The sequence below is a fragment of the Symphodus melops genome (genome assembly GCF_947650265.1).
Source record: "Symphodus melops genome assembly, chromosome: 3".
In the NCBI taxonomy this organism is placed as follows: domain Eukaryota; kingdom Metazoa; phylum Chordata; class Actinopteri; order Labriformes; family Labridae; genus Symphodus; species Symphodus melops.
The window spans coordinates 8,575,100-8,863,457 of NC_136693.1; the positions used below are offsets into that span (position 1 = coordinate 8,575,100).

A 288,358-nucleotide genomic window follows, 5' to 3' on the forward strand; every position below is an offset into this window, starting at 1 on the left:
AGAGGCACTCTCCTGGTTTTTATTAAATAAGATCGTCTATAGTAACTCAATCTTGCTCTATTCATGTATTCTCCGACAACAACTTGACTTGTGTTCAACACGTTTGATTGAATCTGCTTGTGTCCTAAGGTTATGTAGGTTCATACCATCAACTTCTGTCTTAGTTTTTGTGGGGTACCTGTCAATGGCTTATTAATGATCTCAGGTTTATTTATCTCAGCATCATAGCAAGAAAAAACTCATTGACTAGTGAGAACAACTAAACCACATGGTGCCTGATTGTTTCCTCCACATGAACATACTTGATATAAGTGGAGTGACTTTTTAATTGACCTGTTTTTGATACTGATGACAGTTTAACCAGAGGGAATCCACAGTCAAAATATAATGTCAGTGCTTTCTATTCCTTCACCATACAGTGGCTGTTTGTATATTAACTCAACCACATGCATGGTTAAGGTAAACTTCCACCCAATTATAAACCATATATATATATATGGTCACAACTTATCTGCTATGATGTTCACACAATTCATTAAGTGCTTTACATGGTTATGAATGACTTAATGATCTACATTCAATCATATTCTGCAAATGCAGCGCCTGAAGCTGACACTGTTCCATAAGAATTGACTCCAGCTTATCTCTCCATGTTATATAAAACCTATTAGACTTGTAAAGTTCATGTATGTCTTTTGATTTGCAAAAGTACAAAGTGCTCTCAGCTCTTTTAGCAACCATGGCTACATCTGTCTTTCTTTTTTCTACTGTTAATAGCCATGCATACACAGCGAGCGGCTGGTCAGCAGTCGTGCAGGATAATTGAACTTTAAATTACATCTTGGACTCAGCATTCAGATATCTATAATAGCATAGTGCAAGCTGCCAATCCTGTGTAAAACTACATGCTGGCTTCCACATCTCAAAAAAGCATTGCATGTGTTGTATCCAAGGTCTCGCAATAATGCATTTTGAAAAACCTCTATTCAAGTGTAAGTATATAGCTTTTGATGGGCTTGTAGGAATGGCTCATTTTATATTGATCATTTAAAACTGGGTTGCTTTTGGAGCGGCGTTAAAGCCCCTTTGAATTCATATTTGCATACTGCCTCCTGTTCCTGTCAATGACTCTGCTCATGACATCCTGCCAGACACAGGGAGGACATGCTCCCAGCATCAAAGTCCCATCAAGACTCTTAAACATGTGTTGGAATTTGGGAATAAGAAATTGTGTTTAAGCCATGTCTGTGTTAATGACCCTGCGGCTGCATGGCTGAAAACGGAAATGAATATGCCTCAGCTTATTTTTAGTTCTCTGTCTTCAGGTCCTTCAGCCGTTCGACTTTTTCTAACAACTTGAAATGATTTTTCTTTTAGAATGTAAGGAATCATTTTCATTTTTATTTGAAATAGTAGTTGATTTGATACCTCAACAGAAATAGTTGCTTTATCCCTCTGCTAATTTACTTTTGTAAATTTCTTTGGTATCAGTTCAAAGATTTCGGTACAGTATTCATGAATGTATTGAGAGACTAGAAATAAAATGTCTTTGTCTCCCGTGCTATAGTCATGCCAGCAGCGCAGGGACTGAGCTACATGCAGCGTGTCAGAATTACCACAGGAAACCGATTAAGCTAAATGACTGCCTGGATGTCCAATTATTTGTTGAACTCTGCAATCTGAGTGAGGAATTTGCAATATCATGCCTTGCTGTTACAATATCTTGAGCTGAGTTATTTATGAAAATGTGCTCTGACCTGCAAATTATTGCACGGCATCCTATGAGAAAATAAAATTGACAGCCATGGAAGTCATCTGTCGAACACTCAATCTGCATCTTTAAACATGCCTCCCAGGATATGAGTGGATGTAATTACAAAGAGAAGAGTGCATGCTTTCCATTCTGACTGGGATTTATTTTTTTCATTTATGTGCAATACTATTATCATTTTTATAGAAAAAAGTTGGAAAAAAAAATCACATTGACATTTCATACTCAAACAGGTCTGCTGTAAAACAAACAAAAAAAATCCTATAAAATTGAAATGTGTATAATGTTTGTTTGCTACAGATCAGTTAACCATGGTTGCTAATTTTCCAATTAATTCTCCTCTGCATGCACAAATGTTCCAATCTGTCATCATCAATCATAATCAGTTTTATGGTGTCTCCCATTGACCCCGTCATCTGGTCTACCTGCTGCCGCCCTTTCATATTCTTTTCATCTCATTAATTTAACAAATTTCAATTGTGTACATTTTTGACAGGATTCATTTTCTGCCTGAAATTTTAAACGTTTTCTATCAGCGTGGAATCAAGGACTGCCAGCTCATGCATATATGTAAGCCTGAGTAAACAATGCAAGGTTAATAACACTCACTCAGACATCCCTTCACTTTTCCACACACACACACTTGCTCCATCACAGGCAAGGACTCACACACATCCGCAACGACGGTTGTATTTAAAGAGGAATTAAGGAAGAATAATGGAATCAGAGGACAGTGACATACAATTGCATTCGACGGCGTCGCTGGCAAGGCAAACAAGTCAGAGGCACAGAGGTTTTGAACTATGCAAAGACGGATTAATCACCTCAGTATGAGCAATACAATATGCTGGCAATCAATCAAGCCATGAAATTACCAACTGTGACAGCAATCTATTCTCCCGTTTATCCCTCTTTGTGTATATTAATTATTGCGGTCAGACCACCTCCACTTCAATCTGCTTCGCCACAGGAATCCATTTGAGCATTAAAATGGCAACTGGCAGATATCCTTTAACTGAAATGCCTTTTGAATACCCTTTGATTACAACTTAACTATACAAAGAGCAGACAACAAGCCATCATCACTGAAAACTGCGGAATTGTGAAATGACTCCTTCTCAATATACCATTTGCTTGTGCTACAAATAATAAGTATGACGTAGGTAATTCAAAAAGTATGACCTTCTTATAAAAAGAGACTCAAAGCATACCCTTCTCCTTGACCTGTCTAAGAACTTGGATTTCTCTCATAAAACACTCCATTTCTTGCCATTATTTACCATTCGTAAACAAGAAAAAGAAACATTTCATACCATAAAGACTTAACTTTTCTCCCATCATCTGAAAGGAACATATTACTCACACTCAGTCTTTTGAGAGGTTGCCTCAACCTGCATAACAAACATGTAGGAGAATGAATCCATAGACCAGGTCAGTGCAGAGCCCCCCTACTATATCTGCAACCCCTTCTGTGTAGATATGTTTTTATAAGGAGTGGCACGTCAGCTTGTAGCCAATATAACTCTCTGACGCACAAAGTAAGAATCATACTCCACAGGAGGTCATTGTCATTGGGATTTTTTTCAAACTCACTGTTCTCTCCACAAACTGACTTGGAAATGTATAAATCAAAAAGCACCTTCGTTCCTCAATATGATTTTCAAACAATCAATGAGTAAGTATTAGGCCTTTACAGCCAAGCAATAGGATTAAAGTGTTGTCCTTTCAATAATGTATGATTCTGTTCTCCTGTATATCTCACATGGAGTATATCAGACACAGAATTTCTGATGGACACAAATAGCACATTTCTCTTATTCATAAGTAAACAAGTGGAATCCATTGATTTTCAAACCGAGCAGCTTGATTATGTCTTCATTTTTTGAGCATGGTTGATTTTAAAATGAGGTGAGGGAATTCGAAATACAACAGGGAGTCTTGGGCTTGTCAAGGTTGCTTGCATGTACACATATATTTGCAGGCTGCGCTTAATGTGGCAAATGGCTTTTGATGCACAGTTTGATTTACATAACTTCGGAGGAGGGATGCAGTAAAGGATTCCCTCAGCACCAAAGGACATGGAAGATTTTGCGGTGTATTAATGACTGCCTCTTCTCCCCAGCGTAGAATCAAACAGAAATTTCAAGCAGGAGGACACACAGAGAGTGAGGCTGGGCAGGGAGATCTGACAGATTTCGGCATCACACAAAGTCTGCCTTATTCTGTTACTGAACGCTGAGATGTAATGCCGTGACCTTCTTTACCTCTGCTTTGCTCTCTTGTTCTCCTTACACGCATGCTAAGTTACATGGGACACATGCACAGGCACACACACAAACATGTTATTTTAAATGCCTCATGCCTCTTTATTTGAGAAACAGCTGCAAAAAAAAAGCCTGAACATGCATGTCGAGTTAGCCTTTGATCGTGTCTGTCATCATTTGGTCATGTATGTATGCAGGCACTCGCCTCAGAGCCACTCAGAGGATCAATAGGCAGTGTTTGCGTTCTCGCTCTCACAGGCTCTGTGAGCACAGAGCCCCATCATTTACCCAGACTGCATTAGCAGCAAGATAAGCGGCTATGTGTTTTCTTGCTTAGCCATTTGAAACACAGGGGGAATGTATTTTTATCGCCCCCCATTAATATCAAACATAACTAATGAGGTGCGATTATCCTGTGTGCTTATTGTGATAATGATGCGAATCACACATAATAAAGAGGCTGGTCTCTGAGTGAGAAAGGCCCGGTTAGCATTTCAGCCATGGTGACATTCTTAGCTTGAATCTATTTCAATACCTGAGAGTATTTGTTGATGCCATAAAGCAGTAAATCAACTGTAGCACAGAGGAAAATCTAACAAGAAAATAGCTCTCAATGGAGCACATCCAACACCCACTCTGCAGAGCTTTGTGATAATGATGAGACTTATCTCTCCACCTAACATAAACATGACACAATGTTCCATTATCAGCCATAAGGATCATGCAATACAAATGCCCGCATGTGAGTGTAATTAATGTCATTTAGATTGCAGCTCCTCACATGCAAGTGGAAAACACACACAGTCATTCTGCTTCTTTAACCTTATGTACATTTCTCTTTTTCTAACTCGGCCTGTGCTGCCATTCACTGTTAAATTCATGAATAATACTTCATAGCCAGGTCCCTACACTTGTGATATTTTTACACTAGGGTCACTGGCCCGGATCAGAGTAGCCTAAGCTTGACCCAAAAGTCTGGTTCATTTAACCAGTGTCAACACAAATATACTGTACTCGTAACATACTCGAGTACCGTGCCCAAGTATGCTTGTAGTGTATGTCTTAAATACTCTGGCACGATTTATGTGTACTTGAGTACGGTCCTCGGGAGATGTAAACCTAAATCGATATTTGTTGTTGGCGTCTCAGAAATAATTTAAAGATCCAAAGTTAGTAGGTTTGACTAAGCCTGCGAGGTGTTGCCTTGGTTGCTTATTCTTCTTTTTTCTGCTTTCTGGCGGATTTGCAAACAGGCTATGTGCATACTACCACCTGCTGTATTAAACTGTGTACGGAACAATATTAAGAGGGAAGGGGGGAGCAGTCTCCTGCATGATGATCTGGATAAAGACCGAAGACATTTAAACCTTACCTGTGGAGGAATCTGCTGCTTGTGCTGGCTTTAGAGCTAGGAATACATGTTATTGTTAAATTGTTGCGCTACAACATTTGTTTAAACAAACTTAAGACATTCTGATACATTTACACAATTCCATAGGCCACCTCAGCACTTCTCAGTAGTTACATTAACTTGGCTGCTCTCTCTCTCTCTCCGCCACAGAGCAGCAGGTTGACAAAGACAGAAGCAAGATCAAATTAGTGATTTGTAATTTCATTTATCAATGTCCTACTTTTGTAAAGATTAAGCGTTTTTTTTCTAGGCCAAATTTACTGATTTATAGTCCTTCCCATTTTTGAGTCTGCACGTTTTTAAATGCCAACTCTGTATTGATGGCTGTCCAAAATTAAAGCTGTGTCATTTCATAGACAGAAGTAAATGAAAGCCTAGACTATTCATGGAAGTTTTATGGTTAAAAACAAAATAAACCAGACATTGGCTGCAAGTTAAACTACAAAATTCTTACAATCTAATTGTAAAAGTAAAAACAAAAAGTATTTGAATGATACTGATTCAAAAATGATTATGCTTTTCTGTCTGTCTGTCTGTCTGTCTGTCTGTCTGTCTGTCTGTCTGTCTGTCTGTCTGTCTGTCTGTCTGTCTGTCTGTCTGTCTGTCTGTCTGTCTGTCTGTCGTTCAAATGGTTACAACTACAACTACTTTTAGACCAACAAAACACTTCCTGTTGCTGTCAATACCACTTCTATAAAGCAAGGTAAAGGTCAGGATAGATAATGAGTGAGTTTACAACCTTGTTACCCACCAACAGGCTGATACTAACCAAGCAGCTATTGTGCCGGAGCATATAAAATATCGCCACCACAACCGGTGAGTATCCTTACCCAAAACAAATAACATTATCATTGACTTGTGGCTCATGGTTAAAAAACAACAACAAAAAAACAACAAAAAAAACAACAAAAAAAACAACAACAAAAGATTTTCCTAACTGGTTTGAATTGTGTTGGTAAAAACTGGTCTTTAACTTGGCATCCTTCACTGTGATGGCCATTTTATGCTTCTCTCTGCCGCATTCAGGCAGTTTGATGCTTTATTCAGCATTTTGCTCTGCCTCTTCTTCTGCGACTGATGAGGCCTTGACACCGGTCACAGCTCTGCACCGAGCCTCTCTGCTCTCCACTGTCAATTTCAAGCATTTCAACCTCTTTTTTTTATTTTTATTGTTTGCCTTTTTCTCCATCTGCTGCCTTCTGTGGCGGAGCTAATTTGATAGCCCCCTTTTTTTTTCTGTCTGTCTGATTGTTCTCTTGAAGAGATGTCTTCATCAACTTTTTAAAGAGATTAAACACAGACAATGTATTTCATTGTTTCTGCAGTGATAATGTGAGACAGAATAAGTGCTGTGCAGTCACACTGAGTGGCCTCACATTTGTCATCATTGTTCTGGTGAACTTTATAATATCTGTTTGATTATGTGCTGTTATGTAGGGGATTAATACTTGCTTGACATAGCAATAGTAAAAGGATTCTTTGGATATTGGTTACAAGGCTCTCTTCATACATTTCCCGAGAAAATGCGAAAGTTCCATATAAAAGATCCTTTTCTTACATTGATGCAGAGCCTATTTCTCAGGTATCTTCCTCCAAACCACTTGTTGTTCCACTGCGGGTACTTGTGTGCTGCACAATCATCAGTATTGCTGAATAGACACTGTGGATGGACACAGAATGAATAAAAGTGCAGGCTGAACACTGCCACTTTTATAAGAAATGATTTTGAATCTTGCTATTTCCTGGCCAGGACCTAAGAGCCTGAAGGGTTGTCCTTCGCCTTGGTCCTTGATTTCCTCCTTCACATAAAACTGTTCATTGTCTTATTGGCTTCACATCTGGATATATTTTCGGTTTTAGTTTTTCATCATGTGGTTCATCCTGTTCTCTCCATTTCTCCAGCGCTGTTTGACACTCGTTGCATGTAAAATAAACAATGGGGGATTTTTGATAGGATGTGAGTTACCTTCAATGGATGATGCATGTAACACCATCAACCTCTTTCTTTCTCTATCTTGTAAATCAATAGAACTCTGTGGTGCTTTTCAGGCCCTTCCTAGTTCTGGATGCCATTTCATTGACTTGTTTTTTCCTGTGTGTACTTCTGTCAGCTAAACGGTATGGTGGCATGAGCAATCGCTCACGAGGAGGCTTAACGAACATCAGGCACAGAGTGCACGCTGGAAAAAATCGTTCTATTAATTAATGGTGTAATTAAGGTTTTGTCATTGACATGCCACTAGCTGACAGGGATGGATGGGGTACTTGCTCCTGCACCAGGCAGTCGCACATCCGATAATGAATGGCAGCTATTACCAGCACGTTTGGGTGGTGATGGGGCCACCTGCAAAGGCTTGGCTTCCCCACCTCTCACTGCTCTCTTTCCTCCCTAAGCACCTTTATCTGTTCCCAACCCTTTTGGTTTCCCATTTTTGACCTTACCCTTCATTGAGCATCCGCCCTCTATAACACAGGCTTTCTTCACATTGTTCTTGGACAGATTTATGAGACCCTGCCTAAAATTAATGCTGGGTAATTTAACCTGAGAAAATCCCTATTCCCCCAAAGACTTTTGTCGGTAATGATTGACATCTTTCCACCTATTTTACCCAAAACTGTTCACATTTTGTTAATGTTCAGTCCCTCTGGCTCGCCGCTGCTCCTGATCAACAAAACTATTCAACAGTTTTTTTTTTATTCATATTCCTTTTATAACTTCTAAAATAAGTCCAGAGGCATAATTTTACCATTAAACATAATTTATGCCCTTTCCATAATAAAATAACTGTAATTTAGCAGCTGATTGGACCAGAACCCTGTTTTACAGAATAACCATGGCTACGACAAGCTGCATTATTACAAGGCACAAGTTTTTGAGCAGCCCTAAGATTTTGGTCTTAAGGCTGTAACTTTTTCACTCTCTTTAAAAGTGTAGATGAATAGCTTGCTTCTGTACGCTGTGATAACTCAAAAGAGTGCTCGGTGCTGAAGTGCATCACCAATGAGTCTTCCATGGATTCACATTTGAAGTAATGTAAAAAAAACCCTGATGCTTTTTACATGCAGCTGTTTTGCCTTATAAGCCAACTGAAAGCTTCTAATCAACATCAATGGCCCTGTCTTTAATAATTAAAAACCAAAAGGATGGCATGTAATATTAAAACATCTTCAGGCTCTTCACAGTGTTAGGGTAGGAGCAGGATGATGGTGGTGATGATGATGGGGGAGTGAAGAGATAAGGTGATATTTTCATTTCCTATCAGGGGAGAGATTGGATGGTTTGGGAGCTTCTTTTTCGAGGTTAGTGTCAGAAACTGCAGCTCTTGTGATTTATGAGAAGGCTAATAATGATTTTACAGATGAAGTCCAACATAGAACAGGCTCTGGATACATCTGGATCACCTTTAAATGTAAGTCACTACAGATGCACATATATGAACTCACAGAAAAATCAAGGTTATATTTTGAACTGATCTCCAGCTTCATGTTTGTGCAATGGAAAACCGAGCTTCAAGAGGAACCTGCGCAAACACTGAGAGAAGATGCAAATGCCACAAAGTAAAAACAAAGACTTAGATTTAAACCTGTGCATTGATGCAACTGTAAGCTAGAGGTGGAAAATACTGATCCACCATGCTGCCATATGACACTTAGTGGAAAGAGTAGAAATATATGGGGTTATGACTTTAGCTTTTGTCGCACACAAGTGTTAAAAGAGTACGTTCAGGTGATGGCTGCTTGGCTTCAACACTTTGTTGCAGTGACCTTGCAAGATTCAAAAGCCAGTTCTATACAGTTCCGACAGGCTCTTTTTTTTCCGCTCACCTTGGGTAGTTCTGAGTGGCTTTTTGTAACAAAAGAATATAAATGTTGTAGCTGTGTGGGTTTCATTTTGGATCACATAAATCAGTTCCCACCAGAAGCCTTACCTAACAGTGATGTACTGATGTACTGGGAAGGCTAAGACCTGGACTACATGGCTGGTTTAATCCGAAGGGTAACAAACCTGCACAGCATACTGTAATTTAGGTCCAATGTGGATTTTGTTTGTTTGTATAGTCCGTATAAGATTAAAGTAGTAAAATGAGACCAGTATTTTCCCGTGTGTCCATTTCGGATTCTTGATAACAGCTTCTGGCTTGGAAAAAAATGCAATATAACTCTGAAAATGTTACGCTGTCTTTGTATTTGTATTACCATATACAAGTTGAAATATTCTAGTGATCTTATCTCTTTCCTGTGGACACAGTCAAGCTAGGCCCTGTCCAGTTTATCTAAAAAACTGGGTTTAGTAAGCATAGTTGTGTGTAACAGACATGGTAGGGGTTTCAGTTATCTCAACTTTTTCTCAACAAGAAACACTTACATTTTTTTGAATTATCCTTGAGGTACTACTGAATACTACAAGTAGATTGTACTAAACAAGACACATTCTTTTAACTCCTGTCTCTATTAAATTAAATGCATTTTATCCATGGAAAATACTGAAATAAGCTAATTTCAACTTTTAGTTGTTATTCAAAAACGGAGACATACTTGAAATAGTTTGCTGTCTATAAACGATTCTTATATTAAATATTGACGTATATGTGATGGTTGATTTTCCTCAGACAGAGGAAGACGATATACTTCGTTAATCCTGCGTGGGGAAATTCAATTTCACACTTGTGCTTTGCTCAAAGGCATCTTGGCAGTGATCAAGAAGTGAACTGGTACCTCAACAGTTACCACACAAATTTACAGAGTAGGTCAACACTGGGGTTTGAACTGGTGACCCTCTGGTCCCTTACAACTGCTGCCCTAATAGAACATTTTTAGCTTGAGTAGCTACGATTACCACATTAGTCTGACTAAATGTATATTTCTAAACACAATGCTTCTGCTTTCTTCTCCATTTCTTTTTGTTTGTGTGTTAAGTTCTATTCAGCTGCCTTTATCACAGTGTCACTGTTGCTACATTATTGTAAAATAACCTGAATACCTGCCATATGTTATGAAACATAGAAGCTGTGTGCATACTGTGCAGACAGACTGTGAACAGCTTTTTTCCTGCAGAGAAAACATGCAGAGACAGTCGTCATGTAGTCATTTAAAGTCTTATTGCTTGGCTTTAGAGAAGGTTTATCAGTCATACAAATGAATCATTTAATCTGTGTGCCATCAGAGGTTATTCACGGTTATTCAGGCATAAAGATTAGATCAGTCACATACATGACAGAGTATTTTTTTTTCATCAGTCAGGCAGGGTTTTTCATCATATCCTACCTATTTGTCAACATATCTCCTTATTTTCCACTATCAGTCTGTCAAGGTTACACCCTGCTTGGGATTCCCGACAAGTTAACCCACTGTGTGACCTTTTCCCCGCATCTCATTCTCCTCGAGTACCCAATTCTCTCCAACGTAATATCAACTCACTGATACCAGCTGCACAAAGGAAATTAGTCATTTGGGGAAATCAATCTTCCTCATATAAATTCCTTTATCAAGTTGACCTGTTTACAGATGAAATATGATAGAGGAGTGATGGGACTTTTGATTCCCTGCTCAAGGGCTTAGCTATTTCCCTTCTTGACGGTTGAACAAATTTGCTTATTTGGTTGGTTGGTCTGTTTGTTCAGCATTCATATGATGCACAGAATTTAATTTCACTAGAGCTGTTGGATCTTCTGAAAAGCTTAAACATGCATTACGATGGAAGGAGGGAAATGTAAACCTCAGAAAAGTAATACCACAACTTTATGAAATATATCTGCCGTTGTTTGCTGCGCGCAGATTTACCAAGCCAAAGAAATACACAGAAAATTAAGATACAGCGGTGTCAAAAAATGAGTCAAACACAAGGCTAAAGCTGTTCAAAATTTCAATTACCATGGAGGAGGTGAAAAGAGGAAAGGAAGGAAGGATGAAGCGGAATGAGAAAAGAGAAGGAAAAAGGGGGAGTTGTCACTGAAAAGCGAGAGAAGCTATATCAGTCTGATCAGTCATCCGTCCTCCTCCAATCTCCTGATAAAGCAGGTACTGCAGGAGGTGAAACGATGTGTATCAAAACCTCATGAAGATCGATGGCATCCTTCTGCCGGCTCTCAGAGAGACAAAAGAGAATGAGTGCAAGAAATAAAAAAGAAAAAAGAAGGCTATCTAAATTGGTCAACACTAAAGCGACAACAGCGGGGAGACAGAGGAGATTGCAGGCTATTAAAACGTACAAGGAGGAAGACGCGTCTACTCCTCCCTTGCCTGTTAACACACGATGTCAGGAGATGTGGTAAATAAGTCCCCGAGAAATGATAGAGGGCTATGATCAGAATTCAGTGGGATCTTGAGCCAGGTGTGTTTGTGTACACAGCGCTCAGGCAAACAGCAGAGCGACAGGTGATATCAGCTTTAAGAGCTTAACGCGCCTACAGATGTAGAGGTCATGTCTCGCTTTCACAAACACACTTGGGCTAGAAGAGCGTCTAGATTTTCATCCCTCCCCGTCCTGCCATTATTACAGAATTTACTCAGGCATCCGTCCATGGCATTCACAATAACGTTAACATCAGGGGGAAGGTTTTCCTGGCTGTGCAGCACAATCTGTTCACTCAGACATTTTGAGAACACCTCTAATAATTACAATATAGTCTGTAAAGCCAGCAGAGGATTAATTAAATTACAAAGTGTTATTAGAAAATACAAGAAAGAAACAAATGCAAATGATGTCCCTGGAAATCTTTTTTAAATAGATGCAAATGGATTTATTTTTAGTGAACAGCCGCTGACAATATAATAATCATAAGTAAGAACAAAGAAAATGTGTTTATTCCAACATGGGGGCAATTATATTGTTTTTTCCCACTCTCATTCATTCACTATATGCTTTAAATAGATCAAAACTGATTTTTATTATACTGTATGGCTATGATAGCTCCAATACTTTTTTAAAGCATTTACACTGAATCTGAGGATACAGTGATTGTTTCTTTGCTCTTGGGAGCACACATCTTGATTATTCATCAGGGAAAACAGGAATTTATAGCACATGGTGTCAAAGAAAGCTGCGAAGTACAGAGACTCCAGTACATTGCAATGTAAGCTGAGAAATAAAGCAAACTGAAAACACAAGACATAGTCAGAAAAAAACTTGAAAATATGACATTGTAAGATGCAAAATACTGGGAATGTCATTTTAGCATTTTTTCGTATTCAAATGCATTCATGTAGATCAGCAGAAGATTTCTGATGCTGTGGAGCCACGGGCCTGTCTTCACTGTCTTGTAGGAGGAAATGTACCATGTTTCTGTGGCAAAAACAATGAAGGTTGTATTCCATTTGGCTGCTTTAGTGACAGAATGTTGGTATTGGGACTGGTAGCCACCCTAAAGATGTTGATGTTAGTAACCATCTGTGACTTAGTTACCACAAATATCACAGAGCCTGTTTTGAGAAGCTGGCTGAAATACCAACAGGCAATGCTATGCAAGGCCGTAGACGTATACACAATGCATACTTCAGCCACTTGAAATAATCCTACATAGAAAAAAAATCAATTGAAGTGTATGCTATGTTTCTGAACATCACCACTACAACTTTTACTTGACAAGGACCTTTGCTTCGAGACTCCTTCAACGTAACAATCAGTTGTTCAGGTAATTTTTTTTTATTAGATTAGAAACTATACAATATAAAGGTAATTAAATGCTATTCATGGTGAGAACAAGGGGACACTGTTGAGCAGAGAAGACAAAAAATAACTGTTACAAGTAAGATTAACCATTACATCTCATCAGACAAATGATCACTGCAGATGTGGTACTGTCTGACCCCAATTTCCACACACTCCGTGCTCGCTGCTTTCCACTGGATCCGTTTCTGGAATGTGAGCACAGCTTAGAGCAGCCATGAATAGCTGTACACGCATGACAGGAGAAATACAAGATCACACAGGAATAACAAGAAAAAACATGTAAACAACATGTTGATTTGTCTTTCTGAAAATGCTTTGCTGCTAGTTTGGTGCCTGTTTGGACGTAATGCTGATGACGTGATGGAAAATACAATCCTGAGTACAGTGTTTTATTTCTAAATTGACCAGACGCTCTATGCATTGCCTTGTCTGACTGTCCCAGTTGTTCTGTTCTGCTCCCGTCGAAAATAGACTCGCAGCATATTTGAAATGGAGCAGAGCATAGTGGCGCTGCTGGAATGCTCTGGAGACGGACCACATTGCCCGCTGTGGAAACACAGTCATTGACTAGGGCGGCAGCGAACTCCAGCATGGTGCATGGCGCTGACGGACTGCGGCTCGCCCCGAGTATGTGGAAATTGGGGTTTGTGTTGCTGTTTGAGGCCAGTATTACTGCACACAACTTGGCCTAAACTACAGCTTACAAAAAACACAAGTCAGCGCAAAGAGTGAATTCCTCATAAAAAAAATATGAGAGAGTTTGATTTCATGGCCCTTTATGACCCTAACAGCTGACTTACAGCATTACACTGTTCTCTCTCTTTGAACAATTATACTTATACATTGTCCATATAACATAAGTAATGATATAAACCAAAAAACAATGCTTCACCTTACCATCCAGTTTGGTCTACACTGAAAACTTTAGTAGAAAATGACTTAACACCGGTAGCACATGCACAAAGATTTCTGTAGCTTTGATGCAACACGTTGTTGTAGTTTTTTTTTGTGTGCATCATCTGCTCTTTTCAAATAAACCATAAATAAAGAAAGTATAAGGACCACAAAACTCGAAACGAATAAACTTTACCACAAGTTTTTGTAAAGAGCCTTTTTCAATCCATGGCAAATAGAAATGCTTTGTTGTTTACTTTGCTTCACCAGTGAACATTAAAGGTGTTTCTGTTAATGTACCTTCCATTTCAAACAGCGACAAATGAATAGACAAGGTTTCTGGTGGATTTGCTGAGGCTTAAAACCAAGACAGTTATTAGTTTTGTGTTTACAGAAGAAAACAATCAAAGTTTGTCTTTGTGCTGAGAGGATGGAGTTACACTTTTAAAGATAAAGCTTTCAGACCTTTATCTTTCTATTTACTGGGAGCTTTCTATTTACTGGGTGCTTTGATTAGTTACACTCACACATGACAGAATAACTGACTATATTGATTTTCCTCTCTTAAATAAAGGCACATCCCTCCATCAGCTGATATATATCCTGTAAATTCATATCATAGGATTTAAGTCAGTCAGCATCATTTAATAAGAAAAGCTCATACATGGACTAAGAACAGATCATATTTCTTTTTTTTTCTAGTTCAATGCTGCAACACATGTGCCCTGCACCTGCTCCCTTGTTAGGACCATGTGAAGATCAGAGGTGGGAGGGGCTGCAGCTGGAGGGGTGGGGCTTGTAAACCGCTCATAAATCATACAGTGAGCTGGATAGAAAGAGACAGAAAGCCACATGGAGAACAAAGAGACTGCAACATGCACAGTGGAGGCAGAAATGTTCACAGTCTGCAAACTTTGGGATGTGTCCTTATCTCAAGAACAACATTTTTTCTAAATGTGTAAAACAATTTTGCAAACTTGTGAAAATACTGTATTTGTGAACAAACGCATTGAAAGAAAGGAAGAACATCATGCTGAAAACACTTGCTGTCGTTTTGGCAGCATCCTCCCACAGAGTAAGGTTTGAAATTTTAATGTGTGTGTTTTAAGTACAAGGGACTTTTGTTGTCTGAGTGATGACTGGAGGGCCGCCAATATTGGGCCTGCCCACTCTTCATGTAGCCAGGCAGACGCGAGAGATGTGCACAGTGCTCAGAGCTGCAGAACAACCACTTCTATGGTTGGAGACTTCTTTATGGTCAATCCTGTGATCCAACAAACAGAATTTTAATTGTCTTTGCTCTAAATCTACAGGCACAACTGAGTGCAGACAGTAAAAGCAGTTACAGAGTTGATGAGCAGCCACTGCAGAGCTGCACATTAGAGGTTTCTAAGGGTGATTTATCTGTATCCTGGTCGTGCAGCCATTATGTGCGTGACATGTTGTCCTTCACTGATGTCCTAGAGTGGACACACTTAGCACCAAGAGGCTATGGAATCAATCACAGGTGAGCTGAAGTTTATATGACTAAACATCATCAAACATCACCAAAAAACATCACAACATGTTAATCAAGACAGCTAACAAAAATTGCCAAAATACATTCAAACCATGACAACTTGATAAGCTCTTTTTTTGTGTTTTATTAATCATTTGGCTTTCCTAACACGATTAGCCATGCAACTTTACTGGGAACATGTTCTATTCATACTTGGCTCTAGTTCATAAGTCTGCTAGTTTTGTCTTTGAATAATAATAACGAGGCAATATCACACAAGAGGTTGAGCTGTCCCAGTACACTGAGCGTAAGAACGACATGTCCAGGCCCATGGCTGCTTTTATACAACAGTTATACAAGTCGCATCTCCATAATAAATAGCTCAAGAGAAGCTGTTTGCAGCATATACATTAAAGTATTTGTGTCCATTTGAAGTAAGTCCATAAAAAACAATAGTTTGCAGTACAGTAGACCTGAATCAAAGATTTTGTTCACACTACAAGTATTAAGCCTCGATTTGGATTTATTAGTCTGATCAGATTTTTTTTTCGTTTGGGTGATCACATACATTTTTAAATGTGGCCTGTATCAGATTCCTGTGAGAGCTGGACATGGTCCTGAACTGAAGTCAGTATTATGGTTGGTAGCTGACCTTGGTCTACTACGAAGTAACCTTTAAGAAACATGGTAGGAGGGTGTGTTGTGCTACTTTGTGATGAATTGACACAATAAAAATAAAGATTGATTGATAAAGATAGGTTGATAGATGAGTTTTAGGCTCTTGTTCACCTGTATCAACAGAGCTATCAAGCAGCTCCAATTGCTGTTGCTGTTTTTGCCACCCAAAATGTGCAAAAACTCCTTGTGTAATGGCAAGTTATCTGACTACAACTGCTCAGTTTGTTTGAGTCCTTCGCTTCGTTTAGCCTGGCTTTAAAGCTCTTGACTTTTCACATGTACTGCAGCCGCGGTCTTAATGGATCTCGTTTAGCTATTTCTTTGATGGGTTAGGTTTACAAACCTCCAGCTTTGCTTCGACAGACGTGTCACCTGAATAACTTATAAGATATAACACCTTGCTGTACCTGCATCAGCAGCTGTTTTCCATGTTTGTTTTCATTAATACTGAGTGACTTCCACCCACGCCTGGGTTCTGATCAGGCTCTATACTAGATTGCTGCACATGCAACAACAGCAAATAGAAACTACTATAAATCTGTGCCAAATGAGCATTTATCAGCATAGTTAATGACAAATACCTAAGTTTAAACATGAGGTAAATAGTAATATTTTGGTATGGAAATAATACAAGCAAAGCCTCTCTGAAAACCTTTTGAAAACGTCCAAAGAAATGACAGTCATTCCTGCTGAAATATGTTGTTTATCGCAGTGTTTTATCAACATGTGATGCACACAGGCATCTTATCATGCAACTGACAAGAGAATTTGTTATCAAGCCCATCAGTAGAGGACATTGCATTGTACAGCTAATATCAGACCAGAGCAAAGCATCAACCTCAGCACCTGATTTTGCGTGATGATAATTTAAATATACATGCTGTATATGATTACATTCAAATCTGTAGCTGTCATTTAAAAAAAATCCTGCCACAAGCGGTGATTATTTGTTGAAGAGGACAGCGCTTTCATGTTCAATGACTCCTGCTGACGTGTGCGCCTCTGATGTTTCTGCTGACATGTGTGTCATGCAGTATTTAGGCAACAGTGGCATGCTTCCCAGTTACTACACTGAAGAATATTACAAACAAATATGTTGTAATAGTTTAATAGATGATGATTTAATGTATGATAGCCTCTCATGAATTATGAATCAATCCCTCAGCTAAGTGATTGGAGTCTAGTAGTGATCTGGGACAATGTGAACTCTTTGCAGAGGTTATCATTCCACAGCCAAGTCAGTGGAAAGTCAGTGTCGTCTTCCAACACTGTGTAAATACTATGTTGGAAGGAAAGCCATGCATTGAAGCAAAATATTGGATTTTGATGATTGAAAAACGAATTACTTTATTTTAGATGCTGCAGTGTCTTGTGTTCCTGAAATTATGCTGAATAAAGCTTTCCTAATAGATCCATTTGTAATTATTTTCTCTATAGGCTGCTTTATATCTGGATCTGGAAAGCAACTGACATGGTGCAGGGAAAAACTTGTTTTGCCTATGAAATAAAGTGAAGCACAAGAATAAAGTGAGAGAAATGACTCAAAGGAACAACCCTCAAAATTGCACTTGAGTATAGTATTTGACTGCACACACATGGTTATTTTCTACTCCTGGTATTATGTGAAGTAAATTTAAATTTGAATTATAAGGAATCTACCCGGGTGGGAACAGGTTTGCTTGGGCAGGTTGCCCAGGTACAGTCTATGCATTGGAAACATTGATCTGGCAAACACAAGCTGTTTGGGATGTTTCCAAGGCACCTCACAAACCTTCCTCTTCACGCCTTCCCTCTGCTGCGGTGAGAGCCTCTTCCAAAGAGTTCTTCAAACACAGCTAAAGTTGGGGGCATCAATGTAGCTCCCGCCCCTTCCTATGGAGTCAGTCTGTTAATGCACATCATTAAAGTTACACACCCAAAAAGCTTTTGTAGGTCGTATAGAGAAGTTATTAAATTCTATTTAAGTCTATTTAACAACCGGTTTATAACACCTTTCAATAACTTTCATTTGTTAAAAATGTGAGTAAATATGTAGTGGGTTGTATTGGTAAAACTGTTTTTTATTTCCATAAATCTCAATCTTTTCTCTGTGTGATTATGGTTTAAACCTGTTCTCCATATCATGTTCTCAATATCATACTTCCCCTTTTCATTTAATAGTATCCACAAATCTACCACTTTAAGTCCAGATATCACTGTAGTTTATACATTTGTTTCGGGGAAAAGAGATGGGGGGGATGTTTGCCTACTCAATATTACAATAGGCCAGTGAGCCTTAACACGGATCTGTGTGCAAATGCTTCAGTAATAAGAAAATGTGTGTCTAAGAATACCTCTGCCTTTACCTCACCGTCAAATTTCATGCTGTGTCGTGTTTATTCCCTCAAGATGTCTGACCCTTTATGGAACAATTCAAATTTAATTTGTGGCACAAAGATCCAAAAACACCACAGACACGGTGTCACAGAGTTAAGCCCTCCATACATGGAAAAAAACAACCTGCAGGGCCACAGGGGTGTGATTTGTTGGAAAACTGTTTATTTGTAGGGGGATTTGTGCTGATCCGCACATAAACACAGATAATGGTAAGGCTGTTATCCTAGCTCAAACCTTTGAACAATAATAATTTTTTAATTACAAAATATGGTGCCCTAGTTTTATACAGCCTTCAGTGGGAATTCATTAAAAAAAATGATGCTTTATAACTGTGCAACATGTGTTGTTTTTTATCACCTCAACTCCAAAGTTCATCCACAGTGGTGGGTGGCATTTGCCAGCATTTTCTCCAAAGTTTCATAAATGTGAGAAGTGATGTTTGAGATATAAAATCATACAGGAATACAACAATACGCGCCAATTATAGCGCCAGCTACAATGGACCTTGAACCAACAAACAATGCATGACCCTTGGACTACACCCTGTAATATTGAAACACCACTCTGTAGTATGATCCATCATTTTGGGTTACAGAAGCTAGACCCTATGTATTTCCTGGGTGTTGTTTAAACCAGCACAGTACAAAGACAATAAAAACCTTGCACAAAACTTGCACTTAGAAAAACACTTGCAAATTTTCTTCTTTTGACCACAAAAGTAAAATCCAAATCCAACAGACAACCCCCTTTTATCAACAGAGAGATGGAGGGAGGGTTGTGGGGTATGTTTAGTTCCTACATATTGTCGACAAGGGGGGTTATCTACCTGACCTCTTTATACTCTAAAGCAACTGTCATTAACACGTCCCTGGTGATTACATTGTGATTGGATAGTGTAAGAACACATAAAATCCAGAAGGAAATGCCTTCATGAGGCAATAAAGACCTGATTACCTAAGCAACCTCTGGAAGTTCATTATGATGCAATCTTATACAGGAAACAGCCAACAAAAGTGAGCATGAAAATGAATCTATGCTTGACCAACACCCATGGACATAGTATGCGTCACAAAGGTGTAATTGATCTGGGGGACTTTACTAGTTATTGGTTTCAAGGGCAAAACACACAGATGGACACCACATGCCAAATTGTTAGGATAAACCAATGTAAACCAATCCTTTTTCCCAAGGAAGAAGTCACGCAGAAAATATTAGTCTACTTTAATTCCATTACCTGGCAGGAATGCAGAGGTAAAAGTGCAAATGACTAGCAATACAACCATCATAATATGAAATATTTCCTTTTTCTTTAATTTGCATCACTCCTTCACCCCATTTTGTAAAGAGAAAACACTTGTTTCTAAAACGTGTTACCAAAAATGATGAAAACAATTACCGTATGCAGCATTACGAAGTTGCAAGTTGTACCATGTAGGTTCACTTTGCCTAAATTGTACATCTGGTTTGAACTACCAGCCTGTTTGAACTCCCAAGTCATCATTTAAAATTTATCCAAATAGTAAACGTTCACTTCTAATGAAAAGTTCAATTCCTTTTAAGATCTGTTAACTACCTTATTATTTTAAAACTCAAACCATAATTTTAACTATCAAGTACTTTTAGTCAGAGGCATCACAAGGCATTTCTTGCCCTATTAAAAAAGGCCTTATTTAGTATTCATATTGTCCCCGTAAGTCATTGGCCCTTTATTTACCCCCACCGTATGGTCCCTCTGGTTTAGATGCCTATAAAATAGTAGACCAAACCAAACAGTGACTGTTTTCCAAATTCACCCAAAATGTGAATGTGTCCGCATGTAATATTACGAAATTGTTATTGTTGTGGATAGTTTTGTGAGTCACACTGATCTGAATGTTTTTAGGAAACATGATTTTGGTTCTAATGATTAATTGGTATTAGGTAAGTGGACCGCAGAGGCCTGCATGTACTGAACCTATAGCTAGTGTCAGATCCGTACCCTTTTTTTAAGCTATATTCCACAAAGTTTGGGAATGAGAATATAACGTAACTACAGGCATCCAGAGCACTACTTAATGTGGAGACGATATTTCTCTTTCACATGTGGAATGAACCCTTAGTTATCTTTAAATAAGCCATTAGGAGAACATGCAGAGGCAGGGTTTACACTTAAACCTGCAGTTTCTGAACATTTGAACATTTTAGCAATGTGCATTACATTTCATGAGCAACTGCCAATTATGCCAACAGTCTTGAGTAGAAAATAGTGGAATAATGTAAATGGGCTGGGGGAAAAAAACATGCTAATTATGTCCAATTATCAACCTATTTTCATCAGGCATTCATAGCTCACGTGGACTTGAGCTTCAGAAGTTTTATGTAAAGCACAATGTTCCCTGCTTGCTTAAGGGGATTGTAGTAGAGAACCACAACTTTTTCAAGAGAAAACAAGAGCCTCTCTAAATTGAGGCTGCGTTCATTATTTATAATAATTGACTATCTGACAAGTCAGAACTCAAGGCAGCTGAGCGGGCTGCAGTAATCATTCCAATATCGAGGTGAGTGAATATTTTTAACAGTTCTGTCAGGAACACTCGTGTTATTTATTGCGAATCATGAAGCCGTGACAAAGTTGGCAGCGTACACACAAACAGGAAGTGAGCCATATCGGGGTTGCAGTGCTCCAATCGTGATCAGTATTGCTGTGCAGACAGGTAGACAGATCCTCATTGTACCTGTTTGCAGTGCACTCTGCTTGATGGGCTTCTTCCTGGCCCCTGCACTTGCTGCTTGCATCAATATCTCTGTTGAATGTGTCTAACAGACTGGGAATAGACAGCCAAATACTAAAGTACCAGGGACTTAGGTCTGCTGAGGATTCCAAAGAGTGAAAAAAACAGGTTTGTATCAAAATCTTTAATGTCATGTCGACTGTCTACATTCTGCTTCTCCAACCATTTTTGTAAGCTTCAATAGGTTTGTTTTTTTTGGGCCACTCCAAAATAGTAAGTACACAGCTCAGCAGAAAGAACCACACGTCCCAACTCTGTGTGGTTTAGTCCCAACACTCCTTAGAAATTAGAGCAAATTGGGATTGCTGCTGATTAAACCTACAGAACACAGTAATTACCAATACAATTATGTAAAGCATCTTTAAAGGAGTGGGATGGAAAGAAACACCCTCTGAGACACATTTATTCACTGAGTGCTGCACACAGTACAACAGGGAGCAGGAGAAAGTGCACACCCACAGCCTTTCCTCCTTCTCTGCTTTGCTTCAACTCTTTTAATTGTCAGTGCATATTTTTCTGGAACAGGATTTCATTACTGAGTACAATATTAGCATTATTAGGTCGACTGCAACACTCACTTGTACTTAGCAAGACACACGCCTCTTTATCGCTTTGCGCCAATTGAGAGTTTCAAACATATTGATTCTCTTTGCTACATGGTTTCAGTGTGCCATTAATGACACTTTAAAGAAAACGTTAAGAACAGATGTTTTCTTCATTGTGACATTACTGTTGGCATAGTAATACATTTCTTGAAACCAATTGCATTATAACTGACAATAGGTAAGGAGTAGTTTAAAGATTCAGGTCTCATGAAGCGAGTCATCATGTGGAACATATTGAGGAGGCAATACATGTCTCTCAAATTCATTTCAGCTGTTTTATTTGTATTACTCTGTGTTGGCAGGGTTTATTCACCTTAATGTTTGCAGTAGACACTTGACAAATAATTCTCTGGCTCCAAAAACTGAAACAAACAAAATAAGAGTGAAAAGGCAATAAAGGGACTGTGAGCTAAAGACAAAATTCATATAACCACAACTGCTGTATATTGCATATGCATGGGTCTCGTGATTGCTATCATGTGAGTTTAACCTAAGTTTAACATGGATACACTAATTTAGATGTATCATGTTAAGTTATCAATAATTACTGCAGCTTTATATTTCTCTGGAGATAAATAAAAACAAAAAATATGTTCAACTATTCAGTTGGATTTCAAAATATTCAAACTGACTCTCCATATGTACGCTAGGTATGTGTTGTCAACTAATCACAGCAGAAACTCTATTTACTGTGGAGAGAGTAACACACTTTTTTAGACAGTCATAAAGGTAAACCAAAATAATAGGTTGAAATGTGGGGAATAGAAAAACAATATAATATAACAGAAAACACTGTGCCCGGACTATTCAGGGTCATTGAATGAACAAACAGGCACAAAAACATGGTGGAGAGCCGATACACTCCTCTGACAGGACAAGAAACTTCAACATCAAGAGAAATACAGTACCAAAACTTTGCCCTCAGAATGCATTACTCATTCTGGTTCCAAGCTACAGTATACAGTGTCTATATTGGAATCCCTGAGCTGAGCTATTTTATTTATGTCATGCTTGTTTACACTTACATGTCTACACATAGACGTACCTCATAAAGAAATTAAGTCAGAGAAACTGTGCTGCAGACTGGCAGAAAACCAGGAGAGTGAAATCCAACTGAAAGAACAGGTCGTGTGATTTACTGCTTCTGAGTTTATTGTGGCTGTTTTACAGGAAAAAGATGCAAATCGTTGCTCTGCAGTTGTGGTTGCATTTTGCTGATGGTGGTATATGTAAACCATCCGGTTTGTAATAGACAATGTGATCTTCAATTAGCGAGGAGAGGAAACTCATTAGGGAACAATTACAGTCTCACATTCCTGTGATTCCCCACAGAGCCGTAGCACTTGTTGTCCCATGCTACGGAATAAAAAACCTGGAAAGGAAATAAAGTGAAATGAATCCCTCTGCACCTGGGATTCCTTTTCTCCACCAGCTGCAGCCCCTTAGAGGCCGAAAGTAATAGTTAAATTTAAGTATCTGTTATGGATAAAACAGCAAATGGTTTTTAGTTTAGGGGTACCTTGTTAAGACTGTTAGCACTGTGACCCAGACAAGATGGATGGATAAATTGGGGGTGGATGGATAGAGGGAGTAGGATAGGTGGATGGATAGATGGATATAGGGGTGTATGGGTGGATGGATGGATAGAGGGACTAGGATGGATAGAAGGGTGAGTGGATAGATGATAGAGGGGTGGTTGGATGGATGGATCGATAGAGGCGTGGATGGATTGGATATTTCACGGCCAGGCTGGCCCTGAATGACGTAGCAAGGATGGCGTGAGGTCAGTCATGTGCACCCTAGCATGTCTTGTCAATTCTGTCTCCACTAATCATATCTACTTATACTCATAACATTAAGTCAAAACAAATGTTATATTCTCTTTTAGGTAGAAAACAACACGTAATGACATGTACATCTTCCCTACTGTATTCTTTAGGAATCCAAAAAGAACATCTCTATAGTCAATATGGCACCAACGAATGTAGTGAATTAACTTTGTTTTTCACAAAATCTGTTTGGGATTTCAACATGGCACTTTGGGTAACCAATCAGATTTCAGACAATCTTGTGGACATGCCCCTAACTCTTTACTATTTGAAAGAGTCATGTTTAGACCTAATGGGGTCACAAGAACATAAAGCTTCACGTTGTCTTACATTTATGGAGCCCGTTCCTTTGAAAAATGTTGTTTACTATCCCAAAGATGTTTATACACAACTGAGGATGATTGCAAATATAAATGATAGTGGGGAATTATTACTTACAGACATGTAGTGATCTTCAATGACAGACTGATACTATGTTTTTTACTGTCATTAAAATCAGACAAATAAAACTATAATCTGATTCAAGAATAAATGGCAGTCTTCCAGAGGCTTTTTCAAGATACAACAATAACTGTATTCTGTACATGTTGGCCATTCTAAGTGACTTCTATTTATGGCTGAATAGGTCCACAGACCTATAAACATCCCTTCACAAACAAGTCCCAGGGCCAGGAACCAACACTGTGATTATGAACGTATGAAAAGAGCAGAAATGAGCTTTTTTGCGTCCTTGAAGTGGTCAGTCACGTGGCGTTGTTTGCAGCGTTCACTCTGCAAACATGATTGTTGGATGTCCCTGCATCAGACATCACACCATGCAAATGAATGACAACAACACATTAATCTATTTTTCTCTGCTGAATCTGTGCATTTTGGAAAGTGTAGCCACAGGGAGAGTGACATTTTCTATTCTGTGTCTCATTTGCTCAACATAAATTGTATGTTGTCATCCAATAAAACCTTATCACTCTGGGCAGTGATTTGAATGCTAAAAGCTTGAGTTGCCTGTATAATGGTGTGCAGAGTCTGTCAGGCTTTTTTCTAAATTACCGGTATGTGTTGGAATATAAAAACACAGTGAAAAAAACAACAATTTCCTGCAATGTAAACCGCACTACATACTGTAAGTGGGTGAACTGATTTCACATGGTGTTAATTTTTTTCACTGTACAATTCTCCTATGTTATCTAATCAAACTAGAGATACAAAGAACACTTGCACCTAGTAGAAGAAACTGGAAGAAAAGAACCGATTTGGAATATTTGAATTTGAGTGTTGTTAGTATGAGTTTTGTTGAGCTATGAAAAAGAAGAACTTGGTAATTTTTTTGTAAAATTATGATGTTTCTGAAATTGAAGAAAACAAGATTATTGATGTCAGAAGGGTCTCGGCTTGAAGGCGCTATTCCATTTTAGCAAGCTTTAGTTGCATGCAGGGAAATCGTCTGTATGGAATGCAAAAGTGCCAGATTGTAGTCTGTAGTCTCGGTGCAATATCATAACCCACTGGACATGCTGCTGCAGGAGCTGGAGATCGAACCCTCTACTCTGATTGAGAGAGGATGACTCTATTAGCTGAGCCACAGTCCCATACAACAATTTTTATTATTATTTTTTTATCTCCACAGAGAAACATCTGCATACAGTTAAGATAAGAAAACCCTTTATTGATACCCAGTGGGGAAATTCAAGGCTGCTGCTCTTAGACATTGTCTCTCTTGGAGTTATTTTACCCCTCTCGTTAACACTGATACACTGGTAGTCCTAAAGATATGAGCCTATACGAGCCAAGAGGCTAGAGTGTTTTCATCAGATGCTGATGTATAGGCTCTCTGATCAGCCATATAAAGTGCATGTACAAATAAAGAATGCAATTATAGTTACTATACATATTATTTTGCTGCTTGGGAATTTTTTTCTCACTTTCCAAAAGTTAAACTATTAACCACCCTGCTGTAATTGCCTCTTGAAAAGTAATGACATGTGAGAAACTGTTAATAATTTGCTATGATGTGAACATAGTATTTTGAATGGCGTGTCAGGGTCAGTGTTGAGAAAAGCAAGTCACTGAAGAAGAGAACTTTTTTTTTAATTATTATTATTTTCTCTGATTTATTACCAACATCAGGAATCGTCTTTGTAATTACAGACCAAATCTATGGCACTGCTTTCTTAGAGCATGAGTCACTCTGTTATAAACCTGTGATTAAAACTGATAAGTGGGTGAGTGTGTTGACAGTGTAAAGGTTTCAGATGGATGCAATTAAATACAATTTGAAGATAACTCTGTTCTTTCCATTATTTTTAGTTTTACCAATATGGCAAAAATAGTTTTTTATCATAGAAATTTGATCAGATTTTTTTTTTGTCAATAACAGCTTTATTTTACCATTTTATAGCGAAAGACAACCTCCAATAATGCTATCTGTTATCTGTTGTGATGCAACCAGTAAACAAATGCATCATACGACAACATCGGCACATTTCCCCTTGAAAACAAAGGGCTTTAGTACTTTCAGGCCCAGTACATAAAAAGTAGGGCAAACGGTCAAATAAACATGAGAGCATTTCCTGCTTCTTTCTTAAGCGATTCATTACAACGACTTCTTTTTAAAAACCAGAGGTAGATGGTATAATACAACTCCTACAGTATGTAAAACACTTAACATATAGAGGAAAAGCACTTAATAATGCATTTTCCAAGTCTTCTTTCATAGTGAAGTTCAGTGATTGTAGTTTCATTGTACAGGAATCTCACACTGAACACCTGCATCTACATATTACCTTATTATCATTTGAGCAAATCTTTCAGCTTTCTTTAATGTACTCCTCATTTTGAACATGGCAGACAGTTCTTGATTTAACCCATTTGTGCTCCACAAGAACATGATTGCAAAATAATGGAAGCCTTACAGTAACTTGCCTTATTTCTGAATCTTTGCAACATATCTATGTAGCACAGGAAAGTATTCCAGGAACTGTGAACTGACTAATTAGCCACATCCTCTTATTAAATGTGAAGCTGTTGGCTAATGCATGAAAAAAAAAAAAAACTGCGATGTCAAAGGGTGACCTTTTAGGATGACACATTAGAGCCTCTGCATATTATGTAGGATTTTCTTACCTCTTGTCATATGTCGTCGTGACTGCCAGTCATAATACAATTCGAAATAAATGTTAAAAATGTGCAATATTTTAGGGTACATCCAGTCATTATTTAAATAGGATGTGCCATGTATGTATGTAATCATTATATATCTTGTGCTTGACTGGAGCCTTTTTTTAGCAGTTTTCGAGCCTGAAAAAGATGTGTGATATCACACGCCTGAGGAAATGTTGTCTAATTGCTTGTCAGTTGTTAAAAATAGTAATCTTATGGGCAGTAATAAACAAACTCCTCAAAGCTGTGTTTTGAGACTTGCAAGCATCACTGCCAATCAGTTACACATTCAAAACAGAGAAAGCCACATTGGATTCTTTTGAAAGAATTTGTCATTGAATTAATCAGAGGTATGTGACTCTTCTTTTCTGATGTTATGAAGATGAACATTAAGTAGATATATCCTGTGTCAAAAATACACAGCTCAATTTGACAGTGTCTGAGAAAGTATTGGTGTTGGAGTGCATGTCAAGTATCTTATAACTGGCGAGTGCCTGCACAAGGTCAAATCAGCCTGCACCGAGCAGAAAAAGATCTTGCTCAACTTTCTTTTCCGGGTTTGCTGCCGTCTTTGACCAGGATCCATTTCAGCCTGTACACTTCAGGCAGACTTCTGACTTTCACATCAGTAAGAAAAGAGAATGGGAGGGGAATGTTTGACCTTTTTCGGTGCACAGTCTTGGAAAGTGATATGTGATTCAAATGTGTCAGGAGGAAGGGAAAAAATGAGAAGAGACAGAATGAGAGAGCAAATTGCAGTCGGAGGAAAGGTATGAAGACAGAAGAAGCATTTCTTATAAGGGATATCTTGCACTTTCAGCATCCTAAAACTTTAATCAACCCGGGATATCTTCTTTGATCAAACAGCCTGTCAATCAATGTAGGAAGGATTTTCATGCATGGTTTTGTACCTCTAAAATGCCAACCGTCAGACAGTAAAGGATGTTTGAGGCATAACAAAATGTCTTTAGAAATTGTTTTTAATAATAATTAAGAGAGCTTAACATGCAGATATGGTTTATCAATGCAGGTGCCATATGGTTTATGAAAGCCTTAACTCCAACAAACATTTACTTTTTAACTCCCTCCGCTTTAAAGTTCAGTCCCTGAACACATCACTATACCGTGTTATTAAAAGAAGTGAAAACAAAGTTTCCTAAAGACATTCCACAGTTTAAATTCCTTTTAAGTAAATGAAAAACATTTCCCATCCAAATTTCTCTACCCCTGTATCTCAACTTTTCACTCTGAGGAGCCTGATTAGAAGCTCTGATTAGTATTCAGGGTCCACAGCGTATGTGATGCCAATTATCTGCTGGGTCATTACCACTCTTGAGAGGAGTCGCGCTGGCAAAGAGCGTTTTAAGGGAAAAGGCCTAAAATTTCATCAGCTGTTTCAGAGGCTCTTTGTGGTATTTACGGGAAAAATATTCAACTCTGTAAAGCTAAAAAAGAGAGTCAGCTAAGCCATGGAAATGGAAAACGTTGCTTTTTTTGTTAACCAGGTTCAAAACATTGTCGGTGAGAAATGAAAGAAAGGAAGCTGTCTTGCTTATCTCGCTTTTAAAAGCAAAGCAAAACAACAGTTTCTGTTGCAGGGTTTTCTGTTAAATCAACAGATTGTATTATTATAGCTTAAGTCTTGGATTGCGTGCTAACACTTGCTTAGCTGCCTGCCTCCATGGTAGCAGCAGCAGTATGTGATAATAGTTCCTGCAATCAGATGAGTCACAGATAAAATATCAGCGGATCTGAAGTGGGAAGTTAAAGGTAAAAATAAATGATCATTACAGCTATTTTCTGCAACATATGAGATGTTAATTATTTTTTTCTTTTCGGATATTACAAGTGATTATAGTGATAATTAGAGTTCTTCTGTTTGAATAACTTTGCATTATTTTGCACATGCATGCACGGCGGGAAGAGAAGCTATGGAATTCTAGCAACTCTGTCGCTCTAAAATTAACTCTGAATTATGACATTTTCTCACACAAAGAGTTTTTCTCCCTTGTGAGAAGAGAGGGCCACAATCCCAATTATGTTTAAGCGTATCTAGTGCGTCATGGCGAACATACTTTTTAGATTTGACTGTTAAAACTCCTGATTCTCAGCTCCAAAAGGTTTCAATTTTAAAGAACCCTGCTACAGCCCTGTGCGATATTCAAGGTGAAAATACGCCCTGATTAAATCCAGGCATGAGCAAAAAAAAGAAAAAAAAAAAAAACTTTAATCGGCAAAAATAACTTTAAAATGTAAATGTAAGGTGTTGATAAAAGATTCATTGAGTGAATAGTAATAGTCAGAAAAAGTGCACCCTTCTTCGCTGACTTCAGCTTTCAGCCTTTTTTGCTGCTTCTTGGCTGAGTACCAACACTGAAGTTGTGACACCAACTGTTAGAATTTTTCAGCACTGGCCCCTCAGACCTTGTTTAACTTATAAAAGTACACAAATTACATATTTCACCTTGTTATTTAATGGACACAGAAGATAAACACATTTGTTGCTTGTATTATTCATGAAGCCACTTCAACAGCACGAACCAGTCAATAAGTCTGTGTGAGAATCCAACCAAGGTGAATAGTGTGATTGACTGCACCTGGTATATAGGGAATCAGAAGGCCTTAGGTTTAGACCCTTCCCTTAGGCTCTCCCCTTTAATGCGAGATTGGAGGAGTTACAGCACCCAACCCAGAGCATATATTAGCATGCTACATTATTCATCGCTTGTCAGTAAGTTGACTGGCAGAAATATTAGCTGCATCCGGTTCCAAACAGACTAAATAAGACGATAAAAAATCAGAGAGACAAACTAAAATTGGAGAGTTGGAAGTTGCAGCATTTGCCGACTTAAGGCATTTTGGGTCTCTAAGGCAACATCATGTTTCACATAATCACAGAAAACACCCTTGATGTAATGATTAAGATTGCTTTATATGTTCAAGTACCATTTTTTTTACTCTCTATTCTATATGGAAAAACTGTTGACATGTTGCTTTGCTGATTAACATTACACTCTGCTAGTATCAAACTGATTTTTGTTTTTTAACGAGTTAATTAACTTGGATGTTGGGGCTTATTGGTTATAGTATTGGATGAATGCATTGATAGGAAATACTGCAGGCAGACAGCTATATTGGTACTGATATAATGTCCCGGGATTACTCTTCCATGTTTTTTTCAAGTTGTACTTATTTCTAAATTGCTGTAAATACGATTCTATAATCTAATAGCACAATATTGCAAAGTCAATCTGTTAAGGTTTAATAGAGTTGGCGGTCAATAACAGGGACTTAATTACTTCACATGATGTGGGGATTTTCTCACTTTTTTCTGTCCAGTATCTAAATCCCTGCACAATCTTCCTTGTACTAAAGAAAGGAAAATGGTAGAAACATTATTTTAAATTGAAACTAATAATTCACATTTAGCAGAAAATCCCAGTGCAGACTCGCACACTGAAACACACACACACACACACACACACACTCTGTGAGTGAGTAAAAGCAGGCGATGAGTTTCTAATGACTCCAGCCGTCCAACAGAGCAAGAAAGTGTTTCAGCACTGCAGCCAGTTATGTTGTCACTTTTTCCCTCCACATCAGGGTGTCAGACTTTAAAGTGAAGTGACAGATCACTCCCTTTCACTGTTCTCTCCCAGCAAAGGACACTGACGGCTGAAACCAGAGGCATAGAAAGGTCAGGCCGCCGGGTTGGTTGTGCTAATGGAGTGCTGACCAGGCAATAAGCCAGCCTCTCAGGAGACATTTGTGGCCTAATTCTCACCTTAACAGTGTGGGTGCCATGTCCTTTAAATTACTCCCAACTCTGGTGCTCCTTCTCACTTTTGCAGTTTCTTCATCCACGTGTTGCCTCTTTCTGACTCACTCTGTCATATATTCATTGTTCCTCTCCCATGACTGCCTAAAGAACAATTAACCAGAATCTTGGCTCAAACATGTGTAGATAGTACTTTTCTGAAGCTTTAAAGCTCCAAGCATAGTCCAGGCATTTGTGTAAGAGCACCTCAAGATGGCAGTGTTCACCATGGCAGGCTGCTCAGCTTTGAAGCTCAACAGCTTGCCTCTGCATAGGCAGACAGCCGTGGATGAAATCCAGGGTTATCTATCTACTGCATTGAAATTAAGTAATGATCGGGAGGCAGTAGGTATTAAATGATGCCCAGCTCTGTACAGCTGAGTCTCATTTCCATTTTATTTAACCTGCTGTTTTCTTGTTACCTTGCATCACTTCTCAGATGTCAGTTTTGGGCTAAATCCCACAGTTCTGCCTCCTCTTGTTGCTGTGAAACTTGTCGAGTAAGATCATCTGCGGTTATGGGCAATTGTAAAGTCACATCACAGCCTTCTTCAGATCATCCCAGCTCCAGCACGAGGCAGTAAACTTATAAAGAGATGCAATTCAGCCATTATAGGCACGGAGCTCGCGCTACAGCCGTTACTGCTGCGTGGCTTTGATGACAGGGGTAACTGTCAAGGTTATTTCTTTGGACAAATGCTGATGACTGGCTGCAGGGTGCAAAGTCTGGAGGACAGAGTGCGTGCAAACATTCGTAGACAACGGTTTCTCTGTCTGGACTGCAATTATTAGGGACACTCTCACACAAGGCGTGTATTGTATATGCCTGTGTTTATTCTTGACTTGCATCGGAAACCGTTGCACCGCATCCTTTTTTTCCCTTTGGTGTGCTTCAGTCTCATGGCTTTTCATGTCCACCCCAATTAACGCAGCCTACCTGACTACAGCCTAACAGGTTGGCATGTGTTTGACGCGTCCCTTTAGAACCAGTGCCTGCTGTGTACCCTTAATCCAATAAAAAGGTAGAGGACAGAGATTCTTTCTCCCCCTATATTATAATCAGCAGCACGAGCAGCTTCTTCATGATCATCATCCTCGTCACCCACCCCCCTAACCCCCCCGCCTCGGGGTTTTTTGGTTAAGCGTCTCTCCGCAGCCTGCAGCATCTTCACGGAGCATCTGAGCGCGGACAGCCCCTCCGGTTCCCATTTGAGTGACGTGACTCCGGGCCAATCCTGTTGCTGCTTGGGCTGTCGACGCCACTGAAGGAGCGGGGCGGTGTCCAATGGCGAGGGTCGGCGGGTTGGAGGGGGGTGGGGGTGTCGGTGTGGTATACTTCACCACCCCTATGGGTTTACACAGAGTTAGTGCAAGATATTCTGCTCTGGGAGTGAGAGTGCAAGGATAAACGGAACATACACGCTGCGCATCGATGACACACTGACTGAACAACCTTAGTGTGGAGCTTTCCAACTGGGATCGACTTTGATATTTCTCTTTTGAGCCTTTCTTGTCTTTCTTTTAGATTTAACCTTGTGACTACGCCGGCTGATCATTGATGCTGCTCCGTGAACTTGGAACATGACGGGACATAAGTGTCTTCTCTCGCGTTCACCTCCGCTGCGCCTTTACCTTAACAGGTAACCGCCAGGGAGAAAAAAAGCCGGTTATTCTTGGGACGTTTGCGGGAGATAAGCATTGATATTGGGACGCGCTCTCATGGAAGACGTCGCAAACCACTGACCACCTGGCTTTATCTGCTGGAGAGCAACGCTGATCACCGCAATCACCGCAGGTCGCACAATTATTATTAGATCCTGACCATTCCTGAAGTTAAATGGGGGAAACGGAACTGCGACATATGCAGGCTACAATTTACCCCAGTTTGTGCAGCCAGCTGCTTTTTCCCCAAAACCTGTTCTAGAGTCTGATTACTCCTGCAGGCGACTATTTTTTCCTTCTCTTTCCTGGACACAAAGCTAAATCTGACTGAGAAGGATATCTTTTTACCCGAAGAAGCTCGCAGGCACAGAGAATGAGAAGACTATGAGCTGACACACTCCAGTTTTTTTCTCCTGCGCTGTAACGGATTCGGGTATGTACCATATGAATAGGTCTCAGATGCCAAATAAGAATTGAAAATCTGACTGAGCTTATTTAGCAGGCTTCATTCATGCGTTTTTATTCACTCACAGCCCACACAGAGCTCTTTAATTTGGCCAAATTAAGTATAAAATGAATAAGAGAGTGTAATGTGTTGTGAAGTTTTGTGCCCATGAGGTTTTAAGGCTGTAAATTCTTAATGATATTGAAATGTGGAGGATTTAAGAAAAAAAGGAAGCAACAGACATGAATGGCTCGCCTTAATGGTTGCTGCAGTGTTTTTGTAGATTTTTTTTCCCTCTCCTGTGAATTGTTGATGATGGCCTTTGGGCAAATTAACTAGTGAGAAATAAAAAAGTAAGTGGATGAAACAGCTGACTGTGTGGGATGTTTTGTGTGTTAAAAAAAAATGGTATTACTGCATATCAAAGTTATTTGTCTGAAAATAAACTCACATACTCATGTGTTCTTAGGTTTTTCCGTGGAAGATTCCTGCCATCACATGCAAGGAGTCACTGCCTGTGAAAGTGTTGCATAGAAAGAATCGTTGAGTTGCAAAGGCTGGAAACATATTTACAAAGTCATGGATCTAAAAGACTATTACCTGTTGGGCGCCCTGCTTGCCTGCATATGGCTAGATCCTTCAATAGCCCAAGAGCTAATCTACCCCATCAGAGAGGAGTTGCAAGAAAATGTCCTCATTGGAAACATACCAAAGGACCTAAACATTTCCCATACAAATGCTGCTACAGGAGCAAGTGCTAATTTGGTGTACCGGCTCGTCTCCAAAGCAGGAGATAACCCGCTGGTACGTGTTCTGAGTAGCACGGGTGAGATATTTACAACATCAAACCGAATCGACCGAGAGAAGTTATGCCCCGGTCCCTCCTTTGAGGACAGCGAGTGCTCCTTTGAAATTGAAGTGGTCATCCTGCCTAATGATTATTTCAGGCTGATTAAGATCAAAATAATTGTGAAAGACACCAATGATAATGCCCCCATGTTCCCGTCCCCTGTGATCAACATCTCCATCCCCGAGAACACGCTCATTAACAGCCGCTTTGCGATTCCCTCTGCCACTGACCCAGACACTGGCCCCAACAGTGTCCACAAGTACGAGCTGATCAATGGGCAGAGTGCCTTCGGCTTAGACATAGTGGAAACGCCTGAGGGGGAGAAGTGGCCCCAGCTCATTGTGCAGCAGAATCTGGATAGAGAACAGAAGGATACGTATGTGATGAAGATTAAAGTTGAGGACGGTGGCAGCCCACAGAAATCCAGCACTGCTATACTTCAAGTGACAGTAACTGATGTCAATGATAACAAGCCTGTGTTCAAAGATGGCCAGATAGAAGTTCATATACCAGAGAACTCCGCCATTGGCACGTCTGTGGTGCAGCTTCAGGCTTCAGATGCAGACATAGGGGCTAATGCAGAGATACGTTATGTGTTTGGGACTCAGGTTTCTCCTGCTACAAAGAGACTCTTTGCATTAAATACAACATCTGGCCTTATTACAGTGCAGAGGCTTCTGGACAGAGAGGAGACTGCTATTCATAAGCTCTCTGTTTTAGCCAGTGATGGCAGCTCCAGTCCTGCCAGGGCTACTGTCACTATAAATGTGACTGATGTTAATGACAATCCACCTAATATTGACCTGAGATACATAATCAGTCCCATTAATGGCACTGTTTTTCTGTCAGAGAAGGATCCCATCAATACCAAGATCGCTCTCATAACGGTGTCGGACAAAGACACTGACATCAACGGCAAGGTCATTTGTTTCATAGAGAAGGACGTGCCCTTCCATCTCAAAGCTGTGTATGACAACCAGTATCTGTTAGAGACATCTGCCCTGCTCGACTATGAAGGAACAAAGGAATACAACTTTAAAATTGTAGCTTCAGACTCGGGGAAACCAAGCTTGAATCAAACTGCATTGGTGAGAGTGAGACTGGAGGATGAGAATGACAACCCGCCTATTTTTACTCAACCAGTGATTGAGCTGGCTGTCATGGAAAACAACAAACGTGACCTGTTCCTCACTACTCTTAGCGCCACAGATGAGGACAGTGGCAAAAATGCTGAGATAGTTTATCAGCTGGGACCAAATGCATCATTCTTCGATCTTGACCGCAGAACTGGCGTCCTGACTGCATCCAGAGTTTTCGACCGGGAAGATCAGGACAGATTTCTTTTCACTGTAACTGCGAGAGATAATGGGACACCTCCTCTGCAAACCCAGGCGGCAGTTATTGTAACTGTATTGGATGAAAATGATAACAACCCCAAGTTCACTCATAACCACTTTCAGTTCTTTGTGTCTGAGAATCTTCCTAAGTACAGCACAGTGGGAGTTATAACTGTGACAGATTCAGATGCTGGAGAAAATGCTGCTGTTTCTCTTTCCATACTGAATGACAATGAGAACTTCATCCTGGATCCTTACTCTGGGGTGATCAAATCTAATGTGTCATTTGATAGGGAGCAACAGAGCTCCTACACCTTTGATGTCAGGGCTGTGGACAGTGGCAGGCCCCCTTGCTCCTCAGCTGCCAAGGTGACCATCAATGTCATTGATGTGAATGACAACACCCCCATCGTCATCTTCCCCCACTCCAACACATCGTTCAAGCTTGTCCCTCTGTCCTCTATCCCGGGATCTGTGGTGGCAGAAGTGTTTGCAGTGGATGGTGATACGGGGATGAACGCAGAGCTGAAATACACCATCGTGAGTGGGAACAACAAAGGTCTGTTTCGGATTGACCCTGTCACAGGGAATATAACTCTGGAGGAAAAACCAGCCGTGACTGACATAGGCTTACACAGATTAGTTGTCAATATAAGTGACTTGGGATATCCTAAATCTCTTCATACTCTGGTGCTGGTTTTCCTGTACGTAAATGATACTGTTGGCAACTCAACACTCATCTATGACCTCATCCGACGCACTATGGAAACCCCAATTGACCGCAACATCGGTGAAAGCAGTGAAACTTATCAAAGTGGTGATTATTTAACCATAATGATAGCCTTTGTTACTGGGGCCTTAGTGGTGATTATTGTTATCTTTGTCACTGTGCTGCTGCGCTGCCGCCACGCTTCCAGGTTCAAAGCAGCACAGCGAAAAAAACAGGGAGCTGAGTGGATGTCACCTAACACAGAGAACAAGCAGAACAAGAAGAAGAAGCGCAAGAAAAGGAAATCCCCAAAAAGCTCCTTGCTCAACTTTGTCACCATCGAGGGGAACAAACCTGACGACCCTGCTCACGAGCCGATCAACGGAACCATCAGCCTGCCGACTGAGCTGGAGGAGCAAGGGATTGGACGCTTTGATTGGAATGCCACGCCGACCACGACCTTCAAACCTAGCAGCCCAGACCTGGCCCGGCACTACAAGTCTGCTTCGCCGCAGTCGGCCTTCCATCTCAAGGCAGACACGCCGGTCTCGGTGAAGAAACACCACGTGATTCAGGAGCTCCCATTGGATAACACATTTGTCGGGGGCTGTGACACCCTTTCCAAGAGGTCCTCAACGAGCTCCGACCACTTCAGTGCCTCAGAGTGCAGTTCCCAAGGAGGATTCAAGACGAAGGGGCCCATGCACACCAGACAGCAGGTAAAAGAGCACTTTTACTGGTCTATAAGTACTGCCTATAACTGCCCTGTTCCACAGTGCTAAAGTGCCAGTTTAGATTAGAGACTCAATCTAACTTACCTTGAAGCAGCAGAAAAAAAGTTCTGAGAAAAACTGCTTCAGAAAGTTCCACTCTTTCTCAAACTTAAAGTTGGGGGGTAAAAAAGAGAAAAGAAACCCGAGGAACTGCTAATTAATGGACTCAGCAATCACATGCATCATTTTGGGGGATTAATTATAGACTACTATTTTGTCATTACTATCTATTTAATTCATATTTAACAGAATGCAAGTGGGTGAGTGATTGCCTTGCCTTATTTTATCTCTTCAGAACTGAGGTTAGATCACTGGTAAACTGTACCAACATATCATTAATTGTGACTCAATGGTCTTTGTGAAAGAAACATTTTTTTCTTGCCTATCTACTCCGATTACTGTTTCCATCATAGATAAAATGCTGCACACATTTGCCCCCCCCCCCCCCCCAAAAAAAAAAAATGTAGATGACTTTCCACCTCTATCCTCATAAAACTCTGAGTCTGTTCATGTTTTTTTTGTTTGTTTTTTTGTGTGTATAGTTACACCACTAAAGACTCTTACAACACCTGCCGCAATAACAATAGACAATAATTAGTGTGCTGCAGTGGTATTGTAAATGCCACTGTAGGCTCTACCATGTCTAAGCTTGAAGTAAATGCCCCCTTTCGACGCACGCGAGAGAACCGAGTGAAGCTCGTCTGGAACTTGATACACATCCAATTCAAAAAGGATTAGCCAATAATGAGCCTCGAATTTCAACGTAATCCATGCTGCTTTTTTATCAAAGCCTTATTAATTTTTCTGTTAATAAAGCGGCACTACACAACACACAGTTCTCATCTAACAGGAGCACACGTGGACAAACACAGGGAGCAGCAGAGAAGAGGAAGTGCAGGGGGAGAAAAAGGAAGGCAGAGACAGTGTTGTCAGTGGGTCAGGCTTGACGGGTGGTGGTACTGAAACTTTAGGTGGCAGTGTTGAGCTGCATGGCATAGCCTGGCATTCGGCCAACCTGCAGTGGACTTCTAAGTGTGAGGGAGGAGAAGAAAGGAGTGAAACCTATGTCAGTGTTCTTAGTGAAATACTCTTGCCTAATGATGTAGAGGCTGCAAGGGGAAGATTGATAATGGCAGTTAGGGATGAGTGATAAGATTTATCCAGGAGAGAGAGAGAGAGAGAGAGAGAGAGAAGGTGGAATTACAGGGGTGACACTGTGCGAGTCCTATCGATGCATACACCCGGGTCACTGCATCTGGGGTTGCATTTAATGCGTTTCTGTGTGAGAGTTAGTAGTCAAAAGAGGCATTCAGTTTAGCGTCATTTGCAAGGCGCCGTCGGTGTGTGTGTGTGTGTGTGTGTTTGTGTGAGAGAGAGAAGAAGAGGCGATGAAATGGGTGACGGTGGCAGCAGGGAGACAGGAGGGGAGGGGGTATTCAACCCTAGTGGAGGACACATGAGATATGACACTATACTGTAAGCACAACTTCATTGATTCGCTCAGTCATCCCACAATTCCACACAAGATTTATTGGAATCAATAATTCTGACAAATGATTCAAAGACGCACACAAACAGAGCGTGCTGTGTATAGTGCCATCAATGATATAAATAATTCACTGCCGCTGATACTTTGGCTCACACATGTTTGTCTGAAATGTAGTGTACACTGATCAATACATTTCTATGTACTTGTTTATTATATAAATGCAATCTTTATAGAAGCTGAAGGTTAGATTGGAGCTCGAGTTATTTAGAGAATTCTTTCCTTCTCTCCTTAATGAAAGAAAACAGTCAGCTACTAGAGCCTTGTCAATCACAACACCTTTCCCCCTCTATGCTGTCAACTATTTAACAGCTGGAGCATGAAACATATTCTTTGACATATATTCCTATAACCACTTCATAGAATTTGAACATTGATAAGAAGAAAAACCTGTAGTTAAAAAAGAAATCTAACTGTCAGAAGGAGTAAAAGGTTTGAGAGGCCCCCCTTTTTAGCCATACCTGTGAATAACTAAGAGAAATGTGCACTTTAATATTTGTCTGCCCACTAAAAACATTTGTTTCTTATCTCAGTATTTTTATTATAAGACCAAAAAGTAATTTTCTACCTTTTTTGCGATCAACTAAGGTCTATCTTTGGAGATTTGTAATACAGGCTCTTAGGTATCCTCGCCCAGTTCTTGGTTATAATTCTTCCAAAACATCTCCATGATAAGGACCCCCACTTCAGCTTTGAGGTTAAATGGCAGTTATTGATTGTGGTTAAATGATTAGACTGCACTGACATGACTTACTGGGTAAAGTCTGGGTATGTTTTCAATTACATCCATATTTGGATTGCTTTGCTCAACACAAGCATCTGTATCGACATGTGGATGTCATCTCCATTTCATGAGCATCGATGATTGGACGCTCATCCCGTTTGTCCCCTTCCTTATTTGAAATCCTGCCTGTGTATTTGAGAAAGACTGAGACAGATATTAAGTGTAATTTCCAAGCAAAAAAAAAAAAGCCAAAGCCAAAAAATACCAATTACCTTCGAATGAATCTTTAAACAGACATTATATCCGAAAGGTAATATCAGAGGATTATAAACTCATATTTCCTGCAGAGCAGGAGCGCTTTGGTAGATAAGTACTGCATTATTAAAAGATTCCTCTTACATACATTGATAAAAAAATATGTCAATATTATTTAAAGTTAAAAGTTAAATGAAGCATTTTCCTTTTTTTCGTTCTCAAAACCATCGTCATGAACCTTCATCACCTGGAATTGACATAGAATAGGCAATTAAGTGAAGGAGGATGTTCAAGAGACCTAAATGTTCAAAGCTAAGAGAAATAGCTTTTAAAATTGACCTTCTTTCCAAGTATTGAAAAGCCATTTTGTTCCAGCTTTTAAGAGTCACTTGTTTGCACCATCAGTCACCAATCAATACTTTAGGAAACTGAAGGAAAATTGATAATCACGGAGGCAGAGGACATGAAGCAAGAAAGAACAGAAATGAAGGTTTTATTGGGTGTCTCCCTCTCAGAGAATACTCTCTAATGGAAATAGCAGACACAGACAAACGTCTGGTGAACTCAGCTTTATAGAGAATCAGAATGCGCTTCACTGGCCAGGTATGTTTAACACACACAGAATTTAACTTTGGTAAACTGTGCTCTTTCTTACTACAGAGGTAGAAAGATCCCAAACTTTTCTTTATTTTTTTCTCCCTACTTATTATTTAGCCTCCAGGGACTTGCATTAGTGTAAACAACACTTGGGGGGGGGGGGGGGGGCACGAAAACACTGTCCTAGTTTCACAAGCATCTAAGAAATTAAGTCTAATCATAGCCGTTTCACCATCAGTCTTACTTTCTGCCTTTTGGCGGTTTGACAAGGAGACGGGTTCACTTACACAACAAGTGTCCGCCGGCTACACATTAACCATGTACTGCTCATCAGATCCCAAGGCTCGTGTTGCTGGACATGGCTAACAGGGTTAGCGCAGGGTTAGAAAGTGTAGTCAACACCCTGGTGTATCAAATATGCTTAATCGACAAAATCATCAGATCATGTTCACTCTTCACTATTAACATTGGTGGTGAAAATAAGGCTGTTTATTCTATCATGCATTATCAAGCTCATATAGATGTATTTGTTTACTCTCTCGACGATACAGAAGATCCTTCCCATTCCCCCCTTGTCTTTGTTATGTTAATATATATTACATGTGCAGATACATAATTATGGCACTTGTAGAGAGGCATAAAGATGTGCAGCCATACAGCCCTTACAGCTATATACAGAAATGCATAATTGTAGTGGGTTATTATTGTTTTTCTTGCATGGCAGGAAAGATGCAAGTACTGAAATGTTATGCACACCTACAGTTCAGTCATCCAGCACTGCTCTGATGCCTCCTCCTGCAGCACAAATCCTGCCTTATCGCCCTGGGGAATCAGTAAAGAATCTCCTTTTTTATGCAGATTCTCTATAGATACAGCACATATAGAACAACAGACAGCTTATGCATATTAAGCTGTCTTAATCAGAATACTTTGTTTTCATTTTTTTTTTTCTGTTTGCATCCTCCTCTAGTATTGTTGTCCTTCCTGTTGTGACCACTGCAGTAAAAAAAGACAGTCTTTTATCAATCACAATAAATAAGCAGTCCATTAAATATTACAGCAGACATTGTATTCAATTTAAAATGCAGGATAAATGTCGGACTAGTGAGGAAGAGCAGGGAATCTTTCGCAGAGTATTCCTGGTGTTGTCTTGTCAGTGCATTATAATGAATGGACATTCTATGCAAACCAGAGTTTGTACAGACCATTGTAATTATGGAGCCTTGGGGGAGTCGTCCTTCTTGTGCAGGTTCATTTGCCACATTAATAAGGGGATTAGTAGTACGTACGGGGGCTGATGGCAGCGCGAGAAGTTTGAGAAGATTAATGAACTATGACAATGTTGCACCTGAGGGGAAAAGTCTGTTGCAATATCTTCTGGGTTGTGCTGACACGGAGTTTGGCGCTATGAAAGAGGAAGATGGAGAGAGGCCAGTGATTGTTGCCGACTGTAATCATACATCCTTTTCCTCAGCTATCCTGTCACTTCTCTGGGATGCTGTGTTTGTGATCTCTTATGCTGTACATCCTCATGACACTTTGGAATGAAGATGTTCCAGTGAAAAAGTTCCCCTTCAAAATAAGAGCACTAACGTGTAAAGTAGCAGGATTTCCCTGCATACTAATATTTCATACACTGGATATCTACTTTTACAGGCACAAATGTATCCCCCCCTTTTTTTTATACACTGTTTGCACATTTTTTGTTACAGAAAAACTGGGCCTGTTTCCAACATCAGATAAATGATGGAGCAAACCTCTGGTAGATGCAAGAAGAAAACACCTGCACTGCATTCTCTTATTGAGTAAAACGTAGCAGATCTTCAAAACAAATGTAGCTATCAGGAGATCGTAAGCCAATAAGTCCCGGAGTGAAGTATCTATCAAAGCTTTAAATCATCAGTGGAGGATTTGCAGGCCTCTTTAATGCAGAGAACTTTATATTCTTTAAGAAACTTGTCATGTCCTCGATGTCTAGGTGGGTAAAAGGAAATGAAATGGATAGCAGGCTGTATTAAGGTAGTGGTTGTGAGTACTACCAGAGTAGATTATTGCCCCAAGGGGGAATCCAGTTGTGTCTGCACAAAACAACAAAATAAATCAAAGCTCCCTGTTGGAACACTGGCTGAACTATGGAGTTCATTTACACCGCTGTATATGCTTAAATTTTCCAATGTTAAGAAAAATGAAGTGCTACTGATTGTTAACATATTTATTTATTTATATAAAGCTTTTTTTTGTTTCCTTTTTGTTTCTTTAACTGCCCGAGATACACTGGCCAAAAACACAGATGAAGGCAAATTACCAGGAATTACATTAGATTTTTTTGTGCACATTGTATGAATTTTCATTTCATTTCCAACCATTTTCCTTCAACTGTCCTCATCATTACACTCTGTTTCTGTCAGAAATATACAACACCACTTTTTGATTATGACAGATGTTGTCATATATCAAAAGGCCGTTCATGTGTTTGCCGTTATGCGTTTTTTTTTTTTTGCTCTCTCTTGGTTTTATGTTTGTCCATCACTTTTTGCCAGCAACCCATTCATCTCAAATTCATCATCCATTTCTGCAATTTCTCAAAGCAAATTGATTGATGATCAATCATCTGGGGATTTGCTTTGTGGAGTTTAATGTTGTGCATGCACGAAGAAAACACAAAGTCATTTGGGCTTTTGTGCAACTGTCATTACTTAATTCATCTCCATGTTTTCACTAATCCACAAAACACATTTCCCATTTATCTCAGGCAATCAATCAAGTTGACATACTAGCTTCATTTTTTTTCTAACACTGCATGACGATAAAAAGACAAACTGCAGCTTTAAACACTTGCGCTCTCCACATCTCAAGTGAATTCTCTCAAATTTACCTTCAAAAGAAGAGTAGAGGGTGGAAGAAAATGTTTCTTGACTACTTGCTTGTTAAAAAAAAAAGTGTTATAAAAAGATGAAGTTCTGATGCTACTTCATTGTTTGAATGTGTCCCCCCCTCCCACCACTCCCACCCCAACCTAAATAACCCATCTCTCCTCTCCACTCCTCACATGGACCTCCCTCCACCCATTTCTTATCTCCCCTGTCTCCAACCCACACCTTTCACTCATGTTTTATCGGGGTCAATGCTGTTACATGCAATGTTAAATCACAGAGGGTGTGTTCTGATCATTTGTGACAGATGAAGCACACTGCCCCCTTTTCTTACGGTTTCCCCTCTCCCCCGTATCATCATGAGAGAGAGGTGTGGGCGTGTGTATTTGTAAAAAAAAAAAGAAAAGAAAGAAAAAATGGGCAAAGCGAATCTGTGTGTGCTGACATGACAAACCCAGAGGGAGACGCATCCATCGGGTTGTTGTGTCAAGTGACACACAGGCCATTGCTCTGTCACTAGCGTGTGCCAGTGTCTAGACTAATAGTGGTGATAATGGCGTCGCCAGCCAAAAACCGCCCTCGAGCAAAAGGGCCACACTTGACTTGAAATGTGACTGCCATTGACTGCTTTGCCACCGGGCCCCATCGCTCACAGAGACTGTGTAACCCTCATCAATGTAAATCTTTCTTGTATATATGAGATGTTTCATGTAAATTGAACTCCTGGTAATCTTGCCTAATGTGCTGTGGTAAACAATAATGGACTTGTTTATATATTTTTTCTTTTAATTTATTTATTTGCCCTTCTTTTTCTTTTTCTTTTTTTCTCCACACTGCTGGGTACACTTTAATTACATCTGAAATAAACTGCTGCCAGTTCTTCAATACAATGCAACTCCCATTCTGTTTAAAAAAAAAAGCTTTATTTGAACAGTGCTATTCAACCTTTATAATTTCATAATAAATGTTTGAAAGAGATGGTTTCTTTCTTGTTTTTCATTCGTATGTTTGTTCTGCCTTTTGTGATGTTGTGATAAAACATTGTGTGTAAACTGGGATCTGTTTCAGTCGAGCTGCCGTGTGTGAGCCAGTTCTAATCAGCGCTGCCTGTAAACGAGGGCTTCGGCTGATTATAATGCCAAGTTGTGTATTTTAAGAAGCAAACAGATTTGCTGGTTTTATCGCATCCAGTATTTCAAATCAGGAAATGAAAAACACTGAAACACGACACAATCTGAAGAGGAGGACTCAACGACCAGACATGGTATTCTAGGTGAGCCAGAACAGGGCAACTGTCTGACATTAAAAGCTACAACAAACAACAGACAACTTAAGAAAGCACAAACTCACAACCATTCAATTTGTCTATAAGGTAGTATCTTAAAACGTTTTTTTTTTTCACCAGTTGTGTTTTCTGCACCTACTTGTTTCATTTTGGGATTTAATTGGGGTTATTGAAGCAATGAAAGCAGGTGTAACTGAACAGCGCTTACATTTTTCACGTGTAAAAGTATGTTCATCTGGACGGCAAATTTAAGACCTGCTCAGCACTTCTGCACAGCCTAAAGTGAAATCGAGGGGGAAAAAAAATCAAACTTGGATGTCTTAACCCACACCATCTTCATCGTCATCAACATCCCCACCAGAACCATAGCAAACATTCAAATACTTCAAATGTCACGTCAGTTGTGGGTATCTTTGAAATATCCGACAGGGGAAACACTTTTGTATCAGCATTTTTTTTTTTTTTTTTTTTTTTCAAAATCTTTTTGCTGGAGCTGACTTTATTTGCAGTGACACTTCCATTTGTTAATCTCCGGCCACCTTCCAGTTCAAGAAGCACAGATGTGTCAACTCTTAACTGGGTTTTTTTTTTTTTTTCCGCAGAAGTAGAGAGAAAAAGGAGGAGGTTAGGGTGGATTTCAAAGTGCCACGCCAACACATCCATGGAAAGTAGGCCTAACTCAGCTTAATCTGTCCACTCCGTTTTTCAAGCCACCAGCAAAAGCTTAGACTTCATTTGAGTGAGGACGAAAGCAAATAAAAAAAAAATAAAGAGGATAAATAAATAAATATAGGCTTTAGAGTTTGACCCCAGCTATATGGACACTTTAAAAAAGCTGTGTGCACTCACTTGCTGGAATTTGAAACCTGACTTCTGACCTAAAGTATCATCCTATTGCCAGTCCTTTCAACAAAAAAGGGAGGGAATGGTAAGAAAGACAGTTTGGTGTTCCTGGACATTTTATCAGAATATGTTACAAATTCAACTTTTGCATAATCTGTGTGGGAATCTGCAAGCATCTTTGGAAACACTATGCTGTCATTACATTTGGTGAATGTACTGGCAGGTTCACTTTTCCTGCAGACTATTTTTGCAGGCAGACAGCATCGCAGATGGTCTCAGATTTGACCCCTATATGCATAGTCTCGCTAGTGGGTGAACATGAACAGTCAGCCCTTTCTCAGTACAAAGCAATTCTTCAATTAACATGCCAGCGGCAAAATGTAACGTATAGGTTTTGACAATGAGGAAGCAATTAGCGTAAGGCAGAAAAAACAATAACAATACTGCAGACTAAAACTCAGACCAGCCAGCAACCAGAGGCATAAAGGTTTGTGTAGATGTTGCACAGAAAGACCGTGTATTCGCAGAAATGTGAATACACGGTCTCAGTGTTCGCATTGTTCTGTTGCGCAACATTGTCATAATGATATTGAGTGCACATGACAGAGCATAACATCCACTGCAACAATTACCCACGCAGGGCTGATATCACATGACTTGTTAACTTTATTTGGACAGAAACCAGACTAATTCTGTCCTCTGCCTCGGACAAAGCGGCCCCTGTTTTATTATGCAGACCCACTATATGCACTGATATTGATAGTAAGCCGATAAAAGTAATTGATTGATGACCCATTGGTGGTCTAACACATGATTTATCTGCCGTGTTCAAAGAAGAAAAAGTTTAAATTATGCAAGCCAAAATCTTCCATTATACTTGAACACCCATTATTAAAGTGTTATATTAAAGTTTTAACAGTCGTCATAATTGTTCTGTAGAAAGTGACCTTTGAGATCGTTGTGTGATTTCATTAAAACAGATGCATTCGAGTGTACGGAACATGTTACTGTTAGGTGAAGCTAATTGGAATTCTTTCATACACTGTTGGGTACTAATTTGATATCCAGCAATTAATTCTGGTTAAGATTATGAAATGTGGTGTTTTCCAAATCTTAAATTGTAGATGTCACGACGTATCAGAGAAATGTAAAACGTTCAACATTTGGTCTGTGATAGTAGCGATGTGAACAAGTAACACTAACTGGAAGTTCAATGGCCTCAGAGTTGTTCTCGATTACAGAAGTTAGGTTTATAGGCACTTGGTTGTCTCCTGAATACCTTTCAGTACAATTTGAGGGTAGAATGATTAAGCTATAATAGTTTATTTGTCCTGGAATAAACTGCTTACAAGTGTTACTGAACTCTGCAGAGACATCAAGGAGACTTCTAATGTGCTAAAGAGATTAAGGCTCCAAATAAAAGAAGCCCCTCTGAGAGGTCCCTCTTCATCCTTGCCACATTTTAGCCTCACGACATCTGCAGTCATAGCAGTCTACTTCGCAGGAAAATAACTTTTATGTTTAAAACAAATATGAATATGTGCTTGTGAAGAGGTGTGTACATTCTCTATATACACCCAAAGGACTGAAGTCAAGAGGTTAAAGTTGAGATCTGTGGCAGCATCTCAATAATAAAGATATTGCTATTAAAAGGATGATGTCCAAGCAAGTTCTAAAGCAATTTTTTATACAGTATGATATATTCTACAGAAGTTACATATGCTTTTTGCATCTTTTGATTTCATTAGAAGTATTGTGATGGGGTCAGCTATGAAGGATAATAAAAGAAAAAGAAAGAATGAAAACCCCTTGATAAAGCACCTATCAAGCCTTTTGTACAAGAGTCTGAAAACATAGCAATGATAACATTGAGGTCAGGGGAGTTTTTATGAAACGTTCAGAGATAAATGCAGGAATAACTACGACAACAAGAGATAAGGAGTCTTTAAGCAATATTTCTTTGCAAATCTGTTCTGAAAAGCTGACTTTAGTTTTTCAGCAAACACTTTGACTGCTCTAAATATGCTTACATATGCTACTTTCTCATATCTTTCCTTGAATTGACAGATGCTTTTGAACATAGTGCGCGTTGGCTGGAAGCTTCACTAAATTAGTCATCTGCCCGACGACGCTATTGCACTGAATTAAAATCAGGATCAGTCAGACACTTGAAGAGGGCCCAAGAGCTTGAGCCTTGCATTTTTTTTTCTCTCTCTTCTGCTGATGCACGCACGGCCATACTTCCTTTTAGTGACAGCGTAGAGTAGTTTCACTGACATTTTCCTCTGGTGTAATCTTCCTTAACCAGTTTCTAGTCACTCATACTTTCCCTTTTGGGAAAGAAATGAAGAAAGGTGAGTGCATTTCTTAGACTGAATCCCCAAATGCATTTGGCTCCAGACAAAGAGAGAAACTATTTCCATTTTCACCCTTAACAGCCCAGAATCCTTCAGGACAGCTGTGAGATATGCAGTGATGTTTTCAGGGAGGAGAGAGTCCATCTGCTGGCATGTATGTATAAGATCTTTATTGAAGCAAGGCGCTGTGGTAGCACCACTGGGAGCCTGAGGCAAATGTTATTTTTCTATTTCCCTTTTGTCAGTCTGACACATGCGACCATACGTAGAAAACGAAAAAGGAAAATGGCCCAAAGGTTACAAGAGTGAACTTTTGACCGTGAGGTAGCCAGGTCAATCCTTGGACAGAAAGGATAAATTAGACTGGGGGAGAGAAACCATCACTGAGGTACACTTTAGCAAGGCACTTAACCCCTGCTGGCTCCAGTGGGGTTGCTCAGTGGATGAGACAGTTGTTGAACTCGGAAGCTTCCAGGTGGAGATGTCTGAATTTGTATTAGTGTAGAGCAGGATATTTCAGCCGATGTGCCTTTGAATCAGTTTCTTAGACTACTTACATTTAAAAACATTAATAAGAAAAATAAATCCATATGTATTCCATTGTTTTGTTTTGTTTTTTTTTTTGTTTTTTTTTGCAAGATGTGATGGCAGAGGATAGAGATCTCACTGCTACTTGTTTGCCATTGATGCAGAAAACGTCATATTTAGATACAGTCCGTGGTGAATGTGTTACACGTTTCCACATGAATTCTCACAGGATGTGCGTTAGACAAAGAATACAGCCGTAAATAAGATTTCATGGGGATTTTGAAGGATTTACATTTATGACATAGCAATGAACATGCGGTTCAGCACGCATGATTATTACATTGAGCAGCTTGCTTCCAAAATTAGGCTCTCAGGTCATGAACTGGGGTTTATGAACCCGCTTGGATCACACATCATCACCTTTTCAGTTTTTCAGTCAAAAAATCCAAGACTGACTGTGTGCCCCTTAAATTCAACATGAAAAAAAAAAAAATCATTGCAGAGACACTATTGGGCAAACATGTAATGATATCAAAGTAACTCCAGCAGGTATCTCTTGTTCAAGATGAGAGCTTTAGCTGTCTTGGCATTAACACTGGGAGAGGTTTGATCCCGCTCATTGAACTGTGGTAGATCACAGAGTTAAGAATAAATTGTGTCCCATGATAAATTGGATGAGAAGCATTGATTAATTGGTGTTAGGAATAATTATATATTTCCTTAAATCTGTACTACTTCATTATTAGATTCCCTTCATCAGGACAACAAAGAGAAACAACACGTAGTGTGTGGACAGCGTGCGGTTTTCTCTGGAGCAAAGTACAATGAGAGATGAGTGAATTGGTAGACGTATAATACTCTACAGGGAGCTAATTAGACAAAAAGTTTTGATGTAGTGCTGCTGGAAGGATGTGTGTCAACCCACTCCTGTTCAATGTATAGACTGCAGATTTGTATTGATTGTACGCTTTGTCTTGTGCCTGAGGCATCAGCGTGCTACACTGTAAGCCTCGCGCCTCGCCTTTGTCTGGTGAGTTGAGCAGATAAGGGTTGTGATAAATCTGCCCGAGAATAAGCTGTCATAGAGGTGCCGCACATGGGAATATTTAACGCAAACATAAAATATGGCTTGTCTGTTGTTTTATTGTCGAGGGTATAAGAAATGGCAGTGTTTTAAAATACTCCCAGCCCTTTTTCTTTTTTTGTTGCACTTTCCTATCTCTGCAGCCTCTGCATTGCACAGAAGCTTACAGTCCTGCTCATCTTTGTCAGGGGCCACAGAGCGGACAGAAAAAAGGAAAAAGGAGAGATTCTTTGCACGGACTGGTGAACCAGCACCTTATCGCCACTCAGTAATATGCAGAGGTGTAAAACATTTGGCTGGCTTATTTAGATGAAATGATTTAGTCCTGGTTGTGCAGAGTTAGCGACAGGCCGAATCAAGAAGTGTGTTGGGGATGAGGAAGGAGGAGGTGAAAATTGGTTTCCACTATCTTCCTGCGCACATAGAGACCCAGCCTGTTTTTTTTTTTTTTTTTGCCTTTCTCTCTACAGACTCCCCTCTGACGATAATGTGCCCAGATAATGGATATATGCACCCAGATTTATTTTCTATTTCCTGCCACAACTGCTTTTCCTGGAATCTTTTTTTTTAAAATGTATGAGCTTTATGGCTGCTTTCAGCCAGGGCATTCAAAAAGCAGAGCTCCAATATCGGAGCAAGTATAGGGAACATTTGCCAGGCAAAAAATAGCAGAAGATGTTCCTTAAAGGGCGGCGACTTTTACTGTAACATATACAAAGTATCTCAAATGCAAGCTTATATATGAAGGATGGGAAACTTTATCAACTCTTTTGCACGGACTGGTTTTTTTTTTTATCCCTCTCAGAATCCGATTTTTCCTTTTCAATAAAACTCTTTCTCTGTTGCTGGAGTGGACTTTGTCAATGTGCAGAAAAAAATAAGTCTTAAAATGTCTCCATGAAAACAGAAAATTAAAGTTTAGTTTTGCTAAAGCATGTGTGGCAGTCTAGTGACAGACTCACATGATAAATTCAAACACTACAGCTCCTTGTTAGCCCCTATGTCCCCCTTTCCTTCAAATCTTTAAAAAGTCATTGCTCTGTCTGTCATGTGACATGTGACCCCGCTTCATGATTGTTAGGGTGGTGCAATGTCCCAGAAACCCGCCTGGCCTCTGTCCTATTAACAATGAGGTTCCTTCACCACCGCTGACTCTGGACGGCCGTTGCCGTAGGCCATACATGACATGGAATTCCCCATGAATGGAACGTGTGTATGTGTCTGTGAGTGTATATGTGAGTGTGATGATGGGACTTAATTCCCTCAACACTTATTCAACGCCACTCTAAGCCGTTCATCCATACAGATCAGTGGCGGCCTTGTTATTGTTCATATCTCCTCAGTAGAAAGTGTGTGTACTGTATGTTTGTGCATGTGTGTGTCCACTTATTAATAGCCCAGCCTCTGGGATAATCATATTGAGAGCAGGACAGAGGGGATTTAAAGAAACACAGAGGGCAGATTGGACTGATTAATATCTTAGAGGAATGTGTCCTTTGATCCTATGTTTATTTTGTCATTAGGAACACACAGTTTGGAGCTATGTCTGTCCTACTGACAAGGAAGGGCATTATTGATAGGTGATTGCCCTGTGGCTTGTGAAGAATATATTATCCTGATGTGCTGCTTATTATGATTTATAAGGACAACACTCCTGATGATGTAGTTGTGCAGAAAAAAAACATGAATTTCTTCAGTATAACAAGTGTTACTGAGACAGAGACGAAGACTCAAATAAATAGCATACTTCTCTGTAAATATCTCACCATATTGGCTGAACCTTTTTCTTTATCATATGACATCATAAAGACTGTATAGAGTGTTGCTAGCTGAGTGTAAGACCAAACTCAGAGAAGGCAGGGGTCAGTTTGTCACTTGCTATTTCTTGCATGAGCACCCACACGCACCCGCACCCACACACACACACACACACACACACACACACACACACACACTCTCAATGATTAATTTATGTTTTCTACAGTCCTTACTTGGCCACCCCATTATCACACCAGTACTCTGGTTAACCTATTCTCTATATGTGTCAGCTGCCTATTAGCCGTATGTTTCGCGCCTTTTTGACCCAAAAGTGACCTGATTTGCAACATTTAGACCAACTTTGAGATTGACACTGGAGGCTGTGAATAACCATCGGTTGCCATTAATACCACAGTCTTGTAGCCTGAACGTGACCTGACATGGGTTTCAAGATATGCTTTCAAATTTCTTCGAGGAAATCAAGGTCCCCAAAGGATAAATCCAACTTAACGTTGATATTCCCACTAATGCTACCAGCAGGTAGACATTTGTTAGGCTCCTCTGGTAAAAAATATCCTCTACAAGATTTATATACATACAGTACATAGGGTTAGGGGAAACATGTTTAATTAATCCTGATTGATCTCGCAATCTTCAAATATCCTAAAGTGCCAAAGAGGTTTAGAATGTGTATTTTACAGTATCCCATAAGATATTCAATTGGACATTTACCAACATTTGTCTAGTGTCATTGTCAGTATATTAGCATGCTGTTATAGTATTTTAATGAAGTACGCCTACCCCTGTGTCCAGCACTGCCTCACCCTGCTGCTTTCATAGCTGAAGACTCTTGTTAGGTGAGAAGTGTTTTTTATTTCTAATTCTTGAAGTCGATTTCCCTGATTAGCTGAGTATCATCCAACAACTCTAAGACTTATTAAAAATGTGCCATTCAAAGTTACAGAATGCTTTTTTTTGTTTAATGATTAAAACTTCATTTTTGAAAAGTCAAATCCCAACAAAAGAAAATGTAAAACATTTTAAAGTATCCTCATTGTAATGAAAGCTTGGTATATCCCTTTAAGTTGTGACCTTTCAGTTCTGCAGAACTCTTTAGTTTAAAAGAAAAAATATAAAGCTTCATTTGATGTCTGAGCTGTCTGTTCTGCACCTGGGTGTTTGCATCAGAGCTTCACAAGAAGGCATCCTTTCTTCTTCTTGTGTGTGCATGTGATGTGTGTGGGTGGGTGTACGTGTGTGTGTAGGTGCGTGTGTGTGTGTGTGTGTTTGTGCGTGCAGAGGGGCTGTGGAGAGGTCACTGACTTAATAGAATAATGGACTTGAAAACAGTTGTATTTTTGTCAAAAAAAAAATGGTTGAATTGAAGTCACTGACTTGGAAAACCAGTCAAACCGTCAACAGACCCTTAAGCTAAAAAGGAAATAGCAACAAGTATTTGCTAATCAGATGATAGCTTCTTCCATAGTTTCTCATTGTACCGATGATCGGGAAGCAAAGGTTTGTATTAAGTTTTTCAATTCCTCAGGCTTCAATGAATGCCATCTCTAATTTTCGGCGAAGATCTGGCCTTGAAGGCCCTGGTAAAATCAAGCACAAACAATCAATCCCAGCCAATCTCTTGAGGCCTTAATGGACTTGGAAAGAATATTAAGAGGTTTTGTCTGCAGAGAAGCTTTCTGCCACAGCAGTCGTCCCTCAGCTAATTTGTGTTTGTGTGCCAAGGGAGGCCACACACTGGGACTGCTGTAACAGGCTCTCAGTCCTACTTTCTGCAGAGCTGCTGCCAGGCCAACAAGCAAACACACACACAAAACACAACCCCCCCCCCCCCCCACACACACACACACACACACACACACACGGCTGCAATTTTGTTCACCCACAATCACACACAAACACTAAACGGGCGTCATTATGCATTGAATCAACCCTTTTCAGCCAATAGCATAAATTTCAACAAGATATTTCTGACTATTGAAACCATTATTGACATCTTTTGTGTTAGTGTATTTCATGTTGGGCTTTTGTGTCAAATATGAGATTGTCCATGATGCTTATTATTTAGGGAGAGTTGCTGCAATGTGTTTATTCAGTGAGACAGAGAGAGAGAGAGAGAGAGAGAGAGAGAGAGAGAGAGAGAATGAGAGGGTTGCATTTTGGGATGCCAGGCTGAATGTGGGGTAACCATGAGAATGTGGGACCAGTGCCCAATCCCTGGGTGGCAATCCAGTAGTAAATCTGCCTGTGGTTGCCACACAATGCTAATGAAAACTAAACACCACCCTCGAAGTGCCACCACGTCTTAGCCTTACCTCCCTGTTTAGCATAAGAAAAATCAGCAGCGAGGAATCTAATTAACACGGGCTATTGTGGACCTCCTTCCCCTGGTTATGAGCTTTTCTGCGTGGTGTGAGATGAGGCCTGGCTTACGATTCTGACTTAATACTAGTCTGACATTTGTTTTTGTTTTTTTCATCCTTCATCCCTCTGTTCTTCTCTCTGTCAGTATTCATTTTCTAGCTCAGCTTGAGTGCAGGGACGAGACCACAGGCTACCTCAGACACAAGCACTTCCACTCATACATGTATGGTTTTCCCATCCGATGACAAAGAAGAAGCTGCTTTGCCATTATTTTATTTCATATTCTTCTCCTTGCCTTTGTATCTCCCCCTCCCTTAAACACACACACACACACATGCACACACACTCGGCTTCCTCTCTCTTGATTTCTAAATTTCATGCCCATATTTCTCTCTCTGTCTCTCCCCTGCTGCACTCACTCCATTCTCCCCTGTGTTCCTCAATCTTCCGTCTTTTCAACATTCGGCAATTCCTCCATTCCTATGTATTTCTCATATTGGTCTATTATTTATGTCTCAATTTCCAACATTCACAATCTGCCTGTCAATTTCACCTCAACAACACTCTCTCCTCCTCCATCCTTGTTTGTTCGGAGGAAACATTTCAGTGTTGCAATTTAGCCATATTCCATGCTTTCTGCCTCCTCTACCTTTCAATATGCACTTACACAAAGTATATAACACAGTATATAACTGTTTGATTTTACCCACCTGAACCTTCCTCTCTAAGTGGCTGCTTAGCCGGCTGCCAATTTAGAGTTTAACCTCAGGAGAGAGAGGCTATTGCCAGAGAGGCAGATGGTCAGAGGCGGACGCAAAAGATGCTGGGAAATAATCCTTTAACCTACACTGCCCACTCTCCCATCCTGTCCGGTCTCTATGATTATTTCCGTGGTTTTATGAGTGAATGAGAGCAAGGGCCAAAGATACAGAGAGGGAGAGAGACTGGAAAGTATGAAGGCTATGTGGGTGTGTTTGCAGGGTGGCAGCAGCAGAAACCTACTTCACAAATCTACCTGCATATTTCAAAGCCCTCATGCAATATTGCTTCCCAGTCTTCAGCTGTTGTCTGCTGCAGCCGCTCTCACCAATTTTCTGCCTCATTGTCATTCATGTGCAATCTGTTTGTTTGGCTAACCTCGTCGCTTTCAGACCATCAGCCCAGCTACTCCATGTCCGTGTGTCACTGAGTCCATTTTGCACTATAGCTTCTGTGTTATCTGCATCTCCTTGGTGATCCACTCATTTTGGCTTGTTTCAAAAAAAAAAAAGTTCTGCAGAAAAAAACAGGCCCCCATTTTTTTTTCTAACAAGCTCAAGGCCTCCGCAGCTCCTTGTGGTGTAAGTCTGCACAAACGATTAAGCATGGAACAATAAAACCTTCCAGGAGGTCTTACAATTGCACAATTGCTTTATTTCCTTTCCCTCAGTAGGAGGATGCCCACATATAGTGTTTCATTTTTCACTGACAAACAGTAGTCGTGCTTTATTGTGTGAGACAAGCCTTACCTTACCTCTAACTCTTCACTGATTAAAGGAATGATATATTTCTGCTATTTCCAATGCATGTGTCCCAGCAGGGAACCTCTTCATTGTTCATCAAGCACATGCAGAAACACTCTAATCTGTTCCTTTTTTTCCCCATCATCTCACTGTTTCTAATTAGCATCTGTAAGAATAATTTATGTATTCTACTTGAAGTATGTATTTGTGCTTTAGCTTATATATATATATATACACACACACACACACACACACACACACACACACACATATATATATATGACGTTTTAAATGCTTTTGCACTGTCAGGATGCAAGAATAATTTATGTATTCTACTTGAAGTATGTATTTGTGCTTTAGCTTATATATATATATACACACACACACACACACACACACACACACACACATATATATATGACGTTTTAAATGCTTTTGCACTGTCAGGATGCAAGAATAATTTATGTATTCTACTTGAAGTATGTATTTGTGCTTTAGCTTATATATATATATATATATATATATACATACACATTTATATACATACACACACACACACACACACACATATATATATATATATATATATATATATATATATATATGACGTTTTAAATGCTTTTGCACTGTCAGGACGCAATACTAAAGACTGACACTTAACTAACACAGCGACATGTTTAAATAATAATAGAAGAACCAGTTTTGCATAAAGCTCCTGATATTCTTTTAACTTCATACTAAAAGAGTTTAAAAAGTCCTGTTAGAGCCCAAAATGTAAAAACTACCCAAAATGTTATCAACAAAAATGTCACAGTTATTACATCTTTGAAAAGTATAAAGTTACATTAAATAGGGTTGTTTTAGTGTACTGGTGTAGGCGCCAAATTTTTTTTGTTTTACTGTAGTTTTCTCTTTCTGAATGAAAAAAAGTACTATGTTTAATGGCACCAGTGTGATTTTCCATGCCTATCTTCAACTTTACAATAGATTATTATTATCCCTCTATGAGCATTCAGTTTCAAAGCCACATCCTAGAGCTGCACTTATTTACTCTGCCATATTATTAATGCTGCACTAGTTCTGCTCTGCTCTGCCGCTCATGTCAGAGCGTGTATGGTTTCCAATGGTAACTGGGCAGGATAAGAGGATGAAAGGCTCATTATAACCCCACTGAGTGAAAATTAGCCCCTCTCTCTCAATAGTGCACTAGCCTCTCCTTCAGTGGACAGTCCTACATATCTGTTGTCATGATAATAGACCTCTTCTGTGCGAGTGGGGAGGCCATTTTCCACTGTACAGGTCTCTCTAAGGCTGAGGATGTTCAGTATGCTAGAGTGAGTTATTTTGTGCAGGTTTGTGTGTTTGTCAAGTTCTTTCATCGCAAGAGTATGTGTCCACGTTAGTAGCAAAAAAGCCCAAGTGTAATTATAGTGCAAAGCTAAGAGTGACTGCAAACTCATGGGATGATCCCTCATCCCCTGCTGTTGGCATGCGGAACATCAAGTGGGTGCTGTTCACATCATGAGCTTTGCCTTAAAATGCAGACAGTCCTTTGTTTTTGTGTTGGAGGCATATAGGGTTGGACTCTGTGTTAATCTTAAGGCTTTTCTACCTCAGTTTTTCAGGAAAAAAAAGTCATTAAATCTTGTATAGAGAGGTTCAAATTTCCTTGGGAATAGCAATACTTCTGGACTTGGGTGGCTGATTTATGCAGGTAGAGTCATGAAGTCCCTGCACTCACACGTGCTGAAATAACATAGCTCACCCTATTCTCGCCACCATTTCTCCTCAACAGTAACTACTTACAGTACATTACGGTTCCACACAGGTGTCCTGCGTGTAATCGTATTTTTTAGAATGTAACACAACCAAATGAAAAAACAGAAAGTCTTCCATTCATGTTTTAATTCTCTGAGGCATCAAAGAGAAAATTTATTTCTCTCAAAAAAGTTGTTCAACAAAGTAAGAAAATGTACTACATTGATGTGCCACAAAAGCAATGACCAGTTGTTTGCCCAATACATTTGTTTAAATACATAGTAAGTTCTGCCTCTGACAGGGTCACCTCAATCCATTCCCTTGGACACACAACTACATGACAATATCATTCTCTCCACTGGAGTGAGCGTTCGTCCTCATCAATCACAGCATGTGCATCACAAATTCATTTTGTTACATACAGGGGAAAAATCCTGCTCTTAATGTTCAAAAGCCTCCTAGCCACACTTACTTTCATTACTGTGACAAATAACTTTGTGAACACGAAATAATGTGTTGTTAAAAATAAATCAAACTTCAGAACAGACTATTCTGTACTGCTGAGTGTTTAATTATTGTCATTATCAGAATGCTATAATCCTGTAAAATAATGCGATACAAATCCCTTTTTCCTAATATAAATCGGCCATTCCCTGGAATGGAGGAAAAAGTTCACTTTGAGTCTGACTGTAGGCGAGATATGTTCTTCTCATTCAATAAGAGAGTCACTGTAAAGCTCTGACAATTTGGTTTTTCCTCGCTTATGGTAAAAGTTGTCCACCTTGTGCAAAACCTCCTCTGTCCCTACAGTAGAAAGTTGTAAACTCCATGAATTACAACATTGTACTCTACAAAGGCATCAGTGTTCTTTGCTCCACGTGAAAACAAACAGTCAGTTAACACAATCAGGAGGGAGTTATCTCCTTTGGACTTTACCTATAACTGACTTGTTTTGTTTGTGAAAAAAGATGCTCACAGGATTAAAAAGAAGTCAGACCCAATACGACTTTACTCATTATTAGTCTGCAAGAAATACCCAACTGTTCCAAAATAGCAGTCAATGATTTATGAACTCAGAGTATTCTCAGTATGGGGAATTCTCACCAGAATCATCATCAATTATTCTAAGAAATAGAATTTTAAACTATTTTTGGTACAACCCAATAAAAACCACCTCTCTGAAGTTTTACTTTAATATTACACACTTGCTCTGGGATATTTGAGCTTCACCACATCACCAATGAAAAAGACTTCATTGCCGTAAAATTGTTTTTAAAAAAAAGAAATTAATTTGAACAATGAGGCAAAACAAGTTAAAATTGGAAATACCAAATGCTTTTAGTAATTTAATTAAATAAACAACAAGTGAGCACTTTGAGCTCCTGTAGAGAATGTGATCAATGATGCAGTAGATTTTTGCTCAGATGGTCGTGGTTACACTTTTGTTATTATAGTAGAGTGTACATTGAGGTGATGCAGTTATTTATTACTGTGCCCATGTCATCTTAGGTGACTGGCAGTGGTGCTGTTATATTTGCAAAAGTGAGAGAGTGTAACTGACAACAGTGCTATGTCAAAGTGACTTTTTTTTTTGTATTATCGTCATGTAGTGTTCACCTTTCTATGCACTACCATAAAAATAGAAACCATAGACTTCATCACACTCCACCAAGCCACAACATTTTACCTTTTTGACTGTGTCTTTGCAGGTTTGCAGTTTCTCTGCTTGTGCTCATTTGTGTGACATTTCTATATCTGTAAATAACTAACTCGATACAATAGTGTTTTGGTATGACTGCAGGCCAACAGTATGTGTGCTTATAAGACAGTTGCTGACAGATTGTTTCAATTGGGGTTTCTTACTTCCCTGTGACATAAATCATGAGAACCTCCACTGGATTTTGTCAGGGCCAGGATCTAGGAACCAAAGCAGACAGAAGAAAATAAAGTCTGTTACTGTATTCTAATGTACATATACAGCGGTAAAAGAGACAAGCCATGTTCATACCCACTCTTGCTCCTAAAACAATAAATATACAAGATGTAAGTTAGCTTACTTTACCATGATTTTAACAATCACTCTTAACAATTATTTTCAAGGGACCCAAAGGCAGCTTGAGACAGACGTTACTACTCTTGGTTGAGGAAAGGGAAGGATTACATAAGCTAAAATACAGCACCTACCCTGCAAGGCAATTGTACACAAGGGGAAAGGTGGGGCAAGAGGACTCACGAACAAACTATCAGATTATGTTTGGTAAATCAGAAAAACTAGGCAATTCAAAGATAAAGGTTTTTTTTTTTAAGGTGACTAGTTTTGGTAAACTCTCCCATACTTCATACATCAGAAGCAAATCCTACTTCCAAATTTGGCTTTTCTGTGATTATAAAAAAATCAAAAATAAGATAAACAGGGCATGAAATAGGAGTCCAATAAACAATCAAACAATTCAAGGAACACAAGGTTTTTTCCATCAGCCTCAGAATGAATAAACTGCAGTAAAAAAAAAAAAAAAGATAAATAAAACATAAAGCACTTTGCAGACTTTTCCTCTGCTTGTTGTTAACCTTGTTTTCTTGTTATGACCGGCTAAGACACTTCTCTGTTTGAGCTCTTCTTTTTAATCCCTTTAAAACTTACAGTTTGTTTTCTTGGAATATATTCATACTACAGTCAGTCCAAATGAATTGACTTCATAAAATCCCACCGCAATTATACTTAATTCATAATTAATGCAGAGCAGACTGGGGACCTAATTTACACTTGCACATTGTCAGTTTCCCTGCATGTGCTTGTCATTCTGCATAAGAGTAAACATGGCTTGCTTTGGAAAGAGGGTGGCATCGCCCCACCATTACCGAGGCTCTTGGGAGAGGTGCACTGTGGCACACAATTGTGCCATGAGATGATAAAAAACAAAAGAAATGATCTGAACACCCAGTCACTCCAAACAAAGGCAGGTATGCACAGCAGTGTTAACAGTAGGGAGTATCATTTCATTGTGTTGTAGTCAGCATTGTTTATCATCGAGCAACCTCTGAAATATTACTGATGCCTTCACTTTGAGTGAGAAAACAAAGACTTTGCTCATCTGCAAGTCAGATCAGTAGAGCGTGTGATTATAACAAGGCCTGAATACATGCACACACATGTTCACATGTATGTGAGGGAGTGTTCATGAGCTTACATCTGCTCACACACGAGTTGGATTAAACTTTTTATCTGTTTGAGACTGGGTGTCTTCGTCAGTCTTTAGGAGTGTCATGCTGAGATAGTGTGTCTCTTGATCTTTGTTGTTTGTGTTGTGTTGGGGAGCCATGTTGTGTACAGTGGTGTTTCTGATCGGGTTTGACATGCTGCAGCCGACGTGCACAGACGGAGGCTGCTTTGGAGAACCACAGAGTATTAGTCCAATCACAGCACTGGCAGTCAAGCTGACATTCTGAATTTGTTATTCTCCTTTATTCAATCTCCGACATTCACTCGCATCCTATCCATGATCCACCTCCGTTGGATCAGACTGATGTGCTCGCAGACTGTGACAGGCCTGCGCTCTGAGTTGTATATGTGCATTGTGTTTGCTTCGGAACTGTAGTGCAGTCAGAGAAAATGACAAAACAGGTTTGAATTGGAACAGAGTTAGTGGAAAACAAGGAATTTGTAAGGACATTTGCTTTTCATTTTCTCCAAGCAAACTTCTGACCTAAACATCTCCTCTCTACATCAGTTTACATGCCATGCGGTGTTTACAATACATCACATTGGAAGAAGGGTTTACAAGTACAAGTGAGCCTAACAAGAAGCTTTATAACTAAGTAAAATGCACCTACTGTGTGGAAATAATTTCATATTATGATACAAAACAGATCTCAAATTACCAGGCATTAACTGTAGTTGAACCAAGAAGCTTCATTTCTTTCTGTCCCTACATGGTTTTCATTTAAGCCACAGAGACTCAAGTGTAAAAAGAAAGATGTTGAATGTAACTATTTTTCTTCCTTTGGCATTCAGGGCAAAAATAATAACATTTATTTATTATCATTATTGAATATTTCTACCCTCAGAAGCTTCAATCTGAATAGAAAATAGGGCAGTTTCAGCCCATTTCTGACTTTTTAATTTGAGTACGCTGTCTTTAAACCGTAGGTACCCAAGGCTTTATGACCCAGAAGCATCTTTTGTGACACTAAAAAATTAATTCAGCCCATTTTTGTGTGCATGTTTTTCCACTGAGACCCCCAAAGATAAGGCAAACTCATCTGCTGACATGTGAAAAAGTCACACCTGTAACCCACTTAACAGAAATATTCAGCAGACCCACAACAAAGTCCATGAGCTTTTGGAAAGTATTACCCCCCGGAGCAGGGACCTTTTGGGGAAAAGTGAGCCTCCAGGGTGTGAGGCTTTCACAGCTATTGCTTGAGGCTCAAACATATTGTAATCCCTCATGTTGCTATATACGTAATGTTGCATTCAGATTCAGCTTCAGAGCAGTATCAGTTGGTCCTCTAAGCAACTACCTTTTCATAAAATTGAATTTTGTACACCATTGGAAAAGAGTTGGTTCGATCATGATTAAGCTGCAGAGACTGCCCATCCATTTACCATACCATACCAGACAGACAGACAGACAGACAGACAGACAGACAGACAGACAGACAGACAGACAGACAGACAGACAGACAGACAGACAGACAGACAGACTAGATTACATTCTGCTGATATATATGCAAGGTGATTGGACAATTAACACCTAACCCCAAGTGCTTCCCGCTGCTTCTTCAGTGGTGAATGAATGCATATAATATGATGAGTTAATACTGATGGACATTTTACATGACACCCTCTGCCATCAGTGTGTAAATGGAAAGCTGAGCTGCGGTGTAAAAGAAATCAGAAAAGTAGAAAAACGCTAATAAAAGAGCATTTTCAATGTTGCCATATCTCTACAATGTAGGTGCAATGTGCAAAGTTATCATGGTAAATTGGGAAATACTCCACAAGAAAAAAACAAAATCAGGTGTTTCCTATTTGACACTCTCAGCACACTAAAACATGGTTTTGATAACATTGAACAAGTCAACAGTTAAATGAAGCTCAAGATAGTAAATGTTTTCTTTTCAATCCTCTGAAACCTTGAAATCCTTCCCTAACCTAAGCCAACATATTTTTGTTGCTAAACCACATGTTGGACCTGGGATATGGTGTCAAGTCCTGCATGCTTTTTCTTCAAACTGTAATTGTAGTACTAAAGTGTTATTTCAAGGAGACATGGTAACCTATTCCTTCTCATGTGCTTGCCCTTTCCTGCCTCTAGTAGTACTTGAACCGAAGTGGTGTCTCATGTGGGAAGTTTCAAATTTCTATTTGTAATCATCTGTTTGGTTCTAATCAGAGGGTAGAGGCAGAGTTGTTTTAATTTCATTACCACTCGTTATTTTTAGCTCGGGTGCTTGTGATCCTTCTGGTTCATTGCAAGAGTTTGACAAGTCCTATTATTCACACAGACACTCATCCTCCGAGTCTGTACTTTTCAAAGCAAACCTCCCCTGCTTCTCATCACACACACATTTGAACAGCTGGATATAAAGGTAGCTTGATGTTGTGATTTTACAAGCTAACTCCTGCTATGAATACCTGGAGAATGATCCATCCCACAAGGAAATTCAAAGTTGTACAATTGAAACTAAATAAAGTAAAAAAATAATAAAATCAACTAGATTGGATCATAATTAAGACTGTTATAAAGCAAATTCGACAAATGTTCAAAAATTAAATGACTATATTTTGTGACTCACTCGTCCCATTTAAAGTTCAGCTATTTAACTATCTACAGCCTTTGGATATGAGGATCAATGACACTCATCTGTTAAGAAAATCTAATGCAATGTATAACTTTAAAGCCAAATAAACCAGCTGACAACTGTTCAGATGGCTCATTTTTGTATAACCAACTAACAACTTTAAAAGTGTAAAAAAGAACATTGGACATTGATGACTTCTTGGTTGTTATAAGCCAAGCTAACAAGCTAAGCTAATAGGCTATCTTTTACATGATAGAATCATTTTCTTTCCCGTACACACAAGTGATGGGGTTATTTTTTATTGACAAGCTCATCTATAATTGATTCGTTTTTGTACGTATTAAACACTTCATTGTTTTCCTTATACTTTGATTATCCATGAATAAATGACCATACATGCATCTGGTATTAATTCAATCCTTACTAATATTTTTTTTGGCTATCATGGTTGTTTTGATATTGAGAACCAAAAAGGGTCTAACTATATTTCCTCAACACTCCAGATGTCTTGACAAATCATATCTGTGGAAATACTGGCCTAGATCTAGGAGAATAAGAAAACTGAGCATCCACACCAATTTAAACGCTCTTCAGATGATTGATATGGCAACATCACAAGCACTAATGCAAAGCCCCAGAGGCTTTGAAATCTGTTTCAAATACATGGGCGGGACGTGGCCATTGAACAGGGGGGGGGGGGGTCTGGCACAGTGTAGTCCCGAGAGAAAACATTTTATTTGTATGAGCATGTGTTTGACTGTGTCTTTGCACGTATTCTGTCTGTACATGCACGGCCAAGAACAGACACAAGTGAGTCACAAGTTGGAACATACACATGCAGCAAGAGCACAAGTTAACGGAAAAGATCAGTGGGGGGGGGGGGGGGGACACAAAGGTGACCAGGGTGTCATCGATTGCTACAGGGATGGAGAGATGTGTTCCGAGCTGCGAGGCGAGTCAAGACGAGGCAAAGCTGTGTGCCGCCGGCCCTTTTTGTGCCTGATGACTCGCAGCTGATGTCTTATCTTCGCCAGTCAACACTGAGGATTGAGTGTGTGCACTGGGGGGGGGGGGTTGAAAAAAAAAAAGAAATAAAATCAGTTATCTTGCCTTGTGATACAACAGATGCTACAGATTTGTAGCAGAGCCTCAGGATTTCTCCTCGGTATCACTTTACATCAAATATAAATTGAGACAGAGGGAGTGGTAGAAAATGTAGGAGAGGAAGTAAGTGCTTTTAATTTGTTGGCAGTTGTACTGGATCAAGTGTAAGATGCTAACATATGTCCATCATATCAGCTTTTCACAGCTTAGTTTGTTGTTCTCTAGAAATAAATATTGATTTTAGTTAACTTGGATTATGTTTACAAAATTATATTCCAGTAGAAGAGTGTTTTTCTTGCACTTGGTCTGTCAACACTGTTTCATCATATCCATTGTGTTTAGATGTAGTAGACAATGTTTTTTTCTGGACAACTGTTTAAACTTGAGAGCATCGTTTAAACACTAAAAGACAGATAAATATAATTAAGTCCACTCCAGGGATGGTGACATGTGCAAGAGGGAGAGAAAGGTGTGTGAGGCACGCATTCACTTTATTGACTGTTAATCTCTTCAACGCTCGGTTAAGTAAGCTGTGTCGCATGGGGACACAAACCCTTTTTTTTTGAAGGGACAATGTACTAACTGAATGTGTTGCTCCAGTCTGAAGAGAAAAGTGCTAAAAATAGATTTAGACTGGACAACTCTACGAGGTTAGACATCAGAATTTTAGAAAGCAATTTCATGATGCCTCAACCTCATAACCAGAAAGTAACATGTTTCAAAACAATGAACAATACTGTCTGTGAATTAGTTTCGTAAGTTGCCTCAGATAAGATCAGATTGATGTTTCACTGGTTGGTGAGAAATCACCCTTTTCAATTTCCACTTTTTGGTTAGATTTCATTGAGCGATAGAAAAGTTTGACAAAGTGTGTGAAGGTCTGGGTAATATATTTCAAAAACTATAAAAGTGAAAATAGATCTTTGTTAGTCCGTGCATGTTTTGAAGAATATTTGTGTGGAACAAGCACATGACTTTTTTTGCTGCAAAACAAATCTGTGTAAGAGTACTGGCTGGAGACATCGCCTACATAGCATGGATTTCTTTCGACAAAACTAAGCCCACTGCAGACATTTGTGTGTAACTTTCGTGGTGTGAGGCTGTTTAGCATGTCTCTAAATGACCGAGTGTAAAATGGAATTAGGATATTCATGTTTACACTAGGTCATGTTAGACACATGCTCCTCACGCACATAGGGCCAAAATACACACATGCACAAACATGTAAGGGGGCTGCACACAGGGGGCGCCTCTGAGCTCAGTTCAGCTATTCAGCCCAGCAGTTCAGCGGTTATTTGCTTTGCTCAACGGTACCCTTAAGTGAACTGGCATCTCTCCAACAACCAGACCACTGTCTGGTTGCTCTTGTCTTTAGATGTAAACTGTTGACCTTACTGAGTCCCTGAATGTATAGACCGAACTACTGCTGTTTGTCATTATTAAACCGATTAGTTCCTGAAAACGGAGCAACATTAACATATTGGTTAACCAGGTGTGTTTAGGAGACAGCTGTGTTTTGCACATGTTCTCTTTTTGTGTCATCAGAAAGCTCTCACACAGCTGGTTTCTTATTTTCATGACAAAAATGATAGCGTCTTGGTTTAATTTGTTCAACTTGTCCGGTGAGACAACAAATGATTAGGTGTGATCGGATCAGTTATTGTCTGAATGAAATGATTGGCCAGATGGGCAGTCCCTGTCCAAATTTGAGTTGGTCATATTTTTCATTTTTACAGATTCAGATGAAAAATGTGTGATGCTGAATTTGGGTTTCAATATATCTTCTAATTTTTAGACTTTGTATGGCACACTTTAGATTCCGTCAGAATAACAAAGCAGCAGGACAAGACAGACAAAAAGATGGACATAACACTGTTCAATGGTGAGGAGGGAATTAAAGGATTCTTCCTTAAAGGACAGGATTATTCTCTGCACGTAAAATGCATCTTTGTTTGAACTACTGCTACATAAATTCATATAAAAAGTTGGATTTTGTCCAACACTGCCAAAAGGAAAGAGAAAAGACCTTCATATGATATCCTGGTAAGTCAAAAAAGTAATAAAGGGCAGTTGGGTTTTATGCCAGGAGACACATTTTTTTAATCACCTTTACCAGACCCAGAGGCAGCACCAGCTTGTGTAGCATCACCTGGGTTGGATACATTCAACTACGTGGCTGTTGTCTAAACCACATCACAATTTTAAACTACTAAACAAATCAAAGATGCAACTGAAGAGAAGTCTTGACGCATTGATGTAACAACTCTGAATAACAGCCTGTCTGTTGAGTTTTTAGAGGTATAGTTTATAACTTTATTGGACAAAGCTGAAGGCCCCAAATCATACAGAATTTAACTTGTGGCCAGTTTCAAATCCAGCTATTTATAGACAGCACATCATCTCTGTCCTTATTGATGTCGTTAACAGCAAAACATTGCTCACAAAACATACCTAAAAGTATAATTGAGTTGAATGTGTAAAAACATATGAGATCATAAAAAGAGTGCTTAATTACATCAACTTCATTATAACCCCACTCAGATAAGTGTACCTCCACACCAGTCAACTGTTACAGCCGTTGGCATTAACAGCCTGAACACTTATTAACAGGCTGCAGTAAAAATATGCCTCTGGAGCTCCGTAATGAGTGAACAGTCATTTCCATTCTGACCTTTTCCTGCCAAACTGTCACGGTGGTTATTTTGTCGCACGCTGTCAGAGTAACGTTCTTGTATTATCTTTAATGTCAGTGGATTTTAATGTCAAACCCTCATTCTGATAGAGCAGTGCAGAGCGTGCAGGGGACAGGATTCATGACAGCATACTGTGATTTATTGATGAATTTATATCTGAAATTATAATGAACCCCACAGCCTTACATTAAATATAAGTGCTATTCTATAAGTGATAGTAGTGAATCAAAATGTGGCCTTTTCAGAAGAATTTTCGAGTGTTTTAACATGTGGCATCCTGGAAAAGTGAGTACCCCCAACGTCTTTGAAAGCAGCTTTTAACTGTCAACCTTCAAGATCGATATGAGCCACTTTCTATCTCCACTCACAGTACATTGTGGTAGAAGAAGATAAAGATGGAGGAAGCACAGTCGTCCTCAAAGTTGAAATCATCTTGGTAAGAGCTGCTTTGCAGATGATGGATGGCGACCGGCTGACCCTGACAATTTACAAATGGTCATTGTTCCGGCGTTGCTGTTGTTTGAGTTTGAACAAAAGCAGTTAGGATGCATTCGTCTTTGGCTTTTATCGTCCTTTACTTTGCAGCATACCACATTTAAATAATCAATAAAATTAACAAAGTATGCATCTTGATAAGCAAATAGCAAACTCCCACAGTACACTACTGGCTCTGCAGTAACTTTGTCACTCTAAACCTCGCTCATATATGCAACAAAACAAAAACTTGGCACCTCCTCACCTATCCTGCTCGGTCCTTATTTGTCAAAGCGCTCATAAAAAACTGGATCCAATTACTAAGCTGACAGATGCAGACATCAGGTACTATGTGTAATGCAAGGGCATGATCAGATTGTTCACTGTCCGTAGAGCATATCCAGATGCACATTACATTTTTATAGTCGTTGTAAATAAAGCTAAACTCCATTCAGTCCCCTCAGCCATACAGTCAGTCAGTGCTGAGAGGAAGCATGAGCACTGGAGCAAACAGGGCCAGGAACACATGGGTACATTTTGTTTTGTCATCAAGTAATAGAAGGTTGACCAACAAGCTAATCCCAGAAAACTGTGTGGTTTCGGTCATTTTACAAAACATTTCTATCCACGACAAGCACACATCACCAAAATACAGTTGTGTACATTTATAAAACAAACAATGAGAAGCAAAAATAAATTTTAAAAGACAAATATTCCACAAAATAAGTTAGAAAGAAAACAGTCATTGGTATTGCTCACATTTAACATACCGTTTTAGTGTGTCCCTTATTAACCCTTTTCCTGCAGTGATACATTCAAACTGTAACAGCACCGCTTGCAGGCTGGCGTCAGTAGACCTGATAAAATACGTACAGCATACCAGTCATCGCCATTTGTGAGGGTGACGACACAACTTTGCAAGTTTAGTTCAGGTATGGACCTATATGCATTTAATAAGCAATCAAAACATACTGTACATCTGGATAAGTACTTGTCATTGTTTCTTTTCATTCTGTCATCCAATATCTTTCAGGGGGCATTTCATTCCACTCTTTACCTTCATGTACAGCAGCATACACAAATGGAAGCCTCAAATAGATTTGCATAATCTTTAGAAAAGGCTTTTGTCCCTTATCATTCAAATCCAAGAGGGTGTGAGTTCTTTGTTTTTTTTGCCACAAAATGACGTCAATGGATTCCCCCCCCCCCCCCCCCCCCAGTCTTGAGGAGATTATTTGTGAACAATGCAGAATCTAAATCCCTGACCCCTATCCACCCATTTCTTATTTCATTCACACACATGCAGATATATCGAGGATTGAATGAGAAATGGCTGCACCAAAATGTTGAATCAAGTTGACGAACCAAAAAGCGTAACCCGTTCGCGAGTGAACAAGTCTAGACAGTTTGCTTTCCAAATGGAACATTTGGGCCTCCAGTGAACCGTTGCCTTAAAGGGTGGAGCAAACAGGCATTATTATGGTGTTCATAACAAATAAAGATGGAAGAAATAAATGAGATTAAGCAAGCAGAAATAGTGTTGTGCATGAGTGAGTGTGAATAGGAGCAGCGATCTCTCAGATGCACATACTCAATGTATTTTACTGCTGGAAATGTGACACAAAACAACCTCTAATGCTGCATTATTCATGAACTTATTCTTGACACTGTCTGTTATGCTCCAAACATAAATCATTAGTGGGTTATTATCTTTAATTCTCACCTTGTCTTTTTTTCTTTCCTTTTTTTTACTCCATGAATATGCAAGTGATTTGACACAAACTATCATTAAGAATCAATTAAAGAAGTAATGCATGACAGACTTGAAATAACACATCACAGTAATTGCAGCTGGAATTCAAGTTTAAGATAGCAATGATCCATGCTCATCTTCAGTGTCAGGGATGTGTTCACCTGGACATTGTAGTTTAGTTGGGCTTGAAAAAAAAAAAGAAGAAATATATGACAATTGTAGAAAGTAGGCACTGGGAGGATCAGTAATTTGGGATGTAGGTTGCAATGCTGACAAAGAAATTACATCCGTAGCTTCTGTTGGCAGGGGTGTTAGCACAACAGCTCTCTGGCTTCCAGATTGTGGTATTTCCATTTGATTGACAGGCGTGTCATAGCCAGAGACGCACTGGGCAGACCCCCAACTGCCGTTGCCTTTCCTGTCAGTGCGGATGGTTTGAAGCTGTCTACATGGATTGTCTGGCCAACATGGAGAACATGGTGAATTAGAGAAGTTGACATGGTAAATCAGGAGAGTTGGCTGTGCTGTGCATTGCTGTGAGCCATGCTTTGTATCAGCACTGAGGCAGGGTTTCAGGCTATGAGGCGGGCTTATCAACCAGCAGACGACACTGAAGGTATTTGTGTGGCTGTGCATGTTTGTGTTGTTTGCACTTCAAGTGTGTCCTGTTTGGGGTTCTGCAAGATCAAAAGCAAGTTATAAACAACCACAATGAAGCAATGGTCCATCTGCCATCATTCACAATTTATTTAGAGCTTTGAAATATGATATTTCATCCTGAATTTTTAATCATGCAAGAAGAAAGCAATGGAAATTATATTTACTTACAGCTCTTACTGGCTTGAGATAATATGTATCGTTATTTTGCCAGATCTTCTATTTTCAAATTGTCCTGACTTTAAAATACGTAAATCCCCCACACACATAATCCCTGCTTCTCCAGGACCCGTTCAAAGTTTTGCTCATTGGCCCATAATACTTGAAGTAAAACTCATTGTATCCACGTTGCCCCTTTGTGGTAATGATCACATCATATAAAGTTGATTTATTATTTTTTATTCCCCTTAAAAAAACAAACTCATACAAAAAAAAAAAAAACAGACAGTACATCAGGATTTGTAAATTAAACAAAAATATATCTTTTAAACAAATGTTCTGGAGAGGCCAAATTAACCCTGATAAGCTTGTTGGGGGGCCCTCTTAAAGTGGAACGTGTAACACAAAGACAAATTAAATGATTAAAGTAATCCAGACAAATACAATATGGCTAACCAGAAAACCAATTCAGTAACGTGTAACAAAGCAAGTTTGGTGTTTTTACTATCATCCTATAGCTTTCTAACCAAAGCAGTTAGGAAATAATAAAATGGGCTCTGAGATTTAGGGCAAAAGAGCAAAAAGAAGCATAAAATCTAAATAGTCAAAACGTACCTGCACTTAAAAGAAATGCCTGCATACATTTGCTTGGTTAACTTGTATTTTTATTGTAAAAAATATGTTACTAGATGCATTTGCATTACAAATCGAGGCTGTTAGCTGTTGAAGACCTGTTTCCCCCAAGGGATAACTGACACAGGCCTCATTAAGATGTGTGTGATATGAGATAAAAAGAAATTGGTCACATTTACGCCTCATTACACTTTTCCAGGAGGTTTAAGATTTTTAAAGTCAGTTGTTACTGTACTGCAAATAAAGAAAAAAAACAAAAAAAACAATGACAAATGCATACCTTAGGTTGAATGAGAAGATCTGGTGTGTCATTTTGAAATTTCCCTTTGACTGCTGCTTAATGTAACAGAAGGCAGACATGAGTGAGCATCATTTTAAAATGCGTAACTGACCTGTAGTTCAGTCCTCTTGGCATACATTCTGCCGACAATGGTTACTTTGTGTGAAAGTATTATATAGAGATACACAGTACTGGGAGGTGTTTGTACACGTGCACAGACTGGAGGAAAAAATCAAAAAACAACAAGCTTTAGTGACAAAGCAGACAACACACTGAGCTCAGATCACGTATAGACCACACACACACCCACACACACACCCATGCCTGGCTCTCTAACGGTGGTCAGAGTTGCTCACTCCCTCCCTGACCTCCCTATAGCCAAGAGCTCTAATCACTGTAAAACCGATTCATTAAAATCTGCTGTTAGTGAGAGGACACACACGCGGGTGAGCAAATGGACCACAGCCAATTATGTGATTCCCTGCCAGTTAGAAAGAGATTTAGGCATTAAGCATCTCTAAGGAGGGAGACAGTGATCACTACAGCAGATCTGCGCATATTATTATCGACTTTGGGAGGACGCGTATGTCCTCTGCATGAAAGATTGTGCAATATGTAGACTGTGGTGAAAGTAAAACACACAAACTTGAAAGTCCACAGAAAGCCAATAATAAAATGCTGATATTTTTGTACACTTCAAGTTAAAGTTGTGATATAAACAGTTATCTCACCTGACAAGCTAGAGGAAACATTTAAATAAAGTTTGAGTCTGCCAGTGGTTTCTGTTTGTATTGCTGCTAAAGTATTACCCCCATGGAAAAGGGCTTTCTGTTTGCAGTATTTGATTTTTCAATATGATAGGACAAGCAGAGGACTAAATTAAAGGCGTGTGGGCACATAAAACCCCCAGGAGAAAGCGAGGAGCAAATACAATCCAGCTGAAATTGTTGCAAGTTTGAGGATTTAAACAGGCCCTGAGCCAAGGCTGATAACACCAGGGATGCCCATTCTGCGTGTTTAGTCAATAAATCACAGAGCTCCCTCAAATGAAAGAGTTCACCTGTCATGAAGTGTACTACTCAGCCAGTGATGTAAGTTCTATATAGTCCTCTGAGACTCTCAATGAAGTTTTGAAAAGTTGGAGAATACGATCGTCATGATACCGACGTCATGTTATCTTAGTCTTGACAATGTACAATGTCTATCACACTATCACACCTTAGGACGTGATGCTTGAATGTGGTTGACTCAAAAGATGTGCAGTTCCCGGAAGGCGGGTCAAGGTGCTTTATGGGAAATTGTGTACCGTGTACTTTTTTGGAATCTGTTGAAAGTTCCATCTAATTTAGGAATCTGTTGCACTGATGTAATTGTCTTTCATGTGCTCAACTAAAATGTACCTGTTGAGTTATCTTATGACAAACAAAACTTGCATTCTGTGCATTAGTGAGGTCTGACAAGCATATTTAGTCAGAATATTAATGGTTAGGTTTTTTTCTTAGTCAGGAATGCATTGGTGCTTGTAAGCTTTGTTTTCTCCCATTTTTGTGTCAGTGCATTGCAGCACATCTTGCCTTTTCACCTGTTCATTAAGTTCAAGGGCACAGTTGTTTGGACCACGGACCATTTCATCAAAATGTGCACGCCTGCTTGTAATAGCCGTAACAGGAATGTACTCATTCAGGTTTTACAAATTAGCAGGGACACATTGATAAGGAGGCCATGCTTCAATTCTGCATCAAAGTTTGGCTTGAACATTTAAGAGTTTACTTTCAAGAGTGTTGTAATGTGGCCCCAACATAAACACCTTCCTACTCTTAAATTGTTCAGAGATAATCTTCCAAACAATTGCTCATTGTAAATAAAGGAAATCAAAGACAGATTTTTGGCAAACAGGAAATGCAAACCATTTTTCTGAACTGGTTTTATTTCCATATCCTTCATGGCTCATTCAGACTTTGCCAGGATCCAATTAAGTACAATTGTTAAAACCTTATGGGATAAAAACACTGTTATCTTGTGTCTGAATGGCATCTGTTCTTTGTCTCTACATCATCAAAAAGAAAAAAGAAAAAAAAGAATTGTTTTTGGTTGGTCAAAGGCCTTCACGTTGCTGATTAGTTACAAAAAAGAGACAGCATAATTAAGGTTGGCAGCCTCTGCAGCTCTCTGTGCTCCATTTCACATCCTGCCGCTCCAGGGTTGGACTTCATGGATAATATGCAGGATTGCACAAAGAAAACTCCTTTATGGCACAGAACAGAAGGAGAGCCAGAGAGCTGCAGCTTTTAAAAAACATACTGTAATAGCAGACGGTGGACCAATTGAAAGGTTCATGGCAGAATCACATTCAACTTCTCATCTACTGTAACAGCCCCTTTAAAGTCCAGCTCAACTCAATTCCTTGCCAAAGGCATTGAAAACTGGGGTCTGTGATTTCTATTGCTTTTGTTTTCTTTTGTTACCTTTAGGGCATAAAAGATTTGTCTAAAGTGTGAAGCAGAATCAATACTGCAATATCAAGTGAGCCTCTGTTAACATCCAACCGTATTTTCCCTGAACAGCAATCCCGGTTGTTCACTCTGAGCTACACAAGGAATCAAGCAATTGAAAAATATTTTCAACTAACGTTTAATTTTACATCACATGAATACAATTAATTATTTAGCACTGCTTTAGCAGGGGCGTGTTTTAATCGGGTGGCCGGATGACTTATGCAGGGGGGGAGGGGTCATAATGATGAATTCTTGTGCGTAGTTGTGTTTTTTTTTTGATAAAAAAAAGACAACACACCAGAGTGTTTACAAATAAATCTTGCATGCTTATGCAAAGATATATCTCCAAAGTGTACAGTGCAAAGTTGCAAAAAGAAAGAAAAATGTGCAGCATTCAAATAAATACAAAGCTAAAATGTGCACTTTTCTTTACGCTGTGAATTGAACCTTCATTGCTAACAGTGATATAATACTCGGCTCAGTGGAGTCTTCAGCAGAGAGTCACCTGCTAATTCCTTTCTCTCACTTCCATCTCTCCCTATAAAACCCTCAATCCTCCAAATCCTACAGGTTTACAACCTCGGCGACACTGACAGGAACCATTGAGTTAGCTGACTTTAGCTTGTCGGTGAGCTTCATCAGCCTGGGGATAATCTATCTGCACCATTAGCTTTGCTGTCACACTTGACTTCATCTAATTCCAAACATTAGACATCTAATTAGACGTTGACCAGGGCTGATAACATCTCATGTCTTTGTGTTATTAATTGTGGATCGCCTCATGTGGCCCTGACTCGTTTGATTTTGTTCAAATACAATTTCTTATCAGTTTGTGGTTTATCACTGGCTGGTCTTGGTCCTCAGCTTTAGGTTGATGCTTTCAGGTTCACTGAGGATTTCAATATTCATGAAGAAAGGGTTCAGTGCAGCACACAGATGAGTCTGCCAGATGCTCCTTTGATACAAGAAAGTGTTTTAATTTAAGTAAATTAGATATTGAGGATGGTTAACAAGATACTTAAACATGATATACACAAAACAAGCATTCATTTCAACCTTCAAAATTTAAAGTAGCTTCAAAGGTCAGAAAATCACTTTAAATGTTAGTCCCTGATTATCTCATCCTCTGCTTAGTCGTTGTTTTATATGCAGCGTTTCTGTTAGAGAAATGATACATTACAAATAAAAAAAAAATGTTAAAGGCAATGCAGTAGATTGCCTTTGCAATAGATTTATTTAAAGCTACATTTTTACAGTGCAGCACTAACAATGCACTTTGAGCTTGCCTAATATAAGTAGATCTACATCTCGTGTTAAAATAAACAGCTTACATTAAGTACTTCTCCTTGCTCCCTAATGTAATTATGTAAGTATCATTAGTTATCCTGCTCTCCTATCTTTAGTTAAACAATGTCAATGGTGGAGTAAAACGTAATAATGAGACATCATTTCAAACTACAGAATCACCAATATTATCCCCCCCCCCAACCTATGACCACAGCACCAGCACTTTTGAGCCAGACATCTGCTTTGCACTATTCACACTTTATTTTTTAGATCTTGTTTTAGACTGAACTGTTGTTTTTATCATGTCCTTTTTATGTGGTCTTTAAATTATAGTTGTTCCTGTGTGCCTGTCTGTGCTGCCTCTAACAAAATATGCTTAACTGTTTTTTTGGGGGGATTTTTTAATTTTTTTATAGCAAAACAATAAATATCAATTCTATTCTATATTTTATCTTTTAGTGATTTAATAATAAGAACCCACTTTAAGTAAGTAAGGACTCTAACCTTTTTAACTACAGTACTTACATGGTTTGTGACATTTTCTGGCCACCTCCTCCGGTGAGTTTTGTTTTCGCAAATTCGCCTTCCGAAATACTTTCATTGAAGAATAAATGAAAGCTAAGTATGAGAAGAAAAAGCTAATCGGAGGTTGAACTCTTCTTGTTCATATATATAATGTTGCAAATACAAAGCAAAACGTAAAGCTACAATCGGTATTCAGGGATTACATTTAGAGTTGTCCGTTAATTAAAGATAAAAGTTATAAGAAAGTTGATAACGTTTTCGGAAGTTTTCCCACCGAGCTGAGATGCAGGTATTGACATAGACAAACAAAAGTGTGGCTTTTCTTCTCCAAAGATTCACTGTAACTGCAATGTTCAGGTACAGGTGCCGTCTTTAGAGAGTGTGTTACATCAGCGAGGATAATGAACTCCTGAGTCTCTCATTTGAATGTACCATAGAGAGACACAGTGTAGCTCCCACTGTAATGATGAGTTTTTAGTTAGCAGTTGTTGACTTTACACAGGAATTAGTTGTTTCCATAACGGCTTGGAAAATTACAAATTTAAAAACAACAGCAAACATGCAGTACTATATACTTTCTTTGTCTGTAAGTCTAACAGAAAACTTTCTGATCAGTGTTCACTTATTCTTGCTAAAGTTTCTCACAGAATCCAACTCACCCTGATAGAGATTAAATAATAGGGCTGACCTCGCATTGTAAGTTTAAAAAAGATACATATAAACAATACATTCATCCAGACTAATAAAGCTATAAACTCCACCTTCATTTTCCGCAAAGTGATGCAGAGCTAGATCAGAAATAGATCAGATAAAGTTCCCGTCTGACAGTGAGCGTGGTGAGGGAAACCTCAGTCTGATTGCCTTCTATAGAGGTGGGTACCTGCTTCATTTCAAGATATTAGAAAATAATAAATACAATCCCCTCAAAAGCGGAACACATTTTCACTTAAATCAAGGCAGGACAGGAGATCCACTGATGGGATTCATTCTTATAAATAGTGCACAGATTGAAAAGGGTTTTTGACTGCTCCAAGGCATTAAATATGGCTTATATGTCAGCCATATTATAAGCAATGTTCTGATCAGTCAGTGTGAATTGGAACATCACTTAGCTGCCCTACGTCCCAATAGAAATGTTCCATATTTGAAGGTATAATCAGGACCATTTGCTTCTGTATAATGCTTAGTCTTTAAAGTAGGGGTGGATCTGTGTTTTTATTTTTGAGCCAAGACGCAACCTCTTGTCTGACCTGTATTTCTCTGGTGTTTCTCTGTTGATAAAACTGCACAAAAAGCTGCAGCTGCACCATTAAGAAAGCCCATGTATTCATGCTTATAATACAAGTTTCACAATGCTTTAAAAGTGCTGACAAATAGGGTAATTTTCTCACTCTGTCAGCCGAAACACATGAACATAAACATTCTCAAACAGCATTCAACATGCTGACAGACACACATCTCTGAATCTTTGCTGCCAATTGATGAAATTTTAATTGACTATCAGTGTTTCATGGTGAGGCTTTTGTCTGAGTCGTGCGGGTTCCCGCCTTGCATTTGGCACCCAGCTGTGACTACTATTGTCTGATAAGAAAAATCGCAGAACAAAACAACTGCTTCCAGTCGCAAATTTCACAGTGATCTTATTACCACTTTATGATTTGATACAGTTATTCTTTGAGAGGGGGACGGAGAGAGAAGAATACTAGCAGGAGTAACAAGTTTCAGCAGGATGTCAGACGCGTTCAAACAAGGCTCACAGATCTAACATTTCTCAAACAACAGGTGGACACTCAACAGTACCAAGGGACAGTGAAATGAACTCTTCTCTATATAATGGCTAGAGGACGTTGAAGAACAAGTGGAACATTTTATGTGTCCAGTAAATACACTGTTACATGATCTCCCAGGTACAATCACAGCAGGCGCAGCTGGCCACTGTGAAGTACAGACTTCTACTTGTGCTGCATTTGCAAACCACAAATGCAGCATCTAGGCTCCCTAATTGGCAGGTTTCATGGATGTTGTATGTCCTTACAATGTGCTCCAAAATAGAAAAAAAACAAAACCTTTGAGAAGTAATATCTTAGAATTACAATTTGATGAAGTTAGATTTTATGGGTATTTTATATTTCACCAGTTAAGTTGGCTTAACAGTTTAGCACCAAGTTGGGAGTTAGCGCTCTTTAAAGCCAGATTAAAGTGCTTGTAGCGGATAACAGTAACCTTGGAGCCCTGCAAACTTGCCAGTGTCATTAGAAATCTCTGAACCCACTGCCAAATCCTCTGCGGACATTTTGACATTATAGTCGACAGGAAATATTCCCAACCCTTGAACAAAATGGAGTTGTCAGGAGACATGATTTTGGATAGTCAATTGCACCTACTGTAAATGCAGCATGTTTGCATATAATATATATATGTGAAAGAGGCATCAGACACTAGCCAGTGACTTCCAGAATTGCATTACAGCAGATGTGTTGCCCCTTTTAACATCAACTAATTTCCAGCCCATAACCAAAACCCATGGACATGTTATTGGATGATACCTCTCGGACTACAAACAAAAACCAGAATGCTTCCCATTAAAAAAATATGTACATCCATCTTCAGACTCTATTATAAGAAATTGCCCATTTACTCAAGATTGCACTGAAAAATGAAGGACCATTCACTTTGGCATGTCCTGTGTCCTACCTGAAGGCTGAACAGGATTCCATCTTTTTCAGTACTTGTCAGCAACATAAGAATCCCCATCAGGCAGAAAATAATGTAATGGACTCAGTGCAGGAGGTTAGAGAATAATGCCCCTCTTTTTATACAGCTCATACAGTACTGCAGCAAACAGGTTTTCCTTTGTAACCTATATTCACAAATTGGATCCCGTGAATTTAGGCTACTCTAAACCCTAACAACTGTTTTACCCTTCATTGTCCAGAGTTAGATTTAATAGGGTGGGGTAGAGTAGGTCTGAAGGTGGGCATACGCCTTATAAATTGGACTTACTCGAGTGAAGGCATCGCTCAGCCTCAAGGGGGGAATTCTCAGTTGACTTAAACGTAGCACTTTTACTTTTACTGCAATAGCTTCATCAATTGAGTGAGCTCTTTTGAAGCAGAGCAGCAGTTCCAGAATGAATAAAGAACCTTTGACTAGCTGAAGAAACAAAGACAGAAGCAGATAGATAGAAACATACAGGCAGACAGAAAATGTCTGCGTAAGTATAGTCATGGAGCTGTAAAATAGCTGTCACATGCCTCTCTGACAGTGGAACAGAGGGTTATGTTTCTATCATTCGTTCCAACAGAGGATTCAAAGAGATCATGTGTTTTTCACTCCTAGAACATAATTTTAAGGGTATTTAGGCCATACTTGACATTAAGTACTCTCCCAGCAGTAAAGAAACCTGAAGTTGTGATTGATCACAATAATGGGCCAATGCAGCACTGACAATGGGCATCTTTTGCTAACAGCACTTAACATAAGTCTGTTGTTGTTTTTCTTTGCTATGTTGCTATACTAACCACCAGGGCCGATGGAAGTTATTTTGAACAGAGGGTGCTGTAAAAAATCTTTTGTTCTTTTTTGGACAAAAAAAACCAATGAGCCTATAGGCCTATTTAGAATACATTTATAATATATACATTTAAATACTTTTTTTTAAAAAGATGAAGATTCACCACGTCATTGTTTTACACTCTTCAGTGAACACAGCCAGGGCCACACACAGACATTATCAGTTCTCAGATTAATATATGCACAATTACTTAAACTTCACAATAACACTTTAACAATGCAATAGGTTTGATCAGCTTGCATCAACCTGAGTAACTTTGCATTTATGTAGCTCCAAAATCCTTTTACGCACAGCGCAAAGAAATAATCTCAGACAATCTAAGCATATTGTTGAATAGCTCTCCACATTCATTACGCAAACATACGCAAAACATCACACTTTTTTCTCCATCTCCAACCTTTTTACGCAAGCCACAAGGAAACAATCCAAACCATTTACACGTTATTAAACAGTTCTCCAAATCCATTACGCACAAAACACGCGATCAAAGTAACACTCTCAATCCCCACCACCTTGCAAAAATGCTATATCCAAATGATCTTACTTTGAGCTGCAGACAGGGTGCCCTGGTTACAGGTGTCCAAATGTCCAGGTGCGCTCTGGGGTCGTGGAAATAAAGTCTCTAATGAGGGGACGAATGTCCAGAGAGTTCATGATGTCTGTATTGGCATACATCAATTAATGTTTTATGAGTCTTTTCTGGGTCATCATGGTGCTGCGTGTCTTCAAAAGACGCAAGGCTGAGAAAGTGCGCTCAGATGAGGCCACAGAGATGGGTAGGCACAGACGTAACTCAATCAATTTTTCTTTCTATGAAAACATGGCTCTTGTTTGTTACTGGAGCTTAGTCCAACACGATGACATCTTGAACTGTGCCACTCATTGACCGAGTATGGAGCGAGCAGGGAACCTTTTCACTTTACTCGGCGTCTGCAACCATGAGCCGGCCTTACGTTGACAACGTAATTTCCGTGAACTTGTGTTGATTATGCCTAAAAATAATTCAATCAAAATCAAGAAATACATGTAATTGCCTACACGTGTCAAAATCTTTCCCATTCATAAAGGAATGGAATTTATAAATTGTGCAAAAATATTTTTAATATATATATTATTATTTTTTTAATTTAAAAAAGTTCCCCCTCGCCACTAAGGGGTGCTGCAGCACCCCCAGCACCCCCACTTCCTGCGGCCATGCTAACCACTGGCTGTTCTTGTGTTGGTATTTGAGTGCTCTAAAGTATAGGAGGCCTGAAAGGTATGTAGTTCTCAAGGAAGGTCTCAAGAGGGCCAGAGGACTGTTTTATATAAACATATGTTGTCCTTTGCTAAGGCTTAAAAGTGATAGCCAAGAGACCTGGTTTAAACTGAGAACTTTAATAGAGAGAAAAAGAAGGTCATGGGTTCCTTTTTTTGTACTCCAAAGTTGTCTTAGCCTGTAGAATCAAAAGAAAAACTAGGTATTTAAGAAGGCCATAGAATAGTTTAGACAACGCTTAGAGGGATCATCTATTCTCAAAGATACTGTTCTCTCAGGAGGAATGAGGAAAAACTGCTCTCTGCAAAGAAAATGAAGGTCAGAAAGTACAAAATGGAGTGACCATTAGAAACCCATCTGATCATAGAGAAAAGTGCTGCTCTGCAACAACTTTATTCTCCTTTTTCACAGGGCTCCTTTGGGAGAACTGCATCAGTAACACAAATCTGAGGCTAAAAGAACAGACAGACCCCCAGTGACTTCTACACACAGATGAAAGGTGCTCTTACAGAATTCATGAAAGGGGATCAAAAATACGAATTAAGGGAAATATATTTAGTTATGTAGTTCATACTTTAAAAGCAGGTGAAATGTTTGTTCAGTGTTGCGTTCTGTTTTTTTCAGACCAAGTGAAACTTTTCTTCCCTAGATCTCATTGAAGCATCTTAGAACTGAATTAATTTCAACTGTGCAGTAATGACAGAGAATTGTTCTGATAATATATTCGCTGTGTTCTCTGGACGATGCGCAACATTCTACATTTACAGCCCTGCACTCCAAATTCATGAAATCTGCCTATTACAATTCTGCCACACGTCTGTCTGAATTCCTTGAAGCCATTAGAGGTTCTTGAGAACAGTCAGGGCTGGCCTCTGCATCGACTGTAATGACAGGGACAGGGTGCCGGGGAGAATCGATGCTTCTCTCTGGCTCAAGAATGAAACTGTAACAGCAAGACGGCCCCATTGAGTGCAGGATTGCCGTCTTTTTCAACCACTTAATTGATCAACGTTTTATTCATCTTGTCACAAGACTTTAACCTAATTTGTTTTCCATTCACTCACAAAGCACCTCCATTGAATAACCATGTTAACAATCCGCATTATTACATTCATTCTCTTTCTCCTCTCCAAACACACTTAAGATATTGTGTCTACATTAATTTACATGTAGCAGGGGCATTTTTTAAACTTGTTTTATTAATTATCATATCAAACATAAGCTTGTATTTCTCTTTTGTTTGCTGCACACACATTGCACAGCAGGCTTTCATGAGAGAATATTCTTTTTATATGCGTTTTAAGAGCAAGTGAGCAGAGGGGAGGAGGGCTGAGATGAATTTCTCTCTTTGTTCTTTTTCAACAAAGCAGAGGTGCATCATGCATGTCCTCTTTACTCTGCAACTATGCAAAGATGTCCTTGTAATTAGGTGATATTTTACTGTACTACCCACTGTATGCAATCCATTAGATTTCTGTCATAAAATACCCTCCTCACTGTCTTCAATTTAAATGGAATGTCAGTACTTAGTGTGTGGAATGGGGAAGCACGTAAATGAGCTTAACACTGGGTCCCATAAACATAAAGTTTAATAGCACAACCAAAGGACCAGCCAATCACAGTATTGCTTTGCAAATCAAAGAATAATAGTTGGAGATTTTCTATCAGGGTCATCTCTACTGCTTACTATAAATAACTTAGGAAAAGCATTTTTCTGTGGTTGCTTATTTCGAAATCAGCACCAATTTCCTTCAGTTCTTTCCATTTTCCTTTACGTTGTGCACTTTGCCTTTGCGTACACCCCAACTGGTAAAAAGCAACAAAATAAAAGGATTTGGTTTAAGTGGGTACAAAAAAGAGGAACAAAACCAGTCAAATGTAATTATTTGGTTTCAGTAGAGATCAGACTGTGGAATAGGAGACAACGCTGCTCAGCTGATATCTGTCTGGTGTCCAGAGGGAGAATCCCCACACAGGATCACTTTATGGGCTCATTTGCATTACCACTGCTCCGACTGTAAGTCAGTTGGCTGCTTAGAAGGAGAAAGCTGTGTCAGAGCAAGGCGATTATAGCCATGATATATGAACCCATACTGGGCAAATTCCAGAGAAAAGTCACATGGTGTTGTGATTGGTTTTTACTGTGTTACAAGTGTTCACTATTAACACTGCAATAAGCACAATATGGTCACAGTATATCATCGGTTCAAAGGATGGTACTTATAATCTCAGTCTTGGTCAATTTCATGAAAGGACGTTTTTCCGCAATGAAATTCTGGTGTTAATATATCAATTTCATTAGCTTTAAAAAATAATAAATCATTGGCTTATTAAAAAACTAATCTCTGAACTGCTGCATGAATGAGTCATCGGCATAACACGAAAAGCATTGTTTTTCCCCCTTGAGCTGTAACACTAGTCACAAGATAAACATCATGTTCTTAGCAGAGCACACGCAAAACACTTGTTGAGAAATGAACGTTGTCTCGTGATGTCAAGGAAGGGCTCTCACAGTGGTATCTCTAAGGTAATTAAACAGAACTAAAGGTCTTCTATGACTAGGAAGGCTTGGCAGGGCTAGACTAATGGGAAAGCTGATTAGAGTGTATTTCACCCCCTCTATTGAAAGTCATCATCTCAGCTAGGCAAGCTCAACAGAGTAGATTCACAGGTCCGTGGAGACTATCTTGAGCAATATGTTGTTGCTCTCACCATGTACATGTTGACAATGAAGTTCATTTCCTTCACGGTACTGAAGTATGTGATCCAAAGTAACAATAATTTATTTTTTAATAAAGATGATATTCTTTTAAACTAAAAAAAACTGCTCCAACTGCTCTTCATTGATAGACTCTTTTGGTATGGACATTTAAACTCCAAAGAAAGGAGACCTTGGTTTAACAAAATGATGAATGGTTCCTTTCTTAAATTACACCCAACAACCTGTCCAGTGCTACAATACAAAATGTGTCAAGTATTTTGAATAACTTAACCATTGAACATGTTTTGTGTTACTGGAAGAAGAAGAACTTTATGCTAATTGGCAAAAAAAAAAAAAATAATAATAAATAAATCATTCCTGTTCTCTAATTTCATGATCACATACGGCAGAGCTTTGTTCTGACAAAGCCAAATTGTTCTACTTGTGCCCATTTGGTAACTCACAATGAACTCCAGCATTTTAAATCTCAAATGTGGTCATGTATGGAGTATGGTGTCTCAGCAGTTAGAACTGTTGTTTCACAGTAAAAGGGGTGAATGACATTGCCTATTGACAAGCTGTAACAGAATGGCAACCTTCCCAGTGTGTACACTATCTTTTGCCCAGTGTTTGCCCTGGTTACAGGTGTCCAAATTTTAACAACTCAGGTGTGAAAGGTGTTCTGCTGGACTTGGTCATGTATTGTTCAAGTTGTTGTACGTAAAATTCAAACAGACCATATCCAACAACCTTAAATTTGCTATTTGTAAGCATACATGTGTTTTTGGCATAAATCATTTTGGCCCAGCGAAGGTTGTGCACCGGGATGTGTGAATTGAGAACAGTGGAAGTGTCATCACCCCCTGAAGATGTCAGGAAATGACTGGTGGATCCACTTTCCTGTTGTCAAAATATCCCTGCTGTCCACCATCACCAAGTTCAGACTGCATCTTTTGTATGTTTTTTTCAACTTGCTCTTGTTGTCGTATCTGCCTTGCAAATTAAGGGTGCCAGACACCTGTAATAATACTGAATCTCACAAACAATGTAATCAACTTTTGGAGGTGTTGCTTGTCTAGATCGTTGCAGTGTAGCTGGTCACCACAAATGCTGGACTTTCTCAAACCATCTGAAAAGGTTTAGGCTTTACCCATCTTTCACTGTAACCTCCATACCCTATCATTTTCAAAAAGACATTTCACCCAGGAGAACATGCCTTGTGATTCATTACTGATTTAATTTCTGCCTTTCTGGTACCGACACTGTGTTGTTCTGGAATACTTCAATGTGGCTTCCCCACTAAGTCATGCAACATTCTGTCTCTTCAGCTTCACTAATTGGTTCAATTGTCAATTTCACCCCAAACACCAAACTATCGTCCTGAGTCTTTTCAATTTGCCTGTTTGTCTTTGACTTTCAAGAGTCAATTTGTTTAAAGTACAACTAAGTCAAATATAAATGTCATCCAAATCTTAATAAAGGAAAATTCCCAGCAAATATAGTCTTTTCATTTCCTTGTGTTCCAATAACCTAAACAATCGGTTTGTTTTTTGCTGCAGCATTTTGATAAAACATGTTCCACTTTTGCCATTTCAGGTAATCAAAAGTGTATTGGAGTCTCATATCGCTGCCAGCAGTCAATCAATCTCAATACCCTTTTTATTCAAACACCTTATTTGTGTTGTCAGCATTGACAGTATCAGGCGCTGCAACCAAGGATTTACCACAATCACAGTGACATTGCAGATTGAAAAATTATCAATTATGACGTTGCCAAGTCACACTTCTCCTTGTCATCACTTATAACGCTGCTGATAAATGGATAGGTACAAATAAATAATCCCACATTTATAGTGCTATGTTGAGAAGAGAATGTTATTAATTACAGTGACAGACAAGTGAAATATATTGAAAAGATGCATAATGAGATAAAGGTTCTGAGAAGTAGTTTACCCTTCATTCACCTCAGTAGTCATATCGCAGTGCGTCAAACTGTTGAAGATTAGGAACTCTTTTTGCTTACAAAACAGACTCTAGTGTTTCTGTTTTTACATGCTACATAATAAGAAATGTGGTGTGGGAGGCTTAAGAAAGAATGTCAATGCTAATGTAAAAACTCTACTACAGCAAAGAAACACTTTGAATTTAATCACTACAGTATCCTTTTGTTTTCTATTTGATGTGTAAAAATGTCACTGTACTAATCATGTTTTATTGTTTCTTTGGTTATTTACAAGTTGATTTTGTGCACAAAGTTTGTGATGTTTATCTTCACAAAGTAACTGAAGCTAATTGTTTGTATTTTGACATCATAAACATATTCTGCTTTCAGTGTAATGAATCATGTTCTTTGTTTTATGTGTCTCTCTGATTAAGTTAACTTAAGACCAGATTGTAAGTAAGAGGTATGAGTATTATTGTTGACATGTAACTCCTTACTTATGATTGCCGATGACAATAAACCAAGGGTGCCATATCCTGTGCTGAGTACTGTCAATGGATGATGCTGTCGTATCTGGCTGAAATACAATTGATATACTCCTATAACTATTAACTATGATTGAGCACATGTAAGAACCTTTATTTAACTTAATATTCACAATACGAATTTAGAAATGTGTGTGTGTGTAACTCAGGTTTATGTCTGTGTGAGTCATACTATTGACACAGTTTCATGCGAATGACAGCAGGCAACCTGACAAACTGTCTGGCATGTTGCCATTCATCATATAAGCCCACCACGTCACACAACACTGAATAAAAAAATAAAAAAACTTCCACCTGTGTGCAAAACAAACTAAAAAATAATAATAAAAGTGGCAAGCAGTAAATACAGTGGAAACCAAGCTCTAAAGAGATAATAACTAAGAATAAGTAAGTTGACTATTTTTGAAAAAAAGACAGAAACTGTCTTAGGTAGGCAAGTTTAGCAAACAATATGGCCTGTGCTGATAAGAAGTATAAGTTGGAAGCTATATAGAGCAGCAACTGCGATAACCCAGTCTTTCTTTTTCTCTCTGCTTCTGTTCTGTGTTGTTGTTGGTCATCTGGAAGTCAGTTAAAGACAGTGATTTATGCCTGGGGCTGCATGCAGCGTAGCCTCATTACACACAGCCATTTTGAGAATCAGCAGATAATTACAGTATACATCATAGACCTCATGGGGGCCAGGCATATTCAGTCTATTCCACTGGCCTGTCATTTAGGCCAGAGGGCCTCAGGAATGAAAATCTGGAATCTAACCTCATTCGGGACACAATTTGCTCTTCATTTTACAGGGATTGCTGTTGAAAATTCATTGTGGAACGTTGAATTGGCATTTTTTAATTGCTCTGCTGTGAATATTCATTATAGTTAATGATTTCTTGCTAATGGATATGTCTTTATTCAGGGAAGTAAAGACAGTGCAGAGTCAAGCTCATTTGAGGGCAGTAAAACCGATTCAATAAAAATTAAGATTTAAGTGTTTTTTCCATTGTTGTGTTTACAGAAATGAAATTGATCTGTTTTCCCAATCTTCTTCCAGAACCATCTATATAAATGACAAACAAAACAAAGGTACACACACACACACACAATTCTAACAGCCTTTTTTTTTTTTTAAATCCTCCATAAAGGGAACATTAACTCGTGCCCGAACTGAACTGAATCCTGAATATCTGGACCTCCGTCCACGAGCTGAGCTGAACCCTGAATACTGGACCCCTTGCACCCCTTTAGTGAGTACCGATGGTCCTATTTCTCACTAAATGATCCTCATAGATTCACTTACCACAAGTCATTACTTTTAATAAACTTAAATTATGTTGTGCATCAGCATCCCACCCATTGACAATATAAGCTCCTTTATGAATTGTTGGATTTAGTATCATTATCCCATCCATGGCACCATTCATGCTTGGGCATGCTTCCGCTTGAGTCACTGAAACAGATTCTGCTCTCTTCAGAATTCCTCCCTCTTCCATGTGCACAGTTGAAGTATATTTCGCTTAGTTACTGTGACATATTGTACTTACAACATCATTAACTTCAAGGCCTAATGCAATGCTAATATCCATGCCATTTTTACTTGAGTAATAAGTATTTGTCTCATTACCTCCATGCTTAGGCAACACAGCACTGGATAGTCATCTGGGGGTTGGAGGAGGCTTTGCTTGTGTTGTTGTGCTTGCACACTGGTGCATCTTAATGATGTCAGTTTTTCCTCACTCTTTGTTATCAACTACTGTGTCAACATGGGGAGGGTTTCTTGTAAAGTAGGAGTCTCACAATAAACAACCTGCATCGTAAACCACAATGCCGAGTTTATATGTTTCACCCTTTCATGATGTAGGAATAATTCGCTGCCTGCAAATATTCTCCTCATCATTGTTTATGACACACAGTGGTGGTTGAGAATTCCTCTGTGGAAGCTGCAAAATGTACTTTTTGTGTCTATACGTCTGTTTTTTTTTTTTTTTTGTATTGACACTATGCAAATCTTTTTTACATACATCCAGTCTTAACAATCTCTGTCTGGAATATTCCAGGAGAAAACTTCAACCTTGCAGTGTTTTTGTTTGATTTAATCGTCCTTGCTCTGGCACAGTTGAACCCAAGGAGGGTTATTGATTTGAAAAAGTTGTTGTCAATTGAGGCCCTCTATGTCAGCCTTGTATTTCTCTTCATTTAAACACATTTCATACGGTTGCCCTTGTGTTATTGTTTTCTTAAGTAAGGGTGAATGAAAGTATAGCACACAGACCGAAAGAGGGAACATGCTCATCCACTCTCTTTTATCCCACCCCAGTCATGTAAAAAAATGTTACACAGCTTGAGAAATATTGATCTGTACATTTGACATTGTGGTTTATATTGTATAAATGCAGTGCAGTCTTGATACTTCAGTGCATTTCATGGCTGCTAAAGGCAGAAAAAAACGTTTGAGAACACAGTACTTTACAAATCCTCTTTATACTCTCATTGGTTGTACTCGGTCTGCCCCACATTAAAAATGTATCACCCGCTGAGCACCCTTGGGCCCACCTTTAGCAAGTGAGGGTAGCTATCAAGACAAAGACGCTATGTAAACACAGAAAAGTGATGTCACACATATTGGATCAAATCTTCAAGTGCAGCAATGTGTTGTGTGCTTGTTAAAAATGTGTTAAAAATCATTACAGAAGTCGAAATGACTGGGGAGTATGGAGCGTTTGAAAATACTTGAATCATCAACATATTTGAGAGAGTTATAGCATCTGTTGCCATTTACCTGTTTTTGTATGTTCATGCATTACGAGAGAAGAAGGCTGCAAGAAAACACTTCCTGCTGCTTTCTTCGAGCGAGCAGCTTTCTTTGAAATGAACGAGCTGCCATGTTTGAATTCTTCATTCCTTGTTTAACACATCCATGGCTGCAAGCGCAAGATCTCTTTTGACCTCTGCTTGGCATATTCTTCTTCCCTTCCAAGCTTTTTTACTTCGGGCCATGTTTAACTATGTTAAGCTTAAACTTTACAATATACGAGTCAGACTGGACTGTAACATTTCACTACCAGGAGCCTGATCGACACTGCAGCGTACAGAAAGTGATGTCCTAAGATGCTCCTTTTTTTTCTATCTCTTTCTCTTGCCTCCTCTTCTCTCTGTCTTTCGCATCAGTTTGCTTATTAAAGAGCTGCAGCTGCAGTATTTGGAGATGTAAATATCTCATACAGTGTCCCTTAGGATCTACTTTAATGTCCACAAAGCTGCTTGTAGACATTGTTCCTGGATTTGTGCAGTTTCATCAAATGGGAGCCCAAGTGGTGAATGAAATAAACAAGAAAATAGCCGTTTTATTTTTAAAGTTTTATACGGCTTCTAAGAAGTGAGACTCAGTGGTAGCACAGCACTTAATCACAAATACGTGATTGTACTTTCTCTTGATCAAAAATCGTGTTCAGTTCCAGTAAGAAGTGTTGCTTTGATCTTTTCCGTGAGGCATCGTTCTTCTTTCAACCTGAGACATATTCCTGAAAATATAGGGCCTGTAAAAATGATATATGGGACAATCTATGTTTTGTGTCTCCCTAAAGCCTTCAAAGTCAATATTTGGACTTTAGCCTGATTTAATGAACAGAATTTCTCAGTGATCTCTCCCAAGCTGTACTAAATGGGGGATCTCTCTCTGGCTTCGTTAAAGCACTCTGCTGTTTGCTTATTGGGCCTCACCGGACTACAGAGGCTCAAAGACAAACACACGCATGCATACACACACTTCTACACAACCACACACACACACACGTATACCTACACGCTCATACACGACCGCCACAGAGGATTTCCCTTTTCTTTCAGCCCAAGAGGGAATGATGACTCTCATTATCGCCTCAAAGCTAGATAGCCACAATGTCCCCACTCAGCAGCCCTATTAAGTTACCAGACAGCTTTATTGTATTGGTGTTCGATAATTTCCTTTCCTCTGTCATTCCGAGTGCATCAGGGAGTTGTTGTACGGGGAGGGCGGGGTTTTAGAAAGCGGCAAGAGCCAACGTGAAAAGACGCAGCTGGCTGCAATGATTTCCTCCAAGGGCTGAGGACTCTTTGGGAGGACTGTTGAGCAATCCTTGGCAATAGCTCCCTTCCATAAATAGTTCAATCTTAGGCAAAAATTAAAAGGATGGGAGAGGAGGCTTGAGTTAATTATGCAAACTAGTCACAACACACAGCAAATTGCGTTGTCCAGAGTATTTGCTATGCTGCAGGATGAATGCATTGAAGAACAAGAAAAGTCACCTCACAGAGTGCACATGTCCTATTGATTTATTGGGAGTTTTTCTGTGTGTTCCCTAGCCTCATAGGGATCAATAAATATAAAGCCATTTATATCTATTTTCCAGTCTCGGTAACACTCGGCTGTCTGAATGTGTTTAAATTAAGGTCGAAGAAATCACAAAGCTGCTTGCACACAAACATTCTCGGCACTATAATGAACTGTGATACAAAACATCCCCATTGATACAAAGCTTACTGGGGGAACTTGGAAGGGAATTCACAATAAGCTATATTTACAACAAGTTAATTTAATATCAACACACTGTAGACTTTGAAACCATCCTACAGATATTGAAATACAAGTGTCTAAGGCTAAATGTTGACAAAAATATCAAACAGATGTCATGTGTTACAAGCTGCCCTGTGTGGCCTACTCTGGCTTTTTAGCATCATTTGTGAACATTTTTGGTCTTAACGAGACACTGCATGATCAGTATTGTGAAGAGTTGTCTGAAACAAGTCAATAACAGGGAGTCAAGAGAGGAAAATCTATCTTTTAAGGTAACAGTTAGTAATGCTTTTTGAGATGCACTTTGTTTAGGGTGCTTAATCAGCTTTGATTGCAAACCTTCTAATGTCATGAACAATGAAAGCTTCAACCTCACTTTTTGGTGCTTTTTAAAAGGAAAAAAAAGGACACTAGACCCCTTTTTTTGCACAGATGGAGTAGCATGTGTGTGTGGTTATACTTGTTTTAAAGTAATTGCTGATAAAACCTTCCAAAGTGACACGTCATCTGTGGCTTCCAGCCTTAATACAGTCACTGTATCATGAACTTCTCACATAACAAGGTGACATTAGACATGATGTCAAAAACAATCCTTGTAAGTGTCACTGTGGAGGCTGAAAAGGAGCCAATGATGAGTATACTTATGTAGTTTACACACATGGTAAATGCCTTACTCTCTAAAAATGTACTTACTGACCAAGCTGGAAAATTAAATCAGCTAAATGCTACAGGCACTTGCAGCTATTAATGTTGACAGCACTTGGACTTTTCAAAGAGACTGTGATGGAGAGCTAAATCATATTTTGGCAAGAGCTAACACCAATGGGAAACTTTTTAGTGGTTGACTATGATAGTGTCTAGTAATAATGCAGCCAGATCACTTTAAGCTTCAAAAGACATCATTTGTAAACCACCCAGCAGGAAATTGTGCAACAATGCTGGATTTTTCTTGTATTACTGATTGCTCCAGTGTTTGTCCATGGGTGGGCATTTAAGGCCTATCGTTTTAACTTAAATGTAAAACACAAGACCAAGGAAAAACAGGAACTTATGTAAGTGTATTCATGATTGGACTGTTTTCTTTACATTGTTTTCTTTTTATTGAAATGGTCATGCATGCCACACAAATCTACACCTAGCCAATTCCTTTAACTTGCACCAAATGCCTAATTCATCTTCACTTTCCCCATAAGTTGTTTGTATTTTCCTCTCTCATTGCCGTAGTTACTTTAAAAACAATCTCCCAGATCTGTTGAGCTTTGAGAACCAATCTAGTGTGAAAAGAAGTAATATTTGTTTATATGCCTACTTCCTTTTACAGAGCAGAGTTTTTTCACAGTAGCTCCTGTTGAGAAAAAATAATTACATACATTGTTGAATTTTTGAAGCTCTACACTTAAGAGACTACGAAATGTGTTAATGAAAACAGATCATCACCTGACATTGCCTGCTGTTTCTATGTTTTCTAGTGCTTGAAAACACATTTTGAAGGTTTCACTATTACAGAAAAAGAAAGGCTCACTGAGCCCCTGCTCTGAATTGTGGCTTGCAGATCAGTGGGCAACATTTTGCATGGCCTTTTGTGAATCAAGGCAAAGAAATCACCTTTCTAGAACATGGAAAGCCTTTTGTACAGAAACGTTATTTTCTGCAACAAAGCGCTTCCGTTCTGATTTGAGAAACCGCCGCGTGTTTTGCAGGCTTTGTTGGCAGCAGAACTTCACGATGAGATTCAGCAGTGATTCTAAGCGAGATGCTGTCGTCATTGTGAATGTTTTGCCTGAGACTGTGTCTCAATCAGGTGCGCCTGAGAAACGCTCTGTGGACTGAAAAGTGGAAAAATGTGATAAAGCCAGAGAGAGAGGAGGAGAGGCCTGGGGTGAAATTACTTTATATGAAAACACTCCTGCTCTATTCTAAAATTCCAAATGATATTGCCTCTATACATTACTGTGCTTTAGTCAGCTTTTCTGCTTCTCAGGCAATGATGCTCTGTTTATGATGAGAAAAGAACAGCTATGAAGTGGAAAGGCACCAGCTCAAAGAACTGAAGTTATTTCAGGAAGTTTTTTGCCCTGGGAAAGCATAATTGGTTTACACAATTACTATACAATACAAGCTATCTTAAAGTAGGTAGTATTTTCTTTTAGGCTTTTCCTTTTTTTCCAGCCACGAAGACAAGCCCATACACACACACACACACACACACACACATACACACCCACACACGCACACACACATTTCCTTTCCATTGTTGTAACCATCATCATTGCTTCTCACATGCGTATCAGTGAAACTAATAATGGCTGATTTATACATTCAATCAATCAAGATATTTGTAAAGCTTCACAAAGATATGATTCACCTTCTTGTCTGTTACAGATTTATGTTTTGTGGTGATTGCGCAGTGTTCTGTTATGAATGTTTGCTCTATATCTTTGACACAATTTGCTTTAGTGAGCAGATCATGTACCAAGCTTTCATGACGTCAAAGCTCCTCTGGGGAGTTTTTTGGTTTGTGTTCAATCTTGCTGATCTTATTCTGTAAATGCCTGAGTAGTGTTTACTGATGAAAAACATTCATCCTGCTTCTTTTTTACCAGTCACACATCACTCATTTAAAACTGTTTCATAGAAAATAGAAGCAATGACGTTTTGAGGCTGCGTGAACCTTTGTATCTCACACTGACCTGGTGGCAGCGGTGAGAGGCGTCAAAAAGAAATACTGTTTTTTTAGGAATAGTCACCGATGTCACTGATGGGCTCTTGGGCCTTTGTAGCTCATATTGACTCATCAGTATTCATTTCAGTTGGTTTAATAAACTGTTAAAATGCCTCGTAGTAGCACATACTCAGATTGAAACCTTTGTTTTGACTGTTAGGGCATTGTGCTTGTTCATGAAACTTTATTTCACCAGTAGCCGATATGACAGAAGCTAATGATGAAGCAAGCTAACCAGTTTTTCAGGATTTCTATAGCATATTAGACCAATGTTGCTACATTGTATACAGTACATTTAAGCTTTTTAGATGAAAGTAATTGTCTCCTGCCTTAAACCAAAAGTCAATGATGAAGTCAGGAGTAATGACAGCGACCTGAATAAAGCTGCAGTGGCTTTGTATGACACACTACTTACTCTTCTTACTGTTCGACTTTCTCTGAAGGTCAGTTTGCCCATTAGCTAGATCAGCCTAACACTGTGTGCCCCACCTCTCCACTCCAATTCTTCTCATCTACCCTCTCTCCCCCTCATCCCCCCTTCCGTCTCTCCTTGGTCTGAGGAGAGAAGTGATGAGGCTAAATTTATCTTCACCAAAAAAAAAAAAACCTAAGATGTTAAAAAGACCTCCTGCCAGCTTGATATAACTGACTGCTGACCGTGATCAACCTCACCTTTCACGAAGCGTCTGTCAAAATAACACACAACTGTTCCTCTTCGGTCCCCTCTCCCCACATCCTTCTTTCCTTCTTATCCTCCTCCCAAACTCCATCCTACCAGCCCCTATTTTATTAACAACGGAGCTGGTGGCTTGTGATAACTGGTCACTCCTCCAGGCGTTGAAAGGCAAGGACACTCTATTATCCTAGCGAGATGGATGGGTTGAAATATTGCCTGCAAGTGGTAGAGCCTGCCAAATCCTCCAGTCTTAAAACCCCTTTGTCTCTGACAAGGAGGGACATTAGTGAGAGGGCCAGGTTCTTGGATGAGGATATGCTTCTCTGAATACAATATGGAGAGAGGAAGGCAAACACAGGAAACGCACATGTGTGGAAAAGAATCCAGAAATGTGCTGTATGTCTTTGTTTCACCTATAAACAGAGAACCATGTGTGAAAAGCTTCATTTACCACGAGAGCCCCTTTTATAATACTCTTTCTATACTACCAACGCTCCCCATATGGATGTGCATGTATTACATAGAAATAAAGACTACAGCGTATACATTAAAATGATTAACATAGTGCAGGTAGACAGCCGGTCAGCCAGACAGCAGGGTCACGTATTAATTAACGCGCTTATTATCAGTGACCTTTACCTCAACACGTGTCCGGACTTTTTTAACCATCGCTGTCTCTGCCAGTTCATTAAAGAATGTGTAGCCTGCTTGGCAAGAGTCGGCAAGATCATGCAACTTAGATTAATCTGTGAGAAACAGCTGTTGTGTTTCAGTGCGTCTGTGCATCTGTACGTCTTAATGTGCTGGCAACATATTTGTTGAAACAGAAATGAAGTGCAGTTTTCAAATCACAGGGACGTAGCACGTTCTGTTTTTATAGTCCAGTCAGATCTGCAATCCAGGCTTTACTATAGGAGAGGTTAAGCACTGCCAGATGTAAGATATGATTTTTTCGAATTCTTGTTCATTCCTTTTTCTATGTTGTAAATGCTAGTAGTGAAATTCAGAGGAAAACTCTGATACAGTAGGTTCGGGGTTAAGGGCATATTTGAAGTTTGAAGAAGTAACATAATACGGTGTTATTATGTCTGCTTCAGTGATATAGTCATCATGGTCTTACAATAATAGAGAAAAAAAATATAAGAGAAAGTTATAGACGGGTCACAGCTTACTGAATGGCATGTGCAGAATAACCTGCTTTGATGCTGGCGATTATACTTTCTTTTTAATCCATTATTTCCTCTATTTTCATCAGCATCACTTTGTCAATGTTCTAAAAGGGAAATCATGCTCCTTGTCACCCGCTCAGCACAGCCCCTCGCCAGAAGGCATTTCTTATATTATTTGCTTTGCACTCTCACTGTGTTGCATTGTGTGTTTAAAAAATCAAGTGATTTCTAACACTAAAAAAAAACCCATTTCGTGTGATGGAAGAGGTCAGTATCTTCAAATCTATTTATTTTTTCTAAAAAATAGGCGGTATTATTCGGAGAACTGTCTTGGTCTATTGTTCAAACAGCTCCAAGCACATTGTTTATGTAGCATGATGATTGTGCCACAGGCAGGGTCAGAAGAGGTGAATGGAAATACAAGGCATGTGACTCTGACACAGGGGGTTTTAGTCTTTCTCACAAGCAGTCACTGCAGTCATCTTAATTATGTAATCTTGCATGCATTACTGCCAGATTTAACCTTATTATTAATTTGTCTTTTCTGGAACATTTCTAATTGTCCTGTGTACCCGTAAAGTATATTAATAACAACACCAGGGGAATGAATAAACGTGTCTTCTTTAACAAATACAACTTGGTAAAGGAGATACACGAGTGCTTGAAAAAAAAAAAAAACAATAGGTCTCAATGACACTAAATAATGTGAAAACATGTACAATATGACTATTTATCCATAATTTATCCTCTTATTACAAATACACTCAAAGTAACTATTAACTATTAGTAACTATGATATAGAAATGTAATAAAGCTCCTACTTGGCAACATCAGTGGACACAAAATGCATGTACAATAAATAAAGATGAAAACCATAAGAATGATCATATCTCTATAACAATTATAAGAATTGTAGTGTTTCCCACTATATACCATAGAAACCACTGGTATTGTGCAGGTATTCCGAGTTTACCCACTTTCTTTTGTTTTAAATTTAGGGTTCGGGTTAGGGTTGGGTAAGGGGTCATGTATACCCTCTTCTAATTCTCATATGACTTACTCCAATGATTGATTGACAGTAATCGGTGGGATGCTCCATTTTCTCAGAAGAAATGACCGTCTCTACTCCGTCTCTGATTGGTTAGTATGCACTGACAATACAAGATTAGTCTTACATGTCACAGAGGCAGTGTATCCTCTGCTGGATGGGCCACTTAAAAATATATATCTAAGGGGAAATTAAGAGTATACCTGTTTCTTCAGGCATCACAACAGCACTGATACAAACTACAAGATAAACAAGACCATTCTGGGCCTAATCCCCCTTCTGACTATAATTCACTAAATCCCAGTTTTTTGATGAATCTTGAAATTAACTTGCCAGATTTTCAAATTGGTTAGTTAATAGTGATTTTACTTCCTAAGGTCAATTGGGGAAATGTCATGGCTGCACTGATTTTGAATAGTAATTATTAAACATGTTCAATATTGACAACTACATATCCTGTTGTGTGGCAAAAACCCTGAGGACAGACAAGCATGCACGCTGCAGAGCGAAACATTCCAGCTCTGCCGACACATTCCTTTCTTTAATGATTTTTCAATGATCCAAAAATAAATGTAGCTAATTCTTCCTTCCCGTCATCCGCCATGTTGGTAAACTCAAAAGTTGTGTTTGACCATGAGAGATTTCATGAGATTTTCATTTTTGAGCATCAGGACTCTGATTGTTCTTGGTGGCATCTGTCAGTGTGTTTTTCTGCTGTTTTGGATATATTATTGCTCTCCACAGGTTGTAAGAACTCAACAGTTAGGTCTTCACTATTGAGGTCATTGACAGTGTTCTCAAGCTCTGGTAAGATTTGAAAATATTTGAGTAGGAGCCAGGTTGATGTGGCACGACAAAACTTGACTCTTAGCTACAGATTTCTGTTATCTCTAATTCACAAACAGGCACAAGCACGAAATGTGCAATCATGCACTATTCACAATAGTCCTGTGGAAGACAAATAGGAATTTACTGAAATGAGACAATAGTGTTTCTGAATCAGCATCCCCCTTAAAATCACTAGTATTCACATAAAATGTCCATCTGGCATCTTTCATAGAAATGTTTGCTTCGAAGTTTATCACAGCCTTAAGCCTTATTTTCCTTTATACCCAGCATGCTCATTGTCCATGCTTTTTTTAATTGAATTAAGCAGCCCTGAGTGTGGCATCTCTGTTATTGTTATCTTATAGGTGTACAGGGTTATTAAAGAGGGGAGGCATGTTAAGTCATTTGTTATCCATGGCATTCTAATAAACATGTTTGCTTTGGGCAAAGCCTGTAGCTTGTCTGTGCAGTTCAGATTGATACTCCTGCCATATCTGGAGCTATACACCTCATTATCCTAAGAGGATGCTTAAGAGGAGATGAATCTAGGGGAGAGCGTGGAAGACAAAGCGTATGAAAGAAACTCCTGCACATAATAGTGTTGTTCTTTTGTCGAAAAAGAGCTGGGAATGCATTTCAAACTGTTTATGCGCACTGTAGATCTGCTGTCAAAATGTCATGAAAGCTCCGACTGCAATTTATTTGTAAATTATTTAGTTTTGCCACTGGGTCTATGGAATTGGAAGTTTAAAATAACAGACAAAGGGGAATAAAAATATACAGAACAAAGACATTTAACCTTTCTGACCCAGTTATTCCCGACTGACTGCTTGCTTATTTTCCAAACCTTTTCCGGGCTCAAGCACCGGTTCTTGACACGTATAACCCCATGGGCTTTCTGTCAGGGAAGGCTTGATTTCACTAATTGGTACCAAAGCTGTTAATTGGAGCTGTGGAAAGAAGAAATTGAGAATAGGAGGTGGTCTCTTGGGAAATATGTGTGTTTAACCTCATTTTCCACCTATACTCATTGTTTTTTTAGCACTCTAACTGCAGGGAGGACATCACTTTGTTGTCACAGCAAAATGCCCAACAGAGCTTATGAAAAACAAACTCATCGTTTACAGCACTCTTTCAATTTACAGTAAGATATGAGGTTGTTTTATCTAGTTTTACCATTCACATGTAGGAGGTTGTAGGAGTAAAGTGTATAACTACATACATCTCTGTCAACACTTGGTGAACTTTTTAAGTGAAGGTCTACAGTTGGCTTTTACTTAAAGATGTAGTTATTAGGAACACCTACAAATGGCAAAGTATCAGCAGCATTTTCCCTCACATGACTCCACCCCAGGGATGATCTTAGTGTTACAGCAACCTTTGTTAATGTGGTTCGTTGATGCTGTAGATTGCAAAAAGGTCAGGAAGGAGGCCAAAACAAATCTCTGAATGTCTAGTGTATGATAATTAATGATATTCTCATGTTAAAATGACTTCGTTATCTCCACTTGGCACTAGCCTGCAAAGCATCATGTGTTCGGTCATGTGTGGGTGTGTGCATATGTCGGCAGCCAACCTTGCATAGTATTAAGAATATTTATTTATGCTTAAATATTGGTAAAAGCCCTTGAGGGTTGTGGGGATTTACAATGTTTGAAGTACTCTGCTGGCATGGAGAGTTATTTCCTCTCACGAATGCGTAGAACATACGTGGCAGTTGGCCGTCAGCTTTAGTCTTTGTGGTGTGTTCAAGTGCAACTTCTTTGGACAAGACAAAGGCGTTGTGAGGCGACGCCACAGTTGGCCTTCGTTTGAGTATGCTCGGTGTGTTAGGGCTTCAAGGCTTGGGAGTCATTTGTCCCCCTGATATCAGCCAGCGAGAAAGACTCACTTTACAATACGATAGGATACACTACACAATTGTCCCCTTGGGCAAATGTGTCTTGGACTCAAAGTGCCAAACATTCAGCTGCTTCCGGTTCACTTTTGTGTATCACAGCATATTAGGTGCACAAAGCTAGACCTGCACTCTATGTTCACAACCCCCACAATGAAGATTTGCACGTAAAGATTATGTTGTTTCAGAACTTAAATTAGTTTGTTTCTTTGTGATTCCTTCTCTAGATTCTTGGTGCTGAATTATGCTGTCAAGAAAGCCCCTCCTTGTCACTTATACATTACAGTAGTATTACAGTTGATAGAGAGATAGAAGCAGAAAAAAACAGACACACATACTGTACCCAAGATCTAAAAGATCTGAATCTTGTGAAACAAAACATCTTCCTCTGAAAGCTTTTCTCTTTCTGTGATCAGTTAATCTCTTGCAGCCACATTAGCTCTTCTCACAGGCCAAACAGTCATCCCCTCAAATGCGTAACTGATTTCTCATTGTCAGCCACATTAGCAGCTTTAAACTCCCTGTCAATCTGCAACAGCCACATGCTGTGCACCTAGGGAAATACTGTACGTGCTATTTATCATGGGGAATCATCTTCAAAAACAAACAGAGCACATGTAAAAAAGTATCAACCATGAGAAAGGAAAAACAGAATTGGAGGAACATTCCTCTCTCACTGCTGTAGCACTTGTTGTTGTTCTTTGTTGTTCGACTTGCTTATTGTAACCCAATCTGTTGTGAAAGTGACAACCGACATTTTTATTTATTTACTTTGTGATGCGAGTTGGTTCAGAGAGAGGCGCTGTCAACTTGCACATATCACTTCTTGGTGGAAAAACATGTTTCTCCAAGATATCAACTTTTCAGGAAACTCAGCAAGACAGACTTGTTTTTTTTTTGTTTGTTTTTTTTTTCTTGGTCACAATGCATTTTTTTTCAGATATTCGGATGGATTCAAAGAGCAATACAAGCTTAAGAGGTTAGGTGCCTTTTTTTAACCCATAAAGATACATACGATCTCAGGTTACATCTCACATTTGAAAAGCTTCATTTAAGCTTTTCTGTATTGGTAAGAGTGTGATGTAGCATGGTGTGCGGTTTCACCAATACATTCCCCTGTTGTTCAAAGGGGTGTTTATTTCAGGATCTACTCTAGTTACTAAGAAAATGGACATTTTAATATGGCATGAGAAAGAACGAATATATTGTGTGTTTGAGCAGGTTAACTGTGTTCCTCAGAAACTTGCCAGTGAAAAAATGACACAATCATCAAATCTAAAGCCTTGATTGTTGACGACGCTTTCGGCGTACAAGTCCTTTGAAATGAAGCAGACGATGGATCTTTTTTTTGGGGGGGGGGGGTTGTCAAGTGATGCTGTGCGCGTCAGTTAGCAGCTGGTGGCCGCTGTTCCTCTGATTTCAACCCAGGACTTTGGCGTGTGAGCTCGGCCTTTTAGATTGTTCCCAAAATACTTCACTTTCATTTTGCAGACCTTGAATTTTGAATATGTCGGGTCAAATTTTTTTAGAGACAGTGCACCCTCACCCTTACCTTCGATAAAGACAGGACGGAATGCATGTATTTTGGCAGCTGTGGCTCAGTTGGTAGAGTCATTGTCTCAATTGGAAGGTGAATTGAGAGACCCCTCCAACCAGCACAGGAGCGCCTGCTGGGGCTGCTCCCTCACTCTGAGTGTAAACACCTAATTTCTCTTCGGGGATCAATAAGTAAATTCTTCTTCTTCTTTCTTCTGACTGTTCCAAAGACCATAGGTATGTTAGTATTATGGATACAGCCTATAGAGCAAGCTAATGTTAGCAGTGTGACTTATAGTAGGAGTATGGACTGACACACCTCTGTTGCGTTCGTGTACAAAGGAAGACACAGTAGAAAGACTGCATGACAGCGCCAGCAGTGGGTTTTTCTTGAAAATCTATCTCTAAGGGTCAAAAGGAAGTATGTTTTGAAAATATGTTTTTTGGATGTTTTAAAACAATTCAGACAGCTCGTAATTAATAATGACATGTTTTCCCCAGTCTTTGGCAAAAAGCTGCTTGTATTTTTTGTGGCATGTCAATCTGGCACAATGTGATTTCTTGGTGCTGATAGACCTTGTGTGTATAATGTGCAGTAAAAGCAACAATACTCTTGACAATACATCCTGTGATGACACAACAGACAGAGCTGTCCATGGTACTGAAATAACAGTGCTATATTCAATTGTGTGTGTGAGTGTGTGGGGAGAAACTGGATCACTAGTTTTGATATACTACAGGGGAAAACAAGGCACTTCACCATGACATCTGTGTCTCTGGTTCTTGTTTCTAGTGTTTTATTCTTGGTGCTGATTCTGGTTTTCCTCCAAAACTCAGTGCCTCGGTTTGGCCTCCCCAGTCAAACAATCTGGACACACCACTGGACAGAATTGTTTGCACTGATATATTTATCACATCATTGATAAATTAAACGGTTACAGCAGAGTGAGATCCAATTATGACATCTGACAGTGATCAGCATAAACAGAGACCAAACACACCATTAAACATAAATTGATTTAAACTGTACTCCAGTTTTGGTCAGGCATTCTCTCTGTAATAATGTTGTCATGTCTATGTTAAGCCTTTTTATTTTGGCAGTGGCAAGTCATCCTATCTTTATTAATGGGGCCATGTGACCATGTGTCATCATCAAAAACTTTCCAGTGACAAAACTCAGCCTGGTAGGCAGCAGATGCTGCGGCAGCTTTTGAAGTGTTGCCCAGTACTGATAACTCATGCAGTTCAAGTCTGGAGTCCAACATCATTTCTTGATATGTACAACATACCCACACGAAGCCAACAGAGCAGTTTGACATGCTGGAAGTCGTCCAGGGCACGTTGGAGGATTGTCAGATGTTTGACCTGGAAAACTTGACCAAGACTGTCAGCAAGAAATCAAAACCTTCATCTGACACCCAACGATCAATTGTTACGCCTTTACAATCCATCAGGAAAAACACTTTAGGATATTTTTGGCTGTGCGTTGAAGGAGTGTTCCTGCTGAGTTCAAAATTCAACTACACTTTATTCTCTGTCAATGCTGCCATTCCCTTGTGTTTGGTAGCAGTTGGGAATGTTAGTATAAATGGAGGATATAAAAATCAGAACAATAAAAAATTCAATGCAAAGCCACAAAGCACTGTAAGAAAAAGACGAGGTATTTTTACTGTAGGAAAAAAAAAACATGTTACTGAAGCCCAACCCACACCATATGTTTAGGTATATCTCATGGGAGTCCAATCACTCAAAAATCAATAAACAATCCAGCCAGGACAAACGAAACTATCAACCAATCATGTGTTTTTTATGTAACACCAAATCACAACAAAAAAGAGTGTATGTAAAATACACTATGAGTGAGCACTTGGCGATACTCGAAAGGAAAAACTTCCAGTTGGAGATCTCAAGAAGACCCAGGCTTATTTGAAAAATATAAGCCTGTGATCGTTTAAGCCAAGAGAGAGGGATAGAAACAGCAGCACACAAAGCAACGACAAAGAAGAGAGGATAAAGATAATACATATTTATTTGTAATTCACTAATAACAAAAGACATGATTGTTATAATGGATTTCGAAAGTTACATTTATGACAGTAAGAGTAACACAGATGTAATTAATTGTACTGGTTAAGACGCTAATGTGACATGTATGTATATGTGCACAAGAGCTTGATGATTGACGTATTGAATGCCATTAGCTTTGCAGGTATCTTTCAAGCTGTGAGTTCAAAGGCCCATACTGTATCTGCAAAAGCTGAGTTAATGATAAAGCATGTTATTCACTCTAATTGCTCAGCTAGAGATAAAAAACAAAACAGTGAAAGGAATCAAATGAGTTAAATCAAAATAAATCTTTCCTTGTAGTATGGCTATAAGCACAATACACAATCATGTTGTGGTTTGCTCTCAACCACATACATATCCTCAAATATGCTCAGTAGACTATATTCATGTGTATTGTGGCCAGCGAAATGAAGGTTTATTAGTCAGCCATGGATTTTTCCTCTTGTTCTGATGTCTTTTATAATGTAGGATGTAGCTGCGGATATACGAAGTCTGATGCAGCTTCAAGTTCTACTTCAGGCCCTGATGTAGTTAAACTCATTATTGTCTTAATGGATTCATAAACCATTGGCAGCTCTACTGCAGCCTGAAACACCTACACATGCAACCATAAAGAAACAACAGCTGCACATGAATATGTGCAGGAATAGTAATAACATAAGATAATCAAGAATAATAATGAAACTCAAATGTGTTACCTTTATAAATATGCTACCTTGGAATGTGTTTGAAGTTGATGAGCAGATTGAATTGGTTATATTTCACACCATTTAGCAATTAATGCTAAACTATTTGTCCCTGCTTTTCACACTAATGCAGTCTTATCTCATCTAAATGTCGCCCAGTGTTGCATGTTAACTAACTCAAAGATTTGATACAGAAAATTGGCAAACCATAATTTTGGCTAATAGAGCTGATAATTTGGGTAATTTCGGAGCACATCGGATGCATTATCAGGGTGGGCCAGGAAGTGTGACAGACCATACTTGGCTTTGTTTTACACACAAGCCATTGCCAACAGAATTATCGACTTTCTATTCCAATTCTAAAGCATAAGGAATTGATGGGAAGTTACATGTTTACACTGTTTTCCCTACATACTTACTAGAAATTAGTTTCTAAAAGCAGTTAATTTAAATTCTATTATTTGCTCCTATAAGCAGAAGGGATTGCAGTTTGCACTGATCAAAACTGTCAGGAATTCCCTAAACTTACTTGTGTTCTTGTAAGTTGATTAGTCAGGATTCACGATATAGGTAGCATGTTTCAAACACGCAGGTCTTAACAAATGGAGTCACAGAGCAGTGCTGATTTTGATCAGTGCTTTACCTGAGGGACTGGAATATATTTTAGGATATAAAAAGGAATTAGATTTATACGTCTTGTTTTTTTTATTTTGTGCATGCAAAATGCATGCAATTTCATCACCTAATCACACCTTTTTATTCAGGCTCATTTCCCACATGCAATACACATGAATACATGCATCCACATACACAGACGAATTCAGTGACTGTCGGTAACCCTTTGCTGATCAGAGGCTCCTGAGACCTGTCAAACAAAATCAGCGCACAATTCGACAGAGTTCACAGATGAATATTAAATGAAAAGGGTAAAGAATTAAGCCAAGGTGCGGTCGGTTAAATTAATAAATAAATGGGCTCATATATATTTATAAATATAGAAATAAAAAGTTGAGTCTCCTGTGGTCAGCCTCCACAGACCTCTTGGTCTTTGAAGGCATCATTAGTTGGTTTTATCAGCACATTGACCCTAAAACTAGTACCTGAGGGGCCTGACTGTAGTGGAGCAGGCATGAGCATATGAGTCTTGGATGGATGAAATAAGACTTTGAAGTGGATTTTCTATTTGAAGGATTACACATCTGGGATTTTGATTCATGCCCATTTTTTTGTCCTCGGGGCTATGTGCTTGTGTGGGTGGAAGAAGTTATCGTTCACAAAATTATTAATGTATTTATTTCTTCTTCAACCAAAACAATGATATGTAGTTAATGAGGGAAAACAGCGATGTGTAGTTAATGAGGGAAAAACGTGGCGGTTGTTGCATCTGAATTGTTTTCTCTCTTCAATGACAACACTGTTTCTACTAGAGAAAAATAAATACCATGTAATGGCGGAACTCGAGAGGGAATTTCAGAGACAAAATCCTCAAAGGAATTGGTTCATTAGATTTACACTTTTTAACACAAATAAACCACAGATTTCAAATTTACAGTCACAAGAAAACTGAAAAGCCTGAAGCTCTGACTAATATTATATCATCATCTCCAAGCCTGTATAAAGTCACCCAATTGTCTATTATTTCCATGCGCACCCCGTTTTCTGATTGTACAGTAAATTGGAGTTTTAAATACATCACAATAAAGATTTATTTGAATGCAGATAAGAATCTCCAATTGTAATCATTTGTATTTCATATGGATTTTACTAATCCTTGTGTATGTTGTCATGACCTAGTTTAGTATTGAAATTTAGTGAATACCCAGGACTTGGTAATCCTTGAATATAATGTAGGCACCCTTTCAGCCTCAGTGGCCTATTTCAAGAAAAATCTTTTGTTTTGGAACAGTCCTCTAAGCCATGCCATCAGGACTATAAGTATGTTAAAGAGAATCCAATGGGATTGTCAAGTTTCATTATCAAATAGACATTGTGGATGAATTCAAAGTGGTTCCTATCCCCCACCCCCCATTGTCGTATGCTGGATCAAATATATTGACAGACAGTCTGAATAGTAGCCTCAGAATGGTTGGGGAAAATATTTTTTTTTTTAAACAAGTCTGCAATAACGACACCACCTTCATTTCCCTGAATACTTTCTGAAACAATGAGGTCTTTGTACCGATGAACATTGTTTGGTTGACTTAAATAGTGCAGGGGTTATTGTTTCCAATATGTTAATGCTGTTTGTTCCGGTAGGAATACTGTCTTTGAAGTAATCTCTTAAAGTGTGTTTGGTTCAAGCCCAATCCTCGAGGGAGGGGGTTGTTGAACTTCTAAATTCTAATTTTCCTCTTACCATCCTTGAATAGTTGTACTAAGGCTGGTCTAACCTTGAGCCGTCAGAACAGATAAATCCTCCCAGATTCTATTCTGATTAGATTATCTGCTTAATCTGCAACACGTGCGTGGAGCTGAAAGCAGCAGGCGCCACTTGCAAGGCAGAGTAAATGCATTAATAGCCGGATGCTAATTCTTGGTGGCACATAGTTTGGATTCCAGGGGTGAACAATATTAATGACACACTGATCCAACAGCCAACAATAACCCAATTTATCACACAAGAAAAGCTGACTTCTATGCATGGGTGCTCTAATAGCATTTTTCTTTGTGGGAAGCTTTCCAGGAATTTAGGGAAGTTTTTTTGTGCTCAGGAACTTTTTCATGTGTTAATCTTTGATGATTCTTAGTTTGGTTTGATCAAACTGTATCTGTGAATGTGTGCCTTGACAGACATTTAGAGGTTTTAGTGTGAAATATGTGATTCTTCTTGTGTTTTGCAGGCTCCAGCAGACAATCCTGCTTTTTTTTTCTTTGATTAAGGTTATCTGCAGCATAATTTTGACACCTGCTGCTGTTCTGCTCCACTCAACTCTGAAAAGTTCACTAAAATAAGTGTTTTGATCCAAGCTATGAGGGCTTAAAATACTGGTCTCTGGCAGTAATTTGCGCCTTTGCTTTTGATGGACTAGAAAGCTGGAGGTGTAATAAAAAAGGTTTTATTTCTGTATTGAAATATGTTCTAACTTTCTTTTTGAATTGCTATCACACTCTTTTGTTCCTTGCCAGTACCATAGAGACAAATGGCAGCTGCTCAAAACAAACAAATATTTTGAAATGAATGCAGTCTAGCAAGACAATTGGGATGGCTTTGATGCATATGTTTAATGAATTGAAGAGGTAGTTTTGAGGGATTGCAATCCAGCTATAATCCAGTTTGAGTGGATTTAGGAGCAACCAATTGTTTGTCCAATGTAACTTCAAAATCTTGTAAAGATTGTCCATTTAATGCTATTCCCAGATTTGAAATGCAATTACTATGCCATTTCATTTTATCCTCCACTCTCTGCAGCCGGAGAACAAAATACAACACAATCTCTGCATAAATATTCATCACACTTTTGTGATCCCAATGAAAGAAAAAACTGAATGTTTTAAATGTTGCTACTACTTTTGTTGGTAGAAAACTGAATTCCTTTGGAATAGTGTGACTTAATTTAAAGTTCTCGAAGAAATATTGGGATTACAATTTTTTTCAAGCCGTCTGAATATTCCAGAGTGTCTGCTTGGAGCACACATCATCTTTCAGGGTGAGGTTGCACTCTAAACCTTCAGTAAGAAAAGCATTTCCAAGATACAGATTCTAGTGGCTGTGTCGAATCTGTTCAATGGCTGATCAAAGTAAAGGAGCTTGATAGCGGAGGTCTTGTCCACACAAGCTATCGTGCACAAGTTAAGGGAGGCAAGTCTCAGAGAACTCTTAGTGTGCGATGTGGTCCTGAACCAACTAAAACACGGAAATGAGGTGCACCATATTTGATAGTAGCTCAGTTTGCCTGACAATTGATGATTTTGTTGGCAACTGTGGCAAAAGGGGGGAAGTGGGTCTTCAGTCAATCCTCACTGTTTCATCCCACCACTCCAGCAGTCGACATGTCAAAGTATCCTTGTGCAAACACTGAGCCCCAAATGTCTCCTGAAGGCTTGGCACTGGTGTGAAAGTGAGTGAAAAGAGTTTGTTAGATCCTGAAGGGCAGATTAGCACTTAGCAAAGCAGCCTACGTTTTGTTGCATGTATAGTAATAGCACTAAGCATTTGTAAGACAGGAAAAGCACTATAATACTGCAGAACATTTTAAAATTGAATCAAGTACAGTATGTAATTATAATCATGCTTTATTACAATAGTAAAGAAAGCCAGAAGATCTATTCACATATTTTCTCTACATTTTCGATCTGACCAAGGCGAAACCCAAGAGGCAATTCTGAAAGGCTCAAAAGATCTTTCTGGTTATTAAAGGTTATTTTTAAAAGCACTAAAGTGTATCTACTTCTCAACATTTGCCTTTTCTCCAATGTCTTTTCTCTCCATGTTGCATAGATTTGTCTGTAAGCTTTCTGGAAGGACGCTGGTTTCAGAAGAAGATCTCTGGGTTTTTTTCACTATTAAGCATACTATGTTGAGCAGATATTTACCCTTTTTATTCGTACAGGCTTTTCATGTCTTGACATGACAAGATTAAAGGATTTAGCATTGACCTGTGATGGTGCAACTAAACATGAAAAATAAATGCTTAATAATAAAGACACAAACAGGATGATGCAAATCTTGCAGTGTTGAAGTAATTTAAGGGAATTATTTTCTCTTTTTGTTTTGGAATCACAGTAATAAATAATGATTCTTTATGTTATCACTGTGAACCTAAGAAAATATGTTGTAATGTTGAATTATTTTTCTAATATGTTCTAGATTAGCACTGAACATTATCAATCACAAAACAAATGTATCACAAGAAGAACTCATTACTGGTGATGGAGTACTGATACTGCAGTGTTTGCATTACTAAAATAATGATGGTGGTTGAAAAGACAAAAAAATAAAGGAGAGTTACGGCAGAGAGCTGTGTATGGTTCAGCTCAAATGAAACATCATGTGTAAATATTTACAGATTTTATAGAAATTACAAGGGGTTCATTTTCTTTGAAAGGATGACAGTGACCAAAGATATTTACAAAATGATCATGAAAGTACCAGGAATGTACAGTACCCGGTAGAGTTAGATTCGGCATCATTTTGTAACAAGTCAAACTTGTTTTGACGTGCTGTAGCAGAGCACATTAAAAATCCCTCTCTCCACCATGGTTTCACCCTTGTTGTATGATAACTAAAGAATTTAAAAAGCGAGGAAAGTAGGAATAGAAATAAAATAATCAATACTTATTTGGCTTGAGTTATAAAGAGTTTAATTATTTGAATGAAACCCAGAGTGAGAAGTGAAGAGGGCTCCAGGGTAGAGGCGGCCAGCTCACTTGACTACTCGCCTCCATCTGACGACTACTTTTATCTGCTATGGTGATGTCAATTGTTTGGTTAGGGGAAGGGAGCTTTTAGAAGCAGGATTTGTTGTTTTCACTTAGGTGCTACTTTTATCCTACAATGTTTAGTTTACACAAAGGATTTACTGAATCACAGCCACTGATTGGCTGAGATGTAGCAAAGGTGACACAATTGTTTATTAGAGTTTCACCGGTGGGAGCAAAACTGGAGAAAAAAAAGGAACTTCATCATACTGGGCGTGTCCATTTCAAGCCAAATGTCTGAAATAAAGAAGTTAATAAAACCATTCTGCACAATGAATGAATGTGTTATTTATTTATTTAGTTTATTTTATTCTTACACCAGGATATGTGACATTGTGACCAGTTCCTACAATGCTCATAGGAACTGGTCTAACCACTTTGTGTCTTTAACAGCTATATTTTTCAGTGAAATATGTCCCTTTGTTTCAAAAGAGAATAGTTATTAGATGATCTGTTACATTTCACAAAAGAACTGACAGATGGAGGACAGAGATGATTGTTCTTAATGGAACGGTTCAAAGTAAAATCTTACCAAATTAATTATTTTTCAAACACTTCTTTTGTGATATGTTAAATGTTTGAAAGCGTGAAACTGAAGGATAAAAGGCTTTAAGACATCTTAAAGTTTAGTTAATGAAATGACGGATGTCTGAAACTGATTTCGCACCATTACAATTTTTCAGAAAATTAAAATGTCACCTTAATCTCAGTGATGAATTTGATATTTGTAGTACAGTTAAAGAAGGATTTCCTGGACATGCTTGTAATCAACCAATACAAAACCGTCACTCATCTCAGACTTAAGACATCTGCAACTTTAAATGTCACATTTACACTGCGATTCAGAGATTTGTGTCATTTAAAGAAAAGCTGAGCTGTATCTTTTTCCCCACTGTGACATATCGTTCGGTGAATATGTCATTAAGTGTGTGTGATTCAGTGGGACAGAAGGCATTCATTATAATGAGAAGTTCCAATAGTTCTATTTAAATAGTTCTATTTAAATAGTTCTATTTAAATAGTTCTATTTAAATAGGGCATTTTGGAATTGAACATACAAAAAAGCTCTCTGCTTTAATATCATATTTATAATGTACTCTCTCGGTTTTAAAATTATGTCACTGCTTCTGACAGCTTGTGCTCTTCTAGCATAAGCAACACAATAAAACAAAGGAAACGAGGAAGAGGTGTTCTGTGGGGCTTCATATCTTTGCATCCACACGTAACTTACACCATTTTAATTAGATTATTTTGGCAGTGAACTGAATATTGTCCTTGCAATGACTCCAGAAGTGTTTGAAATAAGACAATAAGCAAAGAGAGGGAATTTTGCCAACTGCTCTGGTGAACTAAAGTGAACTGCAGAGATTGGTGATATTTCTCCTCGGGTATGACATTACAAGCAATGCTTTTTTACATTCCTGACAGTAATTTGTTGAAGCCCCGTCTCTTTACGAGTACTTTTTAAAAAATAAAAAATAAACTGAAGAGCTGTTTCCTGATGAGCAGGACCCAATGTGCTTTGTAAGCGCATCTGAAAGGACCCACATTTAGTATGATGTCATACGTCTTTTCATATGGCAGTAGTTTGGTGACAGAAATAAAAAAGAAGCAGGGCAATGATAAACTACTAGCTGTCAAAAGAAGTTAGGAGGGGAACTTTTAAGAGGGTAAAATAATGTATTCATCATGTTTTAGAGGGGTTAAGAACAAACAGTGGGCCATGTTGACAAATACTGAACATAAAACGATATTTTTTTTAAATAGACACCTGGTTGGCTTTTAAAAGATTTTATTGATCACTTTTGAAACATGCTTGGATGTGGCCTCGAGCTACAACCTACAACAGACTTTTTATCCCCCCTGCAACCCGGTGTACGGCTTCAGGCCCTCAGGCAGGGTCCTTGATACTCCAAAGATGAGGCTGAAGACCTAAAGGCAATTGTTTTGTTTTTTTTCCCCCCCAACTGATAGGCCCCCGGGCTACAACTTCTTCTTATCACTGGCAACAATAACACCAGGGTTGTATGCGGTCGGAATCAGAATGTTCATTACAATAGTTATAGTTGTCTCCCTTCCCACTGGGGTGACCAAATTAAGTTTATTTCCTGCTTCTATTTCTGTTTTCCAGCTAGTAAATAACTACTCATCACACTTAAGTTGTTTGGTACAAATAGCTGTAACTGAGCTCCAGGGGAGCAAGTGTGAATCTTGCTTAATTGTCGTTTCAATTCAACGAAAAATCTGATTTTTTTCTGAAAACTATGAACACCGAACGCATTGTAAATCTTGTCAGCCTGTTAAAGAAACCGATTCACCCATTTGTGATGTCAAAGTCTACTGGTAATAGACTGTAAATAAAGACGAACAGCATGCCTCAGCCCAGCCAACAAAAAAAATCACATTTAACTTATCAATAAAATATGGCAAAGAGCCCTCAGGCTGGTACAGTCATCAGCAGATCAGCAGATCTTGTGTTGGTTTGAAGCAGACGCTCAGGAAATGAAGGAAGTTCAATGATCTTGAGTTTGTGGTTATTGTGTTTGCTCCCACAATTCCTCCTCCACTCTACTTTTATAGCATAATGGCATAATACTTTAAAACATATGCTTTTACTACAAAAAAGAGTGATGTGAAGATTTATGTTGTTTGGTAAATAGTTATCCAATGAGTATTTTGATTTTGAAGTTTGAAACATGTCTGTTAACATGGGGAGGTCAGGTTTCAGGTGAAGTTTATTGGCTAGACTAGGCTAGTGCTAGTGCTTTTTTTTTTTCTTTTTTTCTATTTTTAGATTTTTTTGCTTTAAAACTATAAATATTATGATGAGGATATTTCATCAAAAGTTTTGATCTTCCAGCCTTAACCAAATAAAAACAAAAAAACATTTGGTGTAAGTTGCCAACTCTTGGCAACTTCTCAAATCATTAGAGGCTTTAAGTTCAGAACACTTTATATCTTCAAGCAAGCTTATCTTTTTCCAGGAAAAGAGAATTATCCATTAAGATGTAACATATTGGGTAATCATTTCAGACGTATAGGAGAAACATAAAAGAGAAAGCTATGGAGGGCAGCGGTTTCACATGAAAGAAGTGGTCCTACTTTAAGAACCTTTGCCTTCAACACCAACTAAAAAAGTTAGTCATTAAAACAGGCACCAAAAGATGTTCATGCTGACCTTGTTTTTTTATTCAAGGTTCAACACAAAATGCTCCATCTCCTGAAAAGGTACTTAATGAATATCTTAAAAATAGTGGGCTGTTTTATTTTGATCAAAGAGGCAATGGGTTATCAAGAATTCTGTCAACACAGCCTTGATTTCTGTGTAATGATGAAATCGAAACCATCCCGTCTCATATTGACTAAATCATCTTTTGATCCTCGGAGAAAATGGATTCAGTTATTGGGCAAGAAAGTAAAAAAGAAAAGCCAATTCGAGTACTTACCTCATGTAACTTTTTTAAGTGCTGAAAGATTGCTTTTCTTTCATGCCTGCTAACTCTCATTACATACCACCCAGGGGGGGTAAGGAATCAATTTGTGAAGCTTAAACACGAATGCATTTTTTTGTGGTCACTATGAGATAAATAAATAAAAGAGACAGAGATAATCTAAGTCACTCTATGTGTCATGTTGACAGGAAATCAATCTGTTTTCCTTTGTCTTCAGTTTTAACAGAATTTAAATACCTTTAGGTTTTCCGGTGCACATTTCCTTACCATGTGATATACTGAATCCTTGATCCTGAATTTCCCTCGGGATCAATAAAGTATCTATCTATCTATCTATCTATCTATCTATCTATCTATCTATCTATCTATCTATCTATCTATCTATCTATCTATCTATCTATCTATCTATCTATCTATCTATCTATCTATCTATCTATCTATCTATCTATCTATCTATCTATCTATCTATCTATCTACTATAGCTCTGAGATCCATTTAACAGCTTCACTTTCAACTTGCCCAGTAACACAGAAAATATCCCAAACGAAGAATAATCAACTATTGAGCAAAACTAAATAGGTGATCAATGGAACAAACATTTACATGGTACTAAATATTACACACAAGTTTAAATATAGCGTAATAATAAACCTATATTTACTTTTCTAACTGTTTCATCATCCTACAAACAGATACAGTTGAATGGGAAACCTGCCATCGCAATGCTGTTTTTGATGGCTGGCTAGTTAGGCAGTGAGTTATTTAAAGAGTGAAGTTGAGCAAAACTTACACTGCAATTGAGCTATAGTCATTACAACTATAGTGGGAGCAGTGAAAAGGTCATATCTGAAATGTTTGGTCAGAATGTAAAACTTTCGCGCAGAAAAAGATATAGTTCAAAGAAACAATTACAAAGACATTGTGAAGAACTTGGACAACTTTTGGACAATGACTTAACTTGACATTAGGGATTTATCACAAAATATTTGCATTGGAGAAGTTGTCTATTGTCTCATTGTCTATTGGTCGAAAACATCGAAAACACACAATAAAAAGCAGAAGAAGGTGTTCATCAGATAGATACATGGCTTACTTCACCTTGTTGTTTGGGGGCGGCAGTAACTCAGTCTGTAGGGACTTTGGTTGGTACGGGGAGGGGTGCTGGCTCAAGTCTCGGTGCAGACCAAAATATTGAAGTTTGTCTGGTTTTTGGAGAGGTGCCAGGTCACTTCCTGAGCAGTGCCGATGTGCCCTTGAGCGAGGCACCTCACCCCCAACAGCTCTGGCGTGCTCCTTGTGTAGTGTCCCAACTTTGCCATCTCTCCATTAATGCATGTCCCCAAGTACTGTTTGTGCATGTTGTGTATTTCGGGCCCATGTGTGTGAGAAGCATGTCTCTCAATAACAGAGTCGAAAGCATAATTTCCCTCCGGGATTAATAAAATATGTCAAAAGATATGACAAATATCTTAATGAAACCTCATATTTTCCTAGGAATTTTTTTGGAAACAAAAAAGAAACCCCTTGTTTTTATAAAGTTCAAAGTTAAAAAAATAGTTGATGCCTCATTTAACTCTTCCCAGGAAACCCACATACATCTAAGACAAGGTCAGTGAAGTTACTAGAAACAGTAGATCTTTTCTTTTCTGTTCCACAAAAGGCATTTATATATTATTGTTTGTTTTTGTTCGTGTACGTCTCCTATGCTGAAACCCAACATATATGTGTATGTAAAGGGTTTCTTTTCATCCCTATCATTTTTAATCATCTAAAATACAAATATTTCTCAGGTCCCTGCAAGTGCATTAACTTGAAACAGTAAGTTTTTGATCGCTTTGGAACCATGTATACAGACACTGTAAATGCTCATTTTTAAGTTAATATATATATTACAAAATCTGACAGTCACATTTTCAAGAATCTTGATTCACTGTGGTGTAAGTAATTTATTGAAATCTTGGGTGTGTAATACATGACTGGAAGAGGATAACACTTTCAAAGCTGTGTTTCCTCAGGCACTGTTTTCTGCACGCATCACTGTGTTGTGATCATGTTCATGTCATGGATGAATTCCATGGTATCTAATTAGATCATCACGGCTCGGAAAGAAGTTTCACAAAGAATTATATCTCATATTTGTTCATGCATTATGCTGCCAATCATATATTGTTTCTTACCAAATATTTTCCATACTGTTGGTGATGGGTTCTTCTACACAGGTGTATATTTGCAAAACTTTCTCTGTGGCGTAGCATCTAATAGTGACCTTGAGCTCTGAAATCAGTTGGCACACAATAATTTGAGATTTTCTTCGCCATGTTCTTTAGCAAAGAATAACAAATATTTACAGCTGACCTTCACTGATGGAAATTTAACTGATATATTTAAATGTGTTGTAGCTGCTACAAATATTCAAAATAAGAGAAAACAGAGCCCACCATCTGTATTCAGCTAAAACATTTAACTGTAGGGGAGCTGTATAGCCTAGCGGTCATGTCACGTGCCCCATGTACAGAGGCAGTAGTTGTTGTCGCCTTGGGTTTGAATCCGACCTTGTATCTTCGCTGCATGCCATCCTCACCCTCTCCTCCTGACATTTCCTGTCCCAAAACGTCCAAATTATAACTCCAATAAAAGCAACATGAAACTGTAGTTTTAACACAAGTCTTATACTGTAACTACTTGAAATCTGTGTGCTTTATTTGATCACAGCTTCTTTTTAAAGGACTGCAGGTAGTTTGGAAGTCTTTGCTCTATCTCTGGCTGAATCTAACAATCTTTATGTAATTCCCAATCACCTTTTTACCTCATATTCCAAGCTGTAGTCCTTTTCATGTTTTAAAACAGTTCTTTCCCTTAGTCCATCTTTCTCTCAATTTTGCATTCATACTCCGGCCCTCCTCTATACTCTGTTGATTGTCTTCATCTCTCTCGTGTTCCCATTCTACCCCCAACCTCCGTTCCCTCTTGTATCTTCCCTTTGTTCCTTTCCCTTTTTCTCATTGCCTTGTGCTGTCTACTTACCTCATTCATACTAACAGCTGCATCTCTAATAACTATTGAAGGATGGTCACAGTTTTCCCTTTTCTTCTTGACTCATATCTACCTCTGGGAGCTGCTTAGGCCCACCGCATGAGAGACGAATGGAGGATCAAATGCAATAAAGTATTCTCAGATTTTTGTATTTCCCATCATTCTCAGTGGAGACGAGCAGGTATGTAGGGAAAAAAAGCCATTTAGAATTGCCCTTGTATTGCTTGAGGATGTCAGGAGACTTGAAGGGTTTCAGTGTGTGTATTTCTGTGTTTTGCCTTCAAACAGTGGTGTGTGCTTGGATTTAAAAGAAGCGTTGAAATGAAAAAGAGGTATCAGTTAGTTGAAAAGCATTGGTATACAGTATAATGTTGTTTGAGCACTGGCCCTTTGAGAATATATACTTTAGATCCCCTCCCTGTTTTTGATGTTTTGCTTCATTCGATTACTTTCAAGTCCGAGTGATATTTAGTAAAGGAAAAAGGGTGCTAAAGTTTTTTTTTTTTTTATTATTATTATTTTTTAACACTGCTTGTGGCTATACAAGTTAAACACTAATCGGCGTGTATATTTTCCTGTAGCATTTATAGAATATTTGTCTCACGGTGTGTGCTGATCTTTAGGTCAACCTTGAAAATAGCTGTGAGTGGGAGAAACAAAGCATATGGCGCACAGAAGCTGCCAGTTGTAACTCAGTTTTAACTGTGTTTAAGTTTCATTGATGGCCTGTGTTTAGTAAATTTTGCATGGAAACATGGCACCATGTATCTGATTGAATTGGTTCACTCTGTCACTCTTAATGCAAGCCAGCTGAGAAAGTTTCTAGAAGTATTTTGACCATGGAAAAATGAGGTTTGAGGAAATGGAATGGAAATTGCAATGTGGTCCACCAGGTTTTAAGGTTGGGTTGTTTTTAGTCAAAGGTTTTTAGAGTTAAAAAAAGGCTAGCTGATTGGAATACAAAGCAGCCCTAGTACAACACCTCCAGCTTATTTTGTGTCATTTTTTGTTGTTTTCCTCAGCAACTACCATTATTGATGATGAATTGAATACAGTTCAATGCAGGCCACATCCTTGATCATGTTTATCTCTGTAACCAGATATGCACTAGAAAAGCCAATCCAGTTTTTGTCACTGCTTTGTCTAGGATATGGTCCAAATTGGTCCGGGGTTCTGTAGTTTGTAATCCTTTCCTACAGCTTCTCATTAGTCTGAAATTATGAGCTTTGCTTTTATTGTTGATGTGTGTTCAAAAGAATCTTCTTCCAGAGTGGTTACGTACGTAGAATGAGAAGAATTTAGATTTTTTTTGTGTGCTCTTGAAGTAAAATAGATTATTAAGCATTTTATCCGCGCAGCCCTCATCCCTTTTCTACCAGCTTAGTCAGAAGGGCTGCTGGTTCTTGTTCTATAATTCTAACATTTCTATGAATAATGGAAGAGACTTTGAGAGTGAAGGTGCATCCTACACTCCAGAAGCCCAAGGTTCCCAATTAGAAGCGTGGATAGGTGCCAGAGCACATGTTTCTCCACTGTATTTGTTGGCACTTTTGAGATATACCCTCCTGAAGAATTAATGAAACCAGCAAACAAAGCAGCACTTGCCACCGATATTTCATGCTGCCTTCACAAATTTGCCACTGTGCAGCATGAGATTGTCACATAGCAGGCCTGCGTTCTGCTGCTGTTCTAAATGGCTAAGGGGGTTCGAGAACATTGTCTAGGTAACTGTTCTGTTATGTGAAACTGCAGTTAGTGGTGAAGTGAAATACTACCCATCTAGTCAGCAAAACAGTGATCTTAAGGTACAGAGCAAAGGTCAAAGCTTACTCAAAAGTTTAAAGACTTTTTCATCCATCCCTGGGGAGAGTGGTAAATAAAAAGTTCAAATGTTTGGTAGTTTCTCACTTTTTGGTTGGGGGTTATATTGAAGACAGAGAAGTTCATACCACACTTTTGTTTCAGAGCTCCACATTCTGAACAGCGTTGGCCCAGCATACTTTAGCTTGTACCTCTCTGAAAAGTACTATGGATTTAAATTGCGTGACAGTTCAGCAAGGTCTTGCTCATATCATATTTATCAAGGAAACATGGCTTACTCCTTTAAGAAATAAAGCATGACTTCTTTGGCTTGCTACTGAGTACGTTGGTTTGGTTGTTCTCCGAGAATATAGACTCCCATGGAGCACAGCAGACTCCTCTAAGACATACTGTGACAAAACTTTGAAGCAGAAATTGGGTTTTGGGCAAGTATTCATGCTACCAGCTGCCAGGAAGTATCTTCTGTTTTTGCTTGACATCCTTATGGCATTATTTGAGGTTTTCTTACTCTGTGTTGCTTTCCTTTATTTGTTTTTTGCATATTACATGATGCCTCCTGTTGTTTGGCTCAGTAAAACAACATCACCATTAAAAGCATTTGTGTGTTTATATGCCTGGAGGAGTTTAATTATTGACGTCCTCATCATTCATTAACAATTGAAAAAAGTCACCAAAATGACTGACAAAACAACATAGCTGCTGCACATTGGTATATACCTAATACTTCTATTGCTTTTAATTTCAAGAGTCTGTGGTACATGATAAAAGTAGAATATTTCAAGCAGAGCGATGTTGCATAATGTCTGCTGAATAGTTATATCCAGTGAATTAGGTATAATCACGCACATATTTTACATAAGGAATTCTAGTTTTGGAGAGCATTAATGAGGCAGGAAAATGTGAATTTTCCTACAATAACCCTACAGCTGAAGTATTTAGTCAGGTTAGGAAATCACCTGCTTTACGTTGGGAAAGTTTGTGGTCATGGTTAAAAAAAATAGAAGTTAGAGCTCTAATGATGTGGGTCAAGAATCCAGTACATCAGTGTTGGAGGCAAATACTTCTCTGTGCCAGTTCTCAATCCCAACATAACAGCATGACCTCCACATTTTTTGGCAGAATGCAATGAGCACATTTTTCCTTCAGGTCAGAAAATGTTCCTGGTAAAGGTAAGCTCTTTAAAAAACACACACATTCTGAGCCTCAAATTATCTCAGCCATTGTTGCTGGTCCAGAAATAGTTGCATGAATGTAATTGATTAGAGGCTGATATGAAGTCACACACATGCACGCTCATATAGACCCTAGAAAGTCAATAAGACAATTAATATGCCCTCTGAGACACACAAATAGATTGGGCAAGAAAATGCTGACGCACAATGTCCTATACATGCTCTTCCAATCCAATTATAATGTAAAAAGTTATTGGGAACATTGTAAAACTTTGTCTGTCGCTCACTTCAATAAAAATGTGTTGTGAAAATCAGTCTCAAGATGCCATCTACATCTACTGCACAGATATCATTGTTTCAATGACACTGGTGAATTAACAGGGACAGGAAATACACTGTTCTCTGTCGTTACAGTATGTTGTTCGACAAAATATTGTAGTATGCAATCTATCTATCTATCTATCTATCTATCTATCTATCTATCCATCCATCCATCCATCCATCCATCCATCCATCCATCCATCCATCCATCCATCCATCCATCCATCCATCCATCCATCCATCCATCCATCACGGATCATAACATCAGGTATAATTTCACAAAACATTAGAAAGACACGGCGGATCCTTAAACTTGTATACAGTTGGTTAATTTTTGATACATGTCCGTTATGTGTAATGTGACCGCATTGATCTTTTTTTTCCCCCTTAGGATTCTTAGATGTACTTGTTGATGTGGTTAATAGTCTTCAAATGCTATAGAGTGGTCACATAGCTATAAAGCTGGCTATCTTGACTGTGCAATAAATATTCTGTGTGTAAGTGTTTATGGCGGGACCATTTTCAATATGCTTTTTACATGTGAAGCCTGTCCAGTGTCCTTGGTCTTGCAATGGAGGTCAGCTATCACAGGTTTCTCTCTTCTCTTTTACACTCCCTCACCTTCTCTCTCTCTCTCTCTCTCTCTCTCTCTCTCTCTCTGGCTGTCTCATGCAAAGGCCAACGCTCACCCTGCAACCGTGGCAAATAACTGCCGTCGCCTTTGTAGGTCGGGCGAATTACACAACGTGTCATGTTGGTCGTGTAGCAGGTAGCAGGGCCCATGGGAGATTTAGTGGCTTTAATTACATTTCTCTTGCTGGCCGTTGAGGAGAAAGGAATTAAATGGGACTGTTTTCTTAATCAGCTCTCGCTCGGTGGGTAACCACCCCAGCTTTCCAAATGAAAAAGTGCATTGAAGCGGAAAGTCTGTGCTGCATCCCGCCATGCTTATGTGGTAAACAATGTGGCTCTTGTGTGTATTTGTACGCAGTGTGTTTTGAGTTTTCAGGATGGACATTTATCGCCATTTCCATGGCCTGCTCGCTGTGGGCTGTACTTTATCTGTACCATTGGATGGAAATATGCCTCTATTGATTGCTGTCCTTGGAAAGTGAACAGATGCCAGTGGTGGTGTTGAAATAGTCTCGGCGTAAGAAACACAAACCTTTTGTGTGAGCAGATAGATCCCATGCTGCAGGGTTAGGCAGGACTAAGAATGGCTTTAGGAAATGGAATGCACGATTGACTGGATGTACAACAGTGAGAAAGCCAAGCCAATAAGGAAACTTCTCCTTTGGAGCTATTTCCCCACACTTTTTTGATAATCACTTTCCAACTCAGTTTCCCATCGGTTTCTTTGTGTGCTGCTTCTGGTCACTAGCTCACCTTCTTCATCCTCTTCATATTTCCTTACTCTTTCCTCATTCTTTTTTTTTCCATTTGATTCCTTTTTTTCCCTCAATTTCCACTTTTCATTTTACCCTTTCCTCACCTTTAGCATCCATTTTTCCTCTGGATGCACTCCGAGATGGTCGAGCTGCAGCTGTGAATTTACTGCCCCATCAGGTGCTTCTAATGTATAAAGTAGAGCATATAATGGTTATTGAACAGGAGAGAGTTATGGTGCATGGTATTTATATCCTTGGCCCCTGAGTCCGATAACATGATATTGAGATTGAGCAGCCCGCCAAGTGCAAGGTGATTCGAGGAATACAGGACACTCCGCACACACAGTAAAGAGGGGAACAGGGAATGAGGATCCTATAAATGAAAAAGGGCTGGTATAGTACGAGATAAGAAGGTTCTAGAGGCAAGGAAGGGCATTAATCCTTATGTATTATGACATGGTAATATCAAAGGTCAAGAAAAATGTGAAGGATGAAGTTGTGACCTTTAATCTCAGACTGGTGTTGAGGTTAAACTTGATGAGGTTTGAACTTGTTCCCTGGAGGAGAAAAAGAAGGGAAGCCAATAAAAGTTAAACCTCTTGTGGGACTTTTCAAAAGTCGTGTGCACATCGTGTGTGTGTGTATGTGTGTGTGTGTGTGTGTGTGTGTGTGTGTGTGTGTGTGTGTGTGCTCGATAGCAATGGAGGTGTGTTTGTAAACACTAGAGAGAAACCTGAGTGGCTGATGATCCTGTGTTTGGTGCTGACACTGAGAGAGAGAGGTGCCACGGCATGGATCAATAGCACAAAGTGTTGGGTAAGAGAAACAAACAGAAAGCAATATCTAAAGAGCAGCAGAGGGCAGGAAACTTAAAAAAAAACAGCTGTATGATAAATGATCGCTGGAGGTGATTGGGGCACAGAGGAGAAAACAACACAGACTCAGTTTGGTAAAAACAAACCTCTCCTGCACAGCTGGCCTGTAAAGTGGAGCTATTTGTATCAAAGCTGTTGCTAATGCTGGACATGTGCAAACAACAGGGACAGAGTTTGACCTTGCTTGAAAAATTAATGGCACATGTCACTGGACATGCAGCACAGATCAGTCTTTTAGGATGACAAAGGGCCCTAACTGTGACACCTTGAGGACTATGAAGATATTTTTTTGCTATGAGTAGTAAATTAATCTTCCAATAAGGCAAAAAGTAAGCCGGAGAGTGACAAATAAAAAGACACATTGTTAGTGGAGTGAGAAACCTTAGATAAGGGATGTCACTAAAGTGAATTAAGAGGACTAAAGGAGGCAAAGTGACACTTATTGCTTTCTCTTTTTCTCAGAAAGGTAGTGTGGGTGGGCTTCATTTTGGGTTGCAATTCTTGGCTTGCTCACAAACACATAGCTCAAGATCAGAGAGACGTGTCAGTTGAGTTTATCACAGGACAGAACACTATCTGCTTAACAATATCTTCAGGAAAAAATACATCCTGGCAGCCACTCTTTTTGAAGAGACTGTGTCTATAGAGGATGGCATGGTTTATCGATTATGCTGACATAAATAATATAGGTATTTTGTTAGCTTGTAGCCAAACAGTGATGCACAGGGACAGTGGATGTGAGTCAGAAGAGGACAGGGAAGAAAATCAGGAAAATAGAAACCCTGCAGGCATTATTTTGATACAGAGTGTGTCAGTGCTTTTCTATTATCCTTGTGGAATCTTTTTTGTATGCATGTAATGTGTGGGTGTTTGTTCCTGCGTGTCTGAAAGCTAGTGGTTTCATCAATGTGAATGGAATGAGGATCACCCGGGCAGTGCCCAATTTCAATCATCCCTTGGTCACTTATAGCATCAAAAAAATGAAAAACGCCTCCATTCTCAAAGAGGTTTTTCCAGTACTTTCTCTTGTTTTCCCCAGATTAGACAGGACGGCTGTGAGTTCTGGCTTGTTTTGCCCCTCCCCCAAATCGTCCAAAAGACCTTCTGCACTCATTGTCTCTAACTATTTTCCTATTCAATCTTTTCAAGCATACATAAGTAGTGGACCCTATCAACCAAATAGGAATATGAAATATGTTTCCGGTATCCTTTGACACCAGAAAACCCTTTATGATAATACTGTTATTTCCCCTGGGATTTTTCTGTTTGGTTATTATGTCTTTTTTGTTTTGCAAAATTGTGATGCTGACTTCCATGCTGATCTTCATCTGGCACTTATCTAATAGCACATTTTTGTTTTTGGCTATGCAGGAAAAAAAACCAAACAAACAACATTTGACATACAGTAGGTAAAGTATTACATCAGCTTCTGTTATATAACATTGACTGCTAAAACTACCACATTCGCATTTAAAGTGAAAAAAAACACTCAAAGTACCGACATATTCCTTGCACATACATATAAGGATCTGCACCCAGAAGCTAATAATATTAAAATACAGTTGAGTCCACAAATGGCCCCAATACTACTCTGTCACACTGCCATTGTCATTTAAATTCATGAATTTTTACGAGACTAAAATTACCATTATGTTGTATTATCTGCACTTACCTTATCACAGAGTGGACAAGCATTAAGGTCTTCGTCCAATTTGGGTAACAGCTCTTATTAGTTGCCTAACCTACAATTAGGTAACATCTAATAATAATGTCAGTAATTTCCAGACTGGCAGAACTATATAAAGTAGTGTCCTGTTGTCTCAGTCTAGCCCATCATGGTTGATGGCTGTCCAGCACTGAGTCTAGTTCTGAGTGTTATTTCTACCTTGTAAGGACGTTTTCACAGGATACTGTTGCCAAATATGCACTCATTGGTAGATTAAATTTGAGCTCTTTAGATCACAATGCAAAGTGTACTTTCAAGACTTGCTCTACCCAACATACTATCCCACAGTCTTAGGCCAGCCCATTAAGGTAAATAGCTGTTAATAAGTCTGGTTCTGCTCGATATTTCTGACTATTAAAAATATTTTTTGACACTGGCCAACAGCTTGCTCATTGGGGGATAATGTATGGCCTCACTCTGTACATATCATAGTATTGCACTTCTCAGCCCAGTCTGACCCATGCAAATGTCCACAAATGAGTCTGCTTCACTTGAGGTTTGTAATGGATGAAGTTGGGTTTCTCAAAAAATGGGTACATATGACCATGTTGTGGAAATAAAAGCATGTTAATTGTTTAAAAGAAAGTTTTTTTGTTTTTTTTATGTGACTGTTGGGTTTCTGTAGGTCTTACAAGAAGTACACGTGTACAATGTCATGAGCCAACATCTTGGTTGGTGCTATAGAGTATAGATGAAAATCTATCTTGAATTGATGCATTATGTAAAAAAAAGCCTTAGTATGCTTAATTGTAAGTGCTTGTAACTACTTTTTATATGGTTTGCCGATTTCAAACAACCAACTGAGATAAACTCACAAACCCCTGATCACTACTACAATACTATTTTGCATCTCCACTCAAAGCACTTGTTCAAAAGTTTTTCTGCTTTGCATAACATGCTCAAGATCTCGACTTTTTCATACATTAGGCTTCCACTTGTGTTCTGTCCCACTTGTTCTCCTCTGGTCTAAGTGAATATGTGTTCCTGAGTTAGGAATTGAAGAGCTATGTTGACCGCAAAGGCCGTTTTGGAGATGTGCGGCATTGGACAATTATCACCACTTTTGAAACAACAAACAACTTCAGTCTGTCAGCATACTGACCTGTGTGTGTCTCCAATGCTGCGCCTGCGGCATTAGTTGGCAAGATCCTCCTACGGCTTCCATGCTCAGTCAGACCTGAATGTCATACTTTTGCTTAACAATGAGATGTTTTCCATTGTCAACCTCTCCAAAGATGAGTGTGTATGTGACTGCCCACCTGAGCTAAGGTGGGAGGCAGCAGGTGATTCTGAGGTTAGCCAGGTTTGGCAGCAGATTTGCTCTGAGATTTAAGGCTATATTCCTTGCGTGTTGTCACAACCTGCTGTGAAGCCTCAAGAAGACAAGCTTATCCTGGTTCCCGTAAGCCCCCTTAGACAGAAATCAATACTCTGTCTTCCTTCACAATGCTGACCCAAATTAAATAGAAAATCCATACAGATGTAAAACAGAGGAAAACAAAAACAACCAAATGAAGGAATTGATTCTGGAATATATATAGCTGGATGTACCATGGCACAAACACCATTACGGCCATTGATATATAAACAAGTTCAATCACTCTGAGGTCAGCTCAATGATTATAGACAGAAATAATTAGGATTTGTGACCGTAATGTTGAGTAGTGAGAGCAGTAAAGTCACGGAGAAATAACGAGCCAACTGGAAGTTATGAACGAAAAAATGTGCTGCAATCATATGGATTTGACATTTATGCAGCGATTTCAGTTCAGCTTTCTCCATAAAACGCTTCAGTTTTGTTTTCAAACCATTTTATTTGATATAGCAGACAAGAGCAGAAAGCACTCGATTTGGTCTCTTTGTCTAGTCCTTGTTTCTGACCAAATGCCGGGGTGTGCACAAACAGAGGACGTTAACACTCTGCCTGTCTCTTTTTTCCGTCCACCAACACGTTTGTTATTTCTCAAAGGTGTTAGTAGGCAGCAGTAACAATATGACAAAAGACCAAGAGGGGCAATAATTACTCTCTGTATGTCACTCTCACAGCACAATAGGCTCGGTAACACATTACACAGTGGGCAGTCCTGCTCAGTTTTTGTTGGACTTATTTCCTTTTTCCCACCGTAGGCTTTAGATGAGGGCTTTCAACCACATGTAATGACAGAAGTAATTTTATAAAATGGATTTCCCTTTTTATGGATATCTTCTTCATTTCTATTATGAATTATAAACTAAGTCAAACAATCTGACACAGTTTATTTCAGGTTTTATAGTTAGGGAAAAACAGTGTTCTGGTTAAGTTATGACCATCTTTAGGCAAAAGCTGCTCTTGCTGATATGTGATTCTACCATCCTAATCCTCTGTCAAAAGCTGTTGCTAATTTAAAAAAAAAAAAAAAAAAAGAGAAAAAGACTCAACGTCCCTGAGAAGCAAAATCGGTCATTTGTTACTGAAATTTTCTGAAACAGCTCCTAAATGTTTGATTTGATTTTTGATTGGTTGAAAAGTAATACAAAAATCATTTATTTCAAATAAAAATTGCCAAATCATTTTGCCCTTTTGTTTATTTCTCTGTTGTACTAAAGCAAAAGCATAGAACACATTTATTTCAAATCAGCAGATGGCTGGGTGTAGTCAGTAGAGCTGCTAGAAGACTTGGATAAAATTGTATTTTATTTGTATAAAACAATTTGAAATTTGTTATATGATATTGAGGCATTCATTTAGTAAGCCAAGCATGGCAGAATGTGTGCCTGAAAAATTGCCTTGTTCAGAAATGTACAAACGCCAAAGTAAAACCAATGACTCCAGCATTTCAAAGGAGACTCCTTGAATTACCATGAGATCAGACTTTTAATTAATATGCTGATGTAGATAAGATTTACATCTGCTCCATCTTGAGGGAACTACTGTACATATCCAGACCAATCCTGCGTTGCATGCTCTGCAACCCTTTTTGTCCTTTTCTTCCTCCGGCTGTCTCAATAGGGAAGATAGAGGGGACTTTTCCAAGTCTCAGAACGCCAGCCTCTCTCCAAGATTTACCTCTTCCAAATGTCTTTTTGTGTGAAGAACACAGCAGTTTTGAAGACTGTTTTAAGTCTTAGCTCGAGGTGGAGGCTGTACCTCATGGAAAGATGAAGAACTCCTTTGAATTATGGCACCTATTTAAAGCAAAACGTCACAAACGCAGTCATGATACAGCCTGCTTTTGAAGTCAGAGAGGATCTATTAAGTCACTAACAAACTAGAAAAGAGACTATTCAGGGAAATAAATTGGCGGTTTCGGCAGGCGTGGCTCAACCCACTCCTGGCATGTCGTAAAAATCAGACGTCTTCACGAGACACTTGAAAACTATCCTTGAATGGCTGACAGAATGAGGACCCGGTATAAATAATTAGCACAGTTTTCATCATGTTTGTCATTAGATGTGGAGAAAGGCTGGCAGACAAGGCTACAGATTAGCAGACGTACAGATGATTCTACTTGAAATAAAGGGACTGAACTGGAGCAGACATGACAGTGCTTCAGACAGAAAAGTGTGAATATAGAAGAAATCCAGTCTCCTCACAGCTGTGTGTCACTCTGGATCTTTGAGTGGCACTGGCACATTATCACGGTGTCAGAGCAGAAATCCTTCCTCCCACTTTCTCTCCCTGTAAAACTAGCACAGGTCCCTCGGGGGGCACAAAAGGAGATGGCTTCAAATTGATAATCACCAGTATTCATTATCGTGGTTCCTGGATTTACTCTTGAGTTCATTTCCTAATTACTTGATAATGTATCGAAAATTATTCATTAATGTTTTCCACTTGCAACAGTTTGCGCAAGTCATTAATTACTTTAAGTGTCTCTGGATAAGTAATGATTGGATCCCTCTCTGATATACCCCCCACTGCTGATTCTTGTCACATACAGTCTTATTGTTGCACATCAAGACCAAAACGTATTCCATTATATTGATGCAATAAATGAATTTGATGGGATAAAAACCTGCCACATCAGAACCACTCTCGCGTTTCGACATGTGACACACTTCAGAAAAATGTTTTCTCTCAGCAGGGGGTTCGTCACTTTGGCTCTTTTCTTTTCTTCTTTTCTAGGGGGAATAAAGTCAGATTTGACTTTTTGTCATTGGCGTTTCCTTGAAATAGGCTTTATCATCTTATTGATGGATTATTTCCGTGTTAAAAATGGCAGATATGCAGTATCTGTTATTACTCTGATGAGCATTTTAATTCATGTCATTCAGAACCAAACTGAACCAAATGAGTCATTTTTTCATGGCTGCATACAGTAACAGCTTTATGCATTATACATATTATTATGCTATTGTTAAGCTCTCTAGTTATGGTCATGAGGCTCAATTCACTGTGTCCTGTCCATCTGATAAAATAAGTAAACTCATCATATTTTGACACACAAAACAAGAATGTTATTACATTTTGATATTAACCTTCCACACTTTGCTCAATTCTCTGAGGCGTATTTATTGGATTGAATCTATGTCATGGTTAGTGAAATGTCATTCTGCTGCTGGGCTCTATGAGCATGACAACTATTGGCCTATAGCCTAATTGTCCACATTAAAAACCCATGGTAGACTAAAATCCTGGCTACACTACTGACGGAAAACTCTCATCAAAAAAAGGTCTGACAGCATGTTGATCCATGCGGATGGAAAGGGAACTAAAGAGTAAGACACATGGAGAGCTTTGGCTTATTCACCCACAAATGTAAGATCAGGTATGATGAGTCCAAGCAGGTAATTGTCTTTGATAAGTATGAAATCGTTTAGTTTGAAACACATTGAAATGTGAAATAAGAAATGGACGTGGATAAAGACCTTTAATTAGAAATGTTTCTAAATTACCTGAATATTCTTCAGATAATGATGTAATTACAAGTCATGTTTGATTCTTGGATAAGCATAACACCCATCACAATATGATTTTATAAAGAAACACAGTAAGACAACTGAAGGACGTCGGACTCTTTCTTTTTGTTTTTACTTCTGATCTTCTCTAAGTCGACGGGAATATGTCACTTTTGAGTGTCTATAAAAAAATTACATCATAGGAGGAAGTCTGAACGTATCAATAATCCATTAGTTCTTTTGTCAGCTTCAGCTTCTGTAGCTACTTTTTATCTTTTTTCCTGGCAAAAAAAAAAGCAAAGCTGCAATGCCATTAGAATGCTCTTAGATTGAAATTGAATTGCCGTACTTCCTCTTTAAGTGCATTCCAAAGTATGGCAGGCATCCTTTGGGAAAACACAGATGGACTGTTTACCATCCCTGTGTCATTTCATATTTGCCTCATTTCGCATGTTTAGTTTTGAATCCTCTCAGTTGGACATCTCTTCCCCTTTTTTTTCCTGTTTTCATTATTCAATATGATTCACCTCAGACATACTGCATGTGACATTTTAGGGCAGTGACTAACACATCCAGGCCTTGCATGAAACTGACAGTTCTTTAAAAGCTTTTATTTTCGGCTGAAAAAATGTTGACGTTTGCGTGTGGGCATCGTGTGGTATTTTTAGTTCCGATGTTCAAATGAATCCTCAGAACTGTTTAAGGTGCTGATAAAATAAGAGGAAATGTTTTCTCTCATGTGGCTTAATTAGTTCATGTTTATTTGGTATTGGTATGAAATGCAAAGACTATTTAATTATAAATATATTCCAGCAAGCCTATTAAATGGCTATTACTTATGAAGCTGCAGTAAGCTGATACTGTATCAAAGTGTTCCAGAAGTAGAATCAGTGTTTACAGATTCAGAAAGTTCTGTGTGTATTTGGTCTGTATTAATGTGTGATAAAGTGAAAGTGGTCCCAACAAACGTATCTAAGAAGTTTAGTTTAAGTTGGCATGTTTTTTTGTTTTGTTTTAGGAAAGGACCAAAATGTGCTTTTTACTAGGGTAGATTCATACGGTCTGTTTTATATTATAATAAAACCATACCTGGTGTGTATGTGTCAACCTTCTACTAAAATATTTATATTTCTGAGCATCTGTGCCTACTGATGTTGTTGCTTTTAGGGCAAGAGGATCCTTTTGTTTACTTACGTATGTGTGCGGCTGCATTTTTTGCATTGTTACGACTTTTTTTGAGTAAAGCAGTTGGAGAGAAACGGAGAGAGACACAGAGAAAGGAAAGGAGTGAGAGAGAGAGAGAGAGTGAGAGAATCCAGGGGATGGGGGTGGAGTGGCTGGTGGGTCCTCCAAGCATCTTGAGCAGATTGAAACAGGCAAGGAACAAAAGGCCTGCTGAAGGGGAAGTACGAGGAAGGCGTAGTGTGTATAATGTTGCATACTGTGACTCATCTTTCACCGATTTTCTGTTAAAGATGCATACATCAGTTTTTTTTTTTTTTTGCTGTTCTTGTAAGTTGCTTCTTCCACCCCACCAGAGAGTCGAGGAAGATCTATGTAACAGTCATTTTGAGTCATTTCTAATTCAAAGCACACCAGAGGTTCATGACTTCGTAGCCAATGCCTGGACTGAAATTAGACCCAGTAAGACACTGCAGGGGGAGATCCTGTTTCTGTATAAGTAGGAGTACTTTACACATATTATTTCTGCACCATTTGGCCAAGCTCTGCATGTGCATATTTGCTGAGTAAACATGTCCATCTGATGGTGGAGAAGTTACTGGTTTTGGATGGCAATGTTCCCTAAAATGACAGTTTCAAATAACAACATATGTTGCATTTATCTGCCAAATCTTCCACCAGATGGTATAATGATGTCGTTTTATGTTTATCTTGCAATCAATTGGTAAATTTAAGTTTAAGTAATAGATGACTTCAGTAGAACCAAAAACAATTAAATAGCTTGATTATTTAGCCCAAAGATGAACATTTCTGAAAGAATGAAAGGATCAATTAAGTAATCAATAATTAGCACTAAAATAGTTGAGAAGATTTCTCAGGACACTCTAGTGCAGGTGTAAATCCACCAATGAGCAAGCAAGGGGCAACACTGGCAAGTCTCGAACAGAACCGGTCTCATTGGTGAACGGCCAATCAACCAAGAGTAGATGAACTGAGAAATAATGGGTGAGGTAGGATTCGGTGAACACAACTGGAAGATGTACAGACACACTACAAAATGATCAAAAAGACAACTGTCTGTTGTAGAAATCAAGATAGGAACACACAATGATCAGAGGTGTTGCTTGTCAAGAGGCATAGCAGGCCTTGAGCCTCAGAGGCTGACAAACTTTAACTCACAGTGGTCACTTTAAATGTGCAAATTATGCAATGTCACTGATGGGGACCCATCTGACAGCATTGCCCTGCTTAGCATTCTTGTGTCAATTGAAATCTCAGAAGAAAAATTAAGAGGAACAGTTTCGGTACACTGGCACATGTAATGATGGGCGGAGGGGCCCCCAATTCATTTTTGGCCAAGGGCCCAAACAGAATCACCACTGACAATGATACATATCTGTTGTTATAGACCTGGAATTTATATGTGCAAGAAGTGCACCCTTTCTTTACCCACATCACAGTATGTATTCATCTGCAGCCAAATTCAGGTCAGCAGTCTGCTTTGTCACCTTGTATCCAGTCAGCTGCAACGATGGTGTTTGTTTGGTCACATACTGTAACACACAGCGATAAAGCTAGCAAAGCTGCGTGTCAGCTATATCCGCAACAACGGAAGACACTGAAAGCTGGTTTTAGAAGTCGACAAAGGACAAAAAATGGACACAGAATGATGTTGAAGATCATGTTTGTCACAATCCAAGTGCTCATTAGTCAAACAGGTGCACTGTGAGGCAAAAGAGGGGGTTGGTACCATTAAAGCTATTATATGTTCTTATTTTAGGTTAGAAATAGAATGTTAACATCTTATTAATTATTTTAAAGTGTGTCTATTTATCAGATAAATAGTCATTGTGCATTAATGTGTTGCTATCACTAAAACTTAATTTGCACTTAAAGACATGTAAACTTGAGGTTTGCCCTTAATTTAAGAACTTGTGTTTGATGTTATGAATAACAATGTACTTATCTGTTTTTACACAGTGTTACATTTTTTTGTTTTCTTTCTTTATATGTCATGTAGAATGTTGCATGTACCATGAGTGAGTTTCTCCCATTGCCCATTGGCAGTTATTGACATGCAAGACTGTGCTTCAGTGAGAGAAATGTTGTTTTCGAGGCTCTCTGTGCACGGCAGTCACTCGTCGAGCGGCTCCTTTATCAGAGTGAAGCAGCAGGATGGAAGAGCACATCTCGGGCTGATAGTGGGTCTGCCGCTCCTGACTAATCCTGCTCACTGCCAGAGAAATAAAGAAATAAATAAGCAAGGACTTGAGAAAGGAAATGGGTGAAAAATTTAGTTGTATGGAGAGTAGTTCAAAGGATTTCACTCGTAAATAGATCACTACTTTTGATCTATAGATACAGATGAGACAGTGGAGACAGTACATTGGCTTGGGAAGACAGTCAAGAGACAGAGGAAAGGTGTGTGTGTGTGTGTGTGTGTGTGTGTGTGTGTGTGTGTGTGTGTGTGTGTGTGTGTCTGTCTGACAGTACATTTAAAAACATCCTATTGATTTTCACAAATCAAGTTTTTCAGGTCGACACTACAAGTACATTAAATATGAGAGGGCTTTGTGTGTATTAAAAGAAGTGCATTCAATTGTAATGGCTTCTACATAACCTTCTGCTGTACCTTTTATGGTGTCTGAGTTCAACATTTTTTATTGCATTCCACATCCTAGACACACATTAGGTGAGGTGATGGAGGGGAAGAAGCAGAAGGAATGCAGTGAGTCCGATCATTTTTCTTTTTTTCTTGGTTTAAATCACATTTAAGCCTTTTAAATGGGGAAGCACAAATACATTTTGTTTTGCAATTCAGGACACCCATTATAGTAGGGTCGACTCTTATATTCCGTTTTTAAAACATGCAAGTGGGAAAATGTACTCTTTTTAGCATGCCAGGCCAGGTGTCCAAGATCCTCCAAACAGTTTATTGCAAAAGAAAGAGAACAGCTGATTTTTCTTTTTCTTTTTTTCCCCTGCTGGTGTAAAACTTAGAAAATAATCAACATAAAGAAATTCTAATGTAACATTACAATAAAAGCAAGACCTGCTCTAACTATGAAACCCTTTGAGTCTTTGTAAATGTTGTGAAGTGGGCTATGGCTCCAATCATGTTAGCCACAAAGAAAATCTGGATCCAAAGTCATTAAAAATGGTTCATTGCTCTATTTTCTAATTTACTGAGATTAATAATAGCCCATGAAAAACATATACTCCAAGGACTTCTTCAGTTTAACAGGGTTTACAACAATACATTCCACAAGGGAACTCCCTAGTTGGTGAATAAAGCATAGAAAAGAGATGAACAAATCACTCAGAAAAATGCGGTATTAAAAATATATATTCTTTAAAACAAGAGCTACATTAACTTAAAGCTGTCTTGGTTGATTTCTATATACCTCCTCACATGTGAAAAAAGAGCAAAGCACTGTGATTTGTCTGCCAAAGGCACATGGATGTGCAACATGAACTGTCACAGGAGCGACTGGAGCTTTGGGAAGCATTGTACTTCTTTGTAGTGTCTTTTACTAAGGATGTGTGTTTTCAATACTAAATAGATAATATGGCAGTCTAGCAGCCCTGGAAGTACTCGACCCTCAGCTTGTGAAGAGCGTGCTGAATATGGGTGATGTTCTGCCCTGAGGCTAACTGTGGCAATAAAAAGGCTTTCAGGCGGACAGGTTGTCAGTGCATGGTTCAGTTAGTGATGGTGCAATTGCTGCACGTTTCAGATTCTTGAACACTCTTTGACAATGACGGGTGCATCTACAGCAGCCAGAAAACATCTGACTCACGAGGTTGGGTAAAAACTGGAAGGAACATGTTTCCTATGTACTAAACCTGAAAAGGTTTAACTGTTTTTTTTTTTCTGTTTTTTTTAAGAACAAATGGAACTCTTTTCAGTATTCAGACACTTCATTTAAAAGAAACCTCCTACAACTAACACTTCACTGGAGGGAGTGTCCCTGCTTTGGCATATGAAATCGATTGAAAATACCATAAAGATCTGACCTTGACCTGAACACTGTATAGTGACCTTTAATCTAACTTAACATGACCAGTTTCAATCAAGATTATGACCTCAGTTCAAGGGAACCAAACATGTGTAAAGCTAACAATTCAGATTTGTTTTGCCCCGTGTGACCTCCCTGACATCAGCTGCCTTTAAATGCCTGATATCATCATGCTTATAATATATTTTCATCTTTGTGTTAGATTTTCTTTCTCCCCTTCAAAGGAGGTTTCTCCAGCTGAATATCTAGCATCAGCGGTCAGACTGCTGAAAAGAAAAGCCTCAGGAATGACATGTCGAATTAACACCCAGCTCAGCATTCTTTCCATGCAGATTGAAATAGAAGTCTCGCATCTTCCTCTGGACTTCAGAAAAGCTCAGTGAAAGACATGGTACATGCACCCATTCCCCCTTGCTATCCACTTCCTTTTGAAAGGATGACAGCTACATCACAGTGAGTCAAAATTTTGAAGCCAATACTTGGCAGCCCAGCAGTCTTTTTATTTATTTTTTTTCTTCACTGTGCAACGGAAATCAGGGATCCTACAGACATCACAGAATTCACTTTATTTCCCTTGCTGCCTGTGCTCTCTCTGTTGTTATCCTCTGAAGGCTCAGTATGACCCCACAACACTTTGTTGTTATTTTCAATATAAAATATCCATTCAGGGATTACTTGATGCTTCTCAGTGTTTATTCTCCACTCCGCCTACACGCTTCTCACTAAATGCAAGACAAATTGAGCATTTTCGGGACTGGCACTTGAGTAGACGCATTTGTCAGTATGGCGCCCCATGTTAACGCATTTGAAAGTTAATACAGCATGTGTGCATGACCATTGTGATTAGTCTGGGGCATATTTTAGGAATTGCAGTAACACTCATCGTCCTTCTGGCAGTTAACCGCTCAATCAGGCTTCAAGAAGAGGAAAGAATGGAGATAAAAAAAAAGTGTCGAAAGTCGGCCAGAGGGAAGACAGGAAGACGAGACTTTGAAATGGAGGAAGTGTAAGAGTGATGGTTTTGGCTGCCCAGTTACTCTGTGAGATGCAGCCACATGCTTCCATGTTGTGTTATACATTACTGATCTCCCTTCTGCAGACTCACCCACTAAGCCGTGGTCATGCCCACCAGCTTCCCACATTTCTCACCGCCTCTCTGGATGGCTTAGTCCCATGTGCTTCCTGGAAACGAGACCAGTAAAAAAAAAACCCACCCCAAACAATCTCTTTCACACACTCACACTCACTCACACACACACACCTACACACACACACACACACACACACACACACATGCATACAGTATCTCTTGTATAATCTCCACATAAAAGCCATGCATTTCCAAGTTGAAATATCACTCAAGTTAAAAGCCATGAATGCATAAAATCATTCGACACAACACACGTGTAAAAAGCATGATCTCATCATGCATTGCTTGTTTTGAGAGCCAGCGCTGCTGTTTATAATCAGACAGAATGCCTTACAGGACACTCACAAGGGTACGGCCGGGGTTCTCAGAGGTGAGCACTGCTCCAGTGTTAGCCATTTATCACCAGCGCAGTGGGGATGCAGGAAACACACTGTGAATGCAGAGTGGTATTATGGGATCCTGGTCTCTTGATGTTTGCAAGTGATAAACATAATGCTGGAGGCCAAGTGTGTCTTCCGCCATTATTTAGAGGATTTAGGATTGGAATTCCTCCCCTGTAGGCTGAGCAGGATTACTTGGGAAATGGCATGTTTACAAACAGGCGTTTCAGTTATTACGAGATGATAAAACATATTAGGTATATGGTGCACTTTATCCCTAAACAAGTAGTACTGTAAACTGGATAAATAAGAAATGTGTTCTACAGCAGTGACATGTTTTATTGGTGCAGTTAAGAGAAACCAGTATTTGTGTTTCAAAATGTTCTCATCACTTTAACTAATAGCATCTCGTAGAATTGATATTGCAACATTTTTCAAAGTGAGGTTTTTATTCTTTATGTTTTACTATTTAAAATTCCTCAGCAGACCTATTGAACCATTCGTCTATCCTCCTCCCATATGAGCAACCATCAAATAGAACTCTCAGTCGTAAAATTAAAGAAAGCATTTTTGAATGTCTTTTCCCCTTTAAAGACTGCCCCTATTGTTTATACATGTTCTCGAAAAAATCAAACCTCATTGTTTGTCACTCTTTCCCCACAGCATTTATAGATGTACCAGTTGGAGTCGCAGTATTTCAGCATTTTGTCTCTGCGCTGACAAAAATAGATGCATTAAAGCGCGGAATTATCACAAAAGGATGGGTCCAAAACAAAGAGGGACAAACTGTTCACATGTGCACCATTGCTGATAACGAGTTTAAAAGAGCATCTGTTGCTATGCTCTAAAGATGGAGAGGGTACTGCACTGAACGAGAGCTGTTATGGCAAATGTGCCCTCTTCACAGAATAGAATCTACATTCTGTTATCTGTTAGTGTCCCACAAATCTCCAAAACATGACATATTGAGAGCATTGACGTTCAGAAGTAAGTTTTACGCCTAAAATATGCTCACAGAAGAGCTACTATTAATATATAAAGCCAAGTATTAATATATCAAACTATAGCTGTTGGAGGATAGCGCTGCATCAAGATGAGCGGTTTGAACTTTGAAGGATCAATTAGTGACATGTCTTTCAGTTGAAACAATAAACGCTGATTTTAGGAGCTGATTGCGGACCTTTCAGTCTCTTTCTTTAGTGCCGTGTCTTTTTTTCATTAAAAGGACACATTTGAATAGTCTTGTTAACACATCATTCCAAAGTCTTGTGCCATTTATGAGTAGTAGGGCAGAGGAGACACAACAAATCCTTCAAATTTTGACAGAGTCTGTTTCAGAAGTGAAAAAGAAGTAGGAAAAAAAGAGGGCAGTTTCATGATGATCCCTTACAAAATGACATGCTTTCATCCCTGCCACATCCTCCCTTGGTATGTCACTGTATCTATCCCAGCTTTCTTTTGCCCTCCTTTTTTGCTTTTGGCAGGAAAAGACAGGAGACATGAAACATTTCCCCCATTTTTTTTCTCATCTTTGACAAGGCCTGTGAAGACTAGTCTGTGAGAGGAGGTGTGCCATTTTTTTTCCCCTCCAACTGCCAACCAACAAAATGTAACAGCTTCCATGCACTGGAGGGATCACCTTACCCTCAAAGACCCCTACAGCAGCCGCAGCGCCCTCTTAGAGACTCCTGAATGACTGTTGTGAAGGGACATCAAGAGCATATACTGTACTGCCTCCTCAAGCAGCAGCATCTTACAGACAGCATCTTATTTCCCATCTTAAAATATTCCCCCAATTTCATTTTCTCTTTTATGGTTTTTATACCTTAAGCTGTTTTGGGAGTGTGAGGGGGAAATTAAATTGAAATTTAGATTATTTCCACAAAGAGATTTCTGATGATATCTTGCTGCTTCTTTTAACCCACTTAAAACCTCCTGCTGCTCACACTTCCTGGTAATAGGCTTGTCTCAGACACAAAAGGCTGAACTTGACATCTACCTTGTGATGTCAATGGTTGTTGGCAGATTGATGGACAGCCAAGAATGGCAGACTTGCCCCCTCTCAACTAATTAGCTCATAGGAGGAAATGAATGCAATTTTAGCAAGGCAAGCACTTGTAAAAAAAAAAAAAGAAAAAAAAAAGAGGAAAAACTTCAATCCCCCGCTGACATGATGATAGCACTTTTACACTAGGCTGCCCATCTGAGCTGAACTATTATCAGGGATTTGTGCATTTTGAACAGGCACAATAAACACAGATGGTACCAATAGGTCAGACTACAGTATTTGCCCTGAAAGATGTTTGAGATCACAATGGAATGCTAGCTTTTCAAAGAAAATTAATATTACAAATGCTCAAGCTTGGTATGCCTGGATGTGGGCAACATGTCCAGCGGAAAGAGCAAAAGGGCAAAATAGAAAAAAGAGTTTCATGGGACCAAACATTTATCAGCTCAGCTTCCCACAGAAGTGGCTGCCAGACAACCCTTAAAAACCTGCCAGAGTGGCACAGGGCAGAGCAGAGAGTCTGTTTTGTAATGGATGGAGGAATTTTTCTTTATATATTCAGTACACATAAACACATCAGAGCACACCTCGCTTGGGGGAGGCGACAGGGGCTGCAGAGAGTGTGTAGTGGCATAGAATTACCATGAATAATTAAAAGACTGGTGTGAGCATTCTGGTAGCTCTTTGATTGACTCTGAAAGCCCCGGGAAGAAATTGGCAGATGAGAGCAAACTGCAAAATGGCCAGCTCTTTGCTCTCAGCTCCATGCCTAAGATTTGCTCGGCTAAAACCTTGAATCAGCAGTGTGCTAGAAGGCCTTTTTTGTGTCTGCATATCCCAGAGTGGGATCCAAATTCTGCTCGTCAAAACAGGAAAAAAAGGAAGGACAAGATGCAAAAGAACACAAGTTGGCATGCGGGAAGAACACGCTTGGTTTTTGAGGGTATTTTCTTGTTCACCGATTCTTCAGTATAATTGAATTGTCGGCCAACTTTTGAGGATGTTATTTTCCTGTATGGATTCCAGATTTCTTGCACAATCTAGTGTCTTCCATTGCACGCAGTCATATAACAGGATTAGAAAAGTACAAAAATGGCTGACATATGTCACTGCTGTGGGAGAGTGGCCCATGGGGAGCCATCAGTAAAATTTGCTGAGTGCACAGAAGGGAGAGGTCAACAGGGACTATAGCTTGGCAGCAGCCCCTCACCTTCCCAGAGTGTCCGGATGTGGGCGGCATCCCATTACTCATCCATATCATTTTGCCAAGCCAGCACCAATGTCCTTAGATATGTGACATGAAGGCCATTCAGCTAAATGAAGCCTGCAGGTGACTCGTGTTGCCATTGACAATCAGCAAGATGCACATGTATGAATCTGTTGTGTGTTGTTATGTATATTTGGATATTGACTTTTGGTAGACATTGTCAGTAACAGGTCCAGTTCGCTTTAAAAAAAAAAAAAAGTTTCTTTTCAACTACTTACCTCTGCTTCTTTTGGAATTCAGGAAATGATGATTCTATTAAATCTTCTCAGCCCCCATTCTTTCTTTCAGTCTTTTGCTGTCTTTTGGATTTTGCTAGCCTCTGAAAAGGACTGTATTTTTCACTTGTACAATATGTGGAACATTCACTGTCAGCATATTGCCACGGTTAGTTTTCAGGACAAAAGCTCTGTATGCATGTATGCTACCATTGGCACAATGCTGAGGAAGCTTTCATTCACCAACTCTTAAATATGTTCGGGTACAGTTGCACACACTGAGCTTAAGTAACTATTACAGCCAGTTATAACCCAGATCTTCCAAACATGCCGCTCAGCACAAAAGCTCCTTTCACTTACAAACACCACTAATGAAATGTCAGATGGCTGCCTACCTACCTGACTGCCTGACCTGAATTTGCTCTTTGATGCCCCTTTGTGCACTGTGAGTAGAAAAGCTGGTTGCCGGAGAAGATTCCTCTATAAATGTGGTAAAATGAGACACATTTAACACTTCTAAAAGCATTTTTGCATTGGGTGACACCACCAACTGTGACATTTTCATTTCGAGATATTTTTTATAGCTATCTTTAATCTGCACGTTTTTACCGATGCAAATTTCTTAATATCCACAATCAAGTACATTCCCCATTCCTGAAGTACTTCCTTATGTTCTTTAAATGTTGTTATTGTCAACAGTTTCAAAGTTTTAAAATGTCTATTCACCATATGCCTATACCTCCTCTGTTCTCATGCAGCCATAAACTTCCAGTCATGCATTCACGTGTGAAGAAAGCTAAAGCTTTTATGATGCTAAGTCAGTTTATGTTCTCAGCAAGAAAGCCAGTTCTTTCTTACAGGAGTTTACAATAAAATCAAGGAATTAACACTGAGAAGTTTTAGGTGTGTATCATTATAAATGAGCAATATTTTTACAACAGTTATTGCTGTTAGAGCATTATACAGTTATTAACATGTATTGTGTGACGTCCTGCCCCTCTCTGCCTGGATGGATTTGGTTTGACTTCCTGACTCAGCAGCCAATAGGCAGAGCCGGGAAGGACACGAGGGACGTGTTTACACCTGAGTTAATCAGGCCTCAGCTGTTTTAAGTGGCTTCCACTCTGACGTCTTGCTCCCTTCTCTTCCTCCCTGGCCTTCACCAGCTGTTTTGGTTTTATTTGCTCTTCACAACACTCCACTCATCCATCATCATGATTGATTTATCAGATTTCATATTAAGATTGTTTTAACTTATATTATTATAATTATGTAGTTATTTCAAGAAAGAGATGTCTCTGTTGAGATCTCAGGGTGAAATAACATTCACCCACATACAGAAGAATGCATTAAATGCAATCCATGCAAAAGTCCTTCGAGAAAATGATGTCAATTTTGCATCAATGTACTATGTTTTCTGCTTTTGTACTGAAACAAAAACATAGTCGGTCTCTGCTGTTAAAGATGCATGGATGAACCCTCCATCTATTTTGAGAACACTGCGTTAGGAAAAGGTCAAACAATAAAATATGAGAGAAGGGTAATATACGTACACGACATGTATAGTAGAAAAAGTGACAGTTGTGCTGGTTGGAATTTCATATAACTACTGTTTTTACTGAGGTGTGAACGTTTTGACAGAATGATAAAGCAATAAAGAGAGGTAGGCTGATTCAATGTTGGAGGTGTATAGAATTGCTATATGTCACCATCAGTCACTTGTAATTTTTCAACCTGTAGTATCTGATTGCGAGCATCCACACGCTGTGGTCGACCCACAATTTTCTACTCCCTTCCATATCACCCATGACCACATAAAAGGCCTCTGGCAAAATATACCTTGAAAGTAGCTTTGGAGAAAATGGAAAGTGTGTGTCTGTGTGCTAGAGAGAGAGAGAGAGAGAGAGAAAGAGAGAGAGGGGGGAATAGGTGATGTGAAAAGAAAGAGAAGGAAGAGAGAGAGCACTGAAGGTATGGCAGTGAAAGTAATGGTGCTGTTTATGGATCGGGGCTATTTTGTACATCAAAGTACACAGAAAGGAGAGAGAGAGAGGGGCGAGAGATAAAGAGAGAGAGAGAGACACACAGAGAGGGAGGGGAAAGTCTGCTGCAGGCCATTTGATTGTCATTGTTTCTCCGAGGTCATGTGGGAGTGTATGCGCCTTGTTTTTATTCTTTTTCTTTTCCCTCTTCTGTTCCTCCTTTTCTCCCCAGTAATATCAAGCAACGCTGCTGAAAACGCTATTGACATAAGACTATAACAAGCACAGCTAGCTCCTCTTTGTTGTTGCCATGGATCAAAAACTCCAGATTGCTCTGTGTCCTGCCTCTCTCTGTGTCTCTCTAATATGCTGTATGCGACCTCCCCTTCTAAGCCTTTCATAATCACTTTAAAGTAGTCGGTCTTAATCGCTTCATCCCTCTTCTTAATCTCATCATACCTATTCTTTAATCTCCTCAGAGAAATATTCTGGGTACAGGACATAGTCATTTTCAATATAATCATTACAGATGCATGGGCTAAATGCACATGTTTCATTTTTCTTTTGGGCTTGAGGTTTGATTTCATTTTTGTTTGCTGGTGCTTCATTTGCTAATCTGGCTTACCCCCCAAACATCTGTGCAGGTATCCATACAAACAAAACCCCCACAAACACACACAGATGTCCAGCTTAAAACTCAAAATGCATTTGATATGCAGACGACTGTCCATTTTACACCAGAGGTTAATTGACGTTTTAGAAGGGATGGTTTCCAAGCCAAAGGATAAGTGCAGAAAGTCAATGGAAAAGATGGCCCGTCATGGTTTGACGTACATTTACACCCATGTTAATCACAAAGTGGCAAAATGGAGCCTCTTCCTTTTTTTTCTTGACACTGTGCGGAGTGTCCTTCAGGTCTCCTTCCAGCGTCATGTGTGAGAGCCTGTCCAAAGAGATTTGACAAGGGCCCGGCAAGGAGAAGGAAATAAAACCCAGAGAGATGAGGCAAACATATTAATCTTGTTAAGTTAAACGCCGACCCCCACCTCCTCCTCTCTCCTCTGCTCTGTACTCCTCTCTCCCCATTCCCCACCCAGATAATGTGTAGCGCTCACAGTGAAAAATCAGCTAATTTCAGACCACAACTCGGTCTGGCTTAGTGAGGCTCTTAGGGTGGTGCTGAGCTCTGTGCAGCTCCTCCATTAGTAGCCCCCCACTACTGTCTCTGCCTTTGTCTTTGTCGCTGTGTCTGTGCCTCTCTGTAACACACAGCTACACACACACACACACTCAATCTTCCTCCTCTCTGCACACACACTTACAGGAAAACACTCGTGCACATTTATCTCTGCCCCTCATCCTCAACCCATCCATGACCTTGAGATGTATGATGGATGTGGGTCTTTGATGTAAGTGAGTTTTAAGTTTTAGATTGACAGCGTTGGAACGTATTGATTATGTTAGAGAGTCAGAGAGAGCGAGTGAGTGAGAGAGAGAGAGAGAGGAAATGGGGTGAAAGACGGACATAGAATCACACAAATTACAATGAAAAAGAGAGTGAAAAGAAAAGCTTCTGTGGAGCATGTGGAGTTGATGGACTATGTTTCCCCCTTGTGGTGCTGGCAAGCAGGTAAGATGTTTTTGTAGAGTGTCTTTGAAAACCCAAGCGGAGCATCTGAGGAAATGGGGGGTTGGAGTTTGCTGAGTGCAGCGACTGTTTTTGCCCCGGGGGTACAAGAAGGGCACGGAAATTAGGCCCTTTGTTAAATTCAGATCTCTCCAACTATCTCACCGACTAACCCACTCTCTCTGTCTGTCTCTCTCACTCTGGTATTCACCACTCGTACAAAGAATCCAACATCCTTAATTAGCATTGAAATAAACATCAGCAGAACAGGTGCAAATCAAAACAGGTAGAAATAAATCTAATCCCAAACAGAGCCGTCTTTATTTCTTTACAGATGTTTCCCTCACTGAACAATTGCAAGTCTTTTTAAAGTCCAGCATGTTTTTTTTTTTTTTTAAAGTATACATTTCAGGCTCGAATAGTTCCTTTTTACAGGAAAAAAAAAGTTCAATCATAGCGAAGTTAAAACTTAAAAGTACATGACCTTCTTGTCAGGAACAAGAAAAAGGGAGCAAAGTCTGCTGGAAAATTTAATTTCTCCTCATCTGTCGAGCAGTAGAGCAAATTGGGAAATCTTATCAGTCATCACTGGAAGATGTTGTAGAGCAAAAAGAGAAAATGGCCTTTTGAATTTCTCTTGAGTGACTATCTCTGCCGTTCCATGCTTTCTAGTGGTACAGTATGTTGTCTCCGCCGAGTAATGAGATTATTCTTTAGCTGAAGTGACCAGTGAAAAGCCCACATCTCTGTCATATCCGGACAGACATTCCTTTTTACTGTCTCTTGATCTTCCTGCTTCTGCAGAACAATGGAGGTCAGGTCGCTAATGCTGACCACTGCTTTTCAGACGGCGCAAAGAGAAGGAGAGAGAGTGAGATAGACAGAGAGAGAGACGACGAGAGAAGCTTCTGCAGGAGATGATGGAGCGCTAAGTAGTGAACATTTACATTTCTGCAGTTGTTACAGCTTTAGAATAGCATACACAGCAGATAGTAGACTATGTCTGAAATATTTTAAATGTGAGTTAAAATACATTCGGAATGTTTCATGCGGTCATCATGTGTCTTTAAAGAAAACACTGGAAATTATGAATATATAATGATAAGTATAACAACTATTTCTTAGTAAAATCAGAAATGTTATATCTATAATACTACTGAAATTCTGACATCCATCTATCTGGCTTTATGCATTTTATTGGAAATGTACCGCAGTGACCAACAGAGGAAAAACATCGGAGCTGAACCTTGTGTCACTTGGCTGTTAACGTTTGCTGATGTAATGCGTGTGTGTGTGCCTGTGCATGTGTGTCCATGCACGTATCTTCACCAAATGTACAAGCATATGGTCACCCTGTGACTGCAGAGATGCCATTAATGCTGCACAGCCATGGGAGCTTATATCGTGTGCAGCTCTCTCTCTCTCTGCCAGGCCTTGATGGCGCTGCCTGTTTTTACCATTATGCTACTGGTTTTAAGCCCTTGATGACACCATACTATGAAAGATGGATTAACATTATTCCTCAAATGTGCAAAAGAGCTGGGGGAGTGTGCAAGAGAGATGGGGGCAGATTATCTCTGCACAGATATCTCCACAGCACTGTATCTTAGTGCCGATGCTCTCACATTCCCGGGCAGCCTAATGTTCGACTGCAAGCAGCTGAAAGCTTTAGTTTATTCATGATATCAGAATGTGGCACTTTTCTGCAAGCTTTCTAAAAGCAGTTACATAATAAAACAACTGCATTGCTAATGTTGCTAACATCACAACAAACTGTTTGTTTTGCAGTCTGACAGAAACGATACAGAGAGACTCTGGTCTTTTCAATGCAAGCTCTTCAGTGACCTCATACGAGGATTAACTCTATTTTAGGTCAGAGGAAATCTGCTTATTATAGATGGCTTAAAAGTGTCATTTCTCCTGGGGGAACTGCACTAAGATCAACTGGAGACTGACCACTAACCCCAACGACAGAGAAGTGAACTAGGGCTGTTTGTAGATGTGTGTGCGTGTGTGTTTGTGTGTGTGCTGCTATAGTTACTGCCTAGGTAGAGTGAGATATTTCTCAAAGCAGTAGCAATAATAAGCAGAAACGTTGTGTATAATAAGCCTCCAAACTCAAATGAAATACAACAAATATTCCTATAAATCAGTTTCTCCCAATTAATATATCACCCCATATATCAAGAGGGTTAATAATAAGGCCCTTCATTTAAAAAAAAACATTTTTAACACTATAAAGCTCCCATTACCAGTAGGGGAAACGCAAGAATTACTATCTTAAATGTGGTTGAGTACACCAGTCACTGAACTGATCCGATACGCACATCCTTGGGCCCCCCTCACAAAATATCCCATTGTTTTCCTTCTCTGAATCATTTGCCTTTATTGCAACAATATAAGCCATGCTGGTCTCTCTTAACATCTATTTAAGATAGATGAAGAATAACTCATATCAGCTAAACTCCATTTTAAAAGTCACAAAAAATTAGGGCAAAAAGTGGAGAATAGAATTCTTCTCAACACAATAAGAAAATATCACCAATCTTTGTTTTCCCTTACACCACACATTAGAAGGATACAGTTAAATGTAGGGTTGAGATAATGAATAACCAGGATTAAGAAACATTATCAACCAGTGACAAATTAATTACCAGGGTTTCTGGGATGTCAAGTTGCTAGCATCCTTAGCTTAGCCGGTTTATAGGTAGCATAAATTGCTTGTTATTGCTCATGATTTCCTGAAAAAAAAAAAAAAAAAAAAAAAGCCAGAGCCAGACCATTCAAAAATTTATTGTATTGTATTTTATATCACTGGTATCCGATATCTGAAAATGTCAATTCCCAAGTCTACCTATTAGACTTGAAAAAGTAGTACCGGAAATTCTCAATTTCTAGCCCAGGTTGGCCCTCTAATGGATGCAGAAGTATTCGACATTGACTTTATAACTGATTAGGGCGTGCACATTTGGACAGGGAAATCTGCTCCATTCTAAACTATTTGTGTTGAATCAATTTCAGGTCAAATGATGCTGAAATGTGCATTTGAAAGGGATGAGTTTGAAGAGCTGAACAGTGGCAGACCTCGAAGAGTCCAGCAGAAATCACAGGGGGCATGACATTCTTTAGCTAAGAGAGAGGCAAGAACCCTTTCAAGAACAAGTACAGGAGAATAATTGGAGTACAAGTGCTAGACTCGCATTACTGGATCACAAGGGTAAGTGCTTGGGAGTTTTGAGCAGCTGTGTGTTATGTGTATGTGTGTGTGTGTGTGTGTGTGTGTGTGTGTGTGTGTGTTTTGGCAAAGAGAGAAGAGACATCTACTGTAGAGAGACAGACAGATGAAGACAGAGACACAAACACAGTGATAGATAGCCCTGAAGGTTGGTGGATACCTTGGGAGGTCAAAGCAAAGTCAGTAACATGACCTGAAACCAATGTTTCACAGCTGCTGAGAGAGAGGGAGAGAGAGAGAGAGAGAGAGAGAGAGAGAGAGAGAGGGGGACAGGAGAACCAAACCTTATGAGATGTGTATGGGGTTAACAGCCAGCTAAATGCCCAGTGTGTGAGTGTCATTGAGACCATTTAGCCTATCATACCTCCCAGTGATGAATGGAACTATTTGTGGAATTTGCTAATTGCAGTACGACCTTTAGTATGTTCAAAGGAATCCTTGAAAAGTGGGTGAAATGTGCATTTTCTTTGTGTAGTGAAATTGCACGTTTGGTATTTCCCTGTCTGTGCATTTCTTAGTGAGGAACGTGACATTTATTCTCTGGTGATATTGAGAGTTTGGTTGTTGATCAAAGAGCAAATGAAACACAGCAACTATAAAAAGAAGGAAAACTGTTTTTTTTTTTTTTTTCAGGTATATTTTCTCAAAAATCCAACATCTATAAAAACAGCAGAAAATGGAATTTACAACAGAATTACCAGACATGAGAGGAATCCTCTGTAGATAAACATCAAAGTGTCTATGATTTCTCTGCTCATGGAGAATACTAAGAAAAGCCTGGATTTGACTGGCTGCTACTTGTGGAATAACAAACACTGTTGTTTGTGGGCTGAAAGTTGTCAATCTGAATCCAGATTTTCCTGAGGGCTGGAGAATTCAGGACAAAAGTTGATTATTTGTCATTAGAACGCCAGGATTATGTGTTTGCAGGAGCGGTAATACCACCCACTTGTTTTATCAGCATAATGAGGGAGCGTTTGCATTGAGCATTATCTGCAAACCTTTTAAAGCCATGCACAATTTTAATGTGTGCAAGTATTAACTGTCAACAAAATTAATTTATGTCCCCTACAGTGATTGATTCTGTGTATGGTCAATGATGCAATTCTTACCACTTGCACCAGATATGGAAATATTGTGGTCTTAGCATACAATTGCAACAGACAGCCCTGAATTGAAGCGAGCGATTAGATGTGTTGAAAATTTCCATATTTAACCCATTTTTTTCTAACCTTCATCTACAGAAATATATATATATATTTTTTTTTTCCCCATTCTTTACAGAAACAAGTTGTGAACCCAACATTGACATAATCACCACGTAATTTGGCAAGGAAAAAGAGAGTTATATGCATCTCACAGCAGAGCCTCCTAATAAATAACAATAATAAAATAAAATAAAACTACAAAAGTGGCATTTCGGTCTACCTTTTTGCGATATTTAATATATTCTGTTGTTGGCCTCAACCAACCCCTGTGGGAAATATCTGGCTTTTAGATGCTAAACTCCCTGGTATGCTCACCAGCTATTCACTGCTCACTGTGCAGGTCTGCTGTGTGGTGATGAGCAGGTACAGTGGGTTCGTAGACCTTTTCATCTCACACAGCTGCCAGCTGCAGCCAAAAGCAACACTATGAGGGCAGTGAGAGTAAACTAACATAGAAGAGCTGTGTACAAAACTGCTAAAAACATTTAGCGAAAAATTTGTGAAGTTGAGGAGAGCCACAGATTTGGATGTCTGAACGTTCAGGCCTCCAAGCGACCCCGTTCACAATGAAACATTCTTTTTTCACGTGTTTGACATGTAAATCTCAGTGGTGTAAAAACAACAAAATGTTGTTTTCAGGACTGAGTTAAATCCATGAAAATATGCCTCCTGATTATGACTTATAACACCAAGACCCCACAGCATCCATGAGCTTTCCCTTGCACCTGTGTTAGATTTGCTCTGCTAACCGTGCACGTCCAGCATGCTACACATAAGCGCAGCCATGAGCTTCTGGATTCACAAGTTTGCATGAATGACCAGACAACATGGTCAAACATTTGTCATTAGAACGCCAGGATTATGTGTTTCAAAAGCTAATTTGCTTTTTCTGGGGTTGATTTGCTGTTGGCTTGGTGCATGCTTTGACATTACGTTGATATAGTGATGGAATATGCAATCATGACAAAGCACATTGTGTTTTATTTAGAAAAGAAACCAGGAAGTTCTATGCATACTGGTGTTTGACTTCTTGTCTGGTTTGATCTGGTCTGTTCAGCTTCATGGATGCTGGAAACATCTCAGTCAGAAACAGACTTGTGACTCGTGTTTCTGGCAGAGCAGAGCGCTTCTGGCACACGCCTTAGATGGAACAAAACAGTGTTAACTAGAGAGGGCGCAATCAGCTTCGTATTGAGTGGCAGGGACGTAATGTGGCCCACATGGAGAAAGTTGGGTATTGAGCGGATATGCTCGATGTTAACTCTTCCTCATTATGCTGATAGATAGAAATGCAAATTCAAAGATCTACATCTTTTAAGGTTATTTAATCAATATTTTTGTTTTGCATATTTTTCGGAAGTATTGAAAAAATAAGTAGAATGGACTGCGAGACAGATGAAGAAACAGTGTTATTATTGACTGTTCAACATGAAGAGGTGTGACTTTTAGTTTTCGATGACGATAAAAGCAAGCAGTAATCACATCACATAAAGTTTATGTCTGACAGTGGAGCGCTGCACTTTGTAAACAGTCCCTCTCGTTCACTCCTTTGCATTAATAGGAACAGTCAAGTTAAAGCACCTCTAACTGGGATGCTAATTTCTTGTATAGGGCCATGAGCCTTGTTGATAGAGAGTGAGAAAGACAGACAGACAGACAGACAGACAGACAGACAGACAGACAGAGAAGGGGAGGCAAAGTGAGTGAGAAACTTCCCTAAATGAAAAGACAGATACCAACCTGTGAAAAGAGTCTTGCTGCCTTGTTAAAAAAAAAAACGTGTTAGTAAAAGATGTCAACCTGCTTGTCATTTTAACAATTCACCTGCTGACTGGATGTGCACGGTGTTAAATCAAAGGTGTTGCTACAAAATGTTTGACACTTTCCCAACTTCCTCATTTGAACTGTGTCCAGTCTTGAATTATAATGAATGCATTGAATCGATTGATATACCACCACACGTTCAGATGCTATAATGATATTGACAGAATATGCTTAATTATTTATTTACTATCCATCATTTATGAATGTCTTGTTCCATTATTCGTCTGCATCCTTTGTATGCTCCTTGGCAGCGTACAGTAGATCCTTCCCCTATCCATGCCAAGGAAGCAGATACAAACTGAGCTGAATTGAGAGAGACAGAGATAGAAAGAGACAGAGACGTAGAGACAGAGGGATATTGATAGACTGATAGAGTGAGTGTGTTTTTCTCAGTGTGTGTGTCTCTCTCTTTCTCTCTCTGCATGCTGAACTCGTGTTGCTGACAGCTGCAGTAAGGGGTTATCATGATAGCTGAGCACTGAGCACCTTGGAAAACAAAGGATTTTACTCTTGCTTACCTGTCTCAGAACATACTCTTGAAACACATATGGAAGCTCAGTCTGGCTTTTTGCTCGATCTCGCTCTCTCTTCCTTTCCTTTCAGTCTCTGTCTCTTTTCCTTTTTTCTCATTCTTTAAAAAACAGCCTTTGTTTGCTTAAGTCTACAAAGTGATTATACCATTAGATATTGAGCACAGACACAGAGCCCATCAAACTAATGTTTGAGAGATCACTGTTCACAGCTGTGCTGTTTGAATTAAGTACAACATTATTTCCCAAGACAAATGATTAAGAATTAAAACATTTTTTAAAAGTACTTGAGACAAATAGCAGTTTAGGAGGCTCGCTATTTTACTCCCTTAGTGGTTTGATAAAAGGGAGCATATACTTGAGATGATTAAAAAGCGGGACCTCTGCCTGCATTAATTAAGCCATATCACTTCTGCCTGGGCTTGTGATCACCTTGGGTAAATGTTCGGGGTGCTATTGTCATGTTAACTTGCAATGTAAATCCATGTGTAGCTGCAGTTTGAAACAGGCAAGCCTTGAAGACAGCTTTTCTAAAAATCTCTTTGATGTGTTTGCACTGAATCTTATGATTAGTACAACAATTTTATTTTTTTTCGGAGCATGGTGTTGATTGATACTTAGAAAGTGGCCCTTAAGATGAAAGCCACTGATGAGTGCAGTGTAAAAATCCTCTGAGCTATCCTCTTTACGAGGGAAAAACAAATTTTCCCTCCCAAAAAAGGGTTTGAGGCATCCCTGGATGTAAGATTGTTGGTTTATACCCTGGAAACCGTCTAGCGAGTCCTCACCTCAACAAACAGAAAACTCATGTTTGAAGTCTATATTGATAAGTGAATACTTCATAAGAATGTTTTTTTTTCAGTCAGTTGTTGGTATATATTAGCGTCATAGATTCCAACATTGATACTTAACATGAATATTAACCTACTGGACCATGACAATTTACGCATATACAAAAAAAACAAAAAACGTACACAATTGAAAAAAGACAGAGATGTAAGGCACCTTAGCTTGTCTTCACATTGGGCTTTTATGGTATTCCCTGTATTCTATGAGGGCCAGCAGCATTTGTCACACATATATTTTCTTTCTACATTAGGGTGGTGCTTCTTTGCCAGTGTAATTATGCAAAAAGGTGAAATATTATTTTATAGTCACTGTGCTGTCTCTGCCTGACGTTCAATGACTGAAAAACCAGAATGTTAATGGTTAATAAGATATACACTGGTTGTTACTCTGCTCAAAAAAGCCCTATATTAAGAACAACAACTGAACTATTATGCAGTCCTTGCAACACTAGGAATCCAAATATTATAACATGACTTCTTATATTAAGATTTGTACATTAAAAAAAGTCAAACATATCAAAAAAGACAGATTAATGATCTAACAATGATATCATCTCTGGGATAATTTCTCATGTTATTGTGTTTTTAAGCCATATTAAAAATGACTCGCGGGTCATGACTCTGACTGCTTTTTGACAGAATTATGATTAGAAAAAAATCTTCATCCTCTTGAGAGAAGAATATCCAAAATCCCTAAGTGTAATGAAAGATGTGTTTGTCCTCTCGAACCATTATCCATCTGCTTTTTAAGTTAAATGTCGGCAAAGAATTCCATACAAAGGTTCCATACAAAAATTACCGTAGGCATGTGTCTCATGGATGGTTGTTCTCTTATTAAGCCTGTGGGGATTTGGCTACTTGTCAGAGCAGGTCACTTTCATTGATTTATCTGCTTGGCACAGCTGTACGAGCACTACAATCTATCTTGTTTTAGAATGCAATTTGACTGGCTGCGTCACTACGACATAAGAGCAGAAAATCAATTCCCAGCAAATATAAATATCGATAGATAGATAGATAGATAGATAGATAGATAGATAGATAGATAGATAGATAGATAGATAGATAGATAGATAGATAGATAGATAGATAGATAGATAGATAGATAGATAGATAGATAGATAGATAGATAGATAGATAGATAGATAGATAGATAGATAGATACAGTCCTTAACTTGACTGAATCAGTCTTTTGACCTGCGAGTGTTTTCATTCTTGCCCACGTTGCTTCTCAAGGTCAAAGCATCTATTTAAAGTGATCTTGCCTCCGTCCACTGCCAACCAGTTATACTTTGTATTTCCCTCTATCTCAGTCATTTCATTTAGTACTGAGACTTCCAGGGTGAGAAGTATTATATACTTCACTACCCTTCAAATAGAGACAGGAGCAGGAAACTGGCTTGATGCTGCAGAGAGACAGAGCTTCAAACCTTCCTTTTCCGTCTCAGGAGAAAGTTATCTGAAAACATCTCAACAACATTTTTTTTCTTCTTCTCTTTGTTGATTTTTTTCTTGCGGTAACTTGTACGAAAGTACCCGGTTACCAAAGTGTCTGTTGGAATCCCCACTGTGCAGAAAAGCTCTGCCAATCATTGTTGGCTTTGTATTAGCTATGACTGTTTTTTTTTTCTTATCAGTGATTCATTTCTGAAAATGTAGACACTAAAGAAAGTAAGAGTGAAAGCGCAGTGACTCTGCTTGAAACCTTTTTCTAGCTCCCCACTGATGTGAATAAGCTGATTTTGGATTTTTTTTCAGGGAACAATACTGATGTTAATATTTAAAAAAAAAAAAAGAAAAACAACAACAACCATATATTGATCAATGGCTACTGAAAAAAAAACAACAACCAAAGAAGCAAATCTTTTTTGACACAGATCCCTCAGATTCGCCTTTTTATATTTGTCCCAGATACATACTGAGTGGGACTTTTAACTTTTTTAAAATCAACATGTCTGTGTTCACTGGTGCACTTTACCTAAAATGCTGTTACTTCCTTCTTAATAATCTGAGACTTTCAACTTCTGAACTTGAATACCTTGATTCTTTTGTCTAATGATACAACAATACAGATATTTCAGCAGGACAACATATTCCCTAAAGTCCCTAAAGAAATTCATCCTGATGCATGACTGTTATTTGCTTCCATAGGTTCCCTTGATGTCTTTACCATATGTAGTATGTCCAAGTAGGTGGATATTTCAGAACTGCATCATAAACAAATTAACAATACGTCTGGACAGTGGCCACTGTTTGGACACACTGAATGATTAATGAACATGTTCTTCATATTTAAAAAGGTTTTTTAAAAGATATTTTTGGGGGTCATGTTTGCCTTTGATAGGACAGCTGAAGAGATACAAGAAATGTTGGGAGCAGAAAGTGAAGGGGTGAAGTGCAGCAAAGGGCCGAGACTTGATCTAGACCCTACGGTCGCCATGCTGAGGACTATAACCTGTGCATACTTGGGGCACACGACCTGGCCACAAAGCTATCTGACGCCCCATGTTTGAAAACTATTAAAACATTACAATTACGACTATTCAGTGTTACTTTAAGTACAAACCGATTTATAATGAAGTGAAAGTCATGACACAAACACTGCTCGTATTGTTTCATACTCTGTGTTCGACTTGAGTAAAGCTACAGAAGCATTACAGGCAGCAGCAGCAGCACTGGATGTATTCACTCTGCCAATGTTATATCTGGGGTTTTATTATTCATTATACCTTTTCTTATGCAAGATCTCTTCATGAAATTCTTTCCATTTTCACTTTATTTGGATATGAAAAAAACAAGCTTAAGTGCATGATCTCATTTAAATTTAAGAGTTACTTCATGTACTATGTTCATCTTTTGCACGTATAATAATGTTTTCAAATTGTCACAGTCACAGGCTTTTGAATGAAATTGTAAATGTTTGAATAGCTATACATTGTGTCATTAGCTCAGGCATCATCAGGCAGCATTTTACTGTAAACTGAACTCGCTGATTTGCATATTGGAATCTACTATGTGAAGTGCAGCTCAATAAGTCTAAGCCTTTAACATAAGGGGCTATGGTACTGAAGCATTGTTGGGAAATTACCTTTACTCCCGAAATAACCACGCAAAATGGATATTATCTTGGCTTCTGTTCTCATTGCTCCATGTTGAACAGATGGATACAGAGAAGAAAGTAACAGAGTTGTTGTACAGCATATTTCAGTGTTTTTTCTTTGTATGTGTCTGTGTAATTTCCCTGGAGCGAAGTAGAGCCGTCAGTGTCCAGCTTGCCCCCCCCCGTCCTCCCCTTCATTGCACTCTCAGGATGCTTTCCTTCTCGTTCCACATACACAATGGATAAGCTCCTGGCCTTGTCCCTCTTGGGCTTTTTGATTCACTTGAAGAGAGTCAGAGCAGACACCTCCAGCAATGGCAGGGCACAGCATGTCTGAGCAGACCAAACACACTCCCTGAACAAGTCATCTGCGCTTTAACTGATCAAACAGCTCAGAGGATGTAGAGCTGATCATGCATAGAATATCAATTCAAGGTATATGGATCAGTCATTGTGTGCTAATGTAGATTACATAAACAAGAATGTTTCCTTTCTTACATAGAACCTAAATCCCTAAAGATGTTTCTTTTTTTCTGTTTTGTCTTTTTTTTTTGGGATTGATTATGCAGAAAAACTACGAAGAACAGTGTTGACTTGATGCAGCTCTGCATTCAAAGCATTAATGTGCAGGAACACCTTAAAAAATACAAGGAGGAAAACAACAAATAAAACATAGAAAAACAGCTTTAAGAAATCAGTCTTAATAAAAGCTTAAAATTGCAGCAGCTCTTTGAGCTAAATGAAAAAAAATAACGGCCCAGGTTTGAAATTCCCCAGCTTGTTTGTCTGGCTGAGCAACCTAATTTGGTTGTATCGCATTTATGCCTCGTGGTTGATGCTGAGAGAGATGAATCATTGTAAGATATGAGCCAGATCAGCCGCTTGTTTCCTGGAGGTAAAAGCTTGTAAGACCGCTGGTAAATACACCCAGAAGAGAGCATATCCTGTGAGACAAGGAGGAATAAAAGCAGGAGAAAATGATACAGCGGTTTGGCATGGAGGGATGGTTCCTGGTCCTCTTAGCTTTTTGATTCCTGAAGAAAGATTCAGAGTTTGTTTCTACAGTACTGCATGTATGATTTTATGAATTAAATTGTTTTCATGCAGGTGTAAAAGAAGGACATTTATAACTATAGTGAGATAACATTTTTGGATATCTTTCTTTGTATATGGTACAAGCTTTGTATACAGTTCTTGCTAGGCTATCTAAAGGACCTCACATTTGGCCATCCCTTTTAATCTCCTGCCTGTCATCTAGATCATCTAAAAGTGCTGAGAGGCTGACCCCGTATCCACAGTGTCTAAAATCAGAGCGCAATCTTTGCAGCTGTAGCACATTTGTGAGGCTGGCTAATACCCTCAGTACAATCTGCTGCTTTCTGATAATGGCTTGTAAAATCCTTCATCTTGACATAAGCTGGCATATGCTGAGTGGCTCCACATGTTTATCTTAAAGCAACAAAAGCGAGGCCAAAACATGGAAGGTAATCACTTCAAAGACCTATATGCTTGACTCCGGCACAAGATCCTGTTTTCCTTTCTAATCAGCCGTTGACCGTGCAGGCATTATGTGCATCTGAAATTACTTTACAAGATGTTGCTACTGTATAGTGGGGAAAGCAAACTGGGTCTTTGCTCCAGAGAAATGTTGTGGACGAAAATAAGCCGTGTAAAGCAAGCACGGAATCAGTGCAACCTTTGATGACCTTCTCTTGAAGAAGCAGCTGCATACTGACAGGAATTATGATACTGACATGACAAAATCTGTTCCATATCTGTTATTTTACACCCCACAACCAAATGGAATCAGGCAGTGTGTTCTTATGGATTTGATTTATGTATTATTTCTACTCTTTCATCTTTGGAAAGCCCTTAAAATAAATTAAGCTTATCTTAAGAAAATGTACCCACTTGCATCTCTCATCTAGAGGGCAGATGAGGATCAAACTCTTTAAAAGAAAACTGTGCATATTCAGGCTTTTGTTTGGTTGTCACCGGGCAAAAACTGTAAATGATACTATTCTAGGAACTGCTAAACCAACCAGAGTCTTAAAGAAGAAAAAAAAGCAGCATGCCTTTCTTTGCTGTCTCTCTTAGTAAGGTCCACATGACCAGAGCAAGGGGCATACGACGGACAAATGTGACAGGGCATGAACCTCCCCCGTTGAGTAATGAAATTAAATGACAGCTCTTGAGCAGGGAAGAGGAAGAGAGCTAAGAGTGAGAGAGTAACGGATGGAGATAGAGAGAGTGAGGGAGTGGTGGGGGGATTTTGTCCAGCCAGGAAATTGAAGCCATCACAAGCAAATTGAGTTCAGGTCCTTTTGGTGGGCAAGAGCAGACCAATCAATTTGGCCTACTACTCAGTGCCTGTCAGGCTCACAGAAGGACACCTTGGCATCCAATAATAGGAGCACAGTAAACAAGTGAAGGCCTGGCTCAGTTAGTCTCAGCTAACAGCAAGCTATCCATAGTCATTCCTCCTCAGGGGAAACAAATATATGACAGTACAGTAGTGTGCTGCGTTCAAATACAAGCAAAAGAAATTGGTGCACTGCAGTGTTTTTGTTTGGACACAGGTTAATGGCTGCCAAGCTTAAAGGTTGGACCAGTTCCTGTCACCTTGGCGTCTATTTATGGCATGATTGAAGAGAACAATGTTTGTAATAAGATGAAAAATGTACCTCATTTTTCATTTTTTCTTCATCACAAAGAAGGTAAAGAAAGAAAGAAAGAAAGAAAGAAATCAAGTAACTATCTTTGTCAGTAAATAAACCCTATCATATCTGTCTAGGTTGGAACCGTGTTTTTAATGAGGCTTGTTTGGCCTTTCCCTTTTGCTAATCTTTGGACAGTGACACAACATTCTTGCTAATTATCTCGATTACACAGCAGGAACGCACTACATCACAGTTCTGAGGCAACAGTCGACGAGGGGTGGAATCATATAACCCCAAAGGCCTAATTATCTCTGTTGGTTCCCAATTAATCCATTAAGATGTTTTGGCTCAGCTGCAAGACCTGAGGCACCATTTATATACCGATACATTGCACCATCAAACAACAATGTTACGTGGGCTTTTATTTTGAAGGAGTTCACTTTGAATAGTGGAGGCGCTGCCCTTTCTTTTACCTTCAAAGTGTCTTAGAGACATAGCCAGGGATCTGTGATGATTAAAATTCTTTCTGAGCCAGAAAATTAACATTTACAGTAATCTGGAGTAACCCTCATTCAAATTAAGGGTAGAAAATGCCACACCACCCTTTCATTCTCACTGTAGAACCTGCTGTACTCTCAGCTGCCTTCACTGGCTTACTATGATGAAGTTGCCCGGCTTACTTTATGTAAAACTGCACTGATGGTATTGATGGCTTGTGGAGCAGTCAATAATCGTTTATGTGATAAGCCACTGGACTTGTGGGGGAGGCTGAGAAAAAGCTTCGGGGGCCAAGACAGGTTATGAGATTCATGGCGATACAGGCTGTAGACATTAAGTTTGTTTACACACTGCCAGTGAGCCATTGCAGTCAGCTGGTATGAATGATTGTGTGAATATTGCAGCTGTCTCTTTAAACCATTATTACGACTTTCATCCTACGTTTTTTCCATCTCCTCATGGTCCTGTCTGTCATCCCCATTTTCCTCACACCCAAATATTGTCTTTTCTCCCCTTTGCTGTTCTGTCATAAATTGGTAACAAGGGATGATGAGAGCAGAAAAAAAAAACAAAAAAAACCCAATAAACATCTCTTTTATATATGACAGCAGTGCTCTGTCTCGGTTGGGATATTATTTGGCAGGTTGTAAGAGGTTCCCAAGTGGAGACATGCAAATTTACAAACACTTATATACCAGTTTGTTCTGAGTTTGTGCCACTTAGTTGTCTTTTATATGGATATGGAATGGAGGTACACGTCTCTACAAAAATACAGCTGAGCTTGTGTTACAGCTTACGTAACTCACAGACATCCTTGTTTTTCTCTCTCTAGGGATTTTATTACCCGATCTGTAATACCTTATTGCCCTAGGATATTCTTCAACGGCAAACAGATATTTTGAGTGTATATCCATGACTTGCAAGGCGTATCTTTGTGCCAAACTGAGAATATTACTGAGAAGCAATGACACCATAATATCATGGGTGTGTGCGCCAAGCCTGCAGCCCTGAATTCTGCATCATAAATATTCTGATTGTGTAGTTTCCAAGGCCTTATTCACACAGGCGTTTTAAACCGCAATATTCACGCCCCTGTGACGTTTCACCCCACAATCTGAATGTTGCAGAGGCGTAATGGTCTGGTCAATTTGATTCCCCTTTCTTTCCCGTCTTCGGAGGTGATAGCAGTGGCGTTACAGAAGTGAGATGTTTCAGCATGGGAGTAACAGTTCTATGAGTGCTTCCATGTCTGACTGCGTATGTATGCAGAGCTCCTGCTTCCGCAATGCCGAAACGCAATGTGAATTCACAGACTGGGACACCAATATTACACCTTTGGGGAATCAATACAAATGTACAAAGTCGGGTTGACAGCTGAGCTTAGTCAATGCACAGTGGATACTTACAATTCAAGCTGTCAATTCTAAAATACAGTACAATTGTTTTTTTTCTGCCATGTCAGCCATCTGACTGTGATTTTAACCCAGGGCTAAATGCTGGAAGCTACCTTTCCTCATATGCGCTGTTATATCTGGACAAACTACCGTTAGAGTTTCCAAACTAGTTGTATAAAAATTCCCTCAGTCAGCTTTTTCAGTACAACAGAGCAGCTATTTTAAGAGAGTGGCCTGAGGACGAACCAGAGATTTGCACTTTATTTTACTCTTTGCAAAACACCAGGTCTATACACCCCCAAATACAAACAAAGGATATTATACCGGTTAGTGTCTTTCACGTTTAAATTCTATATTCATTGTAATATTTAATAGAGCTCTCACAGTACCCTTTCTGGAAAGGACTATTTAGATTTAAAAAAGGCAATTAAAACAGCGCTCAGGGGACAATCTGAACAAACTGCAATACTCCTTAGTTAGTTAAATGGACTTCACTTCATCCTTTCACATCAATATCTTCTTACACCAATAATCAAGAAGCCGTAGAACAATTATGGAAATATATTTTAACGACTATAGTATAGAAAATGGACATTGTCTGGTTGGATGAAACCAGACGATGTATCCTGACTGTCAAACACTTTTGTTTAAAGAACGTTCTCTGAAACTGAAATTATTGGCAGTATTTTCCTCTGGGTAGGTTTTTTTTTTCCAACTTGTATTGAATAATTTAAACCCAATGTCTGTGATTTATAACCTTCTGGGGAGACAGACCGGTAATCTTTGCCTATTTAGCTGACATGTTAACCGCTGGGCAAAGAATAGCCTGTAGGCAGTTGGAGCCGTAGTGCTCATAGATGATCTGCCTTCCTCATTTACAAAGCTTCACTGACAATATATTTGACGAAAATCCTGAATTTTTCCCTGCTTGTTTTTATCACTCTTTTTTCACTATTAATAAGATATCAGGCTGGAGTTTTTTTCCTCTCTTGAAGAGTTGATGATTTACATTTCTTGCTACTTTTTTCTACTTTATGCCTTGGAGTAGAATGGGGATATGCAACTTTTTTTTCGAGAATAAATAAAGGCTTGAATTGAACATGACTTAACCTATAACACCAAGATCAAGCAACCATCCTCCATAAACTTCAAAGACAATAACAAACACAAGGTTTGTAGGGTACTTATTGAGTTTTTTTTTCCAAAAGTGATTTCTGATTTATGATAATCCAAAACTAGAAAAGTCTGCTGAGATCAGTTTGGCAGGGAAGGATCGGCAGTTGAGCACATCAATATGCCTGCACAACCTGACCACTGGTTTAAAAGGAACGGCCGTCACAGGCAGGCCTTCCTCCCGCTGTGGGAAATAAGGGCATCTGGCCTCAGGCTGTTGGTGTAAGTACTTAGACTCCAGAAACTGTGGCTGAGAGGGTCACAAACGGATGTGGTGAGAAAAAGACCTTGGACCAAAGAAGGAGACAAAATGAAAAGATAGAACATGAGCTGGAAGAGCAAAGTTAGTTTGATGCTGGTGTTTTTTTTTTTTGTCAATTTTTCAACACAGTCAGGACCAATACTGCGTACCCACAGGGCCAAGGGTAATGCTGTGTTCTCAGGTATCACTTGCTCTGAATTAATGACAGTGTATCAAAGACACAAACCTGCCTTTAAAGTTTTAACAGTTGCCCATATTGTATTGAAAAAAAAAAAGAATATGTAGCATTGCTCCATTATTTAGTGGAACCCTTCTGAGCAGCGACTATGATTGTAGCAAAGCTTCAGTTGGACTGATAATGGAGACCATGATTCTCTCTAAGAGTTCTTGAGAAAGAAATGTCTCAGAAGAAAACTTGCAGCATAAAAAATGTGTATTCAAAGCCAACTGTCGGACCTGGACAAAACATCACAGCTTACTGATTGAAGCTAAACCAAACCAAGAGGCCTTTCTGTCTGCAGATTATGTGTACAGGTGTCAACGTTAGATTATAACCATAAAGATATTTTGCTTATTTTTCGCAATAGATCTTGACATTGGATTCAAAGTTAGCGGTGTTTGTAATCTTCTTATTAAGAAACCAGAAACTAAGGAGCTATGCTGACATACATTGAAAAACATTTGAAGCTTGACATTGATGTTCTGTTGAAAAACGTTGTTATTCTTTAATGGGCTGCAGCTGTGTACAATGCAAAATGAACGCTGGCTAGACGATTACTAAGAATATATACATACAATTAGACACAATATAAAATATCAAAACATCTAATCCAATGATTTTTCTACAGTCCTCTACAGCAAGATTAAAAATGTATATGATGTACATTCTTAACCAAATTAGATTTAATGAGACTGCAGTCATACGTTTCAGTCGATTGCTTTATTTCACTTACCAGATACTTAAATTTTTCCAGTGGAAATGTCATCATGTCCATTACTATTAATTTCTTTGTTTAATCGCTCTATCTCTCACGTTCCCTGTTTTTTTCTCTCCCTTTCTTGATCAGCACGTACAAATCTTGTCTCCATCTCCCTTCATATTCACAATAAGAATAACAGACATCATATCTAGAAATTCAACAATGCTGAAAATTGCTCCTCTGCAACTGTAGGTAAACATATATTACTGCTTTGGTTTACATTTTGGCTCAATGGATTTCCAACAGTTATAAGAGCAACAATGCACAGAAGGAGAGAAGTGTTTTTTGTTTTTTTCTGTCACAGACTCCCAAAATGCAAATGGGCAGCCGATCACATACAAACAAAAACAAATTATGCTCTGCGACACTACCCAGCGCCATGCATTATGCTGGAGCCTTGCTTTCACTGGAAAACTATTGAATGGAAATAGCTGGCTGCTTGGCAACAAAACAAATGGAAAAAGGGTCCGGGTGATTCTTATTTTCCAAATGATTAGTTGCATCAGAAATAATTGTTGGTAAGATCATTGACCATAAAATTAATTATCAATGCTCAAGCTTAATTGTATTTCCACACTGTGACTGTCCTCTCAGAAAAAAAGTTAGTTTCCAATTTCCTGATGAGTGAAATGGCAACGAAGCAGCAGGTCTGTATACCTCAAGCTTTACAAACCCAGCACCCATTTTACAATGAGGATCAGTGGTTTTAGTAAAAGTAGTACAAGCTTAATTTATGGATAATAATTTAAGAGTGATTGTTAATCACATTGATACTCTTAAGTCCACATTAGTCATTTTAATTCATGTAGAAACTTAATGCACTTCACAGCATACCCAATATTACAGTATATTTGTGTGGTTGAAGTCTGGCATTGGACTGAAGCATAAACTGTCATTGCAGAATATATATATTTTGACAGTGTTACATTAATTCAATGATTTTATAATGTCCATCCTTATTCTTAACACCTCAATAATAGTATATATAAATACATCATATATTGCACACTGATGTAGTTAAAAATGCTCTCCTAGTCATTGTGTCCAGTTTCCATACCCAGTCATCACACCACATTTTACATATTAGGCCTTTAATAACATGTCACACATACAGCTGGACACAGTGCACTCCTTAATTAAGGCATGCATTGCCTGTGTCTCTTAAAGTATATGAATTTATAACTAGTTATATAGAACTATGTCATACCAGAGTGAGTCTGACACTTCCATTACTCAACCCATGGATGCACATGTATTCATGGAGTCAACCTCAGAGTCTGTTTTAACCAAAAGAGCTGATTCTAATGTGAATTCATGTGCACTAATTCCCTGTAGAAATTCACATAATGTACCCAAACAAGACGTGAAACCGTTGTGAAATACACGTCAAAACCACGCATTAAACTTGTGCATGTTGGTACACTCAGGCCAAGTATGTCTGGCATGCATCTTCATCTAACAACCATGACGGCTTGCACGTGCGGTAAGTGCAGCGTGTCGATAGTGTTGTTTGATGGTGCCATCAGCACCTTGCCATAGAGCTTCAGCATCAAACCACCCTGTGGTTATCACTGTCTTTCCATTATCCAGTGGCATAAGTATCTGCTGCTTTTGAGAGTGCGTAGAAGTTGCCACGTCAGGGGATTTTGCCCAGCCAGAGATTACAAAATGTTTTTTCACTGCTTACACTTCAAATGACAATTAGATTCTGTTCTAGTGGAATTCTCTTATGAGAGTGTTCTATGGTTCAACAAAGGCTTTTCAATGTATTTCAGTGTATAACTTAAAAGCTGCCGCTCAGAGCACTGGGAGATAAGGCTGCACAATGTATTTTATTGTTTCATTGTCTTTAAACAGCAGCAACTATGCATACAGATTCTGTTTAAGCTGCAGTATCACACTAATCAGTTGTTGTCCATGTCATTAGGTTTTAGCACTTTGTAGCACTTCACTAATTTTCCAGTCAGTTGGATACCCCCTTCACAGGAGAGATTATGATAACGTAGAGGCTAATAAATTTAACGTGCCGATTAGTTGCATATTTCCCAACTACATTTATTAGATTAACAACCCCCTTAAAATACGTAGCTTCCATTAATGGAAGAAGACATAAAATCCAATTTATTGTTTGCAGGGATACGCAGAGACAAATTAAAATTCTGTGGAATGCTGAAGGTACAAATAATGTCTCTTGAAGAAATTCGGTCAAATTTTGGCATGGGGCTTAGTTGGTAACAGGTAGAGTCGGTCGTCTCTTGATCCCCAGCTCCTGTAGCTACATGTCCGATGTGTCTATCCGTTGGCAAGACACTGTACCACTGATGGTTGGCTGAGTGTGAGTATGGATGGGATTAGTTACTTCTGATGATAACAGGTGTGACTTCAGTACTAGAAGAAGACTAGAAAAACGCTGTACAAGCTTAAGTCCATTTACCATTCACCATGGCTAAGTCATTGACGTAAACATTTACATCTGTTTTTCAGCTCATTGTCTCTCCTCGATATCTGATAAGGAGGGGCGTCAAAAATCCATAACTATGCAAATTAAACAGCCATGCTACTGCTCTATTTCACATTCTGTTTATGATATTGACAGGGCATGCTGGATTGAGTCTGATATGATGAACTATCCATCAGCTCCTATTATTGATAAGATCAGTGCAAATTACCATTCTAGGCATGTATATGTTTGCCTTTCTGTAAACAAACAAAAACGATCTTGTGATCTTTACATCTTTTAGAGAATGCCCCTATTTAAAAAACAAAAAAAGGAATTTTTGACACACCATTGCCAAAGTCAACCAGAGCTCCCTGCTGCATCGATTTACATTTGATCTCTCAAAGCTGGATAATCATGGCTCTGTAAATAGCCATTATTTCCACAGGATAAACAGAGATCTGACTAAACAAATGTGTGCCTCTGTACCTGTTTGGTGTAATGGAAGCACAAATAGGATTTCATGACAGCTAATAGGGTTGTAGGTTATTATTAATCATCGAGAGAAGTGTGATTATCATTTGGTTTTGCATGAGGACAAATAAATGCAGCTTTCAATGCAGCATGAACGGATGTGTTTTATTCGTTTTTCATTTCCTTCTAATGTTTCGAATGCTTTTTATTAGCACGGTGACACAAAAGGTATGCCTGAGAAGCTTTTGTAGTGTGTAAATAGAAAGCTAACACCCTCCACAGTGCCACCGAACAGTGACTTCATTGCTACAGCTGAGTGCAGCAGCGAGATCACATGGACTGTAACTCATAAACACATCAAGCTTCCCCATTCAGTGCTCAGGGCCTCGCCCGCTCTGCTCTGTAGTTAACTGTCTCTGAGTGTCAAATCCTTCATCCTGATGCAGGAGACACACATAGAGAAGAATTGCTGTGTCTCTCATTTTATGGCTGTGGATGTCGGCGTAGGGGAGAAGCGATGAGTGAGTCAGTAGTGGTTAACTTTGTAGCTAATGCTCTGTGGCAGTTGCACAGGTTTCTTCGGCTCTGCTTAAGGCACAGAGGGAAGCCGGTTGAACTGCTCCTGTCTCGCAGTTCTCACTCAGTCGAGGCAGGTTATTTAACAGCATACCAAAGTGAGGAAGAAGAGGGGGAGAGTGGTGGAATCCATCAGAAAAAAAGGAAAGAGGTCACTGCAGGGTGGAGAGTGAAAAAAAGGAGTAGATGAGTCGAAGATGTCCAGATGTAGCCTCAGGTGGTGTTAGATGACATCAATTATAAATGATATCTCATCCCTCTGAAGACGTCTGCTGGGGTAAATTCTGTTTAGATTGCTGATTTTTGTTCCTGGTTTCATTCTAAAATATAAAACTCAAAAACCATATAAGCCCACAACCTGAGCCAAGCACCGTATGGAGCTTGATGAATTTTGCAATCTACTTAAATGTATCTATTGTATACAGTATACAAGTTTCATTTGGATGCCTTGGCAATGCGTTGATTTCACATTTCCAGTTGTAGGCAGCTTCTGGTGTCAGGCTCAGTTAGCTCAACCACCACTGTGCCTGTTGGCTGTAGTTTCAGCCCATAACTTCAGCTTCATGCTGTACCTAGAAAGCTATCCGGAAGTTGACAGAGATAATCCTGGAAGGTTTGTTTCCTCAAGCTCTGCAGCAAGAGTGTATTATGTTTGCATTTATTTCTGCTAGAGAGGCTTAAAGCCGCTATATGTAGACTTGTTCATTGCTGTATCTAACCTCATTCCTGCTGCTTATGTGCTGGCAAACACTTGTGAAACCTTTTTTGGAAAAAAAAAAGAAAATGTTTGAGCCCATTCATCTCAGTTGTCTCAGATCAAATCCAGCTCGCTTCAGAGGCCAAAGAGACGAGGAATACAAATGTTTTGCTATTTCAGTAACCTGATGACTAATACTCTGTTTCTATAACATAGCTAGATATCTTAAAGTTATAACCCTTACAATTTTTTTGAAAATCACTACTTTTGATTAAAAAAGAAAAAAAAAAAAGTTTTTTTTTCAGTGAACCTACGCTGGTTATAAAAGGTTTTAATACAGTGTTCGATGATTCTTCTACAATGTGTGAACTATCACCCACAGTATGGCTGCATGTACTCGGGATCAATACATCTATCTATCTATCTATCTATCTATCTATCTATCTATCTATCTATCTATCTATCTATCTATCTATCTATCTATCTATCTATCTATCTATCTATCTATCTATCTATCTATCTATCTATCTATCTATCTATCTATCTATCTATCTATCTATCTATAAAAGAGCAAATTCTTAAGGTAATGTTGGTCTATATACTGTATGTGAACGTAACATTCAAAGAGAACTCATTGAAGTGTTTTCTATTAAAACTTTCACCCAGCAATCAGCACAGTTTTTGAGTAAAATCATTGAGAAGGTCTTAGGTTTATTTACAAATAATGGAACCAAATAAAAATGGCTGGCAATATGAGTAACTCTAATAGAGGCTGGTGGAGACCAAACAGGAGCAAAAAATTAGACTTAATTACAGTATGTATCGAGTAGATTCAGATTGTGTCTTTCTGTTGCTGTTTAAGGTTGTGTGTCCCATACCCGGACCATGCAGTAGATGTTAATTCTTCTTTATTGCAAATTTGCGACTCTGGACAGTTTTGCTCATGAACCCTATTGTATCACCCTCCTCTTCCTATTTCTTCTTCCTCCTCACAGAAGCTGGCCCTGACTCACTCCTGCACAGCATCTGTAATTTAAACAATATTTTAGCATTTTATTATCAGTTTTACAAACACATATTTAAAAAAGAATGGTGTTGTTTCACATCCTTTGTCATTTAAATGTGATATCTCCAGCATGACTAATGCAAATTAGGCTAAACACAAATATCTGTTTAACAAGCACAAAAACAGTGGGGAGGGCTCCGCGTGCTAATGTATGAAAGTGGGATGAGACAGAGCTAATTAGGGAGGTGTAGAAGGATGAAAATAAAACATATTTGACTTTGAGGGGGCCTCTGCGATGGGAGACTTGTCACCCGTTGACATCTGTGAAAGATGACAGGTGAGAGTGTTGTTCTGCTGACAAACATGCCATGTGACTCCACATGGATTTTTATGCTGTTTAATGAGAAAAAAATACGTGTCTCACATATGTGGGTTTGACAGTAAATAGTTAAAGGATGAATAAATAAGCCTGCATGCTGTACACTGCAACCATAAATCTGCACAAGATCATTTAGCCCAGAAAGAGTCAAAATGATGGACTGTGCTGATAATCACACGCTAAGCAAGTGTTCTGTAAATGACTTACACAAGGCACACTGCTGTTAGACACACACACACACAAACACACACTGGATGTCCAGTTCCAAGCTTGCAATTTGGGAAATGGGTCAGATGTGACTTAGATTTATGCATCTTTGTGTTTGTCTTGGTGTGTTTGTGTTTGTGGTGCAGTACAGAGCGAAGGCAGAGTGACTGATAGGGCCTCATTGTGGATGTGGCAGAATGCAGATGTTTCTAAGAAGTGCCTCGCTATGATTTAATGATGAAAAGCAGAAGGGCGGCAGACTTAAGACTCTGGAGAGGAAGCGGGAGCAGACTACGTCAATATTAGAGTCACAATCAAACACGGGGGAGATTGTGACTCATTTGTCATTTTTTATTTCAGCTTGGTTTACAGAAACACTTTTTGGGATTTCTTTTTATCTCTGCATCTTTCATCCTTTTTTAAATTTTTTTTTTATTTTATGCTACTTTGAAAGCTTGTTTTTTTTTTTTTTTGCATTGCGTTTGTCATCCGAATAGAGCCCTGCTTTTTCTGAGACTGTGATTCATCTTATGGATGATCCCCAAGGAAATCGTAATGGTATGTTGACAGGAGGCAATGTCTATCATCTGCTAATGTTTCACTTGATTTGATGTCTTATGAAATGTTCCAGCCTTTCAACAGGCTGTTTCGGCTGTTGTTGAAAACTGTAGGGAATAGAGTATGGAAATTCACTCCCTCCTACCACCCCCCGAAAAGTTATAAAAAATGTAATAAAAATTGACATACATTATTGTATGTGAGAGAGAACAGCATTATATATGATTGTGATTGTTTCATTCTGCTGGTTCAGCAAGTGTTGGAAAAAGCAATACTAGTGCAAAGTTGTAGGACAGAGGAGTGACACAGAGAAAAATCAATCCAGACTATCACGTTTGTGGCCTTTTATTGATAAAAAAAAAATGTATTTTCTAAGGTGGCCAGCAGATGGCACAGCACCTTTGGTCTCCCAGGGAAGAAGAATAAGTGAGAGAGTAGGGAAGAGCTAGACAGAGAGGGATCTTTTTGTGAGTTTTGTTTTCCTGCTTGACTGATCCCCCTCAGTGGTCTGATTGTGAGAACGGACTCGTGGGAAGTGTTCTCTCACCGCAGGTGTCAGACTGCTGTTAGATAAGATTATTTGTGGGGGTGAGGAGGTTGCATTAGTTTGTGCCTGTGTGTGGGCGGGTGTGTGACTGTGTGTGTCCGCTCAGTGTGCGTGCTGCTCCTTCTCATTAAACGTCTGCCTCGATAGAAATGTTAAAGTATTGTATTGTGCTCGTTCGGAAACACAACATCACACAGAAGTTGTTTTTGACTTGCACACTGAGCTCCATATGGTCACACTCAGGAGGAAAAGCAGAGCGAGAAGCTTGTGATCCGAGTCATAAGCTCTGTCCCTATTTGTTTTCTGTCACATAGAACCAAAGTTGCATCAGTTTTGTGTTCGATGGGATTGTGTCTTTGCTGCAAAATCATTCTTTATATTTCACCCTCGGATTGTGATTCTCAACAGAGGTGTTGACACAAGTTCCTGCTGGATCTCTTCAACGCAGCACAGTGCGGAAAGAAGCCAAAATCCTTGTGGTAACAGGCTCTGTGTGTATCATTTTATGGATGACTTACCACTTTATTTATCCGTCACTTTTGCCGCCTCTGATTGTGTCTTAAAATAATCAATACTCAATCTTTCTATGGAGGTATTTGTTCATCTTTAAAAAAATCTAAACGCAATCTTAAGAGCAATAAAGCTACTGAAAGCTAAATCAATTTATCTGACTGAAACTAACTTCTTTTCTAACTACTAACAATGATAATTATATATATTTTATGTCTTTAGCGACATGTTGACTTATTTTAAACTGAACTGACGAGTTTTAGAAGCAGGTTTATTTTTTGAAGCCAAAACTCTCCACGTTCACTTTCTAAAAAAACACAATCTAAAAAAAAGTTGTTTGTAATGTTTTCATCGTTGGCATTTTCTCTCTTTTGTCTGCTTTTATTTTCACTTTGCTTAATATTGTATCCACTCTATAAAGACCCAAGGGCAATCTCTGTTCTTGATAATTTGCAGGCTGGCAGGAAGTGAAAGCTTCCAGCTAAGCAAAAGAGCTTCTATTTGCTTTGTGTGTGTTATGCGAGTGTGTTTGGTCAGGCAAATTATAAAAACAAGTGGATAATAAGGGTTAGCAGGCGCGATAAGCCATAATATCTTGTAAACTGGCAGCAGGGGTAGTTTAAGCCGGTCTTATGCTAATGTTTCTTCAAGTGACTGTCAGCGTCTGAGAAATACAAACATCTTCAAACATGCATAAACCCACAAATAAACACATGCACGGGTATAACCAGAGTACACCCACGGAACACCGTCAGACACAGACAAGGCATGTTATTCAGACGTGGACAGCTTTACTCATAGCTAATAGAATTAGAAGTGATCATGTATCAAATATTTCTCTTTCAACAATCCAGATTATAGTGAAACATTGATAAAATAAAAATAATCATTCTGTTAGTCTGGTTTCTGTACCTCTTTTCATCTGATAGGGCTCAGTGTACTGTTTGCAGAAGTGTAGTGATGGTATCCTGGTATTTTTCGCCGTTTTAGAGCATCAAATAACTGATGTTAAAAAAATATCAGAAAAGGATTACTTGAACACCAAATCGTCTATTAATAATGAAGGGTCATATTCATGTTATAGTCTGTCTCATACCATGTTATAGACCCATGTCTCATACCTTTTAACATAAAGGGGTTTATGACCTATAATGCTGCCAGTCAGCAGGAGGAGCTCTAAATGTTTTGGTTTCTCCTGAGGCAGAAAACTCCGCTGTCCATTCTTCAAACATTCTTTTTGCCAACTTCACAAACAATGGATTTGGACAGCAAAATGTTTAACCGCAACAACACAATATATTTTATAGTTTAGTTCGTTACCTTTTGAATGATTCCTTATAGAATTAGGTGGTTTCATGTTGTTGAAAGTTGTATATTTTATACTCTGTTGAGCCAAAGGCCACTCGGACTACATCTTGGAAGTAAGCATAAGGTCTACACTTTTTGTGCAGCACAATAGTTTCATAGTCATTTTTTAAATGCTATGTTAAATTGCATCATCCCTAATAAATTAGTAATTTTCTATATATGTTTAATGTGCTTTTGTATTAACTCACAATGTTTATATTTCATATTATTCAGACATACTCTAATTACCATCATTTACAGAACACTTTTGTGAAAAAAATACTGCAGTCAATCTTTCTCAGTTTTCAATCTTGTAGGATTGCTAAAAAAAGAAAAACCCTCCCTACATAGACTCTGTTAAAATACATAGTTGTTTTCTTAGCTATGGAACAAGGGGGCCAGAAAGCTGCCACTATCAGTGTACCCGGTTTGACACTTAAAAAGCAGCCAAGTAATAAAGTAAAATGGCTAACTTGCCTCAGGCCTACTTGTTTGGCATCAGCAGCAGGGGAAAGACACAGCTAATTGAGTGCAGATACACCAAACATGTCAAATCTTTAAGACTGGCCTCAGCCTTCTTCTTCACCGGGTATAATTCTTGTGTAAGATGTTTTAAACTGCACAGACATTATTTTTCACTTCAACTGATAGTGCTTCCTATCAGTATACTTTTGCTTTGAACATAAACAAATGTAAGAGGGGGCTGTCTTCATGATTGTGTAATCTTCTTTTGAAAGGCCATGTTTGAACATCTGCTGCTTTATGATGACTAACAGTGACATTTATCCAGATTCCTACTGTTTTACAAGACCTTTACGTTTAATTGTACTTTTTTCTGGTTGCCATGGATACAACATGTTAAGCTTTGTATGAATCCTGATGAAAATCTTTACCATGTGGGTTCATTTTAGGAGTTTCTGAAACATTTTGAGTGGCTTTGTTGTGCTTTCATGCAGAGATAGTGGAAAGAGTAGAAATCAGGGGGCAGGATGACGTAGAAAAAGAGGTGGGAATCAAACCAGTGCTGCAAATTGATTTTAATAGTAATTTTTTGACAGCTAGTTTATCTAATCTATAAAGTCGTATCGGTTTCCCTTTAAAATGATAGAAAACAATATAAAAGGTGTTTCAAAAGTTGGTAGCCTACATATAATTTAATTCTAACACATCATTTTATAAACGAGGCCAGCGTCAGACTTCAATAGAAAAACACACATCCATAGCTGTCAGCCTTGAATAAGTAAAACAGTCTTTGTTGTCATTTCAATTCATTTTCCCTTTTGTCAGCTTATCATCAGTGTCACTGTGGTACTGCAGGGCATGACGGGACTGACATCTTCCTCTAAGGTTGAAATAGCTCATGTCTGTCTGTCTGTCTGTCTGTCTGTCTGTCTGTCTGTCTGTCTGTCTGTCTGTCTGTCTGTCTGTCTGTCTGTCTGTCTGTCTGTCTGTCTGTCTGTCTCAGCAGCTCTCAGGTCTTCTGGCTGCCCCCCCCCCCCCCCCCTTTCAGTACTGTCCTTCAGTTTTTCTGTCTTTTTATTTTCTCTTTTTGTTCAATTGAATGTTGCATGCTTTTGGAGCACTTCTAAAATATATAATGAGGTCATTTGCATTAGACTGCAGATTGGGTGACCTTTGCTTTTGCCAATAATTACTGTAAAAGCCGCCTCTGTCTGTCATCACCAAGGATGTGGCAGAGACCTCTCTGTGCTCACAAAAGGTTAGCTGGAGGCTTGTGTCTGGACTTGTGAAAAAGCCGGAGGAAAATGTCATTAGAGCACAGGGAAAAGACACTCGGAATTAACAATTGGAAATTCAATCAGGATTGGCTTTAAGGACGGCGTGTGTTCGTTAATGTGTATGTGTGTTTCCATGCATATCTGCAGCAGAAGGGCTAAAAGACGTTTTCCTAGGAAGGGTGTGCAGTTAAGAAATTGCTCTCTTCAGTGAGAGTGGAGAATTTGGAGAGAAAGGACACCCTAGGGGCGACTTGTGTTAACTCTGAAGACCACTTTGACTTTGCCAAACAAACTGAAACACGGACTAAATAACCGGGCTGTTAATTTCCATGCAGCAGGCCTCACAAACATGACAACACTGCCAGAAATATCAAGAAAGTCCCTGGCCTTCATTAATTATGCCTGACATTAATTACACAACACATTTATGGAAGGCTCACAAATATTGCACTCTTCACCTTGCTGAATCTGTGTTACAGTGCATGATGTTTACTCTGCATGCTGTTGTTGGTTGTCATTGTGCAGTGAAACGTGACTGTATTTACCATGTGTTAGCTCCCCTTCCCATCAATAACTGGGCCCAGGTCAATAAAAAGAGACCTTTTATTCCTCAATCATTCTCAGTTTTCCTCTGAAAATGAACCCTTTTATTCATTCGTGCCTTCCTTACTTGTAAATGTATTTGACATCATCAGTCAAACTCCCAAGGCTGCCTATTTCACACTGCAGTACCGATCAGGACTCAGCGTGTCAAGCAGCATACGTGAGCTTGTTCAGCTCTAAGTAAAATTGCTTTGTGGTAGGACTTAAATTTTTTAAAGGGGGCAGAGCAGAGCACTTTAACATCAGAGGCTCTGTTTTGTGCTCTTGGTTCTAGTCGCAGCGGCGCGTCACGTTTCACCTGCCGGACGGCTCTCAGGAGAGCTGCAGTGACAGCGGTCTGGGGGACCACGAGCCTGTAGGCAGTGGCTCCCTCCTCACTCAACCTCTCCCTCTGGTGCAGGCGCAGGACGACTTCTACGAGCAGGCCTCCCCCGACAAGAGGACCGAAGCTGACGGCAACTCTGATCCCAACTCTGGTGAGTTTTGATATCTCACGTGGCAGACTACCATTTTGCTTTACCATGCACGCATTGTCAGTTTCTTTGGATTTCTTTCTCTCTCTCTCTCTTACTTTGTCTCACGCAAAAGCTTCGGGAGTTTGATGCGCCATGATCACAACATTTTTAAAAAGCTGCAAAATGAGACAAAAGACATTGAATGCATCATTATTGTGTCCTTTCGTTCATATACAATACAGCTCATTCAAGTCGAAACATGCTTTGTTTTAAAGTGCAGCTTTGGGAAATTGAAAGCAACATTTCAGATTTTTGCTCGAGGGGGAATGACTAAAAATCCTTGAACCGAGATAATAAATAGTCATGAAAAACAACATCAGTCTCCATAAAGAACTCAACGTGCCAACTATCATTTAATCTGGAATCATTTGATTGCTCAAGTAGGTTTCTAGTGGATACACGAGCAGGTCATTCATTTCTCAGTTAATCATCCGGACTTGTTCATTCCTCCCAGGAGCAAACCTGGGCCTCCCATAGGCTCCTCACCTATTTGTGAAACTCATTTGATTTATTTAGAGATGATTTCCCAGTTGGAAGTCTTGGTGCTCAGCTGAAGATGTTAACTTCCCACTATTTTGGGTGGGAATGTACATCTCCGACCCAGTTTTCTCATTTCATCATTAAGAGGTGAGGCTTGCGCGAAGATCAAGCGCATCGCCTCAAGGTCGATGCCAGCTTGCCTGCCAAAGGTGGAGCAGCCGGCATCGCTTAAATGCAAAGCGCTGTGAGTAAGCTGTAGTGAGTGTATGATCTCAGACACAGTCTAACTTAACAGATGAACCCACACTTGTGCTGATGTGGTGAGTGAGTACCATGCAGGCCTACTGACTCACTGTCTTCACAAATGAGTGAACTGCACATGAGCTAACCAAGTGCAGTTGTTGTACAGCTGGCTACTCCCAACTCAAGTATGAGACAGAACTTGAATTTTTTTTTTTTTTACTCAAGTAAGAGTCAAAGGAATACGTGCACCATGGCCTATGGAATAAAGCAACTCAAGTAGCTCACGGAGAGTTTTGATCCCAAATACCACTGCCCACTTGAGTCTGAAAACACAATTTTAAAGAACAAAACAACAAAAAGTACCTGGGTCTGTTGAAAAAAGAAGAAGGAAAAAGTGAGCATAGAAGACCTTCGTAGCTCACCGAAAGCATCAGACCAGATTGTTCGACTGAGTTGCATTGTGGTTAATGTAGGCAAAGGGTCATAAAAGAGGTCAAGATGGAGTTTCATTGCCAAGTACATTTACACATGCAAGGAATATGTTTCTGTGTATTTTTGCTAAAACAGTTAACAAGGGAAAAAAAAAGCCAAAGAATGTGCGTTTTAATCAAAGAAAAAGCTGATGCTAAAGGATTGTAATGTTAAATTGGATGTTTTGCAGATTCCATCAATACAACTGTTCAAACAGTGAACACATACCGTAGATCAAAACATTGTTCATGTGAGTCATAACATTGATATAATACAGAAGCAATGCTGTCTTACATTGTCAAACCATCAAATTAACTTTTTACGACTATAGTTTTTCCGAGGACACGGTTCATAATTTCATCGTCATTTACAAAGTGTTTTGGCCATTAAGTGAAAAATAATTGACAATTCTAAATATATGAATGCTATAATTAAACTATAAGCAATTATAGTCCAGTGATGTGCACTCTCATTGGGTGTCATTACTTTATATGTTTAATTGGCATCACTTTGTTCGATGTGAAAAGAGTTAAGATGTAAATGTAATGAGAAACCACAATAAATATAAAAGGTTTTTTTTAAATTCTATCAACAGAAGTCAGATCAGAATTTAAACAGGGTTAGGGTTAGACAAGAAGTCTAATTAAATGAAGTATATATTATTTGTGTGCTTAGTGACAGTCTATTGAAGCCTCTTCGTCTGTTTGCATGTAAAAAGCTAACTCACCAAATATCAGTTAGTCTTCAACATTTGGAGTAAAACAAATGACAAGATCCTGCTGAATATGATTCAATCCTTCATCCTGATAAAAGATGTTACCTCCAGTGCACACATGATCAAAATGTTCATTTTTCATTTTTTTACATCTTTATATTCAAATGAACCAAAACGATGTGCTGTGAAGAGATGGACAGAAGTATTAAATGAACAACAAAATCATTATGAACTGTACAACTCATGACTGAAAATAAAACTAAGCCCCCTATTTACACACTCACAGGAATTCCTTTTGGCAACATGGCTGTTTACAAAAACGGTTTATAGTTTTACAACTAAGCCATATTTTTTTGTCCTTAAGCATTGGCATTTCATTTTGTCTGTGTTGTTTGCTTATCAGTAAGCCATTAACATCGACAACAGTGGTCTTTGATCATTGCCCTGCTGCTTGGCACGGTAATGATTTTACGTCCTGTCTATGAGGGATGTGTTAGCTGGAGGTGGTATTTGCGGGTGTTTGAACACGGTGGTCATGGGTTAACTTGTTTTGAGTAAGTCTCTGTCAGACTTAAAAAGCACTCCTTTCACACTCTTTTCTTACTAACTGTACAATATGACTCAATCTTTTGACACAGACAGACACTATTTTTCAAGATATTTCATTGCAACATTGGAGTTGAGGACCTCGACAGTAGGTGGTCTTAGCATATTGTTTTGTTCATGCTCTGACAGAAATATTACTACACCATTTTTTTCTGACATATTTTGAGTGTTCAAAAGACCTTAAACCCTCAAAGTTGGAAAGATTTATTAATTTATTATAATTCTGCAGTCTTTGGTTTTTCACATGGATATTGAAAAAATCGTTTTAAGGCTGCTTATTTTACTTCAGCAAAGGATGTCATATGGTAGAAAGATTTAAGCTGCCTTTAGATTCAAGCAAGAGCACTTTTTGGAGTCCAATTGTGCAACAATGGAGCTCTTATGCTTTGACACCTTTAGAGATTCATATTGGGTAATATTGGCATCCTGTGAATTTATTGCTGTATGGCATTGCATTAGTATGATAAAGCACGGCAAAGTGGGAACTCCACATACACGCACAGTCAAACATGCGCACACACGCACGGTGTTCTTCCCCCTCCCCCTGCTGGCTCCGGTGATCCTGTCTTGCCCCTGTAATGCCTCTGTTACTACCTCCAAAGAGGGTTCAGAGGGGGGCCGATCACTTTGTCGCTTTGAAGGCAAAACATCACAGGAGCTTAAAATATCGCATTGTGAAACGGTAGTCTGAATTGGGCTGATCAGAATAAGCTCTACTGGCTATAAAATAATTGATTTTATAATACCTAGACATTCTGCAATTATTGACAATAAACCAGGGGTTTTCTAATATGTTAGACATGATTTATTATTATGATTGCCTTTTTTTCCAAACAAAACAGTCTGAAAAGAGTACAGAACTTTGTTGATTTGGGATGGAAATGAAGTGGAATTAAAAAAGACAACACTGTCTGTAGTTGTCCAAACAAGTGCAGCATCCACACAGTGGGCCTAACTGAATCATAATCTAAAACATACAAAACAGCTCCATGTTATCTTCATCAAACACATAGAATTCCTTTTTGTTCCATTGATAAGTAATCAGGGGTAAAACTGATCAAGCAATCTTTTATTTCTAGCGGCCCTGCCTGTTTTTCTTGAAGTGAACTTGCTAATTATCTTCTATGTAATACAGGAAAGTAATTTTGCTTCTGCGTAGGTTGAGGCTTTCATCAGAACTGAAGAAACACGCGCCGTGGGAGTTATGAAAGTCCGATGTCTAACATTACTTTTTTTTTCATAATGCAGTAAAGCCTAAATAGATGTTTTAAATGTCTCTGTGAATTGAGCATATCCCTAAAGCTTTCACACAATAAAAGAAATTGCGGCCAGTAAACAATGTGAAGAAAAAAACACTTGAACATAAAAGTGGAGAAAACAACAATAACAGATGGATTGTAATCGGGGACAGCAGTCGTGATTTTCTTTTCTTTCCAAAAGAGGGAAAAAAAACAAACTTGAGAGTAATACAAGTCTATGAGCAAATGTGGTTCTTGCAAGGAGAAAGACCTTGCAGAACCCTTTTTCCAATAATGATTGATTTTAAGAGTGTTTTCTGAGAGGATTTTTACAAAAGCTCTTAAAGTTTTACACGCAATTCCCCACAGAGCACACTCCCAAGAAAGCACAAGCAGGGTTGTAAACAGTGTCTTAATGTTCGCTGTCCGTGGTGCTGAAGAGAGGGATGAAACGATTTGGAGTGATTCAATGTGTTATATTCTCAATCAACCATGTCAGATAAATAAAAAAAAAATGACATAAATAACATGCACAGAGGAAACAAATGACCCTTAAGAAACAATTAAAGGGCTTGGAACTATCAACGTTAATGAACAAGGGGTCTAATTAACATTCAGCAGTGACAGCCTCCAGTCTGGGAAGTTTGAGAGTTAACTTGGTGAAGTCTTGGCAAACTATTCTGTCAAATCAATACTTTCTAGGTCAGAATTAAACTTGGACATATCAATAAGAAAAATCAATTAAAGGAAAAAAATACATGTAGTGGATGAAAATGTTTTAAACTAATCTAAAAACCAGGAAATATGTTAATCTGAGATAAAGACTCAGAACATCTTATGATGTTCGATGAATTACACCCTTTAAAAGGTTCATGAATATATTGTTTCTCCAGACTTACCTCATTTAAATTAATATCAGTCAGTCAATCATTAATTGTGTAGTGCCAATTCACATCAAGCGTTATCTCAAGACGCTCTACAAAAGGCGGACATATAAGATAAGATAGAAGAAGGATTTATCCTTTGTGTTCCTTGTGTTCCTGTTGTCCACACTTCCTTGCTGCTGAGGCGGAGGTGGGAGCAGGCTGTGCGTGATTTAGGATGGCGGTGGTTGTGGGGACAAAACAGTCCGATGGTGGTGGCTCGGCATCAGGGACGTTGGGTGGTGGTTTCTTCTTGTTACCTGGTTATAAATGGAGAGAAGGAGAAGAACAGTAGTGATAAAGGCATGATAAGCAGACAAAGAGGTGTAAATCATTATATGATTCTTGATTATAGTGTGAACTGTTTCCACTTTAAATATACTAAGCAGACAGGTGGAACGGTGACGGTAACGCTGGAAAATTAGCAACGTAAAAAACAACAACAACAAAAAAAACGAGAGGTTTATGTTGGAGTTCCTTCACCAAATGAAATGCAATAAATAATTTGGAACACAGGTCTGCTGAGCTGAGCAGACAGACACAATCCATTGGATGTTCACCAATGGATTAGCATAAATACACCCTATGCTGCACTTCTACACCCAATGAGACGAATTACCAGCTGCCAAGGAACCAAATTGTCAAGGAAATACTCCCAACTTCACCCCAGAACAATTTGAGTTTAATGTGCACCACTGTGTTATGTATGCACATGAAAGTAGGGCTGTATTACTCCAAATACAACATACTGCATGGCAGTTGTTGGGCCTCTTACAGAATCAGAATCCGCTTCATTTGCCAGGTATACAGACACACACGATACTTTGACTCATGTGAACTGAGATCTCTATGTTAAAAAAAAAGTTATATTACATTATACACAACAATAAACAAAAATAACAAAATAAGCAATAAAGTATCTCTACTTCAGGTGGTTTCTGCAAGTACCAAGAACAAGCATTGAGATCAGGGATGTTTCCAGAGGGGTGGCCAGGGGTGAAATGGGCCCCTTTTGAAATTTTACCAGCCACCCCAAATGTTTGGTTATTTGCTTTGCCAGAGGTGGGATGAGTTGAAATCACCAAACCAATCAGGCTGCCTTGCAACAGGGAGCTCATAGTCTTCAGTGTGCAGAAGTTTGTTTGCAATTTTGTTTAAATATTAAATAGCAGCTTTGGATATTTTTGAGTTCTAGAAAAATAAAGCTGCATGTGCCAACCTTGTGTTACTTGAAAGTCGATGTGATTGTGTAAAGACCGAAGGGGTAACTACAGTAGATGATCTTTATTCATGTGTGTGCTCACAAAATTTAGGCCACCCCTGCACACATCAGGGCCCCAGTTTAGCCACCCCAGTCCAAAAAATATGGACATGCCCCTGATTGAGATATACAAGTTAAGTGTATACCTTAAGGAATCATCCCCAAGCATCTCTAATCATTTTGCTTTGTCATAGTTTATCGTTGTTTTAGCCTGAAATTGAAGCATCTTGTTTGTTTGTTTTTTTATATTAGGAAACACTAATAAAAGACATATCAAATCAACTGTAAAGGGAAAAGTAATAGGCACTTGATTTCATATCTACTTGGAGCATTGCATGTCCCTCTGCAATTACAGATGGAAGTTATTTCAGACAGTTTCTGCAGGAAGAAGTCATAATGAAAGAATGAAATAAATACCCCAGCAATACGTTCAGCAAATGAGTGTATACTTAGGGTGAAACATAAGATGGACAATCTGTAACAATTCTGAAATAATATTATAACTGTTTACTGGGATGTGGAGGTCTGTCGGACTTCTCTTGCATGGACAAGAGTCCCAAGACTACAAAGAAGCTGAAATAATACATGACAGGAGAGCGAAAGAGAGAGGGCCCAGAGTAAGCAGGGAGGAGAGTGAGGCAAAGCACGGATGTCATGTTTGTTTATAAAACATTTAAAACAACCATTATTTTCTTAAGTGCTATATGAATGATTTAAAAATGGTGTAGACAAGAAAGAAAGAGCGGTAAGACAAAGAGATCACTTGCACAATCACGCATACACAAGTAAACCCACACGGAAAGTCAAAGCCAAGTAGAAATGGACTGTGAGATGAAATTTGAATGAGTTGTTGGAGAGCGAGACGAATATAACGAGGTGTTGTTTGACCTGTCTTGCAACACGATTAAACTTTAAATCTAAAGTCTGAAATGACCAGAAGACTCACGTCTGCTGTCCATGTAAAGGTCAAAAACAGGAATGTCATTTATGTTCCTCTTTAGTAACATTGAAACGTTATTGTCACTTCTGCACTGTCCTGATATGAGAGTGAGCAGAAGCACAGAGACGAGCACTACAGTCACTACAGCACTGTGCAAGTGAACCGTATTTGCTTGCTGTCATGTTTTGAGAATCTTCTGGGCACAATCAGAAATGTATATGAATATTATAAAGACACAAACAAGACAAACTTATAATAAGTGGCAGAAAACTTGATAAAAACAATGGCAATATGTCACAATTTCCTCAAATGCCAAAAAAAGGCTCAGTTATGGCATTTAAAATGGATTTAGGCCCCATTAAACCATGCTTACTGTGTCCTTTTCATTTTAAATTAGATTAAAAATATATATATCTTTGCCCTGGCTGAGCAAAAGATCGGATAAAGGCAGCAGTTTAGTGGATGCATACCGTGGAATGCTTTTTAAACAAGCAGCAGAAGTCCATGCAAAAGATGGTTATCACTAGACAGTTACTGCCAGTAAACCCAAAGCCACTGAGCTGCTTCTCTTTTCAATCTCCAACCAAAGTCGGTTTGTTTTGTTCCCAGAAATGTTTCATATATTGAAATGGAATAAAATGCAATTGTTGTGTGACACGTTCAGTATCTGTTTTCCAAAACCTTTATTTAAGGCTTTATAGAATGCACTTTTGAAGAAATATTTGGCTCTCCTAAAAAGACATTTCCTTATTGTCACAGCAACATTCAGGTTCTGCTGCTGGTTATAAATCTGACTGGATGAAAAATGTTTCATTTAAACAAGTTCAAAAGTCAGTCTGAGTCTGGTTTGATTTCAAACTTTGCAGTGTGGCTGTTCACTTTGTTTTCTTGGTGAAAAATTCCTTTTTTTAAGATCACTGTTTATGCGTTTCTATACATATCACAATCCTTTGTCTTTGAATCTTCTTTCACTGACACTCAGAGTTAGACTAATGCACTATAATTAAATTTGCTTTTTCAAAACAGAGCAGTGGACTTGTTAAAGATACCGCTATTTGTCATTTATATATTCCAAACAAAGCCTGAACCTAACATCAATACAGCTGCTGAATGTCACGAGCTGTGATACGGCAATTATCACCATCACTGACTACAAATGAAGGGGAGGAGAACTCCTATATTAATCAGGGTTTTTTTTTGTTAAACAAAACTGTTTTCTAAAGTAAGAATATGACAGTTTTTGTTCTCAAAAGTTGAGACATGGCCCATTGTTTTTAAAGACATCGATATGAACAGGCAAAGTCGTATAAAAGAAGAAACATTAAAATCAAGCAAACATGTTGATCTTGAATTTAAGAACAATTATTTCACAGATAACAGCTGACAAGTGTGAAGTGTAATATGCATCATGATCCATTCAAACAAGACACAAAAGATACACGTTTAAAAGTCACTTCAACAACCTTTGTCAGCATCATCAGTTTGTGGATTCACCATTGTATTCAGTCTTCCTCTTCCCTATCGCATTGATTCACACTGCAGTTTACAATGCTTTTTACAATAGGTGGATTTATTAGGTTTTTTCATGTAAGTTAGTCAGGGTACCTTTTAGTGTTAACAATTAATTTAATTTACTCCTTTTCCAATTAATGACAATGGGAGGCATTTGTTACTCCATGAATTTTAAGAAAACACCAGAAGCCACAAAAACCAACTAGCGAGATCCCACTGCGCATTTCTGTTACACACACACATATATATATATATATATATATATATATATATATATATATATATATAAAACTTAAATATATATAAGTATAAGTTACAAAGAAGCCTCTGCCATCAGTGTGTAAATAAGTAGGTGTTACCTGCAGAGTAAAAGTAGTCCGAAGACAAGAAAAACTCAAAGTCCAAAAGCTGAAGTCCATTCACCAAGCTGAGCAGATTATAAAGCATCTTGTAAAATCCTGTCTTACTCAACTATTTATTTGAGAAGAAAGCATTGAGCAATTACATTTCATAATGTATCTGCTCTAATGTATGCGCTACAGAGAAGGGGAGGTTAACTAGCACATTCACAAAACATTACAAACACATTCTGCAGAATATGAAATGTCTTGTGTAATAAACCGAGCCATTGTCAGCAGTTATTCTATGTTTTACTATGTTGGGGATTGCAGCAAGCCAATAATATAAGGTGTTTAATCTTCTGGTGGAAATAATTCTCCCGCTCATTCATAATTAAATCACAGTTAAGGTGAATCGGAGGTGAGTCAGAATACTGCACCTCCACTCCTCCATTTGTTTAGATTACTACTTGGAAATTATAGTTGGGATGCTGTTTATTTGTTTCTGCTTTTGTGTTACCTGCGGGGACTCGGGTTCTGTAAATAGACATGCAGCTCATCTTGGTATATATCCCTGGGATATATTTTATACATCTACATCTATGAGCAAAAAAGCAATGCAAGGCAAGGACTTGATACGTGTTCATTTTTTGAGAATATCACAAGGAGTGGCCTCTCCAAAAGAAAACAGCATTGTCTTTCCTTTTTTTTTAAAGTCTCCTCCAAACAACAGAATAAGTAGCATGTTGGAATATGTTATGCTCACATCGACACATAGATAATTGTCCAGCTATTTCAAGCCTCTGAATGAACATTAAAACATGTTTTATTATGGAAGGAGTTTGGCCAGGTACTGAAGCACGGGTTGAACTGATGGGGATGTTTGAAGATGAGTACTGTTAACAGGCACAAGGTTCACCAAAAGGGTTGTTTGCACTATTTATGCATAGATACACTCCCCAACTGACAGGGAGAGAGCAGAGAGCACATGGCGAGAAGGGTTGAGTGGACAAGGTGCTTGTTGAAATAGCACAGTGCGACGTGGGGGGAGCTTCGTGGAAAGGGACAAAATGCTCAAATGCAAGATTGTTATGTTCTCTAGCATGAAAATGGAACCACTTTAACCATTAATCATTGATGGACAGGAGATGATGGATAACTCCTTCGTTGCTTTTTTTTCTGCTCCAACCCTTTCTGCTTTGTCTGAAACATCAAAGTATCTCTTCAAGCTCCAAAGTTTGCAGCTTATTACATAAAAATCCAAATAACTCCTAAAACCGTATCTTTATTGGGCAAGAAAACCTTTATCTAAATATCACAATTTCACTGGTTCTAACAGATAACACATGTCTAGCCATTTGGACAAGGTAATATAATCCTTTCATGATGTTTTTTTTTTTTTTTTCCATATTTTTTACGGCATCTTGGCTATTGAGTTCACAATATTTCGAAAATATGCTTTAGGCAAGCAAGATGGTCGCTGTGCCATGTTTTTTTCATCATTGCTTATGCCAAATTTGGGCTGTTATATTTCCCTGGCGCCCCAATTGTCTCTCTATGGCAGAGAAGATTGGCAGCCTCTTCACTGTATTTACCTTTGGGCCACCAGACTTGTCATCAGGGGAAATGCTGGAATACTGCGCAGCACAAAACAGGAACTAATTTACTTTGCAATTCATTGTAAAAATGTAACTTTGCAGTTCCACTGTTAAGTGAGAAAAGTTTTATGCTCAGATCTTTTTTTTTTTTTTTGCAAACCTTGAAATATAAGCATTCGTTGCATTCAACTCATAACTTTACTGCTTTTTTTTAGAATATCATGAAGCATCAAATCGAACTGATGAGGTCATGGCAGATGTAACAGTATGTTCTGACTTTTGCAGGGTATATATTTCTCTTGTACAGTCAATTGCAAAGCCTTGGTTGTATTCATAACAGCGTCAAAGAAAATGAAAAATACCCTTGAAGATATTATGTTTTGGTTATGTTTAAAGCTGTATAGCAGGTTATGGTTCAGTAAACATCTTTTCTGTTTTTTCACTCGTCTAGTCCTGCTTTTTTACATTTTGTCTACATTGACATGTTTTATGTTGTATCTGAATTGTCTCTTACCATATATACTGCAGGCAACATGACCTTATTCTTCATTCCTCCAAAGCAAACTTGTTGTTGTTACAAACTGACCTTTTTTTTTTTTTTTTTTTTTTTCAGTTTCAGAGGTTGTCTGCAGGTTGCTTACTTCCCTCTAAGGCTTTTAACCTCAACTAACACTCCAGAGTTGCTTTTTGCTTTGGTCCCATCATAATTTATCCGATGCACATATAAGACCACAATCAGGCAAGGTCAATTGTATGCTGATGATGTCATATATATTCCCATTATTTGTTTCACATAATTCCATTAATGGTAATCTTCCAAAACATCCCCCAATGTGCAAAACTGGAGAAGATTGTAAACATGGTTGAAATGATGTTAAATTTTGATCACCAACCACAAAAATGTGTACAAATGTTTTTCTTTTAGCACTCTACAGCCTGGAGGATACAACCATGTCGGTGTGTCGCACTGAATACAAAGTTAACTATTGCATAAAGTTGTCTATTATTGACGTGAAAAGATTTATTTGAAAAAGTAAACCGTGCTTAAACCAAGGTAGTGTTCAGTGATAACAAGCTATCAATGTGGGGGGCATCCAAAAGCCCATAGAAACTTTGCAAACCACCTCTCTGCTGTCTGTCCATCTGCTCAGTCTGTTAGAGTTATACTGTTGCCAAAGTATAGCTGCATACCTGATGTCAGTAATTTTCACAGTCAGCTGCGTTGGTTTATTTAGAATGGTCATGGTCCATTTGCTTAAAAAGGTCAAATCTAAACATAAGTTTACCTTTCCCCTTCACAGAAAAGGTGTACAATTCGGTTTTTAATGCTAATCAATGTTCTAATATTGATAGTCTAAAAGTGGTTAACAGAGAGATGAAGATGAACAATGTTAGTGGTAAAACCACTTTGTCACAGAAAAGAGGGAACAAAAGCACAGTCACAGGCACATGCCCACACACTCACATTTTGTATTCAGCACAAGCTTTCATACATTATGTGACCAGTGGTTGGAATGTAGGCAGTGACTAAGGACACTTGTGACTTTGGTTGGCCAAAAAGCAGTCTGCAGCAGCTCTGAGCTGCAGGGGGAGAGGAAAGCATGTTAGTGCCACAGCCAAGGGCATGTGGCAGTAATCATGACAGGAGGTTGTGGCCATGATGGCCCTCATCTTACACAGTTGAGAGCAGCTATATTTATGCCTATAGCAAATAGGGACAAGTTCAAAAGCTTGTGCACCTGATGGAGCAATTATGAGATAGGACTATCTAAAGCCCCTTGGTCTTGCTTGTGATTAAACCTCAACCCTTCAAGAATACTTAATGTGCACTTCCTGGCACTGACATCTCCATATTGAAAACTAAATTAATTAACTTTAAGATAGTGAAAGATAACAGAAATGTCACCAGGCATCATGTAACAAACATGCATACGATTCAAATGATAATTACAAAGATTTTTACAAACACTTTCAGCAGCCGATCATAGCTCGGTGTGGGAATACACTGACTTAAAGCTGTGGAAGCCTGAAATTCACTTATAGTCCGGGCAATCAAAGCATGTACCGTGTTTAGCGGGTGACGAACAGAAGATGTATAATCCGCTGCCATGATATCTCTAACTGATGATAAAAGAAGTCACCAGAAATTGAATATGCACCAATACCTCCTACCATGTGTTCATAACTGATCCACAGGTTGTGCTGCTGCTGAGACCCTCCACACAGACATATCTTGTACTGTCCTTAGGCCACCATGCATGTGTTCAGTTGCAACTATAAAACACATGTTGCAGAGAGATTGCGCTATAACAGTCTCTATTTGTCATGTCATATTTAAGCACCAAAAAAATGCATTACATGATGCCTTTTATAAATGCTCTATTGCTGAAAATTAGGACAATTTCAAAGCGTTTTCCTCAATTGAATAAGAGTAACAGACTGGTCCGGTGAAACACTGAACTCCGTGCCAGCAGCTTTGTTGTTCCTGTAGTACAGATGCCCAGCAATTGACTATTCAGGATAAACAAATACCAGGCTGTCACTCAGTCTGGCAGCCATCCGACCACCTCAGTCACAGACAGCTAGTGATGCCAGTGAAGTGGTAGGATGCCAAAACAGTAGATGGATGTCACAGATCTTGTGACTGGAGGCCCATGCTGCAGTGATAGACCTTGGGTACCTGTTTGCATACCCTTCATGTGAAAGTGATACATCAATACAGAGTCTCTTAAACCACACATTGTCAAGGTTTTTTCTGTCCTGGAGATATTTTTATCATAGAGTTTAGTTTTGAGTTCTTTTCTCTTGCCAAAAGGCGAATTAGACAATTTTATCCTTGCCAATTCTGTGTTCTCTTAAGAGAAATTTCAAGGGGTGATCTATGCATATACACATTCTTAACTCTCCTTAAGCCCATTCCTGCTGTATACGAAGAAGTGTGTGTTTGTGTTTGAGTGTTCCTTCTGATACCTAAATCCCATTGTGTGAAGAGTAAAGAGGAGGGTAGAATAGCAAGGGCCCCTGACCAAGCCTGTAGGTGGGTGGCATGGATTCATAAATCAGGGAGCAGTGTTAATCTCTCTCAGGTATTGGAAAGCCAGCCCTCAGTAAATATGTTGCCCCAGGATAGAATGGGGTTTAAAGGATTTCTGTCTCCAAAGAGAAATTAGGCAGGAGCTTCAGAAGTGAGCTAAATGGAAGTGCTTGCTGGAGCATACAGAGAGAGCAGGGTGCTGCTGTCAGCTAGTAAACATCGGCACAGACTAGCCTCCGTCATTATCGTGGCACTCGGTGCCAACAGCGAGGGTGAGCAGACGGGTGGGCTGATGAAGAGCATCTTCTATGCTGATGATTAGTCACAATAGGGAGGAGAAAATCCGACGACTCTTGGATTACACTGTTGGGAATGAGAATTATTTGTCGTCCAATTTAAGAGGCTGATTCCAGTTATACTTTCAATTACAACCCGCCCACTTTGTTCTGTGAGAATAAAACAAACAAACAAAAAAACACATTTTACCCATTTTCCTCATTGTTGTCCTGTACTTTCTCTTTTTTCACGACATTAAACTAACAATAACAGGACTTGTTTCTGCAGATTGATATGACTACAGTTTGTCCACCTGCTTCTGTTAATAGAGCTGTATCCCTATAGCAACCGTGTGCTTTGCTTAGTTACTGTGGGTTCATATTAACAAAGGTAAACTGTCAAGGCACACATTAATAGGCCGTTGTTATACATGCATAATTAGCCAATCAGTTTTTTACACAGTCCTTTAATAACAAAATGATAGCAAATGTAATTGAAGGACTAAATGTTACATAACAAATGTCCACCAAAAAGATAGAAACAATTGCAGACCAAATTAAATTGAAAGTATTCACATGGGATGTCTTTCCCCTTAACTGTCTGTGCAGTCAATGAGATCAAGGTTTTTAACCAGAGTGTTTGTATACCACCTGATCGTTTTCTGCTAAATCCCCTCATGGAAAGTGCTTGCAGCTTTGCAAAGGGCATGTCATCATCAATTTCAGCAATTTAGCGTTTAAGTTTCTTCTTTTTCTGAGATCCATTTATTGCACACTTCATTTTTATACATTCTCAAATGGAGATCAAAGCTTTCACTTTCATTTGAAAGTTAAGTGTGAAAAGGATATTTTGTGTCAAAATAAAACGTGATTTTACTCATAAAGGAGCCTTGTCAATATTTTTCTCCTTTTCTAATTACTTATTTTTTAATGTTTTTTGAGAGGATAGTAAATGTGTGTTCTCACAAAGACACCACAATTTGTTGTTGTGTCTGTCACTGAAATGATAGATCATACTCTCATACTGTGCATGTGGACACGTTAAGGCTATATGATACAAATAAGTGTGGAATATTTCACCACATATGTATCTTAATAGAAATATTTAAAAACTTATGCTGTATATGCCGGATGATTGCACCTGACTGGAAACTAAAACACCTGAAAAGGTTTTGACCTTTTTGAAGACAGGTGGACTGTGACAGAATCATTCTTTTAATTAAAGTGGGGAAGAGTGGATGCTCCATTTCTTTAAATGACAATATCGCTTATCATATATCAATATGCAAAACTGTTGTCATTATAAAAATGATTCATCATCCAGTTGTGTCCATGTAATCTGCCATTCCTAATTCCATCTAATCAGTGAACTATAATTCCGTCCCTACTGCTGTTATGAGCATCAGGTGTTTTTACAAACATCTAACATCTGCCATTTGCTTTGCCATGGGAACACATATTTATTTTCAGAGAAACGTGCACTTAATATGCAACATTTTAATTCCCTTTTAGCGTCCACTGCCAAAGGAAATCTGTTTTGTACATGCAGAATTTGGAACAGCAGACACAAAAGATAATCCCTTTGAGTTTAAAAAGAAGAGGGATGACACATCTGTTGATCTTTTTTCTCTAATCGTAAGGGAATTAAAACGTTTTTATTTTTAATTTACATCAGATCTGCTTATTTAACAAATATATAAAATATAAAATCCTATATATTGTAACAACCTAATTGTTATTTGCTTGTATTAGTAAAGTACAGACATCTAACTTGCTAAGATAAAAAGAGATGAAGTTTCATCATGTTGACTACAGTTAGTCCACCTGGTTCTGTGGATAGAGCTGTCTCTACTGGTCTGGGGCCCCAAGCAGTTTCCTGCCTTGCCTGTTTACAAGCAGCGCCTCTGTATGGATATAGGGACATCATTTTATGTGGAGCATACAATGATGCACAGCATGTGATGCTCTGTATTTAGTATTTGTGGAAAAACGTTCATTTCAAACAGCTGTAAGAGTCAAGCTTCATAGCAGGACAATCTGTTTAGAAAAAAAAGGTGACATGTTCCTGACTGAATATAAATGGAAGTTGTTGCATTTTCTTGTCTTACACCCCCCCCCCCCCTTTTTTTTTTCTTACTGTTTCTACGTTTTAACACTCCACGTTAAGAGTGTTAGCAAAACACAAATATATTCACTCTCTGTTGCAATGTCAAGCTTCAATACAAACTTACAGGCCCCATTGCTGAAAGAGAGAGAGACATCAAGAGAGACAAACATGTCTAAGAGAGGCAGTATTTATCCTGAGACGGCAACTTAAATGGGTTATCGCAGCATTAAAGTTCCTCTCTGACTGGGCTGCCTTAACATGTCGCTATGAGACTCCTCACAAAGAAAACGGTATCTTCAGAGAAAGCTGCACCTTAACCCTGGTGAACTGATCTGGGGGTATAGTGAGTGCTGTGATAGGGAATAATCCCCTGCTGTGTGCTTTGAGCGGGACTCAGAGCTATACACCAGAGGGAAGTGAGGAGAGGCAAGGAACAACTGCGAAGAAAGAGACTTCTGACAAACCGAGAAATGTGTTGAAGTGGTGCCGTCACCGTGATAAATCCTTTTAGAAATTGTTGCAAAAACGGGATGAAATCTTAATGTGTATACCGTATGTGCATGTATAGATTGTGTGTGTGTGTGTGTGTGTGTGTGTGTGTGTGTGTGTGTTTGTACAGTGAATTTCTGAGTGAAGCATATGGTGTTTAGCTCATGCAAAAAACCCACCAGGAACCAGACTGATGCCTCCTGGTTAATTGAAGAAATTTACCAATTTAGAACTCAGAGTGTGACACTGAGAACTCCAGCAGATGTTTGAAATGTTCCTGTTTCCTGTAGAGAAAAAATGAATCCTTGTTACACATGGGATTACAGAGTCCTTACAGGTGAATTTATTATGCAAATAATACATTTAAAAAAATGCAACAGTCATTTCTAAACTCAAGAATATTAAGGTCTATTTTGAAAAGACAGAGAGAGAGAACCCACCCAGACAAGTAAGGACTTAACTTTGATCAACACTTGAGATGTTTTTTTCCCCATTATATTTCTGTTCATGAATAGTACATTCATAGTACATTAAAGGGAATCTAAGGCAGAGCAGAACACATAATTATCGAAATCGCATTCATGTAACAGTTTTTTGTTAGAAATGAAGTCGGTGTCATGTAAAAATAAAACATTCAAGGTATCTATTGTAAATGACCTTATGTGGGAACCCTAGGCCAATCAGTGGGCTGTGGACAATACTAATCGAGAGTATTTATTGTGGTTAGCTCCTTATTTTCTATCAAAGTCTGCAGATATCTTATTGTTTAAGCTATGGATAATACTATTTTAACTGTTAGATAAGAGAAACCAAACGTTGACTTTAATCAATTTAAAGAATAATAAGAAACATAATTGCATTCAAGTGAGTATCAGTTCAAACATGTCAGGGATAACAAGCTGAACATATCCCCAAAATATCCCAAATCTCCTGCAACATATTTTATAGAAAGAAACCCCTTTAATGTTGGCTATGGGCCAAGATGGCTCCATACTATAACCTTAAGATGTTTTGTTTGCTCATCAATGTGTCATGCACAATATATCAGGGATGGAGCGTCTGGTTTTGACACAGCTTGGTGGAATGAAGCATCTCACAGCTGCCTCCGAGTATTTAAAATGACACCGGATAGCTGAAGGGGGATCAACAATTAAGGGTCAGCAAAGGTGACATATTTGTTAGTGACAGGCTGACAGGGACTTTGTCAGTCACTGGACTGCATGTTTACTGCTGTTGTTGTTCAGGAGATGATGCCTTAAGTGTTTATTTAAAAAAAAGAATGACACTGAATCTTACAAGAAACTTTTTTTTTTAAATACAGTTAACAACAAAGGTTGACAGAGGTTGAAGCAAACTACAAACTACTTTGTCAAATGCAAAAAAAAAAAATAGAGATGAATGCCTCTCCAAAAGTGCTGCATTGCCTCAATAGCCATTGGTGCCATCTAGATGTATGTATTTATGCATGGCAATGCTCCAATATGATTTGTTTTATCTTAACTATTTTACACCTGGTTTGTTCAGCTACACCTGTAGTAACTAGTGTTGCTAGCTAGTGTGCCTTGAGCACTTTGTTGGTGTATCTGTTAGCACTGCAGCTGCAGAAATAACTCATGTTTCCAGGGAAAAAAGCCGTACATCTTACTGTAGATCTTGCTCCACACACCTGTACTTTATTCACAATGAGAGGACACGGTTAAGTTCTTAATTTGCAGAGCTTTTGGTGGTTGTGTAGCCCGTTTGAAAAATATATAATAATATCAGTGACCAATCATTGAAGATGCCCTTTGAAAAATGAATCTCTTTGTTACCATGTCTTTACTGATAGAATTTCTCAGTTTGGGCCTCAAAGGTGGAAACAATTCCTCCTCCTGTATTTGCAGTAAATTCACAAACCGTAGCTGGTTTAAAAGAGCAAAAAGAGACAAAGACAAAAACAAATGGATTCTTCTCATTGAATCCCTCATGTGAGGCAATCAGAAATACACAGTTACATGTTACACTCCTCCACAAGAAAAATATATCTAATATTGACAGAGTATTTCTGAAATATAGTACATTAAATGCTTGTTAAAGCAAAAACAATAAATGCCGTACGGTTTGGTGAATTTGAAAATCGGGGGCTCAAACTTTAAAGAAGTACGAAGGCTGTTTGATCAATAGCTGATGTGTGTGTGAGACAGGACGGGAGACAGATAAACGTGTACTCAGCTGAGACTTCAGGTGGGTACAACTAATAAGAGGTGAGAAAGAAAATAACAGCATTGAAAAATAGATGGAGTGATGACAGGTGAAGTCAAGGTGAGCTGACAGGGTGAGGAGTAATCACTGCATTGTCGAATGCATGCTGATCCTGCAAGTGATAGAGGGAAAAGGTCACAGACAAAATAAAGCAAGTTTATAAGGGGAAGAAGTGACAAACACTTGTCGGACATCAGTCGTTTGAGGATAATGAGAAATATCTTACATTAACCCACACAAGAAACAAGAGACCTTTTACATGCAGTAAGGTCGAACAAAAAGTCTTCTAAGATCAGTGTTTTTTTGGGTTTTTTTTAATAAAGCAGTCACTCCAGAAAGTATACATTTAATTGATTACTAAATGCAAATTTGATGATTTTTGTATCAATTACTGATTTTACCACTGTTTGCAAATAGCTAGATTGTTACTCTGGTTAACCAGGAGCTTCTCGATTCCAGTCTGTAACCAATCTGAATCGCTTACAATAAATTCATGACCTACAGTCTTCTTAAGATTGCATATTTTTGGGATGAAGCAGTTAACCTTTGACTTAACCATGAGATGTTACCTTGGGTAGATCCTGTTGACCCATCTGAGTTCATGTCCCTAACTGTTCTGCCAACAGAAGGTTGATCGTAAAAAGGTGAGGCCTCCGGAGATCTTTGCCGTAACAGATGGGTGACGTCACTCAGGCGTCGTCCATTAATATTTACAGTCAATGACCTAAAGTTAGAGGGATTGGACAGGCACCGATATACGACCCTATTCTATTTTGATAAACAATACATTTCAGTTAACAGAAAAAAACCCAAAATATTTTGTGTGTGAAACTTTGTGAAGAAAGTTTAACCAAACTAAGCCAAGAGAAGCCACATTAAAGAAGTTTTTAAGCCAGATGTGGTTAAACAGACTTGTGACACAAAGTCTGAAAACCTGAATGAAGGAGAATGACTTTGGTTGGAAACATTGAAAGATAAATGTCTCTGTGGTGGCTCAAGGTTTGCTTGTCACAGATCCCATTATGAAAACCTTTAATCACAGCGATGCCATGCAGATAAATGAAAGTCTTACACGTTAGAGGTGCAGAAATGTCCTTTTACGAGCTCAACATTTACACATCATTCCCTGTCATCTCCTCCCAACAGGTCGACACTTGATTGACAGTATTTTGACTCAGCTGTTGTCACAGTTGTTACGCCAACGCTGTGAGCTGAAGGAGCTGCAGCATCCTCCCCATAGATTTTCTCCTCTCCCTTCCATTGACACATCCACTGTTTCTTCCCATTTTCTCCTACCACCTATCTCCATTCTTTGTCACTTACCTGCTTCCGTCACCCTCTGCTTCATATCACCTCTCAGTGCTCTTCATGCGTCACTCCTCAGACCATGTCTACATCAGAAGATTGTCCTTTTTTTGTCCTATTTTGTGCTGTAGCCGTACCCGGTTTTGCAACTTTTTTTTCATTTTTTTCTTTTTGTTTTCTTTAAAGCTGTAGAAGTTGTGACAAGATGTAAAAAAAAAAAAGAAAAAAAATCCGCTTGGGAACGAGTTTGTATATTCAATCAAGGGCAAGTCTGATCTTGACAAGAGGAGAAAGAAATGGAAAAAGACAATTGAAAACAAACAAACACAAAGTCATATCTTCATTTAATTCGCTCACAAAACAGACAGCATACAAAAAGACGGAGGGCCAGGGCCGTGTGACAACCTCACAAGTAATTTAAAGCTGCAAGCCAATCTTAAAAAAAATAAATATGCATCTGACATTCACATCTCTTTGGTTTGCAGAGGCATTAAAGCATCATAAAAGCAATGCCAACAAGCAGTCTATGCTTTTTACTGAAAAGGCCTTCACATTTACCTGTGTAGTTCTTCATGCTGCAGTTGGCTAATTTGGTTAGTTAGTAAAACAATCATAAAACAATTTCATGTGTTTATTTTAAGACTGAATTATACTCTTTTGCCAATAAAGAGTGAGAGAGAGAATGTCATTTTAAACAGTGCAACTATGATGTCTTTGTTTAGCTTTTGCTGAATAGACTTAAGCAATCTGTGGTATGTAAGCAGGGATGTGGAAAGAAGGGGTGCTGATGGTGCTGCAGCGGACCCTGAAATCAAGGACAATTAAAATCATAAGCAACAAGAACATTTAAAATACCCTGTTAACTGTTTTTATTGGATATGTGTATGCCTAGCCTTCACTGATATGTATGATTGCTTTTTTTAATCTATTTGCTAGCAGTCTGTTGTCTTGTCTATAATACCTCCAGCAGAGTGATACAACTCACAGCCGTTGTGAGCTTTTCCATCAACGCACACATTTTTTAGGTTTTAAACACAATCAAAGAAGTCAAAGGCCTTTGATCATCCTGACAGGCAAAGCAGCATAACTAGTTGTTACCCTAGATTTTGAAATTCTTGCTGAATATTTCTTGTAGAACTTCTTACAGAGCGGAATAACTGCATAAATCCAATTCGCCGAAGGAAACGCAGAGCTCCTCTACTGTTCACCTTTTGTTTTCAATCAAGGATTCGTTCCATTAAAAAAAAATAAAAAATGGTTGTAAGCTTTATTTACTGAACATTAGAATCAGATTGCCATTTACTCGCGGTGCAACCCTCTTTTTTCAAAAGCGTCTCTCTCCCTCATTATGTCATAAAAACATTCATTTAAAGAGAGCTGGTCATCAGCAACGTCTGAACTTTCTGTTTGACGTTTGATGTCTCTTGAAATGTTCTTGAATCCATGTGAGATGCTGTAAAAACTTGTTAGTATTGATAATACTGAACATTCCAATTAATTACTAAAACATGCGTTTACAAAGCATGGCCGTTGCCGTATCGAATTTCTTCTCTCAGCTCCCCGACTGAAAGTGGCTTGCAGCTTCCCTGCATATCAATAAATAAAATGCAGTTTGAGTGTGTCTTTGAGAGTGGAGGGTGTCATGATGCTTAGCTCCTGTCCCTCCTACTGGGTCCTGCCTCGACCTTAACATCATGCGCTAATCCCCAGAAATGTCACTGCAGAGCGTGGCAAGCCATTTGTTGCTTACTGGTGTTGAATTTGCCACTAGGTGAGAGTGATTCCTTTTAATCTGCGCCCCACCCCCACACCCCCCTACAAGCTGCGATTTTACATGGCAGACAGTATTACCCAGATAAAGTGTTTAATAGTGCTGCACCAAGATTTAAAGAGGGCAATCCTGAAGGGGCTCAAGTCGAACTTTATTTACTTAAAAAAAAAAAAAACCTCAGCACTTCACAAGGACTTGCTTGAAACGAGTACGGCATTTATTTTTAACACGGACATATTTTATGTTTTGTTTTATGCTTTGTGATGATCGCTACAACAACTTCAGGAACAATGTGAAGGAAAAAAGGTTTAGAGCTGGTCATGTCACTCAAGTTTAATTTCATATCATACCTGTTTTACTGAACACTAAATACAATAAAAACTCTTTAATGAATAGTGATTATTTCAGATTGTATTTTTTTTATATCCTTTAGAAACAGGAAATAGTTTCCATACAATCCCTGTCTACATGCATCCTGTTTTCATGAACATGTTGAAACACCTTGAACAAACGAAGGCAGGAAGAAAACATTTATTTTTTGTAAACATAGACAATTCTGTACTCACTGCAACCAAGGGAGAAGCCATGTAATAGCAAGGTGTTTTGTCCAGCTAGCTTACAAAGGCAATTTGTAAGCATATTAAATGTAATTTGTCCTGCAATTACACACATTTCTAGTGTATTGTTTTTATTTGTAATTATCATGGACGCTTTGAGAATTCACCTTTTATTTCTCCATGCTTATTTTGGGAAGGGGTTGATAATGATTTTAAATTATTTTCCTCTTTTATGTCCTTTCCAGCAACAATTTTTCTCCTGATTTAAAAGTGCAATTGTCTTCTTTATTTTGTCCCTATGAAGCCCTCTCTGTGTAAAATATATCCCCCTCCAAGATGAAAACAATTTGCTATTAAAAACACATCATTCAGTCACCACCCAGCACATTTTTTCTTTCCTGGGGTTGAGGTGCTGACCGTAGGATTTACACTCTGAGCGCTCGGTGCCAGCCTGTAGCCGTAACTTTCATTGTACGAGACATCCTTTAAAAAACATGAACCCTCTCCCCTGTGCCAAAGTTTGATGCTTCAGAGCTAAGGCAGTACAGACAGCTGGCAGAAAAACTCATACCCATCTGTCTTCTTTCTACCTGGCACTTCAGGCCTCTTCTTACCAGATATCACAGAGCTACTCGTGTATGTCTGAATCTCTGATTCTCACGTGGAGGAGCTAAGCTGAACATATACGCTTGTACACCTGTTCAGAGCTGGATCCATCACTGGAGAAATGACTGTAATGTAAGTCTTAGCTTTTTCCACTGACAGCACTACACAGTGTTGTAATATGGGATCTGAACTTGATCCCTTTGAGTAGTTAAGTTGAGGCTGTCAGATTGTGTGAGTGTGTGTGTGTGTGTGTGTGTGTGTGTGTGTGCGTGCGTGTGTGTGTGTGCGTGTGTGTGTGTGCTTGCGTGCATGTGTGTGTGTGTGTGTGTGTGTGTGTGTGAGGGTAACAGACATTAGCTGACTTTCAGGAACATAAAGTTTCTTGGAAATACGAAGTTGATTATTTGCAACTAGATAGATTGCCTCGATTGTATGATAATCTCACAGAATCTGTTTTTTTGGCCTTATCTGTTCATCAATAAACACCTTTGTTTCAATATTTACCCAGTCTACTACATCTGTCGTGACATACTGAGCAGCATACTTCCTCTGACACCTTTGTAAGCAATAACACTGAGGCTGTGACACTTGCGTAGCTTAGGGTTGCCATCGAGGTGGAAGGAAATGGCCAATGTCAAGACAGCCCACCGGTTTTGCACTCGCTGTCACACACTGCCCACTCTCTCAGTCTCACTATGAAGTCAGACATGTGTGGGAGTGCAGAGCTCCAAAGGGCCCTCAAACCTGTCACACAGACACATTATTGATCCTCAGTATCTTAACACAAAGAGACTTTAGTAAGAAGAATGCTGCAGTGTGCTGCAGAGTAAGAAGGAGTGGAAGATATATGAGGATTAGTTTGCATAAAATCTTTAATTTTTCAAAAGATGCTTTCTGGTTGACCACAGGATTCTGTTTGCATTGATCAGATGCTTCAGAGATTTGAGACATGTCTAATTAATTAAAAGAGTTGGGTAAGTTCTTTTTAATAAAGTTTTTAATGGCTCATATTGTATGAGATGTGTGGAGAATGTGCTTCTTTAAAGAAAATCATCAATTTTTTTTTTCTTTTTGTATGATGCACTTGCAGCAAGTTGCATTAGCTACCGACTGAAAACCTCAATATCAGTGCAAAGATGTAAACTTTAGAAGGGAATGTTTGAAGTTCTTATGCATATTCCGAACAGCATTAAAAAATCCGACCAGAGTTTCCTTTAATATGGCAGCAGCCAATAGGCAGAGAAGTTTTCACACATTACTTGGGTCCCTTGTGTGTTAATTAATATTTATATTTGTCCACTGCCTCAAACTCTGCCTTCAGGCATTTATTAAATTATCATGAGTTTGGGCAGAGGCATTACTGTGTTAGTGAGAGCACTGCAATGCTGCGCTAGTGTGTGTGTGTGTGTGTGTGAGTGTGTGTGTGTGTGTGTGTGTAGGTGTGTGTGTGTGTGTGTGTGTGTGAAATCTGTGACACGACTTCTCCCTGATTTACCAATCAAATAAATCCACAAATTAAAAAGAAGGCCTTTAATGACAACCTGAACAAACAATACAACCAGTAGGAGTAAATTGGGGGAGGGGCATTAAGGACTTGTTTGTTTACCCATTTATTTACATAAGTCAGTGATGCAGGGAGTTGCCTGTGGCAGCCTGAAACCTAAACACCCATAGCTTTACAATCTCCACAATTAGAGCCAGTCCTGTGAGGTATCTGACAGCATGACCAGGAGGGGCACGCTACCTCGTGCTCAACACAGTGCTGCTAAATGCGAGGCAGCCATGATAATTAGTGTTTCTAGCCAGGAGCTCCTCGCTGGCGTCTCACCCCCGCACTGACCCAGGGAGATTGGAAAGAGGCCCGGTGGCTCCCAAGAGACGGAGCCTGTCAGGTCCGTCACTTCTCCCACGACACAGGAGTGAGCGGAGGTGTTTTAAATGCCAAACAGGACACACTTGCCAGGCCTATCGGCTCTGCCTGAATACAAGGCCTGTCTGTCTGCCTGGTGTCCCTACTCATGCAGACCCTAGAGCAGAGCTGAGGCTCATTGTCGGGGGACAGATCACCTGCAGGGGGAAGGGGACACATTTTAAAAAGTGTTAGTGGTTGGTATGTTGTCTAGTCCTCACACACACACAAATGTCCTGCTGAATCACCCAGAAATTCCTCTTATTGCGTTTTTAGCTGTGTATGTGGATTTTTCTTCCCTTCTTTGTGTCTTGTAATGCAAGCTGGGTGTCACATCTTTTTCGCTGTACGTTCGTCTTTGTTTGCACTTATTTGTATGGATTTTTCAAAATTGAAGTATGCCAGGAAAAGTAACAGTCAAGAGATAACATTGAGCAGGCATGGAGCCTGGCTCCAGATCACAATGGCTGCACTGACAGTGCGCTTAGCTGCAACAAGGCATTTGCATTGTGTTTGTTCTCAGCCTGACACAAAGCTCAGTTTGACAAATGAAAGGGTTTGTGCTCCACAGTTTCTTTGAAATTAATCACAGGTATTCTTTGCTAAATTAAGACATACATTTTTTTTTTGCACATATAACAAAGCAATTGTGCACACTACACTTGTATTCTCAGGAAAATAGCAACGAGGGTATCTACACACAAAAGCTTAATTATTTCACTTCTTACTTGAAATGTGACACGTCACAGCTTATGAACTGATAGACTGACGTTACAACCTAAAAAAGAGAAAAACACAAAAATGTTCATCAAAGTGTTTATTCTATAAAGCGTCGACATATTTTACACATGTGTACGCAAATATGTCAATAAATAACAAAGATATGTAAAACCAAAAATCCTCATTACAAATCCCATTAGTTGTTTTTCATTGAGAACATGTAAGCTTCTGCAATCTTCACTGAAGAGGTCGTCCCCCTGCTCTGGGGAAGTGCATGACCCTTTGCTTTGTGTTCATTTGCAGTAGTGCATTCATATGAATTCGAATCATTTTGAGTATTTTCAAGCTACGCTGAGAAATTACCTTGAAATGATTTCACAGAAATATTTTCTCATAATTATTTCCTAAATGTGTTTATTCAAATGATGCAATAAGACTTAGAGTCTTGAATTACAGAGTCAGGATCAATAAAGAAGTCAGCATACTCCTACACTATTTTCATTTTTATTTTTTTGCAGTGGGCAGTCTTGCAACATATTAGTCTAAAAGTATTCTTCTGTAAACTACAGACCTAGAAATACATTGTAAAGTCAACGTCTTTTTATATTTTTGTTTGTATATCTTACTCCATTTAATTATTTCATACATTTTTGTAAGACTTAAACACGATGGCACAAAATATCTTCACCAGACATATTGGTAAATGTACAATATATTTTACCTTTTTATTATTATTTAGACTAAAAGCATTAACAATAAAGAAGCAGAACGAACAATTCACAAAGTCGTTCTTTAAGGCATGACTACTTTATTCTTTTGTGCTTTAATGTATTTAAAGATCTGCTGTGTGAATCATGCAGGAAAAGTGACCCCTTGTAGCTAAACCAAAGTTGTCAATACTGATAGGGTTAACTGCCAAAACTAACAGGTTGGTGCATTTAAAATGTCTATAGCAAAAGTCATAACTTCAAGATCTGATGATCTCAGTTTGATCCAACCAATTTCACATTCGATCAAAATATGACCCAGGCTTGAATATTAAGCGTCCTTAGCAGTAACTCAGTCTGCCGGGACTTAGGTTGGGCACCGGAGGGTCGGTGCGGGTGCGGACCAAATCTGGAAATTGGTCTGATAGCTGGAGAGGAGCCAGTTTACTTCCTGAGCAATGCAGAGGTGCCTTTAGGCCCCCCCACTGCTCGGGCGCTCTTTCATGTGCAGCCCCTCACTCTGAGACCTCTCCATTAGTGCATGTCCATAGGATCCTGTTTGTGCATGCGTGTGTATCTTCAACCTATGTGTGTGTAGCGTGTCTCAATAACATAGTGTAAAAATGTAAGTTCCCTTGATCTATTCATAAAGGATATCTTCTTCCTCTGTGTTGTTCTCTCTCCATCGTTACTGAAAATGAATGTGGCTATATTCATGAGCACATAGAAGCGTGCCGAAATACACTGTCCACTCTCGTGTTTAGCTGTTAGTCATAAGGACACAGGCTTAAAGATGAGCTGGAATAACAGAAAACCTTTACATGTGTTGAGAGTGGACACTAACTCCAAACTTAATTGTGCACAATTAAAGCAAATATTGTATGCGGAGAGAGTGTACAACCTTTAAGCCACTGAACCACAGCCAAAGTGCTCAGTGTTTACTTGGAATAACGTCTCTTTTCACTCACAAACTGGCAAACACCCACACACTCGTACCGAGTAAAGGGTTTATTTGGATTGTCTTTAATCACAGCTGAGGGCTACACAAACAGGCAGGGCTCAAAGGGCTTCACTTGGTGTCCATTACAGCAGCAATTAATGCAGAACAGTGTTGAACATGAAATATTGATGACAAAACAGAAAAAAGAAAGCCAGAGGGAAGCACCTGGGGAAAACACTGACCAGGTTGGAATCAAGGCCAGCCTGGTCATTATGATCATCCACAATCTGCAAATGCATGCACGTGAAAGTCCACATCTGCCGCTTTTTTTTTTTTCCTTGCATAAACGTAGAATTTTAGTGGTGCTTTTAATGAGCGAGAGAACAGTCAAAACAGTGTGCAGGCTTTCATACAGCCGTAACCAAACAGGGTGATGCAGCCCTGAAAATGTTAGTTGATATCAAACGTCTGCTTGTGCATCTTTGTGCTTATTTTATCAAAGCTTTCTGATACAACTGTGCGTTGTCTTTGATTGCAGTCGAAGAAGGTGTCAATAGTGTATAAGCAAACTGTAACGAAGTGTTTACCTCAAATAGGTGTTTTTACTCATGGAACATAGGCTTGCTTTGGGGTTTTCTTGGGGTCAGTAAAAACACAATCCAAAGTTCAACAATGAGAACAAAAAGACCCAACTTAGCAACTTACCTCTATGTATAGAATATTAAAAGACACTTTGTCACTCACTGAAGAGCATACACATACATTTAGAAAATGGGGATATATTCTTGCCTCTACATGGAATTCGGCATTGTTTTCTCCATGGAACACACTTTTTTACATAAATGCTGATCTATTTCCGTTCCTTTGTCAGCTCTGGGGTCTTGCAGCCGTTAAAAACTCAGTTTTAAACAGTGGAGCGTCTCTAAACACCCAGCGTTGAGAGCTAGTGAACCACAGAGCACACAACATCCAGCAGTTTCAGTTAATGATATGTCTGTGAGCGATGCAAGGAGCGAAAACACAGTGGTTAGTTTGCCTCTACTTTGTGCTGCTGTTGGTTGAAAATTGCATTTGAACTTTTGTAGTTTGTTCTCGCTGGTGCAGAGGCGAGGCTGTCTGACGCTTTCCACAACAGATAGACACGGACCCTTCTCTTCGCTTTTGTATATCTCGTAGAAAAAGCACAATACACTTTTGGAAACAGAGTAAAATGTAAAGTTTTCACAAAATATATTCGTAAAGCCCAAACAGTGTAATGTTCATGTAACTTGGTTGCTTAGATACATTTTATACAGTCCCAAAGAAGACAGTGTGCTGTTCAATCAGTATTTACACAATCTGGATCATTATCCATTATAAATATGTGTATGAATTTCTATGCATAGGTATAAATGAGCCAATGATTGAAAGTACATATCCAGTACTGTATGGACTGAGGTGACTGGAAAGTTCTACTTAAGGTTCAAAACTTTTGAATTCTATCTCCCCCAATTGTTTTATTACAGTTCTTTGTATGACAGTTTGGACTCAAGCTTCACCCTCTACCATCAGAAACCTTTCATCTCTATACAACCAGGCCCTTTAAATAATCCCCCAAAAAACTGTCCAGTAGCATCACTTTCACATACTGGGAAGACCCACCCAGCTGCTTAGTTTTAAAAGCTCTATGCATTTATGTTTTCTCAAACAATTTTTGAAATATGTTAACTGAACATCCCTCCAGATGTGTTCAAAGACAGGACAGAAGCAGGGTAAGAAGAAGCACGGTGACTGGAAACCGTAACATACAACAAAGTCGAGCTACACTTGGACAATTATCTTTCTCCATTCAAGGCTGTAAGCTCTTGAACACCTTATCACATGAACTTAAATTCATCTCAGATACTTCTACGAATAAAGGTGAAATGCTGGCTTAGAGCAACCCACAGCTGTACCCTCTTTTAAATAGTAATCTTAAGTCTGTGATTTTAATTGGTTTAAAGAAGTTGATATTGCCATATTGCTGTATACAGTATGTATTTAAATGCATTCTCGTATAGTGTTATGTACAGTTTTACTCTGCTCATGTCCCAAAAGGACCAACAAGGGACAAGAGTTGGTAATAAGCCATAACTATAAACTCTCAGCACATCATTTTCATGCTTTTATTTCTTTTTCCGATGAAACCGATGCATCCTAATTCAAATGTGTATTACAGTTCACATCAAAGCTAACACTATAATATTGCTGTAACACAACATCGGTGTTGGACCTCAATCTATACTTTCCTCTGAAACTAAGAGTGCAAATATAAAAGCAACACGTGCCACGAAGCTTCAGGAACACTAATGACCATGGCTGGTGTGTTAGTGTCACACATGATGTTCTCACTAATTTGCATATTTTAATTTTGAAATTAATTTCGAAGTAATGTACTGTCACACAGTATGTAAATGTCCCTTAATAAATGGAAGGACAGGATCTCTTGCATTTGATGTCAGACATTTTTTGCTGCACCGCATGATGATGTGTGCACTGCAAGCATAAATATACTCAGGTTACGAATCTTAGTAGCCTCAGTAGTCTTAGTTGTTTTGCAATATTTCTTTTTTTTTCCAAGAGTAATTCTTATTCCTTTAAAACGTGACAAACTTGCTTTGTTTAGAACTTTTAGCATTTGGTCTCAGGTCTGCCAGTTGTCTTCCCATCAACTACATAAAACATCCTATTAACACATTTGTTGAAAGTAGAGCTTTCTTAGAACTCTGTGGTATCTTCTACATTTCTGTTTGACTACCCGGCTCCTTGACCTGGATGTGCATCGGACCATTTTTTCTAAAAACAGACCTGTGTTTTTATCCTAAACTCTGTCTTTGTTCTAACAAAATGGCTACTTGAAGAGGAAATGAAGTCGAAGTGTACAAAAAGACATGATGTAACAACAGCAGCAGCAGATGGGTTTACAGAAGAGACAAAGAGTAAACCTAGCCTATCAGGGGGGCCATATGTGCCTTGGATAGCATCCCAACTCTTGGTGCGTAAATGTAGCAGATGTTTGCTTAAGATTGCCACTGTTTAAAAAAAACAACAGAAACTATAAAGTGGAAGAAGTAATACAGTATGGTGCAAAGCAGATAACATATTGCACCATAAAACTAGACAAATTTGATTCCATAAAAAGAAGGAAAAAAAAATAAGCTGAGCATATTGCAGAATTATTGGGACAAAAAGGATGTCATACTCACTTTGTAGCTGCAGTCTGAGAGTTGGGCTATAAATGATATGAGTACAAAGTACGCTGAATGAAAACCTCAGATGTATTCTGTATTACTTTTAATTCATGAATGCGACTTTGCCTTTTACTGTACCAAGATCACAGCATTCTAATTGAGCATTACAGCCCCAGCTCACACATAAAGGCATTGGCTTGATCCAGGCTATGGTAGACAGGCTTGATATTGACAGGGTAAATGACAGCGACTCACTAATGTTGACAACTGCTGGTTAAAGCCTGAGGTGTCACATGATCAGTGATGATGGGCCCTGATATGACTCACTCGGAGCGAAGGCCCTTAAAAATGGGCCGCCGTGACCTTTCCCTGGGGTACGGAGCTGTCTGGGAGAGAACAGCTGATGCAGCTGTTTGTATTGTAGCACTGTTGCCATTTGCACAGTGTCTTCGGCGTTCATAACCTTTTCTGCCAAAAGCTCTGTTATTCACAGTCTTCATGATCAGGCCTGATAGGCTAATCGCAGCAGACATATAGGTTCAAAATAACCTCCAGTGTCAACATTTCTACTTAGAGAATCTGGCTTCCGATTGCATTGTCTAGATGCAGAGTTGGTGTTTTTGTCTTGAATATAAAAAGTTCACAAATCGGTTTATTAGTTTACACAAATGGGGTCTAGATGGTGTTAAACTGATGCAGCATCTTACACTGGCTTGTAAATTATTCACACGCTTCAAAGGCCCCCCCATGCCTATGTGCGTGTACGTGCCGAGAATTCTTTCCACATCACTTGGCCTGTTACTTAATGCATGCATTTAGTTCTCTGCATCCTGGCTAGTGGAGTGTGTATATGTGTGTGTGGGGGGGGGAGATAGGGAGATAAAGCGAAGGAGGAAAAAGACCGTGCTATTTTAAATCTGATACCTGTGTCACTTCCACTTGCCCCAGAATGGAAATTATATTGATATTTGAGACTGTGGATGTAGATATATGTAAGATTACCCTTTGGGGACTTTTGCTCTCCTTTGAATTAGGACTCAGAATAATCAAATACTATGAATTTTTATTCTTCTTAATCATGAAAAGGCTATGTGGAAACAGCAGAGCCAGAGTTGATTAAAGTGCAGCTGAGATTCATTGAATCTGGCTCAGAGCTCCAAGGAGTATTTTAAATAGGAGTCCATTTAACAAAATGTTATGTTCTTAATGGGAAGGTAATAAGATGGTCTTTATCTTTTATTGAAAAAAGTAGAGTCGTTTCGCAGCATGATGTATGCTCTTAAAAGGAAGTACTTTGAGCTGAGGGAGGTAGAGAGGAGGGCGAGAAATATCATGAAAGGGAAGTGACTTTTGATCATGCGTTTAGTGTACGATGTACGACAAATTACAAGCTGTCATTACCTCTAGGGTTGGAGCATTAGAGTTAGTACGGAGAACCAGTACATTCTCAGAGTAGTATTCTCTGATGCAGTTTCAGCCCAAAAGCGAAAGTAAAGGGTTGCTATAACAAGTCAAGTTCATTCTTATCATTCAAGCGTTACTGCTTAATTCTTCGCTGCAGAAAGGTCACGCTGGGAATTTCATTCTGAATTGATCTTGTGTTATGTCACTTGAGGTTTTGTGTCTGCTCTGATTTCAGTTAACAACAGGTGCAACCTTTATTACATGTGTGAGCTTTGTGTGCACTGAACTGATGTGTCTGTGAATATGAGCGTTGCATTGGAGCTTTTGTTTTCCTGTCGTATCCTGGTAACACATCTGTCATTTCTTATAGAAGCACACATCAGATTCAAATCCAATTTATCTTCATCACGCTTTTAGGCTAATTTCAAAGAGCATGCAGTCACAGTACAGCCAAAACAGCCATAGCAGCAAAGATTAAACTACAAATGCATGGTAATCCTGGCAGTACTCGTGTCCACAGCCACAGCCGGGCAGAGCAGCTGTGCTCACAGCCAGTGGCTCTATACTGTCACAGGGCGGCCTTTTGGAAGGAGTAATGAGCAATAAGTGCATAATGTAAAGTGTCACATCATCTCTCCTTTCTGCAGTACCTGAGTGCTCCCCTAAAGCAGCAGTGGATAATAACATGACTGGACCGACAAGCTAAATGTTTTTTTGGGATCATGGGAAAAAAACAATAATATGTAGCGCACAGCTTAATACGAGTTAACTCAATATGTAGGCGCAAACATGACACCTGATGAAATGCTTTCCCAGCCTGACACTGAAAGGGGCTCTGTGGCTTAAGAGAAGAAGTAGGCTACTCTTGCTATATTTTAGTGCTGTTAGTTCAATATCATTATAATGAGAGTGCAAAAACCTAAGCTAACAATTCTCCCAAAGAGCTCATATGGTTAAATAGCCCAATTTAGTTTGAAGGTATTATGATAATTATCACATTAAGATAAGGTCTCATGCTGCCAACATGATGGAGAAGTGAATTAAATGTGCCTCGGAGTTTGGATATGTCAGTGAATCCGGTGAAATTTTGTCAGCATGCCATTAATGTTGTACAGGAAAAAGGAAAATGAGTTGAATGCATTTTTAAAGACTTTTTTTGAGAAGCACACGTTCAACACATTTCAGAAAACAAGTGGAACCATGAGTTAAATGTTGATTTATTGAGCACCTAACACTTCAGTTGACTTTACAACACTAGATAATAATTATCCTCTTCATTATATTCTTCACAAAAAATAAGATGGTATTTATATAAACAAACTTTATTTATTGAGGGTAATATCAATGTGGTTCAAGAAAAGAAACTCAGCTTTACAACGTTTTCTCCGCCAGAGCCAAATAACCCTTGCGGTTTTATCCTTGAATATTTATGTGTTACCATTCAGAGTGGGAAAAAAAGGTTTTTAAACAATTACATTTTCCCACGACGCTGATGTGGTTTCAAGAGTGGAAGAAAAAGAAGAAAGCCGGTTATTGCACTGCAGCAGCAAATCATGTCCAATGTCTTGGAGCTGAGTTAAAGGGCTTAAATGACAGCAGGGTTTGGATGCCCTATAGCCCTTTATATGAAGAACAGTAGAAAGAGCTTCAGGTTACAATAGAATGAAAAAAAAAGATGAAGAAAAGAAAAAAAAAACAGCGAAATCAGCCATTGCATCTTATATCATGTGTGTTCTTTACATCCTTAGAGATCTTCAAAACAATGTGAGAAAGAAGGCTGCAGTGCGTTTGAAAGAATAAAAGGCGAGAAAAGTAAGGGTTGTGCGCAGTGCGGTAATTACAGTGAGAAAATGTAATGTGAAAAGTACACGACAGTGTAGCATGAGGCGGCCAGCCTCTGCTCTTCAGTCATGAGTCATTTGGCGGGGGACTGGACCTTTTTAAGATCCTAATGTCTTCAAGATAACAACAGACAAATAATTGGAGAAAAAAAGATATAAGGCAGTGTGCTAAATCAAAAATGCAACGTGTTCTCTCTTCTTTAAGACTCCCAAAGATGATCCACATGGACACATGATAGGCTTGATCTGATGTCAGTTCTTAATCCTACTTAACATTTGCTTCACTGAATGCTAGAGTTTGATATTTCCTCAGCTTCTTCAGTCAAACAGATGGTATAAAAAAACACATCTAGATCTGTAAAAAGAAGCTTTGTCCTTTCATCATCAGACACAAGAGGAGTCTATCAAGTTCATGTCAAGTGCATCTCCAAATTATGTTAATCTAGAATAATAAGTGACCCTTCGTTTGGTTAAACACTCTAACATCCTAAACTATGATTAACCATCTGCAGCCAGTCATATGATGAAAAATGTTCGTCATTGATTGTTTTTACCTGACGAGGACAAGATGGGAGTAAAATGTCAGTGGCGGTCTGTCTGACATTCATTCCATGATATTTTCACCTGCTGTGTGTCTAATCTGTCTATCAAAATGCGAGCAGGAGATAGGAGGTGTGTGTGTGTGTGTGTGTGTGTGTGTGCGCACTGCTGGGCAGAGAGCAGGAGGAGTGTGTGTGTGTGTGTGTATGTGTGTCTGTGTGTGTGTGAAGCGGAGCAACAGAGAGTGCAGGAGCTGACACAACTACAAGTGTTAATAAATGTTAACAAGTTGCTTAAACAGTGAGTGACGAAGACAGCGTGGTATGATAAAAAGTAACTCAGTTCTTCCCTTTAAAAAAAAAAAATCGATATAAAGTTTTATGGCAAACATGCCACTGTGAAATGTTCATATACTGTACATATGTTTATTTAAAGCTTACAACTAACAAATCCACACTGGGTCAGAGGGAAGTTTACACCGTATGTTCAACCCAAATTTTTGGGACCAATATGAACAGGATGCTATTAGCAATGATTGATATCAGTGGACTTTTGTTTTGTCCTTAAAGAATGTGCTGATACTCCATACTGTTGATTTTTAGAAATTTTGAGAAAACTGTAAATAGGTCTACAGTGTGACATCTGTTGAAGTTGGAAATAAAAAATGATGAATGTAGACATCAATTGTACATACATTCTATCCAGACACATTTATTTATGCACACGTTCAGTACTTTATGCCACCCCTTCAGTAAGTGTCCATGTTGGGCCACCCCTGTCAAAACAGTCTTGGACACAGAGACGGCCTTATGATGTTTTAGGCTATAGTGTTCCTGCTTTAACGCGTATTCTCCTGATTCAGTACAGTTTGTCTCACACTGTTGTGTGCGGACAGCCGTGTTGGCTAAAGTGATGATACGTGCAGGTTAATCTAGCAGGCCTTGTTGTGGTGGCAGGAGATGAAGGGGGGGATTTAGACGAGGCCCTCCTCATGCCCCTGTGTGTGTGCTAATTAACTGATACAGATTGTTCCCCTTGCCCCTTTGCTCCCCCTCCCCTCCACACACACACACACACACACACACACACACACACACACCTTCAAACACACAAAACATCGAGTTCTTTATAAACTCTTGACATTTAACGTTCCTTATTCAGGACGCTCCACCTTTTAATGAATTTCTTGGAACCGAGAGGTCAAGTCTTTAAATAAACGCAATTACAAGTGTCAAAGGCCTTGACACAACCTCATGTTACACTATTTACTCTTAATTACCGCTGCTTTCAGCTGGTTGGGATGCTGCTTGTTACATCGTTTCTACTCCTGACACAAACTGTTTCTCTCTTTAACCAACTGTCCAAAATTTACATTTAAATACTCAATCTATATACAAATAAACCTCTGATTCATTCTGTAGAAGAGGAATTTATGTGGTATTTTCAATTAAGTTACACCTACTATCTTTAATATAAGTATTGTATGCAGTAAGCTGCTGAAGTAGAACATCTCTTTCTCCTGCATAAAAAGAATTTGAAGCAGTGCAAGGGTCAGCACCATGCCTACAGTACTACCTTGAAAGTACTCTGAATAAAAATGCGCATGTGCCACTTCAATGAGTGTGTGCTACAGAAAATGTAGCTCTCTTTCCTTTTTTGGCTTGAAGGTTTTGAGAGCACCTTAAGGGAGGTTGAGGAGGAGGATATCACTATGTCATGTGTCACTCAGGGGGCAAAGACTCTGTGTGTGTGTGTGTGTGTGTGTGTGTGTGTGTGTGTGCGTGTGTGTGCGTGTAGGTGTGTCTGTGTGTGTGTAGGTGTGTGTGTGTGTGTGAGTGAGTTTTGGGAAGGGGGTGAAAAATCTTTTGAACAGACAAGTTTTTGCTCATGATGAGTAACTTGGCTGTCCTGACTTGAGTGGGAAGTTCATTCCACCGGAGAGAGGAGAACCAAGGCCAGGTGATGAAGTGGTGACAAGGTTACTGCCAAGAATGGAGAGAGCTGCAGAAGCTTAAGGGCTTCTGTGTTTTAGTCTTTTGATTATTATATTAACGGGCAGGATTCCGGCCCATGCACGGGTATTTTTGCAGGGTGCAAATGAAGCAACCCCGCACCTTTAATTATCTGCCAGTGAGCTTTTTTTTTCTTTTTTTTTTGAAATTGTATCATCTTCCTTCAGAAAAGGAACAGTCTATCTCCTCACTGTCTCCCTCTCCATGTGTATCTGTGAAAGATGAAGTCTTTAAGACCTACACTAATCCTGTAATTATGCTGTCGTCTTCACTGGCATATGTTATCTTCTCACTTTCTTGGTTATCCTGTGGACTAAAGCAATTATTGCGCCGCAATTGAAACATCAAGTAATTAATTCGTTCTCGGCATTGAGTGTTCTTGGTTTGATGCCACACTTGCAATGTGAGATGAGTTTGTTTATGGGTCAGCTGTAGCGGGGGGTAAGAATAGCAGTCGGGGTTTTTTTATGCCTCTCTTGGCACATGGGACACCCACCCAAGGCCATGGAGTATATAACATGCAGAGTAATGTCATTTAAACCTTGGCAAGCTTCTCATGGCCTACTCAGGGGACTCTCTCGCCTCCATAGTGGTATCCCTCTCATCCTTTCTATTCCCTCTATGTCTCGCCTACTTCTTCTTTACATTGCACTGTGCCATATTGTTGTATTTTTTTTCTTCTTCTCTTTCTTCCCTACATCTCACCCTCCTCAGTTTTGTCTTCCTTTGCCTTCATCTCATCCTATTTCAATCTTCGCCCCTGCTCTCTCTAAACATCCTCTGCCTCCTGGTGCCTGCCCGTCATTTGCGACCAGTGAGCCACAGAGCGCCGCAACACACTGCAGTGCCATGATCCAGAAACCCCACATTAACACTGGGATTTCATCCAGAGATTATTTAAGTGTGGCATGCCTGCCAGGCAGGGTTCTTCTCTGTAATCTCCACAGCCCCATGAATAGAGTGGGACTGGGAAAGAGGGGATTTGAAGGAGTTTGAGGGTTCCAGAATGGGTACAGTGCTGAGCTATTAGACATTCTCAATATTTCAGTTCCATATGGAGTTGGATTTAAAGGGTGGGGGTGATAGCTTGACGTGTCACAGAGAAACCGAGGTTAAATCCCTGGCAGAATGATCCTCTTCTTCTCTGTTAGCTATGTATCCTTCAGAGGTTTGCAAAGTAATTTAATTTGAGGTAATTGTAGCGAGGATCCATAATTAAAAGGATTAAAATGCATGCCATTTATAGATGGGCTCAAGGAAATGAAATGATGAGGCCGCTGGCACCGTTTCTGCTCATGCCCCGTACACGTCTTTCCTTTCATATCCACTTCTTTTGACAGTGAATTCACATTTTTACATTATTTAATGTGTCACCGGATTCAAATGTAGGATAAAAATAACAAGTGAAGAGACACACGCTATGACACCACACGTCTGGCTGCTAGCTAAATATTACTGTCTTGTGTACATTTCATTTCACTTCATTTATTTTTTTTATTGCGCTTGTCGTCGGCTCACATGGTTTCACTTGTGTTTCAGGAAATGTGTGTGTGTGTGTGTGTGTGTGTGTGTGTGTGTGTCTACATGTGATGACAGAGCGTGTCCTCGGCTCAACATGGTCACCCTCTCACAGCGGCAGAGGTCTATGACCCCATCAGAGAGTCAGAGTGCCTGCTGATTTTTTGACATTGAGAGGGTAACAGACAAAGCTACTCATCAAATGTCCAATGACTGAGAGGACTGCAGGAGGAATGGGTTTTGACAGAGTGCCATTTAGAATTTACTAGCTATTCCTCACCGCTTCAAACATTGAAGGCTTTCCTGCTGTCATTTATTTTGCCTTAATAACTCACATAGCCGACACACTGTTTTTATACAGCTATATAAGGTACACCGTAAACAATATTTAAAAAAAAAAAAAAAGATTAATAGGAAAAAAGAAAAGCTGATGAAAAAATTCCAAGAGGTAAACAAGATGTAATATTTCAAACCTTAATGTTGTTTTTTTTTAACATTCAATCTTTTCAAGCTTCAAATCCGAGGAACTCAGACACCAAAATGTTACAGCCACAAATCCTTTAAAAAACTAAAGGCAGACATATTGTTGTTAACTTAAAATGCAGAAATCTAGAATAGTTTACATGGGTTTAAACAAAAAAAAAACAAATGCACAATGATGCTTCGACAGGGTAAATGATCACACTACTGAACCACAGCAACATCTGACAATATCCAAAAACAATTAGTTTCCTGTAAAAAAAAAAAAAAAACCCTCAAAGAAAGAAACAAAAACAAAATCAAGGAAAAACAAACAACACAGGAAAAAAAATAAAAATACCAATTTAATATGAAAAGACACAAAAAAAGTAAAAAAGGATAACTGTCAATAACAAGACAAAACCTTGGAGTAGTGTGACCACAGCTAAGGGAAAACCTGACACACTTACCTACTTTTCAAGGTCATACAATAACGTGAATTTGTACACAGTAGAACATTTGTTCTAATTAGTCACCTGATGGTGCGTAACAGGTGCTGAACAGCTGTTTCTTTTATATTATTTTGATCTCTGGTTCATCTGGTGTTAGGTAGAAACTTTTTTTTCCTTTTTTTTTTTTTAAGAGAACTGAATGTAGAAGCACAGCTTCTTTTATATGTTTTCATCAACTTATTGCCAGCACGTCTCTTTTAAAGATTTGTTTTTTTGGCTTTTATGCCTTTATTATAGAGGGAGGACAGTGGATAGAGTCGGAAATCAGGGAGAGAGAGTGGGGAGAGACATGCGGGAAATGGGCCACAGGCCGGACGCGAACCCGGGCCGCCCGCGCGTGAGGACTGAGCCTCAATACATGGGGTCGCGCGCACTGCCGCTGCGCCACCGGCGACCCCTCCAGCACGTCTCTTTTAATAGTGGGTGAAAGATCAGCTTTGTAAATATATATCAATGTAATGAAATAAAATATATGTAAAGAGCCACTCTGAGTACCTATAATGTTAACATTATTGTATCCCCTCCCAGCTTATCAGGAAAAATCTTCTTTTTGAATGATAGACCATGTTCCTCTAGCTTGTATGTTCATGTTTTTGTGAGTCATGCAGAGGCTGACACATGTGCTGCACATGCACCTGAGTGCTGTGCATCTGTGCTATCATCCCTGTGTGCTATGTTCTGCAGTCACATTATAAAAGGAGCCATTACAACAGGAGAGGCAGGGGAGAGAGGCATGATGGGAGGCCCAGATGTAAGGATTTATGACCACCTCACTGCTAAGCATTTACAAAAGGCGGCATGATAAAACTATTCTCTAAACATCAATCCCTCCCAGAACCAATGAGGGAACATATTCCTTGAGATTAGTCTGATTGATTTGTTTCTTCCAAAAAATGATCCAAAATGACGAGGTTGTTGTGATTCGTCTTCTTTATCAAAACAATCAAAATTGAATTGGGAGCAAACGCTGAATACAAAATGATTTCTATTGATATTGTTTGTTGAAGAAAAGACGTACATCTAAAATGCATGAGAATATTTTCTTTAAAATCTAATCCAAGGTACAGCACATACAAACAGTATAAGATCTTTACAGGAAAATGACAATCTATTGGTTGTCATTTTCCTGTAAAGATTGAGATTGTAAATATAGTCAATTAAGACCTTTAAAAAGGCAACTTTTTATTAACCCATCTGTTGCTATTTGAAAGGATTTTCATCGGTCGAAGTTGAACACAGAATGATTGAGTAGGAAAGAAAGCTCAGACTAAAGAGAAGGAAGTACGGAAAAAACAAGTGGGAGTTCTAATAGCCGTGTTCCCTTTAACTCAGTCAAGACGGTTTCGTTGTTGTGGGTTTTTTTTTTCTTTCGACATTTGTCGCAATCCACATCATCTTTATTTTTTACTGACTTTTTCAGTGAAATAAAAAAGAGAAAGAAAGAAAGAAATTTTTCTGCCATGCATGCTGGGCTTTTTCATGGCGGTTTTCATTGCCCAGAACACGCTTTCATGAGGAACGTTACCGAGGATTCTATCTTTTTCAACAACTCTGAAATCAAAGTCCTTCAATGCTCAGATGCCTTTTAGCTGAATGATCGTTCATGATTTGTTACGTGTTCTCATTATTTTTGTCTAGCCCTGAAAACGGGTTGATTTGCAAGAGGGAGCGGTATGACTGCAGGGGAGCCTCCCAGTGTACGTAACAGTTTAAATGTCCTTGACAAGTGCACCGTTTGCAGAGGAGCAAATTTAATTTCCATGGTTTGAAAATTTCAAAGGTATCACCTGCTGTAATTGCTTGACTAGGGAATCCATAAATCATTGTTCAGTAAGGTCATCTTGTAATTTCTTCCCCTAATGTTGGCATTTATTTTCCCAGCATCCTCTCTTTCTTCTCATTTAATCTAGCCAGGTCATTTGAGAGATTAATTGCTGCCATCTTCAAAAACAACAAATTAGTTTCACACATGTTCCGACATTACGTCTGACTTAACGCACATATCAACATCAACTCAGTGAAGAAAAAAAAAAAAAAAACGTGTTGATTGACATTGCAGCTTGGCGTCACCTGAGCCGCTTCTTTCGCTTGTCGCGAGCCAGCTGTGACAAAAACAGTAAAACAAATAATTAGAAATGATTTTATGCATCAGCAAGCACGTTTTATCGAAGACCTCCACTGTGGCTGTAGTTAGTGTTTAAACTGTTATAGATCACATTCTTATAGAATTATGCTATTTTTTCCCCCCTTTTGACATTTTGCCTTCCCCTATCAAAGGTCAGAACCAATCTCAATTAAATCCATGTTTCGGATAATCACACTTAATCATTGTTTTTGATTAATACCACTGTTCTAGGGTGTGAATGTGAAGGTTGTACACTTCCTCACTTCCTGCTGTTGTTTCTCTCCCTATTTGTAGTTTGAAAGCAGCAGAGTGACCACCCCTGTTAACCTACAATGTACTAAGAGTCCTAATTTCACACCTAACTGGGAATCTTTTTTGTACTTTTCATTCAAATTCAATTGCAAAGAAAAACGTATTTGACAATCAAGAGACCACATTTTTTACGCTCAAGAACCTGAAGCTATTTTCAAGAATAAAATACAAGCAGATACAAAAACATTGACATAGTTTATCATTTGAAAAGGGTTTCGTACAGTCTCGACTTTTAGCGGCTATAAAACCAGGAAAACGCTCTGTTAAAGCTCTGATCAAGCACAAACTCCTAATTTCATCATTTTTTCTAACTTAATGTTCATGTACTGTTTGAAATGAAAATCAGACTGCAAAACAGACATTTATGGGGTTTTTTTCTATTTATTTTACTTCAGGGAGAAAATCAAGCATTAAAGATGCTTAAAAAAGTATATAAATGTATCTATAATTTCTCCAATGATTGTAACATTTGAAAACACATTTTTCAATGTGTTGGTATAGATATACGGCTCATATGCAGGGCCATATTGTAGCTCCAGTCCTCCTCACAGATGGAGATTGGAAGAGGCTTTCTGGGTTGCACAGCCCTCCTGCAAGGATGTGATGGACACTTAATTACTTGGCTGACAGAAGTTATTCGCCACCTGCACCCACCGAGGGGTCTCTGCCAGGCCCTGACCTCCACTTCCTCCTGGTACACCCACCATCTCACAAAGCAGATGAATGCATATGGCGATCACTCATATTTCATGCTGTTGTTGACAGGTTTTTATTTCCTGTAGGCCCTTGCTTTGCCGAGGCTTTTTAGAAGAAGTAGAATAAATGTCAGACAGGTTTGGTGGTGGTGGTGATGAATCTGTAAAATACATTAGCTTGCTTATATTCCTGATAAAATATGTATAAATCAAATCAGTAAAAATTAAGCATTAAATAAGTCAAAAGAAATGTGAAATGTGCATTGAAACTCGGTTCATTGAGATATGTCCATTCTATCTTGGACATAAACCATATTTAAAAAACCTGTAAATATTTTGTTCTAAAGTGAGTACACATTTGTCTCTTTTCGATGACTTCTTGTAACTTGTAACATAAGTGCCACTTTCTATTAACACCTTAACACCACTGCAGCGGAGGCAGACGGTTCTCAGCACTGAGGAGAAGGTGTTATCTTTTTTTTTTTTTTTGTTTCACCACTGCTGGTTTAATGCTTGAACAACTTGAACAACTTAGACATTTTTATGCAATTGCTTACTTAAAGTGTAAACATGACAGACAGACAGACAGACAGACAGACAGACAGACAGACAGACAGACAGACAGAGAGAGAGAGAGAGAGAGAGAGAGATAGATAGATAGATAGATAGATAGATAGATAGATAGATAGATAGATAGATAGATAGATAGATAGATAGATAGATAGATAGATAGATAGATAGATAGATACTTTATTATTCCCTGGGAGAAATTAAGAAAATACTTTAATTTACCTATGCATGTTTGAAGCAGCTTTAAGTCATCTAAATCAGAGAGGAGTTAACTGTAAAAATTAAAAAATTGTATCATATGCATAATCCATGTGTCATGAATGACCTTGAAACACAAATAGAAAAAAAAATCCCAGGTCCATTTCCAAATCAATACCTCATACCATGGCCTTCATTTTTCAGGCGCACCATATATTCATTGAATTCAGTGCACTTTTATTAGACAGCACGGCACTGTCCTCTCCCTCAGGTAATTATGAATAAATGTATATGAAGTTAGAGCATGCTCTGAAATTACAATTATTAGCAGAGAGGAGACGTACCTCAACGTTGAAATTACAGAGCTCTTGGGGGATTAACACGTTTCTGTTGTATTATCAAATTCCTTCAGGCTCTAGGTAATGATCAACACAGACAATTACATGTTTCCCTGTCACAACTTCACACTACCACCGGTTTTCTTGCAGTTTTTCCACTCTTTTTTTCACCTCTCACTCCTCACTCCTCCAATTTATTTTTTTTTTCTATTACATTTTTGCATTTCCTCTGCGAGTGATAGTACATGTACCTGCTGTGTCTCTTAATGCTAATGTCTCATGCTTATGACTGCATGTGTGGGCTTTACTGGGAGAGCACATGCATGGAAAGTACTCCTTTTCCGAATAACACCAAAGCTATTACACTGTTGTTGCTTTCTGCTACAGGCCATTTACTCGTCCTTGATGCTCCTTCAGACTCTGCACTCTGAGTTTTGTAGTGAACTGTGCTGAGGGACTCCAGAAGGTTGGTGTTTAGATAACAGGGCAAATTCATTTGTAACTCAAAATCAGAGATCAGAAAATTCTCCAAAAGTCAAACATGCTCTCTTTGAGATACTCTTTACTTTGATACTCATGACTTTTATCGTAGGGAATAAAATTACTTGCTAACATTTCAAATAAATGTGCAAACACATTGAAGAGCATTTTAATTGAGTGATAAAATGCATTAACTGGGCCATAATGGACCACTGCTTTAACAATTCATTTGCAAACAAAACAAACGTTTAAATAATTAGTTGAATTATTGTCATTATAAAAAGGAACTTTATAGAATATGTGGTAGAATCTGTGTGTTTAGTAATTATAAAACAATCTATAATATACCCAGCATGCATTGTGGTAAACCACAAGAGGTCAAATCTGTCTCCAACATATCTGCATATTCTACATCTAATAGTTTAAAGCAATATTGCACAACATTTATCTGTTTAATCATACATCTAAAGGCAGAGTGACATTGAAGGTCGAGGAGTTGATACTAATTACAGTCAGGGGACAGATATTATTTGAGGCGAGGGATATTCATAGTAAACATTCTGGGAAATGTTTTTCATACTAGAACTGCTCCTGTGTTGCTTTTATTATGTTTACCCTTAATGTTCTGTAAAAGCTGTATTTAACATCATTCTCCAGAGAATAAGTACCAAAGTGAACGCCATGTGTTCATCAGCTGCATACAATCACATTTATCTCTCCACATCTCTGCTAATAGCCCCTGAAGGTGAATTAAAATGGTGTTAGACAACTGCATGTCTCTAAAGCAGCTTATTCTACAAAGCTACATTTAAGAAGAGTCGATTTTATCACTTCTTAATGCACAGGACAGTGAGCACAACACAAATATACGCAAAAGTAAAAATTCTGAATTTGAATCAATAAATTGTAAACCGAGTTGCTGAAATGTGCTTCATGAATACATTTGCCTTGCCTTAATGAAACCCAGCCTTGTTCGAGTTACATTATTTGGAGAAAAATATTATGCCTGCCCCATAATGTAATAACTGACTCAAAATGTAACAAGTTGTTACTTGTACATGGAAAAAAAAGTTACAACATTTTGGGCCCAGCATTTTGTTACATTATCCACGTTTTTTTTTAGTGTTTTTTACATTATTACATTTTAGGTAGTTATTACATTTCAGTCTCTAACAAGCCTTAACGTATACAAAAGCTATAGTATTCAACAACAATGCAAACATAATTATTCCACATTCTTAGATCTTTTTTGTTATTTGAAATATTAACAACTCTTGTATTGAATGATGTGATTTTTAGTCAAACCATCTAACACTGAAATACTGTGATTCTTTTGATTTTGGTCATATACTGATGAATACGATGAACACAGATAACCACACACCAGGGAGAAGGGACATTTTGTCATCTTATCATTCATCTCAGATTAAAATCAAAGCAATCTGCAATACCATGAAGCATCCTATCACCAATAAAAAACATGAGAACACAGTGTAATATTGCCCTACACAAAGCAATTGGAATAAACCTCAGAGCAGCAATTGCTTGCAGTCATTATTTTCTCAGATGCTTGGATGTGCTGGTATCTTGAGAAAATGGGGACATGTTTATTGCGGTCATGGTGCAGCAGTGTTACTCTCTTATGAGGTCAACATGATTGCTATCTGTATCTATGAAATGCTTTCACTGTCACAGCCATAGCAAGCTCACAATGATTAAAAGATTAAGCTGTTGTATTGAATTTAAAATCTATCTCTCAAATGCCAATTTAGCGCCTTTTTTTGGTCGAAGTCTGGGTTTTGTTTGACTTTGTGTATGTGTTTTTTTTTTCCAGACAACTGCTTGTAGACAACTTATTTAATTATTAGTGACATGGGTTGTCTGTCCAACACTTTGGCCAAGTCTTAACTTGACATTTGGCAGAGATTCGTGGCCCCATGAGATGAATCAACGCCAAACTGCAGATTAAATTTCCACTCTTGTGACTCTTCATTTGTGCAATGGGGTGTGGCCAACAAAATGGTATACATTATGTAAATGTAACTATTATCATAAACAGAAAAAATGAATGAGGGAGGAGTGTGAAAACTGAATCAGTTATCACATATCTGTCTCACAGTTATCATCAGTAATACTAAGGGTCTTTGCCCACGAATGTATTGGATCCAGTGTTGAGAATAGCAGGCATACTCGGTGACTCAGAACAGAAATTAGATTACAAGGTCAGTGGCTGAGTCTAATGCAGTGGAAGATTAGAGAGGGAGAAGATTTTTTTTTTTACATGCCTATTGTTGTCATGGGGACTGAGCACTTGCACTGAGCAGTGTTAAGCAGCAATTTAAAATGTGTTTTGAGAATGTGTGTTGCCATCTCTCTTCAGCTCCAGAGAAACGGAAAGAAACGGAAAAGACAAATGTGACTTACAACACAGGAATATGCCGACATACATTTTGACAAGGAGTCTATTCTTACTCATTTTAACAATTTGGTTACTGTATAATTTTAATATGCATTGTGTTGATTGTGTTGGAATAAGTACGTTTGGGATGCATGTCCAACAGCTTTTTTTTTTTTTTTTGAGTCACAGGTTTAGTGGAGGCAAAAGCAGCACAGCCTTTGTGAAACCTTCCCTGATCATCAGAAAGCCACGTTGGTTACTTTAATTGGAGATGGTGTTTCTGTCAATGGTCAAATAGTGGTTTTGACATGTCTAGTTTAATTGTGTTACAGGCCTACAAAAGGCCATGTGCTCTTTATGCTTTGGAAAGATACGTTCTGTAGACAGTTGTATGGTTCTACATGCTCTGAATGAATAGTGATATTGGAAACAACCATGCTGCACGTGAACTGTAAATGTTGGGCTGACTCTTATTCTGTAGCTTTCAGCAAATTCTCCAGGTTACTATGTAAAAGAGAGCTGTATCCCCAAATGAATTTTTTTTTCTTCACAAAATTACTGTACTAGCCAAAAACATATAAGCGGTGTAATTGCAGTATGCACTGGTTCATGCAGAGAATTTGAAGGATTATGCAGATAGATGTCTGGGAGAAAACATAGCAGCATAAAGGCTTTTTACTTTGAAACTCCTGGTATTCAAATGAAGATAATGTCCATGGTGGTTTGTTTTTTTTGCAGTGCAGTACAAACGCCCGGTCTCACTTCAGTTGTAGTTGCCTTGGCTAGTTTTCAGTATTCACTTCCAAAGCATTGTACAGTCTAATGGCTGTAGGCATAAGTTTTGATGCTGAGGCAAAGAGAGAAGAAGTTCGGCACGTCTTCATCTTCCCACAGATGGGGTGGAAGGTGTTTTTTTTTTTTTTGAATGGAGTTCAGTCCTCCATGTCCCCTTTGTTGGTGGATCTAAGCCAGACAGCAGTTCTCCTCCAGTATGCTCATCAAGCGTACTTTCGGCACCTTTTCTTTTTAACACCTACCACAATTCTGCGTTGTGCCATGCACAAATTGGATCAGAGGCCCATGAGAGAACAGTCTAATCTGACCTTCATTGTACCGTACCTCCATTTTATGAAGGCAGAACTGTTTGTTTGTATAAGCAAATGTTAGACCGTTCACAAGTGGAGCATCTCTACATTTTTGTTGTGTTTACTTTTGTTTAAATTGCTGCTATTCTCTCAGTAAAACAAAAACAAAAGATTGTTGCTAATACTGAGGATTTGAATTGGGTTTGATGCAAGCATTCTTTATTCTCTGTTCCTGGATTAAGTACAACAAACATGAGAAATGACAGCAAAGCGTTTGTATCTGGATCAGGGCCAAAACTACATACTCAGTACTTCTTGTATTAAAAGCTCTTTTGTCTTCCAGCCTTTAATCTGATCATTCTACTTCCTTCATCTGACAGAACTCCCCACACAGTTCCCTCCACTCCTCTACCTCGCTGCAGCAGTGTACAAGGTGGGAGTCACCTATGATCTTCTGGAGGTGGCATGACCGGGAAGAGCAAATGAAATTTGTGCTGTAGCTACAGTAGAAGATGAGCAGGAAAAGGTCAGGAAAAGGTCTTTTTGAGTGCCCCTGTGCCATTACTCAGCAGTTTGCCTGACACTCTGCTTTGCACACTGTGTGGCCTTTTCACTAAATCTGATGAAGAGCTCAGCGTATGTGTTTTAGATCATACCAGCGGCTTGAGAACAGAACTCTAAGAACTCTAAGAGTTTAAACTGATCATTAAATGACAGAATACAGCCTGGTTGTCTTTGCCTGATTCAATTGGTCACATCAACACCAAAAATGAATAATGGTTTATTGTCCTTATAGAGGAAACATACAGTTAGGTTTTCAACAGAGTTAGAATGATCTGAAGTATGCTGGCTGTTTAATTTTTAATGCGACTTTATTCAAATTCAGCATCTTTGATAGAACATTCCACTTCTACTGGAAGTGACGTTAACCCTCAGAGAGGGGCAGTGGAGTTTTGAGGTAAACACAAAGTGAAGAGAACATTTGGGGGTAAAAAGGGAAGGAAGCAGTTGGAGTTGGGTTTTAGATGACTTGTGTTTTTAGCATTTAGAAAGTGAAATTCTCATCTCAATGGGTCTCATCACATTGTGACTGCACGTTCTAATCTCTATATTTGACTCCTGATGATAAGAGAGGTGCATTAGAATAACATTAGAATAAATTGTGTCTCATTTGAATACTGTTTACCAAATGATCTGACACCTTTTGATCACAAGAAATTAAAAGATGCGTTTGTCAATTTGTTGCATGGGCTGTCAGACCACATGCAGTTTCAAAGTGTTGTAGGCTATTTTGGCAACGGCACTGCTGTAAACAAAAAAAAGCTTTGAATGCTTCTGAAATCATATAGAATGGCAACATTTCGACCCTTTTATTAGTGTGTAAAATGAAATAGGCAAGGCTAAAGAAGAAATACATGATTCTGACAGAGATCGAGGAAGATTTGAACTACTTCCTGCTGCTAATGTGACAGTGGAATACATTTTTAATGGAGAATTTAAGTTAAAGAGCATAGATTTAAAGTAAATGGATATACTTTTTCATGCTGTATAAGATGGAAAACTATTGAAATGAAGGGTTAATATGCCGATTTAATTTTTAAGCTTTGCAGTGTTTCCACCATGAGAATAGAAACATCACGTCTTTCATCACATACCATGCTGCAAGCAGAACTGTTAACAGGAGAAACGCGTGGGTGCATTAGAGAGTACCTTTGTTGAATATTTGAATTACAAATTGATCTGAGAATAGTTTTAAGAGAGCTTTAAGGCAATAATATGTACCAGTGATCATGGGAAATTATGTAAATGATGGTCCATTTGTGACAAGCTTTGTGTTTTTGTTTTTCTTCCTGTTCCTTATACCTTCCCATTTGCGTATCTTTTTCTTCCATCTTCTATCACTCTGACCAGCCTTCCATCCCATTCCCTGGCTTTGTCTTCCTTCCGTATTTCTTCTCCCTCCTGCCCTTCATCTCCTCTCATGAGAAGCTGCTGCCTGGCCTCAAAGGGAGCACAAGAAAGGATCAATCAGACAGACTAGTATTCTCTGGAGAACGCATCCGGCGTGTTGCTGTGTTCTGCTCGACTCACTATCATATCCATCCAACCCCAGATAGCCTTTACTGTAGATCACAGGACCAGTTTTCGAATTTGCTGCAAAGCTGTGTGGAGCTGTAATTCCATGTATTGTTGGACACCGACCACCATACCACTCACACATCTCCCAGAGCTATTTACTTTATATTTGCTCTTGGTGTGAGGACGATCTCTATTATAATACTGTATATCATTACATGCCTTGGTGTATACAGTGATGGATCAGTGGTGTATATGTATGTTAGTTTTTTCAGTGGGGGATGAAAGGGTCAGAGAGAAAACCCACAGCAGATTTACCGTGTGGAGAGCTAATCTGCCAGATGCATCTTGTGTGTTTTTGAGCAGCAGCTGGAGACAACGGCATGGCACTCTGAGCCTCCATGTTGGACCAAAACAAAGCCTCATTCATCCCCAAATAACAACATCTGGGTGTGCTTAACAGCAAGAATAAATAAACAAGCCCCACGGACACTGAATCCCCCGCACTCAATCACTCACACTCCCCCATCGCCTGTTCCCTTTCGCCATTCTGAAGGCTGTAGGTTGTTGGTGTGGGACTTGCGCATCAACACTGATAGTGTGCATCCAATTAATTAGCCAAACGTTATCTCATTAGTGATTGCCGGCAGACTAAAACAAGAACACTCCCATACAGTTGCATACAACCTCCGGCCCAAAAAATAAATTGAGGATGCTTCTCTCCTCCTCTGTAACCTCTGTGATCTGTTGATAGTGAGTAGGAGGACTGAAAGAGAGACATGTGAATGCTTTTTGGTCAAAGTGTCCATCGTTAAAAGAAGCTTCACTGCTCATGGCGCACATTTATTCAACAGATTCTGCAGAATTAAACAGAGCTGCCCCTAGCACATCCTAATGACTGCGTATCAGGAGGCAATCTAATGGTTTCTTTGTCTTGAAGTTATCCATCTTCGTGGACATCTGCAGCATTTGCACAGTAGCTGTAAGCAAAAGTCAGCACCATCTGACACAGTTGTGAATCCCTTGCATTCCTCAACACCTGTGCCTCAATGTTATTTAAAGCACACAGGGGTTCTGCACCAAACATCAGCCACTGGCTATTTGCTAGTGTGTGTTTAGTTTCTGCATGCTCGTGTTGTTGTGCAGGAAAAAAACTTGTCTTCCGAGCATAGTAACCATGAGCAACAAGCTACGGAAAGACAAAGCCATTTGACATGAGTGAATGGAACATTTAGATTTGAGATAAACAGCTTTTATCTCAAAGTCACAGAACTAAGAGCCGCTGTGACTTTGCCAAAGAGCTGAATGCATGTGGTGCTGCTAAACCCAGGCTTGTCAATTCTTCGACATTGGAAACCGATGCATGAATACAAAACGAGTTCTGGGTCTCATCATTTTCTTATAAAACACTTTAAATGTAGGAGATTCTTTAACATTTTAGAAGCAATCATTTGACACAAAACTGAGAACATCAGAACAGATTGAGGGAATCAGGCGAAAAGCTTTTTCAAGATCAGTGTTCCATAATCTATCTCTCTATCTGCAGTCAGTCCGCTTGTCCGTTCCTCTTAGTCTGTTAGTCTGTCTATCTGTCCAGTTTCATTTTGTATAAAAACCCCCCAGAAAAAGCAGCATGCAAAAGTTCGACATCTATATTTCTCTGGGATCTTTCAGATTATGAGTTTGTTTGTCAAGCAGTGGTTCAATAGACTACATACCCAGCAGCCTCTTATCTCCGGTTGTAGTGTCATGGTGTGCTTGTGCTTATCACATGTCCACAGCTCCTCGAGGTTTCAACAGGGGTGGCAGGATGTCACTTAACACCCTCTGGGCTTCTTCCAAGTCACACTTTTTCCCCACACTGATAAAGTCTTGATTATTATTATTATTTGCATGTATGTACTGCATTTGTGTGTGCATGAACAGAGTGTAAAATGGAAATGCAAAATTCATGCTTTATCGACATCATGCTCAATCACCAACCTGTTCACAATGGTGATACATGAGGTGAGATGTCTTTCTGATTACAGAGTGGGCAGTCAGGGTGTAATGAGGCAAACAGGCTCATTGTTGGGCAAAGATAACTGGAATTAAAGGGTCGCTAATAAGCCTTAATGCTCAATTCCGTCAATTTAAGACTGATTAAATCACAGAGATCTGTGAACCTCTTCAGATTATCACATAGTGTGCAGGAAAAAGGTGAAAACAAGGATTTACCTAGGTGTATTGATTGAAGAGGATATAAAAACATGGAGCAATAGTAGGTCAGCCCTCAAGGGTATTAAGTCAATGACAAACTGAAAAAGAAGAAAACAAAGACAAGACAATGGCTAATACGGAGACAAGACAAGTTACAGACTGTAAGCTCTGCTGCATCTGGAATCGTATTTTTACGGTGCCAAAAGTTCTCCCAGAGGAAGGAGGGCTGATGGGAGGGTGTTATACCTCTCACAGTGTCCTTTCAATTAAATGGACCACCATATTTTTGCATGCTGTTAAGGGTAGGACTCCATCTGCATATGCAACAATAGGGAGCTTGTGAAGAGACATAACAGGTACTGTATTGTGTTGTGCGGTGTTTTGGTTTTTGTTTGAAATATTTGGTCTGCTGAGTCTGACGTTTAAAGAAGCGAGATGTGTTTTTTTTTTTTTTTTAAAGCACAGTTTGGCTCCTGGAGGGTGAAATACAACTTTACTTTATTTTAAAAAGGAATACACTACATTGTCAGCTACTTTCATGGTTGGTTGAGGAGGGAAGATATCCTGGAGATGTTGCTCAAGAGAAAGTGTATTTCATTATAAACTGTGCTCAATGAGAAATAAGGAGTAGTAGATCTAGACTTGGATTTGACTAAATGTGGATCTTTTTTTAACTCAATGCATTTTGATAGAACAAGTACTTTCCAGTTGGTAACTTTGCTCAAGTTTGTTTTGCAGTTTTAACCTCAGTCGGTATAAAACATGTGACAGAAGCAAGAAACTGAACAAAACAAAGATGTTTAACAACTACATTGTCTCAAACAGCAGGTAGCCTATGCATAGATTAGAAGAGAAAATGCCTGATTCAAATTATCCTCTGCAGCCCATGATTGTACCAATCTGCATGCAGATGGTTATGTTTATTACACCAGGGGGAAGTAAAAGCACAAAGTGCCCTTGATTAATGACTTGCTCTGCTTTTGTTATTAAAGATAAAAGACAGCCATTATATTCAGCTAATTGTACTTTAATAATTATCCCCTCTTCCAATGTAACAGAGAGAAATACAAACGACTTACTTAGGTCTTCTTTGGACATTACTGGGTTTTTTTTTTTTTTTTTTTTTTTCAAAAAGCCCAAAAAACTGACATCATGAGTTGCTTTAAACCATCATCATTTCTTCATAATAACAATTTGCTAAACAATGAAACACGAAAAAGCCACCTAAATGGCAGGTGTGTTAAAGATCCTCTGCTAAACAGGGACATCATGTCCATGTGTGCACTCCTTTCCTTTTATTCCATCTCTCTTTCTTAACTGCTCCCCAGATGTCTACTCACTGGTCTCCAATCTCATTTGAGGAATTGCTCACGCTGTCTCCCGGGTACCATGTATTATTGCTCTCTGTGGTTCTTTATGCATCTATGATAATGTGTGTCTTGCTTAGACTCCTCACATGCCAATCTGCTGCCTGTAATTGTGATGGACTCCACTCTTACTTCAGAAGAGTGAGTGACTCTCCCCTGGCGTCAGACATCACATACATGTTGCATAGACAACGCTATTTAGATGCTTACGTCTAAGAAGGTGCAAACTAATGGAAAGAATAAAAACAGGGACAGGAGTTTTTAAATGTTCTTGCAACCCACGAGCCAATGAGTCTTTATGAGAGGCATAGGTATTATTTTTATTTTTTTTAGGACACATTCATATGAATGTATTATTCTTTGAAGCTTGATATACAAACACAGACATGATTGATTGTTTAAACCAGGAAAAAACTGAGTCAAAAGAAAGAGAACACTTCAACTAGCGAGACTGTTTATAATTCCTGCATTATGGATTTTATTTCTGTCCAAGTAGGAAAAACAAACAATATCTAAAACCAAGACTTCTTTTTTTTATTCATAGTGTGTCAGTAGTGACACTTGTTCCTCAGAGAAGTTGCCAGATGGCAGCAATGACGTAGACAGGAAAGTGCATGTGTTTGTTGTAATTCCTTGAACATTATATTTTTGTTCTTGGTTTTTGGTAGAATCCATTCGAACTATCTGTAGTGTGTATTACATTCTACTACAATGAAAACATCCACAAATCATGCTTAAGAAATAGTGAGCTGGTCTTATTTTAGATCTCTCGAATAATCAAACTTTTGACACAAGTTTGTATACTATAGCTGATGTCTTTCAGATTCTAAAAAGTCTTTGACACCAGGAAAGTGCAAAGGATTTTAGAGGGGCAGAGGCTGACATTCACAAAAGGGCAATTGTAAAAGTCTGGAATGAGAACTTGTGTGACACTGTTAAAGGAATATTACGTTTGATATAATCAGAAGAAACTCAAGACTAAGTCCACACAGTCATTTTAAATGCAAAGAACGTATGAGAGCTGTTTCTGGATTAAAGTGTAGCATCTGTCTTCTATCGATGTCACTTTGTACTGTGAGTCACTGCCAGTATATATATTTACCATCTCCTTGAAGACAGGTAAAGAGCACAACTCAGGTTTAAACTGCAATGTCAGCCACGGCACATCACGTCGGCGCTATAAGCTAGTTGTGCTGGTGAACTGTTTGACTTTTCTTTTTTAGAGTCAGCAATGCTGAGGCACGTTATTTATAAGCCTGCCTGCACAGCCCGTTAGTGGCTTCAAGTTTAGGCTTAACTAATATATGTTTTGCATTTTAATAAATTCTTCTCACATGAAAACCATTCAACTGACATCTTACTTGCAGAGTCTCATTATTAGCTCATAACATAATACTGAGGATTTGAAAGCATAACATTTCAAACTGTAACATTATTTGTAGACTCTGGAGTCTTCTTTATAGTTGAAATAAAAAGTTGAACTTATTATTCTTAACTTCTATTCTGAACTTATTCCTTCATTCCCTCGACAATGCAATCTTCTACTACCATTTATTACTACGTACTACTACTGCTTTTTTCATTTCTCTTCACACACACACCTACACACCTAAACACAACTAAAGAGACATAATGTAACATTAGCAACAAGATTAATCAATGCTAATGATAGGTGTTTAGGGCACATTTTAAACTGCTAAATAGTTCAAACTATCAGACTCTTCCTGACAAATAGTGTGCAGCTTTTCTTTTCGAGCAGTTATGAAAACAGTTATAGTCATTCTTTGGCCACATACCGGATTTCTTCCCTTGCCTCAGAGTAACTCATCATCACACTGATGGAGTGCTTATGCATGTGTGCTCACAGCTGCAGCAGGAAAGAGGGTATATTGTGCTGGCCTTTATCACATATCTCCCGACCTGATTGCCTTATATAACCAGATATGGCTGCTCTGTGGGCCAGGATGTGTACAAAAAGGAAATCATTTATTCAAAAACGGGCCACTTTCTCTTTAGAAGGCAAAACAGCAGGTGTTTAAGCCCTGTTTTGTCCATGTGTGCACGTACCTGTATGACACAGACAGACTCTCTGTAAGCCATGTCGACGTTTTTATAATTTATTTGAAATTATTCCATTAAAATGTGTAAGAGAAAAAAATGGAGAAAGTTTGCCTGTTGATAGCCCAGTTACTGACTGAATATCAACCAACATCTATGTGCTTTAATGCCCTCTCTTATGGCTGCATCCATCTGTTTACAGTGTTCAGAGTAGGCACTGTAAATTTCTCAAAGGACTCAAATGCCAGGGCTCAAAGACAACTCATTCACCCTTTCATCCTTCTCCAGAACTCTAGCCCCCAATGCTTTCCAGCTCCCGAAAGCTCAGCTCATTCATTTTTCACTGAAACCAGCTAACTCAACTCACATGACCTAAACTTTATATGTGAGGGTGTCAGGGAGCAGAAGGAACCAGTTGATGTGAGTTTAGAATTGCTCGTTGAAAATAATTTGCTAAGTGGGTTTACAGCTGAGAAATCGAGAGACACAAACACGTTTTCGAACTGATTGTATTTGTTATCCATTCATGAAATAAACTACTTTGTTACCACTGTTTTTGCTTCTTTAATTTGAAACCTAGTTTTCTTCACAGAGCAGCCTTATTTTCCATCATGACTGAAATACTGAAAGCTATGTTTGTGATACAAGGTAGAATGGATCCATGAATTTGGACGCTTGGAGGTCCGGTAGCCTATTGGTTGGTGCACACACCCATAGGCTTAAGTCCCAGAGAGCAGGCTGCCCGGGTTTGAATCCAACCTGTGGCTCCCATCATGGATGTTATTTCCCATTCTCTCTCTTCTATGTTTTGCTAGAATAAATGCAGAAAAAGTCAAAAATTGAACATTAAAATTTTAATTCTAATGCTTTCTCCTGCTTTTGACAGCAGAAATAGTTATGGGACTGTCCTCTCTCTTTAGGCCAGTGTCCACTGTGTCCTGGACTTTCTACTCTAAGTTGTCATAACGGAGCCGTCATCAGCAGCTGCAGCACAGCGTGAACTTCCCACATGTCATGCGTTCAGAAATGCTCCTCTTCTTTGCACAGATGTAATGCATGGCTATCTGAGTTCAAGTCTGTCTTCTTTCAGCTTTATCCAGTCTGGCCATTCCCCTTTGGCCTCCCTCATTAACAAAATTGTTTGGCCCACCGAACAGCTGCTCGATGAATGTTACTCACGCATCATTTTCTGTAAACTCTCGGAACAGTTGTTCAAAGAAAATTATAAGAGATCAACAGTTAGTGAGATGCTCTAACCCCACCGTTCTGGCAGGACATTCAGTGAGTGTCAATATTGCCTAGTTCCCATGTCTTTCAACGTCTTAACGTTTACTCTGAAATCTAGTTCAACACAATAATCATGTCTCCATTATTGTAAGCATCAAATTGTTCTGTCCTGTTCTTATAGTGTTAGGGGTGTACATACTAAAATGTTTCACAAGACATGCATAATGTGTCCATGTGTATGCAAATGTAAATAAAGTAGATCACAAAAATATATATTTTCTATTCTATTTAAAGATAAGACATTCAAGGGAATTAAACATATTTTGATTGTGAGGGGGCAGGATTGGGGTAAAATAATCTGTTGGCAGACATCTTCTTATTCACACTTAATCTGCAGTTACAAGTTCATACTTTTTTAGAACTTTCAGAACTTTGAGGTTTTACCACAGCTTTCGCTTTGTAAGTCCTCTCTACACAGTGTGTAAATATTGTATGTTCATGTGCCATAGACACAATAGCTAACTCAGCTTTTTATTAGATTAATATTGTATCATACCATTGTGGAGGAACTTAAGGCTGCTGTGTGAATTTTACTGTGGATGGATTTAATGCTGTTGTATGGTTGTTGTGTCGATTTTTTTAGTGTAGTGTAGTGTAGTGTATTGACTGACTCCTGCCCAGGGACTATTGTAAATTAGCTCTTAGCTAACCTTGGATAGATCAAAACAGAGATCTCTCTGTATATTAACCTGTTTTCTCTTTTTTCTTTTCCTTAGATGGCCCCCTGGGACCTCGTGGTCTAGTGGAAGCTACAGAGATGTGCACACAGGAATGTCTCGTCCTGGGACACTCGGACAACTGCTGGATGCCTCCAACATTGGGTTCATACCAGCAGCCTAAGTCACCTGTGTCCGGCTTTGGATCTCAGAGGGAGTGGGGTCCCAAGGACAAACTCCTCAATGGACACACTTTGACCAGAACCTGGAAAAATGAGAGTGGACGTTCAGAGCACTTTGGCGACAGGAAGCAGTTTGGGAGTGGAGAGGGACACTTCACCAGCAGTGGTATGGCTGATATTCCACTGGTAAGTCTGAAGTCGTGCCAGTCAGCCTCCTGCCCGGACAGCCCAAAGGACCAGCAGCTATAAGACGGACTTTGCGTTTGTGCTGTGAGATGTCCTTACATCCGAAAATAGCAAAACAGACAAAGCAGCTCACCTGAGCTCCTTTCAAGATTTATTATTTTCTTTTTTCGATATTCATCTCTTTCCACTTAAGTTAATGCTTCTGCAGTCTGCTAGCCACATGTACTATGTAGGCCACAAAAACTATAGTGCTTCTGCTGTGTTCTCTACGATTCAACTTTACTATCGCTCTAGAGGAAAGCTCTTTTTTTTAATGAACGTTCATGGATTTCTTCTTTATAACATTTTCTGTCCACTTCATGAGTGATTTGGACAAGCCGAGTAAGGAAAAGGAAAAAAAAGAAAACAAATTACAAGAAAAAAAAAATACCATGGCTGACCAGTATATAAAAATATTTGTGATGTGGTTGTTATTGAGTTGTTCAGGACTATATTAATCGACACAATCCAAGAAAATGGAATTACATTTCAGAAGGTGTTGATCTAATAACACCGTTAGTGGACACTTGTTTATTCTGTCATTGTCTGTGTGTTTGTAAATAGGACTTATTAACCACTATCATGTACCTGTAATAACCACAGTCTATAGGACAGTTGTTGGTGGTGTCATCAGGTTTTGGGATCCCACCTGGATGAAGATGTCTAATTTGGCATTATGTACAACAGTTCTATGAAAAACCCTATGGTTGATTTTGAATCAAATTTCCATCCCGTTGTATACTCAATGTTGCCCATATTTCATAATATTTTCCTTCAATACTGCAAAATCACTGGCAAACCCGTTTAGTTTTTTTTTAAAGACATTTTGTATGAAGGATGTCAGTGCTCAATATGTGCATTATAAAAATGAAAAGCTCTGAAAGCTCTCCTCTATACGCTGATTTTGAAAAGTGTTCAGTACAATTAAATAGCAATATATTTGTAAATGGCTAAATGTTTTATCTAACATCAATCTTATTACTGTATAGATTTTATTCAAATTGTGATTTGACTGAGTGCAAACACTCTGTTGTACCTGCAGTTTATTGACATGTATATATATAAATATATATTATTTCCACACAGGCTTTGATTTTCCATACGTAAGAAAACACAGATTATGGTAACACTTAAATCACTGTGCCTTCATGATGTTCCTCAAACACTGAATTGCGCTTCTTTAAATGATATGAACATGTTGGCTACGGATTGTATCCTGTCTGATAATCAAATGCCTTATGTGTTGAATATTTGCCAAAATTTAAAGACAAAATCACTCTAATACTTTAGTACAAAATCAAGTTGCTGGTACTAAAGTCAATCACAAAGGCATGTGCAGATTACAGATCAACAATGAAAGATCATGTGTCATTCCACTGTCTGAAAAACTTTGTTTTATTCCACAGCATGGAAGGCAAATTACACAATGGAAAAGCATGCTAAAAGATATAGCTTTTGAAATTAACTTGATCATTTTTGTGTCATTTGATTTTGTTGGGATGGAGTTAATTTTGTGCATTAAGGAGACATTCAGTTTGTAAAGCACTTTCATATTTATGTCACAATATAAAGAAGTTAAGTGGGATGGAGTGATTTGCTTACCGCAGTATGTTTGTCAGTTGTGAGGGTGTTTGACATCACAGATACTGAAACAGTTAATCCTTGTTCCTACTCTACAGGTATACAGCTACTGCAATAAATGTTTTAATTATGTGTATGCTTAATCTGTGTACAAGATAATCACCTCATGACTTCTGTGTCCCTTTTGTGAAGACCTACAAAAAACATTCAGCAGATTTCCTGAACAGTTTTGTTCAAAATAGAATGGCGTAAAATAAGCCACTAATTTAGCTCCAGGGACCTATACATACTCAGTTTTGGAGTCATTAATCTTCATGAATATAAAAAAGAGCAAGGTCTTTTAAGTGGTCTTTGGTTAAGTGTCTTGAGAAACATTAATTACGAAATTATGCTATACAAATAATTATTGATTGATTGATGTAGGACAACCAGAATATTCCCATGACCTGAAAATGACAGGTAAAGTTCTTTAAAGAGGACATATTATACACCTTTTTTTGTTACCTTTTCAAACAGTCCTCTGTGGTCTAAATGAAACATCTGTGTTCTGCTTCGGTCACAATATCATAATAATCAAGCACCAGAGGAGGTTTATGACTCTGTAGAAACTCTCAGAAAGCTCCATATTGGTGTGTGTGTGTGTGTGTGTGTGTGTCTTTAAATGCAATAAGTTCCCCCCCCCCAAAAAAAGGAAAAAAAGGACAGGACTGGTTTATTTCACATTTTGTGGGTTGGAGAAACTTAATATCTTCAAAAACACCGCAAAAATGGATTTTTCATGATATGCCCCCTTAAAAGAAATCTTGCCTTAAAAAGTTATTTTTTGAAAAGTGAAAACAACTTACAAGTGTTATCCCCTTGATTGTATTTCTACTGACTATTACTCTGGTATACACAATGCTTTGGATCAGTTTCCTACAAATATTACTACCAGTATCACAGAAACCGAGTTTCACTTAAAAAAAAAAAAACAAAAAAAAAAAAAAACAATTACCAGCCCTAAAGGAAGTAGTTTTGGAACAGTGGCATTTCTGGAATAGGGTTATCAGGATTAGCACACATTTGAATAACCTCTGAATATGGTTGTGCATTTTCTTGCAGAGAAAAATACAGTCTGTAAAGCTTGGTTATGATTTTCTGATGGAGGAAGAGCAGACATGTCAGCAACAATGTCTTTCCCTAAATGTTTCAGATGAATGTCCTTAATAGTTGTCTTTAACTTCACTGTGATCAATACACATCATATACATTTAAATCTACATTTTATTTTTAAAATGAACATTTTAGCAAAACAAAGTGCAGTTATAATGAAGTTAATGTTATTTTAAATGGTCACTGGTAACATTTAGAACCTAGAATTCTTTGTTTATACATCTAATTACTTAATGTAATAAGATATGTGCATCCAATTAGCCATACTTTGTTTATTTCAATTTAAATAAAATAATTGTAGATATAGAAAATATTTAATATTTAATTCCAGCTCTCAAATTTAGCTAATCTGCTGTATTAGGACTGTCATCTGATTTTAACTCAAACATTGCTTTATCATCTATAAACTACAAAGTACATCAGATCATTTCTCCAAGTACTTTCCGTCAGTGACAAAGTCATAAAAAAATATTTATGTTTCCCATTATTATTTTATAAAAGAGAAATAAAACATCTGGTGAAAGCATGTCAAAAAAAAAATGTTTCAGTGTATTGTTTTGATATTTTTTTAATTATCATCACATCACTAAAGGCCAGTCCCCCCTGTAACTAATATGTATATTTTTTTACATTGCAAATTGTCAGTTATGTTTATACATATACAATAATCCAATGGTTTCATCTGTAAAGAGAGGAAAATAGTTTACCCTATTGTTCAAAGATTACACTGCATCCTTTTGCTCATCAACTCTCAAGGAAAGGCACTGAATTAGCATGATGCAACTGGCCAGTAATGAAGGAACAAGCACCCGGCATAACTGGTGAAGTAATTATAATTTTCTTTATTCTTTAAGGTTTCTCTTTCTGGATGTAACCTCATTTGATGTATTTATCAGCCGTCGCCCAATGGACCTGCTTAAATTCTTATTTGCCATGCTAGATATCGACTTGGGCAAGAATAGTTTCTGAGAAGCTTCAAAGCTAATTGCCTTGGAAGTGTGAGGGGAAGTAAATTAGTGTCACGCCACAACCAAGAAAAAAGATTCCAAATCGCATTTCCTTTTTATATGGCTTTGAGAATATTTTTTTCTAAGGGAAGCCTCCATGCACAAAGTGGAACAGAATGAATGTTCAGTGGGGAATCAGTCACAGGGATGGGATGCACTTCAGACAGAGAAAGAGACAACTATCCACAAAGAAACAGTAGACCGAAGCAGACCAAATCTACACATTTTGAAACCCATATTTGAAGATAATAACAGCACTAATTAATGTTCGTCTGCTCCAAGACTTCAGTTCGAATAATTTCATCCAGTAAATTTGGGAGAATTCTGTGTGGATTTCCACCAGTCTAACAGACCCTGTGGCCTTGTGAGCCTAAATAACTTCCGCCAGAAGGGATTCCTGTTGGCTCACTGGAAGAGGAGCTCTGTGGGAGGCCAAGATCTAAAACTGGTTACAGTCAAGTTTTGAAAAGACCAAGTTTCTCTGTAGATTGCAGTCAAAAGAAGGTAAGAGTTGTGAAGCCTTGAGCTATATAACCAAAGCTGTCTTCTTCCATGACCAGATACTACAGTTCTACCCTTTTCACATTCAAAAACATATAATATGATGGAAAAATGATCAAGGGACCAGCTATTTTAAGTTTCAAAGGCGTATAAATAAATACCTAACAGGCTGTGAAATAAGGGGAGCCAATGAAAGCATTATTGCTATTTCACTGCATTCTCAGTCTTAAGATAAACTAATTGGGGTATTTCTACTTACACAATGAGAGTTCAAATATTTCAGATTCTGGAAATAAGCAAGACAACAAATGTGAGCTGCAGTGATGTTCTTTCTGTGTGAGTAATTGTTTTTTTACAACTCACAGCAAAACCTTAACTGATCACCACTATAAGAAATCCTCCCAGACGCTGTCAGAGAATATGCCAAGCAATATACATCTTTGTTTGAAATTGAAGGTAATGGTCTCTATTTAAATGAACAGCAAACACAATATCATAATATTATTTTGGGGAAGGAAGGAAAAAGGAGGCTGACCAAATGAAACATGAAGGTCAGTGGAAAAGATGACGAGAGAACATGAACTGTCATGCAATACCCAAAGCAATAACTATGACAGATTAAGAGTCTGTCAGGAGAAATTGCACCTTGGCCAGCTCCTCTTACTATGACCTTATATCCTGAATCTGAATCATGTGCGTTATTACATTTCCCGAGGTCACTGTGTTACTGCAGGTCAAAACAGTTAAGTGAATGCTGAAGGGTTTTTTCAAGAAAAAAGCTTCAAGAATTGTTTTAGTTTAAAGCTTTGATTTGAAAATGGACTGTAAAGAGAATAATAGCTAGAACAACGTTCACTAGCAAGTACAGTAATTTTGAATGAAATATCCAAGAATAATATACATTTAAAAATATATGTTAATAAAACTAATAGTGTCCCTGCATCCACAAATCCTCATGAATAGAGTTTCAATGTTGAGGGGCCCTGGGTTCAATTGCTCACCTCTGAGTCTTAAGAAGAACAAGAACCCGTCCGAAGAGGCCAATTGGCAAGTCAACAATATATCCCAGAGCTAAACCATCAAGTGCTTAAAACATTATCTTAAAATCAATTCTGAAACTCACTGACAGTGAAGAAAGGCTAAAACAAGGCTGATATGATGTACCTTTTAGTGTATGTCAAAAGCTAGGCAGCCTTCTTTTGTTCTCGCTGAAGACAGATTTTCTTGGAAGATATTGAAGATATTGCAAATTTAGGTTGAGGTTCTGAACATGTTATTTTATCCCAGGTAGACTGAATAATTTTTTTTATATTAAAACCAATGTTTAACTCAAGTTTTATGGTTGAAGATTACAGACAGTTAAGATGTCAAACTGAATTGACTTTGACGGAGCATAAATTAAGTATTGTTGATTTTTCAAATAGGAAACTTCTTTTCTCCCTCTTTTGTTACACCTTCTGAACTGTTTAATTTTACATTCACCACTCTATATCATTTGTTTAACCCTTGTGCTAACTAACGTGTGTATGTAGTTGTTCATTGCCAGAATGTGTACGAAGAACAAGAGGGGATCAAGGATGAAGCGTTGGGGAACACCACAAGTTACACATGCCATAAAAAAGGGGACATCACCAATCAAATAAATTCTGAGATTATATCCAGTCGAGAGAGGTATCCCTAATGCAATACAACTTTTAAGGTGATCGAATACAACCAAGAAAGAGGACAATAAGTTAATCATACAGCAAGTAACTTCTTTCAGTGATCATGTACTCTAAGTCCTCTGAGCTTACATGCTTACGTTATTTGTTTTATAAAAATGTTCCCAAGCAAATTGCATTGGAAATATAATTAGCCTTTTTCTTAGCTGTTTTCCTTCTACCGTTGAGAGATACAATGATATTAATCAATTTGACTGAGTCTATTAGACAGTTTTAAAGCCAACCATGTTGGACTTGAGATGGTGAAAAACAATGAAACTATTGGATGAGAACTTTTCTGCTCAAGAATTTAGATATAATGAGATTGTAAGTGCAGAGCCAGACATCATCATGGAGAAAGGTCTTACAACAGAGGCAGAGAGAGAGAGAGAATTAGTGAGGAGTGTGCAATGTAGACATAAGAATCTGCTATACTGAATCATCAGCTAGCCTGCGGACATAGGGGCCAAGAGTCATACAGCCACTGTGACAGCGACAAAGCTCTTTGCTCTGACTGGATGTGTCAGGGGCCACCCCCGCCATGAAGGACACTCTGTCAAGGGAGCGGCTCGCTGGGCAATAGGGCATTGTAGGCTCGGTGGTTGGTTCTCAAGGTGTCCGCAACAGACGACAGATGCAGAAAGGGAGAGGTCAGGAGGGCCAGTGGCTAACTCCACCAGTTGAACATAAGAGATATGCGGTGTTGAACATTTAAATATCCTCTCTTTGGTTTTTAGGCCTAAGCAACCCACATTATGTACTGGACTTTAAATGGCACATTATTAAAGGGGACTTGCTCTCCCTTTCATTTTAAGACACAACAATAATTATTTATACTGTCAATTCCTCACACTTGAACTGCTGCAATGCTTTCTTCCATTGCCTTAGCCATATTTCACTCACACATTCCTATTTATGCTAATCTGCTGCTCGTCTTTTAACTCCAAATGAATCTTTAGCCACTGTGACAAGGCCTACTTCCTACCTGTAAAATATTTGATCAACTTTTACATTGCTTTGGAATCATCTGCACATCAACATTAAAAACTGTAAAATTGAAAAACTAAGAAACAATCTTTTCCCTGCTTTTTGCTCTACACACCTTACAACAATCTATAAATCATAACCACTTATTTTTTTGTAAAATGTCTTTATTATTTTTGTATTTGGTTTATTCATTGCATTCTGGCAACTACTGTTGTTGGGGTTACTTCATTCTTTACTGTTCTGTCCTCTACTACAGCTCCTGAAACTGGCTGTTCCTTCGAGGATCAATGGCATGTCTACTCTTTTGGGAGAGTCATTCCCTGGACCCAAAGACCATTTAGAGAGAGATCTGATGGCTTCTGTCTGTCTTGGTCCTTCCAGAAATCTGATCCACATGGGCACATAAGACACATCTGTATGGATCGCTCCCCCAAAGCCAATCAAGGAACAAACCCTCTGCCAATATTCCCTCCAGATGAGGCCTGAGCTCTGAACAGAGGGCAGAGATGAAAGCGAGAGAGCAGGGAGGGATGTTGATTAACCTCTATAGTCAGAAGTAAATCTGTAGACAAGAATGAAAAAACCCAGGCACCAACAGAGCCAACTCATACCTGCCCACAAGAGCAATCTCAAATGGATTCTTGTCAACACCAGCTGTCTTTAAATACAGTGTGTTGGAAGAGGTTGTACACCAGTTTGTTTCTTGCTTGTTATTGCCTTCCCCAATGGTACTATGTAATGACCGAGACCATGCTCCCAGTACTTTAAAGAAGTGAAGTACAATGTGTTTCTGTACTGTGTAAGTGTGATTCCTGTTATCTAACAGAGTCAAAGATAGCAATTTAAAATTGGAGATAAAGTAGGAATTTACAAGCTTCTCCAGAACATCCACCACCAGAGGTGAGATGCAATTTTCATGATGGCAAGACCATCATTTGATATAGCAAGTACTAATATAAGTTCAGCCCTGCTGAAATACACAACACAGTAATAAGTATACTTGGGGGTTCTTGATAGTTGGGGTGGCTTTGAGCCAATGTAGCAGATTTATGTTTCTCAACAATGAACTGTCTTCTCTTGGCCGTATGCACTTATTAATCGTAACACTTTATGCTGAAACTTTTGTCCAAACTTTTTTTTTACAGTTTAAGACATGCTGTCCTTTTAACCTTTCAGTTCACCTGTTTTTGCATCCAGGTGGCACAACTCCCATATTTGTGGTACATTTTCAGTGGCTTGTCCATGGAACAGTGATTAAATTCCCCAAGGATGAAATTGGGGACATCTGGTGAGATGGTATCCATTCATGTAATGTGTTTGCAGACAGATCAGTGGCTTTGTCAACATTTGCCTGTAGATCGGGCAAAGAGAGAGAAAAAAGGATTTCATTTTCAGGTTCTCTGATCTTGTCTCAGATTGTAACTGTAATTCAGCTCATGATGACCTAAAACACAGCCAACCTACTTCACTCATTTTCGGTCAATACATAAAACCAGCTTAGTTTTTTGAGAAATAATAACAATGCTTTCCTTTTCAACCTGCAGTTCATTAAGTTTTAGGGGGAAAGATCTCCCTAGATATTCCGTCACTACGCTGTTTACTTAGTTTGCCTTCTATGTATTGGCTTTTTCTCTTTTCGATGGATATTTTACCACAGTAGTCTGTGAAGACTGCAGATACAAGCAATATCTCAGTTGGTATCCTCAAAATTAGGTCAATAGACCTGCTAAGGGACAAGGGTTTAGCAGAAGCCTAGCTGGTTTAAGGAATTCATAATATGTATGAGTACCTCTTGTTGTACTGTATGTAGAAAGCTGTCCTGTTATTGTTTGTGAAACATGAATTAAAGATATCAGTAATCCTTTTCCTGTAATTAAATACTGACATCAAGCTAGTGTATAAACAGCTGTAATGCATTTGAGAAGATATTCCATTATCGATGCACTGTGGTGATACTGTATACAGAGTCTCCAGTAATAGAACTGTAATTACAATTTCTTCTTCAGACTAAGTCCTCATAATTGAAACCCACATTTTTTTTTTTTTTTTACCACATGCCTACATTTAAAATGCCCCTGTCACGTTACCTTTTGCCTGAAATAAAATGGAATTAGCTGTAATTGTGCTGGCTTTGGGGATTATTTTACCTAATGTAAGGTCTTTTGAACACCTGAAAGACAGGTCCAAGATAAGCGATTTCCATTAAAATTCTAATGAAAGGACTGTGGTTGAGTATTACCAGGAATAAGAGCTTTTATTCATTCACATGCTAATAATTGGACATGGAATTTCCAGTGACTTCCCCAGTGATATTTGATTTGGAGAAGATTGATAGATCAAAATGCAATACTTGCTGAAGCCTGAATCATGTGATTGATCCCTGTAATAATTGCCCATGAGCTTTTTGTGAATCGGTCGGTTGGACACAAATCGAGCCTTACCCTACTACATTATGTTTAAAACTAAGTATGATAGGATGGATACATGTAACATTAGACTAAGGTTTCATCATCAATACCTGTTCAAGCTAAATGAACATCACTGATACTGTATGCCTTCCTCTCCAGATGAATGTCACAAACTCAAACAATCATGCACGTATCAAAAACCCTGCAACTTAATTTTACAGTTATTGACATGAAGTTGTATGTGCTCAAATTAAAATCATTAAAAAGACAATGGTATGCCTTTTTTGATTTGACAAAACCATCCAGCAGACGTGTGTGTGGCACTTTCCTTTAATAATGCTCTTTCCTTCAAACTAAGCTAAAGGCAAAATAGAAAGTCCAATATCGAAAGCTCTTGGAGAGCCAACGCAATTCCACCTTCAAAAAAGATCTATTCACGACTCACATTTTCTATAATTTAGTTTGATTTGGATGCCTGCTACAGCTGTGAAGGAATTTTCACAAATTATTTGATTAAGCAAAATGATGTCAGTGTAAATTACTGATTACCGTTAAGAATTATGACTAAGCTTGACAAATGACCCTTCAATCCCAGGGTAAAAGTTAGGGACTGCAGGAAGACCATTTTTCTGATCTTTTAAAGTTGATGGTGATTTTATAGACAACAGTTCAGGGCGCTTTTTTCTCTCCCAATAACCTAGTTTGGTCACTAACAGCACATACGATATAAATGACATAAATCTTCTGCATTCAGCCGTTCATTCACACAGGAAATTGGAACATAGAGGGAATTTATAATTAACCCAATCATCCATGTAAGAATGCACCAGCCAGATCAATTCTATCTTCGAGATACACTGTATGTGGTTATTTTATTATTGGTCCTTACAAACCATTTAGTATCGGAGTTTTTGTTTTTTTGTAAAGCAAATCATCACATAGACTCTCGAATAGCCTTTACTACACAAGACAAAACAAACAATGAAAATAATCGTTAAATAAAAAATAATTCCCACATTGTGAAGTGATTTTTATTTTGATGTCAAGGGAAACAAGCTGCCTAACAGAAATGGATTTACCAATTTCCAACAGATCTGTCCCTTCTTTGAATGTTGTCATTAACATCATTAAGGTATAACTCATTAATACTCACTGCTCTCCCTCTTACTTAGTCGAAAAAAAATACATAATCTCCAAGGAGGGCCAATGAGCATGAGCCATTTTCTGTGCAGCATCAGCATCAACCTCCTAATGGTATGCAGGGAACAGAAAGGGCTTTTCCTGACCTTGTGCTTCGTTTGTAATCTCCTTTGTGGAAATTACACTCTCACTTTATGAATATATTGTAATTAGGCATATGTATTCTAACGGGCAGTAAGATATAGTTTCTGCCTAATCTCTCATTTATATGCAAAGGAGCACCAGTTAAAGAGCTTAGACTTTCTTCCGTCTTCCTGATTCCTTTCTCCCCTAATCAAGTTACTTTTTTTTATTTCTCTTTTCTGCTGCGGCTGTGTCATTTGCCTTTTCCTGGTCAAAGTACAGTTGTCCATTATTAGCTCTTTTGAGGTTTTTAAGAGAGGTTTCAATGGTCTAATATTTTGGAAGGAGGACCAGTGGCGTGGAAATTATTGTATTTTTCTTGCGATGTTTAAGAAGTCCAAAGTGTGCGCTATAGGCTCTCAGGTAAAGAACATAATGCACTTCTAAAACATGATGGAAACTAGAGAAACATTTAAAGTAATGTGTAATCACATAGCATTCATTTTTCAGTGAGCCTGGATTGAACTGTTGGTTTATGTCGATTTTGGTTCATTAAATCTCTTAAATTGTTTTCTTCTGCATGTGCAGTGGTTTCATGTTTTAAAAGGCATTATGAATAAATTGTTCATGTTCTCTCCTGTGTGTTTGTCAATTATAAAGAGGCATCAGTGTTCATTCTAGTCACATAACCAGCCACAAACTCCTCACAGCAACTTTAAGGATTGGTTTGTGATTTGTTCAAAAGTCTTTCATGTTATGTAATTACCATTGTTACAGTGAGGCCCATAGCTAATATACAGTAGATGGTAACATTCAATGTCAATGTATTAAAAGCACTGTTAGAAAAGGGAGCTTTGACTTCCTGATTTATAGAAAATCATACATATACATAGTTCAACACAAAAACTCTACTGTACCTTACATTTAACTTTCATGAACCACTGCTGATGCCTCTTCTTTTTCAAATGGAACCATACCGTTAAGTAGAAAATATTAAAGTGAAACTGACTTAATTTTGTAATGTTGATATTCCCAATCAGAATTCAGTGAGTGCCTCAAGGGCAGCAGTCAAGTAGAAGTCTTGCTTTGATCAAAGACCATATTGAGGCAAAAACAAGCGAAGATGGCATGAAGAGCTTGGATGATTCCTGGGCAAAGACCATTCAAAGCTATTTCAGAACTACTTGAAGACACAAGTATATACTTTCATATTTGAATATTTCAAGGACTTTTTTTTGTAAAGTGTGAAAGGAAATGTCTAATAGTTCATTTCTTTTCTTTTAATTAAGTAAAAGAAATAGAGCAAATCAGTGGGCACATTTTTCTGTATGGTGAAATACTCACAACATATTCCAAGAGTTAAAGAGACAACAAGAGGGCGGGTTCAGCTGCAAAGCTTGACCTGTTGGAATAATGTTTCTGTTAAAGGGTCTAACGGTATAATCTTGGGCCTGAAGAAATGACAATCACATGTCCTTTCACATTAATTTTAAGATTTCATGATTTTATTGAGACAGAAGGATCCATCCCATGCCCAGCAGTGGAAATGCACATATTTCTAAAAGAAGGAATGGCTCCTGTTCTCATAAATAACGTGGTAGAAAGCCTTCAGCTGCTGGAAATTAAGCTCCAAACAAGTTCATTTACTCCCAGACGTGTTCAATTGATTTTGCACCTCAACTTCAAAGGGGTAGCAGTCAGCCTCAGTGGGGCTTCGGCAACACTGGGGGAAGACTCGGCTGACTGGTTCTGCAGCCCTGATCAAATTCTCGCCTATCGACTCCAACAACTATCCCTGCAACCACAATTAGTATTCATGGAAATGCTATTGATTTATTATACTATCGTGTGGTTACTTGAGGCTTACAAAATTTAATAATAAAAATCAGCCGTTTATATCCTTCTACCAAGTACTGATGAAAAATGTGCAAACTGTCTAGCCTTAGGCACTATTTACACTAGTAAAACATCAAGCATTGGCTCACCTCATTGCTAGAGAGAGCCTCGCCATTACAATTTTTAAATCCTATTTAAGTTGATGTTTACTCTTCTCCTGAGAATGTTAAAGAGTGGGTTCTGACACTTCTATTAGCCCCACTATCAGTGGGTAATGCCCAGTCAGACTGCAGTTTTTGCATGCATTTCTGAGCAACATAACATTTTGTATATTAGTTATATGGTGTCTTATTTTGTATGTATTTGTGAGAAGTCATTTGTTCAGCCTGATGTGACGAAGAACAAAGCTTTAGTTCATTGAATATGCTGGAGGGGGGTTTTGAAAATTATATAGCATTAAACATGTAATGGTAGCCACCCAAAATAAAAGTATGAACCTGAAAATAAACTAAATATGGGAACCTACACTGAAGAAGTTCAAAAGTTAAATATATAAAATGTATTGCTGCATAGGGTGCCAGATGATGGTGAAGATGATTGTGCACTTCATCTGGTTCTGGGATTTTAGTCCAACTGCTCCAGGTCTTAATCTGAGCTTTCCTCTCTGCGTGAGCCTTCATTCATAAGGCTGTCATCTTGTTACATACTCATGAATGCTTCCATTGGCAGAATGTCTGCACGCAAGAGCAGAAACCTGTATGAGATGAATTAACTAACACATGTGCCTCTGCGTCTCAAAAAAACTCAAGGCACTTCCTGAAATACCATCTTCAGTCTAATGAAAAAATCCTATAAGGAAGGACAAAACTTGTGAAGTACAGTCAAAAGAAAATCTTAATCTTTAACTTACAGTTTAAAAGGATTTTTGAAACATACAGGCAGGTGAAACTTTACCATTGAGTCCTGAGCATAGCGGTTACACTACGAGTCTGCGACATTTCTACTGTAGGAGCGTTTGAAAAAAGATAAAACTCAGAAAGTGTTCAATGTATAATTTAATACTTTTTTTATATAAACTATTTCTATGTGGACATCACACAGAGGCAGTTTTATATTACACCCTCATATCTCTTTTAGTCAAGTCAGGAACAATGCCAATGGTAATAAAAAAAAACATTCCTTAAAGCTACTGAGTACCAAGCACCACTCATCTGGCCCACATACACAGCTTGAGTAGATACTGAGAGACGCTATCAAAAAGAGATAATTAGGTAAAGAGGTTAGAAGTTTAAATGTATTGATTTAAAACTCCATTTTCTGGTGAAGTTTCTCATCTAAAGAGTTTTTAGTTCAAGGTCAGAGCTGAAGCACAGTGGAGGCAAAAAACATGGCTGGTTGAAGATCCTCAAAACGATAAAACTTGCTCTAATTATTGTAGTCTATAATTCTCTCAAGGTCTTTCACTTTTTTTGTGTGCTCCACGCTCGTTTGACATAGATTTTGAATATTAAGGAAAGCACTTGGAATGTAAGTTGAAGAAACTCTTTATGTTGTATGTAATCGTTATTTTATTTTTTTGCAAACGAAAAAAGACCCATAACATGACATATTCAGAGCATCAACATGCAGCTTTACAAGAATTGGAGTCACAGTTATTGTCTCAACCGTCTCTAACTAAATTATACGTAAAGTATACTCGATAAAAAAATATAAACAAATTGGTATACTTACAGCAGTTCACAGGAGTCACGTTTCGGTATGTACCTTGGTATTGGGATGACCGCTCAGTACAAATTTGGTTCAACAAGAAAAAAGCTACAAAAAATCCTGAATACATATTTCTGGGTTTCTCTGATTCATTTTGAAATGACAGTCACTGAAGTTACAGTTTGTTCCAGCTGGTGTCGTAAAGAACTAACCTGGGATAGTTGATACAGCCTGAAGTGTATTAAACATGAAACGTGATAAGAGAGGAAAAAATAATAAAATGATGCATCGTAAAGAGCAACATAGACATACATACATATTTCTGTGACATGAATAAAAAGAAAAAAAAAACCTGACTTGATGTGTCTAATCTATGACAAAGTGAAATAGTCTCAATGCCTTTGGGAGGATGTATCATCTTTCTGATTTTTTTTTTCTCCACATTTATTCTCTTGGGTCTATAGCAAGAAAACAAGACATAAAAAGATGTATTCCAGTAAGATGCCACAGAGTCACTTATGTGCGCACAGGCTGGGACATGAGGGCTTTAATGCTTTTAATTCATACTTGAGACCAGGGTCGTCTACTGCTGCAAAGGCATACTTCAACCGCCTTCAACCCTAGAAGCCTGGAGGCTAGTTAAAAACAACAGGGATAAATTGTTGTCTTCCTGTTGTCTGTTGCTTAGCTCTGGTGATCGACTCCTCCAGTTGATGCCATCTTATATTCAATAAATAGTTTGACAGGTTCGACCACACTGCCAGCCAGTACTGTAACCACACAACTGTTTGAAAGAAGCCGGTGGGTCTATTAGCTCCACCAAGTCTTGTTACTACTATATGTTATTGTTCTTCATTGGTTGTTTTATTGTGTCTACTCCTTCCTCTTTGTTTGTTGTTTAGTAGAGGATAGCAAACAGTTAGGAGTAATTACCGCCACATGGATTGCCTTTTATCTCCACTAGAAGTATTCGTCGAGTGACTACATGTACTTAATGGTGACACCCAAATACAATTACCAATTATCAACTGTTTTTTTTTTATATTTTACATCAATGAACGATTATGAATGCAGCTCAAATATACAAATGTGCCTTAAATGGAGCTTGATGAAGTGTAATATTGTTTGGTAAACCTTGTGAAAGATAAAACCAAATTTTCAGTCCAGTTTTTAAGAAAGAAGAGCTTCAGATGCTATGAAATCACGAAGACGGTATCAATACAAATTATTCAAATGCCTAGACTCTGGTTGGTTAGTCTTGCTGGATTGATGATGGAATAAAAAAAAAAAATCATGAAGACTTGTGAGAATAAGACTGAGAAAAGGAAGCACTGAGAGACACTGTTTCTAAGATCCTCTTCGAAACAGTCACTTTTTTTTCTATCAGTCACTTCGCTCCACATGATGGAGGTCATGGTCGAGTAATTTGCTCCTGGGAAAAGCTTCTCATTCCTTTTGGTTGTGACTGAAGTCTCTTGGCACTGGAGGGAGTCTCTGCAAGGTGCTGTAAAACGGCCCTTCCTAAAGGCAGTTAGGAAAAGTGTGAAAGTATTGGTGGCTTTAAGTCTTTATGTATTATAAATTTTAATTCACACTACCTACAGTATGCACACTGAGGATTCCGTTTGCCTGAACATGTGAAAGGTTGACACACTGGTAATCCTTTTTCCTGAGTGTCATATTAGTTGTGTTCCTAAACAAATTCAGGAAAAAAATAAAACTGGAAACCCTAAAAGCAGCACATATTGACGTGTTGAGTTTTGATAAGTCCAGAAAAAAACAAATGAAACAATCAGACAGAATTTGAATGATTGCAAGCTCAGCTCTAATGAAAATTCAGTTCAGGTTCATGGTGTTAATCTACACTTATTTACTTTGCAAGTTGCTGTTTTTTTTTAACATGTTCAAGTGCTGTCAATTCCAAGTGTTACTGGTTTTTGCTGCTTGCATAGGTAAGGCAATTTTGTAAACAAACTAATGTAGACTACCTATTTTGCATTCATTTAAACCCTCGATTATCTGGTGGTCATTTTCATTTGAAACTTTTTCATACTGTGGTACAGGCTATACTGTTAAATACCCATCGGATTGACTGACCTCTGCCTGGCCCACACACCTGACGGCCAGATTGTTCCACGGTTAAATATTCATTGGGCTGTTTCAGTGTTTGGGAACATATTAAGCAAGAAAAGGGCATTTACTGTATATTATGGTGGTGGCTTTTCTGGGCTGACTTGGAACTCTGTTTTAACATTTCACATTGGATTTTATAACATAGTAAAACCTTCCAAGGTGAACACCATCAAGGTGTATGGTTTTGTGTGTTTGTATTGCCGAAACTATACTCAGATTTATAAAATGTAATATTGTATATCCACTTTTTTTTTAATGTATTCATGTTTATTTCCACTTTTCTCTGATGTGCAGAAATATCTAATGAGTGTACCACCAGACACATTTAGAATACATATAACATGCGTGCATATATATTATTTCCTTTTTTGTGTATTCATGAGTATAATTTCCAGCTTTATCTGATCGCATATGTATATTTATGAGTGACGGAAGTATCCCTGACTTTGTGTTGAATTTTGATCAGTCAAACTGTGGCTGTGTTTTGATTTGACCTTTAAAGGACTCTATAGGCCTGAGCCGTCTCTTTCACTGAGCTGCACCTCCAAATTTACATTTTACGTGCACAGCCAATCAAGTGAAAACATCAGTTGGTACAAAAAGTGAAGAAAATAAAACCCACTGCATACTTAGCATTTCATTGTGTATACATTTGACTTAAACATTGTTAATGATATTGATGCAGAGCTGCATGTAAGTTATGTTATCATTGTTAATCATTTTTGATGTTTTGTTTTTTTTTGTTTGTTTTTAATAATACATTTTCAAAGATATTGAGCAAAAGCTTTGCGAAGCCTAGGTACTGTAAAAAAATAATAATGATCTTGTACTTTGAGCTTTTTTTTCAGCTGGATAATGTTCCTTTGGTCTGTTATATGTTTCTATTCAGGTTGGACTTCAGTCCTGCACAAGCTTCCTGACTTATCTTGGTGAGTGGCTGATCCGGGGGTAATGACTGATAAAGAACTCTCAGCTGGCTTCTTATTCACACACGTCAAATTGTGCTCAGGAGAAAGCAAGATTTACTTACTGCTGGTGCAAGATTTACTTCACCTGAGCAACCAATGCAAGATTCACATTTTTAAACTTCCAACCTTGACACTTTGGTTTTTAATTGTACACTTTTAGTTTCTAATCTGTTTAAAAATGTTTACATTTATTCCATACATTGACTGGTCATTGAGTCACATAACATCTGTTCAAAAGAATAATCCTGTCTGATCAGCAATGGGGAAAACAGGATCTGCTAAAACCATAGCCTGAATAACACGGATGCGGTGTCCATGACATCACCAATTGTTTTTAAAAGTGTAGTTATGAAGCAAAACGACAGCTGCTGCCATTTTGGAAATTCTGTCCATAACTTTCAATTTAGCAACAAGTCTAATTGGTAAACAGCTATAACACACCAGCCTGTCAATCAGATTGGCCACACCCCTTATTATGGATAACACATAGCCTTAATATTATCAAAACAGATTATATAAAATATAATTCACCCCCTATACAGTATGTGGCAATCAATACATTAAGGGCCATGATTTACTAAACGTCTGCGTGTATTAAAACGTGTGCAAACGTGATACCACCAGCAAAAAACGTGTTATCTGACGTACTAACAGCGTGCACTGAGGATTGCGTCTTTCATATGAGCAAAACAACACATAATGTTCATTTAGTACGTTTGCCTTAATGAATATGTAATGTGGGGCGTTTCTGTCTCAGTGTGCAAAATACTGGGAAGAGAAAATGCAAAGAAGTTAGGTTAGTACACGCCATGCGATTTACCAATCCAGGCAAAAATTGCAATGAGTGTGACAGTGTCTGAATTTAACACCTTTGAAAGGAACATGTTAATCCAAGAGCCCAGTGTTACGCACATCAGGCTGCAGTTAGGAGGAGACATAGGCACAATAAAAGAAGGCATAAAGGTCGTTCCCCCCACACACATCAACGTGTTTCAATGACAGAAAAATAAATAATACACTCAATTATTTTTAACAAAGAGAAACACCATGATTAAACTAATATTACTGAATATTCACAGCCTCTGCATTCTAAAGAATTTCAACATTGACATATATGTTGTCCTATTTCCCTCTTCTCGCCAATATAACATTTTAAACGCATTTCCTTTCCTCTGGTTGCACGTCTCTCCGGTGCGCTCCTTTTGCAAAGGCGTTTATGTCTGATCGCACACAGCGCTGGTGCGCAATGGTCCTATTGGTGCGCCTGAGCGCCGTGCCACAGCTCTTACCTCCTGCGCAATGTATGACAATTCATTGACAAAATGAAGGGAAGAAAAGAGAGACAAGTTTTAATTCTGTGGTTTTCTGATGAGCCAAATGTTATTTTTGTTATATTCAATGCTATAACTGGACGTTCATTTGTCTATCCCACTAATACCCATTTTGCGCTTGCAGTCTTCCTGCTTTCCGTCCAAACTCTCCGTGATGTAAACCAGTAGAACAGGCAAAAGCCTGTCTGAAATACTACCACCTCCACAAAGTTTGCACCTGTTAACATTCATGCAAATTTTCTGAGTGGATCACCCGCAAAACGCCCACAAACCAAACATGCAATCTTTTAGAGTGAACACGAAATTTAGTACTTTTTAATTGGGATCTCAGTAAATCAGGCCCTAAGTACTGAGACAAAATTTTTTTTTTGGACCGTCAAAATGGACTTCTTGGCTTTTGCGGTCAGCCTGCAGATTTTTGCACTTCCAGACTGGCTTAACTGTAAACATCAGGGGTTGCAATGTGTACATTTTGCAACATCTTGCTGTATCAGTTTGTCTGTTTTCAGTGAACAGTTGGTTTAGAAAATACAAATGATTAGATGATTAAAAACAAAGAAATAATAAGCTTGTAACTGGAATCAGAAAACATTGAAGTCCCAGAAACCCTGACAGAAAACTCTTAAACTAAGGCTGAAGTTCCAGTCAGATTGACTTGTTGAGCATGTTTTGTAATAAACAGTGGGATTTCAGAGAACTGCTTTTCAGCGTAGATAAATGCCTGTCAATTCATTCCTGGATAATGCTCATCTGCTCTGCACTTGAGTGATTGAAGACAATGCAAGAAACAATTTCCTGGGAACAGTCAAGTGAGATCATTTGACTCTTAGAAGACTGAGGTCTTGTTAGCCTCGTCGGCTTGACATTATCGAGCCCCCGTGATGGTCCACAGGAAATGAGGTTGTTTGTTCAAGTTTCCTCACTATTGCAACATCGTGACTCTTTCTTGAAGATGATTGCATGGAAATGCAAACTACTCTGGGATGAAGCATTCATTTACAGCTGTGGTGATGGTATGGCTCTGTGGATTGTTCTAAAAAGCAGCCAAAACATCTTTTGAAAATCCTTCAGGTTTCATTATATGAAATGAACTGTGCATCATGACTTTCCCCATTGTAGATTGTTTCTGTTTTATGACCAATTCTTTCCATTTCTTTCTTTTGTGAAGCAATTTATGACAAGTGACTCTGAAAGACGTTTTACAAATAATCTTTGCTTGTTTGCTAATTTCATATCCAAATTGTGAAACTCAACCATATGTTTGTTTGTTGTTTTGTTTTTGTTTTTTTTTCCCCCAAAAAATGGAGTGCAATTGAAAGTTGAATTTATCAATGTACATACGAACAATATATTGACACTTTAAGGGTCAGGCCAGGCATTTCAATATTTCACCTCTGAATTTGTGTTTTTTTCTATGTTGTAAAAACCTACTGTATCTTGAATCCTTGGAGCAAGGATAACAACACATTTCTTCAAATTCAGACAATAGTCTCAAAGTGACAAGATTCTATCTAATCACCAACCTAGAAAATACTGAAATGAATTGTGTGGAGTGTGTCTTATGACCTTCAATAAAGAAAGCAGTGCTTATCAAATGTTTAGAAAAAAAAATGTCTGACACTTCTTGTTGTAGTGTTAATATTAAGTGATATCCTCTGAGTTTTTACAAATACCCCAAAGCAGATGGTCTGACGCTAATCTGGATTGCATTTAAATGCCTCAAGTCAGTAGGTAACGTATACAACAAAGACTTTTCATGACACGATGAAGAAAATGCGTGGGCGTCAGTTAGGATACTAATGCACTTCTTCAATCCCGCTTATTTTATTCTCTCTCCATCTGTCTCTCCATTCCCATCATCACCTTTTTTTCCCTCTGAATCCTCTTCTTCCAGTCTGTAATAAGAGTTACCCTGAGGAGAAGGATAATTATTAACAATTAATATTCATAATGATGTCTCCGTCCCTGGACAGCCTTCATACAGTCTCAGTAAAATGGATTTTGAATTCAATTTTTATTTTACATAATCCAATCAAAAAATGTGGATGCATCCTCAAACACATCGGTCCCCTGGTGCTTCCAAAGCCGACTGCTATTCTTACAGTTTGACATCCTCTGGGTGTATTATCTCGTTCTCTGCATTATATATTAACAGAGAAGTAAGGAGAAGGGTTTTAAATCTGCAGTGAGTTGTCATGGTGTTTCTGGTTCTTTTAGGAAGATCGTGCAACATCTGATTATTTATTCTCTTTAATTTATTTCAGAGGGTGAAAGGTTGAGTTGTTATAAACTTAAATACTGCTGTCATTAACCCCTTATTGATTTATTCAGTTTTAGCAGAGCAAAGCCCTGTATTCTTTTTATGAGGGGTGTATACAAAAAACTGTCAAGACATGTTTATATTAAAAGGGTCTTTATCTACAGTAGATATCACAACTTAATGGTTACACATATCATTTGTTGTTCTGTCTATTTTCTAGAGCAATGCAAAATTATTAATAGATTGCATTGCCACTGTACTTTCAGTTAAATGTGTTTTGATCCAAACCACACAGATTACATTGCATATATTCATGAGAAACTCATGATGAAGTTCATTTATTAGGAATATTTCATTTTCACATAGTTCCAATTCAAAACATCAAAACGATGTGCTGAAAATTGTGTTCAACGCTATTACTTATAACTCTTGTATGTAGTTTTGTATTTTAGTAGAGTGTGTACAATATACAACATTCAATAATGTAAAGCTTCATGACTCTAAAAAAGCAATATTCAAAAACATATGCCACAATATGACCACAATATAATGCAGTTGTGCAGTTCGCCTTTTTTATCCAAGGTTTTAATTTTGTAGATTATTTTTTTTATTATTTTTTTTACAATCCATTGATTCAATAGTCTCATGTTAGAAGAAAATGTATGTAATGAGTTTTAAAAAAAATAATTAAATAAAAATGAGGTGGCATGGCTCCAAAAGGCAATTTGGGGGCTTTAAAAAAAAAAAAAAAAAAAAACTTCTCCTCAATTCAGAATATTTTTTCTTCAAAAAAACCCACTCAACTGATTATACACGCTGGATGGGCGCAGTGATCTCCAAGTCTGGTGTGTCTTTTTGATTAATAACAAGTACATCTCGTGCTAAAATGAGGCACTGAGGGTTCAGTAAACCTCACTCCTAGGTCGCACCTTTTTGGTATTACTTCTCACAAGCTGTCACTGTTTTGTGTTGACTACTTTTCATCCACTGACAGTCGGAAACCTGTCTTTGGATGGCTGGTGAACCAATGACATCGGATACATCCTATTAAAACACCAACATTTCCTGTTTGGAGAGAAACTGGGGACCTTTGTCGCATGTCTTATTCTCTGACCGACTCATTCCTCATGTTTCTTGTCAGTCTGTCAAACTTGTATAATGATGGCGAAAGGGAAGTCAAGTTCATCCCTGAAAATCTATTTAACTTATTATTTATACATGACATTTGTAGACAAATATAAAATCATGTGGAAAGGAAAGCTTTTTTTAAAAACAAGTTTTGTTGCGTATTCTTGCCCACACTATTATTTAGTAGTTAGGAGAAAAAAAAGTCTTACATCAGCTGCAACTACATTGCGGGTAAAAAAAACAAAAAAAAAAATATTTTTTTTACCAAGGTTTGTTAAAATATTTCTTTTTTCAAATCTTTGTTTTCTCAACTTTATGACACCTTTTATTGTCAGTGTGTACTTAATCATGCTTTACTCTAAAATCAAAATGTTTTCATTTCATAAAATAATCATTTTCTCTCTGTTCTCTTTCCGGTCCTCCTTCTCATTTCTCTGCCTCGCTCTTTTCTTTGGGCTTGATTAGACAGGAGAGGGCAAAGTTTGAATATTCAGCATGCCTCTGCTGTGTTTTGCATCAAACTTTTATCAAGACATAATTGTGATAAATGATGCATGTAATCAGGCATTAAATAATGCTAGAATATGCAACCCCCAAAGTTAAACTGTGACCAGCATGTCTGTGTCCTTCGTCCCCAGTGGATAGGTACCATCTGGCTGCGGCCATTACCACTGACCTGAGTGCCAGACTCCTTAGTGTGCGAGGAAGCTCAACATCGACCGGTCAAGCCCCCACACACCTGACCACATGGATGCAACCTTGCCAGAAGTGTTAGGGGACAAATTACACATTCAGGATGGCTATATCCTAAAGGTTACACTCAGGTGTGTGTGAGCACTCATCCATATGTACAGTATTGTGCCCCTGGTTGAAACAATGTCACCCTGCTTTTTGGCGTTTGATATTTAAGACACGCTGACCAGCTGGATTAGAAACTTTGTGTCCATAACATCATATGCATTGCAACTTGCAATGCATACAGTAAGTAAAGTGTTTCAGTCAACAAGTCCTTCCACCCAAAAGTACAAATTGGTTTTCTTTATCATTTCCATCAATTACAACCATTTGAAATGTTTTCATATTTGTTTCCCCGTGGCAGCATGTATTTAAACAAATCATTTTATTCTGATTAAACAAGTGAAAGTCTTGGTTAAGTCAGTCAAGAAAAGCATTAAGAAAAGAAATGCACCTGAAAACAGCCATTCCATTCCATTCAGCCAATCACTCAGCAATAGATGGATTGGCACAGACGGGACATTGAGCTGGTCGTTTCACTTGAATTAATAAACATGGTCTGAAGCACTCAATGATTAGGTTGGAGGGCAGAGTCAAGATCACCTCTATTCTCCATAAACACATCAGAACTATGGTCCCTTCAGGCCTGGCTACTGGCATCGACGAGTGCTGGCAGTGCTAACTTCAGCTTACCACGTAAAGTTAAGTCAAATACATATATTATTTATATTCACCTCATTAACACAAAATATTTGATTTTTCACCCTGCTGCTCTCCGACTGTGTTTAATTGTTTCACAGTACCTCAGCATATGAAGCAATAGTCTGTGTCTGGTCTGTGTTGTGAAATCTGCATCCTTGTCCATGGTTTTATCTGAAGCCTTTTGTGTGTTATTTGATTACTTTTTCACATGTTGGTCATCACTTAGTACCTTTGTGATAGTTTGGTTTGGCTTAGGCAACAAAGTCATTGGTTACATTTAGAAGACAAGATGATTACATATTCCCTTAACATCTTCTTTAAAAACTGTTGTTGCATGGAGACGCTTTTCGAAAGTAAAAGCGGAGGAGACAAAAAACCCACCCTAAAATAACAAATAAAGGAATTTAAGAAGGAAAATAACTTTATCAACACAACGTCAAAACGGGCAACGGATGAACAACAAATCATCCTCAGAAAGACAAAGCAACCCGTTGTTTGCACTTTTTGTCTGTGATCATCTTACCACTCATTCTCATTGCTTCGTCAGAGACTCTTAATAGCTACGAAAACTTTCTTTCCTGATCAAAATTGAAACATAAGTTGTAATGAAAGATACAAATCCTTTTAATTTATGATGGTGTAATTTGACTCGTGAACCTGGGAGCCCACATAAACAAGGCCTCAGGGGACCTGTGTACACAAATATGTGCATGCATGCCACTAAGTGGGTCCTCATTGTTGATATTATATAATTATCATCAGCTGCAGGTCATGGTGTTTTTTGGAAGGGCTCCTTGTTATTTGGTCAGTCTGAACATTTCTTCCATTGTTTATCTTTGTTAAAGGATTATATGACATGCCACAATGTTGATTGGCATTTAAATTTAGCATTTATAGAAAGGTTAATAAATTCTAGTATATATTAGCAGCTAAGCTTTTGCATAAAAAAGGTCAGACAATTATTCTGCAGAATATATTTTAGACTTGTTAGTTAAAATATACTATAATATATAAATTGTATGTATAGATGCACATTGTGCTTCAAACAAGTTTATTTGATTTGAAGTGTGAAGAGAAGACAAGATGACTGAACATGTTTCAGAATATCCACACATGCCTGACAAGCTCCAGAATAAAACATTTGTTTATTTTGTTTAGCCTTGTCGCTCTGTTTTCGCTCCTTTTTTTCAACTATTTACTTGGTGGGCAGTAAAGAAATATGAAGTTGTCTTTTTTGCTCATAGGATTCAATAAACAATTTCCTCCTCGGACTCTCCTGGTCTTTTCGGTATGACTGTCATGTCTGTCTTATATACTGTATTCTTCCACCCGCCTCCCTTCAAAGTGAGATTTTTATTACAGCTCAGTGCAGCCTGGGAACCATGAGTGTTGTTTCAAATAGGGCATGTGTAAAAACTGAAATGATGTCAGACAGAGATGTGTTTCTATGTTATTTCTTTTTGTTTGTTCTTCAGATTCGCCTCTATTCTTCAGACCTATAAGTCTTTGCAGGCATCACTGTCTGCATATGTTGTGTTCTGAGGCAACAGCAGCTGGGTGGTCCAGTAGACAATGTCTTACCTCCTTCTTTTGTTCTAGACGATTCATTTTTTTGTGTTTTTGAAAAGGGCTTTATAGGTTTCTTCTTTCTTATAAGCTAACTCATAGATAACTTTAAAATGCTAAAAAACACAACTTGAAGTTAAAATACATCCAGCACTCACAATCAGGTTGTTTTTTTAGGTAGGGTTTGTTTATTTAAATCATCTACAATATTGTTCTGGCCAAGACAGACAGCAGTACAAGCAATTACAAGCAGATCAACATATTATGAGTAACAGAGCAGAAAAGTCATTAGTCAAAGCATCTACAGCCTGACACATCTTCCTCAAATGAATCCAATCTCATTTTGAAAAAGTTTAAAGAGACCAGCTCTTCCAGACACAAACCATCCTGCAGACAGATTCCAGGCCGCAGGAGCAGCATACCTGAAACTCCCTTCCTTTGATCCAAGATGCACTTTGGGGACAGATAGCAGAAATACGTTTTGTGACTGGGTCAGAGTGTGGCTTCCAGCACTTTTCACATGAATAAAACTATGAGAGAAGCGGGTTAAGTATAGCTCTATACATAAGGAAAATAAATTACAGTGTCTATAAATAGACAATGCACGCCAGCCAACTTCATCATAAGCGCCTTTTCAACCAAAGGTCCCCAGAACTTATAAAGAACTAAATTGTTGCCGTGGCCCATAGTTGTCAGCATTTCCACTGCGGCCTGAAGCCCCGGGAAGATTATGCAAATCAAGCCGATGATGTGCAAGGTAGCAATAAAAGTAACTGTACTACATTGTCAGCCCAGTTGGTGGCAGTAAGAAGAAGACCTAGCCTATACTGTAAGAAATACAACAAACATGGCAATATATTCAGTAAGGGGACACTATGAAGCTAGCATGTTAGAATGAAGGTTCAGCTTGAGCTGCATAACATTACAAATTGACTAATCAACACTGGAAAAGAGACAAGTGCTGGTAGCAAAGCATGGCCCAATGGAAATATAAACATGCGGGCTCTCAGCTGTAGTCTTCAACATGGTCAGTGACCTAAAATGCGAGTGCCTGACCAATCAGAGACTTTCAGCGCTGCAGGCCCTGCCCACCAAGGTCTCTTGACCTTTGCAAAGTAGTCCCCCCTCAAGCAGGGTCTTTTTTAGGAGTAGATTAATTACCCCAGAATAAAATTCAGACCCTGGTTCCTGTGGACAAAATGTGCATAGTGCAGTTCAAAATCATCCTCCTCACACACAAAGCACTAAATAACCTGGCCCCACCTTACCTCACAGACCTGCTTCACCACCACACCCCCTCCCGTGACCTCCGCTCATCTGAAGGAAACGTCCTCTCCCCACCTACACGGACCAAACACCGAACCTGGGGAGACAGAGCCTTCTCCATCGCTGCCCCCTCCCTCTGGAACTCACTCCCCAAACCCATCCGTTCCTGCACTCACCTCCCAACTTTTAAGACCATGCTCAAAACTCACCTTTTTAAATTAGCTTTTAATAACTTTAATAACTTCTTCTTTCCCTTCTTTTCTTTCTGTTTTTCTGTCTTATACAGTTTTTTGCTGTTTTTAACTGTACATTGTGATTTTTACATGTAAAGTGCCTTTGAGCTCTTGTAAAAGCGCTTACAAATAAAATGTATTATTATTATTATTATTATTATTATTATTATTATTATTATTATAGTTCTTATAAAGGTCCCTCGTTCCTGGACAAAAGTTATTGCAGTCTAAAAATGGGCTGTACAGAGTACGGGGAGGAGTAAAGGCCTTGAGATATGTTTTAAACCTTAATGTTCCATGTTAGGCCCTGTGTCCACCTAGCGTTTTCTTCTGGGCAGAAAAGAACTGTTTGTGCGTTCATGAGGGTGTGCATGAAGCGTTTCTTCGCTGAGAATTAAAGCGCTACACGTCCATCCTCTCTCCATGACAACAGTTTGCTGACAACAGCCGCTGCATCAACGACATGGCTTTGTTACTTTTTACTGCATGTGGTATGTTTGTTGAAAAGACGCTGGGCACTGCGCTTTTTATCCGGGCAGCAATTGCTGCAAACGCTCTCTACTGATTTAAAACTGAAAAAAGACGTTGGGGACGCAGAGAAAAGAAAAAAAAAAAACATGAGGTGGACACAGGGCCTTATACGAAATCCAAAGTTTTAAGAAGAGGTATGTATTGTATGGAGCAAAAGGGGAAAAAAAGACTTATTTTATGAATTTAAAACCCAGCTGCAACTTTGAACATCTTAAGACAGCATATTATCAATAAAAGAATCCAAGGTATTTCTAAGATGATACAAATTCAATTACATACCCCTGAGAGAAATAAAAAAAAGGTAAGTTGACTGGCTTTTTATTTGAGTTTGAAAACATCACAAGCTTAGGAGCAATGCCTGTGAGCTAGTTCAGGCAGACAACTCAAGTTGTGATGATTAAACTCCTGATGGGTATCATTAGCCACAATCTCTTGAAAAAATCCTCCCAATTGGCTATTAAAGCTGCAATACTTATTGTCTCTTGGGGCACCAGCAACCGAGTGGTTCATTTGCACACCATGCACAGTGGCTGTAATCCTCAAAGTGGGCGGTCTGGGTTCAAATGCGGCTCGGGCGGCTTTCCTTTTATCTCATTCTCCAATCTCTCTACCCAATAAGGACATGTGAAATAATTTGGCAAATGTGATTATTCTATGTAATAAACCTTTTTGGATCTTCACCTGATGCTAATTGCATTACATTGTTAGAAACAAAACAATTACTTTGAGATCTAACTTGACATTTTTCTTAAGATCTAATATTAATCAATGTATTTATAACTTTATAATATAAAATACAATTTTATGTATACAGTGTAAAAACTCTGGGTACAGACAACAAAGCAAGTAGTAGTCCCAATTATTCTTTTTTTGAGCATGATAAATTGTCTAAAAAGTCAAATTGATAGTCTTGGATTCAGCAGGAGATTTGCCCAGGCTTAACAGTTAGTCACTTTTCCAACCTTTAATTTGCCAGTGTCAAAAGTTTTTTTTTGAAAGCTGCCGTATCCAGGTCAGTCAGTGAGCAACATTTCTCCACTTATCTCAGACTGAGAAAAAGACAATGAGGCACTCTCAACACCCAATCAGTTAACAGTGGATACTTTGTGACTTTGGCACAAGTCTGATAAACTGTGCACTTCCCTAACACAACCATTATGTTAATTTTATTCTAAGAGATTTGGTGTCAAAGACTGCGTTTGACAGGAAGGAGTTCTCCATTTCAGCAATTTCTTGCTGAGCATTTGAGTGCTCAAATGATTTTTATGTACTGCAAAGTGATTCACGAAGAAGAATAAGACACAGCTGCACTATGTGGTATAGTGAAAATGGGATTGAAAAGTAGGTGCAATGAAATCAATGTTCTGTGAATCTGAATTTGGAGAAAAAAATGCATTTGTTTGTAATTTCCGTTGCTTTAAGCTTGATTTAGAATTAAAAATGTAAATCTTAAAAACTTAACTTCAACCAGTCTGTCTATCACAGCTATTCTTTTTCACACAAAACAAATATTAAGTAAGGAAACCTTACAATATCCAACAGCTATCCCGCAGTTTAAACGTTGGGTAATATATTCACATACAAAAGGCCTATTTAAGAGGTGATCCTTCTAATATTGATAGGAGATTGTTTTTTGACTGCACTGGTTATACACTGTATCTTTTAATTTTTGTATACTTCACATTTGAATGATTCACTGTGACAGTCAAAAAGAACACAGAAAGCGAGCAGTTCTTTACTTGAATGTTAGTTGGTCTTAAACAAGAAAGTCAGTCAGTGAGGGCAGAAAATCAGAAAAAAGGTAAATTCAGATGGAAAGCATAAAACACTAGGAATAAAATGACAATCTGGCAGAGGCCTGGTGGAAACACAGGGTATATATACAGGTCAGACTAATAGGGAATGAGACACAGATGTGTTGGAACAAAAGGCAGGAAACAGAACAAAGGCAGGAAGTCAGGCTTGAATTTATACAAAAACAGCAGGTAGCAAAATAAAACAGGAAGTCACAAAAAAAAACAAAACGTGTTGACAAACATAATATCACACTCTGAGGACACCTAAATTCCTGTTTTCTTTATGTGACTAATTTGAATTAATTAGGTGAACCGAACAAGTACTTGAAAGCTGGTGTTGCAAGTAAATTGTGTAGATTAGGAGTGATAATGAATGAACCAGACACACATACTGTTGAATTTCTTTAGTCTTAACCATGGAGTTGTATGAATAAAGTATAGATCTACCTCAACCTGAACTATGTGCTTGTATTTCTAGTATTAGAGAAGCATATGGCAGGCACGGCCAAACAGTGTTGCCCTGCCAGTAAATCATATCTTGACTGTGCTTTTCTACCATAGCAGACACAGTTTGTTAAAATCCGACTTACTCACCAATTCACGCAAATGATGTAATGCAAGAGGCTTGCTTGGCCATTGGGAGCAATTTGGGGATTAATTGTGTCATGAGCACATTTTAACTTGCGGACAAGATTAACGTGGGATCAAACCAACACTGGAAAACATTGAAGCACTGTAACCTTTTCAACAATATAGAACAAGGGATGAAAGTAACTCAAGTCTGCGCTGTATATTTTGGCAACAAGTGTTGGCTTCCAAAAGATGACCATCTTTTTTTAAGGATCTTTGGCACTCTCTGCACAGATCTTTCAAAGTGCTAGCTTCCAGTATATCTGTCACTGACAGCGTCTACTGATTCCCGGGATCCAATTCAAGTTACTGCCAACAGAGTTACAGTTAATATGTAAATTGATATATGCAATATTTGTGGACTACCTGCAACAAAAGCAAAAAATTTCCTTTATAAATACATAACAAGTAATTTCTGATGCAACAAGGATCCTCAGTGCAGCATTGACATTACAGTCATTTGGACTTGGCATATGTGTTAAAGACTAATTAGTGAGGAAAACACTGTCAAGATGCCATATGGTGGGTAAGACAAAGCAGCTTGCAGAGGTCTGGTGCCACCCAGTACACTTAAGAAATTTAAATGCTGGGAAGACAGCCTGTGTCTAGTATCAGGGTACACCGTATGGAAATGAGGTCAAATATTATCAAAATTTTGACATTTTTGTTTCAGAGAGAGGTGGTGGAGAGAGGGAGGGAGGGAGGGGGGTGTGTAGGCTAGATAAGGGGGGGGGGGGGGGGGGGGGGGGATGGAGGGTCTCCATTATCGCCAGGTTTAAAACACATTTATTTCAAGCCCCATCTACCATACGTTAGAGCGAGAAAAATACCAATTGACATGCTCAATAATCCGAACAGTCAAAGCACACAGTCGTATCTCAGAGCTGTTCTATAGATGAGAGGGCACTGCATTGGGTCAGATGGATCTCAGGAGATTATGCTAATGTTCAAAGAAGGAACAGTGAGTCTTGTTCTCAGTCAGCTGAGACAAATCCTTGTGCAATGCCACATTATATAACTGTTCTTACCTCTGACTTTGTCTGTAATTGTCTTGTTAAAGCATTGACAGAAGTTAGAAAGGAAGTTGAGACAATGAAAAAAGGGGAAGAGGTTCAGGCAGAGATATTGACATAGATTTTTCCTAAAGATAGGATCGTTATTTGAAAAATTCGGACATTTCCAAAATTGTTTACCTCTATGTCAAAAATGCTTCATGTCATTTTGGCATACTTACTTAGAATACTGAAATAACAGAGTCCATCTCAACCACTCTGTCTTAATTAAAGTTTATTTCACGTCACTTTTAGCTATAATGACTAATTATTCCAAATATTCTAGTCATTACAATGAGCTAAATGTAGACTGCACACTATTTTGAGAGCAGGTTTAATTAAAAGTGTAATTTTAGTATAGGTCATTAATGTCCGGATATCATTTTCATCAATTGTAACTCTATATTTAAAAATGGTCCATCCATTTAGAACTAAGTGATTTGAGATTAAGAAGAGGTATGAGCTATTCTATTATAGTGATGTCAACAGCACATTCTTTTTTTTTTACTCTTTTTTATGGCCATGTTTCCCCTTTCATAAGATTGACGTTAGAATTTGTCTTTATTTGATAGGATAGTGAAGAAAGACAGGCAATATGATGAAGAAAGAGTGGGTGATGAGGATGACTTGAACCAAGGGGCCAAGGTTGAGTGGCGACTGTGGGGCTGGTACAATGAGGACTTACCCTCCCTCCAGTAGGGCCGTCCATTATTACGTTCTGATTTTGTGCTGACAATGATCCAGGGATTTAAATAGCCGTAAGTCAAGTGTTGTATTAATTGGTGATTCATGTTCTCTTGGTGAGCAGCTTGCAAAACACTTCAATCGCAGCTCACTTCATCACAAGGATAACAAACTTTAACCACTAGCTTTAGCTTTGTTAAATGCTTATAAGACCAAAACAATTGTTGAAGGTTTTGGGAATATTTCTTTATATTTCCTTATTCCTGATTCCTTATTTCCTTTTTTGTATTGTTTTGGGTATTTTTCTCTATGAGCATAGCTGGCTTGTACAATCCTAATTCTTTTCATGTTTTCCAAATGACTACTTAGCCTAAACCAAAGGGGAATGTGCATGAGAATAACATGTTTTTCTTCGGCTTTCTGCAATTAAAGTTGTTATTTCCCTCAGTTGAATGTCACTAAGTGTTGATTATCAAAGCTTTGATTGAGCTTATTACCTCTCAAAGCCAGAAGAAGAAAAAAAAAACAATTTCTTTCTATGTACTGCTGGTCAGAGAGCAGAGTGAGTGCAAAGCATCGTGCCAAGGGCTCAGCTAATGACATGGATGTAGAGGGGACCCCCTGCCAGAGTGGACTACAGTGATGACAGGAGACATGAGAGACGACCAGCAGGCCCTTCAAGTTTTCAAGGCAGAGTGGATGCAGCTACTTGCTGTGGGCAACTGAAAGTCTGCTGTGCTGCACTCTCTCCTTCATATTCACAGCACTCACATCCATAAGAAGTGCTTAGTTTGCCTTTGTAAAAAAAACAAAAAAAACATGTTTATTCTCGAAACCTCCTATCCCTGAGGTCCACATCCCACCCATCCCATCTTGTCTATGCAGCTGATTGGCTAACTAAACGTTAGTCTCTCCCGAGTATTCAATAGGATTTGTTTCCCCCATCACCTTTGTGGAGTGGATGTATTCAAAGGCCAGGACCCAGACTAAACACAAACCCACAGATTTGCTACTAACTGTGCACCCTCAAAGGTCTGCCTCTTAGAAAAGAATACAGTTCAAATAGTTAAGAGGCATCACTGTAACCTAATTGCCATAAGCTGGAGAGACATGATTATCACATTGGCTTGGATTTCACCTGTGGCTGCTTCATGGCAATCAGCACACATCGGTTAGTTTCTTCCACTTGAGAAGGACCTAATCCCTGCTGTGAAGAAAGGGCCATTCAGTTCAAGAATGTGTTTCTATAAACTGAGCAAAAATTGACCATTTAACAAATTCATCAGCTGCTCTTTGTTTTGGCCCTTTAATTGACCTATTTCCTGTGAATAAATTGTATGTCAGTTATTTCATATTGCAGGATGATGCTCTCAACCCGAACACATGAATTTGATTTTATTTAACAGTTTTATGTTTCTGTTTAGTTTATAGCATCTGCCTGTTGAGTTTGCAAGCAATATTTTGAAAAGTGTGCATTGTTAAAAACAATCCATAATCAAGTCTAAAAGTGATCTGCAGAAAAGCCCTCAAAAAGTGTGTACATTTATTAAGAAGCAGCTTGTAAAAGACTGAGACAATGCTCATTGACATATTAAACCTAATCACCATGTGCACTAGAAAAAAAAATGTGTTCACATTCAGATGAGTCATTGGAAAATCTGAGCATTGCTGTTTATTGGCTTGATTTTTGCATTTTACTTCAAATTAAACCAAAAATTAAATTCATATAATGTCCCATTATAAAAATTGTTTTAATGTGCAATGATTGCAAATCTCATTATGTTTTATTGCAACCATTAAATATGGCAGATTTTGTTTGATAATTACCTTTTAAATGTGCGTTCCTTTATGTAAATAGAACCTTCACTGGATCTGAAATGTCTGTTTTTATTGCAATAAAGCTCAGAAAGATTTGGATTTGTATGTTTTCCTGGTCAGGTGTATGCTGTACAAAGCAGAAGAAATAATACCACATATAACAAACCGTGGTGCAATATTTACAGCATGCTGTGTCCTTCCATCAGAGTGTCTCTGACAAATTCATTTTAAATTCATCCATTTTTTAACATCAAATAGCCAAATACGTCATGCCTCCAGACAGGAAAAATAAGTGTTCTTTTTTCAGTCGCTGCTTTTTGTTTCTACAGGGAATGCTGCATTACTGTTAGAAATGGGAAAAAGGACCAAATGCTGGCATGTTCACTACTGAGGAAGGGAAACTCTTGAGCATTTGCTGTGAAGACAATTGTTCATTAGTGGACTTGAATTTCACATTAGTTGTGTTTTCCTTATTTACACATGTATTCACATGTTCAGGATTATAATTAAGTGTATTTCAATTAAAAAAAACAACTATATTTGTTGGGGGGGCAATTCAAAGGCACACACTGTTGAGATGTAGCATGAAGACAAACATGGAGCTTTATAACAGTTAGGTTAAACTTAAAATATAAAATTGAATACAATAATTAAAATAGAAAATAGATAAATTAAGCCTTCTATCTAGGGATAAAAAATAAAACGTACATCTCGTTAATTCAGGAGGCAAAATGAACTAACACTCAAAAAGATACCAACAGCTAAATATCTGATAGTGTTTCATAATGATCAACTAAATTGTGTCATGTAACAGATATTTTCATGTTTCACATATATACTACCCTTTTTTCTCACTTGCATATTAAGCAGTGATTGTATGAGCTATAATGTGTTGCAAGTTGAAAGTCTAACTGAAGGAGTAAGCTCATTAAATTTAATTAATAGACTATGGACTCCTCCTGATACGGTAGTTATGACAAGAAAGGTTATATTGTTTCGCATAGTTACAGCTGTGTTATGGGAGTTGGATACATGCACTCGAGAAAAAATACTGTAAATATGAATGTAGTAACTATATAGCTGATTGTCTTTGCAAGTGATATATAAGTGAATTCTTTGGATGCCTTTAACATCTTTTTTTCTGTTTTGAATTTAAATGTTGTTTTTTTTGAAGTTTAGATTTTTTTTATGTCTGATGTCTCTCAGGTTGGTACATTAAGTTGAAAATCCACAAAGAACATTAAGAAAAGGTGTGTTTGGGGGTTCTTTATTAAGATGGACAACCCCTTGTTCTTAACTCTTTAACATGGAGATAATGGCTGGCTCATTTTTGCAAGGCCTCAAATGTTGTGTAGCCCAAGTTTATATTTGTATTACTCCAACAGATGACAAAATTCACTCTGGATCGAAGCTCTTAGGTCTATGTCCTCATAAAGAGTCTGTTTCAGTCTGTTGGTAAAAAGCTAATTTCAAGAGAGAATCAGAATGTTAATGTTATTTAGAAAATGCTTTAAATCAGATATGATGGCCCATCTGCCTCCTCTAGAAACTTGGTTACAGTGAAGGCACTATCAGGCTGAAGATTATTTACAGAGTTGATGTCTCATACCAGTCAAACACCAATGATCACTTTATCTTTGTGAAATTAAGTCCAATGGAACTAATCGTGATTAAGTTCAATAAAAATTAGAAGTACAAGTAGTTTTTCAATTTGAATTTTCGAGCAATTGTAAGTTTTTCCATGTAAAATGTTCTGAGATCAAGAGAAAGTAAGTTAAACAATAAACTACAAACAATGATCCATTTCTCCTTACAGATACACTGAAGTGTGTTTGAAACCCATTTTATTCCTGTGTAGTGTTCATGCAGGTGAGAGGGCTGAGAGGTCAAGTCCAAGTCTTGACAGTTAAAAGACCTGAAATATACCTGAACTGAGATTTGAGCCTGATGTTAAGGGATCCGATGTTTTCTGTTTGATCTATTAATTAGGTCTTTGCCAGACGACGCTCCAGTCCAAGTAAGCACCTTAACTCCAGATAAAAGACATAAAAGAGTGCTGCAATAATGATCCACAGTTTGATGGACAAATGCAGAGAGAGGCATGTGTTTATGTTGTGCTTATTTACTGCTGCCAGGTCATGTTTCTGAAAAAAAACCTGTTCTTTTGCGAAAGTGAACATAATCCCTCTCAGAGGATTTATGTTTGAATTAAAGAGATATGGCACTGTTTGATTAGAATGAAGTACTTTTATTTTCCATCTGTCATTTATCTGCTAAGTCTTTCAGAGTCTTAGTTCTGCACTGGGCACACAGGCTAACTTATCACGTCCCCATTACACAAAATGCAGAAAGAACAAAGAGCATGATTTGTTTGCTCTCAAAGAGAGGGTATCTATTATAACATGGCAATAAGATGCTCAAAACGTAGTCTGAACATCAGTTACGTAGACTTGAAGGGGGAAAAAAATTATTCCATTATGTATTGCTTTATGAAAAAAAATGGGAAAAAAAGTCAAGCAGAACATATCTCTTGGTAAGAAAACCTGAGGAATAGAAAGCACTCAGGTTCAGGCTCTCTGACAGCACAGTGTCTGATCTACTCTGATCTGAAAGATTGGAAACTATTATGATACATTAGAGTTCTAATGCCGCCTATTAACACATGAATATTAAAATGTTCATATTCTAAGAAGGGGCTGAAAACGGGGCTGAAAATAGCAGAGGCAAGAACATTTATATGTAGAAAGCTACACATTATAAAGACAAATTCCCGAGCTGACTAATTGAGGCAATGTAATTCGTCAATTAAGGATAATTTATTTTCCGAGGCAGCGCTGTCTCCCTCTGATTCAAATATAGTTCTTTATGATAAATTCAATCAAATGGTACTTTGCAGTTAAACACGAGGTATAATGCTCTCATAAAAAATTTAAAAGACAAGAAAATTGTCATTTAAACATTCATCTCTGTGACCAAATATGGTTACACAATTAAGTTAAGCTGCGAGTGATTAATGAGACTCAGTGGAGCAGCCGCTCTTTTATGCAGGGGATACTCCGGGTACTGTGGCTTCTTAAACAATAAGCAAACATGACACCACCCAAAAGATGTGATTTTCCATTCCTAATTACTGTTTGACCAACCTTCTAGTAAGTTTTTATTTATTTCTTTATTTTTTTATCATTTATTTTTCTGCACCAGACATGCCTGTGTTAGCTGTATTAACTGACTTATTGGCATCAGAACAAAGGGGTCTTAGCTTTGGCAATACAGCGCTTCCATAACGCAGCCTGACGCCAATGAGTCTTATCATATTTTTAAAGCTGTGTCTTGCAGTGACATGTGCAGAGTAAAATCTTCAAGTTCCGGCAGCCGACTGTCACAAGCAGATATCAGATGTCAGAGGCAGATGGCGCACCGACAGTGAATTATATTAGCTGTTTGTCAAATCTTTACAAAATATTTGTACTAAGGAATGAATTATCGAGAGGCTGCTATTTTAAAAGAATGACTGAGGTTTGGTATAAATGATCAAGATAGGTATATCTGAGAGAGAAGGAAACAACAGGGACATTAATGTTCAGAATAAAGTTTTTTTAGAGCCCATAAACTAAGCCTCTTATAAACTTATGTAAATGAACATGTCTCCTCCTGCAGAGGATAGAGACTGACATTCTTCATTTGTTTCCTTTTTTTTTGGTTTATGGATGTATTATGAGCTCAAGGATTCTGCCTTTTTAATTCACATTTAAAAATTTAGTTTTATAATTTCTATGAAGTTGAAGAGCTTAACTTTAAAGTTGAATGGCAGCTTCGAAAAAGTGCTGAAATCTCATTAATGAATTCTGTGTTAATACACTTCTATTGGTAAGAACAAAATTAAGCTCTACCAACTTATTTTTATTTTTTTATATAATATTGCATGCTTTGCAAAATTTCATCTCTGGTGCAACAAATTCAAAAAGGGAAAAACTTTGTTGGAGTTGAGCGGACAACAGAAGTCGTCTGTGTGTGCAGAGGAAGAATCTCAGGGACGTGGCATGGAGCCAGAGATCCTGAAGACTCCCAGCTGCATATCAACTTCCAAACCAGACCCCACTGGAAAACAGTGATCCGACCACAGAATGGTAACAAATCTGCTCATCCGGGACTCTGTCTTTGTGACCTGTGTGCTAGGTGACCTGCAGAGTCAATTGATCAAGGTGAAGAGAGAATAGGAGGAGAATGAGGTAAGGAAACAGGAGAAAGAGATGTGTGCGTGTGTGTGTGCGTGTGCGTGTGTGTGTGTGTGTGTTTGCAGTCATGTTAGCATGTGTGTTTGTGAGGGAGAAATAAAGAGATGGCCCTTCCTGTTATTTGTATTCCTCCATCAAAAAGCTCTCTCGATCCAAAAATGGGGGTGCTTCCTTGATTATGAGCTTTTGAAGATTTTATCACCGACATACTAAAAAGCATTGCCTTCATTGCATGGAAAAATGTAATACCTCGACGGCCACAATCCGACAAACTTACAGATGTCATACAGGATTGGGAAAAGACTTTAAACCTTATAGGGGACACATCATGAAGAATCCACTTTTACAGGGTTTTTGAACATATATTTGGGTAACTTAAGTGTCTATCGACTCACACAATGTGAAATAAACCCACTCAGTCCTTTTTTTATGGTCTACACATCTTACAGCGCAGAAAAATGCTGTTACAAATTGGCTCTCCTTTGTCTCATCACGGTGGGATTTTGATTTTTTTAAAAATGGACCAGCCACCCATTGATCAAATATTAATGATTTGTCCAATCATTATGAAGGCTGCTCAATATGCTCCTGTTTCTTCCTATATTTAATTCAAACAAGAACCATTGCCTGTACATGGATAGCGTCCTTCACAGCTGTAGGTCACTATAACCAAAAAAAGGAGATCATGGAATTGGATTATTCTATCATCTTTGTTTTTTATACTCAACAACAACGGGTACCTGCAATGATGTGTCTCTTTGTTCAAATAAAACCCAAAACATGAGAGATAAAACAATGACCTCCTTCCTTATACATTTTTAATGTAACCTTTCAAATCAATATGGGGCAATAAAACAGTTGTACTTAGCACTGACAGGTGACCAAAAGAAACAGGTACTATGCTGTGCTTGATCAGGAACATCTTTTCTGTCTGTCATGTCTCACCTGACACACACTCACAAACACACTGACACGCACAAAAAGCAAAACAGACTATCAGAATGTTGTGTCAGCTGTGACAGCAAAGCACTTCATGTAATTTTACACTCACACTTGGTTGTCATGGGACAGTGTGCAATTGTGCTTCCAAAATCATTTAACCAATCGGCACATTGAAGAGTAAATGGACACGGGGTCCTATGAACCGATAAACACAATGTCCTTTTCAATGTTGTGTCTATAACTTAAAGATATATGGTAGCACAAGCTTCACATCCACACTTGATTGGCAAATCACATTCATAAAACTCTTTTTTACATACTGTTGTGTATTTATCTGAGTTCCCGTGTTCCTGTGTTGCTCTTTGTGCTGCTCACTACCCCTACAAATGACAAGTGGGATCTGGGACTCTGAATCCCTGAATGACAAGACAGAGGTGAAAGGGAAAAAAATATGATTACAACAGTGTCTTTCTCATTAGCAGTGATAGTATCACTGCAGGCAGCATCAAAGCAGCCAGAACATTTGGGACAAAGAGTAAGTCAGTCAGACAGGAACAGCAAAGCTTTAAAGCAGCATTACGATGACATATTAGGAGCTTCATGACATCATTTCTACTGTTATTTTTTCTTCTCCAGATTGTTATTTTCCCTACTGATTTATTTAACTGAAAGACTAGCAAACGTAGCAGAGCGCTTCCGAATATCTATGCCACAAAGGCACAAAGGCTTCACGATTCACTCTTACTTCACTGCAGATCCTCAAGTAAGGCTTCACCATTTTTATCAGAGTCTGACATTTCCTATTGAACTGGTACAAATGGCATTTCCCCAGACAACTTGTTAACTTTTAAAGGTTGATGGATTCAATACACAGCCGCCTCAAATAAGCAGTAGATCTCTCGGAAAAACAAAGCTTCAAGATTAGCTGCTGTCAACTTGAGGATGGGATGTGCAAGTTTGAGCAGCAGAATGTGAACACTATTTATACGGTGATGTATTGATTTAGGGGCATTTATTGGCAAAAAGGCCTTCATTTGTGGTTCTCTGCTGCTGCTGTCTTCATCCTATGAAGGCAATCTACAAGCTCGTTGATGTTAATGTTTCCTCCGCTGACTTTGATTTCAACATTATGAGACAGTCATACATAAAAAACTGTGTCAGATCAGAACATGCATGCAAACACAAAGCTGAATGCAGGAAGGACATATTTGCTTCATTATATTGTTGAAATGATCAGCAATGAAATAATTTACCCTTCAAGAATACATTAAAGTTGATTACAATTTTATGGTTGTACAGAGAGCAGTATCATTAGCGAGCCATATTGAAAGATGTTCTCCCTGAGGTTCCAAGGTCATCTCATGTACATTACCAGGTATGTGCATGGTGAAAAAATGAGCACAAAAATAATTGCAAACCCGAAGGTCAAAGCGAGGTCAGCGCAAGTTTTTCTAAAGAGAATTAAAACTGAGGAGATTCACAAGTTGAGCATCAGCCTTCTTCAACTTTAGATTGCGGAGCGATGGAGGAAAAATTAATCATTAAGTGTCTTCAAAGTCTTATCTCAAAGTGACCCACTCATAATGGTTATATGAGGTCCTTTTAAGATAAATAACTGTTCAGCTGAAGGAGGAGTGTTGAAAGAGAACATGTGTTGATTAAAAAAATAACTAAAATAATAATAATAATAATAATAATAATAATTATTATTATTATTATTATTATTATTATTATTATTATTATTATTATTATATTTTGTGTGTACAACAGAATAACATTTGTGCACAATATTTTTTTTTGTTTTACTTATTGGGACTCCAGTTAGGCTCACCACTGCACCTCTTGTTTTTTTTTTTGTCAATGTTTGTCAAATGTTCTTAAAATATCTTGCTGACTAAGCATCGTGTTTTATGTTGGACTGGGTCAGGTATTACTTTAGTTATTTAAACAAAAAAACAGTTTTTCAATTTAGCAGCACTAGTTGGTCCTATCAGTCTGCCTCACTTTTTGTTAGGTATCACAACTTTGCTTCTTTTGTAACAAATCACTTTTAACTTACCAACACCATCTGGTTTTTATGTTGCTTCCCATGGCTGACAAATGTAGCCTTAAAGGAAACAATAAAAGCAAGGCTGTTTTCAAGATAGAACCTTTTGGATTGTACAAAATAAATGCAAACGAAAAAAAACAGCTCTGCAGAAAATGATCAATGCGTTGAAAAAGTGTTGACGAAATGACAACCTGATAAGAATGGACTTATATTAAACATTTTAGCTTAATTGATTAGATGGAATGAATTAAGAAACTGCTATAGTTTGTACATCATAGAGCAGTGCATGCATACATTTTGATTACAAGAGGCAAGAGGGACAAAAAATGAAGAAGTATACCTAATTGAACTTTTGCTCAACCCAATAAAACACAATGGTAAATAATTCCTGTGAATTATGAAGCCAGTGCAGATTTTTTTAAAAGCCCAATCCGACAATAGAATGTATGCAATTAAAGTGCTCATAGAGTGTATTTGGATGCAGCCTGTGTTCTTTAGGAATATAGAGCAGAGTGTCAGGAGCCAATATGAGCATAGTAACGTGATGTTCTAGCTTTAATCATTCCTACCATTCATGTTGGCCATTGAGAGATCCCTGCTTAATGCGCTTTTAATGTAAGAGCCGTAGGATACAAAGTCATCCAGTGCACAGAAACACACTTCAGTTTATCTGAATAAAAAAAAGGCTTTGGCTGTCTGAGTTAAACAAATCTAATGAATATCTCCAGAGTTACACTTTTTTCAGAATAAATTCTCCCCTCTTTGTGTCTTCCTTGCTGCTGCAGTGAAAAGACGAAAAAACACAAAGAGGGATTTAAAAACTTTGGCAGATATTCACTTGATTTTTCTCACACAGATGGTTGCCTTGAATCAACTTCAAATAAACTCTATTCTCCCTTCTTTATGTACTGATGACTTTGAATCAAGCCTTACTTCTCTTTTTTCCCCACTATCAATGTAGGGAATAGATAAGGAGTAATTACAGTGAGTTAAATCTGAGCACTTTACTAATGTTTTAGAAAAGACATGTGAATGTATCCTTCAGAAAAAAAGAGGTAGTCATACGTACATCACCTAGGTGCAGGGCAGTGCAAAAACAGCAGACTGAGGAAGAAGAAGATAGGCTTGCTCAGATGCCACACAATATTTTAATTCATCACACAATCACATCGTTTTGATCAGAGGTCTTCATCGGGTGATACGTTTTGAAATAAAAGAAAAAAATTAGCATGGGGTCGAGTGTGCAGGTATGTCTTCTTCCTCAATCTGTCCCTCAGGGAATATTTGCAAAGCTGCTGGCCTGAGTTTCTCAAATATTGACTTTCTTAACCACACAATTTTCCATCCAGCGATAAGTGTGCACAATTTTTGCAACTAATGGGATAATCTTGTAATTAATAGTTGTGGAAGTGTTTGTTGTTAAGTATTGGTGGCAGTAGTAGACAAAGGAGAAGTAGTAATTGTCATGGCAGTAGTAGTAGATGAAGTGATAGCACTAGTATTAGGGCAGCTGTGTGTGCTCAGTTGGTAGAGTAGTTGTCTCTCAATTGGAAGATTGAGGGTTTCGATTCCCAGCTCCTGCATCAACATGTCCAATGTGTCCTTGGGCAACACACCTAACCTCAAATTGCTCCAACCCACACTGCATCAGAATTGGATTAGTTAATACAGAAGGACACTTAACTGTATTTAGCTGCCATCAGTGCATGAATGTGACCTGTAAGTATAAAAAGCAAAGTATGCTCAAGTCCATTTACCATCACACAAGTTATCTGTAAGCTATTGATACAATTGAAGCACATTTAGCTGGCTGAACGATGTAGCCCTGAGACACTGAGTAAAGATCAAGCACCAGGCACGCCATGGTGATGGTTGTGTCTCCTGTCTTTAAATTACATTCGATCCACTGCATTCACAAATACAAATTCCACAATAAGCCTGACATTATCAATTGAAGAAGAAAAAAAAAATCAATGCAAATAGTCACAAAAAAATTAAGAAATATGAAAGATGATAATAAAATTGAAAAGGAGAATTCTAACCAGATTAGAGTGGCATCATTTTAGAGGGCGTAAAGGAGGAAAAACCCTGATGTTTACTGTGTTCAAGGGCTTGCTGGCAAACAAGGACAAAATGAAAGTACAGCATGACATTGACTCTAAAGTCCAGTTGAGGCCTTCACTTCTCTACCATCAAAGTGCTGCATGTGCACTCATCACTGTGATGGCTATGATGTGCATCACTGCTGACTAGGCAACGGCACCCATGTGAGAGGAGGGAGACATACTGAAGAGGAGGAGAAGGATGGCGACAGATTGGCAGATGAAATTAAGCCTAAGGAGCACATCACAGGGACAGTTTGTGTCCAGTTGACACGTTTCTTTTGTGTCTCTTCTTCTTATTTTACCACGTTTGGCTGTTTGTTTTCAATTATGTTAATTAATCAAGATACCACAAACATTAGTACAGTTTGACGATATGAAAAATGTGAGCTACATTTTTTTTAAAGGACCTCAACAGGAACGTTGAAAGCGCGGAGGTCAGGAGGAGTTTTTTTTTTTAGCTAAAAGATGCACAAACAAACAATGCTCAGCTTGGACATTTCTGAAAAAAGGGGCACTCACAACAGTATACTAACCAAACTAAGCCATCATGACAGTGAAAGACAGAATTACACATCAGAGAGGACAGCTTTATTGTTGCTTGAAGGACTGAAGCTGTAGAAGAAGTAAAAAGCTCTGTAAGCACCATAACTGTACTTTTAAGAAGTGGTAAGAAGCGTAATTAACCTTATATTCAAACAAAATCATTCATAAAAAGTTGTTTTTAGTAAATATTTTCCATTTATTTTTGTGATTTAAGGGTGCATTATTGTACAGTATTTTCTACTATGTGTATGTATGTTTGTCATCATGGTGCTCATTGTAAATCATGCTGTTTCAGGATTGTCAAAACTGTATTCTTTGCCTTAAGCACTAAGTCATATCTTAAAGTCACTTATCTTTCAGTGTACTCTAGAATTACCCTCAATATGATAAAGTGGGTTCCCTGAGTTCCCTTTTTTGCAATATTTTCTTCCTGAACGGACGTGCAAAAGATCTGTTATATGCTATCACAACTTCACTGGAAGGGCAATCAAAAGGTGCACATGTTCCTGGGGCTGGATAAGACGGCTCTATTAACTTCTCAGTATGCACCACCGGCCCACACAAAGATAAAAGCAGAGGAAAAGCACCAGGTAATCATACTATTGGAAAGGATGACATCCATGCATCTCTTTCTGAGACAGTGTGGTTTCACCAGAAGCACAGCATTTCCTTAAAGTTCAACCGTCGGTGTTTTGATCCCCAGTGGGCCTTTAAAAAGATGCCGCTGTTAAAAATCATGTTTTCATACATGACACAGGACGTGTGTGGGGGGTTTCTTTGTTACTGCTGTGGGAAGGGGGAATTATCCTCTTAACAAATCTAAAATATTCATATATTCAGACCTGTTTTTAATCTTATAAATGGCATACAGCATGGTGAAAACTAACTAGCTACAGTATTATTTATTTTACATTATTTGCATTCTCCATAACATGTGAATTGACTTACTATATTGGGAGATTTTTAATCTGCTATCAGTTAAGTTTCAGGTTTGCTAACATGCTTGTTGCGTCATTTGTGAAATGTGTTTTAATTTTTTGCAATTGAGAGTGTGTCTGATTTCCTTTAAGATGCAGATTGTGTTGCACAAATGTAGATATACTGCATCTGTGCTACTCAGCGCTGATGTCTTGTAGGTTCCTCTGTATCATTGGTGGAGATGGCCCTTCTGCACGTTGCTGGCATTAGGCCCAGGATGTCTTTTACCAACAGCAGAAGCTATGCGGAACAATCCTAACCTTTAGACAGGTGATCGGGCACTCCTACCTCGTGTCATTACTGAAGCCTAGCCACCGACATTAGACTGTGTCACCCCAACAACCACAGCTGGCCTGCTCCGACCTCCATCTCAGTAGCAAAGAAATGTGGACAACAGGAACCCCTTATCCTATTTTTCTTTTGTAACATAATAGTGATTGAGGTCTTTTATCTGATCTTTTGTAAAGCGTGTCAAGAAAACATTTCTTATGAATTGATTGATTGATAAAAAAAAATCCCTGTGAGGTTGCATAAGTAACTGCTTATGTTTTCATTGTTAAGTGCTTGTTTTCTGCAGTGAGGACTCACAAAGGACTGAAGATATATTAAGAATTGAGGAAGTGTTCGTGGCTTACAACACAGAGATAAAATACTTCCAGATTTTGTTGCCCTCAAAGACCAAATGAAAACCATTCTGTACTGCATGCATCTGTGAAGAGCTAAATCATTAGAGACTTTAATAGACTCAAATGATTTAAAACGCAAAGTACATGAAGAAAATGAAAATTACAAAAGAATTATAAAATCAAGAGAACAAATTGTGGGTATGGATCTTCTCTCGTGATAGTAAAAAGCAACATGATTCAACATGAGTAATTCTGAAAGAAAAAAATGTTGCCATACATTGAGCATCACATCGTCATTCAAATGTTATAAAGGAGGTCAGCTCAACAATCCCCAAAAGGCCTTGATGAAGCAAGCATTGTGCATGTCTTCATTCATTAGCTGAGTGGTTTACTTCTCAAGATAAAGGAGCAATAGGAAACTTAGCTCTTCAAGTGAGGAATCATGCAGGCCCCCAAAATGAGCAATCAGCAATCTTGGTATTTCAGTCCTCTGGTATAGAATAGAATAGAACAGAATAGAATAGAAAATTGAGATCCCTCTATACAACTTATATTCTTTCCAGTGTTTCTCAGATGTTTGTATTATAAGCCCAAAGAAACAATTGCAACCATTTCAATTACAAATAACTTGCCTGGCCTTTGATTTGTCTTTCTGAGTCAGCCCACTTATGTTGTTATTGCCTGTCAAACTGTGGGCTGTAATACTCAGAGAGACTAGCTTTTTACTGGCAAAGGGAATAGACTAATTATTTTGATCACTAATTTAGCAGTCCTAGGGCACTTTTTTTTAAATCCCAGCAGTTGTGCTCCTCTGCTCTGCTGATACACAGCTGGAAGTGAATTAAGAATCCATGTCCTCGAGCATCTGTTTAGTACAGCAGATAATGTTTGTCCCCCCCCCCCAGGTCTCAAGTACTAACATGCTGTGCATGAGCTATTCTTTATAAAATACAACTATGACAAGAAATGAGGGCCAGTCTACCCTGAGAAACTATTGGATACATTTCGTTTCAATCTGTTACGCGTGATGAAAACAATTTCTAGGCTATTTTTGTCCATGTTGAGTTGGAGAGCTGAAGAGAGACAAGACATGTCAGGAGGAGCGAGAGGGTTGACATGCAGCAAGGGGCTGAGGTCAGATTCAAAAACACAGCCACTGTGGCCAGAACTACAGCCTCTGTATATGGGGCGCACTACACAAAATCAAGGCTATCCGACACCCCAGAAACATTAATTGATATAAAATACATAAGCCATGTGTCCATTGCATTGTTTGGGAAACTGACTTTTTAAAACATTAACGACACGGGAACTTTGTTAGCATGTACAAACTAGAACTGGGCTCATTACAAAGACTACAGTTCTGAGGAAAAGGATGTCACAGGCTTCCCTTTATGCATGGCTGTAATTCATAAGAAGATGGAGCAGAGGAAGTTCAGTCGCCTTGGCTATTGAGCTGAAAAATGGAGAAGGACCCTTGGTAATTTGATTCTGTAGGGTTACTTTTAATTGTTCTATGTTATGCTGCACCAACATTATTGTGTTCGCAGTCAATCAGACTTCAAAAACAGTGTTGTATTCTAGATTTTGTTGCCGTGATGAGTGTACAAAATAGTCCCAGATAGCACTCGTTGTGAAGGGCATAGAATAAAATGGAAGGGCTGGGCCTAAGCACACACACAGTGGATTGCTTAAGACAAATGGCTACAAAAACAGTCAAGAGACTTTCCTTTATCTATATACAGTTTGTGTTTCTTTGCCCTTCACTTCCAAAACTTAACAACTAATAATACTGTAATGAAGCCTTGTTTAAATTAGCATTACATTAGCATCTAAGCTTCCACTCAACAGCGAAAATGTCCCCCAGACAGGCTGCCTTTGTTTTGTATTAACCATGGATTACACTTTTGCCCTCCCATCTGGTCTTTTCCCAAAGCCTTGTAATGAGAAACTGAGCATCATTGTGCAGAATGTCCAAGCTTGTTCACAGTTATGAGAGTGCTGGGTGTCTATGCCCAATGCCAAAGTATATATACATGTTCAACTATCTGCAGTTTTATTTTAAGCATTGGCTCAGAACTCTGTGCTTATTTTGAGTTTATTGTACCCTATGGACATCAGGCTGTAATATAAGAGGCAATTGCAGTGGCTACCTGTGAGTGAAGGCATTTTGTGTGTCTTCTTCTCAGCTTTACAACCCTCTGGGTAAATTAAAACCTCTACAGATAAGTGGACTGCCTGCAGTCTTGCAAAAGAGAAAAAGAGGAAACAAAGGGATTTGAATCAAAGGGATTTATTTTCACAGGAACAAGCTGACACCCCACTGAAGCAGGGTTTTTTTCTCTCCTGATTTTATGTGCATGCTTAATGTGTATTGTAGCAATATTTCTGAAAACAATGAAAATGAAGCAACTGAGTAACACAAAAATGAGGTGATGGGCTGATTTGAGGGAATCTGTTGATAATGAATTCCCAAAAAGCCTCCATAATTTCGGTGCTCAATTGGCCTTGCAGCAGCTTGGGTTGTAGCATTTACTGGATCCACCAGATGGAGACCTAATGAGCCCCTTTTCAGGAGCAATACACAGATGGAGACAATATACTGTAAGTATTTATAGTAGTATGTACCCGAATCAACAGCTGAAAACTACAGCCATCCCCTTTCCAACCTGGATCGACCCAAAAAACTTGTTTAAACTGTTTAAATTATTTTCTGTGACATTTACTGGGAGGCATTCCAGACTAAGCAGCCATATTGTTTCTCAAAATACAGAACTCAGGAAAGGGTCTATGGATCACACATCATTGAGTATATTTACTTAAGCAGAACAAATCCCATTAGCAATTGGAAGTGAATGCAATTGGAATAAGGATTGTCTCATCCCTTCTAGTTTTTCAGGACATTTCTGGATAGCCTCAGGTGGTTTAAGCAATCTAAACTGAATTGTAACTGAAACTGTATTATTATATGTACACCATACAGAAATTACGTCACTGCTGTGTAAGATTAACAGCTTCTTATGCACCAATTACAACATCACAGATGGGGTTAGTTAGGTGTGCGTTCTATTGCTTTATAATATACAACTAGTAGTTATGTTACTGCGATTTAACACAGCCCACGTCTACATCTGTCAATTAAGGGTGTAAACTCCAAAACACAAGGTTTCTTTTGGCGGTTAATGATATATACCGTAAATTCCGGACTATAAGCCGCTACTTTTTTCTCACACTTCGAGCACTGCGGCTTCTACTCCGGTGCGGCTAATGCATGGATTTTTTATGGGGGACAATGAGCTTCTGCCGCAAAAACATTTGACTTCGTCACGTCGGATCTTAATATCAGTCATTTTGCGCTTCATGCACGCACCCTCATGATGGAAAACACACGGAGAAATACATATGATGCAGCTTTCAAGTTAAAGGCGATCGACCTGGCTGTCAAAGAAGCTAACAGAGCTGCTGCACGTTAAGATGACACTGACAGCGACAACAGAGACTGAGGAAGTGAGTAATGAAGTCATTCTGAGGCAGTGAATGGATGGACTTTTTCTTGTGAAATATATTACGGTCATCTTTTTCATCAGCCGTGTTACAGACACCGTCGGCTAGGCTTCGTATTGTAACGGTTCATGTTGTAAAGTCAGTAGTTGATAATGTGTTCATAATTCCGATTATGTGGAGAGTCAGTGAATGCACCAGCGAGAACGTGTTGAGTGGCTGTATGAGAGAACGCTGGGGGAGAGAGTTGGATTGTTACGGCAAGTTACGTGTGTTGCTCTCTGCTGTAAACGGCGTGGTCACGGCCGACAGTGATCGGGTTAAGTAAAAGTTATTATTTGAACGCTCTCGTCGTCCTTTAACGTCCGTACGGACGCTACAGTATTTGCGGATGTTACCGGTAGCCTACGTCTGTGTAAATAGCTCTTGTTATAGCGTGGACACCTGCGGCTTATAATCAAGTGCGGCTTATATATGTACAAATACATTTATTTACTTATTTTTAGCCGGTGCGGCTTATATCCAGGTGCGCTCAATAGTACGGAATTTACGGTATCTTTCGAAAATGTTCAGATTTCTACTTGATTGTTTGGCCAAAAAATGTCAAAATAATAAGACATTTGCCAATCATTTTTAGAGCCTTGGTTTCATTGCAAAAACATATTTGGTTGATAAAGATGAATATTTAAGAAGCTAAAAAATGTTTGGCCTTAGTATGAACTGCAACATAGAATCTCACTTTTTGTAATGTAGGCTACATCATTATTTAAGATATGTGTGAATTCTTTTGCGTTTTTTTCTGAACCATTGTTTTGAAAAGAAGGGATAAAGAAAAAAATAAGATTTATACCTATTTAAAGTATACAATATGAGGTAAATGCTTGAAGGAGAGCAGTGAACCACCCCATCTATATGTACAGTATGTGTTACCAACAACCCCTCCCCATCACACACATACACAAACCCCACTTTGTTAGCACTGACATAAGGGATAACTTCACACATTCACTGCACCGGATACCACAGCTGGAGGAAATGACAAAGTAGCTTTTCTTGACTTCACCAAACTGACAAAAAAAACCTCTACTTGTGACAGGAAGTCAGACTCGCACAATACAGTTTCTACAGCTTAGTGAAATTGATACACACGTTTTAAAACCTCACTTGACATGGGATAATCCAGGGGTGAGTAAGAGCACAGACATAAAGTGAGGGCAAATTTCCCCAAAAAGTGTGATAGCAGCATTTAAAGAGAAGCTGTAAAATGGTTTATGGAAAACTTATGATGTGTCTTAAAGTGTGTGTAATGTGTGTTTGTCCATATGTGATATTTTTTATTTGTGATATATTTTGGGGATCTATCTTAGTCAATAGGGTGATCTGTCTGTCTGTCTGTCTGTCTGTCTGTCTGTCTGTCTGTCTGTCTGTCTGTCTGTCTGTCTGTCTGTCTGTCTGTCTGTCTGATTAAAATGCCAGTTCAAATCAATCAAAATTGTCTTCTCTTCTTAATACAAATGATCTATATTTGTATTAGACTGGCCTCTGGAAGACAAAGACAGAACAGGATAAGACATCATATTACTGATTATAGGTAAATATCGTGTTTATTGTTATTGTTATTGTTTATTGTTTTTCCTACCTGCTTCAAGAGTTAAATATGTTATTTAAGATGATGCTGCAGTTATGATGAGTTGAAAGCTTTTCACTTCCCTTTCAATTTATCAGTCTTAATTAGTCTTTACTGTGTAACACACAGGTGAGAAAAGGGCAAGTGGCTTTGTAAAAAACCTTGTTCTTTTTTCCATCTTAATAAGAAGGGTTTTTTTATATGTTCAAGTAACATAAATCAAGGGCAATAAAATAAAATGCTACATGCTTACATGCTATTCAAGGTCTGATTACGAATTAAATGGAACACCAGAACACAATCAGACACTTCAGAACTTCAATGACTCTTAGTTTTTGTTTTGTTTTCTGTTCTCTTCATATTTCTCTTCGACTCCACTAATCCGGTCAAGAACACTGCGGGAGCCACATTTTTCAGCAGAGTTATCAATCAACCATGATGTTACATCTGTTCTTTTAATCATCAAATAACTCATTAAAACTGAAGTTTTGACTAAATAATGAACACTTTGGGGTGATGTTGTGCCTCCTGTGCAGAGGCTGTAGTCCTCAAAGCAGGTGTCATGGGTTCTGGTCCGAACTATGGCTTCTTTCCACATGTCATTTCCAACTCTTCGTCCCTGATTTCCTACTCTTTCCACGTTACTATCCAAATACAGGCTAAACGACAAAAAATACACCTAAAGAAGATGAATACTTCATCATTTGTATGACAATGACTAACTATCAAAACAGATTCTGAGTTGGAATTAAATGTATTTGGTGTGTGTTGTGGTTTCAAAGTTTGAAGCATATGGACCTATATTTTAGCCAGTTGGGAGCTATTGCTTGTCTGACTTCTACTTCCAGTTTATCGTTCTTCTTTCCATCTTTGTATTCAGTCAGTGTTTCAGATATGGGTTCCATATGTCCAACAAATTTGTTGCTTAGGTGTTTTATTTTTTATATCTTCTAGAGCTCCATTAACTGATCCATGTTTCTCATTTAATCATCTTTATTGTTACTTATTTTTATATCTTGTTTTTTACTGCGGGTCACTCTTTGAGTATGGAGTGCTGTTGTCACCTAATCATGTTTTGTCCAGTGCTGTCATTTGTGTTTAAAAGAAGGCCGAATCACTCATTGTAAACCAATAAATGGACTGATCTATAAAAAATCAAGAACAAGCATGCAGTTCACAGGGGTGTTTTCTTTGATTGAGTTTCAAATCAACATCTTTTTTTTTTTTTTTGCAGAGTAAAATTTCATACAAAAAAATATAAACATTGAAAGACGACTAGGTTGCACACTTTGTTCCTCAATAGATCAACAGCCCTGAGTAAGGCTGCATACTTAATATTTGCTGTATTTATGCTGCAGCCCTAAATGTGAAAGATTATACCAGTTTTCTGTCATAAAAATTTCCATTCAACTCTTTATATCCAATCGGACTGACCCAATGTCTGTTGGGTGCTGAGTGGGTAAGATGGGTTTTATTTAAGCATAACATCACATGCGTACCATTGGCCGGTCTGATCCCAGAACAGAGGATCAGATTTGTATGATTAGAAAGTGTTTGAAATCAACATTCATTATGCAGGAAGGGAAAATCTGAGTGGGAGATTGAATAAGAGCATCAACCCTTTAATTACCTTGGGGACTTGTAGAAACTGCGTTTTGCCTCATACTGAGAAAATACAAACATTTCCGATTCTTACCATACATTTATATTCATGATTCATATGCAGCATCATGCTAGACCCAAAATACAGACCTCTGACATTTAAAATACTCTCGCCCAGATCATAATGCAAATGAACCACAGATAAATAAGGTCTGGGAGACTTAATCACTTGTCTTTGAGAGAACTGAATTCTGTTATGTTGCATTGTGAATATTGGTTACCAAGAACAGGGCTTATATCCCCAAAATGTACAGTATGTGAACCTAATGGCACAGGGTAATTAATGTTCAGGGAAAATACTGCATTTTCAGTGCCATGTCTAAAAGTTGCACTCTTTCTCCACAGACAGACAAAGGTACTTCAATACCAATAATAATGGTAGAAATATGAGTATTATAAGCAAACAGCAATAGTCAACATCTATAATATGAATAATACGTTGGACAGATAATTATGTGTATTTAGCGGAACAGATTTCTGTGCACATATTTTCACACTTAAATCTAACATCTACTCAAGTGGGCAGCTAAAAAAAAATTAATTCCAAAAAAATTTCTAACAGCACAGCAGCTGTAAGGACAAATAATTTGCAGTAACAATTGTCCACACTCTTGAGAATTGCTTTACCTGTGGCCAAATATGAGCAGCTGAGAGTGCAGAAAGGTGGAGTGTGTCTTTTGAGTGAGTTTACTGTGATAAATACAAGAACAAGCTGTGCATTTACAGTGCGTACTGTGAGTGTGTGTGGGCAGAAGTAAAATAAAAGCTTATTTTTTCCCCTTTGAAAAACACAAATATGACTTTAGACTTGTCGAGAGTGTTTACAGATGCATTCAATAGAGTTCTTCAGGTAATTGCCTAATGTGAAGGCTGAAGTGTAATGTAGTGGCTTAAATGGAAAAGAAATATAAGAAATATACTTTCAGAAATCAAATATTTGGAATTATTTGGAAGAGTTCAGTAACTGTTTGTGTGCTGGAAAGAAAAGCAATGCAAATCCATCATTTCTCTATGTCAACAGTCTGTTAACAATGGCTGCTGTATGACTGACGCTGCTATGTTACTTTTTGTTTTTTACCATTGCAAACATCTAGCAAAGAGGATGTGGTTGCAAGACACAATCTGCAGGAGGCAAAATGCGGGGAATATCTTAAATTTTGTAAAAAGGGTCAGTGATGTCAACAGCCCCCTATTGAAATGTTAAAAGATTTTATACTCGAGCGCTCGAGCAGCAGCACAAAACATTGATGTGTGCTCGGAAACAAGATGCTACGGTATTTATCCATACAGTCGCCCACTACTGGAAAACACTCATTGAAACAATTGAAAAAATTCTAGATGGACACAGGTCTGTCCTATTTTGGGGCTTTCAGTCCACTACTTTGGTCCGAAAAAAAAATACTTACACATAGTATCAGTAGATTTAATAACTTTTGTTTGAAAAAATGCATCAGTAAACCAAGTGCTTACAATTAAAAAGTATATTGTCAGTTGTATGATGTGCTTCATGAAATAAGCAAGCAACACTTGTATAGTAATAAAACATCATTGTTTTGTTGTGTCATTGAAAATTGAGCATGTTGGCATTTGGCCGAGGCTAAGCATGGCATGTTTACTTATGTAGCATATTTCAAATTGCAATTCAAACTGCTTCTCTATCTTCCGGGGCGCTGAGAGTCGGCAGCCTGTTGCCGACTCTCAGCCTGTTGCAGCAGCTCTGACTCTTCCCGAATTTCCCCCATGGGGGATCAATAAAGTTATATCCTTTACACAAGAAATCCAAAGCATCATGGCAGAAGGAAAAAGAACCATTAAAAAGAGGACATTTAAAATGTGGTAAAAGAGGTCAAAGCACTGCAGCACCAAAATACAGTCTCAGAGCTATGGGTGTGACTGTAGATTCTACCATTTCGGTCATACGCAGGAAAAAATATGTGATTTTTTTGGAAATGGCAGTTTTCAGGAATCTAACCCCACCAGGATGTTCACTCTCCCTCTAATACATCCTTTAAAGGAAGAATACGAACATGATGAGTAGAGAAATCCAAAGTGGGTTCAATTATGTATTCAGTTTAATTTTACTACAGTTCACACAATTACTGTGGGTCTTATTTTTGCATGAAATCTCGCACTAAACAGCAGGTGAAATTGCGGAGGGGTCTGAAAAACCATCATATGAAGATGAGATCTTCAAATAACGGGGACAGTTACTGCATAATTATTCCTCTGGAAGGAATAAAAGGCAACCTTGAACCTCCCACACATTATTCCCATTCCATCCCAGCAATAGACCAGCTTTTGCATTATTACACCAAATAGCATCTGGATAATTTCAATAGACAGATGTTGCTTCAGCTGGATTTTAACGGTTTTTGGCTGCACCCTATGTATGCTGGATGGATGCAATCTTGCAGCATTGTGGTCCATATAGAGATTTGCCCTGGAGATGTTAGATATTCAATTAAAAAATGAATTAAATACAGTTAATACATGGACTTAGCCAACTGCCCTCTAGTTCTTTGCACCACACTGTTCCTCATATGTCACTGCATTAAAAACCTTATGGAACACAGGTGCAAACACTGTCGAATTAAAATCGCTTATGACATTTCTGTTTTAAATCAGCAGGTTTTTCATCACCAACTTTTTATTTGGTGCCTGCATTTGTATTTCCTTGAGACAGCATTTGAAATTACATTACCTTTGTTTTTTGTTTTGGGTTGGGCAATGATGTTTCTCCACTTTACCAGGGATCATCACTGTGGCCATCACTCCAACAGCTAGCAAAGGAAAGCTGCAGCTGGTCTCACATCAGCACCCGCGTCAGGCCCGAGTTCACACTTGATGCCTTCACAATGATATTCAATTGCTTCAGTCACGCTGGTGTGGTGCACAAAACAAACCAGAATAAATGCTAATCTGTGAAAGCACACCGCATTCTCCACAACCTCCACAACAGACAGAGGATGCATAAGAGCCTGACGTGAGAAGATATACTGGAACATACATTTCCCAACATAAGCAGAAGAAGGAAGATGTGACATGTATACAACCTTTCAGATAAAATCCTCTTTCAACACTGTTTCCACATGGTTGATGCTTTTTTAACAATCTCTAACAAGCTTTAAACAATCTCATTGTTTGAATAATGGATTATCATCTGAACTACACACATGTGCATTGCCTTACTTATTGATTTGGGATGCTTGATTCTTTGATTCTGCATTTAGGCACCACAGTTGAGTTGTTGGATTGTTCCCTGGGTTTCAGAATGGATTTATTGGATTCTGGGAGGGATTGGCCTACAAAGGTGATGGGGTGGTTACTGATCCTGTGTCTGGTGTGTCACACAGGTCAATGCCTGTGTTAGTTCTAACACTGTTCCCACCTGCTGTGCTGCTGCTGTCGCCTTTCTAGCTGGAACAAAGACTTGTCTGAGCTCTGACTGTCTTTTAAAAATAAATTGACTCATAACTGATATTTCATTTGCCATTTTGCTAAGGTCTAACGGGATAACCTGATGTTGGATGGATTAGAATTCACAAAAACCATCTGGGTAAATTTGGGATGTCCTTAAAGACATGAAATGTCATATCTCTTCTTATAGAAGAAGCAGATAAACAAAATGTGTTGATCTTTTATTGATATTATCAAATAGTACCAAACATGTTATGTCCAAAATTCTATCTACTGTGCTGCAAATTAAATGACTGCAGACAAACAAATGTTTTTAGTATTTATTTGTACTCTTTCAAGGCAGCAGATCTTTGCTTATCTTCCAAAAAGGTGAAGTTTCTGTGTGTCTCTGTAAGTGTAGGTGTGTTTGTGTGCTTGCCTGTGTAGGAGGCTGTGGGTACTGTAGGTGTGAGTGCTGGTAATGTTATTGTCTTGTTTATTTCCATTAGAGGTTCAGTTGAATAACACACACACATGCACTCGCACTCTCACAAACAGTGACACAACACCTAATTATACAAAAACAGTTTGTTAGCAGCAGCAAGCTATGGCAACAATTGAAATTCTGTCCATGTATTTAAACCACCTTCATATTTATTCCCAAAAGAATAAATATGTCAAAAATGTCAAAAATATGGTGTCTGAATAGCAAAATGTTCCTTTAAAAAGTCAACACTGCCATTGCTTAAAGCTTATTGTTGACTTTATAAATATTAAAATGAACCTTCAACTTTTTTTTCTGCAGTTATGTCACTCTTTCAGTCCATGCAACTCAGCATTTGTTGATTATTTTTGGTAACTTGTGGGCATTAAAACCAACCCTAAAAACAGCACTGATAAAATTCGCCCACATGTTATCCGACAATCACGTAACCCATTCGCTATTGTCTAATGACCATATAGCCAACATTTTGAGGCTCCTGGTAAGTGAGTGAGCCAGTAAGTGAAAGGAAATTTCGCTGCAAAACGTTGTTTTCCATTAGTTGCTATTGTCAGTCAATAGCGGTCTGTCCAACAACAACTACTGTATGACTAGATTGTAAGATGCACATGCATGCAAATGTCCCTTCAAGGAGATTTACGAAAGCTTTACCTTCATCAGACAGTGGGCTCCAGAAAAACATTATGGCCAATGAATTTCCAGCTCACTGCTCTCCACACAGACTGTTTTCCTGCTTACAGCGCAAGCATGCTAAAGAGAACTACTCAGACAACAAACAGAGACCATTATGCTTCCAATGTATTGCCTGTTTACCCATCCAGACCCAGCAGACACCAAATTTCCTTTGAGATGAAAGGGTGATCTTTTACATTATGCTTGTTCCAATAAGCAACACATTTCACAGTACATATAAAGTATTTAAAGTATCCCTTGTTAATATACTGTATCCACATATATAGACTAGTGAAGCTTTAAAATGTGTTTCTAGGCTTGGTATTGTAGCATTGGCAAAACAAATATATATACAAGGATTTGTCTCAGCTCAGTGCGTACCGCTTTAAGAGCCCCAGAAACAGCACATCTCTGTCCTTCTCACTCCTCACCAATATCTGGCCATCTGAGGCCTCTGTGACAAACACTCACCTTGAGTGCTGAATCACACATCCCTGGGGCTGGCTGACTCCGCCTGATGAATTTTCTTGGGAAAGAAAGGAGGGGTTATCTCTGAGGTCACCCTAATGTGAGCGACATTCATCAAACCTTGCTCCAGAGGAAGCGGCTGAAATTGGAAAAGGGAAAAGGTAGTGATTCTTGCAGAGTTGCAGGCAAGCCGGGGCACAAATGTGGGGGGGGAAAGGTAGCAAAACAAACAAACAGCTTCAGCGCAGAGTTGCACGATAGCTAATGGGTTGGAGATATAGCAAGTGGGCAGTGCATGTTTACATGTTGTAAACTTCAGTCAGCTCATTTATCATGGTTGCTCCTAATATTTCCCTCGAGCAGACTCTAGTTTCATTTTGGTAGCAGTCGCTGCACCTACATCCACTTAGACACATCAACTCCCACACTGAAGTGAATTAGTGTGTTCATCTAAAATTATGCATGTATGCACACGTGTAAGTGCACAGATGTATTCATGCATAATATATGTGTATGTCAAACATATCTCATCATGTCATCAGTCATTTGTGAAGGTTTTCATCAAATCTTTTGGTTCAGTTTCTGTTTCGATCAGCCGAAGGCATCTCATTTTTTAGTTTCTCAAATTAAAATGTTGTTTTGGTCTTCTAACCTACAGAAAAGAAAGAGAGTTTTAGCTACAGATGCACACTCCATGTTTTACTTCTACATGTTAGCATACATCAGTGATGAATTTCCTAGCAGTTGCTCAGTGCTGTGAAGTTTCTCTGTAATTTGAATGGTTTCTTTTCAACACAAGGAATTGTATTTGATTTCTGGCCCTGGATTCAACGTGATCCGTTTTCTACGTTTTTGTGTTGTTTCCACAAATCGGCAACATGCAAGCGAGGGAGATTGGAGACTCAAAATTGACCCTGGGTATGAATGTGAGTGAGTGGAAATGGTAGTTGATCTTGGATGGGCTGCCTGTTTTGGGGCTTTCAGTGCCTTCCAAGTGTTCTTGCTTTTTTGGCTCACCTTCTCAGGACACGCTAGTGCTGAAAGAGAATGAGAAAAACAATGGCTAAATCAGACCTTAGGCAAGATTATGCAGATTTTTTTTTTCACACTTGTGAATGTTTTTCATGACTGCAGTGGTTATTATCTCTTCCTTAATTCTCCTGTGCGTTTGCACACCTTTTAGTGTTTGCTAACACATGTGCACCTGTGTGTTCAGTTAGCATCTGAGCTTTTTCCCTCACATGGGGAAAACAAACATATGTGACTTCAATTCTCAAGCTGAGCCACAAGTCAAATTAATGGATTTGCGACCGGAGCTATTCTGACTTGTTTTTATTACTTCTTTAAGTTCTTACATGTACAAGTTGTAGTTAATGACATGGGCAAATAAAAAATAAAATAAAAGATGTGAAAACAACACTGCCCAGAGGATAGACTAAGCCTGATCTGAGTTTTATTGTCAGACTTGATGTTTTTTTCATTTTTAAACTCAATCCACTGCTCTTGTTTCCTGTTTTACAGTCAATTTTAGATTTTAACAGGTCAACCATGTCAGGAAACAAACAAACAACACAAGTGGTTGTTTGAGCCAAGAGGCTGCGGAGAATGCCTTTAGAAATTGCATGTACAGTATTTGACAGCCAACAGAAGAGTAAAAATGGGGAGAAATTGATGCGATATAAGCAGTGTTTGCAGTCGATGTGGTCCTTTTTTACCAAATAGAGTGTTGACCATGATGCCTCGGGGAAGAAAGTGTTAAGTGCCTCAAAGTACCAGAGCACAAGCTGAAGTTTAGTGCTGGAACATTGCCTAAAGGAATGTAGGATACCTGAATTTTAGAATATCCACCTCATGATGGCTTTAGGGTTAAAGCTAGGAAGGGGGGCTGGAGATTGCTTTTACTCATCTTTGGCTCTGGACAGGGCTAAATAGTGTCCTGTTATATGGCTTCTACCTGACATCTACCAAAATGTCTTCTTCAGACAGCTCAGCATGATATTTATGAATGATTGATTACCTGTATTTAGTGGGGGGAAAAACAACTAATGCACAAGTAGTTCATGTTGTTTTTTCTCATTTATGGAAAATTGCAAACTCAAAAATAACCATTTAATGTTGTGATTTTGATGCTGACGTACTGTAGTTAATCACTAAAACTCAGTTTTAAGATCAAGTCTCAGTGGATTATGTCAGTATCAAAATGAATGATTAAGCATGTTTTCATGGATACACTCCTGAGCACACACAGCAGTGAAACAGCCTCTAACCTTTGAAGATATAGTCATCACTTTACTTCAGGCATACTGTTTAGTGGTTCCGTGTGTGAGTCATACCTGCTGTAGGGCTGTGGTAATAAACCTCTCCCTTTTAACCACGTCATGTTTGGATTGTGTAGTATTGCAACTGTGTGTGCCCCCTTCAAAAAATGATGTCATATGTCAAATCAGAATCTATATTATATTTATATTACAATTATGTGGTAACCAAATTATGCAAAAAGGATGCCTTTCTCATAATGAGGACATAAGTAAAGTGGCATACATTTGGTATTTGACAACCTGGTGCTTGTAAAGGTACAACAGTTTATTTCTTGTAAAAAAAAAAAAAAAGTCCCAATCAAGCGGCAAACTTAGATGTTGAAAAATGAAGACAATTGCAAAGAAAAAGAAAAAAAAAAGCAGTTCTTTCAGTTTACGTTTGAGGCTAGCTCCATGATCCACAGATGTCACAAACAAACCCCATTCAAAGAGGCCTGTGCGTCAGAATTTAAGATGCCTTAAAACCGACCTCAGCTGCAGCTCTCAGCCTGTCATTAGATTGTCTGAAAGTTAGACTGAGACATGATTTCCAGCATGGCAGCTTCTACCGATGAGCTTTTAGAGCCCCCTGCAGTGACAGATGGTTAATGTCACTCAGGCTTCATCTATTCATTTTTACAGTCTATCCAATCCGGATAGACTTGCAAGTTTTAGTTAATTTACTGTTGTCGGTTTGATTAGTTATCTTCAAAACATAAAATAACAATTTTCTAAAATTGGATGGTTATAATCTTAAAATTAGCGTTGATGTGTTGAATCATAATACAGTCATATGAATTCAATCTATAAATTCAAATATGTATTGATGAAGTGAAACTTAACATCTATAGTGTTGTCTCCTGACAGTCTGGTCGGTCTGTTAGAGAAAAAAAGACGAGATAGAACCAGAGTGTGATTAAAACCATGTTCAGATGAGGCTTATAGCAGCAGCCTTGTTGGCTAAACATCTCCCTCTCATGTTTTTCCAAAGACATTTCCTTTGGGGCTAAATGTAGGAAGTAGGTCATCCCTTTTTTGGATCGGCCATTTTCTGTTGGTATAACATTAATATTTGATGTACATAAAGTCCCGTATGTGTAGAGAGAAGTATCAACGAGAGGAAGGGCTTTATGGAGGCTATGTAAACAAATGTAAAAACAGCAGACATTAACACTGTGACACATTGTGCTGTAGTTCCTTGATAGTATTCATATTTCAGTGTCAACAAACTATATAAAAATGTGGTAGTAATGGAGACAATGGTATTACTACATTGCATATGTGGTTTAGCACAGTAATATTTAAAAGGCTTTCATGGTCAGAGGAAAATACGAGACAGTGTCAGTATTATCAAAAACATACAAAATCATCCAAAACTGCTACTAAACATCACTGTTCTTTAGTAGCTATAAAATAAATGGAAATAACATTTGACATTGTTGTAGTCTTTAAATAATATTACCATGTTATCAAATTTGCGGAAAAAGAGAATTAGAGACTTGTATTTCCTCATACTAGCTCCCAACTCGGTCTGATATCAGCATGAGGACAGAAAATATACTGTATATTCTTTGTATGCATATTACTGGAATATGAAAATTCAGCAAAACAGAAATACTGCACTTTTCTTAATACATCAGAAGTCACAACAACTAAAGATAATTTATAGTTCATTGGACAAGGCACAGGTGTTTTATTTTCGCTCACTGTTAGTTAGCATTGACCAAGTTACATCAATATTAACAAACAGTAAAGCTTCAGAATACATTATGTTAGTACAGTAATGAGGAGTTTTTCTGGACATTCTTAAGCTTGAGGAAAGTCCATCAGACTGCAAACTATTAATAATAGGTTAGATTAGTTGAGACAACTGCATTATTGTTGCTTCTCTTTTTGTCAGAGGAACTTTACGTTGGAGTTGAATCTTAGGGTTGTAGCACAGATATAGAAGTCAACGTATGAAGCAAATAAACCAGAATTAGGGCTAAAGTTGCACAAGTAATTGATGGAATTTTAGGATTCAATTGCAGTGCCACTGAATGAGGATGATTCACATGTGGCACATTATTAACATACGTGTGTAATATAAGAGTAAATGAAATGTCCTTACATACTTAAAACTTGTAGGCAGTCAAACACTGTGAATGGAGTATAGCAGTGGCTGTAGTCTGTAGTTTTCCCACCCAAAAAAGAACAACAACGACAATAGATCAGCCATAAAGGCAGTGTTATTTTGCAGCTGGGCCCGACATTAATTAGTTCAACAGCATGGGCCAGATGTGCCGATGATGCAGGAAGGAAGTTTGGCAAACATATAATAGTGACTTTGGGAAAAGAAGGTGTTTATTTCAAACATCAAACTGTAATAAGATAATAATTGGGTAGTAATGTATGTGAGACTATCAAGACCCACTTGTGCGTAGTCAATGGCCTTGCAGTGTATAATGGTGTCTAATGTTGTGTGTAATGATACAGCAGTTGCATCAAAGCAACTTTCACAGAAAAAGACTGCATTCATCATAATATCTGTCTCCCATTGCACACTACAGCGACAGAAAAGCAGGTTTTCATACACCACGTCTTCCTCTCTCCCACCTGCTGAGCTGACACTGCAAGACGTCTCACTGAATATTCATTAAGCGCTGAGCCTGCTCCACAGCCCCCCCACTGGCAGGAAGCCTAAAGGGACATATCAGGATATATGTTCCAAAAAGGATCTTTGCCTATTTGATGAATTTATGACAGGGTAAGACTGTGTAAATACATGAAACTGTGTTTGTTTAACCCCATAGAATAACTTGTAATGGCGGCAAAATAGAACTTTGTACATTTTGAATGCAGATCTTCTGTGTTGGATTGCATTATAATGGACAGTGTGTCTGTCCACCCCCTGTAGCTCTCAATTAAACTCTTCCCAGGAGAGAGTGAAGAATATCACATTGGCTTTGTGATTTGTTGTAGGAGACATAACTTTCAAGTTTTCAGAGGTCAAGTCTTCTGCTTTGAGTGACGCATCAAATAGTTCCAAAGCAACACACAGTGATCACAGACAGAAGCCCTAGTCTTTTTTTTAAGGGCGTAATATATGTATGTTCTTCTGATGTTTCACCAACAACGTGAATGTTGAGAAAGCTTTAATACAGGGCTATTCAATTGTATTGTTCAGGGGGGCAAATTTTAAAAAAACCAAGGAACGGGGGGCCAGAGAAGCAAACCCACCAGCAGCACAGCTGTTTTTTCTATCAAAAAACGCAACCCTGTGAAAGACCAAAGATGTTTTATTAAACAGGAGCCCCCTGCTGTTTTTAACACTTTACTGTAACAACACTGACTGTCGTTCACAAGTTTTTCTGCTTGTTTATAATAATATTTATTCATTTTTATTATTGTAAATAGAAGTGATCTAAGGTCCAGAGTTGGCACTTAGGCAGCAAGTTAAACAGGCCTGCTGTACCGTCTTCCAAGGTAGCAACAGAGGCATTAAAGGTGCGAGAAGGGAATCCGATGAACCAGCGGGGGAGCGCAGAGCTGTGTGTGTGTGCATGTCTGACTGTGTGTGTATGTGCAGGTCCTGCTATACAGTGCGCGTACAAAGTGTGCAAAGATGGAATGTGTGCTGAGCTTAGTTCCGTTGATTTTGCGGAAACACAATCTGAAAAGTGTTTTTGACTGATATACACAGCACTCATTAAAAATTTAAACAAGACCTACTTTAACACAAAAAAAGTGATACATCAAAATGTTCTGTTTTTTTTGTTGTTGTTTTTTAAATTGTATGCTACTTAACGAAAATAGTCATTTAAAAACAGAATAAAATGGCTGATAATTAACTTTAACAATTTGAAACTTAATGCTGACATTGATTAACACACAGCAGATTTTTAAGATTAATTTTTGGACTTATTTGCCTTTATTGTGGGGAAAGGACAATGGACAGACAGAAATCATCGTTCACATTTAGGACTATAGCCTTCATACATGGGGCTGCACAGACTAACCACTGCACCACCAGCACCCCCTAGCTGTTGTCGGTCTTACGTTGTTTATGTCAAATTACCCCTTGACAGATTTAGTTGACTCAATTCTATTAAAAGTCATTCACTCTCTACACCACTGCAGCCATTCAAAGGCCTATATCAACCACAGTGTAGACTCAAATGGTCAATTTTTGTTGTTGTAAGTTTAAATAGTCTACAGAAACACAAAAGTAAGCATATGAAATCATGTGAATTTGACCACTTTTGAAATACTGCAACAGAAAAAAAAAAGGGATATGTCAAAGGTGACATAAACAACCACAGAAAGCTCAACGTATGGGTTATTGTTTTCACTCAAACTGTGGAATTGTATTCACGGACCACAGATTTGTCCCCCCTTTTTTTTCCCTCTTGAGAATTTAAACTTTTGAAGCTAGCAGGCTGAGACAGGAATCAGCTGCTGGAGGCAGATAGCATGACCTGAGGTTCACAGCCATGGTATAAATCATGACCTCGCCCAAAACGCCCTGGATGAAGGGTCCCAGTGTGCTTGGGTCATCATCACACAACGATGTCGAGGGGCCAAGAGGCACACTTACCCTAATACCCTCCCACTCCCCTTCTACCTTCTGGGTGCTGTTCAGGTCGATTTCTTTACCTTTGAGGTAAAAGCTGTATGATGTGTTTTGTTCAAGCCGACTTCTGGCTGGCTGACAGTGGAATTGGTATGCTGGGTTAAATTCTAGTGGACCCCTAAATGAAAGAAGAAAAAACAAGGATATATATAT

General features: G+C 38.6%; 1 protein-coding gene across 5 annotated transcripts; it reads left to right on the top strand.

Annotated features, from left to right (window-relative positions):
• Positions 1-32,105: 32,105 nt before the first annotated feature.
• pcdh9 (protocadherin 9) lies at positions 32,106-226,867 on the top strand. Of its 5 annotated transcripts, none has more exons than XM_079339862.1 (5): positions 32,106-32,837; positions 33,319-36,464; positions 85,026-85,127; positions 168,042-168,243; positions 224,668-226,866. In XM_079339862.1, exons 2-5 carry the CDS (start codon positions 33,429-33,431, stop codon positions 225,036-225,038), a joined length of 3,711 nt encoding a protein of 1,236 aa, XP_079195988.1. In that variant the 5' UTR covers positions 32,106-32,837; positions 33,319-33,428; the 3' UTR covers positions 225,039-226,866. The 5 variants fall into 5 exon arrangements, with proteins under 5 accessions (XP_079195988.1, XP_079195990.1, XP_079195989.1 ...); XM_079339864.1 differs by having other exon boundaries at positions 168,168-168,243; XM_079339863.1 differs by lacking the exon at positions 85,026-85,127 and having other exon boundaries at positions 224,668-226,867.
• The last annotated feature ends 61,491 nt before the right edge of the window (positions 226,868-288,358 follow it).

Bases quoted from the DNA above. Each gene is read 5' to 3' on its own strand.
- pcdh9 (XM_079339862.1), top strand. From the start codon at position 33,429: ATGGATCTAAAAGACTATTACCTGTTGGGCGCCCTGCTTGCCTGCATA. The intron at 36,465-85,025 runs GTAAAAGAGCAC...TCCTCCATAAAG, and splicing joins CCATGCACACCAGACAGCAG to GGAACATTAACTCGTGCCCG. The intron at 168,244-224,667 runs GTGAGTTTTGAT...TCTTTTCCTTAG, and splicing joins CAACTCTGATCCCAACTCTG to ATGGCCCCCTGGGACCTCGT.